This window comes from Gymnogyps californianus, chromosome 6 (genome assembly GCF_018139145.2).
Source record: "Gymnogyps californianus isolate 813 chromosome 6, ASM1813914v2, whole genome shotgun sequence".
NCBI lineage: Eukaryota > Metazoa > Chordata > Aves > Accipitriformes > Cathartidae > Gymnogyps > Gymnogyps californianus.
This window is the reverse complement of record NC_059476.1, coordinates 15,047,053-15,307,164: the sequence shown is the minus strand read 5'-3', so window position 1 is coordinate 15,307,164 and position 260,112 is coordinate 15,047,053. Positions and strand designations below refer to the sequence as shown.

The following is a 260,112-nucleotide window of genomic DNA, read 5'->3' as shown; positions in this document are numbered from 1 at the left end:
AGCTCTTCATCTGGGGAAAACAGGGCTGACTTTACAAAGCAGAGCAGCATCTTAGAGGCATTAGGGTTTTTCCATCGCTCTCTTCAGGCTTGGCTTCCTTTATTTTTTTCCTCGTTGCAAAACGTCCCTGGTTTCATTCTGGTTTGGATTCCCCCTGTGCTGCTTTGGTGGGAAACGGGAAGGGGAGAGAGTCTCAGGAGCTGAAACCAGGGGAGCAGCGGGTCCAAGGGAGGGGGACCCTCGCACCCAGCTCCCCCCATTCCACCCCGAGGGAGGCGGCAGCAAATCCCTGGCCAATGGGGCCCCCTTCCCAGGCAGTGCCGTGTGGGGGGAGCCGGCACTCCCTGCCCCTGTGTGCTCCCGGCCACCCTCTGGGTCGGAGCCGCTCTGTGCGCAGAGGGCAGAGGCCGGCAGCTCGGCCCCGGTGCCCGGCCGGGCTCTTCCCAGCCCTGTCCTGCTCAGACGCTTCAGGGAACACCCAATCTGTTGAGATATTTGGGGGTTCGCTTCTTGGTCACAAGCAAAGCACCCCGGGGCAGCAGGAGGGAGCAGCATGCTCCCAGCCTCCGCCGCAGGGACCCCACGACGCCTCCACCCGTGTCCACGTGGCTGGCTGCCGGTGGCGGGGGAAGAGCCCTGGTGGTGTCAGGGACACAGGCAAGGGCGAGACGAGTGACATCCCTCCCCGTGGAGGGGGGCCCAGGAGGGGTCCCCGATGCACAGCCAGGGCCACCCCCCAGCCCAGGGTGCTCCCCAGCTGTGGCCCCTATGCTTGGTGCCCCCAGGTTTGCCCTCCCAGCTGTCCTCATCAACATCATCCTCTTCCTCCTTGGCACAGCTGCCTCCTTGCACGAGAGCAGGCAGCTGCCAGCCCCGGAGCAGGCATTAAAGCACCTGTTGCCTATAGATGGGGGGACGCAGGCGCAGCCCTCACTCCGCAGGGTGACCCCAGAGGGCTTGGGACATGTCCCTGCCGTGGGCCACCCTCACCCTGCATCTTCGCTGGGGGGAGCAGCCCCAAAAGAGTGGGTGCCCCTTGCAGAGCCCCGTTGCTGCGGCCCCTCCGGCCGCCCCAGCCAGGAAGAGGACCCCAGCCTCCCGGCTGCCTGCGGCACTGCGCCATCAAACCCCGCACATTGCTGGTGGCGGGGAGGAAGGCGATAGCCCCTCCGGGTCACCCCACCGAGCGGCAGGAGGAATGCGTGCCCTTGGCCCCGTTGGGTTAACGGTGTCCTGGGCTGCGGGGAGGGGAAGCGCCGATGCTCAGGCGCTCAGCGGGGTTTTATTGATGGATAGCTCTGTCCTGGGGGTGGGAAAAGCAGGGGGAGCAGAGGCACATCCATAAACAGCTCGAGTTGTGAATGGAAAGAGACGGATTAGGAGCCGGGTGAAAACATGTCACACGGCGGAAAGAAAAATGAGCAGCTGGGCCAGACCAAATTGGTGTCTGATGAAGGACGTGGGGCCTGGTGGAAAAAGGATCCCGGGGCCGGTGGTGCTGCTCGGGGGAGGCTGATGGGGAACAGCTGGAGCCAGACACACACATCTGGCAGAGAAGGGCGAGGGGAGAGGCGGTGGCGCCGATAACCACTGCGCCTCTGGCCACCGCGCTCAGGTCGCAGGGCTGCGGCTCATCCCCCGGATCGGTGCCTCGAGAGGGGCTGATGCTTCATTTCCAGGTTGATCCTGGGGAGGGGGTGGCAGCACTGTGGCCCATCCGTCAGCAGGGATTTACCCGGTGGGGTTCAGGCTCCGCCGTGCCAAGGGGTCCCCAGGTGGAGGAGCCGCTGCCTCTTCCTCCATTTGCATACATGTAACTAAGCAATCAACATAATGAGGGCAAATGCAAACCAGGCTTTCAGTTTGCAACCAAGTCCTATTTTTAATCTTGGAAAAGAGTTTTGGCAGGAGCTGCAGGCCCTGCTCCGGTACCTGTCACCACGTCCAGCTGTGTGAGAGCTCGCACCGATCCCTCGCCCCAAAGCACTGCTGACCCCATAGCCACCAGTGGGTCAGTGCTTGCTGCGCTCTGCTCCCATTACCCAAGGAAACAGAAATCTCACGTCTTTGCGGAAAGCTGGACAACACGACATCACGCCCCAGCTCGCGGGAGCCTTTTCAGGCGGCTCTCCCACCTCCCGAGCCCCCGAGTCCCGCTTCGAGCCAGGGTGTGTGCCCGGGGAACCCCCTTGGCACCCCGGGAGTGAAGCCCCATGCTTAAACATGAGGGGTATATTTAGACGGCGTCAATTTAAGTTTGCACATCAACCTTATAAATATGAAAGCCCATCTCGGCGAGATGTTTAAGATACCTCATCAGCCCTTGGAAAATATGCAGGAATATTAATTAGGCAGATTTGGGTATTATCGCGTAATGAATAAATGAAGAGACTCGCTGCCTAAGATGAATCACTGGCGGCTTGTTGGGTTTTGGTTTTTGTTTAAGAGAAGTGTGTTTCTAAGGTAAAATTCACTCTTTTTAACCCAGGGCCTGTGGAGGAGCTCAGGGGATGCAGCTGTGCTGGGGCCGAGCAGGGTGGGACACCTCACGGTGCCCCATACATGGAGGGACCCTAATGGCTGGTGTTTTACACCCTGATTTGGCCCCAGCCGGCTGCAGCGCCTCTGGGGATGGAGGGACAGGGACAGGGTTGGAGCCCTGCCCCGGCTGCAGCAGCCCCGGGCCCAGGATGGAGGCAGAAAGTGAAGCCTTACTTCTTTAAAAACCTATTTTTGGTTTCTTCCCCTCCTGCCCTCCATCCTCCCCTCCTGCTCCGCTCCCCCGGCTGCCTCGCTCCCTCCAGCTGGGCCAGGACGGGAACTTCCCGGTTGCTGTAGAAACCCAGATGAAGGACAAGCTTCAAACGAAAAAGCCAAACAAGAAATGGCTTTGTGCACGCCTGGACAGCCGCTTTGCCGCGCTGGGATGCGGCGACTTTGGGGCCCTTCTTCGGGGCACCCTGTGTGGCCGGGGGTCTACGGGGCTGGCAGAGGTTCCCTGCCAGCCCTGAAACCTTTGTTGAGCAGCGAGCAGAGGCTGGGGGCTCCCAGGGAAGGGGTTTCGAAGGTCTCCATCCCCCATGGGGTACTCAGAGCATCACTGCACCCAGGGATGCAGCAGCCGTCGGGGTTTTGCCATCCTTGCCAGCTCTGGCACCCCGGGCACCATCTCCCCACCTGGCCTTAGAGCTGAGGCACCCCTGGGACCCCAAGGGGCATCACCACCTGGTTTGCAAGGTTTTGGGGTGGCGGAGCAGTTTCCAGATGGAGGGAAGGGGCTTGGGGCTGAGCCCGGCCAGAGGTCGCTGGGGATGGGGAGGTCAGCGCAGGCCTCGGAGTCCAGGTTGGATGGCCGAGCTGATGGGCCAGACAGCAGAGCTGTGGCCCGTGGGCGCGGGGAAGGGGCGGCAGAGGAGACAGGTCGGGATGGACCAGCCGGCAGCCGCTGCTGCCCCGGGAAGTGTCGGCCGGACCCCGTCCCTCGGCCCCCCGGCGCGTGGCGGCTGGCGGGGCCGGGGCGGCGCGTGGGTGCGGGGCGCTGCCGGCTGCCGGAGCTGCCATTGTTTGCCTTCAATCAAGATGTTTCAGGCAGAATCAAAAGCACCAACTGGGGAAATCATCATCACAAAAAATCTTGCGCCTGCAAAATAGGTCAAGTAAGACTCCAAAGAGAGAGAGCGTCTGATCTGCATTGCAAGGAAGAATAGCAACAGCTGTGATCTCCAGTATATATGGATGGGCTGGGGGGGATAAATATATATATCCATGCATATGTATAACCGCTTACAGCTGTTGGGCCGTATGTTCATTAGGGCCAACTGTTTTGGAGGCAGAGGGATCAGCGCTAATCGGGAAAGGGAGTTTATCATCACATTCAGAGGCAAAAGTGTCAGGAGCAACTGCGGCCCCCCCGCTCCGCAGCCCGCACCAGCTGTGCCACGCTGAATGCGCCCGATTCAGCGTCCCCGCCCCGGCCCCCACAGGGCTGCGAGAGCTGCGGCTCCTGCCCTGGCCCCAAAAGCGGCCACAAGTCCCGGCCTCAGCCCCCTGCCCAGGCCCAGACCAAAGTGCCACCCCCGGGTGCAGAGAGGTTGCCGTGCCTCAGTTTCCTCATTCCCCCAGACCAGCTCTCCATGCCCATGCCACCGGCCCGGCCCCCCGCGGTGTGGCCCCCTCGGTTATCCCTGCCTGGCGCTGGCCTCACAGGTGCCGGCTATAAAAATGAACTCAAAATACATATAAATCCTCCTGTCTGACATCAGGGAGGGTGATGGAGCCGGGGCAGGACAGCTGGCCCGGCCACCCCGAGACGCCGGGCTTTGCCTGGTCGGTTGGGACCCAGCTGTCGCAGGCTGGGGACCGCACGGTGTCCCCAGCCCATGGGCGATGCTCTCAGCGTGGGGGGACCCACTCTTCCCAGCAGTGTCCCCCTCGGCACCCCGAGCCCCTGCCAGCTTTCCTCCGCCAGCCAGAAAAGCATTAAAGCCTGCAGGCTTCAGCTCCCATCAGTAGCACAAAATAAAGGTTGCAAAGCCAAGCAGCAAGGACAACTTCTATTTAAAAATACCTCTCATCCAGATGATTTATTTGCAGGGCGTTCCTGCCAGCTCCTAATGCAGCTCAGGCTTGGGCCCTAACCTACCTGACAGCTTCCCTTCCGTGCAGGATTACTTATTCGGGGCCGCGTTTGGCTGCCTGGCCGTGCCGCCCGTAGGGCTGCGGCTCAGAGCCGCGCGGTCACGGCACGTTGCAAGCAGAGGGGCTCCTTCCAACCCTTCCTCTTCTGACTGGGATTTTATTTATTTTTTTTTCCTTTTCCCATTAAAAAGGATACAGATATTCATCTCGGTCAGCCAGCTAAATAGGAAATGTGGAGGGGGCACACCCCCCCACACACCCCGTGCTGTTCCCAGCAAGCCTCTGACGGCGTCCCCCAGCACGGGCGCAGCCCGACTGCAGCTTTACAGGAGTTTCGCTTCCAATCAGCGCTGGGAAGGGAAATAAGTGAACAGATTGCAATAAAAAATCCAACAAGCCCAAATTCAGCCAACTGAGCCCGAAGCTGCAATTTAGCCAGGAGCCAATCACAAGGCTGCGGTGCAAGCTTGTTTCCACGTAAACAAAACAAAATAAAAGAAAATTAAAAAAGCTTCAGTGCAGCACCTGGGTGGGTGCCCAGGTGGGTGGGCAACATGGCCGGAGCACTGCCGTGGCCATCGGTCCGGCTGCCCCTCACCGCCGTGTGCCCCGGCAGAGCACGGCAGGGCTGGGGGATGCCCACGCGGCGAAAAGGCGAAGGCTGAAATCTCCAGCTCCACGGCCGCAGGTGATTTCTCTGCTCTGATAAAGGCAGTCGTCCAGGGGGTGCGAGGCCGTAAACAACAGGGAAATGCTGGTCAAAGAGGAACAAAATCTCAGTGTTTATTTCTCCTTCAGGCTGTGGATTATTACTATTTTCTTTTTTTCCCCTCCCCGCAGCCAATCCACTCGGTTCCTTGTCCTTTGGGGAGCACTAAATTCATCATGTGAATGTAAAGCGGGGCTTGTGCGGGGAAGGGAGCTGCGGTTTGCTCGAGCAGACGCATGCAAGGTCACACGCAGCCTCGCCATAAATTATGGCATGTCCCACCGTAAACAGCAACAGGAGAGGGGAAGCGCGGCGGCTTCAGGGGCAGGGGGCCGCAGGGGCCGATACATAACGTCGTGACAAGTCAAACAACTCTCAGGGTGTTCACTTGCCAGAGAAATATTTTTCACATCCAATCCATTAGGCAAAGAAGATGAAAAAGTATTTCCTACTTTGCTGAAAAAATACCAGGACTCAGTATAAAGCGTGCCTTAAAAAAAAAAGAGAAAAGAAATTAAGTGTGACCATCTATAATGTTTTTTTCCAGTGGCTCTGACAGCCTTCCAGGCATCCTGGCTGTGCAGGGAGGGAGCTGATCCTTTAAAGAGCTCTAACAGTTCCTCGCTTTTTGGCCCGTCCTGGTGTTGCAGGAACAGTAATGAGTCAAATTAGTTGGAAAGAAAAAACCCCAGAATTTGCTTCCCTCTCTCGAAACCCCCTCCAAACCCCGCCTCACTGAACCAAACCCAAATCGTTTGCTGCTTTTCTTTTTCCCCTTTCCTTTTCCTGCCAGGTCGGTGGGGAACGTGTTTCATGACACGCTTCTTTTTAACCTACAAAATGATTTTTGAAACAAGAAGATCCTCCCGAAGTTTGCCTTTCTCGCTGGCTGGCTTTTCTGACAGTTTTGGCCAAGCGAAAATCCAAAGGGAAAAGGCTTCTTCCAACAGTTTTGACCACTTATAGTACTGGCGACTGTCTCTGATGGGGAGACAGCGGGGAGCGGTGGAAGAGCAGCTTCGCAGACTGCCTGGCGGCTCCTTGGGAAGATGCAGTCCTCAACTGACTGCTGGGAAAATGAGCCTGTCGAAGAAAAAGGATCACCCCCAAACACGAATTGTCTTTCTACTAAATTTTAATTTATTTCTTTTTTTTGACAAAGACATCTAAATTATACACTGAGTAACAACATGACCAGATATTGCAAATACCCCTTTTTGGTGAAATTCAAAAAGGGAACATAAAAGAAAGAGCTTGTGTGGACCTGGCCGGCCCAGGGAATGCAAAAGCCGCCACCTTTTGCTTGTGCAGAAGAGCGAGCCCTGTGGGGCAGGGGGCAAGTTTGCGTGGGCTGGTCTCATCCCAGTACGCTTAATAAAAAAAGTCTGGCGATCAGTTATATTTTCGACAGAGAAAAAAGTCATTAACGTGCAAGAAGCAGTGTTGGTAGGGGGAAAAACAGGAGAAGGTTGCATGAGGCTTTGGCAAGCATTCTCCGAGGGCAAGGAGAAACATTCTCCATCAGAGCTGCAGCCAGAGGAGGACACAAGTCCCCACGCCCAGTGCTCGTGGTCAGAGCAGGGGCTCGGACCCACGTTCCCTGATGTGCCCTTGGAGAATTTCGCTTCTCCATCATCTCTCCCCTCCAGAGACAAGAAAGGGGCAGGAGAGGCGTCTTTCATCTATCTATCTCAAAGGTAAAACCAGATTTAATGATGTGAAAGTGAAGCAAGACAAACTCCCCGCGGGAGGGGAATTAACCCCTGCGACAAACTTCTCGAGGCCCGGGGTGGATCTGTCTGTCACTCCAAGCCTTTAAATCAAGGCCGGGTGTCTTCCTACCAGAGGTGCTCTAATTCAGCCGCAAGTCACCGCGCCGGCGGGGTGGCGTTTAATGGGCTGTGTTATGCGGGAGGTCAGGAGAGAGGAACATAACAGTCCCTTCTGGCTTTAAAAATCTATGAATTGATGGGACGTGTGGCAGAGCTCCACCCATACCAATGAGACGGTTTGCTTCCCCCGAATCTCACTTAGAGGAGGGCAAAGCAGACAGAGTTGGAAGGACAAAGCCTTGCGTATGCAATTACCATAAACCAAACAGGAGCTGAAGGGCTGGGAGAGGGGTAGAGGTTTCGCTGAACGGCGGCAGGCGTTTTTGGCTGGCCCCAGCCAGTTTTGCAGGTGGTATTTAGCCAGGTGCTGCCGAGGGAGGAGAGCCCTGCAGAGGGTACAGCGGATGTAAATGCATTCAGATAAGGAGCGGCAAGTGAACAGAACCTCAAACCCTTTTACATTTTCACCAGGTCGATGCACAGAGAGATGTTTACAATACAAAGAACATTTACAGCCATCACTGCAGGGTGATTTACTTAAGTCATGGTCATTTTAACCCTCCACCTCCATCCTCCCAGCACAGCTCGCTCTATCAATCACGGTCTTCCTCTCTTACTATCTGGCGCAGGTAAACCAAGTTAATCTACTGGATTACAGGTGAAGCTCTGGCTGGTACAGATGCATGCAACCAATACGTGTAGCTACACGCAAACATAACACATGAGCCAGCAAACACTTCTGGATCCTGAGTTCAGTAAGGCAATTTTTCCTTCCAAATTGAAGCGATGATAGGAAAATTATTATATGTTTATTTTACACACATTTCCAAGTTTAACCAATGTGAGCCTAAAAAACCCAATTACCCTCCCGGATGCTTTTTGGATCCAGAGAGCTAACTGTGGTACAGGTAGGGTGTCACAGGGTAAGTTTGCCACTGGTAAAAAAGTAGAGAGCAGGGAAGCACCAACTCAACTCCCTTGCAAGTGAGAAGGATCAATGCCCAAGCCCCCAGGGGCACTTGGCTGTGTCCCGCCTGGGCCAGAGGAGGAGTACCCAAGCATTTCACTCTGCATCTGGCATGCAGTGTGGGCAAATCCAAAGCTTGGGAGTATTTGTCACAAAGCTCTGCCACTCAGCCAGCACAAAGCATGCCTACAAGAAAGGGCTGCAATTCTTTGCAGTGCTTGCATCAGGCAAATGCATTAATTGCAAGGAAAAGGTGATGCTGGGATGCATTTCTCCTCCTTGGGCTGACCCCGGTGCTCAGATTCCTAGGGTTCCCAATAAGCCATTGCAGCTGGGGAGTCACTGAACGAGCTATGTTTAAATGAGCATCTCTCCTCATCTTATGACTCCTTACTCAATCCATGCAAAGCTGGAGCTGTGTCACTTTGTGTCATTGGTGATTGCTTAACAGCTCACTTCAGCCTGCTCTCCTCTCCCCCCCCCCCCCCCCCCCGCAGTTGTCTGGTTTTTAAAGCAAGGCTGTGCTACTCCGGCATGCATGTCCTGCCTTGGTGCTGGAGACAGATGCACTCAGAGGGTGCTGACTCACGGACGCAGGCAGATTAAAGTTGGATTGCTAAAGCAGTTGCTGTCCCAGCTGTCCCTCTGCCCCCAGCCACAGCAAAGACAGCTGAACTACACGCAGATCAACCCCTGAACCGCTACTGTACATCCTGATGTATGGGGGGACCCGGAATCAGCCCCAGATGATTTTAATCTGCCAGGCTGTAACACATAGGCGGCCGGGGGTTGCTTCACGTACAGTGCAGATGTTTCTGCGGTGATGTGGAGACGTCCGGGGGAAGGGAGGAGCAAAGAGCTGGGAGCTCCAGGGGTGTCAGCCGTCTGCCTGGGTCCATGAGTCAACTCGCTGACGCGTGGTAAAGCCACATGCTTTAGTACATGCAGCTTTCCGCATACTGCCCGCCGGTCCGTCTCCAAGAGGTGGAAGGGGTAATGCAGTCCCTAGTCATTCTCTGGCCTTTCGCAGGCAGGCAGCAAACAAAGCTGGCAAGCAGGGCAGTGGGATTATTTTACCATCTGTGCATTAGAAACTGGCCCAGGAGTCACCAAGCTCGCTTCATGCAGGACATGGCTGCTTTGGCGTGCTAATGACTCCTGCTCACTGTCAGCTGGGGCTAGATTTGAATCGAGGATGAGGAGGCGGAAAACACATTCGCTTTCCTATTTCAGCAACTGCACCCTTTTAGAGGAAAGCCAGTTTGGGAAAGAATGAATCCTCGTTTTAAAGAGCACTTCCCATCTGCCGTTCATCAGGCTCCTCACCCTCCACCAGGGCACTCTGCAGCTGGCACTGGGCTGGGGGGACCTCAGGCCCTGGGCAGCCAGCCCGCTGCGGGGCAGTCCCCCGAGTCCCTCGAAGGGCTAGGCAAGGCCTGCCGAGGAAGGGGGGTAGGAGAATATATTTTGCACATTTCAAAAAGGAAACCTGGGACCTGGTATCTCATTCTAGAAAGTAATCATGGACTTAATTGCATTTTGCTGCAGAGTTGCCTTAACGTCAAGGGAAAATCAACAGGGATTGTTCAACATCAAGACTAATCTCACATATGGAACTTACTGAACGTAGGAAGAACATTTTTGCTGGCTCAAGGTGAAATGCTGGGCTAAATTCTCCTTCGGCTGTGAGAAAAGCCCTAGGCATGCTCATCCTGCATTATTCCAACTGTAAAGAGCTTCAATTATACACATATAACCCTCCTCTCCCTTCTACAGCGGTGTCGCAATGCAACAGTGCCTCGTTATGATCAAACTCCTCTTTTATGGCTATAGGAATATGTGGAAGTCTTCTACTCTCATTACACAAATGACTCCTTAGCAGCTTTATTTTAAGAAACTACCCACAATTGGTAACACAACCGCATTTTATCTGTCACTGAGGGGAAGCTGTGACTGACACCTGAGCATGTCCTCAGCAACCACAAACCTGGTCCTATGCATCTAAGCAACTACAGTAACTCACCGCTCCCTCTGCTCCACACTGAATCACAGTCTTGCTTCTGCTTACAAACTTGCTTGCTAATCAGACATTTAATACTATTTATGCATAGGGAGGAAATATATAATTCCTTTATTGGGATAAAAAACGATACTAAAGAGCAGGTCAAGTTCCAAATCCAGCAGTAGGTTTTAACTGATGTTGTTCCCTTTTTTTCTCTCTTTTTTTTTTCTTTTAACAGCTGTAGCTGTGCACAGATGGAAAAACATTTGGTCAGAAAGCAGCAAATTAGTGTTTTCAGGCTAGAATTCTGTTCCCACCGCTCCTCCATTTCCATGCAGCTCAGAACGCTTTATTTCTTCTTAGCATTGACGTTTTTGCACACCCAATTCATGCCGTCCTTCAGATAGAGAAAGGCAATGTTAGTCAAGTGAAGGGAAAAGGAATCCCCCAATCCCACCCGACCGCCATTCTGCAAGCACTGTGTTCTGTCTCCTCATCTACCCCCCCCCCCCGCCCTCTGTGCCCAAAACTGCCGTGGGTTAAAAAAATAAAGGCTTCCTTGCTTGGCAGATGTTGTCACACAGAGGTTATAAAATCTTTCATCTGACCATAAAAAGTATCATTGTCTCGTCATGGCGCTATGTGTAGATCCTTCAAGGAAGGATCACTTTGCAGTCAAGGTACATCAGTGGCAGATGAAGGCTCAGTTCCAGGTTCAGCTACAGATGATTTGTGTAACCTCTGGCAAGTCATCTTATCTTTGAGACCATGGATTTTAGGGGGCAGTTTATTATACAGTCAGCTCCCCGTTAAGAATACAGCTCTAATTCTCTGCTCAGCTGCAAGCCTTGAAATCCAGATCCATGAAAGCCACTGCAATAACTGGATCTGGACCCTGCTCCCTGTTCCTCAGGGCCCCCACAGAAACTGGGCCCTCAGGGGTCCCACAGGGGTTCAGTGAGAACAGATGTGGTCATGTTTTAAGAGGCTGATATGCTCTTTAGAGTATTTCCGTAAAAATGTGTGCCTGACATCTCTGACCACTGCAAGCAGGATGGTAACACTTGTGCTGTGAATACCCACGTCGTGAGTTTATTGCTGAGATCCCAGAATGGGATATGCTATTGAAGGGCAAAGCGACATTTTATCTGCTCCTGTCACTTATCTGTTGTGAGATGCACAACGGAGTGCAAGATGCACAATCTCCTCATATTGGCGTCCCATCAAATCCTACGAGGTATCTCTGCCAACAGGGAGGCTCAGGGCAGAAAGAAGGCAGGTAGGGTTTTGGGGATGAGAGGAGAGTGGCACATCTTTGTGCTTGGAAATCGGGCAAACATCACTTTGGAGTTCTGGAGGGGGGATTTCACTGTATTATGTTCAATGGTCATTTCTGGATCATTAAAACGATAGTTAGACCCTAAGAAAGACCAGAGCCTTTGGGCCAGCGTCACTGCTAGCCCCGTGGTAGCAGTGTCACTGGCTTCCCATGCCCTTGTCCCCAAACTGCCAAAAGGCTGCCAAGGACCTCAGCTGCCCCAAGGACAGACGGCCAAAGGCACAGCACGGCAGGCCCTTGGGGTGAGCCAACACCCACTGCCATGCCTCCATGTTGCCCCTCAGCCACGAAGGTGGTGGCCATGTCGGAGGGGAGCTAAAGAGTTAAGAGAGAAGAGAGGGAGTCCTCAGGGCTTAATCAGGAGCAGAGAGGTTCTCACTTGAAAATACCAATTCACCTTGATAGCTGCGCTATGTGACACTTCTTATCTGAAGGGGAGCAGCAACTTCTGAAATCAGCCCTTGTTGCTGCGTTAAATAAAGAATAAGCGAGCCCAGCTTGTCCTGGGGTGCACATGAGGCCCTACACTAATAACACTTCCAACTCTAACCTTGGGGAGGGTTGATGTCTCCAGTTTCATTTATTTATCTCCACAGCAGAGATCAGTGTAAAACAAATTGTCTGAAATCCTCAGAGCAAATGGGAAAAGACGAGAGGTAGATTCATTTTAAGGCCCAGTAGCTTTGTGTCTTCCCCTTTCAATAACACTGATAACCTAGGTGTAAAACATGTAATGCCTTAAGCAATCAATAGCATGGTTTAAAGCTTATCACTTTAGAGAGAGAGGGAGCAAGCGATTCCCAGCATGAGGAATGCCAGGGTTTAACAATGGGGCTAGGAGGAGAGGTGTCAAGCCTTTGGCTTGATTGTGTGCTTTAGAAATCTGCATGATTGCCTGCAAAGAGTGAAAATAAATAAATAACTAAAAATGCTCCCACAATGATTTCAGCTTCCCCTGCCTCGGAAGCAATAATCACATTTGCACACATCATGGCATACAAGGCAAGCAGAGCTCCTCATTCATTTTGAATGTAGGTTTATTTGCTGAACCAGAACAGCTGAGACAGCTTAAAGTAATAAATATCAGCTGACACCCTCTGCTATTCAGCACAGTAATCCCAGAAACAATACATCACTGCAAAACAACAAACACGCATCCTATCTTCTACCTAATCTGACCACAACCTGAATTCACAGTGATTAAAACTCTGGCTGCTGCCATTCAAGAGCTCGGGAAGGGGAAAGACAGACCGTTTCAGCACCAGCACGGCGAGGGTCATAAAGCAGAGTTTATGATGGGATTTACCATGGCTGGGAGCCTGGCTGCATCAAGCGTATAATGAGGGCAAAAGAATGACATAGCAAAATGCAAGAGGAAAGGTGAACTCCAAACAGGCTTGAAATACGTAAGTAGGTCACCGAACTTTTAAAGCAGGAATAGATTTAAAAAACTCTCTTCTGGCATGAGTTAACTGACAGGAAAAATCACACTTAATCATAAATATCTCCCTGCCTGACAGTGATAAAGGGAAAATGAACATGCTCAGCTCTACGTGTGTTGTATCAAAGAGGTATGTGTGAGACACCTTCCTCATCTACAGCCACACCGCAGCTACATCTGCAGCTTCTGGTGCAACTTTGTTGGGGCGTGTGCGTTCTGCAGTGTCCCCAAATGCTTTGGAGAATAGCAAATGCAATGGAAAGAAAAAGAAACTAAAAGGTACGTTTGCAGTTTTTCTACCTAAGGTTTGACGCAGGATGGAGGGTTGGTAAGATAGAGAAATCCAGGGAAGCTGCTAAAAACACAAAGAACTGCTATGGGGAAGGCACATGGGAAGGAGGAAACGGTGCTTGAAAGAGTCAAGTCCACAAGGAGTCAACTGTTGTCATCCTTTGTCCCTACACACTCTGTCCCTATACCTGCATGCTTAAAAGATGGCTCTGTGCAGAAAGTACAATCCCTACAGTAACATTTAGATCTTGATAGATGTCCTTGCGCTGCTTTGTTGAGACACAGAGACACTGGCAGGTACTCGGAGGATGGAGACGGATACAATATTAGTATTCCAGCCTCAAGTCAACCCTGGGAAAACTTAGCCAGGGAAAGATCTCAGATCTTTCAGCTTTGCCTCTCTTAGCTCCTTAACGAGCAGCTAGTAAACTTTACCAAAGCAAAGAGAGAGAACTCCAGGGAAGAGGATAATGCTCCTTGCAGAGAAATGCTGCTCGGCACAACCCCGCCTTGCTGCAGTCACATCTGCTACTGTGCCAAGGGAGTTGTACTCTAACGCCCTTTGGGAAAGGACTGGTAGAGCCTTCCCCGGGAGAAATAAAAAGTCCTGCTTGAGATTAGCCCACTGCTTGCTTATTCTCTGCATTATCAGCTTTGCGGCTATGGGAGTGAAGTAATCTGACTTCAAACACAGCGAACAAGTCCTTTCCAACCCCATAAAAAGCCTCCCGATTTCTGCTCCCCTGCAAGCCAGGGATCAGGCAAGGCCACAAACTTGTGACCCCTAATGTGACCTTAAGGACAGCAAAGCTTAATCCTTTCATGTAATCCTCTGTCTGCCATAACAAATTGGGTCAGGCAAGTGCAAAATTCTCCATCTCTAGCATTTTTGGTATGCATTATTTTAACTGTCACTTTCTTCTCCCTCTGCACAGCTAGGACTGTGCCTTCATTATCTGTCATTTCTTTGCACCTCCAGTCATCATACAGGCTGGCTTTTACAGGCTCCCGCAAGTACATTATCCATTGTTTTTTGCCTGGGTGCAAGCTTTTCTTTTGTCCTCTGAGACCTTGTATCCCTGATGCAGCACTGCAGACTCCCTCCTTACCCTGCTTAAAAATCACAAGACTTTGTGCCATAATCTGGAAACACGGTTGCTTTTCCTCAACAAGCACCAGCTCTGCCTGCCCCAGGAGAGCTGCAGTCATCGAAATTGGTTTTAAATCACATTTACAAGTAGCCCCAGAACCTTGTTAAGATGTGGAAGATCCCCATCTAGCCTGCCCTGGCTAAGACATCTTTAAGACAAAATCTAGCTCTGAGGATACAACATTGCCGGCGGGTCCTATTCTGAATCTTGCCCTTATGAAAGTGCGGAATCGCAGCATCAGCATAACTTAGGTCTTGGGCTTCATTCTCAAGTAGGTTGAAACAGCCAGGGAGGAGAAGGCGGCTCAGCCCTTCCCACAGTTCTTTGGGCCAGACCAGCTCTGGCATAAATTAGAGAAGTTTAGTGGCTACTCTCAGTTCCACTGGCTTTTAATGGTCTCCAGGGGGCCATTATGCTTGGGAGACTCTGGACACAATACGCCGCAGCATCGTTCTGGAGGACGATTCCTCGGGGCAGGCTGAGCTCCTGCTGCCTTGATCGGAGACTCTTGCTTCAGACAAGAAACAAGCTGCAGAGCATGGACTGGTCCAAAGCCTTGAGTCATGTTTAATACACACCCTGGCCCCTAAATAACACCTCCAGCAAGAGGGCAGGCTGCAAAGCAGGGGAGTCCTTCCTGCCTGCTTTCCCTGCCAGCCCGGCCAAGGACTACAGTTGGAGATCTGGTCACAAAACACAACCCCAAGAGAGCCTACATGGCAGCAGAGAGCCGTTGTGAGGCAACAGTTCCCTTATGTTTCTCTGCTGACATCGGCGATCACCTCCCTCTCTTGCTGTACCCTGTGCAAGGGTCTTGGTGCAAGCCGGTGCAGGACTCTGCTCCAGAGGCAGAGCCCAAATGGCTGTGGCGGGGAGAAAAGGCTTTCCTGCTTTCCTAGCTAGGGCTGAAGGATAAAATCAGACCCAAGCAGACATTTTGCTTGAAAAAGCCTCTAAGCATGAGGGATACAACTCCTCTGTCAATGGCACCATGAAGTCTGATTAACAAGACAAGTGCTGCCCACGGTTACAGTCAGGAGGTAATGAAGTCTTCAGCTGGCATCACAGGGGCTACCAGCCGGCGTCCAGAGGACACTACATGGGGTTTCCAGTTAACCCAGTCACCTCTCTTCTGAGCCTGCCCAGGACATTGCTGGGCCCCTTTTCCAGAGTCCCCAATGGTTAATTTTAAAAGAGAAGATGACAATATGGATTCCCTCCTTAATTAACAGTTTTATTAAATAACCCATTTCAAATAATAGTTAAATTCTCTAAATTTATATCATTCTATTAACCATAATCTAATCTCATTAACCTTGAAATCCCCAGTCTTAACTACCCAATTCTATACACCATGGTGCTAGCAGCTAAACTAATTAAATGACCTTCAAACTATTTCTCCTTCATGTATTGGCATTATTTATCTTTGCTCATTGCTCTTCCTTCAAGCTATCACAAAAATCTTCCCCTATGAACTCTGTTCCTGCATGTACTCAGTACTAGATATGCCACCACTCCTCCTTGCAAAATCTGCCAGCAATGTCTCCAATTTTACTCTAGCTAATACATTCCATCAGCAGCAATGGTTAGCGTGCTCGCTCCTTGGCTTTCATTCTGAATACCTGATGCTTCCACGTCTTCATTTATTTTGCTGTCACTCATTGTCATTTCTCACAGAAGTCCTTAAAGCAGTGACCTGAGATTTAACTACACAGAGAGCTCCCGTTCTGAGCCACTGGTAGAGATATTGTGTACTACGATCCTCAAAAATATCTTTCTTAATCTCACTCTTTAAACAAGTTCTTCTTGATTCCCCTAAATTTTGAGCATGTTGACCTCTCCTTAGAGTCCCAGGACTGAAGACGCCATTTCTTCCTGGGCTGATCCAGATTTAGTTTAAAAGCCATCTCCCAAACCATTTTGTTCAATGAATTTCCAAGGAAAGGGAGAGCTTGGCATTCTTGCTGTCTGATTTGACAGGGCTGGAGTTATGGCAGAAGAGAAATGCAGGGGCTCTTTTTCTATAAGCTGTAGAGAGTTTGCAACTTCCCTGACCCTTCTGCAATAATCATTTATGGAATAAGCTGCAGTATTTAGGGCAATGAGACTGTGGACAACAAAGCGGGACATTATCTGGCCTGCATCTAAATTAATTCGTGTAGATAAGCATGATGAACAAAAGGCCTGCAAATACTTTTATTTAGCTCTTGTCTTCTGTTTTCTGGAAGTGAATGCAGAAACAGATTTCATTTCCCCAGTAAAGGGTATTGGGCTGCGTATTTTATTCTATTGAATGTATAGGGATGCACTGTACTTCAAGGAGAAGGCACAGTAAGAAGGCGCTATCAATGAAGAAGTGCGCAGGCCACTCCAGAGAGCCCACAGATCAGCTTGAGAAGGAGCCGTTTTTCAAAGCTCATGAACAGAAAGTGCCACTTTCTATCATTTAGTTCTTCCACATCCAACACGCGTCCCTGAATTTCATCTGCCACTTTACTGCCCCTTCGCAGCTGGAGAGCTCACTTGGACTTCCATAAACTAGAGGAGGGCCTGGAGGAAGGAAGAAGGTGACCTATGCCTGTGCAACCCTATGAACTGCAGCCTCACTTTCTTGATCACATTTCTTTGGACTTGAATATACACTGGCATTGTGGAATGCATTTCCCTCTACCACCACCACTTCAAAATAAAGATTAGAGTTGAAGCCTTTCACAAGATTGGCTGCAACATAGCTGAATTTGTATCTTAGCTAACTAAACAAAGGCCCTTTGGAGGACACCATCTACTACGTTTAGGTCTAAACATCAGGTTAAGAATTTTAAATCAGAAGAACTGCTGTACTGGGTCAGACCAATGGTCCATCCAGGCCTGCATCCCCTTTCTGGATGCCAAGGGAAAGAACATTTAGGAACAGGATCTCTCTTGCTCTGTTCTTCCCTCCCAGTCCATGGCCCAAGCTCTTCCTCATTCAAAAGCTGCCTCCAGATCTTAGTGGTCAGTGATTGCCTGCGGATCTCTTCTTCAGAAAGTCACTTAGTATTTTTCTGAACCAACTGACACCTTTGGTCTCCATTACATCCTGTGCCAATGAGATCCACAATTTAATTACGCAACTTGCAAAGAAGCACTTATTTTTATTTCTTTTAAGCTGTTGTCTGATTATTTCATTAGGAACGCCCTTCCCCTAGCAAGGTGAAAAATAGCATACAGTCTATCTGACATTTTTATACCTTATTTTATAAATCCTGAAGATGTTCCCACTCTCTGTCCTCTCTCTTCCAAGCTGCAAGTCCTAATTTATTTATTATCCCTGTGTACAGATGCCACTCTGTGCTACTGATCATTCTCGACAGAGGATTCTCAAATCTCTCCTAATTCTGAGCAGATATATGGACAATATTTTTTCTGATGAGAGTAGTTAAGTGCTAGAAGAGGTTAGCTAGACAGGCTGTGGAATCTCCATGCCTGGAGACATTTATAACTTGATTGGACAAGGCCCTCAGCAACCTCCTCTAGACTCGCAATTATCCCTGCTTTAAACATGAGGTTGGTCTGAAGATCTCCTGAAGACCCTTCAACCTAATTTTTTGTTGGACTCTATGATTCTGCTACTACTAAAATCTTTTTAGATGGGGCAGAGGCAGAAATTAATGTCATGTTCAAGGTATGGGCCCACCATGCCTTTATTCTGCTACAAAAGAAATGTTTTCTGGGATGTTTCTTGTTTGCTTTCTGATAATTCTCTAGCATTTGATTTTCCTCTCTGGCCTTTGATGAGCACTAAGCTGCTGTTCCCAACGATCTGCTTCCGAGTAATGGCAGCTAATTTTGAGTCCATCATCGTATGTGTATAGTTAGTATTGTTGTTCCTCATGTGCATTATTTTGCACTTGTCAACAGTGGATTTCATCTGCCATTTTACTGCCCACTCAGTATTGCGGGCTGCTTCTGCGACTCTTCATACTCAGCTTGAGATCTGACTATCCTGTGGCATCTGCAAATAAGGTTTTACTGAAACTGCAATGAAGATAAATGTCTTCACCATTCTGTTTCTTTAAATATCAGTGAAGGGAGTACTCCTAACTGCTCGGATTGCAAGCACTGCAAATATTTCATTAATTCAGGAAAGCCTAAGAGTGAAATAAACAAACCTAGGTCCCATTTACATTACAAAGAGCTACTATACTGCGGGAACTGGCTACAGCACAGGAGCCCAAGACACAGCTATTACAGTTCAGCACAGGAACACAGCTCAGCCCCCTCGGTGGGTTTTTGCTGCCCCACATGCTGCCGTTAGAAGTGGTCCTTGCCCCATGTGCAACTCTTGCGTTTCTCTGGATCAGAAAAATTGATTGGTTTCTCTCTGGCGCCTGGGCTGAGCGAAATGCCAAATGACATCAGTATCGAAGGTAAATCAGATTTCTAAAGTGCACACTCATAACAGTCAAAGGGGTTAATAGTAAAAGATGATTTGTTTTGTGAAAATGATTAACCTGACAGCAGTCTCTTTAAAATAAATCAGTGTCTTCATTTGGCCCAGCCAAGGGGTCCTGGGTGGGGAGGCAATCGCTCTCCCCTTTCCCAGGGATGGAGAGATCCCAAGGGCCCACAGCTCCCCCTTCCCTTTGCACAGGCAACGAGACACGCGCCCCCCGCATTCTGTGCTGCAAGGGTTTGGCTGCGCTGACCCTCCTTGGTGAGGCAGCCAGTCCAGCCCCACCCTGCAGATCAACAGACAACAATCTCTTACAGATGGCCTGCTGGCACAGCAAGCCTTCTCCAGAGTCTCACCTGTACTCCCTCTCCTGAAAGAGCTGAACAAGACTGGATCTGCCAGACTCTGTCCCGGATTGTGTGTAGGTTCAGTCCCTCAGCAATCTCCGAAGCAGGGGCAGCCGTCAGCAAATCCTGCTTGTTAGCGAATATGAGCACGGGGACTCCACTAAGCTTTTCTTCATCCAAAAGCTCAGCCAGCTCCTATATCATTTACAAGGGAGCGGGGTGGGGGGAAGATGGAGAGAGGGAAGGGAAGAAAACCTTCAACCACCAGTGGTTGTCTCTAATTAGAAATATATTTAGGGCAAATGCTAGAAGAGTGTGTTCCAGTGAAACCTAGATCTTATTATAAGAGAGCAAAAATGTATACAATCATCTCTGCCCAAGGTTCAAAAGCTATTTCTTCCAATTACAGGTTACAAAAATCTTCGTCTTGGTCTGAAATTAGCAGTTGCCTTAAAGGCTACAACTCTGTGTTTTACCAGTCCCTGCTCCTAGGAGACCAAAATTGATGAAACAGCAAAAAACATGTAAATTGGCAGTATGAGGAATCTGTCTTAAGTTACTGCCTGACTGGTATTTGTACCTGAGCAGCCGTTGACACCAGCCCCGATATCTTTGCTAACAATGAGTTTCAGGGTTTTGTTCCAAGTTTTATACGCTGCAATTTGAGCAGGAGAGGACTCTTTTTTTTCCCCAGAAATGGAAATGTCCCTCCCACAAGAAAGTGCTGGTGCTTTTGAAGGCATTGGCTAGCTGAAGACAAGCTAGATCAGCTTTACTAGCTGGATTTTGGCTCCATATGCACAGCACGCATTGGGTGGCATCTTGAGAAATGAGTTTGTTCATTCAAAACTGGGTGACTCAAAGAGATTCTTTTAATAGGTCAAATCTGAATCTGCAGTGGATCAACGATGGCTGAAATTCTTCATGTCTAGGGTTGTGCAATGGCCTCATGTGAAACAAGCACACAGTCTCAAGTCACTTCCCTATGTGAACATACGACAAACCCAGCAGAACTTGAACGTGTAGGGACTGCTGGCGTTGCAGATAGATGAGTACATGAGATTTTTGTGGGCTCCTTATTTAGCTGGAAAGGTCTCATGCTCTCAGATACTGTCCTAACATCTTTCATCCAGTGGCTAGAAACTTTTTGATTAAATGAGTACAGTCAGAGAGATGCTAAACTGCAGTAGAAATCTGACTCCCTCCCCCCAAAAGCAATGTTTGGTTTGGAAACCAGGACGAGAGAATGGAGTTATAAACAGAGTTGGCTGGGAATTTTTCAACAAAATGGGTCTTTCATCTGACACGACTGATTTATTGAAACCAAAAGTGTTTGCGGAAATATGAGGGGTCCAGGCTGACTCCGCCTGACTCAGGCAAGTGCTCTAAGCTTCTGCTTCCTCTCCCTCTCTTTTGCCCAATGAATATTTAATTACTGATATAAAATGAAATAGCTCCAACAGGGGAAAGATTCCCCCCATCCCTAGAACAACCAACAGTTCTGCTGTTAGGGTGTGTCCATGATACTTGAGAGGCGAAAGATCAAGTGCCTCCTTCAAATCAGGCAAAACAGAGGGCTTTAAACTAAATCTCCCATTTCTGGGGGGTAAATCTGTTGCCAGCTATTTTGGGACACTGTCACTTTCTGAATTTGACAAAAGAAAGTTCAAAAGTCCTATTTTTGTTCCATCCTAAAACACAAAATGTAACAAAACATCAAAACTTTGCAAAACGGAAATCTTATTTTCTGGCCAGTCCTAGTTACAAAGTTCTTAGTTTTTTTTCAATTACATCCAAAAGACAATCAAGTCAATATGATTTCCATTTCAACTTTGTAAATAAGAAAATAGGATTCCTCAGGGTCTTGGTTTGGCAAGGTTTAAAGGACTTAGAGAAGTTTTTGCTTTCAGTATTAGGCTCCATTTGCTATTATTGTATAACTTTAATGAAAACCGTTCTATTTAAACGGAATTAGGCTACCTATTTTCCTTGTTTCACATCTACCAAAATAATCTGCATTGAGGTTGAAAGGCAAGTCTCTTGAAATGCAAATTTCCCTCATAAACAACAAAATCATATTCCTAACTTTTGTGAGAAAGGGGCACTCAGAAGCACTGAGTTACTTCAAAGGAAGCTGGGCGTAAGTAACTTACCTGACCCGTTTCTTCAAACCTCTTCCTATCTGCACTGTCAATGACATAGATCTGAAAAAGCAGTGAGAGGAAAAGTTACTCGTCCCAGAAGACACTCTTCCACAGTATCATGTGCTTAAGTGAGCTGAGCCTAATAATTATGCTTTTGGGCACAACGATCCCCGGTATTATTTATAGCAAATGTTGACAAAACTTCATGACATTCTGAAAGGAGAGGAACTACCTCTTTTAAAGCTGGTGGGGGTGGACGGCCATGTGGGTAGGATCAGAAAGGAGCTGGGGGCAGTACTGGCGATGCTCTCACCATCTCCACAGCATCTATTATCTGAAGAGAACAGGAGACTGCCTGGTATCTTTTCAAATGACCGGCTTACAAGCTGAAGCTGAGCACAGGAGGACAAAACCTGGCGAGCCAGACATGGTCTTTCACCCTAGCAAACAGTGTACAAGCACTGCACTGGTGTGACTGTGCCATGCTGCCCTCTAGCAGGACGCATCACCTCCTCAAAAAGCCACCAAGGCACACAATGGCATTGAGGGGACAGATGAAGATTGGGGACATTGAGTTCCTCTCCATCAGGCGATCCTATTGCAACCTCCTGGAGCAGGTGGTTGGGGAGGAGGGCTGGATCCAGCCTGCAAGCCTCCATCTTCAGCTGCCAGCTTGTCCACCAGGATGATGGAGAAGACAGGGAGCAGCCGGCTCACAACGACTGACAGCAGAGTCCTGCCACCCTCTCAGGGCTGGGCACCGCATCTCATGGTCCACAAGGAGGTCCCAACCAGACACCTGTCCCTGGTATGGAGAAGGGTGGATCCCCCGGCCTGCAGGCTCCCTGCCGTGGGAGGGGGTCTCCACCCTCTCCAAGCAGTATGGCACGTGCTGATTTCTTCCTGTAAATGCAAACAAGCCTTCTCAGTGAAGGCAGCTCTAGGTCTGCACAGGCTAAAAGGCTCCTCGAAGGTCCTCCTAAATACATAATTAGTAAGTCCAGCCACCCTCCTTTCCCCTAGCAATGCTATTGCAGTTCAGAGCGCATACGTATCAAGCTACATCTAAAGAAATGGGGAACCTCAGTATAACACTCAGGCAAGAATAGCCTGGCATCCCTTTTTCATTACTTGGTACGGGAAGGTTTTTGAAGAAGGGTGCTGGGACAGCAGACAGGGACAGGACTGGTGACAAACACTGAGCATTTTGCTTCCAGTCCCTGCCATTCCCCATCAGCGGTGATTGAAGCTGCTAGCATGTCATCTGCATGCTCTTTGGTGGCTTACAGGGAGCAAGTGTCAGCCTGGTTTTCAGGGAATAGATGAGCACAGCACCCTGCCATCAAGATAAATGGCATCCTTGCAGGCAGTCTCAGCATAAGACTCCACGCTTCCAGGATAATTTTGACCAAATAGTAGGGGGATGGAAGATCTCTAGCAGCAATATCTATTAAACTGTAGGCACTCCCTTAATGAGCAGTGTTAGAGTTGTTTGAAATGGGACCAAACACACAGCAGGAGAATCTGTATGCCAGGCCTGAGGAGGTAACCCAGCAACCTCACAGACCTCTCTGCTGATCACTTGGGGTCTGCGGTCCTCCCGGAGCCCGGCTGATGCACACTGACAGAGGCTGGGGGACACGCAGCAGGGCTGGACACAGCTGCGTGGGGATGTGTCAGCAGTGCACGCACTTGGTCCACGTGATGGGGAAAGGCCCGTGGGCACACCGTGGCACACAGCCTCTCCCCGCAATGTGATCCCAAGCACGTGCACCAACACTGTATCAGCTACGTCCGTCCTCTCTGCCCCTCCCAAGCATCCACCCCCGTGCATCCCATTTGGGGTAGGAAACACAGACCAAAAGAAAGGAAGAATCATAAAATTGTTTAGGTTGGAAAAGACCTTTAAGATCATCAAGTCCAACCGTTAACCTAACACTGCCAAGTCCACCACTAAACCACGTCCCTAAGCGCCACATCTACATGTCTTTTAAATACGTCCAAGGATGGTGACTCCACCACTTCCCTGGGCAGCCTGTTCCAATGCTCGACAACCCTTTCAGTGAAGAAATTTTTCCTAATATCCAATCTAAACCTCCCCTGGTGCAACTTGAGGCCATTTCCTCCTGTCCTATCGCTTGTTACTTGGGAGAAGAGACCGACACCCACAAGAAGCTGCAAGGCTGGCAGTTGTGCTCTGGGGTGAAACTGCACTGTCATCTGTCCTCCTTTGGGACATCTCAGGGGCAGCTTAGCAACACATGAACACAATAGTCGAGTGCTACTTCTCAACTGAAAGGCAGCACCTCCCATATTACGGTGCTTCTCTAACTGGCAAGGAAAAGCTCTGAGTCCCAATCAGCCAGGCTTTCTCCTGCACCACTCCATTCCTTGCTAGGGAGCTATTTTGCAAGATGAGAATTGGAGACAACAGCGCTCGGGGCAAAAGCCACAAAAGCACAGCACAGAGAAGGTAAAGTATGTGCAGAGTGCCTGCTTCCAAACCAGAAAGCACTGTGCCAAATAGCTGCAGGTGCCTGCCTGAATATGCAATCAGCCAGATATCCACACCTTATTTGCCTGGGTTACGCTTCCAAATATCACAGGTGTGTGATGCAAGACCAAGCTCTCATTCAAAGGCACCTGCATGGATTTGAATTTGCAATCACTTCCTGCTTTTTAATACTCTTTAGAGGGTCCTTTCTGCTTTGTGCAATATAGTTTAGGAAAAGACAGAAGCAGGGGGTCCTGGGAACTGTAGTGTATCTCATCTCCACCCTCCTTCTATGGCCAGGGCCACACAAGAGCCTGTTTCTGGCTGTGCTGCTCAGTAGCACAGTTCGCCAGTTTGAACAGCCAGTGACCAGACCATGTTGGAGAAATGGAGCCTGAGAAAGAAATGCCTGTAAAGTTGGGTGCCTCCTTTGAGCAACATGCCAAAACAAAACCTGGAGTAAGTGGGTTGGGCAGAAATTGCAAGTGGTGAGACTGGATGAAGAAATAACATGAGGGGTAAGTTGGCTCAATTTACAGATGCACAACCTGCATCAGGTTTGTCAGAAGGTAAAATTACCGGCTAAAACAGGGGTGAGGGCTGGCAGAAGACAGAGAGTCATCAGCATATACTTGATCCCAGTTTTGGTGTGTATGGACATAGCAAAGCACTGCACTAACATGCCAACAGCTCCCAGTCTGGGACTGGGTGTCGGCATGGAGCGCAGGCAGGGGAGCTGTGCTGGTTTTGGCTGAGATAGAGTTAATTTTCTTCGTAGTAGCTAGTATAGGGCTATGTTTTGGATTTGTGCTGAAAACAGTGTCGATAACACAGGGATGTTTTCGTTACTGCTGAGCAGTGCTTACACAGAGTCAAGGCCTTTTCTGCTTCTTACACCACCCCACCAGCGAGTAGGCTGGGGGTGCACAAGAAGTTGGGAGGGGACACAGCTGGGACAGCTGACCCCAACTGACCAAAGGGATATTCCACACCATATGATGTCACGCTCAGCATATAAAGCTTGGGGAAGAAGAAGGAAGGGGATGTTCAGAGCGATGGCATTTGTCTTCTCAAGTAACCGTTACGCATGATGGAGCCCTGCTTTCCTGGGGGTGGCTGAACACCTGCCTGCCGATGGGAAGTGGTGAATGAATTCCTTGTTTTGCTTTGCTTGTGTGCACGGCTTTTGCTTTACCTATTAAACTGTCTTTATCTCAACCCACCCACCCCAGTGTGGTGCTTAGTTGCCGGCTGGGGTTAAACCACAACAGGAGCTCAGGTCCATGTGCGCACCAGTTATTCCCTCTGGATTCACACTGCTGCTTCCCCCAAACTGATTCTGCTTCTATCTACCCATTTTCTTACTTGTATGAAAAGAAGGGTTTTCTCTGTACATTGCTTTAACTGGGGTGGGAGGAGGGCAAGGAAAACAACTGCTTTCATCTCCTTCAGTCTTCAAATTCACCTTTATTTCTGCACCTCCCATGCAGCACACACTGGGAAGGGTGGAAGCCCACAGGCTGGTGTAGCTCATTGCCTTTGCCAGCAGTCTTCCAGATATTGTTTTGTGGTTACGCAGTCTCTGCAGCCTGAGCACCTGCCATAGCAGGCAAAGATCCCCTAGCTGCTGCTTTGCAGTGTTGACTTTGATCTGCACACCTACTGCCTCCCCACCACACACAGCTGCAGAGCTTGGACTCAATAGGCACAATCACCTCACAGCCATGCCATGTCCCCCTTCTCAATGGCCACAGAGGAGCACGTGAAGTGTGTCCTGCTAGTTTCTCAAACCCAGATCTTTCCCCTAGGAAGATCTCACCATTACTCTTTGCAAAAGCAACCAACTGGGTTTATGCTGTGGTGGCTGCCCTCAAACACCAGATTCCAAATTAAGGCTGAAAAAGAGGGATCTGCACAACAGATTACTGAGGATTTATTAGTCCCATTTAAATAACAGCTTCATTTGGACAATGCTTTCTAAATCTGCAGCCGCAGCCAGGCCCTTCAGGACCCTGACACGAGCCTTGGAGCAGAGTCCTATTCCTAGTTGCTCTGATCCTTCTGTGGAAGTGCACTGAAGCTCCTGACATTAGTGAGTATGTGTGTGACAGGAGGGAGGAAGGGCGTCTTTCCGAGAGAACTTCCCAGTTTCCCATGGGAGCCCTGCAGACCTTGCCTTTTCTCTGCTCCCACAGGCAACATTGCTTGGGGTGGGGAGAGGCCTGGAGCCCCCAGCCTGCCTTCATCCTGGCACACGTGGCTGCATGTTAGAGGTGCTCTTTGAAACTAGTCAGGACAGCACTTGGAGGGTCCCAGGGTAACGTGCTCTGGCATGGAAACACAAAGGTCCTGCACTGTGAACATAATTGTAGTCATTTGTAGCTAATTGTAAGGTAATTGCAGCTAAGATGTCAAAAACATTAAAGGACAGTCTTATGATTAAAGGACCAAAGGAAAAGCCAAGGGGTCTCTCTGTGTCCCTCAGCCAGAAGCTTTCCTATCTGATGCCAGACATAGCATTTAATTCTGGTGTGCCTCAGTTTCCCCGCCTAAAAAAAAAAAAGCACCATACTGACCTACCTCTACACATGAGGCTTAGGTCACTAATGCCCATGACAGGCCTCCAGAGTCCCCAGTGAAAGGAGCTATAGATGGGCAAACTACAAGTTATAATGTTCTTTCATTTGAAGGAGATTCAGATGAGAGGAAAGGAACTGGCTATAACCAGCACCATCCTGTGAAAGTAAAAACATACAACTGAATGATTTCTCCAAACATCACTGTGTTTTTCTTACTGCACCCAACCAATCTTGCCATTTCACTCAGAATAACTCCTGTTACAATGGCGATGGTGTTGCTGAGGACTGGGACATTACATTACTTGTTCTTGAATTTCTGGCTAAGACTTTGGAAAGCCATTGCATGAACACAGCATTCAACTGCAGCCAATACTCACAAGGATATCAGTGTTTTCAAAATAGTTCCTCCAGTATGGCCTGATCTTCCTCTGTCCGCCTATGTCCCATACATTCAGCTTGAAGCCTTGAGACTGTACACTTTTGATGTTAAAGCCCTGGAAAGAGCAGAAACAAAGCCACATAGAGCATAAACCTGAATGGCTGGATCACGTACATAAGCAGACATTAACACCTTATATATCCCATGCCTGCAACATGCAGTGAGATGGGCTGGGCAGCCACAAAGATGGATCGGCTGTGGGAGAGGCGCTGGCAAAAGTGAACACAGCCGCCAAACCATCAGTTTGCCAGTGTTCTTGGGTCAAGGGTTGATGCTGTCATGGCTACGGAGACATATGATGTAGTTAGTGCCCTGGGAGGGCTCAGCAGGGTGGGTGCAGGAAGAGGTGGGAGAGCTGCAGATAAGGAGAAAACAAGGGCGCTGTAAGAAGCAGGGTTGAGCTTGTGAAAACTGAGTACAGAGTCCCAGCTAACACGAAGCCAGAGGTCTCAGCTCAATTCGACACAACACAGCTAATGCCGGGCTTAAAAGAGCAACAGCTGCACGTCTGAAGGGTCCATTTCATCAATTAGAGCACCAATTGAAAGGGCATTCAAGCAGAAAAACAGGATGTGGCATGGGCTGGCAACATGCTGCCACACCACCCAGGGGACTGGGGCTTGGAATCGGGGTGTCTGGGCTGGGAGCTTTGGGAGGCAGCTATGGGGTGAGGGGAAGCATCTCCCATAGCTCTCTAGCAACCTCCTCTGGTCAACACAGGAGCGATGCTGCAGTGCTTCTGATGGGAGACATCCCTCTCCCCAACCCCGAGGCTCAAAGAAAGGGGACTAGAGGCATCAGAGAGGGAGTGCTGGAATATGCAGGACCCTTGGAGCTGGGTGAAAGAAGCAAGGAGACAGGGGCTTGCCCAGTGCTGCAGCATCCCCTGTACATTTCCCCTGTTTGGCAAGGACAAGAGGAACAAAGTCTTATCCATACAACCCTAGCATGACCCAAAAGCCTTCTGCAGAACTCCACGGCACTTACCCACTTTTGCACTACCTGACAGATCTGGCCTGATGCTCTCTGGCTCCTTCAGGGAGCCTCCTCTTATGCAGAAAACACACAAACTTAATGGTACACAAGGCTCTAGTTGCTCCCGCTTTTACTGAAATACTCTGCTGAATCATTAGTGCTTTGTATAATAAGGCAGGTGGGACCACAAGAACTGCCTTGGGCAGGGAAAGGCCTTCCTCACCTGTGTTGGCGTGATGTGGCTGATGTCCTCAGATGCCAGCTGTTTCAGGAGTGTGGTCTTGCCTGCATTATCCAGTCCCAAGAGGAGGATTCTCACCTCCTGGTCTGGCGCGCTTTTCAGTTTACGCAGTATTGACAGTAAACCCTAAATCCACAAGAGAGATCATAGCTGTTACTTCCCCCCGACTCTCTCCTTCCACCATGCCATGCCCTCCTCCCTTGAAATGGGTTCAGTATGGTGGTGGATCCCAGGACACCTTGAACCCCTTCCTGCAGCCCCTATTCCCATTTCCTCTTCTACTCCTCCCCCTCGCCCCTATTTTCCTTCATGTCGGAGAGTATCAACGAGGTCTCAGCACAAATGTCGCTCAGTGGAGTGCACCACTGGCTGCATTGCTCGTCACACAGCTGTTTGGCATTCCCTGTGCCAGGAAGACAGCGCCTACGCGTATCACGCGTAGGAGCTGCAAACCAAGTCCTCGCGAGCTCTTCATTATCTTTATCAGAGGGAAAACCCCATTAATTTAATCTCCCTCCTAGTTAACTGCAGGTTACTACGTACCTGACATCAGTTCTTTTCATAGTAACTCCCTGATCATCTCAAACCCCGTTTATCTGTCTAAAACATGCTGGACCCATGGGGCACGTGCAGTTCTGATTCTCAGGATGTAGCACTTAACAACTATCTCAGATCACCACACATCCTCGCTAAGAAAAGCACAGTGGATTTCAGTCATTAGCCAGGCTCAGCTCTCTGAGCTGACAGTATCATTCAGGATTAGGAAACAGAATATGCAGGTCAGCTCATTTACAACCACGCACGTTACAGCAGCACACCCAAGCTTTTGTCAGTGCCACTGCTCAGAGACCTGCACGTCTCTAAAATGGCTGGAGGAATATTCTGGATCCCGGCACATAACCGAGAGATGCAAATCACCCCACTTCCACCTGCCTCTCGCTGCCCAGCCCAGCCCCAGAGGAGAGGGGCAGTTGCAGCCAAGGGCACAGGAGCAGGCTGCGAGTCCATAACTGCCTGGGTGTCCTTGGACACGTTGCCGCGCTGCTCTGCAGCCCCCTGCTTGGCAGGGACCGCTCCTTGGAGCCTGAGCAGTGCACACCACACTGAGAGCCAGCCTGGGGACACAGATGCTCTTGCAACTAATTTGCCTGAGCAAATCCGGGAGAGGAATACACCTACAGCCCTTTCTGGAGCCCTCAGGACTCCTGCTCGGTCTCTCCCACACAATTCCCATGTTGAAGCCCACTAAGACCCAGAGCTAGGAACAAAGTTCAAATGTCAGCATAAACCTGGGCCCACGGGGGCCCATCTCTCAAGCTTTTTTGTTCTCCCATTTGCAAAATGGAGACAATGCTTATTGTCAACCTGCAAGGGTGAATCAGTTAAATGTCATGAAGTGCTTTGTTGCTATGAGGAACTACACCCGCTAAATATTCCTTCTGGGAGCCAAAGACTGGGCTGTGAAGGTTGTTCCCGATCCCCTCCAGATCACGGCAATCAGAAGCCTGTCCTCAACATAAAGAGCTGCAGGACGTGGTACAACTGTCACTGCTGCAACACATCCCCCGTCTGTAGCAGTGCCCTTCTGCTGACTCCTGGAGAGCCCCAGCTCAGCCATTTGCAAACCGCCGCTTTCGAACACTCATCACACCGCTCCGAGGCGGGAAGCATTTTGGAAAGGACACGGCGCTACAGGTTGCGATGCCAAAGCTTTCAATAATGCAGGATGAAAACACACTGAGATTCAAATGCACATGAGGTTCAATCCACCCCTCCAAGCATTTTCGATTTGCAAGTAATTTATCGGTTTTCCACTTAATTACCAGACACAGCTCAAAACACATGCACGATGTGTAAGAAACAGGGAGAAGAGAAGGAACTTAGTAAAATGGGTTTGAAGGATATTTGTAGAAAGTTGCAGGATTGCCACTGCTGCTGTGCTTTTAAAAAGCACTCTGGAAAGCTGAGGTTCAGAAATTCAGAGCTCGTGCAAGGAACAGCAAAACTGCAGTCTTACAGCCCAATAAGTGGGCTCAGGGTATCACCTATTTCATAAACAGGCTGGTAAAAAACTGGGAATCCAGGCCCCGCTCAAGAGCTGTTAATCAGGAGCGGGCTCTGCTTGGTAGAAGGTGCCATGCCTGCACAGTGCAGGCACAGTAAATCCCCAAACTGCTTTTAGTTGAAGTGTACAGGCTTGTAACATCACGTGCTGAGCCCTGAGGGCCAGATGCTCACAGCTGGCTCTTGCCATGGGCCTGTAGCTAATGAATTTGAAGGGCTGTGTTCAGTGCAGCCAGTTGCTGCAAACCCTCCCAACCCAACAGCTCATCTCCCCGGCCGCAGTGCCCAACCAATGTTCTGCCCCGATGACGGTCTGTACTTCCACATGTCTGAGGGAAGAGAAAAGGAACAGCAACAGAAATACCTCTAATGCTTGCTTGTTTACATGCATGTCCTAAGTGCCCTTGACATCATTAAAAAACACAAGTTTTAACCGCAGGACTAGCAACACATTTTCTTTTCACCTGCAGTCAAATTTACAGTTCTGTTTGTGGGCTTGTAAATCCATGGATTTCAGCTCGGTGTGGACAGACCCCACAGCAGCAGGAACTCTAAAATTCACACGTTCTCCCTCCTTTCCAGGGAAACACTGAATTCCCCATTCTTATGGGCCTGACCCAAAGCCAACACACACCAGCCAAAGTACTACTGCTGACATCAGAGAGCTCCGAATCAGGCCCTATTATTTTAGTTTATTGCTCACAGTTAAAAAAAGAAGCTGTTGAAATGCTAATCCTATTCACAGCACCACTTGCTAAGAGCAGAGCAGTGTATCCCAGAGCAGATCAGGATTAGGAGCCTTTATATTTCAGAATTCAACTCCAAAATACTGAGCGCAAAGAAATGTATTACAAAGTATTGCTTATCTACCACGGAGCAATTCTCAGGGGTCGGGAAGAGGAACAGTTGTAAATGTTAATAGAGCTTCTCCCATTGTAGACGGATGCTATTTCTGGGCTAGTATGACAGCCTATGAGAAAACGATCAGCATCGTTCCATATTCTACTCAAGTGACACTGCTGCATGGCTGATCACAGGATTATCTGGGGTAGCCAATAGAAGAGAGGATATATATAGAAATATAAGTATTCTCTAAGGTATAAAGTAAGCTGATTTAAAAGGCTGGAAGACAAGCAAGCCAACATAGAGAAGTGGACTTTTATTTCAGTAGCCAACGGCATAGGTTACATGATATGTATACACAACTTAAATCAAGAGCCAAATAATAGTATTGGTTACTATGATTGTTACGCTTTTGTAAATATTATTTAAAACTTCACCCAGCATTCTCCCTCTAGTTAGTGAAGATTTAGGATTAAGGAAAGCCATGCACAGACGGGTTTCTAACATTTTTTTTTAATTAGTCTTATGAGCACACTGGCTAGGAAGACAGAAAGCATTTCCTGATAGCTTAGTAGACTGGAAAAAATAACTCAGCTGAGTTTCCTGCTGCATGCCACCACTATGTGGGACGAGCAGCCCTTACTGCATACACACTGGATGAGCACTTCTCTGCTTGCAAACACAACATTGAAACTAATTTGGGCTGATGAGAGTCAGAAAGCAAACCCTTGTTATTGATGGGAGATGCCAGGTAGAAAGCCATGAAATGGGAAGATCTGGTGCAAAGAGGATGCTCAGAAGCAATAAGAGAGGAGCAGGCCTTTGAAGCAGGGCAGCAAACAAATGTCTCGATGCTGGGACTTAACCTGCAGTGAGAAGGGAGGATGCCCAGGATGCCTGCATGGCAGCCAGGCCAGCGGTACTCGCTCACTGGGGTGTCCAGAGTGAGGAGCAGGACAAGTCTCAAGCAGGATGGTGGAGATGTTAGCTGGCTGAGGAGCTGCAGAGACAACTCACAGGAGTATAAGGGCAGCGTGTCATTTGCACAAAACTAAGCAGGCTGCGGCATCTGTAACAGAGAAGGGAACTGCAGATGCTGTTCAGATAATGAACAGCACAGCGTGGCAGTGCGTGCAGCCTTTGGAGAAGGGCAGCCACACAGAGCAACTCAAGGCTGGGCACAGTCAGCCAGCAACTACTTCTTGGTCACCTCTGGGTTAAGCAAACTATGTTTTATGTCAGATTGGCTTGTTTAAAAACATCTTTGTCCTTGGTGGAAAGGGTTTTCTTTACAAGCACCATGAGGAGACAGACTGATGGGGTCAGCAATGAGGAGACTGCATTTTCCAGACAGTGAGTGGGGACATACAGAAAGAAAAAAAGACTCCTGACAATTACTATGAAATCAGAGTGGGGCATTAAATTCAGAGATGCAACTAAATGGGCAAGAGCACTCATAAACACATTGAGCATGAAAGCAAAGCTAACCATCTTATTAGCATCCTTCAGAAAACAGGGATGTGTGGTTTTATGAAAGTATATCATTGCTAGGTTTAAAATACCCACTGAATTATCAAAGGACTTTCAGTTATAGCTGCATGCAGTAATCCTATTCTCTTAAAAAAAAAAATACAGACATATATAAAAATACAGTGACATTTATAGTCCTAGCTAAGGGTTTTGTGGGTTTATTCAGCTTTAAATCCATGCTGTATATGGGTCTTTTGAACTAGTTGATGCATGTAACTACATCCTGTACCACAGAAGCCACTGAAAGGAAGATTCACTTTATAGGCCAAAGCAAAAATTGGTTTGGGACAAACAGACCATTGAGATAATCTGTTTAAATATTGTATCAGATTGGCAATATAAAGCCATAATGGAAAGAACAATTTCCCCTTGCACTGAGGGCTAGATACACGGGGCATGGATAAAGCATGGCCCACAAGCCCCTGCAGAGCACAGTTGATTCCTATTAGGAAAGAGAAGTAAATGTATTCTGTTTAACTTTATTAGCCACAAAGCTCAGATAATGAATTTAAAATAAAACCACCTTCAGTCACCAGCAATTGCTTATCTTCTAGATGTGGATATTTAGCTAGAATCAGATCAATTCATCGAGACGCAATACAGCCACAAAGCTCAGCACCTCAGCCTGCCGCTGTGACCACATCTCCCCCACCTCTACACCCCTGCACGGACGCCCTCTTCCCTGCTGCTGCAACCACAAGTCACTTGTCTTCACCCCCAAGGCCCTTCCCAGCCAAGCACGTTTGCCATAGAGGTGACAGCTCCTATTTCCCCATGGCTTGTGATGCCAGCCCCAGCACTGCTGAGCCCCGTTCTCAAACCTTTCTGCCTTTCCTACAACCGTGGGAGAAACTTTGCAAAATATCCATAAAACCACGCCGTGATTCTCCTGCTAATTCCTTCTCTGCCACACCTACAATCCTTGATGAGGTTTAGGCAGCGAATATGCCAAGTTCGAACCTGTCTTGGACTCTCCTTACTCATATCACTTGGTTATCTCTCACCTCAGACAGACCGTATTTCCACGGCATGGGGAACATCTCCGTGTTCTGCCTGCACAGCACCTAGTGCAGATCTGGCCCACAATTTACTTGTAATTAGTCAACATGGTAGCAGTTCACCATTTTTAAAGAGTAAGTTAAAGATAGAGGGTGCATGTGACGATTTCAGAAAGTCACGCAGGAGAAGCTGACATGGGGAAGGACGAGGGGCTTAGCTGAGCCAAATATCCTGCCTTCAGCAGTGGATATTTGAGGCTACATTTGTCGTCCAGGGTGCAATCCTGCGCACACAGAGCTGGAGGAGGGGAGTCCTTCTTGACAACTGCACTGATTAGCTGGTGCCCTGAAGAATGATGTTTGATTACCTTTATCTTCGGCTGCAGAACTGCAAATGTCACTAATGGTCATAAAATCACCCAGTCTTTTTCAAAATACAACCGAAGTAAATTAATCTATTGAGCGCAGTTTATTCAATACTTCTTACTCTGGCAAAACTCCCAAAAAAATCATTTGCTTGCTGCATGTCTCCACCATATGGTGTCATTCAATGCAGACTTTCTTTCCTGCATTGAAATCCAAAATTTAATGGAGTCGAGCCACCTACAGAGTTTTTCCAGCTCAAACCTACTAACATAGTTTTCTGTCAAAGAGGTTGCACAGCACTTTCTGGTTTGGTATATTAACCAATACCAGCGTGAATCCTCCTTTTGTAATTAAAAATCAAACTCCTCTGGTTTTAGCAAGTTTGAAGGAAGCATTTTGCCCTGGACAGAGATGAGCTGAAGCCCAGCACCGGACAATGTCAGCAGTCTTTGTCTTATTTCAGAACTTGAAAGTCTTGGCCAGTTGCTGGTATACTGTTCTATCTGCAGGTAGTTTCTCTCATCAACGTCTCAGCAATCAGTAAAATAAACCAAAAACATGACATGGAACTGTACTGGGAAACTAAAGCAGCGAGGGACTATTAAAGCTCTTGAAAGCTTTTTTTTTTTATTGGGGCTATTTTAAATAGAGCCTTACTGCCAAACAACAAGGGACAAAAGAAAGACATTCTGGGTACTAGGTACACCTACAGCAGACAGCAAATAGATGCTGATTTTGCCAGAAACGAGCTCAAGACCAGGAGAAAGATGCCTAACTATGCATTACGCTATGCTGGTATTTCATCCTCTCCACCAGATCTGCCTAGTGTCAGCTAGACACTCCATGACTCAGTTTCCTCAACTGTAAAATGGGGCCATGCTTTGACAACCCTGGTTTTGACACGATGATGTCATCTTCAATCAACGATTTTAGAAAAACACTGGCCATCCTCTGGCCCCGTTATCTATCAATAACACACCATCTCACTCAGTAAAGATTGTTATTACAGTGACGAGGAAGCCACAAGCTCTGCTTCACACAGCATTTCCTAAACTTTGGAAAGCAGCATATCCTTTCATGTAGCAGCCTCCCTTCGCCCTTGCTGTGCGCCCACCACAGATGCTGCTTAACGGCGCCAAAGACTTCAGCACTACACATCCCTCATGCTATGCAGTTTTATGGCTCATCTTTCCCACCATGCTCCACCTATGACCTTCCACCACCCCTGCCCCACAGCTGTGAGAAATGCTGGTATGCTCTGCAGGAGGAGACACTTCCCCTCAGTACTTACTCACTTGGATGAACACTGAAATAATTTAAACCTCAGCATTAACCCTCTTATCACTGGAGTTGGAGCAAGCAGTTGTTGAAGGGGGTTTAAGCACTTCCCAATGCAATCATGACATGCCAGAAACACGCTCACGGGCAGCTACCACGGCTCAGATGACAAGCAGTAAATTGTTACATCAAGCTGTCTGGATCATTTCTGACTGCTGACCCACACCCCCAGGCTGCCATAGCTGCTTTGGATATATTTGCTGGTGTTTCAGAGAGTTTCTACCACTAAGGATTATTCTGTTTTAGTGAAAGTTGAGAATCTAGAGAGACAGTACAGAGCTCTGCAGTCCTCTGCCAGCCCAGCCAGTCCACCCGGCACCCCGAAGTGCCACCCACCCTGCCTGAGAGGCTGCAATTCAAAAAAATAACTCCCAGAAATGGAAAACAGACAAAGAGGCAGTAAAACGTTGTATCAAATAACACGAACACTGGAAAACACCCAGTCCGCCCTCTCCACACACAAAGCACTCGGGTAACAGCAGCCAGATCCCAGACTACACCAGCTTATCAGGACATCACAAGGCAGAAGAACAGATTTGGCCAGCAGCAGCTGCAGGCCAAATGTGTCCCACAAAGCACTGCACTGCTGGAGGCAGCTGCCCTCATCTTTACAGCAGATGTCCATCCTGTGACGGCTTTGGTGTCTGGTGTGACATGCTCCATCATCAACCGATCTAAAATAGAGCAGATCCCACAGACCTTATCTCAATCTCTTTCTCTGTGGCCCAGCAGGTGGGGACGCAGCCAGAATTAACCCAGTGAAGATGAGGAGCTGCCTTTGCCGCTCTTGCTTACGCCTCCTCCTGTGCTGTCTACTTGCATGAATCCAGCTTGTGTCCAGAGGGCTCCTGGACAAAACACGGCTTCACCCTTGGGAAAGCTCTTTCTCCACTGCTATTTCCTTCTGCCTGTGCTCTCTGCACACGCTGCATCCTCAGCAGCAGCTCCCCCACCTACCGCAGCTCTCTCTTACCGCCCCTCACCCAGCAGCCCCAACCCTTCTTTCCAGTCCTCGCTGGACTCTGCCAGCATCCCACTTGTCCCACCCCAACCACTCTGGCATCTAAACCCCAAGTTGTATCCAACACCCCGGCCCATCATCCAACCTTACCCCAACCTCAATTCAGACTACACTACACCCTCACCACCCAGCCTGTCTCCCACGATTGCCCTCCACCCTAACCAGATCCTTCACTGCACCCAAGACCCCAATTCCTCCCTTTAGTCCACATTGCTCCCTCTCAAACAAATAATGTCTCCCCTTGAACACTTCTTTCCTCCCTGGGTCCTCTCTTTCTCTCGTCAGCATCAAAACTCCACTTCCAGCCCTTCCCACAGTGTATTCTTATCTCTTCTTTTCAGCCCAGACTGTCCCTCATCTCCCCAGCCCCTGGCAGAAACCCCCAGAGCACACAACATCCCAGCAAACCATCCTAGCCAACCAATGTTGACCGGGTTTTTCCAGTGACTCACCAGACTGTTCATCCCACCCAATTGGCAGGTTTCTTTCAGCCCCTGAGCACCACACCTCAGTCCTGTCCATCCCTGAACATCCAACTCCTTCATCCAGGCTTTCTCTGCCATGACTGAACTCCCCTTCTAAGATTGTTTATCAACAACCAGCCCTTCCACCTCAGCAAGCTCTGCTATAGATCCCTCAACTCCTGTAGCCAGGATCCAAGCCCCAGGGTAGCCCCCTCCCATCTTGGCTGGATTGTCCAGTGTCCCTTCACAGTTGCAGATGCTGCCAGGCTCTCCATATTACTCACTCCCTGAGCACTGTCCTCCATCCTCGCCAGGCTTCTCCATTGTTCCTTCCCTCCTCAGGCCAAGTGGGCCACTGCCATCCTGCTCCCCAGCCCTCCCGAGCACCCACTCCTCCATCATGCCTTCCACACCTTGACTGAATCAACTCCAGGCAGGGTGACTCCATCCCAACAAAGGTCCCCCCTAGCATCCTCAAGCCTCCCAGCCCCTGCCAGGACCCAACTCAACCCCCTTCTCTGGGTCCCCCATAGCCTCCAGCTCCTGCCAGGACCCCAGCCCCAGCCAGGGTCTCCCGTGGCTGGAGGCCCCAAATTTACACCGTCCCCAGCCCTAGCAGCATCCCTTTGGCTGCTTGCCCCCAGCCCCCATGGACCCAGACCCCCATGCCCTCCTGACTGGATGCCCCTGCCTTACCAGGTTCCCGGTGCCCCAGGCCCTCATGCCCCCCCGGGTGGGCACCCCCGGTCCCGGTGATCCCAGGCCTGCCAGACCCCCTGGGTGGGTGTCGCCAGCCCTCATGGTTCCAAGCCTGCCAGAGCGCCTGCCGTGAACCCCGGCCAAGCACGCCGGCCCCATGGCCCGAGGTCCGCCAGACCCCCGGGTGGGTGTCTCCGGCTCCCATTACCCCACGCTCCCCCGCGGTGGGCGCCCCCGGCCTGAGGCCTGCCAGGCCCCTCTGGTGGGCGCCGCCAGCCGTCCGCTGCCCGCCGGGCCCGGCCCCGGGCCCCCGGGCCCCCCGGGCCCCGGCCCCGGCCCCGGCCCCGGCCCGGCGGGCCCCTGTCCCAGCCGCCCGCCCCTCGCCGCCCGCCGCGGGCCCGACACCCCCCGCCCCACTCACCATCCTCTGCGCGGCTCCGGGGTTACCATGGGCAACTGCGTCACACACACGCCGCCGCTACGTACAGCGTCAGCGCTTCCCGCCGTACGTACGGAACGTGCCGACGGCAGGCGGGAGGGGCGGAGCCCGGCACCACAGCCCGTAGCTAGCCCCGCCCCCTCAATCGGCGCATGCGCACAAGGGGCCACTCTGCCGGGGGGAGATGGGCGCGGCCGCTCGGGCCCCTGTGATTGGCTGAGGGCGGCCACGCGTCGGAGCCCGGGGGCAGGTGGGGGCCACGTGGGCGGGAGACGGCGCGCGAGGGGTCTGGGGACTGCAGGTAGGGCCACGTGGGGCCGCGGCACGGCGCGCGGGGCGGGGCGGGGCGGGGATGTACCGTACCGTACCGTACCGTACCGGGCCGTGCCGTGCCGTGCCGTGCCGGGGGCCGTGCCGGGCGTTGTAGTGCTGCGAGGGCGCTGTGCAGCGCTACGGGCAGCGTGCAGAGCAGTGCAGCGCCAAGGGGGGCGTGCGGTGTAGCACCACAGGGAGCATGCAGTGCAGTGCCGCGGGGGTGCAGGGCAGTGTTACAGGGAGCGCGCAGGGCCACGTAGTGCTATGGGGGACGTGCAGGGCTGTGCCACGGAGGGTGCAGTGTAGTGGTATGGGAGAGAGCACAACAGCGTTGCAGAGGTGTGCCGTCCGTGTTACGGAGGATGTGCAGTGCAGTGCGGTGCCAGTGCCATGGGAGGGTGCAGTGTAGTGCAGTAAGGTGCCATGGGAGGGTACAGTGTGGTGCCACAGGGGATGCAGTTATCAGTGGGGCTGTGCAGTGCAGTCACAGGAGGGTGCAGTGCCACAGCGGGTGCAGGCAGTGTTCGGGGGCACGTGCAGCGCAGGCATGGGAGGGTGCAGTGTACTGCCACGGGGGCATGCAGTGCCATTGGGGGCCATACAGCACAGTGCAGGGGATGCAGTGCCATGCCGTGTGCACACGAGTGGGGGGTGCAGTGTAATGCCCCAGCGGGGAGCACTTGCAGGGCAGTGCTGTACAGCCCTGTGGAGGGGGCAAGCTGGGCCCTGCAGTGCTGTGCAGCACGGTCCCACCCCAAGGAGGGGGTGCCAGGTGCTGGAGTGGGGGACAGTGCAAGTGAGGGGACCTCATGCAGGCAGGGCGGTGTGTGAAGGAGCGGCCTCGCTGCGGCATTCGGCTGGCAGCAGGGGTGCAGGAGGCTCCCAGGCTCAGGGCTGCTGAAAGTCCAACTTTCCCGTTAAATATAAACCTGCCACAGCTCTCACCCACTTAACTGCTCCTGTGGCTGTGGCAGGCCTGCACTCGATGGGCAAGCGAGGCAGGATCCTCCCGAGCCGCCCTCTCCCCCTGCCCAGACCCACGCAAACATGGCCACCGTCCCCCTTGGCTTCAACATCGATGCCCCGCGCTGGGACCAGAGCACCTTCGTGGGACGCCTGAAGCATTTCCTCAACATCACCGACCCGCGGACGGTGCTGGTGCCGGAGGAGGAGCTGGACCAGGCCAAGGCCCTGGTGGAAGGCTGCAGGTGAGGGGCAGGGGTGCAGCCGGGGCAGTTGCCATCCCCGTGTCCGTGGCCGTACCCAACCACCATGCCGGGCCGCGGGGGGATGGAGGCAGCCATTCCCGAGCGGGCGCGCTGGGACGTAACATCCGTCGGAGGCGGTTTTGGGGGAGTTTCCCAGGCTTCTCCCAGGAGCCTCAAGCTGGGACAAGATTCCCTCGCGGGAGATGTTTCCTCTGCCTTTCATGTATGGTGCCTGGGGTTCTGCGCCCCGGTGCTGCCAGGTGCCGGCGGGTCTGCGCAGCTCGCCCCGACGGGCTCTGGGCTTGCAGGGCCGGGCTGGTGCCGCCAGGAAGCAGCCGGGAACAGCTGCTCTACGCCAAGAAGCTGTACGACTCAGCCTTCCACCCTGACAGCGGAGAGAAGATGAACCTCATCGGGAGGATGTCCTTCCAGGTGCCGGGGGGCATGGCCCTCACCGGCTGCATGCTCCAGTTCTACCGGTGAGCTCCTGGGGACACCGGGCTGGGGACATAGCCCTGATAGCCCCCAGACCCTTGAGGGGTCCCCGATGACCGGGGCACGGCCAGTCTGCCTCCTCTGGGGCTGGCTGTGGCTGAGGCATGCCCATGGCTGCTGTGCCTGCCTGCGTCCCCTGGCCAAGCCCCGTGTCCCTGTGCCCTGTCCCCAGCACCCAACATGTGGTGGAAGCATCACGGATCCTCCCGGCTCCTGGCATGGCTGGGAATGGTCTCGCTTTGCCCTCAGCTCAGCTCAGCTCTTCTCTTCCGAGAGCCCCTATAATGATTAACATGGCCAAGTCCTGCATGGCCGCTGCTCTTGCTCTGTGGACCATAACAGCCCCTGAAACCGAGGACCAAACGTGCCCCCAGGCCAGGCTGCTCCAGCGTCCCCAGCCCATGCCGACAGCTCCCTGCATTTCCCTTCTGAAATGGCTGCTGGGAGGGGTGAGCGATCCTGTCCCCAGCGCAGAGGCTGTGTGGGACAGACACTGCCTTTCCCAGTGGATCCCCGTCCCATCCCAGCCCTGTTTGCTGGACTGGTTTGCCGGTTGCTCGTGCGGTCCAGCCTGGGTGGGGGATCTGCCAGTGCTGATGGGTCACCCTCTTCCCAGCCCATCTACACGCTCCTGCATCCCAAAGCTTGCTCAGACCCACATCTCCCCGTGTCCCCTCCTGCCCTACCTCGGTGTCCCTGAGACACCAGGAGGAGCCCAGGCACCCTGGCCACCCCCAGAGCCGCCTCTGTCCCTGTGTGCCCCCTCCTTGCTGCTCCTGTTGACAAAGGCTTACCTCAGCCCAGCAGGATGGCTGCTGCCCTGCTGGGAGCTGGGTCTCCCACCCCTGGCCGAACACCTGGCAGGGCTGGGCCCCCTCCTGTGTTCCCCAAAGCCCTGCAGCAGCCAGGACTCCTGGGGTCATTTCCCAGCTCTGCCACTGGCTCGTGGCTTTGCCGCAGTGCCTCAGTTTCCCTTGGGAGACACCATGGCAAGTGTGTCAATGGCATCTTGGCTGTCCCCCTGCCAAGCCTGGCTATGGGCACAGGCCAGGCGTCCCTGATGGCCCTTGGGTGCTCTCCTGGTCCCTTCCCTCCGCAGGACGGTGCCCGCCGTGGTTTTCTGGCAGTGGGTGAACCAGTCCTTCAATGCCATCGTCAACTACACCAACCGCAACGCCGCCTCCCCCATCTCGCTGAGGTGAGCGTACCCCCGCAGAGGATGGGGACCCTCTGTGTTGGGACCCCCCTGGATGCCCCGTAAAGACCCCCCGTGCCCCGTCTTGGGCATCAAAGGAACAGGATTGAGTCAGAGTTGGTGTTTCTTTTCTCTCCCTTCTTTGGAAATCACTGTCCAGGCAAATCGCGGTGGCTTATGTCACGGCCACCGGTACAGCCCTGGCCACCGCGGTGGGACTCAACCTCTACACCAAGGTACGCCGGGCCGGGGCCGGGTGGGGCAGCTGGCCGCATCCTGCCCTCCCGTGCTGACGCCAGCCTGTCTCCGGCAGCGAGCCCCCCCTTGCTGGCCCGCTGGGTCCCCTTCGCAGCCGTGGCAGCTGCCAACTGTGTCAATATCCCCATGATGCGGCAACAGTAAGTGCCACGTGCAGCCGGGATGCTCGAGGGACCCGGCTCCCTCTGAAGGCGAGCCGGTGGCAGCCGGGCTCCTGGGCTGCCTGGTCACCCTGCCGCGGTTTCCCATCCCGGGGGCTGGAGGGGGTAGGAGGACAGGAGGGAGGTGAGCCGGGGTCTGCGTGTTTGCGGTGCCGGGTCTCTGGTGGAGGGTGCCGGGTGGGGTGGCTCAGCCTCTGCCTGGAGCAGGAGGGGGATTTTGGGCTGAGGATAGCCATTCTGGGGTCTGGGCTGGAAGATCCCTCAGACCCAAGGTCTTCTGCATGTGGTCATGGGAGAGCCCCAGTCCACGATGTCCTGGCGCTGGGACGCCCTAGATGGGGGCCATGTGGAGACCTGTGTCTGCTGCTTGGGGTCCCCCACAGGTCACGGCACAGGGAGCTGGGGTGCTGTGTGGGGGGCTGTCCCCTGGCTCGGCTGCGGGTCCCACGTGGGTGTCTGTCCCCCAAACGGCCAGACCCTGTTCGCAGCCATGCCCTGAAGATGGCAGCATCGGCTGGGCTGGGGACCGCGGCACCCCGGGGTGGTGGAGCCCTGTGCCCTGGGGCCAGCGCTGGGGGCAGCCGGGGCTGCTGTGCCAGCACAGCACAGAGGACCCCCTTGGCACCCCCTTACCCTATTGCTGTGTCCTCACGCTTCCCCGACCATCCCAGCCCCCACTCACGGCTGCCTGTCCCCTCCAGGGAGATCATCAACGGGGTCGTGGTGACAGACAGGGACAACAACGAGCTCGGGCGCTCCAGGGTGAGTCTGGGAATGGGGGTCCGGGTTGGGGCACGGCGCGGCAGGGGCTCACCTGCTGCTTTTGCTTGCAGAGGGCGGCAGCAAAGGGCATCGTGCAGGTTGTGGTCTCCAGGATCGCCATGGCGGCACCAGGCATGAGTGAGTGCAGGGCAGGAGGGTGGGGGCCAGACCAGGGGCTCCCCCAGGACCCACCGCCTCGCCCTCCCCTGCTTCAGTTTCCCCCAGGAAGAAGAGGGAGGGTGGCCCTGCATCCCCGGTGGTGCTTGGTCTCATCCCACTGATGGAGCTGGTCTCCCCATCCTACCATTCCCATCAGTCCCCCGAGCCCCCAGCCCTCCTCATCCCAACCCACAGCCTGTGGGGGATGTTGGGTGCTCCTGCAGCAGTTGGGCCCTGCAAGGATGCGTCTTGCACTCTCTGGCCCTGGCCCCTCACTCCACAGCCCGGCATCCCCTTGCCCTCACAAGACCCCTGCTGTGCTGCAAGCCCGGCAGGAGGGACGGGAGCACGAGGAGCATGGACCATGCTGCCCAGGTGATGGATGGATGGGGGTCCCATGCCAGGTCACTGCCATGAGCAAACACCCAGAGGCCCCCAGCACAACTAGCCGCTGCTGTGGCCTCCGGGAGGACGGTCCTGCTGGGGCAGCCCTGCGGCTTGGCTTGCAGGGGGGCCCTGACCTTTTCTCTCTGCACCTAGTTATTTTGCCTATCATCATGGAGCGACTGGAGAAATTCCCCTTCATGCAGGTGAGCCCACGTTTCTCCTGCCATGGTTTTCCAGTGGGTCCTGTGGTGCCCCAGCCCTGCTCCCCAGCTGCTGAGATGCTGGGGATGAAATGGGGGGCTGCAGAGCCCGGCTTGCTTTGCCCCCTGTTCGAGTCACCAGTACACCAAAGGTCTCTTGGGTGACATGGAGAGGCTGTGGGAGGGTGGCAGGGGTTGGTGGCACCCCGGAGGTGTTGGGCATTCAGCCCCGTTGAGGGGAGAAGTCTCCCCACCCTGTGAGCGGGGCTTGCAGCGAGGCCGGGGACTGACTCCCAGCTCTTCCCTTGCAGCGGATCCGAGTTCTCCATGGGCCTCTGCAGGTGCTGCTCTGCGGGGGCTTGTAAGTATCTCGCTGCTCCAACGCCTGTGGGTGCCTGGAGCATGGCTCCAAGGGATGCTTGAAAAAAGATCTCTTTCCCAGCAGGGGATTGCAAAGCTGCTTGCCTTTCAGCCTGGGCTTTCCCCAGTTATTGGGAGTGGTGGGGTTTGAGCCGCACCTCTTGGGCTGAGATCCCTGCAGCCGGGCGGCAAACGGGCTGCAATCCCCAACACTAATGCTTGGTTCTTCTCTGTCCCACAGCCTCCTGTTCATGGTGCCAGCAGCCTGCGCCCTGTTCCCGCAGAGATGGTACCTGTCCCGTTGCTTCCCCCTCCTGTGTGGGACCTTGGGAGCCTTCCTCCTCCCCTAGCTCTTCTCTGCTCATCCCAGGGGAAGCATGATGGGCATCCACCCTTCAACCTGAGGCAGCGCCTGCCTGTACCTGCTGGTGCCCTGGCCAGCAGGAGAGTGTGTGCCTCCCCTGCTCTGCGAGCTCTGTGCTGGGAGCAATGGGACCCCCAGTCCCATGGGCAGCTCTCTGCCCCCCCAGCACTGGGAGCGGTGGGTGCCAGGGATGGGTGGTGGGTCTTGACGTGAGCCTGCAAGATCCCAGGGACTGCAGGGGACCTTGAATGGCAATGGGGAGGGAGAGTGGCCTGACCGGTGGTCAGGGAGGAGGATCATGGGTCTCAGTGTCTATCCCCTCTCCCCACAGCTCCCTTGCACTGGCCGACCTCGAGCTGGAGCTGCGTGACAGCATCATGGCCAAGCACGGGGACAAAGTGCCGTACGTCTATTTTAACAAGGGACTGTGAATGGAGACTACCTCGGGAGCCATCGCACCCCTCCGGCCCCCTGCCACCACCAGCCCCGCATCCCCTGAGCAGGGCTCAGCGGCACGGTCCAGCTAGTCTGCCCCCCAGCCCAGCACCGTCTCTGCTGCCTCCTTCCCTCGGAGAGGCAGGATCTGGCTCTGCGTGCCCAGCTTGCAGCACTTTGGCTTGTCCTGAGCCTCCCCCCCATCTGCTGCTGGCCCTGTCCCTGCCTCCCCACATCCCTCTTGCCCTGGGCCATGGCTGTGCTTCCCGTGCTTTCCTCCTGCCCTGCGCAGGAGGATCTGCCCAGCCTGTCTGAGCCTCGCGCGGTCACTGGGCTTGGCCCTGCAAGGCATCAGGCTCTCTCCCTCAGGGCTCAGAGCACAGTCCTACCTCCGAAAGCAGGTGCCCTGACATTGTACCAGGAATCAAACCACATTGCTGCCTTAAACCACCACAGTGGCCTCTTACCAAGAGCTGGATCACGCCTTGGCAGGCGGGAAGGGACCTGTCCCCTCTGCACAGGGAGCACCCCAAAGTCTAGGGACCAATGCTTGGACCATGCCTTCCTTGCTCGCAGGTTCAGGTTTTACTCACTTTGTGATTGCCACAATCCAGGAGAGAAATAGCGAATTGTTTTTAAGCTCTAATTTTTGCAATCTACCCATTCCTCTGAGCACGAGAGCCAGCCGTCATCCTTGTGCTGCATCTCACTGTCCCCACAGTAGGACCAAAGACCTGCAGCTTTGGGGGACAGCTGACTCTGGGCCCCCTCGGACGGGGGAAGGAGACACAGGAGTCACAAAGCTGTTGAGGCATTAACTCAGGCTCTGAATAGCAGCACTGCTAACAACAGAGAGGAGAGTTGAAAAATAAAATGCGGTGATTTTTAAAAAACAGCTGTGGGTTCTGCTTTTGGCTGGTCTCTGGGTGTCTGGTTCCCTGGGCAGGGCTGGTATGTGGGTCTCATGCCTGCCTTGAAAGGGAAAGGTGTGGGCTCTGTGACTGACCAGGCACCAGGGTGAAGGTCAGCACAGGGGCCGGGAGAAGGAGGAAGAACCGTGAGGCTCTGCAAGGGCTGGCATGAGCCCTGAAACCCTTGGACATCTCATGCAGGCTTCCCTGAGGTTTCTTGGGGCTGCAAACAGTCCTGAGGCAAGTGATAAAGGGAGGTGACAGTACTGTGCTCATGGTGGCTCTCATCCCACTGGGGGGATGACACTGGGTGACCCTTCCTACACCCATGGGTGCTGTTTGTCTCCTTGGGCAGGCAGCGTGTGCATGATGCTAACCTGGGTCTGCCAGGAGGCCTCTCACACCCCAAAGAAGAGCGGCTTGAGTTTGCTGCAGCCTATTTTTGGAGGAGGAAGGAGCCCCAGAGTTTAGCCCAAGTCCTGGGCTAAAGTCCCCGCCTTCAACCAGCTGCATCCAGGCTCTCTGCTTGCTGATGAACATCCCTCGGTGGGACAAGCGTGTTTCTAACCAGCTGTATGACGTGGCTGCTCGGAGAACCCCATGGCCCAGTGGATGGTCCACGCTCGTCCCTCCAGCCAGGGATACGTGTCAGATCCCTGAGGGCAGCAGCATCCCCGCATCAGTCACATGCCCAAGTGGAGATATAGGGTCTGCAGTGAAAGGGCTTTGTGGCGTTAACCACTCTGCTCCTACAGAGAGAGCAGCCAAACCCAAAACGTACTTCTTAAGGGCCAAGCTGTATCCACAGCAGGTTTCTTTCTGCCCAAGCTGCAACAGGCAGAGGATAACGTCTCCAACCGCATGTAGCTACAGCTAAAAAGCTGTACAAGAGCTCTGAAATAATTAATAGGTCAGCGGAAAGTAGGAAAACGTGTTCAAACTTGTGTATCTGTTCCCTGGGCATTATTAGATCTCTTGTTATTGCACAATTAAAATAATAGATAAGCACATGAAACGAAACAGATGTCAGTCCTGTTGGGAGTGGGAAGAAGCCACAAGGAGACATCTCTGCTCTCTGCTTTTCTTAAGCTCCGTAACTCAAGCTGCTCTTGCCCTACACCCAAAACCGCTTTGAGCGCTTTCAGAAAGCTGCCTGTAGCAGCCTGGGCTGTATTTGGGTCCAAGATGCCTCTGGCATGCTCGGGAGCATGGCGATGCTTGTAAAACGATCTGCTGCAGCACGCTAAAACTGCCCTTCCCCTGCACATCGCAGCCCCAGTCTTGCTGTTGACCCTTCCTGCGTTTGCAGTGCTTGAGGGTCTCGGCAGGGCAGGGGGCTCTGCGGCCAGTGATGCCAGGGCAGCAGCCACCCGAAGCCAAGGTTGGGACCACAGTGGGAAAGTCTCAGCGGTTTTGTCACTCCTTTTTTCCTGTCCCCAGCCATATCAGAGGGATGATGGAGCAGGAGGACCCTCTGAAGAGCTATTGCCATCTTGTGCCAGCTCTCCCCCTGCCCTGGGGAGCGGGACATGGTGCAGTTCGTTGCTCTTGGCCAGAGAAAGAGGGCTGCTCTGGGCTTGGAGGATCGGCAAGCCATCCTCAAGCCAGACGTCCCCCCCGAGCTTATAGCAGTGGATTCCCTCTTCAGATTGACATGGATTTATGCCAGCTGACAGTTTAGCTCAGCAGGGTTTCTAGGTTTCTAGGTTGTAGCTGGAATCTCCCCCAGAGGATTCGAGACATCTCAACAGCTCATGTCGCTCTGGTGTCAGGGGATGGTCTCTGCAGCCAGTGCCTGCCTGCACCCCCCAAAACCACAGTAACTCCCCAGCCTGCCTTGGTCTTGCTGGGGAACAGAGGGGTCGCAGCCAGGCCGTGGCCAGCAAGTCCCCATGCTGCCAAAGGTGGCTCCGGCCAGCCCTGCCTCCATTTCCCATTGCTGCAACAGGAAGGAAACCTCATTGCCAGGAGTCAGAGCCGGACTCATCTCTGTTTGGTAAGAGCTGCAAGTGTTAATTGCTCACCAGCGATGAGTCACACCTGATCTGGGCTTGTCCCGTACTCTGGTGCACTCGCAGCCTTCTCCCTGCTGTGCCTCTAATTTCAGGGCTAGCTGGGAACAGGAATAAAGCTCCTTTAATAACTGTGCGTGGCCGAAATGTCAGTGCTCCAGCATGTTTACAACCTTCCTTCAAATGATAACCAGATCAAAGACGTCATGTTGGGTTGCAGCAGAGCCTGGAGAGGGGCTGGGGAGGCATGGGAGGCTGAGGGTCTCCTCTGAGGCATCAGCAGCCCCAGCAGACAGGCTGGGCTCAGTGCTCCTCGCCCAAAGGCCGTGGTGGAGGCTGGTGAACTGGCTGCCTATGGAGAGAGGAGCAAGCAGGGTTCATGTGCAATGGGTTAACACCTGCCGGCCGATGCCAGTGACGGGCGGGCGAGTGGGCAAGTTGATCCAGCGGGGTTAGGTGTGCCCCAAGTACTGCCCTGACTGAAAAATGCCAGGGTAGGAGATAAGCTGCTAAGTAAATTTTTTTTTTCTGACTTTTCTTAACGTGTTATCTGAGCATCTGATAAACCTCGTCATGCCAATCCGGCATGGAGGCTGCCTGGCATGCCGGGAGCGGTGGTGTAGAAAGCCTCTGCCACTGCCCTAGAAACACGGGCCATCTCCCCCGAGCTGTGAATTAACCCCAGGTGCCAGTGACCCCGCTTGTCCCTGGGGTGCAAGCCTGGGCGAGGGACCGCTGTGTGGGGACACGCTGGGACCCGGCCGCAGTGGGAGATCCTCTTCTCCATGCTGCTCCCGTCTCCCGACGGGGCTGGCACCAACATGTGGCTGCCCGCCAGGCGCCTCGAGTCCAGCCCCATGCCGCTGCTGCCATTTTGGCACTCTCTCCATGTCAAGCTCCCCGGTGTGCCCCAGGTCCGGGTGGGCTGTTTGGGTGTGGGGCTCTGTGGGTGCATTGGGGAGGAGGCTGAGCGGGGATCACAATAACCGGGTGTGACCAGGCGAATGGGGGATGAGTGCCTGGCTGCCATTGGAATGTCAGGGAGGCCGCAGCAGGCCAGAGGGTGCTTGTGCACCCCCCTTTTTGCAGTACCCAGTTCTGCCCCCGGGGGTGCATTGCACCGGGGTTGCATTGCACTGGGGGTGCAGGACCAAGGGGCAGCCCCCCACACCCCTCTCCAGCCAGTTCCGCCACTCACAATATGGCAGTCCTCGCCCCACTCCAGGCTCCCTCCCCGGTGCGCCACACTCAAGATGGCAGCTCCCTGCGCGCAGACCCCGCCCCTCCCGGTTCTGACCTAAGCGATAGCGCGCTGAGCCAATGGCGAACGAAGCAGCGCGCCGTCCGCCCAATAGACGACCTGCTGGGGCGGGCCGGGACGCGGGGTGCCCCCTCGGCTCCCGTCCCGGGCCGCAGTCGGGCTGGGGAGGCGGGGAGCGGGGGGTGGGGGGGATGGCGAGGAGGCTCCGTGCCGCCATGGCCTTGCTGCTGTTCCAGGCCCTGCCCGAGGGGCTGCCTGCCAGCGTGGAGCCTGCCCAGGTAGGGGCTGCCCTGGGGGGGCCGCCTGGGGGGGTTCTGGGGTCGCGCCGTGCTGGGGGGCTGTGTCCCTGGGGCGGGGGGCCGGCTGTGGGGGGCGCGCAGGCCTGGGGGGGCAGCGGTGTGAGCGCGGGGGGCTGTGCCCTCCGGGGTGAGGGAGGTGGCCTTTGGGGTAGGGGGTCAGGCTGGGCTGGCAGGGGCAGGAGCGTGCCATGGGGTGCCTGGGGCTCTTGGGGCTGGGGGAAGAGGCTTTTGGGGGCCCGCCGAAGGTTTGGGGAGCCCCCTTGGCTTAAGTGAAGCTGGAGGAGATGCAGAGACCTGAGTTTGGGGGTGCTTGTGTGTCGTGGGGATAGAGAGGTGTTGTAGAGATCTAGGTATGGGTGGCACTGCCTCTTGGAGGTGCTTTGTACGGCAGGGTGGCTGCAGGGCGTGGAAGAAAGGTGTTTGATGGTGGTTGACTGGAGATTATGGGAGAGGTAGCTATAGTGAGGGCAGAAGGCTTGAGCTGGCAGGTGTGCAGGGGCCTGTGGATGGAGGTGCATGTGTCTTTCAGGGTTGGCGACAGGGAAGAAGGTGGCCTGTGAGGGGTCGGGGCTGTGAGGTTTGGGAAGAGCTGAAGGGTGGCCGTGGGGCAGCTGGCCAGAGGGCCTGGGTCGGCAGGGAAGTGGGACTTGCGTGGTGCTGCACAGGCCAGGTGAGCGGGTGTTCCCGCGGCAGGAACTGTGGTGGAGAGGTTCGGTGCAAGCCTCTGCGCAGAGGGAAGGAAGAGGGAGCGTGTTTCAACTGGGATGAGGGGAACTAGGCCTTGTCTTTGTAGGCTCTGACCACCCACTTACTACCTTCTTCATGCCTGGAAAGGGTTTTAATGAAGTTGATTCTCTTTTCTTCATCTCTTTACTCTGTTTCCTGTCTATGCTGCAGTGTGTACTGTTCAGGTCTCCAGTGATGTTCTTGGGTTCCCCAGCGTAGATGCCTGTAAACCTCTGCCACCCTGATCTGTATGCTCAGTGTCACTCAGAGAGGACTGTACTAGGCCAAACAACCTCTGCATGACCTGGATCTTATTGTTCATGGAGTCAAGATGTCTTTTTCACCCTACGTAGAACATAGATCGAATATGATGACTTCTGATTTGATGTGTTGTATTACTTACAAGGTACAAATTGTAATTTGCATTTGTTGAAGGGCTGAGCCAGTGAGATGCGGATCTGTGACTGTAGATCACAGATGCTGTGGGTTGCATAGTGCTTAATGTCACAGGAGTGCACATGGGGAGAGTCCCTTCTGGAAGGGGTTCATTGAAATACTTCCCAATGCTTCTGCAGGAGGAAGAGGTGAGGAGTTTGTCTATGACTACAGATGATATTCTCCTTTTGAATTTCCTTCTTCTTGTCGGGTGCTGAGAGCACCAGATCTACTTTAAAAGCTGTGTAATTCCCTGTTTGTAGTGCCATCCCAAATCTCCTTCAGCCGCACTGAGGCTAAGGTTTGGCCATTGCTGTCCTAGGGAGCCAGGTGCAGGATTGTGTTGAATTGTGTGTTTTCCACATTGTCTCAACTGCCTTTAACAGATGGAAGTCCTAGTGCTTGCTCTGTTTCACCTGCGAGCCGAGGTACATAAACTAAGCATATATATGCACATCTCAGGTCCGTTTTGCTCTCTGGTTGTTGCGGTATTTCAGCGGTGAAAGTCTTCAACCCTATACATGCTAATAAAAATACCATACCTGCTTTGAAGACTGTGAAAGATGCTCCCTGCCTTGTACAGCTTATACATTAGTCAAGGAGCTGGTAGAAGAAAGGAATAGGAAGTAGAAAAGGAGGAAAGGAAAAAGGAGGAGGGTGTGGAAGCAATCATACAGCTAGGTTGTTTGTGGAATAGTTGCATACATGACTTCTGGATATCCTCTCCAGTTGGTGCACCAGAAATAATCCTAAAATAATAAGTCTTGAGTGGTACAATACATCAGAGTGGGGGAGAAGAGCTTTGGTGGCCTATGTTTTCTTTAGAGCACTTAGATGCGGATGCATCTTTTACTCATTTTCTTTTAATAGTTTGTCTATATAAAACTCTCACAGTTTATTTTAGATCTTAAATGTAGACTGTGTCTGTCAAAAGGCTGGTATTATCTCACTGCATACTAGAGATTGAGAGCTACCCACTCAAAAGTGACAGTGGTAATGTAGGCTCTTGAAAATGAGCATGTAACAAAACTTTGTCTGCCTCAGTGTTGCCTTAGAGCCTGATTTCCTCAGAGCTGACAGGCTTGTAGAGAAGAGCTGCAGTGGGGCAGTGCTGGACTTGGAAGATCTCTGCACCAAGGGTTCCTGTGTTTCTAGCTGAAACCCTGACAGCATTTGCCTCCTGTCCTCTCCAGATTGTTGCTGCCCCTGCTGCCTCTTGTGACTGCTGCCTACTTCCATCTATCTTGCAGACATTTGCCATGCCCTGCTTGCTTCTGCTGTCGGGGAGGGCTTGTTGTTCAGGGTCCATGCCTCCTCGTGTGTAAAAACTGTCCCGCAGACCTGGTGGTCTAAGGCTGGGAGGTGCTGCAGGAAATGTGTCCTCTAAATAATTCAGGAGGTGGAGCTGCACTGCCTAGCCGCGCTGAACAAACATTCCCGAGAACACACTGTACTCTGCAGGAGGGTCTGATTTTTCAGGTTAAAATAAGTCCAGGCTGCCTAGGATCTTCAAAGACCTTTCTTTTAACTAAGACTTGTTTTGGGTGGTGGATGGAGGAGAATGAAGGTAATTAGCTCATCACCATCCTGAGTCCAAGTTGTTTAACTGTCTCCATGACTATTCATTTCAGTTTCACTTGTAATCAGAGCACAAAACTCTGTTAACTGGAGTTGAAGCATTTACCAGTACATTATGGGCAGAAATATTGCAATTATGTAATAAAATCAGGGTAAACATCACAGGAAGAAGAAATCTAGCCATGTTCAGTTGCGACTGTAGATGCATAGCCTTAACTGCACACCTTAGCTGGGTGCTCCCCTCTCAGTTTGAGGGAGAAGGAAGTGAGGAAGTAAGAAATTAATATGTTTTAAAATGAGCTTGATCAAATTTGTAATGAAAAACTTTGAACACTAATAATTTTTCTATTGTAGTTTGTCTCTACAGGGCAGAGTAAAGGTTATTTGACCGCCTTAACTATCTGTCTGCTTCCCACGCCTGCAGCTTAATTATCACATAGTTTTCTCAACTGTTGTTTTCTTTAAAAACAAGAGATTTAAGTGAATGTTAACTATGTGACAAGTCTGCGGAATCCGTCTTTCTGTAATAAGGTGGTTTTGAGCCAAAATCTGACAGAAGCATGCTCTTCTTAAAGACCAATTTCATCCCAAATTAAAGAGTTTGCTTGAAGTACTGTGACTTGAGGGATGATTCATCGTATGTGACAAAGAGGATGGATCCTTGCTTTAAGGAAGAGCTCGGCGTGACTGTCGCTGTGGCTAACACCCCCATAACACAGAGTTTCTGTCCAAGGCTGTGCTCTAGCTGTGACCACAGCTCTGATTGCACCAATATGGAGTTACCACGCTTCATCCAAGAGTTTGGCTGCATTTGGGCCCGTTCCGAGCATCGCTTCAGGTAGTTTGAGAACTGAACAGCAAAGTTTCAATTATCCTCGTATAAGAGAGGCTCATCTCATCTGTAAATTTAAGACAACTTTTTTGATTAAGATAAAGATGATTAGTTGCGACTGCACTTCTATGTCTCCTGAAATGCATTGGGTCATTCAGGAGGAGAGCTGCTTGTATAACCATAGGATATATTTTGTCTGCCATGATATCTTTGTCTGTGACTCTTGGTTTTTGGCTTGCTAATTTCCACAGTTTTGGCAGGAGGCAGCAGAGATCAAAGTACATCCTGTACTTGCTCGGAACAGGAACCTCTAAATAACTGTGCAGATTGGATTAAGGACTGCTCGTACCGTGATGATTACACCACCGTGAACTCTGGTGTCTCATCTGTATAGCACACTTCCCTGCTGATTAAAATTTTTTTTGTTTGTTAGTTGCCCTCACAATTACACACAGTGCTGTAAGAATTTCTCCCTGCATCTCTGCAGCTGTGCAGCAGATGGAAAGCCTGGACTGAAAGTGTCTGATGCATCCTGGAGAGGAGTGTGGCAGTTTTCTTCAGGATAGTCAAAGCAACTCTGACAGGGACCTGTCATTGCCTTTCTGAGAACTTCCCTGCCACCTTCCAAATATTAATTAACAAAAATATAACACTACCTTAAGAATAAACTTGGGCAGCTTTTGTGGAGTTGTGCTATGCTGCGGGGGAACTTGGAAAGTTTCATTTGCCAGAGTTGTTTTGATATGGCTGGGGATTTTTTCCATCCTCCCAGCCTCGCGAGCCAGGCAGGGTCGGGCCAGGTCAGCCTCATCTGGCTAGCGGCAGCATCCAGTACCGAGTGTCCCCGAGCGGTGGCTCCGCTGGGTGCAGTGCTGCTGGGTGGCTGCTGCTGAGCAGCAGGGATCCTGCCCAAAGTGGTGATACCGCCATCGGCCCCTCTAGTGAGACAGGGGGATGGATGCGCTCAATGGTTGGCCACATTTTGATGGCAGTTACTCAACCCTGGCTAAAACACCCATCAACCCCTCACTTTGATTCCTAGAGGTGCTGCTCCCTTAAGCATCTTCAGCAGTCGCTTTTCTGCTGGTGAAAGTGGGAACTGTGCTCTTTTATATAGCTCTGTCAGCCTGTATTAACCCAGTGTTACGTTGAAGTTCACCTTTCTCTTTCTTTTTGTGGTATTTGAAAGGCATTAATGTAGGTAACAGTTTGTGTTTCTTTGTAATCTGAAAACACGTGGACATCCTCTGCGGTAATGGGCAGTATATTTAGTAAATGCAAACCGCCCACCTTTTCTTTTTGCCTTTTTTCCCCTTTAAGTCATATTGGGAGGACTGGCAGGATTGAACAGACATTAGCTTGTGGCAAAAAGCTAGTGATGGGCTGGTGATCTTCTGGCCTACTTCTCCATCCGGTGTTGTCTGTGCTGTGCCCTTTGGTCGTGGCTGTGCCTATGCAAATATCTCCTTGTCAGGCATGTCCTGCAGTTTTAGTAACGCTGAGCTACACGTGGCCTTTTGTTCTGTCTCCTGACAATGTGCATATTTGATACTGGGTTTGGGGATGTTCCTCTAATCTGAGCTGCCCTGTTTAACAGGGTACAGGGTAAGAATTTGCCCTTTCTGGTTAGCTGCATAGGAATCTTCTCAGCTTATTAAAGCATTTAACCGGTGACTTTATGGCTGTACATGCTCCTGTCTTGCATTTGTTTCAGGGGGTTCATGAATCCAAGACAACAGGGCAAGCTGCTCCTGCCAGGGTTGCGCTGCTGTTTTTGCAACATGGGGGAAAGGACTTGGCATGTCAGAGACATCTCAAAAGCAGTCTCTGAGGCAGGGCCGGTGACAATCTCGGAAGGGCCGTTAGTCATGGCAGAGCAGAGATGCTCATTGCACATTGCAGGACAACCTGATTGCGCCAGGTTTTGGTCTGTGCTTCCGAGTCGCAAGAAAGCGAGCGTGGAGTGTGGAACGGTACTCCTGAATGACTTCATGGAGAGATGCTGATGGGGAAGTCAGATTCCTCCTTTCCCCTGCTGTCTTGTGTGATTAGAAAACCCACAGCTAAGAAGATAGGTTTTGAGATGCCAGCACCTGGGTGCTGTGGCAGTGGAGCTCTGACAGTCAGTTGCCTGCGTGGCTGAGCATGTGAACAGTGCACGTAGCAAACGCCTAAAATAACAGCTGGCTAGAGAGAACAGACTTGCCAAGCAGGAATTGCATGCCCGTACCTTGCCTGTGACAAGAAGCGTGTTGGTGTGGCAGTCACAAATGATGCTTTTCCGTGATTTCGCAGATACTGTTTGACTGCAAAGGAAGGCTCAAGGTGCTGCAGAGACCTGCAGTTTATCTGCTTGGACAAGGAAGAACTTGATTCTCTTCTAATGATGTGATTATCAGTGGGATCACTGCCCCCAGTATTATTTTTAGATGACCGCTATAATCTCTGCAATAGCTTGTGAAACTGTAATGGAGCACTTTGCAGAGGGGGCTTGCTGGGTGCAAAGTGAGATGATGCTGGCAGACTGATGCAGCAGACTGAACCATTTAATGCCAGTGTGGCCAGTGCTCCCTGGCATGCTGTGCCCTGAACAAAACACCTGCAAATAGAAAGGAGAGACTTTATTTTGTGTGGAGGCAGCTTGTGGTGCTGCTGGTTTACAGGCCTCCTCCACTGAGCCAGTATCCATCCACCCAGCATTGCCCAAGGTTGGTCCAAACTGGCAAGAGAAAAAAGGATGCAAGAGCTGGGTTGTGTAGGAGATTTAGATGCAGTTTCCTGACTCTTCCTTCTTCCCAAGGACTTCTACGCCAGCATATTGTAAAACAAATCCAACCACTGACAGTGCACTGGTGGCTTGCTAGCAAGTGACCGATTGACCATGGAAGAAATCCCCAGTGCATCAGAGGACAGAGCTTTTGCCATTTAAAATGCTGCTGGCCTCTTGCTGATAACGAGTTGCAGAGGTGTAGGTGGGTATGGCGAGCAGCTACCACTAGTGACAAGCTGTAGGGTGCTGGGTTTAGGGAAGAAAGGAGAACAGGGACCTTTCCTTTTCTCACAGCAGTTCAAGACCTCAGGATCCTGAGAGTGGTCCTTAGGACTAGCAGAGGAAAAGAGTTTGCCTCAAGAAAGGAAAGATCTGCTAGCAGTAAAGAAAAGGGTTCTACCTTCTTCTTTCCTCTTCAATCTTCTGCATTACTATGAGGTGGAAGTTTGTTACTTCCAGTTGTGATGTGTTTTTATTTCATCTCTGGTTCTGGTGTGCACACAGCAGTGATCGAAATTTCAGAGGCAACCGAAAAGCAGAGGTCCACGGGGTTGGTGGGGTTTTGGTTTTTTTTTTTGAGGTCTGGGAGGGATCATGATCAAAGCAAAAATTAACAGTATGTTGGCTCTACTTGAGGCTGAGGGAGCTTGTCAAGATATGATTTGCCAAAAGTCCTGGAGTGGGACAGAGAGTGACTTTAGCAGGAAAACGGATTTTGTTAATGCAAAGAAGGAGGTAAGCTTTATGCAGTTACCAGTGTCTGTCTCGCCATTAATTCATTTTGAAGCCACTGGCCAGCGTGAACCAAATTTGATAGGAAGAGACCTCAAAGATGCATAAGTTTTCAACAGAATTCCTGAAAACAGATAGGCACAGAGAGACCTTAAAAAAACAAAACAAAACAGGGAAGCATCACTGAGTGAGAAGCTACAGTTGCGAGCTTATTAAGCACTGGGAAATTGGTGAGTATGTGATTGACTGACTTGATATATGCCCTAGCTTCTGGAAAAGCTTCAATTGGAGCTCACAGTTTGCTAGCCTACAAAGTCAATCAGCCTTGTGGAACAAACTGATGGGAGGTCAGCTTTACAGAGCTCCAGTGGTTACAGAACTACTTTTATTTTTCTTTTTTGTCTCCCGCTGGCTGAACAGCAAATTGAAGGGAAAAAGGCTGATAAGCTGTAGAAACAGTTATGAAGAGTGTGTTTTGCCAGGAATCTCGCCAGCCATCTTGAGCTTTCCCTGTGTAAAAGGTGTCGAGTGTTGCCTGTTGGAAGCGGGGAGGAAACTTTAACATTAATGGCATGCCAGCAGACGGTGCAGAGGCTTTTTAGTGAGCAGAACTGATTCACTCTTTTCTCTCATGTCCTAGCACACAGATAAGACCAGCAGGTCAAGTACTATTGTCCACAAGAGACTTTTTTTTTTTTACTTAATATGGAACCGGAGCTCATAATCAAGACAGTCTAGGATAATGCTGTCAGTCAAACAATGGTGTAATTGAGGCAGCCACACCAGAAGCCTGATACGGAAAGAGTGCAAAATATGCAGAAGTACTCGCCCTTGCCAAGCTCTGTATTCTTGACTCTTTGTAATAAGTTTTTTATTTGTTAATACTGTATCAGTAGTTGCATGTTTTTTTAAAACCTCTTTCTCTATGTGGGATCCTCTTTAAACCCAGGTGGTGGATGATGGCCAACAGGAAGCCACAGGAGCTGCATGTCTTCTGCCTCCAGCAGAAGATCAGGCTGTTTTGTTGCATAAAATAGCCCCTGTGACAGCCATCCCACTGATTGTGGGCAGAAAATCAGTCCCATGGAGCTAGCAACCTGCTGCAAAAGCACCTTTTAGAGCTCTCTGGCTGAGCTACACAAGAATTGGGAGTGACTGGCGTGGAATGAAAGGGTTAAACAGTGGCTGGGGTCAGTCTGAGCCAGGAGGTAGGGGAAGGGCTGGAGGAGGTGGTGGGCATTGGACAGGGGTGTTGTAAAGGCTGGACAAAAGCTTTTAAGAAGGCAGCGTATCTTCAAGGCCGTGATACTGGGCTGACTTCATCTCATCCTGTGTATCAATTGCAATTGTATCAGGAAAATTACCAAAAGTGTCGTCGTCGTCCCCCCTTCTTGGGGGGGAGGAAAGACTTTTCTTCAGATACAATCTGAAAGACCTTTACTCTCTGCTTGAAAAGCATTTAATGCAGCTACCTGAATGCATGTGAAGGTCCTGACTCATGTCTGGGTCTCTTGTGTGATGAATTCGTCCTTTCCTTACTGGTTGTCTCGTTTGTTCATTTGCAGACCGCTTTTCAAACAGTGAATGCTGAAGAGGAGGAGGAGGGTTGTGTGTGTATTGTGTTGTCTTCAAATTACCTTGTCGTTTTGACTTCTGTCTGTTTAGAAGAAGCAAACTTCACAAACAGCTTGCATTTGACTCTCCAGTCTCCTGTGATCTGAAGCTTAGATAAAACAGGCTTGCAGACATCTGTCATTGCTGATTGTCTGCATTTACTGACACTTAGCACTTGGACTCTGACAAAGCCTGTCTTAAATTGCAGTGTCAAAAATAAGAGCTCTTAATTTATTTTCCTCTACTTCTCCTAGCTGTATTGTTTTCTCTTTATCTCATTGCTTTGCTCCTTTTTCCTACCCATCTTATTAGGAAATTTTTGCATCTCACATACTTGATTATTAAATATCACTGTCTTGTTTGTGGCTCATTGTTTTACCGAGTTTCTTGCTTTTCTGCTCCGTCGTTGTATCTCTGTACTTGCCAGAGTATATGATCATACTAAACCACCAGAGAGCGGTTAGGCTGTGGAAACAAGAGTGAGGAGTCTTCTCCTCAAACCCATTTTGTGCTCTTAGGCCTGTCCCTTGACTGCAAAGTCCGAGGATCATCCTGGCATTAAAAGATGAATTCAGGAAGTCTGGAGTGATTTTGCTCTTCATAGTATTGTTTTCCATTCTGAAACCTGCAGTCTGCTTTCTCTAGATGGACTAGCTGAAGAAGCAGTCCTCCTTTATTTTCAGCAAGCTATGTATATATTGAGAAGCATTGTGCCAGGAAAACTTAAGATTAAGGGACCAGACAAATCTGTTGTTGCCTTGTTTCACCTTTGCTGGCATGTAACCAGGTTGATACGAAGTGTAAGGGCTTGCTGAATTCCTCGCATGGACGAAGCCCAGACAAATCTCCTGTTTTTCCACAACCTTTAAGAGAGCAGATAAACTTTGGGGAACAGAAAGAGTAACACCAATAGTTTCCTGTCTGTGTTGTATTATCTAGCAGTGTGTAACCAAAACTCTTCTTGCTATGATCCTACTCTAAAAGATTTTAGAAGCGCGACCAAAGGATTAAATATATTCAGTGTGTCGTAATAAAACAGGACTAAATTTGTGTATGTAAGCAGTGAACATTTTGGCTTTGGCTTGAGAACGTACAGATCTGCAGGGGAGGAAAACAGCACTAGACAAGATGTTCACAGTGGTCTGCCTGGGTGCTGTGCCACTTGCGTCTTGATCTTCTGGAACCAAGCAAATGAAGGGTGTATTTGTGTCCATGAAACCTTGTGCCTTGCATGAGTGTAATCTGAAGGCTGGGTGAGCTGCTGCTCTTAATGTAACCATTACCACACAGTTAATACAGAAAAAGTTAATTTTACAAATCTGGAAACCTTAAGTGGCATTTTACAAGTTGGTACAGACTCTAAAATGAATGAACCTGGATTTTGTTTTTGTATCCTTACTATGAGAGCTCTTTTTATCACTAGCTCTTCTCTTGCACAGGCACTGCCTGCCAACAGTTCTTCTGAAGGCACTTTCCTTTCCTTCAGGACAGGGTGCAAGGTAAAACTTGTTTATATTTTTAACTAATGTCTTTAATTAAAGAAATAGGCTTTAAAAATACTGCTCTTATCTGGTTCAAGCCATTAACTTGTTCATTTACAGGTCTTACGCTGCTTCTGTGTTTGTCGTCTCTTTCTCCTTCCTGACAGCAGGCATCTTGCATATTCTGCAGTGGTGAGGGCTCTTGAGGGTGAAGTGTCTTGATAGTTTACTGAACCTGAAGGATTAGTGCAAAGGTAAACGATGGAACAAAACAGTTTTCAAAGGAAATTTCTTGGATTTAGTTGTTGGTGGGGGGTTTTTTGAGGGTGAATTTATAAATATTATAAAAAATAATGATTTCTAAAAGGCACAGTATGCTCCCAAGTCCTTCCTTTGACACATGAGTACTTTTTGCAAGAACTCTTCAGTTCTGATCCTGGCTTACCACATGATATTAAGAAAGTAATTTCACATTTCTCATCTAAAATGGGGACATTAAAATGGTGAATGTACTATGAACTGTGGTTTTTTTGTATCAAAATACTGGGAGATTGTGTGGCACCAGGTGTATAAATACTGTGTAATTTCCCTCTTCAGCTGGAGGTCTGGATGAGAGTCTTCAGGTCTAAATTATTAATTGTTAACCAAGAAACTCCTGGTTTTCTTCTGCAGCGTTTCGGTCCAAAGGTTTTCAATGCCCTCAAGTACTATAGTCAAACTTTACCTAATTGTTGAGATACAGTTTTATTGTTCTTGGCTTCTTCTGTACTTGAGTAGGGACTGTTCTATTTGTCTGGAAAGCATTACTGTAAATAATCAACATGTGAAGACACATGAGGATCAAGCTTTTGTGCACCTCACAAATTGCATGTGCTGTGTTTACTGCATAGAAAATGAATAGTCAAAGTGAAAGCTTTTCCTTCTTCGCAACTCTCAGTTAATTGGTTCTGTAGTGAAGTCAAGAAGTTGAATTTCTTGTACCATATTCCCCCTTGGAGGCAACAGCACGCAGAGATGCAGACTTGAGACTAAACCAGCAGGTTCAGTGAGCAGAGCTGTGAGATGAGAGTGAGCTTGCTGCAGTGCAAACACAGAGTCTGAAAAGGGAGTACAGAACCCAAACTGGCAGCGCAAACTGTTTTGATAGCTGCATTTTGGCTTGAGAAATCCTCAGATGCTTAGAACAGGGTAGTCTCTTTTCTAGACCTTTGAACTGCATACCAAAATCTTCGGATGGCCATGAACCATGAGAGCCTGCCTTGCATACCTTGGAGAGTGAAGGGGAGAGGGAGCCCGGAGCAGGTTGCCAGCAGGTCCTCTCCATTGCGGGATGGTGTTGGGCTGGGCAGGCAGAAAGAGTGGCTTCCAACTGCCCCTGAGATGTGGATGTCAGCATGCAAGCTTGCCTTGCTTTCTTTGGCAGCGGGGAATTTGACCACCCAGCAACCCAGCTGCTGGGAAGGCCCAGACATCTGTTTTAAGTTCTTTACAGGATGGGATACTTTTTATAATACCCAGCCTTTCTGCAAAGAGTAAGATGATCTGATGTGTCTAAGGAGGACATGTTATATTTGCACACTAAAAAGATATCCTCCATTTCCAAACAAGCATGTGTCTTGCATCTCTTGCTGTTTTACATTGCACCTTTCATTTAGGTGATGAAATGAACCCTCTAGTTTGACTTCCTAGTTCTCTAGTGCTAACCTGTCTCCATCCCCAAGTGCTTGGGCTTTCCATACAGCAGAAGCCTTTCAGATAATCCTCGTGTCCTTCTGCAAAGAGGGAGCAGGGTACTTCTGTGTGGGTGGTGGGTATTCGTCCTTGCATTTGTTGCTCTCATTAAAGTGAGAGCTTGTTCAGTTTGTGTCAATGACACCTTTGATCCTCTTATTTAAATGAGATAGTGGGTGTCCTGCAGAAGAGACCTCTTTAAAGTGCCTTGCAAGGTTATGCTGCTGCATGATGGTTAATAGAAGTTCATAAAACCATATTGGACTGGAGACTATGAATAGTTTCCCAAGTATAGTTCTCCATATTGTAGTCTGCAGCAAACATGATTTATTCTCAGCTGATTGACCTCATGTGGACTTGTGCATGTGTAAGTAGCAGCTGAAATCAGTGGTCTGAGCACTAATCTGCAAGTCGCAGACAGTAGGTTATTATTTAGTGAGAATGCTCCGCAAGTCTCTTGCTGCAGCATTTTCATTCAAAAGGTCACTTCCGTGAGTTTGTGCGCAGCTGAATTTAATGTTCTTTCTCAGCAAGGCAGGCCACACTGGAGAGTGCATAATTATAATAAATACAACTTTGTTCTCAGCTGAAAAATCCATCTGAAATAAATTTTCCCAGCCCTTCCAAGAAATGCTTTTAGTAAGATAAATAAAAGCAATTCTTGCAGATTTCACATTCATTCAGCAGGAATGTTGGTGGGTGTAGGGTGCCTCCACTTAAGTCACTCATCACAGTGCCTTCTGGGCTCTATCAACTTGTATATTCAATAGCTGGCTAAGGGTAGCATTTGCAAATTGGGTTTCTCGCAAACCAATTAAAACCAAGTTCATTATTTCTTACTTGGTTTGAATCCTGGTTATTACTTTGAGTAAAATTGTTCTTAACAGCAAGTACAGAGAGTTCAGTTAGACTCTCAACTTGAGCAAACTTTAAACAATGCTTTGATAGGTGCATCTGGTTTTAGGGACGTGCATGTATTTATACAAGCTTTTGTGGCGGCTTTTTCTGGTTGGCACTTCTGTGTAGTCAAAGTAGATTTGTTTTCTTCTGTCTTCTATTTCGCAACACTGGAAATACTGAAAAAGTCTGCCTAAATACAGAAGGAAAGCTAAGAGGTTTTTTTTTTTTCCCCTGAAGTTCTAAGCAAGTACTTGAACAAAAAAATCCCCTCTTTGCTTTCATCTTTCAAAAGACTGAGCGGAGTGTGAAATGCCCTAACTTCCCTTTCTTTTAATTTTTTTGTCCAAGTATAGCAAAGAGGCTTTGCTAGTTGATCAGGATACTGCTGCTGGTGGAAGCTGAATCTTTGCGTAGTTTCTCTGGGTCCGTGAGCAGGTCTGGTTACCTTTGAGGTTTCAGAGGGGCTCTACAGCCCCTCGAGCATCTTCGTGCTTTCCCTGCAGAGACTCTAGATAAGCAGTTTCCAGTCTTCTCCACTCAAAACTGCCACAACCTTTGGTTTGGGAACTACCTGGTAATATTGTACGGTTGGTTGTTGCTGCAAGGTCACTCTTCTGCAGGGCTCTGCTGGAATCTGTGAGGCTGCAAGGGAGAAAAGACTTGCATGGCAGTGTCAATGGTAAATGAAAGATAACACAGCCACTCTGCTCTTGCCTTGAATTTGGACAACCCTGTGCTGTACTGCTTGGCATGAAGAACTGCATGTAAGCTGTGGCACCTAGTATCTATCTTGTCCTGTTTTCTTTTCATTTTGGTGAGAGGGAGGCATGGAGGCCTTTCTAAAGGAAAGAAGCACCTGATGTCTGAGCAGAGAGAAAGCAGAGGGAGGTCACTGAAATCTGACCACTCAGACTTTATTAAATGGAAGTGATAGTCCTGGGCCTGGGGAGGAGGGGTGGAAACTCACTTCTACTTCCATTTATGGTCTGTGTGCTAGGTTAGATATTAATCTCTCAAAGACTTGATATCTCTTCAAGCCCCAGTGGGTTTCCATTGATACCGGAGAATGATCAAAGGGAGAATATGCTCTCTGTCGTTGGACCGTGGGCTTGTACCTTATGCTCGCGTTCCATATCGATTGGGAGCAGATTTCATCAGCGCTTAGATCATGACAGTCTGCCTTTTTTTCTCAAGGTATTCTTTTCTCTCCTTGCTTGTCTCCTTTGTTCCTGCCACTGCCTTCCTTTTCCTGATGCAAGTCTTTGTGTTCTCTTTATTTTATCTGTTGAAGTGATCAGGAGTTGAATAATTGGTACCTGCTAATGAAGCTGCTTTGGCAGTGAGAAGGCCAGGGAAGCTCACTTAAACTAATTGTTGGTTTAGGATCTCTCTAGGCATCCTGACCATATGTGCAGACATGGTTTATTTTTGAAAGATTGTCTTGAGTTAGAAAATCAGCTCTTGTCCTAAAATGAAAACACACATTCATCAAAACCTGAATTTCACATGGGTTGTGTAAACATGTAATTTGGGTTAGGTCTGGTCATTGGAAAATATGCGATGCTTTTGTCCAGGAAGTTACAGTGCAAGAAATGTGGGGAACTTCAGAAAATCGCATTAACTGTGTCTCCTTGGAGAATTGCCTCAGAAATCCTGACCTCTGCATTTCTGCCATGTGCTTTATATGATGCTAGCGAAGATGGTCACTTGAGCAGTTGCAACAGTCTTGTATACATCTGTTTGCATGCCATTGTGAACTGTGGAAAGAATAATGCTGTGCTTCCCAGAGACTCTCCCTCTGCCCCTGCATGTGGCACGTGAGCCATCACTCTGATCATCAAAGCACTGTCTGCTTCGATCCATGCCGTGTTTCCTATGATCAAATCACAGAAACCTTTTGCTAGGGGTCCGTGCACTTGAATTTCTAGGGGTGATGGCTGGGGTGCTCTCTGCCATCTCCACTCTTTGCCAAGCCACCATCCAGGGTCAGTGTGTAAGGTTTTAGGCTGACCCAGATACCCTGTTCCTATCCCCATCCACTAAAGGTTTCCTGTGCAAGATGTTAGTTTTACTCTCCTCTTTATCAACCCTGACAACAGTTGTTATTTAAATGTTGCTCAATATTTTCAACGTGATCTTGGGATGACTGCTAATTCCTTCAACCCCTTGTTTTGTTTTAGAATTTCTAATCCCATTTTCTATGACTAAGTTCAGTTGCGTGGTTTCCACAGCAAGGATTAGGGTTTACTGCTATAGGTACGTCATTCTGCCTTTGAAGCTGCTTGCTCATGCTTTCCTTGGCAAGCTCTGGCAGACATGCTTAGCAACAACATAGATCGTATCTTTTTGAAGCTGCAAAAGGGTTAATCAGAAGCATGTTTATGAAACCATGTTGCTTACCCTTACAAGCTTTTACTGTGATCTTTTTGGATGCTTTTGGAAGATTTATCACCTGCCTTTGTAATTTATATTACATTTTTCTTTCCTTTCTTGAAGCTATTTTAATGCTATGTATGATATTGTTAAAATTAACTACGATAAGCAACTTGGCAAGCCCTAAATTGCACACCTCTTGGATGCAAACTGGAGAACGTGACTGTCTTCATGTGGATGGCATAAGATGTTTGGCTGGTATGTTCGAGATGGTTGAATGAGCGTAGGGCATCTGAAGTACATCTGTAGCTTCAAAACAAATCCAACAAAAGGACTCGCATCCCCCAGGCAGATAGCTGTTTGTACAGATGCTTTTTCTCTAGAGCCTTTTTGTAGGAATGGTCACAGTTGTGGTTGAGTTTACTTATGTGTGCAGGGAGAGGGGCTGATGGCTATTCAAGGGAGTATTATTTTTCATCAGGGAGATTAAAGGTATTGCTTTTGATCAGGGGATTTCTTTGTGTGGAGACTCTCCAATGAAATGGTGCACCTGTGCACGTGCAGTACTTTTTAAAAAATGTTAAACAGGATCTACCCTCTGATGGGAATTGTTAATTGTGGTTTTGGCTCTATCTGCCTCGCTAGCAGATGTACCACTGTGAAATTTTTACAACCTAATAAAATATTAGGGGATGTTTCACTTCAGGAGGAAACTTGATGGCTGCTTTCAGCTGATGCCTCTTTGAAACCAGGTGAGAAACATGTGCTTGACTGATTGGGATTTGCACTTACCTCCGCAGGCATAGCACCAGGATATTGATGAAAGGTTCATGGATTGCAAAGAGCCTGAATAATTCTGGTAGAGTAGATGTTACAGTGCCAGGCTCTGCATATTTGGTATGATGCAGTTGAAGAGATCGTGAAAATCTTAGTTTTTAATACATTGACTCAAAGTGGAATTATTTGTGCGATTCAATACAAAATGTGTCTTGATTGTTAGTGCATCTCTAAATCCACAGGGGAGATTCTTTGGACTTGCTGTGTTTACCCCAGTCTAGTAGTGAATGCTGAGCTTTGCAAGTACTGACTGTTGGTACAAAGTTGTGTGTTGTGTACTTGTAATACAAGGATCTTCCAGAAACTCATAGGAATCTGGTAACTGTTCTTTGTATTTTCTTGCTTGTTAAAATTGCACAAATCTAGTATCTTTTATTTCTGAAGATTTCATTTATTTAACATTTTTTCTTCCCAGGAAGTATCATCTCCTGGGATTTAAGTATTTGCTGATGCAAATCTCTGTGATCACAGATAGTTGAAGAACTATCAAGTGCCACATCATTAGGTCACCAGTTCAAATCTAGTCCAAAGGGGTAATGGGCATTTTTATATTCCTAATGCCTTTCATCAGGATTTATGTTTAGTTGCTTAAACTAAAAACAGAGCATTTGCTATTTAGAATTATGGATTCAAGTGGAGAATAAAGACTAGAAGCAGGTTTTTCTACAGCAGAAAATCCTGTTTGACTTGTGTTAGTATCTGTATATGCTTGTCAGCATACATGGTGCTTTAGAAGGAGTAAAGGTAGCATCTTCCCAGAGGAGTGTGTGGTTTGCTGCATAAGATGTCATGCAGAAAGGTGACCTCACCTAGCAGAGAAGTGTATACATTAGTCAAGTCTCGTATTTTTGGTGTGCTTTCCTATGACTTTTAAATTGCAAGAGCCTTTGAAGAAAGCATAGGAGGACATAGACTTTGAAGGGACAGAGATCTTGAAATTGGAAATGCCATGTGAGAGTGCTTTGAATGGCAACTGAAACACTTTTGGACAAAGTACTTCTCAAATTCTTCCAGGCAGCTGCCCTTCTAAAGAATGATGGTTGGTTAGCTGGTTGTTTTTTTTTTTTCTTGTTTCTTCTAGCGTTCATGTCAGGATCTTTGCATAAAGCTTCACTTCTAAATCTGACCTCTAATCTCAGGTTTCTGGACTTCAGTTTAGAGTAAAATGTAGTACTTACGATAACTCATTGGACTATACGTTCCCCGGTCTGTAGAGAGCTTGAAATGGTTCAGTTCAGCCGCACAGGCTTTTGCAGCTTCACGGTTCCTCCTTGTTGATTCGTTATTCTAAAGTTGGGAAATCCTTGCATTCTCTTCGAGATGTGTTGGGATATGGAAAGCCTTGCGAATCCCTGCAGTCAGGGGCTGACCTCTTGTGTGCTGGGATCTGCCTGCAACTGCCTCTTACTTCCAGCCTTTTCCTGAATGTTTCCTGAGCGCTCTCTGGCTTGTTTCAGGGACCACCTTGGCAGCGTATCAGGAATCAATAGCTGGAGTCCTTCAGGAAAGAAGTTGAAGATGCTGAAGTATGAATTCTGGTGTCCTGATTGTTAGAATCTGTTAGCAGAGACGTCAAGATGTGAAGAAGAGAGATGTGAAAGCCGGTACAAGTGTTCTCTTTCTTTGTGCTCCTGAGTTGAGAAATTAGGATCTGAGTTGGCTTCCCCACCCCAGAGGCTGTTGCATAGCTTCCCATGCATCTCGTGCTGTGGGAGATCGCTGGTGACTTTTGTCGGTATTTGGAGGTACAAAAAGTGGGTTGTGAGGTGTGGAGACAGGGAAAAAAGATATTTAATGATGTGAAAAAAAAAAAAAATACCGTCCGTAGAACTTGAGTTATCGCTGTGGCACTTTGTGACGGGGATTCCAGTCCTGTGGGTCTTAAAAATACGTTTTCATATGTGTATACTCTGTAAAGAGTCTTCAGTCATGTGGAGGTCTGAGTTCTTGGCACTTTGGGAGAAATGATGAGATCATTCGTTTTAATTCCTGATGCCGCGTATTGCTACCATTTTGCTGGTTATCGCTGAGACGGTTGGCAATATATTTATGACTTCCTACTTAGGATATGCTGTTTCAATCAAGTATGTCAGAAGCATTGAGTGCATATTTCTGCCTCTTTTGATGCTGATTTGCTTTATAAAGGCAGTATTGAAGTTCTGGCTTAGCAAAGGAGTAGCAACCACTAAACAATTTCTGCCTGTATTTTAAGCCTCTGATTGCTTTTTGGCTTGTAACTGTGATTTCAGCCAGAAACGGTGCATGGCTAGGAATCTTTCTAAATTATCATCCATCTTTTTGCTGGAGACTAGAAGAGGGAAGTTACTGAAGTGAAAAGGAAACTTTTTTTTTTTTTTAAAGCTGAGTCATGACAAGATTGGCAAGTTGCAAGGGAAAATTTAAATCTGGTGTTTACTTACTATAGTTAACAATGAAATCCTCCTTTACAGAAAATTGTTAGAGTGAATTATGCTTTCAGTCTCCTTGTTATTGTGGAAAAGAAAATATAATTTTCTTGATTTTTTTTTTTTTAAATATATATTTGGTCTAGGACGGGTAAATAAAAGGAAGGTGCCACTTTTTTTACTGATAATTCTCTGAAGATTCCCCCTAAAAATATGGTCATCATCAACAATTGCTAGTTTTCACAAATGGGATGACTTTGTATTCGTTTTCCCTCAGCACAGGCAAATAAATAAATCATGGGATGTCCATTTCTGAAACCTGTGATCTTTTACTTAGGTATGAATTCTGGTTGTTTTCAATACGTATACAAACATTAATGCACTGAACTAGCATGAAAAAACATGTCAAATCTTTTGCATAGTGTAAAGTAATAGATGTTATCTACAAACATTAATGACTCTGAATCCAATTCTGATATGGTAAATTCTATTCTTATTCTGCTGATGGAAAATAAAAGAATAGAAAACAGTGACTTTGCCAAACATGAAGTCCAGTACAGTTTGAGAATGGACCACAAGTTATTTGGACTCCCAATTCTGTGTTATATAAAGGCCATAATTTGTCTTGCAAAAACCCTGGCTAATGTTAAAAAATGTGTTATCTGTCTTTTTGAAAATAGATGAAATAGATTGCAGAAGAACGTATTTGTCAACAGGAAGTAACCATAAACTTAGGAGGCATGCAGGCGTCGAGCACGGCTGAACAAGACTGCAAAGAATAAAGACAGAACCTCTTTCCCCTCGCTTTTCAGGCTGTAAGTAGGACCAGAGAACACCTTCTTTCATGAGGGTTGAGCAGGCTTTTCAAACCCCTTTGGTGTGTGTGCAGTGTCTTAATATAAGTCTTGGTTCTAGGCTTTCATGACACAGACTGTGGGCTGCGTGGAATGAAGCTGCAGGTTGTCACCAGCCCACAGCCATGGCTGTTCCACTCCCGGTGTCAAAGGAGTATTTAGTTATTAGTAAGATTTGATGTAGGTCAAATTGAACATGAGATTTCAAGGTGTCCCCGTGCGGGTTTTTGTCATGCTGCCAGATGTGGTTTACTGAACTGTTGCATGCAATGAAGGACCTTTTGTGATTGCATTGATCAAGATAGTACCGTGGGTGTGTTCCTCATCCAAGGGGAAAAGTGAGGTCAGTAGGAATGAATGTTGTGCTGCAGCTCAGACTGGAAAAGAGATACTTTGGTGTCCTGGGAAGAATACGTCTCTGACTTCTGCTTTGGGGCGTTCAGTCTAACATGGCAGTCTTAATGTTATGTGGCAGGTGACTTTCTTGTCTTCCTTGTTGGACTGCCCTACTTGTTCAGGTGAAGGCCAGTTCTGTACTTTGTCCTCTGCTTTTTTCCTCTGGCAGGAGATCCTTTCTGTTGTCCCAGCACGTGTGCTTCAGCCTTGCCCACTGTCTCCTCTTGGCTCAGAATTACCTGCTGTGTTGCTCCTTGTACATGCAGCCAGGCATCGCACCCTTCAGAAAGCTGGAGACCTGATTTCAGGTCACCTCCACAAGTTTTTTGGATGTGCTGCATAGCATGGGAGCCATTCGGATGTTGGGGTTTCAGATATTTGGATGTTGTGGTGGGAAAGAAGGCAACCAGGAAAGCAGCAGACAGGAAGATCCTCCTGTCTGCTGCATCTGCCAGTAGCCCTGGAGGAATAAAACTGAGATGTTCTCTTCAGTCTTCTCTTCCACTTCTTGGCTTAGGTCTGCTTGTTTGTTCAATGAGTGAAGAGTATTTTCTATCTCCGAACACATGCAGAAGTGGGATGGCTACATATACTGCTCTCAAAAACTCAGAGAAGCTAATGTTGGCATTCTCACCATTTCCCACGTCTTCTATACTGACACAATGACATTCGTTGTAAATTGATGGCAAAACATATGATCTTTCTTTTTTTGGTCTTGCTTCCCTCCACAGTTTAACTCTTCTTATGAGGTGTATCTCTGATCGAAGGATATTAACAATATTTTTATCTTGTTTTTACAAATTTGGCTTGAAAATTCCCTACTTGAAACTTGGCAAACACTACCTTGGTATGCAAACAGTGGAGATGGGATAGGGGAAATCACTTGGCTGTTGAAAAACTACATATGGGAAAGTCACATGGAGCTTTCAGTGTTTTATTTATAATTCTGCAAAGGCCTCTTCTAATTTGAAAAATAGAAGAGACCACATAGTGGCTTCTGGAAAGCAAACAGCTAGATTTTTCCATGAGTATTTTTAACACAAATATTAACTTCACAGATTGTAACACTCTTTCCTCCTTAAATACTTTTTTTAGCCTTCAGGATGTGTAACTGGGTAAACTAACATTGTGAAGAAAACTCCTGCAGCATCTGACTTTTTAAATTCTAATTGTGAAGCTGTAAGAGATGTTTTGTTTTCATTTAGCAAATGCATATTGAGTTTCCAGAAAGGTAACTTGATTTACAATAAGCATACCCAGTGGGAACCATATGCTTTTCACGTTTGTCTTTTAATGAAGGATTAGAGTATTTCTTTCAAAATCTCTTTTCCAGAAGAACACTAGTTTTAACCATTAAGTAATGTTTAAGTAAGAACTGAAGCTGGATTTTCAGATTTGGCTGTACGTGTGAACAGACATTTCCAAACACAAGTCCTTGGAATGATTTTACTAGTTAATGCAACCATGAGTTTTGTGTCAGCTTGATTCTGAGCAGTGTTTTGCTGATATCAGTATAAGACAACTGTATTCTGTGAAATTGCTTGAACAAAGCTAAAGGAAGAGCGATAGCAGTGGTCTGCCTCAGAGACTCTAGCGTTCTCCTTCTGCTCGAATTGCTGAACATGGCTAACTCTTTGCAGAATGGCATTTAAGGTTACATTTGGAGTCATTAGGTTATAAACAGTCCACAAAATATTTTACATACTTCATGTTAATATTACTCTGAAGATCAGGATTCCCTGGGGAGAAATGAGAATATGCACCAAAAACATTCTCAGTTCTTGAGGTTTATCCACAACTTCCTAGATCACTAAAGATCAACTGTCTCATGAAGAAATTATTACAAAACAAATTCTGATGCAGCTCTCAGAGTGTTTATATGTGGGGGGAATATACTGGGTAATGCTCTTTCTTTTAGTTGTCAGATTTTCATATTTTTGCTGGCTGGATGAGATGTAGATAGTGATTGGAAAATCTTTCTGACTCAAATTTGGTAAATTTATATGAACCTTCATGTTCAAGAATGCTTTTGAGTCCTGGGCTGTGTTGGGAAAAGACATGGCAAAAGTGTTCAGATCTTGACAGAATGTCTGAATCTGTGCTATTGAATAGAGAGAGGAGTCCTTTCATTTCTGTTTCTCAGTAAGTCTTATGGGGGGAAGTTCTTGACCCTTCTTGAAGACGCCAGAGTGTCTCTGAGAGATCTGACCCACCATGTAATTTTTTGCCAAGAATAAATCTGTCTCTACTGTGAAAAAGTGGCTGTTTTGTGCTAGGCACAATCCCTGTAAAACTGGGTCTGTGCAGGGACTCTGTTGTACTTGTGAAAATGGTCTTGTCTTTTGTTCTGGCATTAGCATTTACCGCCTTTACTGAATGCTTGGCATCTACAGTGGTACATCAACAGCGTGTGTGCCTGTGCTCCTTGCTTGTGTGGTCAACCGACCTAGGGCAACACTCTGAAATAAAACCTCTAGACCACCAGCTTGTCCTTCAGAAACGAATCTTATTTCAGATTCCACTGTTACTTTGCAAAATTGGGATTTATAGACCTGGCAGAGTTATCACAATACAGCAAGATCTGGGCTCTCTGTCAAACCCTTGATTTAAGTGGCGTTTCTCATACCTGAGGATGCAACTCACAAGGGACATCCTTGGCATCTGTGTGCATCCAAATTTCTTCCAGCTCATCTAGATGAGAGGCAAAAAGTGGAGGACCTGAATGAGAATCTGGCGAGAGCTGCTGTAAGCAGCAGACACTTGCAAGCTAGTTGCAGTTTATAGACTGTAGGAGCCACTGGTGCATCTTTGTGCGCCTGGGGAGTTTAGGAAAGAGCATTTTCCATGTGTTTGCTGAGTTTTTGGAGGTCTGGTTATGCTTAAGGGTAGTTTGAAAGCTAGTTGCAGACAATTTGACAGCAGTACTTTACACTAATGAGGTAGCAGCAGGGTTGCGCTTCCTCCAGCCTGCCTTGAAAGGAGAAGTACAGAGGCTCAGCTGTTCAGAGCTACACGACTATAAGGCATAATAATAGCTCAAAGACTTTTCTCTAACTACACAGCTCAAGCATACACTAACTGCATATTAGAGAACTAAACCTTGTCCAGCGTGCTTGATCCGATAGCAAAGCTGCTTGATTCACCTCTGTTATTGATCTGGTTTCCAAATTGAATCCTTCAGGCATCTGTAAGGGTCTCTTTTGGTGCATGGTGGACACACTGAATAGCACTGGTTCTGCTGGCTCACTTTGGCAGATACAAGTTCCGTTTCACTAGTAAGTTTCTACATTTACAAAAGATTGCTTTAGCTTTTTTTGGTTGAAACTTTGCTTTGAATTTCCCAAGAATTTGGGGACATTTTTGATGGTCACTTATTTTTCCTCATGGTGACTTCAACTCAGCCTGAGCTCAGACGTCAATAAATAGTCCGCTGTGTGCTGACACTCTAAAAGGTAAAGTCATGCTGTCAGTTTATGCTGAATTCTTTCTACAAATGGAGTATATGTTTTAAATCTTAACGTTTTTCTTTTTCATGCCAGACCTGCGTTTTAAAGGGATCCTGGAATTTATTATCTGCATTATTTTTTGCTGATGTTAAAACCATCTACTAAATTCAGTTGTCTAAAACTGAAGGGACGGTAAAGATTTTACTGTTTGTATAGTTCACCTTTGGTGTAAGAATTGTATTGCAGCTAGCAGGAACACACAGAGGCTTAAGGAAAGGTTCTGCAAATACAGTGTGAGATGTAAAAAAGTATTGATCTAAAATTTAACGAGGAAAGTAAACAGTAAGTCAGTAACTGATATATAGACTGAAAGGGTTTGCTGCTCTTTTGGTTCTCGAGGGGAAAAAAACCAGAAAATGCACGAACTCCTGGTTGTAATTCTATACACATTACAATGAATACTAAATGTAAAGGGGTCAAATTAAAGGAAAAGAATAAGGAAGAAAAGGTTAGAAAATGGTGAAGTGCTTCAGTCTATAGTAAAGTACTAGAATAAATTCCTGAAGGCTTTATAAGCATCTCTAAGGCAACAGGAAACGAGCAGTGTAGATTTATCAGGAACAACCTCATGGGGGGAAAAAAAAATTAATTTGGTTGATTCAATGGATGTTTTACAGCCCAACCTGAGTGAGGGAGCACATTGGTTATGGGATGCTGAGCAGGGATCTGTGTTTGGGATTAAATAGTAATTCAGTAGGTTCATTAAGTGACTGGAATATATGCTAAGGAGTAGTCTGTGGTGGTGACTGGGGTCCTGGAGGGGGTTGTTCTGCCTCTGTGCCAACAGTTTGGGAGACAAAGAGAAAGCACTTGAGATGCAGATGGAGGGTTGTGTGTGTTTTTTAAGACAGGAGAACAACTTGAAGAAATAGTCTGAAGCCTATTTCAGTTTTCCTGAAGGAAAAGTGCAGAGTACTTATCGGATGGAGAAAGTCAAATAGAGGGAGTCTGGGATTTTGGGATGTATCAGAAGTTGAGTGCAGTTGTTGCAAAAAACCCACCAAATCTTTAATGATGTAGTAATAGAAGTGTCCTATACAGGTATTTTGTAATACTCCATGCTAGTAAGTGATGTGCACCATTTTGAATCCCATGTTTTAAGATGGGTTTAAGTTGTAGGCTGAGAAGAGCAGTAAAACTATGATTTAATCCTTGTAGTCTATGAAAAAAGACTTCTTTTGTCTTCTGAAAGCAGTTTATAGAGGAATGGAACAATTTTCCAGGTGAGCTAAGTTAAGAAGATGACTGTGATCAGTTGTCTTGTTTTTAGTGGAGAAGAAGAAATTACTGCCTTATCTTGCACTAAGGCCTGAATTAATGGGAAAGAACATCCTAATTTTTAAAGACCATCGAGCACAGGAGCACATTGCCTGTTGAGGCGGTGGGAACACCAGTGATTGCAGTCATCTTAAGAATAAGTTAGAGAAATGTTGATGCTTTAGATGCAGCAAATTGTTCCCAGAGCAGTTTGACAGGGTGACTTCTTGAGAAGCCTTTCAGCCTGGTGCCTGTGGGTTTGCATCTTTCATTTTCAAACAGCCCTGACATTTGAAGCCTGTGTTAAGGAACAAGTGCTGAAAGGAGGACAGTCTGATAGCCAGTCTGTAATTAAATCGATAATTAAATCCTGCTCACAAATGTTGCTGTCTGTCCCTAAGTTCTTCATGTATTTTTACCTGGAAGGTGTCTCTTTCAATGGTCTGATGACTTTACAGGGTGCAGGTTGGGTCTCTGCAATGAAATCGGTGGGCAGTTTTCTCACTTGTTTCCAGGAAAGGAGGGTTGGTCCTGGTTTTCCAAAGGAGATGTTCAGAATTCCTACTCCCCAAACTACCTGCTTCAGGGGAAAAATACTACTGTAGAAGCCTACGATGTGTGAGAAGCGAGTATTTCTAAACACTGAAAATATTTCCTTGCCTTAGAGTTTCTTCATTCAGCAGTCACCCACAGGTCTTTGAGCTTTCTGAGTGCTGAGGATGACATGTATATTGTTCACCTTTTGAAGAAGAAAATAACTGGCTTCCGACTGTTTGGGGTTTTTTGGTTTTTCTTTGTTTTTAAGATTTACTGTTTTACTGTAGTCATGCTAATTAGCACCAGTTACCTTCCTGTAAAAAGGTAGGATGTCAATCAGGTTTTGATTTGTTTTGATTTTTTTTGCACAGATGCATATGAACTGTTTGGTTTATGCTATGGGAGAATTTAAAAGAAAACAATGGTTGCAGGAGTAAGAGGCCACTGGTATTGTGATCTAGAGCAAATGCATGTCTGGAAGCCAGACTTTAGCAAGGAGAAAGCAAGCGCTTAGCCTTCTCTCTCTTCCGCAGCCTGCAACCTTGCTGCAGAGAAATGTGTGAAAGAGGTAAAGCAGTGTGGGTCACCCTGTCCGCCTTCAGCCCTGCTACAGCCGGGGGAGTGTTTGCTTTATCTGCCAGTGGAATAACAAGCACTAATGGAAATTATAGCAGTTGGGATAAGATAATACCCATAAAAGCAGGTTATGGTGATCAGCATTTCTTCCCAAGATAAAACTGAAATGAGTTTTTAATTATTGGGCATTGAACTATATGAAATAAAGCATGCTTATGCACACAAGGGGAGCACGTGTTGCCCGTATACCTAAGGGGGAAATCCTACAGATACCACGAAGGTGGGGGAGTGAGTCAGCGGGGTGTTGAAGGTATCTGCCCTTGGAATGGCAAAACCGCCTGGCCTGCAGGTACGTCACTGAAATTTAGAAACTGGCTGTGATTCTAGGTGCCACCAGTGCTTTTAATGCTTAAGCAAAGTGCAAACTGCGTAATGCCACAGCTGATGCTGAAACATGACACTTGGAAATCGCTTCCTCCCAGCCGCCTGTTCTTTACATAACTGCTGCCTGTCCCAGGGGTGGCCTCCAGATGAGCTGAGCCCAACAGGAAATATTTGGGTAACTGGTGGCAGTTCTGCTAGGCATAGAAGGAATAACAATTAGTTGTATTTAGAGCCCAATGGTTGTAATATCTCAAACAACTTTCTGGCAGCCTCCCTATTTTATGGTTAGGGAAAATAGCTGCAGAGAGGGAAAATGCAGTAGGATGGAGGAGCTGGTGATGGGAGGCATTGAATTTTTTGCCCTGTATGCTTGGATCGAACCAACTTTATTTGTACCTGGAAACCTACAGCTGTGAGCTCTCTGCTTCATGTAGATCGTGCTTTCTGAGGGCCTCTCCTGTTTGAGGCAATCCCAAAAGCTCTCCCCTCCAGTTGGCAGAGCAACAAAGTGTGTGGCCTTTTGGGGAGCTTTTCTTGTCTTCCTGGTAAAGATGTGGGCCAAAGCAGAACCAGTACTACAACAGGGGAGAGATTAGGCTTAAAGGTCCTGGTATTTCCTGCTGTTTCACAGACATGGGTAAGCTCGGCTTGAAACTGCACTTAACCATACACTATGCTGGTTTGTTTATTCCTTATTTCTGTTTACTCATCATTTCAAAATAGAGTTGAGTTCATGTTTTTCTTCCAAGTACTTGGAGAGATCCTAAGCAACACAGTAATTCAAGTTAGAAAAGATGAGCTTGTGTTTAAGATGAGGCTTTCTGAAGTGGTTTTTCCCTAAAGTTGCATGTTTAAAGAAGTTTTTAACCGTGGAGGTTAAGATCTGATAGCTCTCTTAGAGTTTTGTCTAGTGATTTAAAAGTGATATCTTTAATGCTGTTGTGCTGTGATCTCTTAAATGCTTGTGGCATTGAGTTTTCTTAATACTTAAACTTGTGGTTTCCTTTAATTCTTCACTTTGATTGTATGAATATATAGGTACATGATCTTTAGTGCTCTTCATTTTGGAAGAGAAGTTGTCTTCCTGTCTTTTTGGTAGTCACACCATGCCATGTAGAAGGGCTTTCCTCGTGTTTGTGCCAGGCTATAACCACAAACTCCAAGCCTCAGCCTACCTGTAGCAGTTCAGATGTGTTTACTTTTCTGCTAGATAAAAGAAATCCTGTAAAACTCTGGGTGCTGCACAGCCCATTGGGTTAATTGACAGACTTTTAATTTTGGGAGTACCATATTGTGATCCACGTGTATTTTCTAAGAGGAAGAAGACTCGGTTAAACCAGTTGTTTGTGGTTTGTGTACCACAAACCCAGTCATCTGTGCAACCCAGAACTCGCCTGTCGATGAGGATGTCGGTGCCACGGCAGGGCCTGGAGTGTAAAGTCCAGGATTAATAGTAGGAAAGTGCTTGAGGCTGTACACATATAGGGCAGTTTGAGGATATTTCTTCACCTCAGCATAACCTGTGCGATATTGCTCTGCTGTGTAACATTGAACCGTAATATCCAGGAGGGTGCTTGGAAAGAGGCAGCTGCTGATGTCTCTTTTTTTCCCTAAAGGATTTCCCAGAAAATCTGTTCCTCTCAAGAATGGTACAGGCCACATACGAGTGGTGCTCTGCTGGAAACAGAAGCTTAATTCTCAGAACTCAATAAAAGAACCTCTTTCTTGTAAAATGAGGTGAGGAAAACAAGACTGCTGGGATTTTAGGGGCTTTTCTAAATTTGTTCAAGATGTAAACTTAAGCTCAGAAAAGACCAACAAACTTCAGAAAGGTCTGACCAGGCTGTATGCATAACAGATCCCCCGGCAAAGTCTTACATGATGAGAAAGCCATTTTAACCAATTGTCTGCCTCTTGTCAGGTGAACCAACTGCACCATTCCTGAAGAAAGAGCTGAGCATCTTTGGGCAATTGGATGCCCATTTGACATCACTGTTTCTGAACAAGGTGTGGGTTTTAGGTTTATAAGAAAAGTAGCAGAGGTTAACGTCAAAATACTTCCTAATTTGCAGGGATACCATCACTTCATATTACATTCATCTGTACATGTGTGATTATGGATCACACGTGCTATCTATTCACATCTCTGTGGGTGTTTCCCATGGTCAACATGCCCGTGCTTCGTGTGTGAGACTGGATTTTATCTGAACAGCAGCATTTCATAGAGTGGCACTTGTGAGACTGCAAAAGGGGAAAAAGGCCATGACCTTTCTTGGGTTTTGTCGTCTTGCTCATGGTGACGTGATGCAATTTGGCAGATCCCTGACCCTCTTCTGCTCCAGACTTCTGCCTTCGGTGTATCTTGGTGATGAAATGCCACGTAACTGCCCTTATCTTCAGTGGGTTCTCTGTTTTTCTGGTAGGTTCTTTTTAAACGCGTTTGCAGGCTGAGAGAGATCAAGCCCTGTCTGATCTGCAGCAGGGCTTGGTCCTGCATAGTTGGGCCCAGCAGTGGCAGTGGTGCATCCCAGATAATTGCTCCATGTATATAAGTATCCTTCTCTTTCAGGACCTGTAAGTTAAGACTGTCTGCTGTATAATTGCCTGTTGCCCTAGATCCTGATGAAAAATCCGTCTCCTAGGGCCCCAGAAGGTCATTTGGAGCAGCATTATCCCATGAAATCTAGAGGCAATAGAAGAGTAAGGAAGAAGAAAACCTTAAAATCAATGCTAGTCACCCGAGCACTAGTGCTGTTAGCTTTGGCAAATCCTGTCTCAACAATAAAGCCAGCTGCCATTTTGGCATCAAGACAGACAGACTTGGCATCAGCCCCTCTGGCACCAAAAAAACGCTTCGTGGGAGCTGGCACCAACACTGTGAAACAAGGGTAAGGCCCAAGGGAAATGCCAAGCAGACATGAGATGAGCACTAAAAATAGTGAGTTGCTGTCATTTGGAGGGAAAACAAATAGCACTTCTAAGAGTAGGGCATCTAAGATCTCCATCAAGGTTGTGCTGGTAAGCACCTTTGGGACAATGCTGTCTCCTATGATGATGTGACCAAAGGACACACACAGGCTGTATTTTTGGTACCCAGATGGTGCAAGACTCTAAAACTAGAACAGACGCTTACCGTCTTGATTCCACATTTGGGGTATCCTCTTACTGTTTGCAGGCTCTGCCGCCTTCCCTGTCTGGAGCAGATAGTCTCATCTTGAGCCGTTACCAAAGGTCCTGTTTGCATACACGGGCATAAGGAAAACAAGAGCTGTAGTGCCAAAAAGCAAGGAGCCAGGCTAGTGTCCCTGTACCACCTCGGACACACTAGCCCTCCTGCAGGCAGTCTCGTCAAATGTTTAACAGCTGAACTCCCCCCTCCCTCCTCCTTCTCCCCCTCCCAGCAGGCCTGCAGAAAGCAATAGGCTTTCCAGTGACTTCATTACCCATTCCAGACTAAAACTGAAGCCTGACATCGGTGCCCAAAACCTGGGAATGGTAAAGGGGCAGAATCAACCCTATCTCAACTGAAGCAGATAGTGTCACTTCTCAGTAGGGCAATTTAAACTCTTTAGTCCCCCTCTGCCTCAGTGGCGAAGGACTTTAAAGCTTTTTAAGACCTCTGGGCTTGAATGGCAGGCCTGGGTATTGAAACAGTGGTCATACAAAATAGATGATGCAAATAGTCTTTGGCATTACAATTACATTGGCTTGGCCACAACTCTGCTGCTGTGAAGAAAAGCGTGCTAGACCTGTGGCTATCATTTTCTCCTCCTTGGGGAAAAAGCAGTGGGAAACAATGTCACTGAGGGCTGGAAATTTCAAGCTACACTTAGCAAAAACTATTTTGGTCTCCGAGAAGGAGCCTGGACTTTTCATTGCCACCACTCTCCCATCAGCTAAACAGCAGAGTGGGTGGGAGTGTCTGGAACAGCCTGGCCTCTTGTCTCCTCTGTCAGATGGGTGTTGGAGAGGACTCCTCTTGGGTATCTCCTCGCAATCCACCCCTTGTCTGCTCCCTGCCCTTTCTTGAGTGCCCTTCTTATGATAGCTTAATACAGAAAGCAGCTTCAGAGGAGGGATTGCTTGCTTACAAAAGTGCAAAGGAAAGTGCTTTACTGTTGGTATTTCTTCACCCACGTATGAAAAGTGAAGAGGAGGACAGGCTCCCGCTGAAATACCAGGTGACAGAGTGGGTAGTGGCTTCCTCTGCAATGCCCCCTCCTTTGGCTCAGGGCTCACGCATGGCTTTTGGGTGGAGGATGTGGCACATATTTGCACTTGTCTGCTTGGCTGACAATTGCTGTTCAGGATTCAATTGGAATCAAGATTCGATTGGAATCAAGCACGAGCTGTTGCCATTGGGGCTCTCTGCAACACTGAGCATGTTTTGAAGTGCGCAGTCTCTTCCTCCCTGGTTAACCAGTTACTCGGAGACAAAGACAGGTGACAGCAGTGAGGTTGAAATGCACTGTCCCTATTTGCTTATCTTGACTTAGTAAGCTGCAAAAGTTTCTTGCGCTTCTAAACTACTGAGCTGACAGAAGTAGTGACAGGCTGCAGGGAAGAGGGACCTGCCCAAGGACAGATTCTAACCATTGCAAGCCCTTGTGCTTCATTGCACATTAAAATTTATTGATCCAGCAGACTGGTTGCAGCACTGGCTCACAAGCCAGTTCCAACATGTAGGGTGTCTTTTCCTGCAGTTATTCTTTACTCTCTCTAACAATGATTAAGTCAGTTTCGCCTGACAAACAGTAAATGCAAGTGACTTCAGTGTCCATGTTTTGTAGTTGAACTGCACGCAAATTGGGGGACCCACTTTACCCCACTCCTAAATAATACAGTAGTACTAGACACAAGGGGTCTGAAAGGTTTGTTTTGGACCATGTGTCCCCTAAGCAATAGAGTAGATACTGTAGGTCGTGTAGGTACTGGGAAATTATCAGACTGACCTGTTCCTGTTTGTCCTCTGGAATTTGTTGGTGATGTTCTTTGTAGGCAGCGCCAATGCTATATGTTACATGAACCTGGGACACCTGGTCCTCATAGTGGCAAGTCATCGTGTTCTTGTAATGGTGCTGTTAGGGTGGGGAAGTGGCCCTTCACTCTTGGGGAATCGACAACAAGTGGGCAGATCTTGTGGGCAGGTGGCCAGCCAGAAATGGTTTCCAGGCAGATGTAGCATTGCATCGCTGTTCCAGCATTGGTGATCTCCCGATGTCTCATGCTGGTTTTGCTAGCAAACAAGCCCCTTCAGAATGTTTGCTGTCAAGGCAGATAGAGCTTGGTTGTTCCTGGATGTTGTCTTATTCTAGAGAAGCCGAGATCTGCTTTTATGCCTTTCTGTATGTTTCTTTCCCTCTTTTTCTTGATTCCCAGAGCCATCTCCAGGATGGGGAAAGATAAAGTCACCCTCGTTCAGGTTGCTTCTTTCACACTTTGTTTTGAGTGCCTGGCAGACTTGTGTAGTCTCGGTTCCAGCACCCAAGGCTGTGGGCTGACTAATGAAAATGGATAGCTGATGCTCCTGTTACCAACAGGAAAATAACAGAGTGCACTGGGGCAAATGGAAGTGTCATTAGATAAAATTGTTCCAACTTTATGATCAACCTGTATATATATATAGCTGCAGAACCATGGTGTTAAAATTTAATTGAGGGAATATTACACACGACCCGTATTTACTGTTCAAAATCTCTCCCTGCCTAGGACTCTAATAATGGAGCAACTGAGAGTAGCCTTGTGCTTCAAGCCTAACAGATTTGAGCTGCACAACTTCAGTTTTTGTTCCAATTGTGTTGTCATAACTGGATCATCTAAAGGTCAAGCTGTCTCTTCAGGGGGTATCAAAATGGATGTTGTATCTTGCTGGGTTACTAAACCTGCTTGCAAGCATCTCCCATCAAACATGGAAAGCGGCTCTAAAATGGTCCAAACAACTTCCATCATCTACTTCAGTTGCATGCTAATATCTGAGGTCACAAGGCACAGTGTGTTGGGCTTGTGAAGGTATCAAGCAGAATCCTTTGCTTGACATCATGTTTGGGGCAGATGGCATGTTCCAGAGAGCAGTCCTACAGACTGATAAAGCCTAGAAGTCTTTATTCCCTCTTTTTCAAAAGAAACTTGCTCACCATTATCCTGTAGTGGGATCCACGCTGACATGCCAAAAAAGGATGGTTGGTGGCTGCCTAAACAAGCAAATTCTCAAAATAATGTAGATCCCATAATCTGTCCTGACATTAGCCCTGACTTTTCAGAGCCCCCAAGAGATTAATCTACAGACAAACTGTAAAAATTTGTGTTTGCTCTGTTCATTATATCTCAGATGGACACACTCTTGTATCATAGATGGGTGGCCTTTGCAGATGTTAAGCTCCAGGTTTGTATAAAGGAAGCGAAACCCATGCTGAGCCTGCCTTAGAGCTGCTCTTGCTTTCATTAAAATAATTATTATTTCAGCTCTGGTTTCCCCCAAGCAGAGAGCAATAGAAAATTAGAAAGGTTTGGAAATGGACAATGAGCAGCTGAAGGCTTTGGGAAAAGATTTTACGTTAAGAGGATAGGGAAGATTGATATCTTTTATAAGAAGATAGCTAACAGGTACAGAGTAATGAATGGGCGAGAAGATGGATGGGGACTTCTGTTCCCACCTGCTAATAATATGAAAGTCAGATTAGAAGGTGGTGAATTCACTCCTGATGAAAGGAACTATTTGTTCACAACCACTGTCTATAAAACTCATTGCTGCAAGACAAAGCATTGGGGCAAGAACTTACAAACTTAAAAAAAAGAGGAGGGGACAAAATGATACCAGTTGGAATATCCAAAGCAATTGCAAAGCAATAGGATTAGGAGAACCTACGTGTCTTGAAAAGGCTCTAAGTGTATTGATTAGGGTATTATAAGGGTATGAGCTAACTTGTCCAGTTTGCTTTTTTTGCCCCTCTACAGGGCTTTTTCCATAGTCACCTATAGCAGAGTTTGTGGAGCGTGTTACTGGCCGCTGTCACTCAGATATTGCAAGAGAGGGTGGCTGCTGCTGCTGCAGTCGAATGTGGTAATGCCTGCTTGCAAACCACTTTTTTTGTGTCAGTCTTTCCAGGATTGCTAAATTCACACGTAAATTAGGATGCTTTTGCTTTTCCGCTAAGTTACTGCCTTTGATAGTCCTTCACAACTTGTCTTAGATCTGGAATGACACTTTGCCTTTTGAGTATGTGCTGGGGGAGAGGCGGGTGGTTAAAGTTAGATTCCTTCTGACAGTAGGGATTTAGAAATTGCTGCATTGGCTCAGCCCCGGGATCTGCCTAGTCCAGGGCTCTGGATAGCAACAGCCAAAATCGGTATTTCAAAGGACAGCGTGAGGCCACAGAACAGATTACTAAAACAGAAAGCTGCCCTTTTATATCACTGGTGTTTGTCCATAGAATTGGAAAAGCAAAGGTTGAGAGTTTGTTTGATCCAAGAGCACAAAAGCTGGAAAATCCCGTTGCCTGGCTGATGCTAGTTAACGCTGGTGTTTTGTATCCTCCAAAAAATTACTTATGTGCCTGTTTTCTCTTAGGAAAAACAGAGATGTGCCTACCTTAAACGGCAAGTTTATATGGTGGCTTTAAGTTGGTGTAAAAATAAGTAATACTTGTGTATAGGCCCACAGCGTAATTGTGTAGAGGACACCCAGAGTGGAGTTCTCATTTGGGAAACAACCCCGGGCTGGGCTGGGCTGGGAGGAGGCAGCAGCAGTGGTCACTGAGGGGTTTTGGCATGTGGAAAATGGGTGTCTTTTTCTGACACTGCTGCAAGCTATCTGGCTGTCTGGGGGGGGTCTGTTCTGGTTGGTTCCCCCCCCCCCCCTTTTTTTAAATATTTTTTTTCTGCTGTTGCAAATTAGCATTTGTAAGAATTGTATGTGGTTTCTCTCTCTCTCTTCTGAAGTCCTGAAATTATTGTTAAAACTGCTACTAAAAAAGGGCTTCAGTGAACCCTCTATGGGGAAAAAAGTATATTCCTTCCGTCATCAAATATTTTAATGTGTCAAGCTCCAAAAGCCAAAAAGGCCAATAGCAAGGGGAGTTGCCCCTCTGTCAAATATCCATGGAGCTGCTGCTGGGGCACATGGGAGTGGTGGTGGTGTCCCAGTCCCTCCCGACAGACGAGGACAGCTGCTGATTAACGAGAAGCACGAAAAAAAGAGGTTGCTGAACTTTCAAAGTGGAGGTAGAAAAGGGAGTTAAATTTAGATTACCTTTTGCAGTGTAATCTCCTACACCGCTGTGGAACTTGCTGTACTCCATGCTTGTGAGAGGGCAAACAAGACATGCCATCCTAGGCACCAGATGATAAATTTGTTTATAAGGCTTAATTGCCCCTTGGCATGAAAATGTGAAATGAGCTGAAGTAGCATGATAAACTTTCCGTCGGGGCTAGTCGCGTTTTCCTTGGGGAGAGGTGGATTAACATGTCTTCCTATTACCTGTTTGATGCTGGAGAGGCCCAGTCCTGATCCTACTGAAATCAGGGGAGTTGTTGCTGTTCCTTTAGTGGGATGGCTGTTATCTGGAGGGGCTGAGAGTTGAACAGTGCTGTAAGAGTTGCTCAGACAAAATGGAGCCATGGTGGTAGGCAGAAGGCAGCATGGGAATGCTTTGGATCTGTGAAGGCTTTACCCAGGTCCCTGGGGTCTGGAGGTACTTGGAGAAACCATGGTGGTTGCTCCTAGGGCTCCAGTACTGTTCAGCAAGCAGCATCAAACTTAGCTTTCTCCTCAAAAACAGATTAAATGTCTAATTTTGCTTAGCAAGATTTAATCATCGCTGAGGAGCTGTCGGCTCTTGCCAACGTTTTTAATAGATTCCCCTCCACTTGCAGCATCCAGTTAGCAGGGAGGAGAGCGCTTCTGCTCCTCCACAGCTCCCTGCCAGGGTCCCACACAGGCAGCGCTGCCCAACAGCACGCAGCTCCTGTTTGCAGTGAGCTGCCTGGTGTTACCCAGCAGATCTCTTAAGGTTCATGGCTGCCTTTTTTTTTTTTGGGGGGGGGGCGTTTATTTTTTTCAGAACTGCCCGCCCTGATGTCATTTCCCTCTTGCAAACACCCCGGCTGGGCTGCGTCTGAGATATGTCACGGGGAGTGGGAGGAGGAGGAGGAGGGGAAGCCAGCGAGTGCGTGCAGTGTCCCAGGACCCTGTTTACTTTGCATTCCCAGCCGAGGAAGCCCTGGTTTAAATAGGATCGGAGGAGCAGGCTGCCCACAGCAGATGAGGAAATGGTCACTGTGGGGCTTTAAATTCCTGCCTTCCCATGCGCTGGTGCGGAGGATGAGCCTGCAGAATGCCTTTCCTCCTGGGTCTCAGACAGGTAACCAGCTTCGGTGTGGTGGGAGCTGCTCGCTCAGGTGGAGGATGTGACTGATTGCTTTTATTTTTATACCACCCACCCCCCCCGCAAGGAAATGATTTCTGACTTTCCCAAAACGGAACTGTACAAACAGCACTTCCCCACCCGTGGCGTTTGATCGAGGAGTGCGGTAGCATGAGAGCCGCTTTTTATTAGCGAGGAAGGAGCAAAACTGCAAGCCGGGGAAAGAAACTCTCTTGTTGTTGTTGTAGGCTTGGCGGCAGGGTGGCTCTTTGTGTTGTGCTCCTGTGCAATTTTTGTTTGTTTGGGTTTTAGGGTACTTTCCACAGTCCTTAATATGGACTCATGTTTACATTGCTTAAAAACATGCCAAACTTTGAACTGTTTTCTTGTGCGGGCAGTATTTTGAGTGTTAAACTGTGGTTTAAAAAAAAAGAGAGACATTTATATATATCTCATCTCTGACAAAGGTCACCAAACGGAAAATGGCAATGTGCTGTGCCCCCCAGCTCGGTGACTTTTTAATTGTTCGGGGAGAGTTTGAGCTTGAACAAAAAACTTGGGATAATTTAATAGCTGGTAATGTTGCGTGGAATGAGAAACGGTAGCAACTGCCCAGCTGCTCCCCGCTGGAGGAGGTGCCAACTATGTGTTCCTAGGCTCGGGGAGAGCAAACCCTTTTTTTGGTCTGGGAGGCACGTCTGTAGGGGAATCTAACTGTAAACTCTTCCCAGCACTGCTGGGATCTGTAATCCACAATAAATAGATATTGCATGATATCAGAGTGCTGCTTGCAGTTTCTAATTTAGAATTAAAAATTCAAGATTGGACCGTAGCATGTTTTAAACTATCTACTTTCAGTTGTTTAGAAACGAAGGCAAAAGGACTTAAGCACACTGCTGAGTAAACAGTGCTGTCTCTCTTTCCTTATCAGTTCAGTTTTTGGTGAAATGCAGCTTCCCCCCCAACTAAAAACAGTTTTACATAAGAAACTACCTCTAGCACAATGACGTTCTGTAATTGAATGCAGTAGCTATAATAATAGTTCGCTTGTTAGCACTCAGGGCAAAGAGACTTTCCCTAAAAACCTCGGAACTGAACCAAGGAGGGAAATTCAGGCACAAAGGCTGAATGTCTTTAGGTAACTCTCAACTTGCAGTGAGACATAGCTGGCTTAAACGTTGAGATTGCTTGAGTCTCATGGGTGTGTTTTTCTCTAGAGTTCCTATTTCTAAATTAATCTTTTTGTTCGAGAGATGCGTTTGGGACAATTGAGGTGCTGCATAAGGTGGAAAACCAGAAGTTAGGTGTAATTCAGCTTCATTTGCTCAAACTGCGAACATTGGTTATCTCAGTGGGCTGGATGGTACTTTCTTCTCTGCTTTTAACTTTTCGGCATCGATACAGAGGCATTTACAGGAAGCAGAAAAAAGGTGTTGCCTCAAGAACACGAGAGCAAAGCTCTTGACTATTTTTATCCACTGATGAAGGATACAGCGGGAAAGAGCTGCTTGTGGAGCTGCTTGAACTTTTCTTAGTTTTAATCATTTTTAGACTTAAAAAAAAAATCTAAATATTTGTGATTGTGTCCTGCATGCAGATAGTATTCAGAAATTTATTTTGCCACTTTGAAAAGAGCAGAAAAAAAGGGTTGTTAGTGAACAGTGCTATTTAATTGAAAGTGTGGGAGGAATTCAGGAACATCTCATCACCTCTATTGTCTTGTGTTTGCACTCGGACTGTAAACGCTTGGTTGTCTGGGATGTCCTTTGTTGTTGTTGTTCCCACTCAACACAAGGGGTGCTGATCCTGGGCTGCGCCTTGCAGGCACAGGGAAGAAGTGCCGAGTGGGCTGCCCTCCCGTGAGCTGCGTGACGAGGACGAGAGCCTCTGCTCCCTGGACAGGCACCACTTCCTCACTGCTGCACTGCACTGAACGACTGGTTCCCCTGGATCTGCCTTCACTACTCCTTTGGGACCCAGTGGCAGTGCAGCACAGCAGATGGACTGCCGAACACCTGGTGAAAATAGGGTGTTTGGTTTGGGGTTGGTTTTTCTGTTGTTGCAGAGGGGATGATGTTTAAATGCCTAAAAAGCTAGGTCAGCTCTATCTGACATCAGTGCAATGTGGGTGTTTAAAGCTCCCATCCCAGGAAACGTGATTGTAGAGGATCTCAGCTTTCAGTTTTAAGTGAGTGTTTCCTCTTAGGGTTGCAGGTGGGAGCTTGAACACATTCATCTAGTTCACTGCATAAATGTAAAAGGCGGGGGGGGGGGAAGGTTAACATGTTGGATTCCTAACCTTTTCAGTTTTAATTTTAACTGCTTGAGGTTTTCAGTGTTGTCAACTGTTTGGTGGTTTAGAACAACAAAACACAAGACAGCCTCCTCAAAGCTGTAATTTCCTAGAAGCATCTATCTTTAATGTGAAAGGGCTGGGACTACAGCTGAGAAGCTTCTAGCAAGGCGTGAAGGAAGTAAACACTTTCACATCGTGCTTGAAATGCGAATGTGCAGTTCTTGGAGTCTGAAAGTGAAACTTGCGATGAACAAAACTGAAACCAGCTGTTATTGAAATATATCAAAGTGTGCACGATCTGTGAAAGGACAGTGTTCCTTTAAAGAATGTTGGAGTATTTCTCCAAGATAAATGGATGCAACAAACCAATTGTTCCTCAGATGAAGGTTAATAAAACCTCAGAGGTTCTGCATCCACTGGGGGTGAAGATGGGTCTGCTGTGGCTGATTAATCGTGGTGATTTAAATATAATTCTCCTGATGCTGGCATTAGCGAAGCAATAAATGTTCTGGATTAGAATTCCCATTTTGGAGATTTTTATTGTGCCTTGTACAGCTCAGAGGCATCATTCCTCCCCCACTTATTATACTTTAAGTATTTGGATGTTTGCACTTAACGCATTTTTTTTTTCCCCACATTCAGCAAAACCAAATTTGTGATGGATGTCTTATGAAGAAATGTCCAGACCTGATTTATTTCCTGGCCTCAGTTGTTTGTCGTAAGGCAGGCTTACAGGAATTTGTCCCCTGTCGTGCTGGCAGGGGCTGACACCCGAGGTTCCAGTAATTCTCCGCAATCAAAGCTGGTTTCATCTTTACCAATTTTATGTGCTTTTGTTAAATTGAACCCACCAAAGGCACAGCACTTGCTTAGATGGTGGATTTTTGCTTTCATGTTCCAAAGGACTAACAAGTGTAGTGTTTATGAAGACAGGAGATGACTGGAGGCTTTGGTGCATGCTCAGCCGGGTGGGCATCAGTTCTGAGCTGCCCTGGTGATCCAGGGTTCCCCTGCGGTTTCACCTGTCCTTGCTCCGATCCTACCTACTGTCCTTCTCTGAAAGGATCTAGTGATTTTTTTTATTTAAGATGAATTTTGATTAGGAACTGGGGGGCAGCTGGCAAACCAGGAATTGTAGTAAACCATATGGCAAGATTTGGCATTCCAGCCTAATATTTTCAGTAGCAATTTTAACTTACTACCACTTGAGTCTCTTATCTGACAGAGATGCTCATCTTCTTTGGTAGCTTTGTGATTGCATTCTCATGAGCTATTGCTGATGGGCTTGGCTAACCAACGCTAGTGATAGTCTGATCTGTGAGTTTGAGTAAAAGCCAAGTGGTAACTCATAAATAGTGGGTATCAAATACAGTTTTTCCTGTTAGTTGTTTCTAACATATTTAAGATACTGACAGTTACTTCCATTCTGTTACTCTGGGTGCTTAAAGAATATATATGGTTCAAATACTGATTGCGAGTTACTCAAAATACATATTTTTAATACATTTTTCTGAAGATTGTGTCACTTGCTTAAATCTATCCTGCTTTGTTGTTATGGGTGCGGCTGGGTACTGAAAGCAAGGGACTGCTGCCTGCAAGTAATGAGATTAGTGAAATAACTAGGTGAGGATTTTTTTTTTATTATTAAATAGATGCTTATTACTGAAGTCTCTTATGAGAGCTGTGAAACCAGAAGGTCTGGAGCAGTCACAGGTTGAGCTTGAGTCTCATTAAAACCAGTAGCATCTTGCCCTCCAGCAGATGCCAGTTTGGCAGTCTCCCTTCAGCCTGCTGCTGGGCTTTTCATTGTGTCCCACTGCTTGTAAGCCTGTTATTGAGTTCCTTACCCCTGTCATTCCATTATTAATCCCCATCTCTTCCAGTTCAAATAGTAATTTGCTACATAGTGCCTTGACAAATGCTGTACCGAAGTTTGGAGAGAATAGGAAATTAGAGAGGTCTAAAAAACTGGCTATTCTAGAAGACAGGAATGGCATATAACCTGCTGTCAATAAATGCAAGTCACATTTCAAAGTGGTTTCCAGGGTGTCTGGGTATTACCAAGGTTAGGATGAATAGATACTCTGGCAGGTTGAATGACACATAGAGGCCATATAAATGCAAGGTGCTCATATTTAGGGTAATGGAGGCTGGATTTCTGTGGAAAGAGGAGACAGAGCAAAAAGCTAAAATGGTTATTAGATCTCTGTGATATCAGCCACTGCTGGTTTTGGTTGCCTGGTTAATGCCAGCTGAGGAGTCATCTTTTGTAGGTGGTTCACTGCCAACTATGCACTTTTGAGTGTGGGCTGTGGTGTTTGTTGCTGCAGTTGCACATATTAATTTTCAGCTTGGAAAATAGCCACACTGGTCTGGAATTTGCTCATCTTCATCTTTCTCCTTTTTGACATAGCAACAATGTTCCCAGGTTAACTGCTGACTTTCGAGAGTAGAAAAGTGTGAAGTGCCTTGATCCTTTTATTGTAATGGTACTCCACTGTCAATCAGTTCTCATTTCACTCCATTTCCTACATTGGCTTCAGACGCAATAAATCCTAACGGATTTACAGGTATTAAACCCAACCATTTAGTACTGAAAACCTTTACAAAAGTAGGATAAGGAGGTCTGATTCCATCCTTTCTTGCAGCGAGGAGCAGTTCAGGCAACCTACAGACCTCTGTGAATGCCTCCTGTCTTGATCATGCCCCGGGTTTTGACCTTTAATTTGTCACGTAGACCTCCAGCAAAGGTCCAATACTAAACTGGAAGGTGGAGAAAATAATTGGCTTTTTTCCCTGGCACTGATGTTAATGTTTGCTGTAGCTTCAGACGTGACAACATATGGCACTGCCTTGAGTTCTCTTATACCTACCACTGCTGGATATTTTAAGGATTATTTGTAAAAGCACTTGACAGCAAAAGTGTGCTACTGGCAGAGTTACCAGCATGGTTGTGGGTTTATCACAAATGCCAAATATCAACAAGAAAGTAAGTAAAAAAAAAAAAAAAATCTTATTTTTATTCAAAGTTGCTTTATAAAGTTTATGACAAGTGAAAACTAATCCAAAATGCCACAGCTGAAATACAAAGAGACTCTCCAAACACACCAAGGTGAGGTCTTCCCAACTCAACCAGTTTCATGAGAAAGAGCCTGCACCAGATTTAACAAATGGCCTCTATTGGACTAGATGGGGAGAGAACGCAGACTCCAGGACTGCAGAGCCTTCTCCTGAAAGCTCCCAGCTTTGGAGTGTGCATCAGGGATCCAGTGATTCCAGTTTCTCAGATCTGCGTCAGCTTTTAGGATGATGCCAAGGAGGCAGTGATGCACATGCAGCCTAGAGTACATGTGGCTTTATAGGACAAAGCCAATCCCTTGAAATTAGCTGGAAATCTCCTAGGCTTTGCAGGTGGGAGATAACGGATGGCATGTTCAGGCTTCTTAGTTGCGAAACAGGAATATTCTGCTCTAATGGAGTTGAACGCTCTTTGAGAGCAGACCCATGTAGATGCTGCTGAGTAATCCTGTCTGGAGGCGTCTACAGTTAGCTGAACAAAGGTTGGTGGGGAGGGATGTGCTTGCCTGGACAACAAGAAAACAAGACTGTCCTTCAGCAGGGAAGCCTGCGCTGGAATGTGATAGCCACTGGCTATTGGGGAAGAAAGTGCTTTTGGAAAGAAGCCCTCCCCCTCCCTTGTTTTCATAAGACTACCTGAAAAAAACAAAAAAACCCTCTGTAGTAGTTCGATTAAAAACTCTATGCTGCTAGGAATGATTAAAAATGGTCATTACAAGTGCTACTTGCAATGGGAACTAGAAACAAAGGCAGATCAGTAAAATGTGAGTGCTCCAACTTTGCTTCTATGAGATTTTTCTCCCCCATATGTACTTTTGCTACTTATGAAACTACTCTCTCAGTCCTGTACCTTGTCCATGCCTGTTGGTGTGAAAGAGGAAATAGTGTGCTTTCATAGCACAAGCACTTGTGATATTGTTTCCACGAGACATTTAGACATAGATAACTATGTTGCTGATATGTCTTAAGTAGCTACAGTTTGGCAGCATATGACACACAGAATGAATGGGAGAAGGAACTAGAAATGATACAACCCTGATCGTATGAAAAGTGCAGGCTGGGATTTAATTAGAAATTGAAGCCTGATCGAAGTGCTTGGCAGTAGGCAGAAGTTTCCTAACAAAAAATGTCATGGTCTCTGTCATGGCCTGTACTGATGGCAGTGCATAATCTCTTCCTTGGCTTGCAAAACAGTTCAAGAAACTGTACAGTGGCTCAGCTTTTCACAGAAATGAGTCTTGACTTAAGCGGGGAGAGGAAAGGAGACTGAAACCCTCAATCCAAAGAAGACACCTGTAACATGTCCCAAAACAATGCTCTCCTTGTGCTGGAATCTTTGCCTAGTAGACTTTTTCCGAAGATTTGTTGCCTTTATGTTTTATCTCTTTCCCTGTGCTGAGTTGAGTAACCTAGCGTTGGAGGTAGCCGTACTCTGAGCAGGGGTCGTGCCATGTGACCTGCTGGGATCCTTTCCAAACTAAATTATTCCTTGATTCTGTGAAACTGTTTGGAAACAAGGGTGACAGTTCTGGGTCTGACACGTGGCACTGAGTCTGATGGCTCCATGTTCCCAGAAACCCATTGGTGGCTGGGCTGGCAGAGGGCTTCAGAACGACTTCAAGAGGAGCTGCTTGGACTTTGAGGAGCATGGCTGGTGGCTGGCACGGCAAGGACTTTAAAACACTGGACTTTCTGAACTGTGGGAGCTGCAGGCCAACTGCAAGACCGTTCAAAGGTACAAGCGCTTACGCATTAGCAAGGAAGATGATTTCTTTTGGTCAGTGTGTAAAGAAGCTCTGGACAGTAAGATTTGAACTCTACTTTAGATGGGAAAGCAGGATGTTGCTTGAGACTTGATCTGCAAAAGCAGGCAGAACAACCTGCAGGATACCAAGCTAGCTGCTGAGAATCTTCTCTTCAACGTGTACACCCATCCCCTCATAGACCTGTTTGCCAGCTGGGCTGACAAGAAGCAACCCTGCACATAAGCATATGGCATTGTGGAAAGGTCATTTCAAATATAATAAGGTTGGCAAGAAAGAGTCAGGAAGTTCAAATAAAAGGATAATGTCATGAAAGTCTCTACAGGACTGCTGCAAGTTCTTAAGTGGGAAAAATATAGTGATGTTGAAGCTGTTATAGGTGGCTGCTGCCAAAAGAGAGCGATGTGTTCCTTATTGCTACTCTTTGAAGCAGACAACACTGAATGGAACAAATTTTGGGGGAGTAAACACAGGTGGTCAAGGACGGATCAGTGTTGTGATGCAGAGGAGTCCCTGAAATGGCACTGTGGGACTCTGTTCTTTCACCAGCTCCATGTGATTCATTTGCAGGTTCAACAGGTCACATTGATCTTCATGTGTCACAACCGCAGACCTCAGCCAGTCACTTTCTGGCTTGTGCATTATCATCAACAGGATTGCAATTTTGCAATGGGGTCTTAATTTCTCAATTCTGTTGATATGAGAGCCAAAATCTATGCTGTTCGTCAGTTACTTTAAATCTGCAAGGCCAACAAAAATGAGGAAAAGTGTAAATAAACCAATAAGAACAGATAAGAGAATAGATGTTTCCTGTTTCTAGTTCTTTTGCTGGCTAAAATTACAATTTTTTGAAAGAATAGCATCCCTGAAGCAGAAAATGCTGTGCTAGCTCAACAGCGTCTCCTAAAAGTTGCTACCAGCTGCTGCAATTAGAGATGGAAGCACCTCTTTACCGTATAGGAAAATGTTGCGTCTACTGTTGGCATGCAGCATTTCAAGACAAGAATATAAAATGTTTGCTTTAGCTACCTATAGTATAGCAGGTGGACCGGTCTGTCCAGCAAAATGTTCTTCTCTTCCTGGAAAAAGGAGGCAGGTACCCCTCCAGCTTGTTGCCTCTGTGGATGAGTTTTAAGGAGATGGCCCGTTGGTGCTTTTTAGAACCTTTTATGGAAATCATTATACCTGTGGAAGGAGGGGAAGCAGTATATCGTATGCTGAATTGTGTTTGCTGAACTGTGCCCTCACATGATCAAAAACCCTTTCAAAAGTCGGTGTAACTTCTTAGGAGAAAAATGCAGTATGGGATCTTTTCTGTTGAACTTTAGGTGGTAGGAGGTTGTTCTGCTTTTAGAAGTTATGTTGCTGCTGTAATAGGGGTGCTCAGATGAGGGACCTACAGGCCCAGTGTTGGGGAGGTGCGGCTCTAACCGGGGTGCTGCATGGTGGGGGAGTGCTGGTGCTCCCCCAGATCCCCAAATAGATTGAGTCTCCTTGAGAACTTAGTGCAGGACTCTTCTGCATTGAAACTGCTGCCTTACATCGCTTGTTCACTGAGGTGGTCCATCATTTGAAATGGACTTTGTATTTTGCATATAAGGTGACTCCATAGAGGCTTGTGAGAAATGTGGCTGTGGTGCACTCACATAAAATAGAGGAACAGTGCAATTCAGCAAGTATTGGGATCCACCGATGTACATTCCTGTAGTCTGCTGGTTGGGTTTGCTGCTCTGTTTAGCTGGTTGGGTTTTGTTGGGCTTTTTTGTTTGGTTTTTGTTTGTTTGGTTTTTGAAAGGTGGTACATATAAAATGAATTCTTTCAACACATCTTTCAGTATAAACCTTCCCACATTTTCTTTGCCTTATAATGAATTTTAAGTGAAAGAAAGTGAAAATTTTAGACTTTGTTACAGGTTTGTTTGCAACATCAATGTTTTTTATTAAGACCTGTTTGTTTCTTAAGAAACTGTGTAGTGTCTTCTAACTTCCAGGTTGCTCCAAAGCCTATTAGAGGATGTACAAACCACAACCTGTAAAATACTTTTGTCTTCCTGTGTTTTGTACTTTTTCCTACCCATGTTCTCAGACTAACAGGAAAACACAGACTTTTGTGAAGCGGTGCACCACGTGGGGGACTGAGACCTCACACTGTAGTCCTTTTCCATCTTAAGTGTCCTGAGGACTGCTGGGTGATACAGTACAGCTGATTTGGCTCTGCTCCTGGACTACTTTGCTGTTCCAGGAAGAAGTTTTACAGGAATGCTGATCTTATATAAAGCACATGGCTAATTATGAAGGAATCATTTTAGATTGGAATCTCGCAGAAACATACTGTAATTATCATTTAGATCTAAATGAATCCAAGCAGTCTTTTCTCACATTATAATGTTCTGTTTATGAATGCATTTCCTCCACTTGGCATTCAGCCCCAGTAATGCAGTGATATTGTGTAAAATGTGGAACAAATGACATCTCTTCTTTAAGAGAATGCCTGGCTCCCAAAACGTGATAACTTTTAATGGAAAAGGAAAGGGATGATGAGAAAGCAGCGCTGACGAGATGCTAAAGCAGTGTAACTCATGAGTTTGGAGATACGGGGTTTTCTTCTGAACAGTCCTTTGTGTTTTTTGGTGATCCTTAGCTGCATTTTAACCTCTTCATGTATTTTAGAGTTTCCCAAGACCATAACTTGTGACTTTTCAAATGCTTGCAGATCATTGAGTAAAAGATTACATTTACAGAAGATACTGACAAAGCATCTTAAAAGTGTGTCTGTTTAATTTTAGGACAAGGAAACCTGCATGGGTGTCAACAATCAAAGTTACATATGTGAAACGGGCCACTGTTGTGGACAATCCCAGTGTTGCAACTACTACTATGAACTCTGGTGTAAGTCCTTCCATTTTGTATGGCTTCCCTTCCTGATCTGCATGGCTCTCATACCATACTACAGGTCTGGCTTGTGTCCCGTGGGGTTTTGTATTCAGCCCTTGTTATGCATTGCCATTGCATTTCACTGCAACACAAACCGGAGTTAACCTGATATGGCAAGGGAAGTAGGGTTGTTACGATGGGCATTGCCTGCTTTTTGCGGAGTAGTGGGTCAGTCATCTTGCCACTTTCATGACTGGAGATTTGTTGTTTGGCCTTCTCACTAATTTGGGCAATACTGAGGGTACTCAAAATAACATTGTATGCAAGTGAGGAAACCACGCTTGAGGGAGAAATGCCAATACGCACAACACTAGAGTTTGACACACTCAAACAGAGAATTAATTCGATATCTTTCATCTTATTGTTTTAGTTCTTTACAAGAACGACAGTTTAAATCTGATTTATCTTTTTAAAGCTGTCCTTTCAAGGAGGGGGGCCAGGACATTTATTCTCTTCAGGACGCATTGTGTTTGGAGCACAGCTCCTTGGGTGGAGAGAGTCTTGGGCAAAGCTTGTGGGCTGACAGTGGCTGAATACTGTGGGCTGTGAGGAAGATACATTGCCCATTGCAACCCCTCTTATCTCCTTTTTCCCGAAGTCTGGGATTTAAAACTACCTATGTTTCTAGTGAGTGACTGAGTGACTATACCTGCTAAGTCCCTTTAGACAGCAGCAGGCAGGTCAAAGCACGTCAGCAAAAATCTGATAAAGATATACGGAAAAATGGGAAGTTGAAAGGATAGGAAAGTAAGAAATGCTGAATTTTAAAGGCAAACTTTTAGAGTTGTGCTGATCTGATGGTGTCTTCCTTTCTTGAGGAGGAGCACAAAGGGCTGAACATTAATGTTGACATGCTGTTGTACTGCCAGGAGCCTAGGCTGAGGAGGCGTCTGTGCTGCCAGAATTTGGAAATGTGGAACTCTGAACATTGTACCCCTACGTTAGAGACTGGAGATACTTTCTTACCACACCCAGTGGTATCTTGTAGCTTTTGTGCAACTATGCTATCTACTTAATCCCTCTGCTGTGCCCACAGTTTCACTTTCTCAAAGTAGCGTGTGTGTGGAAATGTGTTACACATACAAAGACTGTCACTTAACCGGGATCCAAGGATAGGAATAGCTGACACTTCATCCTTTAGTCTAGAAACATGCTTTTACTTTTCAAATTAACCAGTGAAGCATGGAGGACGTGGTTGTAAACTGAACAGAACTCTAATAGACTCCTTCAAGACACATTGTGCATCAGACTGTAGTGGCTGGCTGTGTTGATACTAATGGCAAGATTTTAATGTATTGCAGACCTTTTACAGCAGCTTTATTTTCAGAAGTCTCCAAACAGTTCAAGAAACAATTCAGGACCCAGAGGGCAGCTCCAGGGACCCTAGCAGGCTAAGAAACAGGCATGAATACACGGCTGCCTTGGACTGCCTGGTTCAGATCGTAGCAGTCGGCAGCACAGGCAGGACAGATGGCTGGAATTTGCTCGGACTATATGAGGATGCGTGGACAAAGCAGAGTGGGGAAGGTCAGACCCAGTTTTGGATTTGTGTGGGTGGGAATGTAGAGGAAGGTGCATGTATGCAAGGGCTTACAGACTCTGTGACAAGCAGGATCTAAATTGAGCAACAGCATGGAGTACAGCTGCACACTGGAGCTTGTTGCACAGTCGCCATGTTTCTCCCGTGGACGTCTTGAAAGAGAGGCTTGATTGAATTGCATACAAACAATACAGTCTGAACAATAGTACCCTGCCATTTAACTATCTTTGCGCTCTCAGTATGGCACAGACTTTTATACTTGGCAGTGCCTGGCTGCATCATAAAAGTTCTTGGAAGATAAAACCAGATTTTGTTAGAAGGAAGGAGTCGATTTCAGGCTTCTTTCTAGGGCAAGCACACAGGTCGCGCTGAGATCATGGAATAAACGTACTAGTGGCACGCGCTGCTGGATGGTTCCTTGGGAGGAACGGGTTTCTGCGTTGAGATTCACATTCCTTCTGTGTTGCAGGGAGTGTCATATACCACACTGAAATGAGGGGAATAATGCAAACATGAGACGTATTCTTCTAGGCTTTCTGCAAATTCAGGCAAACATCCAACGTTGATTTAAAATTGGTTAATGTTTTCAAAGCTTGCTTTGCCATTATGAATGTTAGAAAGAAGTTTCTGGGATGGGCGGGGGAGGAGGCACAGGGGGAACATGTCCTTTAAATGAAAATTCATATTCTAGAGCTTGCGACCACAGCTGCAGAACTTACGTGCTGCTCCATGAATTTTTGAGTATCCTTGGTAGGTACGTGTGGTGCGGCATTCTTAAGACCTCCAAGGTGAATAGCAGTGATAGTATACGTAAATAGTCGTAATATGAGCAGCGAATTGATGGTGTGGAGAGCAACAGCTTTACATGCTTGGGAATAGATTAGCTTTTTAAAAGTTAATAATAACTTTTGGTTAATGAACAGTTAACTTAGCAGCACCTTTTAAGTATGGCTTCATGGTTGTTCTGTGTTTTGATTTTAACCAGAGTATGCATGTACTGAAGTAGCTTTTGAGAAGTTTCTGCTCCTCTTCAGCTTCTCAGACCACCAGTGCTTTCATGTGCCTGAAAACAGACCTTCTTGCTAGTCCTGTTGAATTAAATCCTGGATTTATTTACCACTACAGCTTTGTGGGGAGAAGCAGCAGAGGAGGGTGGCATTTGAAATGGAAAAGAAAACTAGTCTGTCTTTGCTGGACATGCCTTCTGAAATGTGATCCTGTCTTGTGGCCACTTGGAGCTTTTTCCCGTAAAAAGGATCTTTTTCCCTGTTTAAGAATGTGAGGGAAGTTTTTTAACTTTGAAAATGGCTGATCTCAACATTTCTAGACAGCAAGTAAGGTTGCAGTAATTATAAACCAGTCCTTGAGGGCAGTGGAATAAGATGCAAAATCAAGGTATTATTTTGTTAAGAGGTGAAGTGGAGGAATGGAGAACATGATATGCCAAGCAGGTGGACAGCCTGTATTTAAAATTAGATAACAGCCCGGTTCAGATTCCCCACCCATCTCTTATTAAAAAAAAAAAAAAAAGTGCCATGTTGCCAAATAATAAAACTATATCCAGATTTATATATATATACAGGTCTAGTTCTTAGCTCAAGCTTGGTAGCTGGTAACATGGGGGAAAAAAGTGCAGTATGCCTTTTAATTTTCTTGGAATAGAATCATAAAAAGTAAAAGGGAAGAAGGAGCTTTACTGTTGCGTTTCCTCACATAGGGAAAGGTGTTTATTTGGATGGTGGTTGAGCTTGTTCAACATTTTAGCCTAACAATTTCTTTGGGCTCCCCAGAGAGCTCACGGTCCCCAAGGGGGAGATTGTGGTCTTGGGAGAATGGCAGCAGCCACTGGATTTTGCTTACTAACAGTTTTTATTCAGGTCTCTTATGATGTGATTGTGATTTGCTGGAGTTTTCCAATGTTGGCCTTTGTCCAGGCCTGACAGGTGTCTCATTGCTTAAATGTTCCAGAATACCACTTTTCAAAGTACAGGAGAGAAGGTAATCGTGGAATGCAGTTCCCGCATTTTGCAGGTTAAGAATTATGGCTCAGACATTCTGGATTTTCCCAAGTTTAAGTGTATGATGTGGACTGAAAACCAAATCCAGATCTCCTGACATCCATCTGTGTGTCTCTCCTTGCCTGGTGAGGACCAGCATGAAATTAGATGATTCCAGAGGCTCTGAACACAGGAAGCAAAGCTGTAGAAAATATTTTGCATGGTGTGGTTGGAAGAATAGTGCACTGTGCTTCAGGAATTGTGGAGCATGGAAACATGCAGCTGGTCACTGCGTGCAGAAGATCTCAGTTGTAGGATTTCAAAGTTAGAGGGCTTAGCTGGTCTTGGGTCAAAAGAAAAAAGAAAAAAAGAAAAAAAAATCTTGACTGTTTGGGCCCTAGTGGAAGGATTGTACAGGAAAAAATGTTCTGTTTGCAGGCAGCACAGTTGATGTTTTTGCTGATTTTGAACGTTTTGCTCATCTCTGCACGCTTCCCCTTGGAATCTCTAGACGGCTCTTTTCCCCAAAAAGCATGCTGCCAGAAAATTTTGGCAAGGATCCGGCTAGTTGCTAAAACTAAAGCAACTGCTGTACCACGTACGTGTTCCAGGACAGCTTTATAATAGGAATTCATTTCCAAGACTTTGCTGCAGTCTCCAAAACCCTCAGTCAAACAACACATCAGTCCCATGTTTTCTTCCTCACCCAGTGTTATCTTATCCTTCAGTATAACCATGTCCTTTTTCAGAGAGGGATTTGCCCAGTTCCTTGCCTTTCACCCAGCCTCCTACATGGTTGTACTTGCTTTGTCTTTCCTAGGTGTATCAAACTTCACATTTGGCTGCCATTACTCCTCAGCTGGTGCTTCAGCAATAACCTTCCCATGACAAAGCCTAGCTGAAAGTATAAGGCAAACAAAACAGACGTCAGAACCATGCAGAAACTCATGATAAATAGGGTCACCGAGGGAGTGATTTCCTGATTTCCTTGTACTTTTTGTAGCCTAATCCAGCAAATCATCTTAAGCTTGTTTTGATGTAGCTCAGTGAAATTCACAAGTCCAAAGGAGAAGGCAAGCTGTCTTGCGTAGTGTGACTGTGCAGATACTGGCTTTTGCCCTGTGTGGCCTGCTTCCACCTGCTCTGTGTTAAACAGCAAGGAAAGGCAAGAGAGCTTGCTGATGCTGTTTCACCCCCTGCCTGCTGTACCTTCAACCCAGCTCCTCACCAAATATCCAGATCTGTTGGTGCAGACTGTTCTCCAGATCTTGTTCCCAGATGTTCTGGACATGGTCTCAGCTGGATGTTCCCTGCTGATCTCTGTTAGACCACACTGTTCAACATGCGTTTTACCAACATAGATATCTTGGGAGAGGTAAGTCAGTTGGAATTGACTGGACTTACAAACCTGTCTTCTGGAGCACAGGAGCAATTGTTCTTCAAAGGCTCCCTCCCCAGGAGAGAGGCATAAAACCAGTGTCTGCAAATTTACTGCCTCAAGTTGACTCTGATTGCAAGATAAGTAAAGGATTTTTCTGAAACCTGTCTTTTTCCATCTTATCTCATGGCAGTGGGCATACCATGTATACTGGACACTATTCTGATAACTAGAAATCAGCTGCAGTTAATGTCCATCTCCTTTTGTCTGAGTTGCCAGTCTGGGAGCAAGTGAGCAGGAGTTGGATATGTTGTCTTCAGCTTTTTTCTTTCGCCATTGTACTCTACAAATATTCAGTAACTTTTTCCTGCAGTGTGGTCAGGCTGGGGCTGCAGTTCCGCTGATTTAAACTGACATAAAACTGTCAATGAAAGTCACAGTCTTTCTCTTGCTGCTGTTGTGTTTGGCAGATGAGTTTCAACCTGTTCTGGTTCCCTCAAACCAGTTAAAACCACAGTTGCGCACAACTTGTGCTGGCACAAGAAGAGGTGGAGGAGGCAGCAGGAGGTATGGAAGAGACAGGCAGGAGAGGACCACATCATTCAGCAGCTTCTTTTTTTCCTTCTTAAAATGTTCATAGGCCTATGGCCTGGATCCTTCATCTGACATTCTAGAGCAGCAGTGTTGACTCGTACAGGCTCGTGTCTGAAGTGGCAGGAGACGATGCGGTCTCTGTGCCAAGGACACTATTAAACCCAAGTGCATCTGGGTTGTGGTACCAATTAAATCTCTCTCCTATTTCTGATGATAGCATTGGCCCTGTGAAAGACAATTTTTTTCCAGCTGTGGCTGACTGAGACCACCATTTGGGACATCACTTTTTAGTCAATGAAATTGTCCCACTTCTCCTTCTGTTCAGAACCAGCTCTCATGGAGCCAAAGCTATTACCCAGATGCTTGTCAGGCAGACACAAAAACACTTTGCAGTATGTTTTGGCTTGCTTTTAGGGGACTTCTGCCAACAGAGTGATGGCATTTGCCCAAGTTTACCATGAACTTGAGGGCAGATTTCTCTGTTCCTACCCTTGGAATGCTCCAGAAAACTTTTTCCATTTTGCACAGGATAAAAGGAGCTTCCCTCAATGGGAAAGCCGATGGCAACATCCCAGGCAGTAAATGCAGTACAGCATCAGATTGAACATTGCTCCCCCATTTTTCATGAGGAGGGAATGCTCTGGTTTTTTTATTCTTAAATTATTTTATTCTTAATTATTCTTAAGTTTGAGCAAAACTATGGTCAGTGTCCCAGAAAGGTGGTTTTTGGTTTTGTTTTTTTTTTTTTTTTTGAAGCTTTAAGCCTGGCATGTTCTTTCACAGCTGGTAGAAAACATCTCTGGTGCGTGATCATATGATGGGGCTCCCTTTCCCAAGGATGCTGTAAACATAGCAGCCTTCTCTTTCTTGGGTATTTCCTCTGCTTGCAAGAGATGGCTTTCATGGGAGCTAATTCTGTTCCCGGGTCTTTCTGCAGCTCCCATTCTGACTCTCTGAGCTTGGCGCTTGTGTAGAGCTTGCAGCTCTGAGCCTGTCTGATGCTGGGTAAGAGGTTGGTACTTCTTTCCTATTTTTATGAAAGGTTTTGATGCTCTGGCAGGGAAGTCTCTTGGCAAAACTCAGCTCCTTGGCTGTGTCTGATTCACCCTTTGGTTACATTATTATCCGCCCGTTGGCATCACCAGTGAATTTGACATAAAATACAGCAGTGTTTCTCAGGACTCAGCCTTTTTTGGACTGGAGAGTGTTTCAACTTCTGATTCCTCCATAAACCAAGAGCGAGCCTGAAATTGCCTTCAAGTCCGACGGTCCCCTGGTGCATGTTTAGCTCCAAACTGGTGCATTGCTTCTGTTGATGCTGTCCATCAGCAGTTGTTTTTCCAAAGACCCTGTTTGCTCTCTGCCTGTCGTGTTGCCCTCAGGTTGCCACGAGCTTTTGTTCCCAGCGGTCACTGCCACGTTGGCAGGGGGAAATACTCTCTCTCAAATCAGACATTTAATGACAAACTTGGCTCAGGATGCCCAGTGTCTCCCAACCTTTTCTCCTCTTCTAGTGATTGCAGTGGTAGCTCAGCACAATGCAGCTGAAAACCAGCTCGTGTCCGTTTGGGAAGGAGGCACATGTTGAAGAGCACGGGGAAGGCTTTTGGAGACAGTGAAGGCAACTGGAAGCCCAGTTTTACTTGGCTTTTAGAGGCCTTTTAGTGCCAAACTTCTGTTGCCTTTGCACATCTCACCCATTTTCAGCACGAGGCAGAGCCAATACCTGCTTTTGCCATGAACGAGGTGTTAGCATGTACCGCTACTGTGCTCAGCCTCCATGTTTCCTGCTCATGTAGTGTTGTCTTTGGGTGAATTTGAAATTCCCCTCCTTCCCCTCCTGCCAAATGAGCCGCTGGGTGCATGGGCCAGTGGTCTGCTCAGCTTACCTCCCTGCTGCTGGTTTGAAGCCAAGCATCACCAGGTGTACAAATGCACAGCTCAGCCCTGGACATCTTCACTGTTCACTCCATACTTTTAGACATAATATTTACAATTGCACTTGGCCTTGTGTGCGTAGCTTTATTCTAAATAGATGACTGTACTATATATTTGCTAGGCTTTTACAGTTTTTCTGTTCTGCAGCCAAAATTGCAGCTGTGCCCAAACGTCTGGCTAGGGCATGTTGTAGAGCCTTGTATTGAGGCCCTGGACTCCCAGCACCATACTGGGCTTGCAACCAGAGCTGCACCCGATTCTTCTCTCAGTGCTGGCACCCCTGCTCAAGCGACAACCAAGGAACCCCTCGTGTGCCTGGGCACCTGTGGGTGTCCCATCCTATTGCTTCCTGTGCGCTGGGGGGCTTTCAGCCCTGCGGTGCAGATGTGCTGTTGCGTGACAAGGTGGGGGCAAAGCCATTAAAGAGGATGCCAGAAGCCAGGCCAGCAAATGGCTGTGGTGGGCACACGCTGCTGACCTCCTGTGATCATCCAGGCGAGTCCTTGGGCTCGTGCTGAGTCAGGGGTTGAGTAATTCCTAGAAGCTCTAGGAATTGTCAGCGGTTAATGAAACCAGGCAATAACGTGGCATTAGTGGGTTATTTTTCTACCAGGCAATAACGTGGCATTAGTGGGTTATTTTTCTGGAAATTCCCATGAAAAACAACAGATCTCATCCGCTTGTGGTTGCGAGTGTCCATAGACCCTTTGCACGAGAATGGAGGTGTTGTTCCTGGCACCGTGGCCAGAATGCAATCCAGTAAATTATGGTCTGTTTACTTAAGATGCCACCTGTGGTTTCAGTAGGATCCAACATTAATTTATTACCCTAAACTGTTGTATGTTGTTACTGCCTGTTGTTTACAGAGTTGCCGCATGTCTTCCCAGGAATGGCTGAGCTTACTTTGACCCCTACTCTGAGCTTGTGCATCAGTTTGTCTGCAAAGCACTTTGGGATTTCTTTGGAATGGGTAGAGAAGTTTTCTAAAGAAATACTTTTTTAATCTTCTGGATGCAGGCTTGGGTGGGAGCAGTTATTCCCTGCAGAAAAATTCGGCTGCTACAGCTGAGATTGCTTAACAGTGGCAGTTCTCCAGGACATCTTAACTAACTAAGTGCTGCTTGCTACCATTGCATCTAGAGTCCTTGGGAAAGGACATGATCAAATGTGTTAAAAAGCATCTGTTTTCCTAACTGTAGCTAAAATCCCTGGGTAGCTGGGTGTAATTTTCCATTGTTTTTGAACACATGATCACGGACTGCTCTTCGAAAATAGGGAGTACTTAGAAGATGAACTGCAGGCCTGCTTCAGTACATGGTGGCGTGCTGTGCTAATGACCGGGTTTTGATGAGTGTGTTCTTGCTTCCTCAGCAAGCAAGAGCCAAGGGACCTTCTCTTAGCAAGAAATAAAGTGTATTGGTGGGAGTCTTCAAACTGCAAGACAGCGTGTATTGGGTTTGTGTGGCAAGGTTTTGGTAGTGGGGCGGCTACAGGGGTGGTTGCAAACGCTTGGCTTTGGAGGGAAGGGGGGACTAGACCAATCCTTTTAGTTTGTATAAAAAGGCTTTTTTAGAAGCAGGAGGGTGTTTGGAGGGCAATGGACACTTTCTCAGCTCAGTTTGAAGGAAGTGCAAAGGGCATCTCAGGTGCTTTGTCCTTTGCTTCTCTGCAGCGAAGATCACAGTCATTTCTCTGCCCTTTGTGGCACAGCTGAGCAGACTGGTTAGAAAAACTGCCTAGGAATCTTGATTTCCAGCCAAGCAAAAAAAATGGAGCATGTAACACCTTCATTTGGTAGCAGGTTTTGATCAGTCTGGGTATAAGGCAGAATCCAGTCCATTAGGGAAATTGGTTGCGCAAGGTGAGTCTGCTGTGCCAAAATACATGAAGAATTTGGGTTACGACACAGGGAGGTGAAAGTCCCTGCTCAAAATGCTCGGAGGCACGATACAGCATATCCAGTTCACCTACAAACAGCCCAATGCAGGGCTCTGAGATGGGTGATATGGGTTGATTGCACTTTGTCCTGAGCCAGAGCAATACTCCTCTCATTCTTCAAATTCCTAAACTGTTCACCTTTCCCCACCCGGCTCTTAGCAGAGAAAACATCACTAACTCGGCAGGGGATGCTGAAAACATCAGGGTATTGTAAAGGCGGGACTAGAGGTTTTTACTGGGGAGAAAAAAAGCAGTTTGATCTCACAGGGCAGAATGGCCATGCTGAAAATGGGCTGTAGCACTAAGAGTCTTCATTTTGTCTGTTTGGGAATAATGAAGAGTGGCAGAGGTCTTATGAAAGAAAAAACAGTGTTGTGATCTCTGCTGAGGATTGGTTGCCAGGCCTACATGTTTCTAAAGGGGGAGCTCTCCCGATACCCTTAGCTGCAAAAACTGGGCTTAAAAAAGATAGAGATTACAGGCACCTCTGAGGCAGGTAGAGCTGTGGGCTGTAGTTGCAGGAGACAAAAGCATAATCTGGAGTGAATGTTGTAGCTCTTTGAAGTGTGTCTCGGAAACATTTTGCTAGTGCATGCAAGCGTGAAGGGGGATTTGCAGAAAGGGGGAGTTATTCCACATGTTGGAGGGAGTGGAGAAAATTCAGGAAGTGCTCTTTTAAAATTCCCTTTTAAGGACCAGTGTACGTACGGTACATCAGCGCACAGAAATAAGCCGTGACCACAAACAGAGCAGAAGTTAGGTTTCTTGAAGATTCAGAGGGGGGGGCTAGTTTGATTTGATTTTGGATAATTTAAGACATTGAATAAAAAATAAGTATTAAAAATATTTTGAGACATTTATGTAAAAAGAGTATGTTTTTGTTAAACACAACAATGAACGATTTGGGCTGGAAATTAAAGAGCAGTGCAAACAAAAGCAAAACATAGTGCTTGGGGTTTTTCTCTTCTTCTGTGGTCAATCTGCAGAGTGTCTTTTGTGTCTTGATTGTTATTTTCAAACCGAAGTGGCTGTGGGAGAAAAGTTCGATGCTATTCACAGCTCTGCTCATACGTTTGGCTAGAAGAAATGATATCCAAGGGGTGAGAGCGATGGGGGGGTGTCTTAGCCCTGTCTCCATATTTCATTCTCTTCCAGAGTTGTACCTGTTGAACATACTCCACATTGTACCAAAGCGTGTACAGAGTTACCTGATTCTGTCAAGGCTGCCAGAGTAGCAGTCACCCACGCAGGCAGGTCCATGACAAAGCCTCCTGGCGCAACATGTATTTCTGCCTTTAGAGTGCTGTGGGGTTCAGATCCAGGCTTTCCAATGATCTTCTCCATCACCTTTATGGGGTTTCCTGGGTTTGGATGTGGCTCTCGTGCTGTGGCTAACACTTGCTCTCCCCCGCTGCAGGGTTTTGGCTGGTGTGGACCATCATCATCATCCTCAGCTGCTGTTGTGTTTGCCATCACCGACGCACCAAGCATCGTCTCCAGGCCCAACAGCGGCAACACGAGATCAACCTGATCGCTTACCGGGAAGCCCATAACTATTCAGCCCTGCCGTTTTATTTCCGTACGTATCTCACACCGTTTTTCCTGGAGGTCATGGGGAGCAGGGCAGCAGCGAGTTTCCTGTGTTGGGTGGAAGCGAGGAGCAGTGGTTGGGCTCAGCAAGAGGCGATGGGCAGACGTTGCTGCCTAACCTTGGCTTGTATAGAGGAGGTGGCATATTCCATCTGCTGGATGCATTTGAGCCCCCTTGATTCTGGAGTTGAACCACACCAGCTACAGCACCTTCACACCCACCCTTGATTTGGCTCTGTGAGTGCAGTGGATTCCCTGGGTGTTTTTCTGGGAAGGTTCTTAAAATATCTTGTTCAGGACTTTATGGATGCTCCTCCTTTCCAGCCTGCACTTGCTGCTGGTGGAACTGAGATGTGGGAAGTGGCTTCACGAAATGCGGTCACACGGGCTGGGTGGAAGTGGTGTCTCAGCAGCTCCCACCCTGTGCTGCAGTTCCCAGACCATGCTGCTGGTGAGCAGCCCTAGGACTTCGCACGAAGGAGCTGTTGCCCACAGCTCAGGGAAAGTACAATTGCTTTGTGCTCTCCTTCATGCCCTGCTGTGCTGTGCTAGAACAGCAAGTCTCGGCCTTTTGACTGCAGGTCCCACAACTGAGTTTCATGTAATGGACTGTTGAATTGCATGTACAAACTTGCTTTTCTCGTTAAACTCTTGCAGCCACCTCAGAAATAATCCCCAGCAGCCTTTTCCTCCCCAGCCCCAGGGATATGCAATTGCACATGGAAAACTGCAGTGCTATCTTTAAATGTTTCCAGTATTTAAGTCTGTTCTGTCTGTGTAGACTATTTTGCTGCCTTTTAAGAAATAAACAAAATCTTTCATAGATTTGAGGGACTGTAAGTAAAATAAACCAAACTCTCTTGCCAGTACTGCCAATTTATTCTGACTGCACCAGAAAAACTGAATCTAGCACTAAAACAACAACCAAAAGCCAGGATCCTAAGGTCCTTGTAACTGCTCATGTCTCTTCATATTTGCACAAAGCTTTGTGAGATTAAATCTTTGCTCTTGAAAATGGAAACTCAGCTGAGAAGCCAGTGTTGGAGAGGGCTGGCAAGTTACCTCCCAGGTTGTTCCCTCCAGCCAACGCAGGCCATCCCTTGGTGTGGTTTATGGGGCTGTATTGGGGTACAGGGTGGTGGGGGGAGGTTTGCCTGTTAGCCCTAAGCGTAGACTTGAGAGCCAGGAGATGAGGCTGCTGTTCCCAGCTGTGTCCGTCTCCTCCTGTAATGGTGCCCTCCTGTGCCACGATTGCTGCTTCTCTAAAACATGACACATCTCTTTTGGGCAAGTTTTGGCACCTCTTGTGAAGCCCGTTGAGCTGTTCAGTGGGAAGGTGCTGGTAGATGACAAATGACATGCCGACCTGTATTAATGACTCCTTTCCTGAGATAAGCTGTTCATGAAATAACTTCTCCTCCTTGCCTCCCACTTGCAGGGTTTTTGCCAAATTATTTACTACCTCCCTATGAGGAAGTGGTGAACCGACCGCCGACACCCCCCCACCGTATAGTGCCTTACATCAGCAGTGCATCCCAGCAGGCAGCAGTAGCACGATCCCAGACACGCCAAGAAACCTGCAGCCAGCACAGAGCAGCTCAGCAGCACCCAGCGGCAATAACAGCAGTACTGACAACACCGGGTCCCCCGGCCTTGGGGACCCCGAGCCCTCCACCACCACGCTGGTGGAGCGAGCAGTTGCCAAAATGCAAAGCGTCGAGCCTGGCAGTACCAGCACGGGAGCCGAGCTAGTGGAGAGGGCTGGTCCTGATAAGGATACAGAGTGCAAGGAGGAACTACTAAAAGGTTACAGCTCTGAGAGCTTAGAGCAGAGCAGCGCCATTCCCGACGCGAAGGACAAGACGCCGGGCAGGCAGCGCCGTTTCACTGGTGACTCGGGCATCGAAGTCTGCGTATGCAACCGGGGCCATCACGACGATGACCTCAAGGAGTTCGACGGGCTCATCGATGATGCTCTGGACGGGCCTCTGGACTTCTGCGACAGCTGCAGCGGCCACCCCCACGGGGACGAGGAGGAAGGGCTTTTTAATGCCGTGGAAGAGCAGCACCGCGAACACAGCCACCACCACCTGCCCCGGCAGCCAGTGTGTGTACTCTTGAACACAATAAATGAGCAGGACTCTCCAAACTCTTGTACCAATAACTCCCCCAGCTAAGGTGGCAGAGTGGAAGGGAGAATCGGGGGAAAAAACAAAGAAATAAAAGTGGAATAAGAGGATTAAAACTTTAACAGGAGGAAAAGGTGATACAACCTTCTTTTTTTAGTTTATTTTTCTTTCTCCCCCTCCAATATAATTCGGGGACTAGTCCTCAAAGGCCCAGCTCGCGGGGGACGGGCCGCTCTGGGTTTTGTTAATTGTGTCAGTCCTGCTCTGCAGGGCAGGGACTGGTGTTTCTCAATGAGACCTTCTAACAAATGGAATTTTCCCAATGGTGATTTTGGTGATGGTTATTATGAGTTTGTTGGTTTTAGTTTTCTGAAACACTGCTTTATCTCGCAATCAGTAAAGCTCAGCAAATCTCACCCTGGGAGGATATGAAATCACCGTAAGGCTTCAACCTCCAGGTGTCTTCCCAGAAGCAAGCAGCTTCTGACAGTGCCGGCAGTCAGTAGCCCAAGAGTTCTGGTTTGATTTAGTGCTCTTGAGGCATTGGGGATTTCTTTTCATTTTAGCTTTTTTTTTTTTTTGGTGTTAAGTTTTCCTGAAGCTGATGAATGCCTGAACACATCAGCCCTATAATCTCTGGTGCTTCAGTGTTTAAGACAGCAGGTAGGAAGTTTCCCACTTGAAGCTGGTGACTGAAGGACCAGTTTCTTCCAGAAGGAGTGTTAGTCTACCGTAAGCAGTTTGAAGAGAAAGGGTTTGCAGAAATTTGCCTTTATATGTCATTTTTAAAGACAAGTGTATTCCTTCAATGCCTCCAAGAGCACAGTTAGAAGTAGAATCCAGGCAGCTGGGCTGCCTTCCAAGTACTGTGGTCTCCGAATGACTTTTTCCCGGTGTGCTGCAAAAGGGCTTGGCTTTATTTTTTTCCTTTTTTTTGCACCCTGAGAGCAGCACACTTGAGTTAAGATGACAAAAAAAAAAGAACAGGGCTCTCTTTGGCCAGCGTGCCTTCAAGCTTCAGCGATGCATGTTGAACAAATGGAGACGAGAGCTCCGTCTGTTGCGAAGGGATGACTTACCATGTAGATGTGGAAGACCTGTGCAGTATTTTTTTTTTTTTTTTGATCCAAAAGTTTGGTGCGATTCTAATGTTGACCACTTAAAAGAAATGAATGTCGTTTTCTTTTTCTTTCTTTTTTTATGGTGGCAACTGGCTACTGTATAATGTCTGTGAGCGTGTGTGTGTGACTGCAATCCATGCATGCGAGTCCTACTGGTAATATGAAAGCCTGCTGTAAGACTGCAAGAAAATTTACTGTAGCTTTGCTTTAATAAACGGTAGAGATTTTGTTAGTAACAACCTGAAGGAAAAAAAAAAAACAAATCAAAGAGCTGAAACTAACATTCCCTAGAGTGCTCGTGTGGAAGAGAGCACAGTTCAGACTATGTATCTGTTTCTCTTGTTCTCGGGTTTTCTCCCCGTCCCTTTTATAATTATGGTCGTCCAGATCATTACTGTTATGGGGAAAAAAAAATTGAAAACTGAACGCAGACATATTCAGATTTGATTGATTGAAAACCAAAATCAGTTTTAAATGAGGTGGAAACCAAAATATAATGCCTTTTCTGATAACTTGCCCGTGTGTATGTGTATCATTTTGTGAGTTAAGAACAAGATTTGTCTTTAGTTTGTGGTTTTGTTTTGTTTTTTTAACTGGAGGCATGTGGCACTGTGCTGGATACAGATGACAGAGCAAGACAAGTGGTGCTTATTTCAGTATTTTACCTACACGTTTGAGGAGAGCACTTTGACGAGGTTTAGGAGAATCTCACTCCTTTGCCCGTCACAGCCTTTCTCTTCCATTAGAACAGCTGATGAAGACGGCTCTTCAGTTTGTGTCTTAGGGTGCTCTTAAGAATGAAGGACTTCAGTTTAGATTCAGGAGACCTCGTTCAGCGTGAGTGGTAACAGAGCGGCTGCACGTGCCCCAGAGCCTGGCTGGCTCGCTGTGCACCACGGCCGCCTGGGGACTGGTCACTTCCAGCTGTGTTCACCGACCACGTGTGTCTTCTGAGAAGAGAATTAAAGATCCCTAGTGCCACCCCTAGGAATTCTGTACGTATTGGCGCCTGGCTTTGTTCCTCGCACCACAAATGAAGCTAAAAAAGCACATCGGCCCTTACGGAGTGGGGTTTTACTGCTGTAAATCCAGGGGACGGCCCTGTGCCAGTGGGAGACCCTCTGCCAACATTTGTGTTGGCACGAGAGGAAAAATCTCAGTGTTTGCTTTCCTGCCATCCCACTAAGGGTGGGGGAACCCCCCACTTCTCTGGACATAGAGGTGAGTACCAGTAAGCCAAGCTCATGTTTCTAATCTTAAGAAGTCAGGAAGAAGCAGTGCTGTGCCTGTTTTATGACTCCTGGAGGTTTTTCAGGCTTTTAAAGACCATAAAGAAACAAACAGGGCACAAACCATGTCTCTTAAGCTCACGTGTGCCTGAGGAGGAGCAGGACTATTGGTGTGGCTGTCGGTGCCTGACGTGGACCAGGGGCAGCTGGTATGGGGAGGAGGAGTGGTGCTGGGCAGGACACTGGGCAGGTGAGCACCTTCAGAGACATCCCAGCTGGTGCCTCTTCAGGGGAAAAAACATGGGCAGGCAGAGGGCTCCCAAAACTCCAGCTTTGGAGCTTTAGAAAGGTGCTTGAACCTCACGTGTATCCCTTCGTAGAAAGCCAACATGGCCCAAACAGAGCTCTTCTCCGAATGCACGCTGTGGGTGTAAAATGCTGGGGACATGGGTAGGTGTGCATCTGTAACACCGGAGCACCAAAACCCACCCATTTCCAGCTGTAAGGGGCGAGTGTTTTATGGGAGTCGTGAATATGTCATTTCAAAACTGAGTTGCAAACGATGCAGCACGATTGAGAGCAAATTAGCATCAGTCCACTGCTCCGTGTTTTTCTTTACAACGTGCTTTAAGTGTTGATGCCAATAATACTTGAAGTCTATTTTTGCTCAAGTCCGTGGCAGTGCAGTGCTGCTTACACAGTATGTTTTCGGCTGCTGAAATTGGCTCCGAGGGCAAGGACCCAGCGGGCGTCCTGGTGGGCTTGGGGTGTGTTGCTGGGGACAGGCGCCACAAAGCACTATGCGGTGGCTCAGCGAGAGGGTCCCCCGGGCACAACAGGGGTTCCTGGGACCAGTGGGTGCTGCAGCATCGCCTCGGTGTTCCCGAGGGACTGTTCAGCTCTGACAATGCAAACTCCCCCTCTGGGAACATCCGTGCGATTTTCCTGCAGCATATCATCGCATGTTTGTACAACCCAGTGGATAGGTGTTGGCTGAAGATGGAGGAGGAGGAGGGAATCCTGTGTCTTGGTACTTGCTGGCAGCCTGCTCTCAGAGCTCATACCTGCCTAACTCGAGGCTAAGGAAAGCTGAGGTGCAGTTAAGCTTCTGCTTTACATGTAGTCATCAAAAACTTCCTGGGGCAGGAAACCTGAGCAAGCCTCCAGGACAGAAACAAAATCAGCAGGCTCTGCTGAAAGCATGAGGCTGTGCTGCCGGGCGATGGGAACTTTGGGCTCCCCGGGCGCCCCTCGCCGCTTGGGGACGTGCGTCAGTGGCAAGAGCCTGGGCCATGCTTGCTTCCTGCTCCACGCAGCCCGGGGTCCCACAGTCAAATATCCCCTTCTCTGCGCAGCCCGGCCAGGCTCGTCCCGCGATGACCCGCTCCCGGCAGAGCTTGGCAGGGAGCCGGGGCACAGTCCCGCTCCAGTGAATAAACTCCCCTTGCCTCTTCCCGAAGCCTGCTGCTTCCCGGCCCTTGCTCACCCTCCCTGTGCAACACATCTCTGGGAGGTTTTCCCCCCCCTTATTTTTTTTCTTCTTTTGTTTATATAGGAAAAGCCTGGACTGGGCTGGGAGGGGGGGCAGTCCAGCAGCCCCCCAGCTGGAGGCAAGCCCTGCAGCATCCCACAGCGGGCAGTCTGGGAAGGCCGGGATGAGTCGCCTTTCTTCGTCAGAGCTGGTTCCCCCCCTCTCTTGGAGCACAGATTTGTGTTTATCAGATGGGACTGGTGCCCGCACCGGGGCCGTTGAGGTGGTGGTGCAAGTGCTGCAGTTTCTGTGCCGGGGGGGGTGTCACAGGCTGCCGGGTTGTTTCTCGATTTGTTTTTGGCTGGTGAACAGCTGTGTCCCGAGGTTTGTGCTTACTCAGCTCTCCTGGCGCCGTGCCCGCCACAAAGCCCGCAGGTATTTCGAGCTTTGCCCGCTCCTCCTGCACCAGCTGCAGCTCTCCGGCACAGCCCGGGACCAGCCGGTGCCTTGTGCAAAGCGAAGCCCCTCAAACTGGTGAGGGCTCCTGAGCTGAGCCCTGTAGCGCAGCTGGGTCAGCTGAGCGCTGTGGGGGTGGCTGTGCCCCCCAAAATGAGTTTGTGTGATGGAAAGGCTCGGGCTTGCTCTGCCTGGTGCCCTCAGGTCCTACCTCAGCGAGCTGCGCCTCTGCTTCATGGGTACCTGGGGTACAGTGTGGGAACAGGCGTGAATGAAAAAGCTTCATGCTTTCTACTGTCACTGATTCCTCTCTTGCTGCAGGGAGACAGAGCCACTGGTTCCTGACCCCCCCGAGCTGCCCTTTGAGCCCTTAGGCACCGCTCCCTCCTGTCCTGGTCCCCCCACCGTGCAAAGACCTCAAGTGGCCCCAGAGGGAGGGCAGGGACCCAATGCAGCCCAAGCCATTACAGCAGCAGGATTATTTCAGCAGCAAAAGTCTCTTTGTTCCCAGTGGCTGCCCACGCTCAGCTGGCCGAAACCTGGTGGCAGATGCTGAGGTCCCCCCTGGCTCTCCCGTGGGCATGGCCACCTCATCACCCCAGTTTTTGGGTCACCGGGCTGCCCAGTGCCACGTCTGAAGGAAGCCAAAGGGCTTGTCCAAGGTGGTGGATTTGTGTGTCTTGGGTCTCAGGGGACCCTGACTTCTGCAGGGGGCTTGGGGAGGAGGGAGGAGGCTGCCATGGGCCAGATCCGGCACTGCCCTGCCACCAGCAGCCCAGGTGAAGGTGTCTGGTGGGGTCAGGGGTTTGGGCACAGTGGCACGGCCCTGGAGCAGTTGTCAGGACATAAATACCAGCCAGATGAGTCAGCAGCATCTCTGCCCGTTCTGAGAGCGGGGAGCAGCCATGCCGGCGGCTGTTTACCAGCTCACAAGGTGCCAGGCAGCTGGTGCTGGGTAGTGAACCCCCCCGCGGTGGCATCTTCTCCCGGTCAGCTGGCTGGGAGGAGGCAGGCTGGGGCAGGGGGCGAGACGCCCTGCAGCGAGGCCAGCCTCGGTGTGACAGGGTTTGCGGCACGTGGCTGGTCTCCAGGCCCAGGGACAGCACGTGCTGGCCCTGGCAAACGGGGAAACCCAGCTGGGGTGTGAGCTTTGTGCAAGCATCTGCGGCTGGAGGCGTTCTCCGGTTTAGAAACATCCTCGGACCCAAAGTCCCCATTTCTGCCTCAAGGTACGCACTGGCCTTGGGTGCTTGCTGTGAGTGCACGCACCTTGCTGCGAGCTCCTTGGCAATGGCAACGTGTGCGCAAGGTGCCGGCCCCATGCTGACTCTGGCAAGGAGAAAATCCCTTCCCTTACCGAGAGCAAAGGCAGTGCCCTGGGAAAGGGGCACATAGGTGCTGGAGGTCCTGGGCTGATGCTCCTGGAGGCATTGGGATGCTGCAGTTGCTGGTGACAGCAGGAGACCAGAGAGGAGCCTCCCTGCCGGCACGTGCTGCTGGGCACAGGATCTGGGGCAGGGGAAGGACCAGGCTGGCATGGAGGTGCCAGTCCCCAGGGAAGCCCAGAGCATTACGTTTAGCCAAGTTTTCTCCAAACCCGCTCTGAGCCTAGTCCCCCTTCCCCCACCTGTGCTGGCAGAGGTGGAGGGATCGGAAACCCAGCGGTTTCCAGTGTGATGGAAAAGGGCAGGGGAGCGGGAAGGAGTGTGGGGCTCAGCCCTTACAAGCCAACAGAGACTCCACGCAGCAGCAGCAAGGTTGGGCTTCTGCTGTGCTCCCCTCTGCCCCACTTCTGGTGGGTCAGCTGCATGAATCACCCCGAGGATTGCCCCCGGGGCAGGCGTGTGCATGGCAGTTCTTCCTCCAGCTCCTCCCTACCACCCTGAGCCCCCACGAGAATGGACTGGGAGGAGGGAAGGTGCTCCTGGCACTGTGTCGGGCTGCAGATGCGTTGCCTTCATCATCCCGGTGCCGTGCCATGGGCTGACGGGACCTGTTTGGCATCAGATGCCGAGCGGCGAGGAGGCTGGGGCAAAGCGAAGTGCTGGTGGTTTGAAAAAAAAGGTACGCTTTGACACACGGAGTAGGAAGTTTAGTAGTGGGGAGGTTTTATGTCAGTTTTCCTGCCTGCTAGCAACAGAGAGGGCAGGGGAAAATAGAAAAGGGGGAAAATGTGGGGGTGTGCAGGGCTGGGGGTGTTGCACTGTGCCAGGGCTGTGCAGGGCTTTCCTCTCTGCCCCGGCTGCTTTCCCTCCAGGTGCCCTGAGCCATAACTGTGTTGCTATTTAGTTAAATATTAAGAGGTCAAGTAATAGAGAACCAGAAACCTAATTGCATGCTGCCCTCCGTGGCACAGTGGTTTTTGGCGAAAGCAAACACAGCCCCTTGCATTATGGGAAGGTTATGCTGCTCAAAGTGACAGCCATAACCCAGCCAGAGAGTGACCATCGGTGCTCGGGACACCGTGCAGGCGGGAGATGCCACATTGCTGCATGATGAATGTCAGCAGCCTCCAACTCCATGGTGCCTATGCACTGGGCCTGGGGGGCTGCAGCTGAGCTCAGCCTGCAGGGTCCGGGTGCCTCTGGGTGCTCCTCCATGTCCCTGAGCAATGGGAGCCCCGCTTTCGGCTGGGGCTGCCTGCGCCTCCCCACAGTGGCTCGCACACAGGACGGGGTCGGACAGCCCTGCGGCCCTACAAGGCGCTCATGTCCTGCCTGGAAGGGGCTGCGTGTGTGCACGTGTACGTGTATGCATGTGTAAATACAAGCACATATGTGGATGCATATGTATGTGTGTGTCAGCAGGCATAAATGCATCCCTGTGCTTTTGTGTGCATACACACGCTTATAAGCACATGCATGTGCAGGCACCCGTGTGCATACATCTGTACGTGCCGGCAGCAGCGTGTGCGCCTGTGTACCGTGGGAGAGGAAGTCGGGTGGGAGCTAAAACTGCAGGAACCTCCAAGCTGTTTCCTTCTTTTTCCCCGCAAGGAGCGGCCGGGGGTCCCACCGGCAGGGGCACGCTGTCCTGGGACGGGGCAGGGGAAGGCAGGGCTGGGGGAGCTCTCCCTGCCCCATGGCAGGCTCAGCTCCCAGCCCACGTTGCGTTCGTTCTCCTTGCTCCCAGCGGGGAAACTGAGGCAGGGGCCAGCCAGGGTCACCCACGCGGGGTCACAGTCGCCGGGCACAGCCTGGGCATCCCTAACCCCCAAAGTGCCCACTGGTCACTTTTTCCCCCTTACCTGGCTGGGGTGGGCCCTTCTCCCCCCACCAGCTTTGCGGGTGGCTGGTCTCCATGGCTCATGGGTTGTCTCAGGACGGGCCCCCCACCCCACATCCTTGGGGAGGCGAAGGGGCTGTTCGTGTTAGCAGCCCCGCAGAGCGGCCATGGCCTCCCAGCTCAGCCCAGTGCTCCCATGAAGTTGTGGGGCCACCATACACTTCAGGCACCCTCCCACCTACCCCTGCCCTCCATCGCCTGCCCAAAAAATAGCCGGAGCCATGCTGCGTTGGGAACAGCTTTATCTGGACAACCCCGCATCCACAGGGCAGGCAGGGCATAGCCTCTATGGCCCCATCCCATCCCACCCCACCACTACCCGAGATCCAGGGCTCGTCCTCATCACGAGGCCGCTCGCCAGGCGTCCCGCAGCCTGGCCTTCACCCGAAACTTCTGCACCTGCAGCACGACGCCAAACTTGCCCTCCAGCGAGGGCAGCGGCTGGTCCTGGGGGCACTCGAGCGTGAACCTCTGCAGCACCCAGGCTAGGAAGAGGAAGAGCTCCATCTTGGCCAGGACTTCGCCCAGGCAGACACGGATCCCGGCCCCGAAGGGCAGGTAGCTGGGTGAGGGCGAGTGGATGTGCTGGCCCCACTCATCCAGGAAGCGGCCTGCAAGGGGAAGGGGCACCATTGGTGTCGTCAGGGATCGGTCCCTTCTGCCTGAGACCTGCCTGAGTTCATCACATGTGTGTCCCTCCTGTGAGCTGCAAGAGCAGAGACGGTGCGAATGCCCCAGTCGAGGGGGAGCAGGATCAGACCTCCCACCACCAAGCCTCCCCCGGGCTCAGCCTCTCCTGCTGCGCCCACCCCGCTGTCCCCTGTCCCCCAGGGAGGACAGGGAGCACCCAACCCACCGGGGTTGAACTCCTCAGGCTTGTCCCACTCCTTCTCATCGTGGTGCACGGACCAGAGGTTGATGACGACCCTGGCACCCTTGGGGATGGAGTATTCCCCGATGCTGCAAGGCGAACGCAGAGTGAGACGGTCGCTCCCTCCCACGGTCTCTGCCCCCATCCCGGCTGCATCCTGGGGGGCCTCACCTGGTGTCGGCAAGGGACACGTGCGGGATGAGCAGGGGGGACACGGGCCGGATGCGCAGCACTTCGCTGATGGTCGCCTCCAGGTAGGGCAGCAGTGGGCGGTCGCTGAGGTGGGGGTGACGCGCCAGGCCGATCTTCTGGTCCATCTCCTCCTGGATCTTCCTCTGGACCTGGGATGGGAGCAAGGGCTGGGGTGGGAGTCCAGGGAGGGGGGTGCCCTGCCACTGTGCGGGGGCTCCCCGTGGCAGTGGGGTACATCCAGCAGCACCAGCATGTCCTGGCTGGTTATGCAGGGCAGAAGTAAAATGCCCACAGCCTGATCCTGCTTATTCGTAAAGCCTGACATGTCTCTTGGCGCCTGCCTTCCCCAAAGCCCCCCATGATATCCATGGTGCCGGAGGGAGCCCAGGCCCCCCACCGCGGGGTGCAGACCCTACCTCGGGGTAGTGGAGCAGGTAGAGCACAGCCCATTTGAGCACAGTCGTGGTGGTCTCCACGCCAGCCCCGAAGATGTCCCCCACCGTCATGAGGAGGTGGTCGTCAGTCAGCTCCAGCCCTGGTGCCAGGGGGCTGCTGTTCTCAGCACTGAGCCTCACTTGCAGGAGGGCGTCCATGAGGTCCTTCACAGCGTCCCCGCAGAAGGCTTCCTGCCAGAGGACACGTGTGAGCCAGGCTGTCCTGGGGACAGTCCCCTCCACCCCTCCAGCACCCCGCAGCTCCTGAGCATCTCCCTGTCCTGGCCCCGTTGGCACCTTGTGTTCAGTGAACTTCTGCTGGAGCAGCTGGTCCCGGACCTTGAGGCATCTCTTCAGCAGGGCCAGGTCCTTGTTGGGGAAGATCTGGGGGAGAAAAGCCCCATTACAGCAAGGGTCTCCAGCTCAGCCCAGCCTCTGCAGGCCCCCAGGCAGTTGCTCCATGCCCACCAGGGTACTGGCTCTTGTGGGACACCAGGGCAGGGACCCTCCTAACCCCGGGGGGCTCAGGCAGCCCCCTCCTGCAGGACACTTCCCAGCTCCTTCCTCTCATCCGAGGTGAGAGGAACAGGCAGTCCCTGTGTCCCTGCTTACCTGGAGCCAGGGGAAGATGTCCACCAAGCTCTCCTTGGCCACGGTGTCCACAATACCCTGGCTGTATTCCAGCATGGCCTCAAACTCGGGGTCCCCGCGCTGGTACGAGGAGTTGAAGCAGAGGGAGCAGACCACGTTGGTGACGGCCCGTGTGAGCTCGGGGGCCATGTCCAGGGCCGTATCCTCTGCAGCGCTGAGCGTCTCGCACAGGGACGCAGCCTCCCGGCAGACTGGGGTTGAGGGGAGAGGCATGTGAAGGGGTGATGGTGAAGCCGAGGGGATGGAGGGGGCAGCTGGGGGCTGCAAGGAGGGGTCCCCCACTCATTCAGGGTCTGCAGCCTGCAGAGAGCACCCCCCAGCCAGGGCTGAGCCCCGAGGGGCTGAGATGGGCAGAAGGGACAATGCTAGGTGCTGGGGAGGAGCAGAGAGGATGGAGACGCGCAGGGAAGTCTCCGTGTGCAGCTGGATGCTCCTCCTGGGTGTAGCAGGGAGCCCAAGGGGCTGGGAAGTGGCTCCATGCCTCAGTTTCCCCAGCTGTGAGTGAGGGGATCCAAAGCTCAGGGCAGAAAATGCATGGGGAGAGGTGTCAGTAAAGGACTGGGGATGGAAGGAGAGGGACTGAGCCTCTGCCAGGCAAACTAGGGGGATGCCAGGGGGTTTGGGCTGAGCCAATGAGTCTCCCCTTCGTTCCCAGGGGATCAGCGCATGGAGAAAGGAAAAGTCCAGCCCAGATCAAGCGCGGCAGGGAGACAGAGCCGGGAGGGAGCCTGGGGGCTGGCGGGGGGCACTTACTGATCCTCTCGAGAGCGAGTGAGCCCTCCCCGAACATGGAGAGGGCGGCGTGCACCAGCTTGCGCTGGAACTTCCAGAGGGGCCCGTAGCTGGCGAAGGCGATGTCCTTGCCTCCCCGGGACAGCAGGTCCGTGGTCACCTGTGGGACAGGCAGCCCCGTGGGGGCCATGTGTCAGAGAGGGGTGATGCTGGGAGGGGGTGGATGATCATCGCATCCCAGGGATGGTCTGGGGGGCTGGTGGTTAGCACCAGCAAGCAAAGCCCAGGCCATGAGCTTTGCTTTCCTCCCTCTGAGGACTGATGCAGAGGTTTGGGGACAGATGCCAGTGTTAGGGGCTGGGGTGCCCAGGAAACTGAGGGGGTGCAGGGAGCCTGGTGGTACCTGAACCCACGTCCCCATGCCCTGAGATGGAGCCAGCCCCGGGGAAGAAGGGACATCCTCAGGATGGAGGATGCGCAGGATTCGCCCTCGGGAACAGGGCAGAGAGGGGCTGCCCCTGCCATTGCCTTGCTGCAGGCAGGATGGGGAGAGGAGGCAGACCCTGCCGGGTGCCGGCGCCTTTCTTGGGAGCATCCCCTGCCTCACCCCGTGCCGCAGTGGGAGGGGGTCCCCCGAAACCTGCTGCCGACTCACGGTGCGGGGCCGTCCGGCGAAAGCCTTCCCCTTCTTCAGCAGCACCTCCCTGGCGTGCCGGTAGCTGTTGACCACCACCACGTAGTGGGAGCCCATCCAGAGGGCATAGAGGCTGCCGTAGTGGCCCTGCAGGCGCCAGAGCCGCAGGTGGAGCTGGGGGTGCCCGGCCAGCTGCAGCAGGCTCCCCACCAGCGGCAGGGCCGGCAGGCTCCGTGGGCGCCCCGAACCCGTCCCCGTCCCCGAGGTGGCTCGCCGGCGCGCCAGCCCCCAGGCGCAGAGCAGGGCCAGGGCCAGCAGCAGGGCGCCCAGCAGCAGCATGGCGGGGCCGGCTGCAGGGCTGCGGCAGTGCAGGCAGCCTTTATACCGGCTGTGGGGTCGTCACCTTGATCCCGAGGCAGGCTTGCCTCCTTATCGGGGGGATGGGGAGGGGGGGAGCCGGGTGCTGGGCCCGTGGCCAGCTCTGCAGCTGGGCACCTGGCGGGGGGCGAGGGCAGCAGGGCCATGGCTGCACCGGGTGGCCATGGGGGAGCCGCATCCAGTGGGCTGCGGGCCAGGGGACGCCCAGTGCCGGATCCATCCTCGGGGCACCGTCCCCAGGGCCCTGCGGCAGGCGAGGGGTGCGGGGGCAGCTGGTCTCTCGGGGTCTCCCCTGGGTGCCATGAGCGCAGCTGGGGACTGGTGGGGCACTGGGGTCCGTCCCCAGCCTGGGAGCCCCTCGACATGCCCAGGAGGGGATGGGCAGCACAGGGCTGGGGGCACTGGGCAGCACTGGGCAAGCACTGGGGAGGGCTGAGAAGCCCTGGTCAGCCCTGCTCGTCAGCCCTGGGCAGTGCTGGGCAGCAACGGGCAGCACTTGGCAGTGCTGGGCAGCCCTGATCAGTGCTGGTGAGCACTGGGCAGCCCCAGGCACCATTGGTCAGCCCTGGGCAGTACTGGGCAAGCACTGGTCAGTGCTGAGAAGCCCTGGGCAGCCCTGGTCAGCGCTGGTGAGCACTGGGCAGCTCCGGGCAGGACTGGTCAGCTCTGGACAAGCACTGGTCAGTGCTGAGAAGCCCTGGGCAGCCCTGATCAGTCCTGGGTAGTGCTGGTCAGCGCTGGGCAGCCCCGGGCAGCACTGGTCAGTGCTGGGCAGCCTCGGGGTGTCCGTGCTCGGAGTGATGTCCGAGTCTGAGGTGCCCTGGGGGAGGCCATGGGGAGACAAGAGCACCGAGGGGGCGGGCCCCGGGCAGAGGCGGCCCCTCCGCGGCGGTGCCCCCGCCCGCGGGCCCTGCGCCTTCCCGACTCTTCTGGCCCCCGGCGCTCGCCGTAGCGGCGCCCGGCGGGGCGAGGCGGGGCACGGGCAGGGTAAGATGGCGGCGGGGGGCGCGGCGGACGCCCAGGCGCGCTTCGGCCACTCGGTGAAGGGGCTCCTGACCGAGAAGGTGACGAGCTGCGGCACCGACGTGATCGCCCTCACCAAGCAGGTGCTGAAGGGCTCCCGCAGCGCCGAGGTGAGCGGCGGGCGCCGTCGGACGGCCGACTACAGGGCCTGGCATGCAGCGCGGCCGCGAGGCGTGCGGGGAGGAGCTGGGGACGGCGGGCGATCTGGCCCGGCTCGGCCCGGCCGCTCCCCAGGGCAGTGCTTGTCGGGGGCGTCGTCCGGGCGGGGCGGCGTGGCCGGGAAGCTGCGGCCCGGCCGAGCTCCGCCGGCTGCTGAGCAGGGGCGCCGGGAGCGGCCGGTCGGCGCGGGGCATGCTGGGAGCTGTAGTCGGTGGCGGGCGCGGAGCATGCTGGGAGCTGTAGTCGGGGGGGAGGAGCATCCCTGGGGCTGGGCAGGGGCCGGGGGCGGCGGTGCCCGGGCTGCCGGCATGGCTGGGCCGGCGGGGCACCGCCGTAGGGCTCTTGGGCCGCGGGTGCCAGCACCCCCGGGCTCCGGGTGCCTCTCACAGCACTGAGGAGGTGGCGGGAGGCGGGAGGCTGCCTTCACATCATGGCATCTCTCCAGAGTGACAGACTGGAGCGATGCCTCAGGCTCTCCCTCAGCCTGCGTGCTCTGAGGGGTGGGCACGGCACCGCGATGCTCCCCACAAGGCTCGCACCGTGTCACCCGGGGCCCCCGGACTGTCAGCCTTGCATGCAGGTCTGCTGAGCCGCCGTCACAAGTGTCTCGGGAAACGCAGAGCCGCTGCCTCTCAGTCTGGTCTGTGCGTTTGTCTTTTTAGCTCCTGGGTCAAGCTGCTAGAAACATGGTGATGCAAGAAGATGCCATCCTGCACTCGGAAGATGTAAGCTGTGTTTATCTGCTAGAGCAACAGTGTTTCTAGTGGACAGGAGGAGAGGAGGGTTATAAGAACAGATATGCAGACATGTTATTGGAGCCCTGAAATGAAATACATGAGTTCAGGCAGCAGGGCTGGTGGCCAGAATCATTTAGTGCTTCTTCAAACCCACATGTGCTGCTGGCCTTCCAGCGTCCCGCAGCCCAAGCCAGCCCTTAAGCTGTGCCATCTCTACCGGAAAGCTTGAGGGACCGTAGGTTGAAACAAAGCATTTAGTGTTTGTGCCTGTCATTAGGAAAGAAGAGGGGAGCGTGCCACTGCTGACAGATACCACGGGAGGGGGGGACGTTTCGAAGGCAGTGCAGTGGTACAGTGGTGGCCGTGCTGGAGGAACTCCCTGGGGCATTGGGACAGCTTGCCCTGTGATTCTGCTGAACTGCTCCCATCAGACATTCATTCTTTGTCTTGTTCTCCACAGAGTTTAAGGAAAATGGCCATAATAACCACTCATCTGCAGTACCAGTAAGTAGGGGACACCACGTTCTCTCTGGGGAATGGAGTGGATCCCTCGATCCCTTTCTGTTCTACTTAAAGACTTTGCATGAAGCCCACTCAGACCAATCCGTTTTGCCTGGCTCCTCAAAGCTGAGCAGACCCAGGAGCTGGGATCTTCCAGCCCTTTCCAGCTCCACTGGTACAGCTCAGGCTGTTTTGGGGTGGGAGCTGAGATTTTTGCCTCCCGTGTGCCATGCACTGTGTCTCCTGTGAGAGCGTGTGATGCATCTAGGGCTAGGGGGAGAAGCCAGTGCTGCTGCTGTCCTCTCAGGACTTAATCCAGAAACTCACCAGGGTTTTGGCCTCCTGAGCCCTTGATCACGTCTCTTTTCTTCAACATAACATGATCCCTATTGCTGAGATTTTGTTTTTCTAATGCTTTTTTTGTCTCCTTTTCTCATCTAGGCAAGAAGCAATTCAGAAGAAGTGAGTACTCAGCTGAAGGAACGCTGGGAGGACGTGGGGGGCATGGGTGGGGGTTGATGGAAAGGGAAAAGCGATGGAGTAGGGTGGGGGAAAACAGAGTGAAAAGGTTTTTGCAGCTGCCTTTGAAGCAGATGCTGGCCCAGTGGGATAGTGTTTCAGTATTGTGAAGAGATGGGAATTTGAGTGAAGGGATAATTTATACCAAAACTTCCATTTGTTTCATTAATGTGATAGAGCCTGTGAGGTTGTTTGTGATAGGAGATGAGGGTGGTGTAGAGCAGAGTTGTCTGCTTATGGGTGCACAAAATGAAGTTTGCCTTGTGGGGACACAGAGGTGGGTTGGGGAACCCCAGGGTTTCTTTTTACTGTAGTGTCGGCACTAGAGCTGTTCTGGTCCCTTGGGCACAAGCAGCACAGCGCAGTCTGGGGAGCAGATCTCACTGTGAACCTCTTCTTGCTTGGTCCCCAGCGTGGAGCAGTCGTCAAACCTACAGGACCAGCTGAGTCACTTGCTGAAATGAGGCGTAGCTGAAGGCACGAGGACATCTCAACTGGCACTGAGGACAGCAAAGCGTCCTTTCCCCTCCAGACCCTGGGGTTCAGACCTATGTCTGGATGGTGCTGGATGTCAGCTGGGATATGTGCAGAGTCTGTGTTTCTGGGCTTGTGGGCCCCTCTCACGTGCCTCCATCCACATCTCTGCTCCAGAACGTTTGCCTGCTTGCCAGTGCCTAACTGAAACAAACTTACCTGAAACTTTATTCCCCCTAACAATTCCCGTATCCACTTACTTCCTGTGTAGCATGAGGAGCTCAGCCCACAGCAGCACCCCTGGCAAGAAATCTGTAAAATCGAGCCATGGGTTTTAAATCCAGGCGCCTGCAGTTTGACACTGGTCTGTATTTAGACACAGAGATGGCACAGAGTGCAATTTATTCAGGGCATGTTAATCAGTGGGAGCTGTAAGTGCCTGGGTGGGTGAGAGGGGTGCTTCAGTGTAGACTGAGGTGCCAATCCCAGGCCAGAATTTCTGAAAGCGGGAATCTGGGCACACACCTCTGTCACTGGTCCAGCTGGACTTGGTTTGGCCAGCGTCCTGCTCAGAGGTTATCTTTTTTTCCATTCCACCAGAGTTTGGAACGTCATGCCCTTGCCAACCCATCTGCACTGTCTTCGGCCTTCAACTGCATTCCTCTTCCTGGGCTGCTGCTCCAGCTCTTGGTGAAGCAGCCTTGGCTGTGGTGTGTGTTTGTATCTGGTTGGGAAGGTATCCAAAGGCCCGGCCAGGAAGCAGGCAGGAGAGCATTATGAGCCGGTGTGCTCGGTTCTGTACCGCTCTGTGTTGGAGGACTAGCGACCGGGCTCCTGTTCACCTCCTGGGGAGCGACATCAGGCCCAGGCTATAAATACTGTGTCTTGTGTTTGATAAGTCACTTATCTGGAGCACTTGCAGCGCACGGGAAGCACTTGTTTGCCCGAGTGTGCTTTTCATCAGCTGATACGAGAAGGCAGGCTGAGAGCAGGCATCGGCCTGCCACGTTCCTGTTGGAGTGCTGCTGGGGTTTGGCTCCTGCGCTGCAGAGCCTTCTCCTGGGCTGGATTTCACCATCCCCTCCAGTGCCACTGCCTGTTTGGGCTTCACGTGGTGGCACCACAGCTCCCGCATCCCCATGAAGGTGCCACTGTTAGCCCAGGGGCCATGGCAGGTATTTTTGCCCTGGGAAGGATCCAGATCCCCAGCTTTGCAGATGCACTTTGGGAATGAGGGTTTTCCATGAGCTGCTGGAGAAGCTGTGTCTGACTTGCTGGGAATAAAAGCTGCCCTGAACACCACAAAGCCGCAGCAGAGTCTGTGCTGGATGCCATCACTGGTGGTCCCTGTGCAGGGGGGAGGCTGTTTGGGACGGTGGGTCTCTGCCCCGCAGTGTCCCCCATTGTGCTTCAGCTCCAGGGGCTTCTTTGCAGATGCAGTGTGTCCTTGCTGCAGGTGGCTCATCCCCTCTAAGGTCCCATCCTCTGCAGGGGCCAGAGCAGCCCTGTGGCATTAAACTCGGGTCTCCCTGCATTTAGGGCGAGCAGGGACAGGCCTGTGCCATGGGAGTGCAGAGCTGTTTGGGGGGGAGGGGGGGGGCAGAGGCAGCAGGGTGGGTTTTTGGGGGTGTGGGTGCAGGCAGAGGCTGTGGGTGCAGGCACAAACTGCGAGTGATGGCAGCGTGACCCCCATGGGAGCGGGGCCAGCTCCCCCTGCCACACCAGGGGCCCTGCGGGGAGGCTGCAGGGCTGTCTGCCCGGGGTCTGGGCCAGGCGGGAGCCGGTGCCGGGGCGGTGCAGGGTGCCGGGGCGGTGCAGGGTGCCGGGGCGGAGCGCGGCCCAGGCTGGGCAGAGTCCGGCCGAGGCGCTGCAGCTGGAGGCAGTAAGGCAGCCCGGGGCCTCTGCTGTGGGGTGCTGGGGCACCCCTGGGGCACCCCTGGGGCCGAGGGCTCTCTGCAAAGCAGTGGGGGAAGACTTGCCCTACGGGAAAGTTTTTGGGGGTTCATCTCTCCAGGGCAGCTGGGACTGGGTGTTTGGCGGGGGGGGGTGTGTGTGATTGTCAGGTGCCCCCAGGAGCATCCCACTAGGCTGCAAGTTTGGGGAGTCTCCCTGGGTACTGCCGGGGCGGGGGGCAAAAAGTGCTCCTGTATTTGGGGGAAGAGGGTTGGGGCTCAGGGCATTTGGGAGGGCCTGGCGTGGTGCCCATCGCTGTGGTGTCAGGCACCAGCCCCACGTTCCTGTTGCAGTGGCAACCCCCTGCGGAGAGCAGATCCACCGGGAGGTGCAGGTGAGGGGCATGGGCGGGAGCTGGCGGGGGACAGGGGGGCTGGGCAGGGGGCACGGGGTGGCTGGGCAGAGGGGGCTGAGCCCAGGCTGTGCCAGGATGCCTGCTGCGGTCAGAGGACAAAGCTTGTTTCGGGTAGATAAAAAACATTACGTGCGGTTGGCTGCTTTGCTCCCGTTTCCCACAGGAATCGGGGGGCTGAGCAATCCCGCGTTTCCCTGCCCTCTTTCCCTGCGCCTCTCTCGGCTGGGGAAATGGTGGCTGCAGCCTGCAAAGTTACTGCAAATGGGAATTAAATCCCCTACTGCACAAACACGTCTGCGCATACAAGAAAGGGGAGGTGGGGAGAATGGGGACAAAGGGATGCTTGATGTCAGCCTAATTTTTAGCTGGGTGCAAACAAGAGTGCCAGTGCTGGAGGACACCGGGGACATGTACAAGCCGAGCACAGGAATGGCCCCTACATTTTGGTGCATGGGGAGCTCCTGGGGCACAGCTTGCTGTAGTTTGGTGGCCTCTGTTTTTCCTGTCTCAGGATTACTATGGCAAAGAGCTGCAGAAGTCGGAGGACCTGAAAACCAATGCGTGCGTCACCTCGGCCAGGCCCCTTCCCAAGGCGGTGAGAGACGCTTTGGAGCGTGTCCACGAGGAGGTGGTGGCCAGGTAAACCCCAGGGTCTCCCCTCCACTGCTGCCTCCCCATGGGCTGTAGCTCCCCGGACCACCACGCTGTGGGGGCACCTCTGCCCAGCTCAGCTCAGCATCCCCCCAGGTACTATGGCTGCGGTCTGGTGATCCCTGAGTGCCTGGCATCATGCCGGATCCTGGACCTGGGCAGCGGCAGCGGCAGAGACTGCTACCTGCTGAGCCAGCTGGTTGGGGAGCAGGGCCATGTCACCGGGATAGACATGACCGAGGCCCAGGTATGGCGCAGAGCCGGGGCTTCCCCTTGTCCCCCAACATCCCCCCACTGTCATTCCCCTCTTGCTGCCAGGTTGAAGTGGCAAAGAAGCACATTGCCTACCACATGGACAAGTTTGGCTACCGAAAGCCAAATGTGGAGTTCCTCCAGGGCTACATGGAGAAGCTGGGTGACGCTGGGCTGGCCGATGAAAGCTACGATATTGTCATGTAGGTACTGCGCAGGGCACTGCCACCCCCAGTCCTGCTGCTGCCTGGGGCCACGGGCTGGGGTCTGGGTCCGCATCCCACTGGGTTGACCGCTTCAAGAGCACATGTTAGGAAAGGGAAAATCCCAAGGCAGAGTCTGGGCTAGAGCCTGGGAATATACAAACTGCCCTTTTCATGGTCAAATTGGCGTCTCCAAATACTGCATGAAGCGACGGGACGTGCAGCAGCCACTGGTGCTGAGCATGTGAGAGGGTGCAAATGAGCCTTGGTCTCCTCCTCCCCAGCTCCAACTGCGTGATCAACCTCGCCCCTGACAAGAAGGCCGTGCTGCGGGAGGCCTACCGTGTGCTGAAGGTAATGCTGGCGCTGGCGCCCGCGGCAGAAGCAGAGCAGGGTTGGGGTGGCTCTCCTGTTGGGGTGCCACTGGGATGCAGCAAATGGGATCCAGCAAGGCAGGGATGCGGGATGGGGCCGGGGGAGGACACCTCCGCAGAGGGTCCCGAGCAAGGTAGCATTGGGCAGTGCCCAGTTCTCCCTGCCCCTTTTGTCCCGTTGCTTCTTGGGGCCTCCTTTTACTCCTCGCTGCCTTCTAGCCTGGGGGAGAGATGTACTTCAGCGACATCTACGCCAGCCAGCGCCTGAGCGAGACCGTCCGAAAGCACAGGGTACTGTGGGGTGCGTAGGGCTCTGGGATGGGGGTGGCATGGGATGGGGGGACCGGACCTTTGCCTCCGTCACCCATGTCTGCGGTCTTGTGACAGGGGAGTGCCTGGCGGGAGCCCTGTACTGGAGAGACCTGTACAGCATTGCCGAGGAGGTGGGGTTCAGCCCCCCATGCCTGGTTACCGCCAGCCCCATCACCATCGGCAACAAGGAGCTGGAGGGCATCATCGGTGAGGGTCTGACCATGGAGCATGGGCTCCAGGCAGCCATGGGGAGCTGTGCTGGGTTCCCGGGCTCTGCTGGTTCACAGCCCGGGTGCTTGGTACCCAACCCACCAACCTCTCCCTTGCAGGCGACTGCCGCTTCGTCTCCGTGACTTTCCGCCTGTTCAAGGTGCCGGGTAGCAGCCGTGCCGGGCCAGGACAGGTCATCTACAATGGCGGGATTGTGGGGCATGAGCGAGAGCTGGTGTTTGACGCCAACTTCACCTTCAAGGTGCGGGGAGGTGCGCTGGGGCTCCCCAGGATGCCAAGCAGTCCTGGTTTGTAGGGATGGGATAAAGCTGATGAAGCAGTGCTGCTCAGCAGCATCCTCTGTGATTTTGGGGGTAAGCTTTGGTAGAGGGGGTGGTGGGTGGGAGCAGAGGGGCCGTATAGACCAGGGAAGGTGCAAACAGGGGTGGGAAAGGGAGCCAGACCCATGCATCACACTGGGGTGAAGGTAGGAGCAGGACATCCATAGTGGCTTCATAGGAGGGTTTGAAACCCGCTGCTTGGTCGTTGTAGGTGTTTCTCAAGGTTTTGGGCCAGGCTGTGCCCCTGCTTTCACTCCCCGCATCATCTGGCTGGGTGGCTGGGGTCCCCTGGGCCACATATCCTGGACCCCAGCCCTGTGACCATCCCTCTGCCCCCAGGAAGGAGAGGTGGTGGACGTGGATGCCGAGATGGCTGCGATCTTGCGGAGCTCCAGGTTTGCAGAGGAGTTCCTGATCCGAGCTGATGGAGCCAACACTGCCGCACCACAGGGCTGCTGTTGCAAGGGGATGAAGGTTGGTAGCAGGCAGCTCCACGGCTGGGTTCAGGGATGGGGACATGGGTGTCCCATGCCATCAGAGTTGCCCTGGGGTATCAGAGGGGCTATGGCATGACACCAAGAGACCTGAGCCCTTCTGGGACAGGCAGGAGCCCATAGGGCACCGAGGGCGGTGCCTGGTGCCTGAGTTTGGGCAACTGCACCCCAGCGCAGGCTGGAGCCCTCCAAAGGGAGGGTCTGCTCTAACCGCCAGGCGTGAGAGCCCCTTGCCCCCCAACATGTCCATGGGGGCTGCTGAGGCTGACAGATGGACCTGCCTGAGGTCTTCCAAGGGGAGGCATCCTTCCCCCAGGAAGATGGCTGGGGACGGCCTGTGCCAGGGAGGTGATGGTCCATCCCCACAGCTCCTTCCTGCCTGTCGCTCTCCCAGCTGCTGATGTGAGCTTGGCCCTGGCTGCCAGCCCTGACCCCGCAGCACAAAGCACCTCTATCTGCTGGAAGCCTCTCTCCTCCTCTCTTTCGTGGTCCCTCCAGCCTGTAGATGGGCCAGGAGAGGCAAGGGAGATAACGCCTTGCAGCTGCGTGTCCTTGAAACACAACCTTCTACATGGGGAGGGGGAGATGTTCTTGGGTCCCTGTCCAAGCAGGAGGCATTTTTCAGATAAAAGCAGAGCCAAAGTCCCAAAGAATCCCTTGGCTTCCTCCTTGTGGCAGGGAAAAGCAGCTGGAGTGACCCCGGGACTGTCCCCGTGTTAGCTATGGAGGGTCTGCTTGGGGTGCCCCACTGGCAGGGAGCGAGTCAGGGGGAAATGCCGCTTTCCCGGGGTGCCTCTTGCTTCCTTCTGGCCTGATCCTGCCCCACGTTCTTCTCTGCCCTCCAGGAGAAGATCTGTGATCCCTTCCAGCTGCTGGAGCGGCTGGCGGCCCCGGGTCCTGCCTGTGGTCCCAGTGGCACCTGTGGTCCCCGGGGGTGCTGCTGAGGAGCGAGCGATGCCCCCGCGCCGGCGGACGCCAGTGGGGCAGGAGGCTGTGGCCCCAGCGGCGTGCGGCTTCCACTGGAAAGCAAATAAATGGCCAACCTCAAAGGCTGTGTGTTCGTGGCCAGGACCACAGGGCCCATGGGGTGCTGTGCTTTTCTGTCGGGGCTGGTGGGACAGGTCATGCCTGGTTGCGGTGAGGACGGGCAGCCGTCCTGTGGGTCCCCTCGCTATGGGGCTGGCAGTGGCTGCATGGCTTGGACACGCAGGCAGGGATGGTCTCTTCAGGAAAGGGGTTGTGGGTCCCTGCGTGGGGACAGCAGGTCTGGCGTGGGTTTGGCAGCAGCTGCATGCTGGTGTTGAGCCTACAGAGCAGAGCAGAGACGTTTGTAGAAGGCAGCTTGGCAGAGCGGGGTGTGAAAGGAGGCTCCCGGCGCTGCGCAGGGCCTGACCCTGTGGCATGCACCCCTCTGCATGAGCCTGGCTCCAATTTGAGGTGTTGGGGAGCCCGCAGCTCCCCAGGTGCTGGGGAGACGCAAATGCTTCTGCGAAGCGAAAGGCAGAGCAATAAGCAGCCCAGTTGCTTTTTTCCTTCTTTTGATCTCCCCGTGCTAACATACACAGGGAGCTGCAAGCATCCACCAGGCAGAGTCCATGCCAGCTCCCAGGGGTGGTGGGCGACGTGGTTGCAAATAAGCATCTCCCCAGGGTGGTGGGTGAGAAGGATTGGTCACCTCCTGGGGGCTCGGCCGGCCCTGCTTTTCCATGAAGAACTCAACGTGGCACATGGGGTGCAGAGGGACGTCCCTGTTATTTGCATTCAGGACGGGGGATGCCCCAAGTGCAGCTCCCCACGCCTTGTCTCACTTGCAGCCCCACAGCCTCTTCCAGGAGATGGGAATTTCTCTCCCTTTCCCTGTGCAGCGCTGCTGATGTTTCTGTTTTCCCCCGGACTCCATCTAGCGGGAAAGCCCCGAGTCCGCTGCAAGCATCGCACCTGCAGAGTTTTGCAGGGAAATGCGGTGATTCTGGAAAAGCAGAAACCCGTCCGGCTGCATCCTGCAGCGGGTGAGGAGCAAGGAGCGAGGGCTTCGAGGCCGCGGTGGGAGGCGATGGGCTGCGGTCCTGCCGCCCCGTGCGAATCCCGCATGGCCTGGCCCGCAGAGGCTGTTTGGGAAAGGCTGGGGGCTGCTGAACAGCAGCGGCGCCCGAACCCTTGGGTGAGCAGCGGAGCTTAGAAATGAGGGACCGTTTTCACCCCTCCTCACACACTGATTTTCCAGGAGGGACCAAATTTCCCCTCTCTGCCATTTGAACAGCATCTTGCTGTTGTGGCATGGGGGAAGATAAAAAGCAAACAATAAAATATTTGGATTTAAAAAGAAGCGTGGGCAAGTGCCAGGGATGCTCTGCAGTAGCAGTAGCGGAGGCTGAGGAGGGTCCAGGTGGTAAGGAGGCATTTCCAGAACACCTGGAATGAAAAGTGTGAGCGGTCAGGTAACACCCGACTGTTGCACAGTGATGGGAAATCCAGAAACAGGCGTGACAGCCCAGAATGCTTAACCTGCCCTCTGCCATCAGCAAAATAGGGGAGCGATTGATTCACAATTTAGAGATTAAACAAATAAATAATGCCCATAAATATGGTTTCCTGGAAAGTTGCCTTGCCAGACTGTCCTTTTGGCTTTGGATAAGACTGCGAGTCTGACCTGTTGGGTGTACAAAAATTTGTAAGTTGTCAGGTTTAGAGCTATACCATGATTAAAAAAAATAATCCTTGGTGTTATCTGGAGTCAACAGGGCATGTATTATCTGGCTTCAGGTAGGGGTCCCTGGCAGACCAGCCTCGGGGGTGGCTGTGACCCAGCAGGCGAGAAGAGCTCTGAAATTGTGTGGAAGGACCTCACTGATGGGACCTGGGGAAAGGACCTGCTGAAAACACAACCAAGATGCTGTTTAATCCACCCCCCCGCATAGCCTTCTTAAAGTCCCCAAACAGCCCATCCCGGGAGGTTTGCAGCAATTAGCTCCTGCTATCAAAGAGAGCCTTCCCAGTGCAAACGGAAGAGCAGATGGAGCGGGGAGTCCTACCTGCAAACCCCTTCATTAAAAAGGCATGAGTCCCTGCCGTGGGCTTTCAGCTTGCCCGGGGAGAGAGGCGCCCACAGCGAGGTCCCCCCTCTCGCATGCATACGGAAAAAGGCCACAGCTAAATGCCACTGCATTTGCATAGCACTGTTTTTTCCAAATTCTCAGCCTTTCTGGGAGGAAGCAGCTAAGAGGACTTGACTTTGATTTTGAGAATTAAAGTAGGGGTCCTCACCAGGCTGTGGATGTGGGGGTGTCTTGTCTGCCTGGCTTTGCTTGTGCATCCACAGCCTTGGGGTTTTTAGCCCCCAAGCCATGAAAAGAGGAGGTCTTGCAGCCTCATCCCATGTGAGGAACCTGAAAACAGTCTGTCCAACACCGTGGTCCGGGTGTTTTGGTGATTGTAGAGATGGCCCAAATCCCCCTCTCCCAGTGTGAAGCTCTGCAGCATTGGTGTCCTCCTACTGCAGGCACGGAGGGTGCTGTAAGGGCAGGGAGGGTGCTGTAAGGGCAGGGAGGGTGCTGTAAGGGCAGGAGGCATGAGCTGTGGTGCTTTGATTCACCCCAAGGTGAAAGGGAAGTTATTCCCCAGTCCCTGCTCACTGTGGTTAGCCGGGAGTCACTGTGACTCAGGGGCATCTGTCACCTCCCTGGGGAAGCAGACCTGCAGAACTCCCCCAGGATGAGCTGAATGAGGTTTGGGACCAGGAAAGATTTGTGACTACAGCCCCCAGAACACTGTGCTCTGCTTCCCACTGTATTGGGTTGTCCTGCGCAATTCTCCACTCTTCCATTTTCCAAGCACTTACTTAAATGGAGAGGAGGCTGGTTTAACTCCTCTAAAGGGTCACCCTGAACCCAAAATGCGGTCTCAGCCACCATGAACCATACTGGATGCTCCCACGGCTGTTCGTCTCTGGCTGTCTGGGATGCTAAACTGTGTCCTGTGCTGTACATTGCTTATCACTAATGGAAAGCGGAGTGATGATGGCTGGGCCGCGGGGTGTTTATTGCCCCAGCTGGGATTGTGGCACAGCAGCTGAGGCCTCAGAAACAGCCCGGGACTCGGGGCGGTGGGACATAAGCACATGCTGAAATTACAGGTCTTTTCCTGAACTGGGGCCCATCAGCCCTTCCTGCATCCACGCGCTAAGGACGAGCTGAGCGGAGCGGAGCAGAGAGCCTGGGGAGGCTTTGAACATCCCCAGTGGGAGCTCCAAAGGCCCGGACCCACTCACACCAAGTCTCGGCATGGGGTTTGTCTCATTTGACGAGGCTGGAGGTGCCCCGGGCGGCTGAGCAAAAGGTGGAGATGAGAGGGAGGAGAGCGGCTCGTCCGTATTTAATATTTAATGTTTAATTTCGCTCGCAGGAACGACAAAGCCGAGGAAATGCCGGGGCGCGGGGCGGGGTGCCCGGCGGGGCGGAGGGTGCCCAGGGCTGGAGTGCGACGGCTGAATCTTTAATCGTTGCACTGTACCGCACCGACGGCGGCTGGGGGCAGAGCGGGGAGCGGGCACCGCCGGACGGTGCCGGGAGAGCCGCCCCCGGCCGCCAGCAGACCCAGTGCCCAGGACGCGGCCCCGAGCACGGGGCCGCCCCGAGGAGCCCTCCGGCCCGCTGCCGGGGGAAGCGCGCAGGCGGGAGAGGGCAAGGGGATGCTCCCCGACGGGCCGGGCTGGGCCGGGCTGCGCCACGCGGGGCCGCCAGGGGGCGCTGCGCGACCGCCGACCGCGGCAGCGGGGGGGACGCGGGGCGGCGCACCGGGGCCGCTGCGGGGAGCGAGCGGTGCTGCGGGTCCGTGGGCAGCGGCAGCTGCGGCGGGCTGGGCAGGGGCGGCGGGGGAGCGGTTCCGTCCCGTCCCGTCCTGTCCCGTCCCGTCCCGACCGCCCCGTCCCCCGGCGCGGGGGCTCGCGAGTCGCCCCGCCGAGCGCCGCACGCACCGTCCCCGGCCCGCCGGCCGCACCGCGCCCCCATTGGTCGCGCCCCTCCGAGGCTCCGCCCCGCCGGCCGCGAGCCCCGTCGCCATTGGCCGTAGCCGCGTGGCCGGCCCCGCCCCCGCCCGCCTGGCGTACACACCGGAGTCACGCGCCCCCCGGGCTGGGGAGGCGGTGGCGGGCGTCGGGGCGGGGCCGAGCCTCCATTGGCGGAGGGGCGGGCGCTGATTGGCGGCGCGCGGCGCCGGGCCCGCCCCCGCGAGGCGGGCGGGGAGGGGCGGGGAGGGCAGCGGCTTGAGGCGGCGCTCGGCTCGGCCCGGCCCGGCAGTCGCCGCCTGTCGGGTCCCGCGGGCAGCCGTGCCCGCCGCCTCGCCCGCCGCCGCGCCGCGCCCGCCGCCACCGCCGCCGCCGCCGGGGGAGCCGGGGCACGCCGCAGGCGCCGCGCGGCGATGCGGGGCCGCGGCAGCGCCGAGCCCTGACTAAAGATGGCCGCGCTGCCCGGTGGGAACATGGCGGGGGGCGGCCGGGGGGCGCGGGTGGTGCTGCTGCTGCTGCTCGGCGGCTGCCTGGGCCGGCGGCCACCGGCTGCCGCCGCCGCCGCGCCGCCCGCCGCCGCCGTCGTCCCCCCCCCTCGGCGGCGGCGGCGGAGGAGACGGTGATCATCGGCCTGCGGCTGGAGGACACGGACGACGTCTCCTTCATGGAGGGGGGCGCGCTGCGGGTGAGCGAGCGGACGCGGGTGAAGCTGCGGGTCTACGGGCAGAACATCAACAACGAGACCTGGTCGCGCATCGCCTTCACAGAGCACGAGCGGCGGCGGGGCGGGCGGGCGGCGGCGGGGGCGGCGGGTCGCGGCGGCGGTGGGGGCGGCGGCGGGGCGGCGGGCGGTGGCGGCGGCGCCCCGCAGCGCTGCGGCATCCGCACCTCGGACATCATCATCCTGCCGCACATCGTGCTCAACCGCCGCACCTCGGGCATCATCGAGATCGAGATCAAGCCCCTGCGCAAGACGGAGAAGAGCAAGTCCTACTACCTGTGCACCTCCGTCTCGGCCCCCGCCGCCGCCGCCCTGGGGCCCGGGGCCACCGGAGGACTGGCGGGCGCCGAGGGGCCGGCCGGGCCCCCGCCCTGGGGTGAGACCACCTGGATCTACCATGACGGCGAGGACACCAAGATGATCGTGGGCGAGGAGAAGAAGTTCCTGCTGCCCTTCTGGCTGCAGGTCATCTTCATTTCGCTCCTCCTCTGCCTCTCGGGCATGTTCAGCGGCCTCAACCTGGGCCTCATGGCCCTGGACCCCATGGAGCTGCGCATCGTGCAGAACTGTGGCACGGACAAAGAGAAGAACTATGCCAAGCGCATCGAGCCCGTGCGCCGCCAGGGCAACTACCTGCTCTGCTCCCTCCTGCTGGGCAACGTCCTGGTCAACACCACACTTACCATCCTGCTGGATGACATCGCCGGCTCCGGGCTGGTGGCCGTGGTGGTCTCCACCATTGGTATCGTCATCTTCGGCGAGATCGTGCCGCAGGCCATTTGCTCTCGGCACGGCCTGGCCGTGGGCGCCAACACCATCTTCCTCACAAAGTTTTTCATGATGATGACCTTCCCGGCCTCCTACCCCGTCAGCAAGCTGCTGGACTGTGTCCTGGGCCAGGAGATCGGCACGGTCTACAACCGTGAGAAGTTGTTGGAGATGCTGCGCGTCACCGACCCTTATAACGATCTAGTCAAGGAGGAGCTCAACATTATCCAAGGAGCCCTGGAGCTGCGCACCAAGACTGTGGAGGATGTGATGACTCCCCTCCGAGACTGCTTCATGATCGCTGCCGAGGCTGTGCTTGACTTCAACACTATGTCTGAGATCATGGAGAGCGGTTATACCCGCATCCCCGTTTTCGAGGGTGACCGCTCCAACATCGTGGACCTGCTCTTTGTTAAGGACCTGGCTTTTGTGGACCCCGATGACTGCACTCCGCTCAAGACCATCACCCGCTTCTACAACCATCCGCTGCACTTTGTCTTCAACGACACCAAGCTCGATGCCATGCTGGAGGAGTTCAAGAAAGGTGGGCTCGTGCCTGTGGCGGGGGCGGGAGGCGCTGCTCGGTGGCGGTCAGCATCTGCCTTCTTGAGGCGAGGGGACTCTGCAGAGAGACCTCTTGGGTTCCCGCTCGCAGAGGGGTTTGGGAAGGTACATTCAGGACAGAGCGGCCAATATTTAGGCATCTGCCGGATCTGCCCGTTCCCTGGGCCAGAAAGCTGATACGCGGCTGGTATGTGCCCCCGGCCTCTTTTCCCCACTGCACTGGGATGTGTGTGTGGGCATGGTGCCAAGCAAGGTTGTTTTCTTTTTTGCTTTTTCCACTCATCTGTCCATTATAGTGAAAACCGCTGACGGGAATCTGCGCCCGTTACTTGGCTGTGTCTTCTCCGTGCTTTTTCAGCTGGCCTGACAGTGAGGAGCGGGTGGGCTGCTCAGCTATCTTTCAGGCTTAGTGCGCGCACACGTGCTGAGATAAACAAGGCGTTTTAGCTCCATTCATAGGCTCAGCCGGCCAACCTCAGCTCTGTGTGTGTGTTCCAGTTATTTTGATTGACGCTTTGATCTTGTAACTCATAAATAGTTTCAGGGTCTTAAAATATATTTGAAAGCGCCTGTTGATGCTGCACTTCAGAGGTACAGGTCTTTTTCCCTAGGCTTCCCTCTGCTCCCCGGACCACAGGCTCAGCAAAGACGTGACCCTTTCTACCTCTCCGGTGTAGCGTGTGTATTAGTTGCATCAGAACGGGACTGAGGCTTTCCGGCCCCATCTTAATTGTGGGAGGTGTTGACCTGACAAATGCATCTTAATTCCTGTTAGAAGCTTTTGCTGATAAGAAAGGAAAAAACTTTTTTTGTTTTCCTTTTTAAATCTGTTCCTCTTTGCAGGTCAAATAATAATGCTATATGGCCTGTGCAAGAGAGTGCTTCCAAAGAAATAGTTAAGTGAAATTTTGAACAGATTGGATGTATGGACTCCTGTGCTGGAAAACTGAAGGCTGTTGGAGTGCCACGGAGCTGATCATACCCGGGGAGATCTGATCAAAGTACTGCCGAGCAGCTCAGTCCCTGGGAGATGATCTGGCTGAAAGAGGAGATCTTTACAGCTGCACTGACCCCACAGTTAGGCTAACGGGGAATATTTGAGTTCACCTTTTATCAACTGCAAAAGTTACCTTGAAAAGAACTTTGTAAATTGGTGAATGGTCTTTCTAGGTAATAAATTTAAATTACCACTTAAATTTCAGGTGCTGTTTTGTCCACACGGTGAGCTTTGACAACATGGCATTTGAGCTCTTTCTTCCTGCTTAACTCAGTTTTGGGGATTTGGAGAGTTGCCCCATTGGTTTCCTCATCTTTATTTCATCTTCACGGATAGAAGGTGAACATACTCCTGCTTTTTACTGACCAATGCAGCAGTGGTTTTATCTCTTTCTGCCTCTATGTAGTGATGGGGAAATCTTGCTTGGGTTCGGAGCTGTTGAAGGAGAGATGAGGGAGAGCCTCCCTTGGCTGTGGTTTCTGCACTGTGGGATCTGCAGCTCAGATCTGGGAAACTCAATTATGTCACTTAGCTGTTGGCTGGTTAAGATGGATTTCACTGCATGTGCAGGCATCAGGTTCTTCTTCTCCCCACCTCGCCTCCTGTCCCGGGTTATTCGGACTCCAGATAGCATGATGCGGTTCTTAACCTGTAGCGAGACTTGTGTTTTTTCTAGTTTTGTTTGTAGCAATGTGTCTGAAGAAATGAATATTTTGTTGGTCACTTTATTTCCCCTGCCTGAAAGAGATGTGCTCCTGTGTGTTAACACAGGAGTCCTTTTATTTAATAGCTGGGAGAATTACGTGTGCATTTTAATCCTGCAAGTGTGGCTAAGCCAAATATGCCTCCTTACAGTTCCTGAAACTTGTGCTTAAAATAGGCTTCTTAAAAATTCGCCTGGGTGGCTTGGGAGGTGCAGACCAGAGATGGCTTTCCTTGGTAGCCAGAGAACTTCCCTTGCCTGCACTAGGAAATGTCCCAGTAGCACAAGTTTAGGATGATTTCCTAACATGTGTGTTCCCTCCTGAGATCACCATGTCCTGGAACGGTCTCTGAAGTTGTGAATTAATTCAGGCTGGTTTGATCATACTTAAACATTTACTCCAGAATAGGTATGCTGGTTGGTCTGCATGGACAAGCCCTGATGTTAGGACCAGCTCTGTCCTAACTGGTTTCTCTTTAAAAAGTGCAGATGTAGTGGAAATAAATGGCTTCCTTTGTGTCCTTTGAAATGAATGTAAATAACTGATAGCTTGCTTGATCTGGCATAGCACAGTGTCTTTTGCAAGAGTTCTTCAAACTTTCTTCTTCAGAGCAACCTTGCCAAATTCCCGTGAGAATGTACAAATTAAGAGTGAGAATCAAATTGCATGTTACTCTCTGGTAGAGTGTTGAAAATAAATAAGCTTACAGTTTTTAATCATTCCCTTCCCACCACATTGACCTTCCGCTGAAGTAGGCTTGCTTCAAAACTCACATGTATGTCTTTTTTTCCACCCAGGTCCCTGCTACCATTCGGTGCAACGGGCAGCTCGTGTGATAGTGCTGTCAGTTGAATACTTTAATTGGTTTAAGGAGAGAGGCTTGGTTTGTTGTTTTTTTTTTTTTTTTTTTTTAAGAAGTTTGGTAATTAGCTGGGTAGGTGAGGTTTTGAAGCTCACTTTTTGGGCAGGAGCAGAACATACTTAACCTAAATGCAGAATGGAGGCTTAGGAGGAGGAGATTGAAAGCCAAGCACGGCAGGATATATGTCCTCACGCTGTTGTGGAAGATGAAATGGGTAGTTCTGTATTTGTTCTGGTGCGTAGGCTGAACAGCTGGAGGATTTGGTGGTGGGCCTATTATTAATGTTCTTTGCCCACAATTGCAAAATAAGTATCTGTTTCACTTCTGTGCTGCCAGGCAAAAAACTTAATTTTAAGAGAGTGCTGCAGCACATTCCCACTCCCTTGTTGCTCTAATCTCTTAAAGTGTGAATAAACATGATTTCTGAAGCAGTCTGCGAAAAAGCTTCTCTTCTAAAAAGCATTGTTTACTTACAAATAAATAAATAGCTTTTGAAAGAGGGGCAATTTTCTATTCCCATCAACAGACCTTAAACCTCTACCAGCACTGTCAAATCTGTTTGCCTACAAGTTGAGCAGACTGTTTAACTTGAATTCAATCATTCAAATTTAATGCAAGGAAGTGTAAGGTACCCTTTATACTGGCCTAAGAAATGACCTGCCTGACTTTGCTCAGTGCAAAGAGATACATCATTTGAAATAAGTCTACTCCCAGCTAATCTGGTGGTGGCCATTGCTGTAAAGGGGAGCAAGGCGTTACCTGTTCCAGGATTGATTTGTGTCCCGGCTCTTAAGCTGCAGCAGGGAGTGAATGAGTGACAAAGTCATTTTTAGAAAGAAGCTAGTGAACTGTCTCCACTGGTCTCCTTTTTCTTGTTGACAAGTGTGTGGGCTTGCCTCCCCCCCCCCCCGCCTTTTTGACAGTTTTCCTAGGTCTCTGCTCAAATGCTTTCTGGCACTTGCTCTTGGTGTTTTTCACAGGCAGATCTCTGCATGTGTGATCCTAAATCCAAAGTGTTCTATTTCTAGCTCCCTGCCTGCCAGAGCTACAAGAATTCAGCTTGAAAAGCCTCATGTTGTAATACTAATATTTTAAGATTGGCCCACTTTCTATGAGCCATTGTGCGGCTGCTTTCCTGGTGGCCTGGACGGCTTCGGAGAGCAGCAGTTTCTCAATCAGAGTCCTCCTTATCCGGGGGCTTTGAGTCATATGTTTTGATCTTACTTACATCTGTCTCCACTATTATGTTATACTAAAGATCAGAGTTAATAACCTGTTACAAAGAAGTCACAGTAACTGTGTGCAGCAGTTCTGAGCTCTTGTTTTCTGAATCACATGGCAGCCTTGAGAAAATTCCTAGATTCCTTATTAAAATCATTGCCAACTGGACCTTAAAAGATTTTTCTTTCCTAAAAACCTTGTCAGATTTAACTTGATGGTCTTCTCTTCATGCTCTGTTGGTCTTGTATTGTCTGTTTTTAATAGTGTGTAAGTTTGGTGGCTGTATTTAGTGTGGACATAGGACCTGGAGAAAAACTTTGTCCATTTCTTTTCTAGTTCCTCTTCCCCCTCCAAAGAAAACCAAGGCCCAGCAACCTGAAACCTAAACGCCTTACTCTTGAGGGAGAAGAGAATAATACCTAGACCTACTTAATCCTCTTCTGAGCACATAGATCCTCTTTTTGGAAGCAGGTAGGACAGCAAGTGATTGGTAGCCCAGGGATCCAAAGTTCTGCATTACTGTTGTTGGTCTGAGGTTTTTTTCTGTTATTAGGTCACTTACCTTTCTGGCACAGCTCTAACTGAGGCTTGTAGGTGGCTTCTTTCCTGGTCCCTCTCAGGTTTTATGGGTTCCCATCCTGCTGAATCTAAGTCCAGACTTCCCATGAGTAACTTTTATTTAATGGATCTGAATGCTCACTTTCTAGTTTCTCTAACAGGTTGTCTGTCTCCTGAGCCATTTTTCTGGTAGGCTGTGACGGCAGCATTACGAGAAACTGGAAGAAACTACATAAATCCCTTCTGGGATTATCAAAGGCATGTAAAACACCTTCTTGGAAAACAATATCGTTTTCAAGGCTACTTGGCTAATAAAAGGCACCTCCTCTGATCCTTTCGGGGAAATTAATATAAAGGGAAAGGTGTTGAGGAGGTCCAGCGTGGAGACTTTTTTGTGTGAAGAGAGTAGAGCAGTGGTAGGTGGGAGGGAGTTTACCACCAAGATACAGAAGACTTAGCATAGTATGCCTACAGATTTGTTCCCTGAACAAAAATTGCATGTGGGGGTGGGGGTTGCCTTGTGACAAACTGTTTCTTGGCTGTCTGACACCGTAGCACCCGCAGGTACTGTGCTGCCAAGAGCTTTGCTGGCCTTGCAGAGCTCCTGGGTGATGCGTACTTGTTCCACTGGAGAGGAGCGGATGTGGGTTACTGCAGGCAGCCCTCCTGCTGGTATGCTGAGGGGGAGGCGTCAAGAGGAATGCATCAGAGAACAGCTCCAGTTCTTCCTGGGCTCCCTACTGTAAAGCTTTTTAAGGACTAAGAGAAGAAGACATGCTGTGGGAGAGCAGCAGTGCTTTTTCACCCTGGCCTTGGTGAGGAGCCCAGCTGGAGGCTCCGTTCTGCTGCTGAGAGTAGAAAGAAACATGTGGTTCAGGTGGCTGGCAGGGGGAGGAGTAAGTGAATTCAATGGCTTGAGCAGTAGAGGTTTGAATCTGGCTCTCGTATTGGTTATGACTGTTGGATTGCTTTTTAACTGATTGCTAGCAACTCTTGTCATTCAACAAAGACAAGAAGTTGCCTTGTCCTTGCCTCAACTGTTTCCTATGTTAGCAAACGCTTTCCTGCACTGAAGCTGATGGGAGTGAATTCCACCACAAGTGAACCACGTTCCTATCTGCTTTCTCTGTGTCCGTAAAGGTTATCTGTAATAGGCACAGATGTAAACTTCAGGTTGCAGCCAGCAGCATTTCACGGACAATTTTGGAGTAAAATAGAGAGAAGAGGCAGACTGTCAGCTTCTGAGCAAATTCAGTAGTGCAGGAAAATGATCAGGTAGTTTAACCATTGCAGTATTCTTCCAAGGCTGAGAATTTTTTTTGAGTTTCAGTATTTCTCTGCCAACATGAGGTTCTGAGGAGCTGAACACTTTCTCGGTGAACTTCAGTTGACTCTAAGGGTGTAAGAACAATGACAGTGAATCCTCTGCAGTAGTACGTGTCTGACAATGGCTACGGCTGCTTAGAGAAAGTATTAGAAAAGAGCAAATTTATTTTGTTCCCCATGGAAGCCTACTGATCTCATCAGGCTGCAATTCAAGAAGTTCTGGAACTAAAGATACTGTCTTTATTAAATAGCCCTAGATGCTTATTTCTTTCTGTGAGCGTCCTAATCAACACTGAACCTTTGTCAGCTCTTGCATATAGACAAACACCAATAGTGGGGTGTCTCCTGTCGGTAGCTTTGTAGTGCTAGTGGCAGAAAGAGGTGGATCTAAAGGTTGCATTTCTGATTGTGACTTCTGTATGAAGCCATCCAAAGGTAGGTTTTGTTTTGGCAGGCTGTGATATCACTCTAGCTGGTAATTGAGGAAATGAGGGAGTTAGCCACCTCACACTTCATATATGTTATGAGCCCCAGTCCCCTCCCTTCTTTATTGAAGGAATCATTATAGCAAGTGGGAGTATGGAGGGGGATTACTTGGTCACTTAGCTTGGAGCATCAATGGCATTAAACTGTGGAGAACATCTACTCATCTTTCTGGTGTTGACTAGTGTCAGATTTTGTCTTGCTCACTTGGAGGGCAGACATTCTAGTGCACAGGAATTAAGACCTGGAGAATTTGAAGTCTCACTACTTCACCTCTTTTAAACACTTTGCAATGTATGCTTAATATTAAGAGTCATAAGTCAGTTTTACAGCTGCTTAGGCACCATCAAGTAGGCCTAGAATGAAAGGAGTGGCTGAGCAGCATGTTGAATGAGTCTGTGTCTCATCCTGCTGTGCTTTTTCCATTAATACTTAACAAGAGCTCACTTTTTCATTAGCTTATGTGCCTCTACAGAGCTGTGGTGCAATTGCCAGTCTAGGTAGACCAATTGCACTTCTAGTATTGAGTCCCTCCCAATTTCACTAATGGAGCTTGTAAAACTAGCCCTCAACACAGAGTATTCCAGTACTGTGAACCATACCCTGGTGAGCATGACCTGACACTCTTGTTAATTTGACAAGGTCCTGAAATACAGCCTACCAGCTACAAATAGGAGTGTAAATACTTGGTGCTAATGAGCTACAGCCAACAGCACATGGCTAACAGTCCCAGATCAGGTGGTTGATCCAGCCTGGCTCTTGCCACGGTCACGGAGTCATTTCAGGACTATCTAGTGATGATGGATTTTTGTTTCACTTTTCAACAATATATAATTATAGAAAAAGAGATGCATAAATCTGTCATTAACCTTCTTCTGGTGGAATCCACCTTTTCCCTTGGCCTAGAAATCAGCATGGCCCAATAGTTGCTGGCAGAATAAGCTATGCTGGGAATAAACTAGGGCTAAGTGTCATGGTATACAAAGCATCTGTGAGAAAGGCATGAAAAGTAAAGCTAGTTAAGGAACTATAAGGGGAAGAGATGACCTAGTCACCTCACTATAGGTCTTCTTACAGAGAGGCAGGTGCAGGGAATAGAAAGGGATGGCCTGGAACAGGTCAGTTGAGAAGCCCCTTCGTGTTCTAAATGGCTTTTTGTACAACATGGAGTAATGAAGTTCTGATTCTTCAAAACATATTGTTATGAGTTGAGGCAGAGAAACTAAAGTCTACTAAAAGATTTCCCATAGCTTCTTTAAAAAAAAAAACCACAACAAAAACCCACTAATGTTATGACTCCAGGACATGCAACCGTATTGTGTCTTTCACAAAGTGGACTTGGAGGAACCAGGTCCCTATTTGACACTCCAACTTGAAACACAAAGTTGCAATATCAGAAGGATAGATGGCAGAGAGATCCATCATGCTTGGAGAGAAACTGGATGTTCTTTTGACTTGCCGCTGGAGTTGCATGTACTGGATATGCTTAACACAGTGGCTGGCTCAGCTTATCTTTCCATTCCTGGTCCCCAATAACAAAGAGGCTTTGATTCTTCCCAAACTTGTCTCCGCTAGCTCTTCCCTTTTTTGTCCTCCTTTACTCAAAAGTGCTCTCTTCCCTGGTTATGGCTCTGTCTGTAGTAGCTTTCCACTCTGGAAAGTCATGAGTAGGGGCCCTTGGAGACCTTCGACCCATTGTTCTCGTGTTTTGTGTTAAAATTGCCTGGGAGCCTTCCAGAATTTTGATGGGCAGCCAGTTTTCACTGAAGAGAAGAATGACTTTCAGGATTTGCTACACTTCTGTGTTGTCTATGGGACATCATATGGGCTGTCTGTCTTTGACGACTGTGTTGTTTTAGTACACAACCTGTAAATGGAAGAGATGTTTCTTTGTCTGGGTTGGCTGGCATGTTGGAAATTAGAATTCTTGCCTGGGTGTTTGTGGTTATTTTTGTGATTTAAAGACATGAGTCAGTCTTGCTCTTTACCTACTGGTGATGATATCTGCTTGAGAGGACTAGTGAAAGAACACTAGAAAAGCAACTTGTCTTAAAATACCCAAGCCCTAGATTGAACAGAAACCTCAAAGCTAAGAAAGCTTGTGTGAATGGGACTTACTTATTGTCTCTTTGTATTGAAGCATTTTGCTTGTAAATTGTTGGGTACAATAATTTCAGTATTCAGATATGAAGCAACAGCCCTTCTCATCAAGGAATTGTACTTTGAAGGGGAGAGTAAGTGTGATGCCTGTCAATCTGGGAACCGAAACCTGATGATTATTGAGGCCTCAAGAGTTATAAGTTAACATGATTCTGCTGCAGTTACTAATTAACAAAGCAAGAGCTTTGCTCCAGCCAAAGGAGCTGGGGCCAGAAGATGAGCACATACTTTAGTACAAAAGATCTGTATAGTTTTGTTTTCTGTAATGCTTTCCGTTGGGATTGCACCATTCTTTTGCTGGCAGTCCTGAAAGGATCTGCTCTTCAAATGAGAGCCGTGTTGTAACATTGCTCTCTGCAGGGTGAACCATGCCATCAGACCGGGCTCCTACTTGCTTGAGGTTCTCTCCCGCAGCAAGCGTGAATGAAAGTTGTTTGGTTTTTTTAATAGTGAGTTTTTTATGGTGGTATAATCGCTTACAATGATATGACAGAGCCATCCATGAGTGTTGATCTTTGTGGAGTTGAACAAGGCTTTATTTTCCCCACTTGTCCATGGGTAATGAGGGCAACAAAATGCTGACTCTGCCTTAGTTGGATACTCTGCTGCCAGCAAACAATTTTAGGAAGGATCTTGCCATTTCTGGTTTCCTTCCAGTACTCCACCTCCTGATTTCAGAAGATTGTCCTGCCTGCCCTTTGCACTGGGGGGTTCGAAGTGCAGCCCTTGGCCGAAAGCGAGCCTGCAGGACCCCTTTCCATGCAACAGTTATGTGAGGACAAGGATGATCAGTTGCCTGCTTTTATTGCTTGTGAATTGCTTGTCAGCAATTTCTACACTCCTACAAAAAAGGAGGAAAATCTGCCGGTGTGAACTTGTTCTTGATAAAAATTTACAATCTGGCATCGAAAGTAGGTGTGGCTGTGGGTTTTAGGCAAGCTGCAGGCTTAGTTCTTCCTATCTAGCCTGGGACATCTTTCCATTAGAAGCAAGTACAGCTCTTACAGTTACAATTCCCATACACAGCAAGTGCAGACAGGGGCCTTCAGTTGAGATCACAGGGCATCTAGTAAGAGGCTTCAGTTAAATTTTGTACTGGTTAAGGTAGGCCTAAATTGTGAGTTAGAGTTATTCAGTAGCTCTAACTTGAACTCCAAGGGACATCACTAATTTTTTGCTTCAAGGTAGATAAATCAGTGTGATATGTTTTGCTATGTGAATTTGTGTGGGTTTTTTCCCCTGCTGTGTAACTGAAGTATGTGTACAGATAAAGCTTTTTGACTTTCAGCTTTTATTTTAGTGTCTTGATGTAGTATGTGGGGAGGAGAGGAGGAAGCATCTCTCAAGATAACCAGTTATGTGAAGACTTGTTGCCTAGGTCTTGCTTTTCCTTCAGCAGAGGAGAGGAGTAAGGGATGCCTCACCGGAGGCTGAGACAGTCGTCCTGTGAATAGCTCACTATATGGACTACATGGTTGTAGCGGTATGGGATTTATGGTGCTCTACAGATGTGATCTGGTCACCATGCTGGTTCCCTGCCCTCATGGGGAATAACTTTTATCTTCTCCTTGATACTCTAGTTTGCCTGGAGCCTTTTGGAGTGGTTAGGCTTGAAAACACCGATAACTCCACAGCTAAATTCAAGAACTTCACACTCCTCACTGGGAGTATTTTTTTTCTTCTCTTAGTGTTGAAGAATTGCTTGCGCTATGTGAATGGGATTTCTCCCAGAGAAATCAAAACCCCTATAAAAATCATTGTCTATTTCTCTCTTAATGAAAATCCTGTACAGTGTGCTTTAGGCTCAATATCAGCTACTAAAAGTTTGAGTGCTCACTTGCAAGAGAAATGAGAGACTTTCTTGTATCACATGTAGAGGAAAACCTGTTTCTGTTCCTTCTATACTAGTGTATTTGTGTTTTCCTGTGACCCTTACAGAGACCACAACATGCTTAAAGCTTTATTCCCTTTCCATATGATGGAGCCTGCCTGTCTATCATAATCAGGACTGACAGTTTTGTAGGTCTTTCTGTTCGCTTGACAGAGGCCCGGGGGGATTACAATCACTAATGTGGAATTGCTTTGCCAGTAGCTTACTGGTTTAATCCAGCTTGTGTTGTATTGTCTGAAGGCTCCCAAGGAGAACCTGGAAGCAGAGAAGTTGCACAGTTCACCCTGTGGGCAGTCTTGGTGGGGGGTGAAGCTTCCCAACGTGGGAATCCCCTGAGGTTAGAGCTTGAGGAAGGCAGCTGGGGCAGTGAAAAAACTTAATTACCTACATAATGGATGCAGTCTCAAAGAGCTACAGCAATCTGTTGCTCGATGCCAATCGTAGGGTTGAACCTGTGAGTGCAGTTGTAGTGTGTGCAGCCAATGTGCAAGCAAATACAGTAGCTTTCTTTTTTCCTGCTTTCTCCAATGCCTCTGGGGTTAAGGGTGGGGATGAAGGTTTCCCTGTACTCTGTGATGCACCACAGACAGGAATCCCAGTCTCTGCTCCTCCTCTCTGCAGGGGCACACCTGCTGTGCATAGGATGAGAGGTCTACCAGGAGAGCACTGATGTCAATGGCTCTATTCTGTTAATGTTTTTTTTCTTTCCAGAATAGCTGTTTTGAATTTTCCAGTTTTTGCTGTAATCTTTGAACAAGCTTTCTTTTTTTTTATGAGAGAGAGACTGGGGAAGGGTGTGGGGTAGAGGGAAGACATACATGTATTTGAATGTTGAGGGCATTTTCATTTCTGATTCCTGGCCTGAAAACTGGGTTTAAACTTGTTGCTTGCCTGCTGTTTGAACATGGTCCAGTGGTAAGAGGCTTTAATACATTTCTTCTTTGCAAATCATCAACTTCACATCTTCCAGTAAAGGAAAGAATTTGGGACTATAACTTCCAAGAGTAATAGCCCTCTCAGCCCCATGCAATGCATAGGCTCCAACGAAAAAGTTCCAAGGAAAATATTCAGAAAGGGGGAGGTTGTCTAGCTGTATCCCTGACTGTTTTGCATTTAAACTATTGGGCTTTGCAGAGACATCAGTATGCTCTTTTTTCAGATAGACATGCAGCTATCCTGCAACTAATAACTATGCTGGAATATCTTAATCCAAGCATAGAGTAGAGAAGTTAACAAAATGTCTCTTATTTCCCAAGTTTATATTGATGATGCTCTGTAGTTTACCATTTTTCCTGCTATCCAATTAATCTCTAGCTGAAAACACACTTGGAAGTATTGGAGGCTGCATCCAGGTACCCTGCTTTCTACTTGCATCTACCTCCTGATCAGTAGAAAGAGCTGAGTGCCTTGAGAAGTGCTTGAAAGGCTTAAAGGAGGATGCTGAGCAAAGAGCCACCATGAGGAAGCTGGTAGGCTTGGGGACTTGGGTGGCATTTATGCTGAGTCTGGGTCTACATCTATTTCCTCTGAAAAGCACTAAACCAGCAGTGTCCTGCCAGTTTTTAGCAGAAGCTTCAACGTGAACATTCTTTCAGGAGGGAATGGAGTGCTTTAACTTCATTTTTTAAAAGAATCTCTTGAGTTTATCTTAACCATCCTCTCCAGCACTGCAGTTAGTAGTTGTGACAAGGAATGAGTGTGTACTGTGATTACACATGTACTCCCACAGCTAGAGGCAGCATGCAGTTTCTGGGAGCAAGAACTCTTGCTGTGGTAATGCTCGTGAACAATTCTAACAAAAGGAATTCTCATCTCTTGGTGTTTTCTGTGGCTTTGAGGATGATTGGGACATAAAAAACTTGAAGATATAACTGGATGCAAAAGTTCTTGCAGATAGGAAGAGATTATTTTTTTAACCTCATAAAACTGAGTTTAAAGCATACAGGAGATTTAATTTTCCTATTCCTGTTTGTTTGTTTCCTTCAAAATGTAAAAATGACCCGAGGAAATCAAGGGCATAACTGCATCAAGTGAGTTGAGAGTTGGGCAAGGATAAAGTGGAGCGTTTGATCTTTTGGATTTCCTAGTGCTGTCCAAAATTGCATATAGACTGTGATGCCTTCTTCTTGTGCTTCAGTTACTTTGCTCTAGAATGAGGACTAATTTTTGTCCCCTTCCTTTGTATCAACTGAATGGTTTTGTGGGTGCCGGTATGTTTCAGCTTTTCTCCTGTAATTTAAGGTATATAATAAGAGTTTGGTTTAATCTTCATGTGATAGCTTCCTTGCATGATGATTGCAACTTTCTTTAGACTGACAGTCCCTCCAGTGGCTCAGATGTGGTTTCTCTTGCCCTGAGGTCCTTGGCTGTCAATGTCTTTATTTAGTGTTTTCACTCTCCTTTCTGCATATCAATGTGTAGTTCTCCTGGCACTGTTTGTTGGCAGGTGGTGAGTAAAATCAGAGAGAGACTAGGAGACAGTAGCAACAGATGAGATGAGGCCATCCACTAGACAAGTGTGTGAAGACACAGTTAAGGTGAATGCCCCAATGGTTAATCCTTTGTTCCCTGTAGCTTTATGGATACTAAAATTGCTGCTGTAAAGTTCATTGTTGGGTGGTTTCTAACCTCTTGCTGACACAGGGGGTTTTAATCTGTTGTTCTTTCCTTACTATGTCAGAGGTGCCATTTATCCTTTTATCCTATGCTGCTTGGCTTTTGTTTTCAGACAGTTTTAAAGTGATATCCAGTTTAGGATTGATTATGAACTAAATATTTTTCTGTTTTGCTGGGCTGAAAACCTAGTAGACAAGTCTTTAAGTGGCATGCCTTTTATTGCTTAAATTCCTAGTCTTGAGGGATATGCAAGTAGCTCTCCTTTTTTCTTGCCGGTGACAAGGTGGTAACCAAAGTATGATTAAAAACCTTGGCTCTCTCATGAGCCAGGAAGTCTCGAGCTCTATTCCTGGTGCAGCTGCAAAGTTGTTCTTGCACCATGGACAGGTTGGTTACACCAGAGGCTAACACAACAGTGTTCCTCATTGCCAGACCTCCCAAGGAGTCTTGAGCAAGCTGGGTAAGAGGGATGCAGTGACATAGATCCAAGTCTGTTCTCACTGCTGGTGAAATTTGGGAAGAAAAGGATGGCTTAGTTGGGCTTTTCGCCTTATTCCATGTGTGATGTGATATGGGGAAATAGCAGCCCACCAACCTGCTATTTGTCAGCAATGAAGGGGGTGTGCAAGATCTGTCCTTTTGATAGTCCAACTCTGCTTCAGGGTGGTGCAGGCTACCTCCTTGGTATGCCGCTCACTCTGTCCTGCTTTTTCTGAGTGTATTGGCAGAGACTGGATTCTGCCACTGCTTTGATGGTTGTGTTGGGCCCATGTGCACGTCAGGGTCTAGGCTGGACTCGCCTCTGTGACACAGAATTGAAAGAACCTGTGTCCTGTTGATACCATTATCACTATGTCTCTTCATGCTTCTGTTAATGACTGATGTCTGATTAAAGTGTCGGTTACTGCAGAAGCTCAGCGTTGGACTCGTAATCAAGGGCACCATTGTGTTGTGCTAGCGCAAAGAGTTTTGCTGCGGTTGTGATCACATTGATCTGTCTAGCTCCATCCTGGTTCTTTATTGTTTTCTTTGACATAGGAGGTAGGAACGGGATGGAGGAGCTGAGAATTTTGATGCTTGTCCCATTCAGAAAATGGATGTGACTGGAACAGTGAAGACATTTTCTCATCCCTCTCCCAGGGGTAAGGCTTGTGCAGGGAAGGGGTGGACAGGGACTAGTTCATCCTTCTTCCCTTGGCTGACTAAAAGAGGTGAGTGAATGGTGTCCTCCAGTAAAGTGTGAATTCAGAAATCTCATTGGAAAAGTTGCTACCAGAAGTGACAGAAATAGATTTCTAGTTTCAGAGAAAATTACTTTTCCATAATTTTTAATCCCTTTGTGTTGGAACAGGGAGATGAAGGGATGGTAGGACTAGGTAGGGCAGCCTTTGAAGGCTGCGCAAGGAGGAGATGGGAGTGTCACAACCTTTGAGTTGTTAACCTTTTGAAGTCGCATGGGGTAGATGTCTCATTATCCTTGCCCTAACGCATGCACATTTTTACCTGTGACATACCAAGCAAATTGCCTTCTGCCTCAGAGGTGGTGAAGGGTTGTTAAACCTGTTTGGCTTCGAGGCAGTCATTCTGGGGATTTTCTTTATCTGCATGCGTGAGGGTCAGGAGGCCTGCAGAAGCTACCTTCCTCTTCCCATGTCTGATGTCTGCTCTGCAGGACCAGCGCATCAGGCTGTGTTGGGCAAGGGGTTTTAGTAAGTGCTTACAAAAATAGTGGTGGATCATCCCTCCAGGGTCAGGTAAGGGAGTTACAGTGCTTGAGGGGAAATCTGCAGCCACGATTGAACAAGCCAGTGACTTCTCACAATAGGGAGGGTGCTTGAGTACAATGTTTGAAGATCTTATTAGAGAAATTGATCATTAAACTAGGTTTGCAGTTTGATTTAAAATTTGATACTAAATTCTTGAAGCCAATTGTCTTGTCTTTCTTATTTTCCCTAACTGAATAAGCTGTTTTTAACGTAAGTGACTGACTGCATTAGTGTCTGTCAAAGTGCTGACTTCAGCATGAAGAAAGTTTATCTGCATCATGTACACATAGATGCATCTTGGCAGTGATCATGTTTCTTGGTATATAGCACATCTGTAGCAGGTGACAATAATAGTGAACAAAGCTATAAGCATTTCTGTTTGCTTCTATTTTTTTTTTCTTTTTTCTTTTCTTCCAGCTATTGCAAACTCCTATGAGATTGCTGAGACAAGCCTGGGTATAGGGGTGGTCAAGGAGAATCCAGGAGCTCTGGAAAGAGAGGGAAAGTGAGAGAACTGCAGTTGTTCAGTGCATGGGAGAAGGTTAAAGCATAAAATACAGAAAATTAAAACTGTCATAGAAAAATAGGAAAAAAAAAATGGAAAGAGTAAAACCTACTGATGAGAATAATCACTGAAGTATCTGACCTCACTCTGCTGCTCTTGTCACAGCTAACACGCTCCTGACTTGCTCTTTGTGCTCGCCTGTGTTTTTGGCGTGTCTCAGTGATCCATTTAATGGTACTAAAACAGGTGCCACATAGACACAGGCAAATGAGCTTTCTTCTTACTCTTCCACCAAAGGATATGACTCATTGCTGAAGTGATGGTTCATTTAGCGGAGCAGTTAAACTAAAAGTATGGAAATTGTGAGGGTTTCCAGTGATACCTATTTCCTTTGGATATTTTTTGTGTCGGACACAGCAAGGAAGCTTTTGACTGTGGACACTGGTGTATTAGGAATTGATCTGTAGTCATAAGTTTAATTTATGTGAGCCTCATAAGGCAGATAACTGCTTGGTAGTGGAAGCTGAGCTAGATTTGAACATATAGAAGATTATTGACTTGATCTTTTAATCTGTCAGCTCATTCTTCACTCCTGTTTTCTGCTTGGATGTTGTAGTTTTGAGATGTTTTTGGAAAGGGTACTGGGAAAACTTGCAAACATTTTTCAAACAAAAGATGCTTTGTCTTCATGGCTGGGAGGGTTCAGTTGGACACTTGCTCTGAATTTTTTTTTTTGTTTGGAAAACTGAAGTTCTTAGAAGTTAGATGGCCTTGGCTGTCTTTGTTCTTTCTTCTGTCTCAGACATCTGTATCAGCTCTCTCACCGAGCTCTTTATCTTACTTGGCTTTTCTGTGGATGCCTGGAGGCCTTGGCTCACATTCTCAAGAGTGTCCACTGGTTCAGGAAGCCATCGCTGCTATCGAATTACCTTGACAGCTGTTGTCCCATTTCATATTTGCCATCCCCTCCCCCTGGCTCCCTTGTGATTTTTGGCAGAAGCTGTGGCTATTGAGCAATAAAACTTGGATCTGAGAATCCTTTTGCTGGTGGGAAAAAGACATGAGAGCATACTAGTTAATGCCTTGCAACTTGACTTCTTGCTGATGTATAATTGGTAGCATCTTTATTTAAAAGTAAAACCTACCACTAGCTACTCCGTTTGTGGATTGAGCAGATGGTTCATTTACTGTTCATCTGGAGTTGTGTGATAGGTGCCGGTCTCTTAAAATAGCACACTCTATACCAAGATGTATATGACCAGACAGGCTCTTGATTTGGAGTCCTTGACAAATGCCTATGCATAAGGACGGCAAAACAGCTAGGATGCTCGTGTTAATGAAAGTAATCCATAAGGGCATGATTGACTTTGTCTTCATGTTAGTTTTATTGATGATCCTGCCCCTGTGTAACCTGGAATAGAGCTCTTGTAGTACTCTTTAGTAGACTTTAAAGATGACCCTATAAGAAGCAATTGGTCTTGCTTGGCTTGAAATTAACAAAATGTAGAGATAGCATTTGGGGGCTCTTCTTTTGTGTGTGTTTGGGGATTTCAATGCCATTTTTTTAAATGCAACCATAAACCACTTCTGACAACTGACAGAAATGGCGATGATCTTGGGACCAACCATCAGAAGAGAGCTGCCATCTCTGTAAACCTCTCCTTTTAAGATGTTTTGTGTTTCCTTTGTCAGTTGTTTGAGAAGTTGGCTGATGCACGGCATGCTTTAATCTCTACTGATCATTCCTGTTGTCCCTGTTGGAACATGTCAGCAACTAAATTTTGTGTAACATACTGGAAAAATTAGGAAGGAAGGAAGGAGCAGATCTTAACTGGAAAGATGACTGACAGAAAACAATTAATGTATCCAGAACACTCAGTTCTGAGGAACACATATAGGAAAGGCATATAAAAAAATTCTTTTGCTTGCAATGTGTGTGATTTACTAGCTGATAACATCAGTGTGAAATGTAAAGCCTGTAAAAGTCTGGATCAGACCAGCCTTAATGTGTGTCTTACAGCTCCTAAATTACTGTGCCAAAGTGGGAAGACTAGACTCCTACTGAAACACGTGCTGCGACTGTTTTGTACGTGTCTGCGGAGAAGGGTATTTTAAGCAGTTGGTGAATGGTTCTGGTGTGTGTGGAGTGAAATCATGACTTCAGTTAGTGGCTGTAAACTTGAGGGCTGGCGCCTTGGGGCTCCATCCTGGTAGGAGCCAGTGGATTGTGACACATTAAGTGGTCTCAGCATTGCAGGTGCTGTGGAGTCGTCCTGGGTTGTGCTGAAGAAGAGCCAGAGATGTAGTGCGACCGGCTGTGAAGTCAAGGGGGGAAAACTCAGAAAGCATAGGGTCAAAGAAGATGCCCTCTGACTTTGGAAAATCACAATTACATCAACATTACCCCCTGGAAAAGAAATAGAAGTACAACAGAGAATGGATTACATCCAGGTGAAAAAGGCATGAAGCATCCCTCCCCTAGCTATAACGTTTGCGTTGCAGGGTGGGATGCGCAGGTTTTCTGTTGACATGTGGGGCAACAACTTTTCACTGACTTTTCTTTCCCTGCGAAGGAAAACAAAAAACACTCATAAGGCCTCAATTTCGTGTACAATTTGATTAAAGCATTTTGGTTTGTTTTTTTTAAAGGAAAAAAGTGGCAATTTATCCTCCCTGCCCGACATCCCTTGCTATCCGGGCATTTAACACGGGTTTAAACAAGGTGCTTCTTGGTCTGGTCTCTCCATGGAGATCGCAGAAAGCGCTGGAAGGCTTGAGCTTCCTGCGATCCCTGGCACGTCTTCCGTTACGCAGCTACGGTTATTGTAGCAGTAGGGGACTTGTTAGTTTTCCAACTGCAGTTCCCAGCGAACGTGTCCGCTCTGCGGTGTAGACTCCTGCATGTTCGGTGTTAAAATAGTTCTATAGCTTTCAGGCATCTTGCATTTCAAATATGGGTGGAGAAACAAGTGTTGGCCTTTAAGGCAGGGGTTTCAAAGCTTTTTGATATCAAAGGCCATGTTGACAACTTGGCAGGCGCTTGTGGGCCCAAGTGTGTTAGATCTTTAGGATAGGAGCTGACTTGCTGCAGGCGTTGGAAAGGATGTTTTGCATTGTTTAAGTGTATTGTCAGGTGTGTTATGTCCTTTCTCTGCAATGTGGCTGCTGAAATGTCTCCTCCTTTCGTGTTAGGCTTGGCTCACTTTCCTGTCAGCCAGAGAAGGGGTTAATTTGCTGTTACAGTCCGCTCCAGCTTGTGTCTTGCTGCCGAGTCTCTTCTGCTTAAACCCGCTCTCGTGGGGGATCCCATCTCCTGACCCCTCTGCTGCAGCAGCTTGCGCTGTGGCTGCAGAAGGTGGAAGGGAGCTTTTGGGGAACATGTTAAGCTCGGCCGGCAAGTTACAGGGTGGGAGGAAGCATCTCAGCTGGGAGTCCTTCGTGGCCCTCTCCCCGGTGTGGGAATTGGGAAGGGTTCTGCAAACCCAGGAAAGCAGCCGGTTCTGACAGGGCAGAGCTCGTCTATCCTGGTCAAGGTCTCAGAGGTCTTACCAGGTTACTTGCTTGTTGACTGTTTGAAATACCAGCATGTGTCGCTTCCGCTCTGCTCTTGCACTTTCCAGCCTTGCTGAACTGCCACTCTGCGTTCTTGCATTGGGTGCATTAGCTTCATTGGTTTGCTGTGGTGTTTGAGCATCTTTGGATGATAGACGAACATCTTACCAGTACTTACTGAACTGTGCTTACGTCTATAAGAAGGTTTATTTTCATTTCCTATGTGAGGCAAATGAAGTGCAGAGGTCAGTGCTACAACACAATGCAGGATAAATGCAATGCGCAGAGACATACCAAAACTTTTCTTAACGTCAGCCCTGTTGCAACCGGTGTAGCTATGACAGTGTGGAGTGCAACCAGGCTAATTGTTTGGATCCTTGTCTGGCTCATCGATAGAGCTTGCAGCTCGCATTGAGCTCTGGCTGCACCGCTGGCTCACTTGCTGGAAGGAGCAAAGCTGGCACGGATGTTTCAGCTTTTAAATGCAGTCACAGGTTTTGGTCTGAGGTGGAAGCGTACTTTAAGAGCTACATTGTTTTTCATGAAAGACTAAACAACAAATCTGTAGCACTGTGGAGGAGAAGCCAGTTTGCCTAACTCGTGGTCATGTGCTTTCACCACAAAGACCCTGTTTCTTCTTTTACTTAACTGAAGAATTCCATTAGATCAAAAGCTAGTTAAGGAAAATAGTGCCCCATGTAGTCCTATGTGGTTACTTAGCAAGTGCTATTTTTAGGAATCCCAATTGAGTAAGCCCTGGCTCTTGCTGCTGTTAAAATCCATGGAAGCAAAATTAAAACTTTTACCTTCACCTCAGCTGCATGTAGGCCACTTGGCTCTTGCCATCTGTTTTTTTTTCCTCACTTGTACCTCCCCCAGCTCATTCCCTGCCTTGCGGGGATTTTTGCCTTTCCAAGTGAGAGTTAATCAGTTCATTGGGTGTGGGAGATTTGGAATAAGGCAGGTTGGAAGTAACGAGTTGTTCCCGTTCTGCACCTCTGAGGATTGTTATCAGAGTTGTTAATGAGCCCTTGCCCTCCAGTCCTAGGATTCTGCCTAACTCTGCTGAACTGCTTCTCCTCACTTTAGCTTCTGTGGCCCAGTTTCACTGATCTGTAGAAGATGGTCCTTACCTGCTTCTCCCCCTACCAAGAGCAGGGAGCCCAGGTTTGCAAAATGTGATTTGTTTGCAGCTCTTTCTCCTTGGTGCTGCTGAAGAAAACTTCTTGCTCACAAAGTTTTGTATACAGACCTGCTTGACCTGCCTTGTAGGAGCATTTGGGGGTGGGGGGGCAACGATAGAAGTAAGACAGTTTGGTCTTGAATTAAAATATAAGAATCCAGTTCCTTTTCTGGAAACAGTTGCCTGACAGTGACCAGATTCCTCTCCACAACTTCATGCCTCAGCTTGCAACATGTAGAGATTTCGTTGGTTATTTTTGTGAGTATTTTTCTCTGAATCTGAGCAGAAAAGCAGCAGAGGGGTAAGGTGGAGGGCATGGCAGGAAAAGAGGCTAAAGCCTGAGAAAGCTTTGGGAGTGTGGCTCCAGGGAAAGCCTGCTGAACGTTTTTGAGCTGGCTGAAAAGGCTGAGAACTGCAGGCTGTACTTTGTTTGATTCATACTGTTTGTACAAATTTATTTTCCGTAATTTTTTCTTTTAAAAAAAATATATTGTGAGGAAATCACTCTGTCATAATTCTAAGTAGAAGAATAAATTTGTAAGGGCCTGGAGATTTAGCCAAAGAAGTTGGTTCAGAAGTGAGGGAGAACAGTGTTTTGAGTCTGAAGACCCTCTGTTGGCTCATAATTTTCTTCAGGTTGCATGATTTCTGCTTGAAGAACCCTTTGTCTAAAAACAACAGCAACAAAAAAACCCCGCTTCTGAAATCTTGTGTCAGGGCTAAAATTCTCTGCGTTACCAGGCTGTGTGGAGAAGGTGTAGCAATATTCTGTGAAATACTTGAGGTCCTTTTAAATGCAGAGCAAGTAACTGGTGACCTTTTAAGCTTGGTTGACATTAGCCACTTGCTAATACTTCATGTCAGGCTGAAGTGATGGCAGATTAGTCAGGGATGATATTTGGCTGTGCTGGTGTAAATGCTGTTAGATGGGCAAAGTTTTCATAAGGTTTCAGTTTTCTCCATTTAGAGATCTGGCTTGAGTTTGGCCGGCAAAAGAGTGATCTTACTGATAGAAATTGCATGTCCCCTTGGACTTTGTGAGCCCTAGCTAGGAATGACATGTAGAGAAGCCACAGGTGACTTGAACTGAAGCAATGCCCTAAAACAACATTAGGAAGGTATTAGTCTCGGGATAGTTGTGGATTGAAACATCCTTGACTGTGCTTAGAGTATGGCACGCATGGTGCTACACTGCTGCATCCTTGGTAGTATGGATGTGATTGTGTCAATAGACAAGGCTCAGGGATATTTAACAGATATATAAGGATCTGTTGGCTAAATGATTCTTCTTCCACATATGTGTGTAGTCAGCTCTTCTTTTCTCCCCACCCACGTTTGCTATAGCTGTGACACTCAGTCACTTCCGTAGAGCAAGAAGGTCTTCAGAATGCGAAATCCTCCCGTGTAGAGAAGTTGTTCTTGTGGCTATTGGGGATTGTACTTGTGACCCCCTTCCATGCTGGGAACCTGCAGTCTGTCCCAGGACGTTGGCTTCCCACTGTTTCGCTTTGTGTCCTGTAATGCTTATTGCACAGTTGGGATTTTGTTTGGAGCACTTGTGTCTATAAAACTGTTCTACCTAAACTCAACTTTCTGCTGAGTATTTGTTCACAGATTCCCAAAAAGGAGGATGTGGTTACTGTTCCTCAGGGCTAGAATCGTTTTCTGTCTGGACAATTTGGAGGCTTTATGGCTTCCCATCACAGAATGGAAGCCCAAGGAAATAATCCCAAACTCTTTGAAAAATGTGGAATAGGTAACACTTAGCTACCCTTCACATGGACTGGGGATCAGAAACAGCACCGTGTTTTGTATCAACTGTACAAAGCTATAGGACTGGTAGCCAGGAATTTTCATCATAAAATATTGATCGCTTTCCTTGTGGAAAAGGAAACTGAGGTAATGTCTTGTTACTGCAGAGTGTCCTTGCTGCAGCTTAACTAAAGAACAGGCCACTGCCAAGCCACAGAATGGAATTAGAGGGATGTAATGTCCCACCGTGACAACCACTAAACTGACTGGTGAGATGTGACATCAAGTAAACTGGACAAGCATAACGTTTCTCGCTTGTACCCTTGTAACTGGAGAAGAAAATGTGTGTTGTGATGTTTTCAGTCTGTCAAACTAGTTCTGTAAATGCGCTTCCCCACCTCCACCAAACACACTTTCTGGGTGGCACTGCAATGAATGACTTTGCTAGCTAGCCTGCAAGTCAGCTTTTTCTGGTTTTTTTTCCCTAAAAATGTTGTTTCCCTAATGGTATTTTCCAGTGATTTTTTTTTTTAACTTATTCTTTGATATCCCAGAACTATATGTTGTGTGTTAGCCTTGGGTGTGGTTTTCACCTTAAAGTCCTATTGGGATATAGGATGGTCTAGGTATCACCTGTAGGGTGTCTTTACTTTTAAGAAAAATCCTATTTTTAAGGTAGATGTTTTGCAAGAGACAAGTGAGAACTGCATTTTTAGAGCAGTTAAATCCCAATGGTGTTTTTAATTGTTTTCTTCTGGCAGAAGTTTTTTTGAAGAAACAGCGGTGGAGTATTGCTGTGTTGTGTTTCAGAGTGTTCAAAGCAGAATGCAAAAGGTGACTGAATACAGATGCCCAAGAGCAGTGGTGTTCATTCAGTGTCGTATTTGACATCAGCCAAAGTGAGCGGAGAGAGTCAGTCCCCAAAGAGTTGCCTTTAAATGGCTTAGCATGGCTAGTCTTACTTTGCTGTGGTCCATGTTTCCACTCTAAGGGAAGGGAGTGACTGTGATGCTTTTGAGTTGCAGGGGCTGTGAGAAGGCATGCACTGTGAGAAGCTGGCAAAGAGCTGTTCAGCAGCAGTTTTAGCTCTTGTATAGCCAGCTGTTGGGTAAAGCACCTGCAGCTCTTATTTCTCAATTGAGGAAATAGTGAATATTAAGCAGAGAAGACTGTTGAGAATTACAACATTAAAAAAAGATTGCCTTGCTTTGCTTCCTCTATTAGCCAAGCTGCACGGAGCGAGAAGCTGACTCATGCCAACCTGTGTTACAGGCTGCTTTGGGTAGAGCAGTCGGAAAACTGTGTCACTTCAGCCCTAGAGAGCTGTAGGAACAGAAGTGTGGTAACATGCTAAAATTATATCAAAAGCTCTGGGAGATTTTAATGAGATCAGCCCCATATTTATTTTCATGGTTAGGAGCAGAAATAACTGAATAATGTCATGGAAATATTCTGGAATGAGGAGATATAACAGCCAAGACTGTCTCTAAGCTGGTCAAAGGCTTTGTTAACTCCAGGCGGGCTGCTTCAGTTTAGGGTATTGAGAGCTTGCAGATAGAGGGTTTAGGCAGAGCAGAGACCTGGTGAAGGTCCCAAAATGTGAAAATCAGGTGAGCATGGCAGAGTGCTCCTTGCCTTAGCTCTTTGCATCAGCAGCAGGGCCAAGTCAGCATTGCTTTCGGCGGTACCCTCTCTTTACCCTTATGACTCCCTGTTAGTCTGGACATTCAATTCAAATGGGCTGGAGCTGCTTCTGAGGGTGGCTGGGCCTCAGCTCCCTCTGCCAGGCTGCTGAAGCGGTGGCTTGCCCCAGCTCACCTCAGCAGGACCCTGCTGCTCCCCAGGGCAGTTCTTGGCTCGGGTTTTTCTTTGCAGATAGCCGGGTACTGCAGTGGGGTAGGACTGCCAGTTGTTTCAAGGCTTAAAATTTTTAAGAGTACCCCATATTGCAGGGGAATTGGTGCTTTCTTTGTAGACCCCAGAGGGTGTCAGGGACCAGCGCCGGCTCACTGTCCTCTCCTGTCTTCCTCCCTCCCCCTGAGCTCTTTCCAGCTGTCAGCAAAGCTCTGGGCCTCTTCATACACATGTGCCTGTGGCATGTTCAGGGTGCTGCAGGAGGTCCCTCACTGAGCTGAGGGTGTAGAGTTGTATGTGCCTGTGTGAGCAAACAGTTTGTAACGGTTGGGTTTGAGAAGGTTTCTGCATATTCCCTTGCATTTCTGTGCTCTCACGGGGCCACATATGCCATTGCTAGTGCTGCATACACTGTGTATTTGTGCAAGCAGGAGCCTAAGTATTTTCCCCAGGCTTTGCTGAAGGAAAGAGGTATTTTTAAAAATGGCACGCATTTGTTTTATTTGCTTTGCCTAAAATGAAGGGAAATGTGACTCTGCTGGTCAGAGGTTTGTTGGAAGCAGGGCTGCCGCATGTGTGCGGCTGTGATAGAGATGAACATATCCGATCTGGCAATCGGCATGCTGCAACTGTTAGGTTACTTTGTGGCTTGTGGAGATTATCTTTGTACGGCATTTCAGTGGCAGCGAAGGCTTTAGGCACTGGAGCTCGGGCCCTGCTCCTGTAGTTTTGGGGAAATGCATCAGCTACTGTTGGACTGGACGGTGGATACGTCCCAGAAGAAGCTGGGAAGCCACGGACTGAATCAGCAATGAATGCATTTGGCAATACATTTGCACCTCCCAAATTACTATTGAGACAGTGGTGGCTTGCAGAGATGTAGATGTTAGGCTGGAGCAGTGTAGTCTGTTCCCATTTGGAAGCAAGATGAGGGATATGAGAAACAGAGACCTTTCAAAGTGGGAACCAGTTCTCCTTTCCAGGTGACTAAGCCAGGAAGTCTTCAGTAAGATTATTTCTTAAGAAGAATTTTTAAGGTCCTATTTGGAGGAAAAAAAAAGTTCAGTACTTTCTCTAGCATCATATGATCGTCATTCTACTGATTTTTAGACTTGAACCTCCACAGTACTTGCAAAACTAAATCTCTTTTCATGTACTTATCAGTAGCTAACAACATTCTCAGAAAATTTATTTGGTTTTTCTGCCCCAAACTCAAATGCTTTCCCTCTTGCCTTCAGCCACATAGCATCTGCCATACTAACATTGTTTGTGTTTTCTTCAGAGTGAATTATATTTGGAAACTCAGGAGAGGCACAGGAGAGTTGTGTGTCATGAAAAGTCCTTTCATAAATGAATAGAGAAGTTGCAGTTAAACAGTCCTTAAGAACTCTGGTTTTTTAGATGCCAAGAAGATGCATATATTTTAATGTAGGAGGACAGAGGTAAGCACAGCCTTTCAAGTTCAACAGCCAAAGAGAATGCAAAAACTTGTCTTTAGCCTTACTTAAGTCAAAGGAGAAAGTCTAAATATTTTTTTTCTTTTTTTCCCCCCTCCCTCCCTTTTGGACAAATTTCACCTTGAATAGGTGAATTCTAAAAGCCATGCAAAGAAATCCTGTCTCTCTTAAACTAGCTGTTAATGGAAGAATGCTATTCTTCTTTCAACAGGCAAATAGCTTGGAAAATTAAGTTAACCAGATATTAAAAATCAGTATTATTCCATGATTGAAATTGACAGTCAGAAATCCTTTAGGCTCATGACGGTGGCATCTATAAAAGTCTTCACTTTAAGAAGAATTATTTCTCCCACAATTGATTAACTTCTGGTAAAACTACCTAGACTTACGTAAAACCTGGGATCATTGCAAAAGCTTTGACTTGTGAACATCTTGCAGTGCGTTGGGACTGTCTTTGTGGGTACAAGACCGCTCAGTGCCTCTAGAGTCTGCATTTCAGTTTTGTGTCTCTAAACTGCTCTGTGGTCCTGGGCTCCCAGTCCTCCTGCCACCAAATTTTATTGCAGGATTTGACTTCCCTGGGAGGAATCCTGGCTGTGTGAAAGACGAGGGCACAGCCCAAGCTCTTCTCAGCATGGCCAGAGTGTGTTCTGAGAGTCAGGCTCTGGGAGGGGTGGGATGGGGCTGTCCTTGCCTCGCAGTGTAACCTCGATTGCCTGCATCCTCCATAAGCTTATGAGAGAAAACTTTAAGATTCAGTCACCTTTAAGGTCTCAGTGGACTTAATCTTGTGTGGCTGATACTGGTACTTTCCTTTCTTTGTGCATTTTGCATGTTAGGAAGGCATGAGACAAATCCCTGATCTCTTCCTCATGCAAGAAGTGATACCTGATGTTGCCCCTGCTGTGCTTTACAATGGCTAACATTATACTCTGAATTGTGCTCTGCTGGGTTGTACTGAGCTGCACCTCTGTTGCCTAGTGGAGGGCCCGTGATACCTGTCTGCTGCCTATGGTAAAGCACTTAGGTTGGTGTAAAAAGAATAAAACAGACACTCTGCCAGAGAGTGAATAAAGATGGGGTGGGAGGAAGCTCTCTGAAATGCTACTTGGCTCCAAATACGCAGAATCTTTAGGTACCTGATTGCCATGGACTTTGAAAGGAGCAGTGCATCCTAAAGTGGGTTTGCTACTAAGATGTTTTTGTGGAGTGGTGTTAGCCCAGGTCCTGGTCTTGTACGTAGCCACAGAAGAGAATTCCCTCTGAGGCCTGGATTGTCCTTACTTTGTCCTCTTCAAATGCAAACACTGTTAGACATCATAGTCTGACTCTGAAACATTGCTTTAATCTGCCTTACATCAGAGAGGAGATGCTTTTCGATGTCCAAAATGCTTTAATTGCCTTCTATATTGTCCTTTCGTGGCTTAAATTGAACACTTAAACATATGACTACCAAAGACTGAGTCTCCAGGCTCTTTAAAGTAGAGCATGAAGGTTTTCTTCATGCTGAAAATGCAGTGTTACACTTTGATAGAGGATAATAAAATGTGACTGCCTGAGATGAGCAGTTGCTTCATCGTGCATGACAGAGCAAATCAATTTTCCTCCCATTGCTTTTCCTCTTGGGAGATAACATGCCAAAATAGTCAGTACACTGTACTATGAAGGTTCAGGGTTAGACAAATTGTGCACTGAGGTTAGTGGGTTTTTTCTTTCTTTTTTTTTTTTTTTTCCCCCTCCACTAATGGCTTAAATAATTTTGCCTTTGGAAGTCCTAGCATAGGATTTCAGATGTCCTAAAAATATGTTGTGAGTTTACTGCCTCACTAAAAGATTTCTAGTGGTTTTTTTCTCCTGTAATCCCAGACACTTTGAATTTGGCAAGCAAATAAGAAATGTGGCTGTCTGAAAAGGTTTAAGGTGCTTGTGGAGAAGATTTGGCTCAGCTATGTATGTTCTGTTCATAGAGAATCTCTTCAGGAAAACACAAGTCTTTCTCTTGTTTTCTAACGTTAACAGTACAGGATTGTACTGTTAGATGAATTAAGACTGCTGTCGTGAACTGGCAGACATACCATCCCTCAAGGAGAGGAAAATGAGATACAAATCATTTCAATCTGTCAAATTTTGTGTTGTAGAAAGAGTAATGCAATCTAACAAGAGTCACTGTGAATTGTAAACAGAGGTAATACGAGTATGGAAGCAATCAGTGCACATTTAAGAAACCAGGAAACGTGCTGAGCGTTGTGAATGTGTAGGACTATGGAGGCCAGAGTTTTGACAAGTGATGCTTTTTGGTTGTCTCTGGTAGTCCAACATACCAGTAAAGGTACTAGGTTTTCAGGAAGTGCTTAGTACTTGGAAGACTGGCCCTCTGTGAGGGGTCGGGTTGAACAACCAGGATAGCATCTGAAAAATATGAGCCACAGTACTAGAAGGGACTTTCTTGAAATCTGAGAAACTAACTTGGCCAGTGGTACAGCTACCTGCCTGTGTAACTCTGTTTGGGTTTTTGGGTGTTGTGGGTTTTTTTTCTTCTCCCCCCCCCCCCCCTTTCGCAAAATAGCCCTGCTACTGCTGTTTAAAAAGGATAAAATAAGAAATCCTCCTCACAAACAACTTTTTGCTTTACCTGTGGTGAACAACAGTTTGACTGCAGCACAAAGTTACAGAAATGTCCTGAAGTTCTCAGAAAAAAGCATGATCAAGAATATTATTGCATAAAATTTTGGGTTATGAGAAGGTAGGAGCTAAAAGCAGACAGTTTGAGTAACTGTCACATAGCTACTCATAAAAGCTCCTAATTACCAGTAACTTCTATAGATGGTCAGAATGCCACTGTTTATGCCTGTAGATATCTGATTTATAATAGTAAAATTACAACAAAGTGTGTCACAGATGTTGGTACCTTAAGGTAACACATTTAAGGCATTGTCTTGGATTCCTCTAGAAGATGTTTTGCACAACACAGAGGATGATTTATGAAACTGAAAATAGTGTATAGGAAATGATGGACAAAAGCTTATTTTTTGACGTGTCAAACAATCACTCTTGGCTTTGATGTATGTTTGTAATCAAGTCTTCAGCTGAAGACAGACCCACTAGTGAGCTGCAAGCACAAAACAGACGTAGTTAAGCTACATTTAACCCATGCTGGCTCTCTGGACCTGGTAGCCTACATGATGCTGCTGATTCTCAGATGAAGCTCAATTTCAAAGAAGGCTGGGAGATTCTGTGAAGGCTGCAGCCTGAATGATGCATGCTTCACAAAGAAGTTAAAACCAGCTGGACTTCAGGACTAGAATTTAGTGTGTTATAATGATGCTGTATATTGTGATATAATCAGAGCAACTGGGAAGGTGCAAAGTGAATCATGCAGGAATCGGAATTTGAATTATCTTGGAAAGAATCCATCTCTTGAAGACTGCCTTGTTGGTCTTTCGATGGTAGACTTGCTAAATGTGTTAAGTGACAGCATTTCAGCTGATAGTCACACAACTTTCTTCCTAGACTGAAGGAAGGGGGCAGGCATCACATGGTTTTCTTGGTGCATCAGGTTTCATATAGACTTTTTTCAGGTGAAAATGAAAACATGCCTAAACATGAGATGGAAAGATGTTAAAGAATGTGACATCTCTTTAGTGATCCCTTTGTGGTCAAAAGAGCAACAGCCAGCAATGCAGCAAAGGACAAGCTCTGCTACCTCCACTAAGTTGAAAACTTGAGACATCAGTCAAGTGACTTGGCTCAACATAAAGCCTATTTAAAAGAGCTTCCACTTTCCCAGATTATTGCCAAATGTCTGTTTTGAGGCATCTGAAGCCAGCATAACTGCTGAAATGGGCTGTGGACTCATTAGTCCATGAGCAGAAGACAATGTGTGCGTGTGTGTATTGCCTATGTTAGGCTGATGGTGTTCTGGCCTGCTCTGGTGGTGCTTGGTCCTTCTAATCCAGTTGGAAGACCCCTGGTAGAAAGAGAACCTAGTGTGACTCCCAGTACCCTATCTGTTCAGTTAGCTTATCAAAGTAGTTTTTTTATGTTGCCTTCGCCAGAGGGAGACCAACACAGCATGAAGATAAAAGCTGCTCTCCATCTGTTTTATCTGTAGTCATTAATTAGAAACTGATGAAAGAAACAGCTTTGGTTCAAGGCTGATTCTTCTTCATGATTCAGGCATCCTGAGTACAGAAACACTGCTGCTGTATAGCCAAGTAGAGCACACAGCTGAAACTAAGATAGCTGGGTTTGTTCACACAGTGATGGAGGATTTATACAAATTATTTAGATGCTGTGCTTCTGGTTGCTTGTGAACGGAGGCTCTTGCAGGGATTTTGAGAGTTCGTACTTTATGTATTTGCCTGCCTTAATCCTCCAAATGGCTGGTGATGTAACTGTGTGCTTAGAGCCTTGGGTTTTCTAAGTGACTTCTACAATTTGTTAAAAATGATATTTCCTAAATCAAAATAATTTTGAATCCTGATAGTGGGGAGGAGATTAATACATCACTGCCGTTGGTTTCGTTTGTGTCTTCCTGAGGTATGTTGATAAGACTTCTACTGAGCCTTTCTGGAGTGTAAGGAAGGAATTGAGTACATGTCTTTCTCTCCTGGTATGCCATGCCTTTTCTAAGTAGAGTAGCCAGTCTTTGTGTTGAAGGTCTACCTTGTGTGTCTCCACAGATCAGTCATGGTGGAGATAACTCCATCACATATTCTCTAATTACAGTGATGCATTCAATATTTTCCATCCCTTTGTAGCCACATAGAAGGGGAAGGTAGACAGTCTATCTGGAGGATAAAGGAAACTCAGGCTTGGTAGTTGGACATGGCATGATGTTCCTCTGTGGTGCACCTCCTTTCAGCCCTGACTTCTCTCTCGCCATCTGTCTTCTATCCTTGCACTCTGGATTTAGTTGATGAAAAGAATTTGCAGTGGAATGAGGCAGAAGTGTGGAATTACCTTCTGTGTCCCCATCGATGCCACTGAATTTGTGAGCTGTATTCCCTTCCTGCAGCCTCTCTGGTCTGCAGAGGCATTTTTCTGTTTCTTCAGGTATTTACCAGAGTGGAGCCTCTGGACTTCTGAGTTCAACTAGACAGGAAGCGTGCTTTTTACCATTGGGTGTCAAAATTCTTCTGGAGAAGGTAGATTGGGTGAGATCAGGGGATATCCTGTGAGGATGCAGACACAATCTAGTTTGATAAGCCATTATCTCAAATAGACAGAACCTGTTGTCCGGGGGAACCTGTCTGTTTTTACAGGCTAGAGAATGGGTGCAGCTACTGAAAATGTGGGTTTTAAAGATAAGTAACTAGACTTGATACTTGCATGGGTTATGTATTGGTTCTGTTTCAGTTCCTTCACAGAGATGCTCTCAACCTAGTGCTTCTTCCAGTTCTGGTACCTAAGGTACTTTATAGCAACTTCTGACTTTAAATTCTTCGTGTCTATGAAAAATATAAAGGCAAAGCCAGGAATTATCTGGTTTCTTTAAACTGAGGATAGTCCCCCAATAACAAAACCATTACTCTGAGCAATTGTGATCTTGCTGCTGCTTCTTGACCAGACTAGAAGCAAGTGTTCATCTGTGTTGCTGTAACATGCCACCTGCACAACACTGAGCAGCTCTCGATACACCCTTGCACAATGCCTGCTTCGGCAGGACTGTGTGACCTCCACCTGCCAGATGATGCACAGATTGTCAAATGGGAAAAGTGTTTTAATGTGTTCAGATCTCTTTTGAAAGAGCTAAGTATCTAGTTGTGCAAAGCTCCGTGCAGCTGCCTAGGATTGCCAAAGGAGCGTTTGTGTTTGTGGCTTGCTGTGACTTAGCAGACCACAAATGTCACAGTTTTGAGAAGGTCAATGAAAATGCATAAGGAAGGTTTATGCATGCCGGGCCGTTCTTTTCTACGTGTCTGGAAATGCTGTCATGGATTGTAATGCCAAATTGAACACAGCATTTAACCTAGGAGATCTAATCCACTGTTTCTCACAATTCTGTCAAACCTGGTCAAAAGTTGAGTGTAATCAGTCCAGTTGGGTAATTCATACTAGAAGAGTTTGAGTCAGATGGGGGTTACTCAAGATGTCTGAAAGTGTCTCTGCTTATGTTTCCTCTAATTTTTTAAGCAGCGTTAAGAGACTCTTGGAATAAGATTCTCATCTAATTCACTTCCCCGCCTCTTTCTAAGACTAGATAAGAAGGGAGCACAGAAAATGGCACAATATCGCCACCCTTGTTATTTAGCTGTGCTGATATTTTAAAAGCATGCATTGGACTTTTGTTTACTTCTAATGGACATTCACGCTGCCCTTTCTAAGGGCTGCCAGTGTCCAGTATGGTACCTGGTGCTCACAGATACCCATGTCTGCTCTCTTAGTGCAGAGACATAGTCTGTGGGGACCACGGCCTGCAGAAGCACTTGCTGGTTCAGGCAGAAATTCAACTCATTTGTTGTCCTTCAAGATACTTTCATAAAGGTGCTTTGCTGGGTAAGCAAAACATTTTTCTCAATAGGCACATATCCAGTAAGCACCCAAAGCCACAATGCAAAGGGTACTGTGCTGTGGCAAACAGTCCTGGAGGTCAAGGATGTGCTTCAGGTAGACATGTTCACAGCTCTGAGCCTGCAGATTCAGCAACTGCAGTGAGTTCAGGTGGCTACCATAATGTGGCAGGAAAACTAAGCACAAAACCCAAACAAAACTTTTTTTGGGCTAGTATAGAAGAGCAATGTGATTTAAGGTGAAATGAGAAAAGCTGCCTCTTCCTCTTCTTTATTTTAGTCTGTGCTGTTATTTTATCTGTGTCGTCTCAATAGCGCAGAGGACTATTGAGGATTAGAGAAACTGTACACCAGTGGTTCCTTTTCGTGTTGCTGAGAAGGAACTAAATCCTTCTAGGGTTGCTGGGCCAAGTAGCAACACTGTGAGGAGAGTGTCCTCTTCTTATTTCGTGTTGGTGGCTATCATAAGTTTAGCTGACCTTCCAGGGTGGATGGGAAATGTCATCTCGTGTATCATTTTGTGTCTTTGAGTTGAGAACCCCGTGGGAACTGAGGCTTGTTACAGCAGAGAGAGACTAGTGGGAAGCTTCATTTGATGCTGTTGATGTCACTTAGAGGGCAGGGTCCGTTGCTTGGCAGGAAGCATGTGTTTGACCTTTCACAAAGCTATGGTCTTCATGCTGGTGGTCATTAATTCCATTCCTTTTAAGGCAGTGGTGAGATTATCTTGATGTCTGAACCTTCCTTGGCTCCTGCCGGATAGCAGTGACCTGGGTGTAGTCTGGAGCCTGTTCATCTAAATGTAGCTATCTTCTCCTGGCAGTCCATGGAGATCCGGTGTCTGTTCTTGTATTGTTTGTTTTTGTCAGCTGTCCCTGTAGTTGTCAAGTTGTGTTGACAAACCTTTCCTCTTCGCTATGGAGAGATCTAAGCAGCTCTGGCCTTGTGCGGCTTCATTCTTCTCTTTGGTGATTCCCACAGGCTAGTGTTGAGTAACTCTTCTGCCCTGAGACTGCCCGACGCCTTTGCATGGTACTGTCGTACCTGAAATTGAAAGAGGTGCATAAACTAGACCTCTCATTGAACTGCTCCCTCTCCCCTGTTTTGAACAGGTGTGCTCTAAAATTCATTCCTCTTAAGCTCTGTTGAAAGCTTCTTCTATGTTAGATGTATTGTATTCCTTGATTCACTTGGCTAGCTGGCCATCTAGGGATGCTTAGCTGAAATTACCCCATAGAATGTGCTTCTCCTGTCCTGTATTGGAATGAGTCTTATTTGGAAACAGATCAAGCAAGCTGTGCAGGTAGAGAAGATGGAAGTTAGTTTAAAGCCTGTTGTCAGGGATAATCATTTATCTTTTCCTCTGAGCCATTAGCATTCAACTGTCCCTTTCCCAGCAGCAGTCCCTGCACAGCTCTGACATGTTCCGTTGTCCCTCCAGCTTGTGGGTCTGGTCAAAACAGTAAGACATCAAGCCACAGGGTTGTGGTTGGCAGAGGTGACAAAAGACACCAAGACAAGCCTGTTTTGTTTGAACTACATGCAGCAGTCCATTGAAATGGCCATGGTACTGCAGCATCTGTCACTGCAAGGGGGATCTCCTTTTGGGTTTTTCCTATTTGCAAGATTGTCTCTTGGTATTTGGAGTTGTTCCAGAGCTTGAGGTTATTGTGTTCTATGTATAATTATGAGATAATGATACTAGTTAACACTGCTTCCTTAGAAACTGACCTCTGCAGGGTCTAAGTGAGGGTGAAAGTGCATTTTGCATGTTTGCATCCTGTACAGTGCAAGTAGTTTCTGATATGACTGACAACTGAGTGGCAAAGTGAAGGCTTAGAGTACAGCTTGCCTCTTTCACAGCAATTGATGCATGTGAGAAGTATTTAGAAATTACTCTGAACTTGAGTGAAAAGCTGCTGATGTGGAAAAAGGCGCTTGTCCCTCTGTAATGGCAAATACTTGGAATCCTGTTCCTTTGGGGCAACCAGTCTCTGACTGGTCATTGCTAGAAATTCTTTGGTGGCTATAAAATGGTGTAACATTGTAGGTGCCTTGGCTAAAATTAGGAAGAAGCACACCAATTAAATTGTTACCACGCTAGAAAGCAAGCATCTTGGCAATCTGCCTTGCAAGTACTGACCCTACTGACTCAACTGTCCTTATTTTGCAAGTTCAAAGCTGATAACATAGGTGCTGACTCTGAGTTCCACAGAGATGACTCAGACATGATTTCTATAAATCATCAGATAAAATTGATGTAGTGGCTATAAACAAATGCGAATATATTCCACTTAAAACAGAGGAATTCAGAGTTTGAATCCAATTGCTTATCCTGGAGCTTTGCCAATGTCCTAGGTAAGCCTAATTAGAAATGTTAATACATATTGCAGGTTTAAATTCCCCTTTAATCCTGGGTACAGGATGGAATACTGAGGGGAAAAAAAAGCAAGTTGCAGGAGCTTGGGCATTCCTTGGAAGACATCTGCTTATTGGGGAGGTGGACAATTACTATGAGAATATACAGCTTCTGTGCTGTAAACGGCATGCATTGATTTGGTGATGAAGGCATGCACTGAATTCGGGGTAGGGTAGGAGGGGACCATCATACGCTCAAGGGTTTTCATGGAATTGCATGTGCAAATAATCAGCTCATCCATGGAAATGGTGGGGCTTAATCCTGCCCCCAGACTTGCACAGCCATTCAGACCTCCCAGAGGAACAAAGCTCTGCAAACTTCTGAATTGTCTTCAGCTAAGGTGTCTGAAGTATCTTTCAGCACTAGGTTTTGTAGTCAGTCAACTCCCTTTTCATCCTAGAAATAATGCAAAGAAGTAACTCACTTTTTCTGTTTTGCCTGGGAATAAAGTACAGCATGCAACTTCTTAATTTTTGGTGGGTGTTATTCAAAATCAGGCCTCTTCCAAGCAGTGTCCAAACTTTTTTCTTGCCAAATACACTGAACTCCATAGGCAGCCTTTAAGTAGCTCATCAACCATTAACCGTTCCTATTATAAAATATGCTGACTAGTGATGCTAAGCTGAGTTAAAAATAAACTCTAACTGGAATTGAATGCACTTAAGAATAATGAGGGATTTTTGTTGATTTTTCTTTTTCTGCATTGTGTTATACAAGAACAGTATCAAATCCATAGCAGTGTCACCAATTTGTCGGACTATTGATCATCTACTTCATGTCATTGCCTGCAAGCTACAAGGTCACTAAAAAGCAAAGCAGTCTTAATTTAAGTGATGACTTTGCAAAGTATCTATGATGTTAAGGAATGAGTTCATGTAATAATTACACTAGAGTTCAGAATGGAAAAAGTCTGGCAGTCAACTCTGCAGGTTAAGGATGTATCTCCTTAACTTACAGCTTGACTATTGATAAGGGATAAGCAGGGAAAACTGACCCTCTTTAACTATTTATTCCTTCTCTTTATCCTATAAGATTTCTTTGTGGCTTCACTCTGTCCTTGTTGGACAGTGAAACACTGCCTGTAAACTTGCATTGAGTAGGAAGGTGGGGGAGGGTGAAACCTTGTGTACTTCACTCGTTAGGATGTTCTCCAGATGATTTAACAGCTTGTCTCCAGCAGCCCTTCCAAATTGCTCTGCTTCGATGGGAAGGTCAGTACTGAGGAGGGGAAAAGTGCTGAAGAACATATTAAGATTTGCATCTATTCGCAGCACTTTGGAATAAGGGAAGTTTCTCTCCTTACAGTTTTCTGCTCTTTCAAACCACTTGGGGGGAGTTAGGTCAGTTGTGCATATGCGCTCGTGTTTAGGACTGGGCTGGGGTCATGATCATTGTCATATTCTGTTAGGGCAACTTGCAAATTAACCCTGCTTTGATATCCCACATCAAATAAGAAGGCATATTTCATGCCTTTCTGGGCACAAGTATACCAGATCTCCTCACTTTCTTTTCCAACAGGGCTGAAAATCTGCTGTGACAGAAGCCTGTCCCGTAGCAAAGTAGTTGTATTTGTAGCAGCTAGGAGACTGGCTCTTTTGGCCTCTTTTGCTTAGGAGCCTGGAGATGGTCTGATTTTTTTGTCTGACTTGAAGGCAGAATCAATACTGATCTTATTTTAAGATTGTGCACAAGAGAAAGGAGGTGATGAATCTCCACCCTGATGCTTCTGAATCGGTTTCACTTCCGACATGTGGGTTCTAAATGCAGTTGGTGTGGGAGCTGTGTCAAAATGCTCTGTTGCCTTCTGCTGCAGACATCCTTGTTTGCTGAAAAGGAGTTGTTAATTTTATGCTTGTGAAATTCTTGTGCTCCTGAGAAATAAAATCAACGCTTCTTTTTTCATTGGATAATGAGCAACGGGCTTGTATGGATACTTAAATGTTAAGCCTTACTTGGAAGGGAATGTAGTAATGCTATGTCTTGGGCAAGAGGTTCCACCTGCTCTTCTCCTTCCATTCCCACAAATTGCTCCTCTGGTGGAGAATTAGATCTGGTCACAGTCGTAGCCTATTGTGCTAGGAGGCCTTTTAGTCATAACTGACATTGCTGTGGTGACAATTTCTGTTGTGATTGTCCAAGCTTATGCCATTTTGACAATCCGACTCACAAAACACACTTACACATGCATGTTCTGAAACACTTTAAAGTGGCTCATCTTCATGAAGCAATGGTTATTGATTAAAAGAAAACAAAGAAAAGAAGTCCTAATGTTTCAGTGGACAAGATTAACTTCTTAAATGTCAGAAATGGTTGTCCTTCCAAGGGGGGGGGGATTTATCAAAGTCACTCAACCTACATTGTGCTTAAGGACCTGTTTTTAAACAGAAATAGCTCCATGAATATTCACTATTCGCATCTGGTCTGTTGTCCCTGTTGTATGTCCAAACACAGCAGCTTGTTCTTGTGAATAGTTTGAATTCTGCAAAGAGTTATGGTTGATGCTATTTCCTGACTCCTTTTCTTCACCCACCAAACACTCAGCAGCGGCACCGAAGTACAAATCTGACCCCTGAGGAGCACTGTTGCTTTCCAGCTTGGCAATGATCGTACGCAAGCCAGCAGGGAAATAAAGATGACCTCTGAGGTTTGATGCTAATAGAGCATTGTCCTGACCTTGTAACTCCAAATTTCAGAACAAATACCTCTAGTCAGCCTCATCGTTAATTGACACAATTGCTGTTGGTATCATCTAGCAGTAATAATAATCTCGTGATTGGTTGGAACAGTTCTGCTAACGTAACTGCTAATTGATAACTCAGTTAAGCAGAGCGCTGCTGTGGGGATGTGTGCTCAGTGAAGTGTGTCCTGACACTAACAGCCGTTCATGGTTGATAAGAATACTTTGCTATCCCTGTACATGAGTGTGCTCCCATTCACTTCTCTTGGTGCCAAAATTGCTTAAAAGGGGGGTCCAAGTGGGCGATGATCCTGATGCTGTTGTATGTTCTCTTTGTAGATTGACTGCTTAGTAACATAGAGACAGCAGATATTAATCTCTGCAAACATTGCATTGAAACTCTTATCCGTACTGATTTTTATAAACCAAGTCATGTTCCAGTTATGTGTGCTGAACTTCCAACAAGGCACAGAGCTGGTTGGCTTATTAGTCCTAATAACAGCCTGAGAGGAGTAGGCTTCCCTAGTGTACAGACAGCAGCTAAACTTGCACCACATACCTGGGAAATGCAGCTCTCAAACCAGCTTGTCAGTTCTTCCTGGAAAAAGCAACATTTAGATCAAGTATATATTCTGCACAGCACATCTTGATGTGTCCTGCCTGATGCATCGTGGAGGGAGAAGCATGTCCGATGTGCCTTCTGCGTAGTGGCAGTGCTTACTCAGCTCGCTGCTGTTGCGAGCCTGACTACAGCTGATGGCTGCACTGAAGCTCCCCAATGTCCTGGTGAGAAACCTGGGTGTGGGGTTTTTTTTCTATTTTGTTTTGTTTTTCCTGCTTGGGCTGTCTCTTTGTCTTCCTTCTCATGTGTCATGTTGGGGAGCAAGGTGTTTTATTTTTGTGGGGAAAGGAAAGGGGAAGAGGCAGAACTGTAGCTGGCTTATCGAAAAGCATCCGGAGTGTTTAAGCTTTGCTCACCATTGCACTATTTGCTGTGCCTGGTTACATTCCCACAGCTTAACTGAGACTGTAGAGCTTTTATTAGTAATTAGCTCGTTGTGGCTTTAGGGCTCTCAGACACGAGTAGTTGTTTTCATTGGGGGTATTAATTATGAATCACAAACTTGTAAACAGCTATAGCCAAGAATGTGCACGTTTGCAGATATGACTGTTTGCTGTTCAGTCCTGGGTTAGCTCTGCACTGCCCTCATTGTTGTTGCAGAGAAGTGTATGGAAAACATGTTTTTAACCTCCTAGATGCTATTGAGTTCCTGCATAGCAGTCTGTAAAACTGTGGGAAAAACAGCCTGCTCATTTGCTTTCTAGGCAATCTGGTTTAAATATGATGGTTTGAACAAGTTGAAGCAAGGACTTTGAGAACCAACTTTTCGAAAGGATCTGCTTTTAAGATCTTCTTATAAACACACTTAAAAATTATTTGACTTGAATCTTCGGGGGGGGGGCGGGGGGAGGGAAGAGAGTGTTTACACAGGACAGTCTTACCAGCTCAGCGTCACTGGTGCTGGCTTTATTTCCAGTGTTGTTTTCCTGATTTTCTGCAAGCAGCAGTACCTGACTAAGAAATCAAATTAAATTCTCTTCCTATCGAAGTTGATAGCAAATATTCCTTTTAATTCAGTGGAGCTTAGTTTTTCCTCTTTAATGTGGGACAAGCTTGCTCACCGCTCAAAGACACAGGATCCTTATATACCAGGGGTCTTGGAAGGCTCCTAACAGCCTCTTGTGGCTGTTGAGATCGAGCAAGATAGAGTGGATAGCAGGGACTCAGGTTAGAGAGCTAGTAGAGATGACGGGTTATCTGGATTTCTGCTGTGGAAATGGTCTCTGACCATGTGGGATGAATAGCTCTTGACCACTGGATTCATCAACAAGGAGAGACGGAAAAAAAACCCCAAACAACCCAAAACAGGATAACTGCTTTTTATAACTCACTGGTCATGAATTGTGAGAAAGTAAGAGCTGTTTTAGTGCATGTGTTGAGTTGGTGATGTTTGACAAAAAGAGCTGCTGTTTGGGGAAGAATAGTAGTACCCTTTGCTAGCTGTCCTTCTGTCGCGAGAAAAGCTCTATCTTCCTCTCTTAGACCCTGCTTCATATGCAGTCCATGAGAAACTCTGTGCTAGACTTAGGTTTTGAGGGACACAAGAAGACTAATCGGTGGTGGTAGGCTTGCTTTTTTCCCCAACAGGTTCCTTCCTCCGCTCCACTTGCTCTTCTTTTGATTTTTACTAAGAACTCTCCCAGTACCTGTCTAACCACAAAAAAAACCCCAACCCAACCTTGACAAACTAATTTTGTAGAGGTAATAAAAACTGAATCATAAGTTGGCTTTTGAGAAGTAATTTTCTTGGGCAAATTCTTGAGGCACTTTCATTATTGCTAATTTCCTTTCTTTAAATGTGTTTTGTAGTGGCATATAGGAGGAAACGCAGAAGATGTATGTTAGATAATTTGGTTTTTATTGCAAGGTCTTTGTCTGCTTTAGATTTCTGTAAAAGGATAAGGGAAGGTGTTTTTATCCAGTCTTCTCTCCTCCCCTTCCAAGTTAAGAAACAGATGGTCTGACCTGTGTAAGGCTTTAAGTGTTGGAATTGGCATCAGTGTCATCTTAAGGATTATTTTTAAAAAAACAAAACCCAGGAAGCATAGTGTCTTTGCTCAGTGTGAAAGCTGGTCTGTACAAAAATAGCAGGCTCACAATATCTGACTGAGATGATTCCCCTGACCTAAATAAGGAAAGCGATTACCTGATATTTGGAACGTGGCTTTGCTTCTAGCGTTTCCTCCTGCTGTCAGGCAGTACTCATACCTACCTTCCCTTCCCCCTGCCCATCAGCATGCACTTCTCAGCAGTGTTGCAGCTTCAAATATCTCATGATCTAAGCACATCTAAGTCCTGACTGTTACTTGAACGGCACGTTGCGAGGTGGTGGTTTGAAATGGGGCTGGTTTGATAGTTACGCATGCACCAGGAAAGAAACTGATGGAGAGTTGTTGATGGTGGAAGGTATCTGGCACATCTAATCTAGGTATAGATGGCCAACCATGATTTTCAATTAAGCCTAGATTTGTTTCCTTTTTAAGTTAAAGTTTCCTGAAAATAAAGGTAAGCTTATTGCTATTCTTGATCACAGGCAGTTAGATTAATAGTTCTTCACAATGTGATGGAGCCCAAGCCCAGCAGAGAATAGAATTTTATTGTTTTCTGTAAGGAGTGTATTGATTTCAGAGAGTGATATTGTTGATGAGGAAGAAATGATCAAAACTGAAATCCGTTTAACACCTGTTAGGTTTTACTGGTGGTGTCTTTTCAGTTAATGAGATTCTGGTTTGGATCTCAGAATCAAATCAAGCCTTCTCAGTACAGTGTAGCTAAGGAGTATTTCTGTTGTAAAACTTGTGCATAACTACTGTGGTTAAGAGGAAGGAGTCCCATGAAAATAGATCATAAAACAGTGTACTTTAATAAAAAATGAAGATGTCAGCTCTTCTGAGCAAATCCTTGTGGAATATCTTTGGAGTGGTCCTTGTTTGCATTTGTCATTATGTTTCTTGGTAGTCTTTATGGATGTGGTCATTGGTTTTACTGAATGAAATTATTGTAAGTCTTGCTTCTGATTTTTGCTAAACTTTTTTAACCTTGTTTAACCATTGCCATCTGCATGGAGATGTTTGACCTGTGTTGGCCAGTGGCTAGCCTACAACATACATTTTGAACCTGCATTTGCTCTTACAACTTCCAGTACACTACAAAAAAGAACAGGAGAAATTTTGTGGGCTGGGTTATTCTGTTAATAGCCAGACAACACCTTGGCCTATGAAGTGAGCTGCTGGAGGAGCATCCTTGGGAAGGCTGGTGAGTGCTCGCTGTGTGCTCTTGTTCCCTGGGCATCTGCCATTGGCCCTGGGGAGAGAAGAGGTTCTGGGTTGGGGGATCTGATCTTACCTCTTACAGCTATTTCTACAGAGAAACCACTCAGCTCTGCCTAAGCTGAAGCTGTAGGCATAATTCTGCTCTGTTATTATTGTGGTTTAAAAGTGATGTTATGTGCTGTTAAATAAGGCTGTGATGGCAGTGCAGGTGGAGAAGAGGAGTGGTTTCCTCATTGTTGCTGTCTTTCTAGAGGAGAACGTGGGAATGAAATAAGAATCCACACTTGGAGCAGTAATAGCTGCTTCCTCTCCTTTCTGATGCATCTTTAACCTACCGTAATCACCATGCTCTGTTCTGACCAAAGTCTGTCATGTCAATTCTCATGTCCTTCTCTGTGCATGCCACCTGTGGACAATTATTTTGCCTGCAACTGCTTCATCTGTTGGCATTTCCTTAAACAAGAAAGCCTGTGGAAAAGTGCTCGTTTTGTTGCTGCATCCTTTGAAAAAAGAATATCTGGCACATCTCTAACTGAAGCCAAACAGTTGTTGAACAGGATGAAAATTGTTTGATCTTGCTTATGTTACAATATTTGCTACCCTGAGCTGTTATGCTAAGAGCAACATTGGCTTTTGTTTCTACATGGCAGGCCTACACAGGTAGCTAGCGTAGTGGATAAATAACATGCTAATTGCAACAGAGCTTGACCCTTCAGCAGAAGTGGAACTGGCTGCCTTGTGTGTACTGCGAGGTAAGAGTTTCCATATTGGCAGTTACTGCAGAGGAGTTAATGAGCTGTGAATGCGTGCCTACCTTGCTTGTAGTTCATTGCTTGTATCACCACAACTCTATCGGTGCAGCATGCGTCATAACTTCATCAACTCTCTGATCTTTGGGGTCACATCTGCGCCAGTATTCCACTTACATGACTATCTATATGATCGTACTTGTTTGCAAGAAACACAAATGTTTGGTGTGACTTAAAGCCAGTTTTAATAATTTTTTTATTTATATATAAGAAGTCCCTCTTAGCGCCTCTTTGTCAAACAAGCAAACCCTTTTACCTGAACTTCAGTCATGTTGTAGGTTTAATTTTGTTTTGTTCACCTTCACCTTAGGATAAGAAGTCTTACCGAAACCAAAAATAACTTTCCTAAAGACACTTAATGCAGATGTTTATCTGCTACTCCAGTTCAGACATGGTGGCAAAAAGTGAAATTTTTGCACCTACCAGTTCATATGATTCTGGTTCCTAGCTGTAGAGAGACATCCACAACCATAATACGTTAACTTTGAAAGGAGGAGTACAATTTAATGCAATGTGTTTTCATCTAAAAACATCTAGGACTGTTGGGGTGTATGTGGTGTTCATCCACAATGATATCTGGTTGCATGTGTGGAGGCTTTCAAACTATTGTCAGATCTATGTGGTATTTTGAAAGCCTACTTGTCTAGCTTTATAGACTGTGTTCCTGTGTGTTGTTTTGCTGGGGCATTTGTATCTCTGGGGGCGTGGGGCTTTTGCATCACTTTTTGAGTTTTTTGCAAGCAGGTTAGTAATGAGAAGACGCTTATGGGGCTAGGGAATAGCTTTCCCAGTGGAGCTAGTATGTTCTAATGAGTCTTGTTCATGGGGTGTTCTTTAATCTCATCAGGCATAGCTAGCCAGTCTGGCTTGGCAAAATTAACTATTCTGCCAAGGTTTGAAGTCACTAATGTTTTTTCCCTCTCGTAACTAACCCCATTACACTTTCTGTAGTCTGATCGTGCATTTGGCCAGGCAGCAGTACAGATCCAAACAGGCAAGTAGTTCAGCCATTGAAGAAGAGCAGGACCCAGAGTCATCTAGGATCAGCAAAGGCACAGTGTGTTGAAACCAAGCATGCTTAGGAAAAGTTGAAGGGTTTAGAAGCAGGTCCTCTATGAAAGGCTCACAAGGAGATAGAGCTTTTTGTGTCTGTGTCTTGAATTAAGCATATGACGTTAACTTTCAAGGGACGATGAAAATGAGATGAAATTGAGAGGTCTTTCATTTTACAGTTGATGTGAGCTTTTCGCTGAATCTCTTGGAGGTGGACCAAGGACGAACCATGAAATCCTTCAGCAGGGCGGGCTCAGCTATTTCTTCTGTTTTGATGGAGAAATGGTTCTTATGTGCAAGGCTTCTGCTGCGGAAGTTCACAAAGCTTCCCTGTTGGAAAAGAGCTAAGAGTGTTGCTGTCTAATTAGCCAAAACACTTTAATCCTCCTGCTAGACCACCTGCAGATACTCCTTCAAGCAAGCTATGTGTTGAACTTCAGCTAGGAGTAGGTGCTTGGGAAAATTAAGATGATAAAGCATGGTATGGTAGATTATCCTAATATACAGAAAGTGAGTCCCTTTCCGCCCTTCCCCTCCAGACCTTCAGTTTGACTCTCACTGTTTAAATTATGGTATGTTGTTACAGGATTACTAATTAATTTCTCCTGCTGAATTTACACCACTGTGACTGTAAGTACTTTAATGGGAGGTACTGCTGACTCACCTCTGCAACAGAGGAAAGATCCCCCCACAAGTATTCACTTTCTTTTTGGAGGGCATCACAACAACTGTTCAAATTTCAGTGGGAAGCTACAGTGCTACAATAGCTTCTACTTAATTTCCATAGGAGCTACCTTCTGATGCTAATTTCACGCTTGATAAATACAGTCCCTTGTTGCCTAGGCAACAAGTTACGGCACGAATGTTCATTACTGCACTACTGGTTAATGAGTCTCTAGTGTTCTGAAAAAATTACAGCCAGAATTAAGTGGGTTTATTCACTTTAATCTTAAGTCACCCCCAACCTAAGAGACCAGTCTGCAAAATGTTTCCAGTTAGAAGTGGTACCCAAGTGCAATAGTGACAGAGTAACCAGAAGAACTTGCAGAAGCGTTTGGTACAGCACTGCCATGGTAAATGCACGCATCTGTCTTGATTGTTCTTTTAAAGGTCTGCTGTTTTATGAGGATGACTTTGTTATGAACAGCGAAATATTTAAAAGTTTACAATTGAGATATCTAGAAATACACTTCTTGTCAACATTCATAATCTTTTAGTGTTGTCTAGCTTGGCCAAGTGAGCCTGACAGTCTCTAAGCGATTTCAGAGTCAAATTTTTGTGTGCTGGCAGACCTTTGCATCCTGTTGTTCCCAAATTTATTGTAAAACAAATGAGGGCATATTTGATTTGATGTCTTGAGGCAACAGTAATATTTTCTGATATGAACGTGTCAAGGGACCTCTTGCCAGTGGCTGGTTTTGCACCAAGTTCTCAGTTTCCTTTTTTTTGTAGAAGGTCTCATTTGTAAAGATTTGTTCAACTTGATTCAGTTCACATGTAATTAAGGCAAGAATTCCTTGGTGCTCAGTTGGTTGAGAGGGGACTCTGCTTGTTGACCTTTTCTTTGACTCAGCATGGAGAACTCAACACTTCCCTGCCGGGCAGAGACCATTGTTAACTTCTATTCCATTATTATTTTTCATTTAAAAGCTAATTTACTCTTTTGCCTTCAATCCTTGTCATACACATTATTCTAGCTGTTAAGTAATATGAAAGTTTGTCTTTGGCAGGCTGCACATGTCATCTTGCCTTGGGAAATCAAAAGGGAAGATTACATAACAGCTGACAGTAAATTTGGCTCCAGAATGTCATTAAACTAATGAACATTGAGTTTTCTTTCCCAGTCACAATATTCTTGAGTTCAAAACTAAAAACTCTTTTAATGTGAAACCTAGAGTGCACGTAGGTGAATTGCAGAACTTCAGGAGCTTTCTGATCCTACACCCTTAAACAGGACATACTCCTTGGTTTAAAAATTGGAAATGCAATCCAGACATACGGAAGTCAATTGTCCCTAAGTGAATTTAGAATAATTTAATTTTTTAATTTTGTCTGTCTCTAAAGTTACTATTACAGTTCCCTAAATTTGACGTGGGTTGGTACTCACCCTCTGAAGGAATCCCAGACTGCCTGTTTGAATGGAGAAAAGTATCGCCTGTCTTCATTTGTAAAAAGCTTTTTTTAAAAAAAAAAAAAAAGGGAACCTTTTTTGGATTTGATTTTTTTTTAAAACCAATTCTATTTTATTATTGTTGAAGGCTAAAGAATTCTAGGTCATAAAATACCTAAGAAGAAGAAAGGCCAAATGCCTAGTACAATCGCTTATTTATTACATGCTTTTAAAAACTCAAAAGAGCCTTAGAATGAAATTCAGTTGCTGGTGTATGTGTTTTAACTGAAACACAAAGCTTTGGCCTACAATTGCTAAATTCACCTTTTTATCATTGTGGCTCTCTAAGGGCTTCTGTAAGATGAGAGAAGGGGAAATGCTCACTTTCATTTAGTTTAAAAGCATAGTTTTGTGTGAAGAAGCAGTTTACCACGTCTCAGAACTCCCTCTTCCTTTGATATTTATTGTGAGAATATATTTGGTTGCACAGGGTGCTAGATTTGTGCTGTGGCTACAATAGTGTAGCTATGTTAGGTGTTTGTTGTGTTAGAAGCTATGTTGTAACTGCTGTAATATCGATACAAGTCAGAATACATGTTTGTTAAAAAATTCTTACAGTACTATATTGACTCTTCACATGTTTGAAAATCTGCAATGGGCAGGGGTTTGGGCTTTTGTCGTGTGAGGTCAATTTTGTTTTGTTGTGTTTTTTAAAAAATCTCTTCTTTAGAGAGGCCTTTATTAGGCTAATGAGAAAACAGGTTTCCAAATCAGAGAAGTTTATAGTAGGATGCATGGATGTGGACTGCTATTCAGGATGCTGTTTACTCTAATGCACTTGATTACTTCTTCTTAATAGAAGGAACTTGTTCAACTCATAAGTCATGTTGTAATTCTTGTTGCCATCTGTTATGAGAAACAGAATACTAAATGCATTTAGGGACATTCTCCGTTTTTGAATATATTGGATCAAAATTGTGATTCTGGTGCTTAAAATGAGCCTGTTCTGAAGCAAGCCACATGCATGATGTGAATAATGATGATGCTATGCAAGTAGTCCATTAAACTACCAGTCTGAGTGGTCCCTAGTGTAGGTGATTTGGATCTTCATGTCTGTGCATTTTAACAGCCCTCATATGAACAGAGTAACTTTGTTTGAAGTGGGGCCCTTGTTACTTAGCTCAGACTTTAGACTTTTCTTGCACAGCAGGAAAGTCTATTTTGCAAAACTAATCAGGATCCCAGGGCAGGTGAGATGCTTAAAACTGTATTACATACTTACACGTGTACTAGCTCATGTAGTCCAGATATCAAGGGCAGATGATGGAGAGCACTGAATAAAAAAATGGCATCAAGGATAGCCAGATTGTTAAAAATAAATGGACATTTTAATGGATTGGTTAGTGTAATAAGCCTGATGCAAAAGTGGAGTGTATATATGAGTCACAACCATTCTAAGAAGCAGTGTATTCCTTTTTCAATTATAGGGTAATTTTCTTAAGAGCATACCATCTTTTCTCTGAAAGCTGTGGCAACCTCTTCAGGGTTCCTGTGGCAGTACCTGCTTGTTGATCTAATGGTACCTTCAAATTTGAATTGAGTGTCTTTCAGCAGAACTTGTCCCCATTCCTGTTTCTCCATCAAGAAACTGTTGTTTGTGCGGGATCAAGGCAAATGACTAATGTTCTCTCAAAATCTATTCAGAATCTGCTTAAAATTAAGAGCAAAATAAGCAGCACATGCTCCTTTTGAATAACTTGGTGCTTGCAATCTTGTGCTAGTGCTGCAGGTTGTACAGGCAGAGTGGGTCAAGCTGGGAACTGGAATTACAAGTGAAAAATATATGGTTCTATTTACTCGATATTTAAACCTGTAGGCAGATTTGATTTACTAGTTCTGCTTGTTTTGTATGCATAGCCTACCCTACTCAGTACTCAGAGGCAAAAAGTGTATTAACACTCATATAAAATACTTCAATCTGGACATAGTGTTCAAGGTGCTGACCAAGTGTACAAAATGTTTTGTTAAATGTTCAGGCCCACTGCCTCAGGGAAAACTATTCCAAGTGTACTAAAGCAAGATGGTAAGCTGTGATGAGGGAGGGGTGAAGAGTCAGCTGGCTAAGCACTGGCACAAAGAAGGCTGGGGCAAGATCTTCAGTTGCAGAGCCTTCTGAAGGAGCAGAATTCCTCCATGGTACCCACTTCACAAGGATGCCACCTTTTTCCTGGGAAAGTCCATAAATTGCAGATACATTCTGGGGAATATCAGTAAGAGGTAAGACATACCAATCCCTCGGTGTTACCTCTTGACCATTGCTGTGAAGAGTGTGCTGGGCTAGGTGGACCTCTTTTGGTTTGACCTTGTGTGGCTGTTCTGTTGGGGAGCTCCTAGTGGAGTGTCAGGACTCAGGCCACGGTTCCCCGAATGATCAGAATTGTAAGGCAAGGTGAGATGGTCCTGCCAGAGCCCCACCGTGTCCCCGCAGGATCCCACTTTGCCCGTTCTCACCCTTCACAAGTAAGTTCAAGATACTAAACCCAGAGTAAGCTATTCACTTATTTCTGGGTTAGCTTTCTGCAAATCAGGTGTCCTGAGCCAGGAGAGGGGCTAGAAAATAACCAGAAGGGCCAACTTAAGGACAGAGATGTCAGTGACACAGTGTCAACAGTGTCTGATAAGCATGGGAAAGGCCAACACTGTGCTGGTGCTTTGTGCAATAGCCCACAGCCCTTCTGTCAATGTGTACATTAGCCTTTTTGATAGACTTGCTAGAATGATGTTTTAAGTAGCTTGTATCAAGTCTGAACCACTACCAGTCTCCCTGCAAGTTCCCAGCACAGTGTTATGTTAGCCTTTTTTTTTTGTTGTTGTTTTTTAAACTTTGCTCCAGCCAGATGTCTTGCACATTTGCTGCTGCCTGTACACTTCTTGGTGTGCCTTGCTGGTGGGGGTTTCAAGACACTGAGTTAGCATGTGTGCTGTCACACCTGCTTCACAAGAGAAAGCTGCCACAACTCCTAACCCTGAAGATGAGCTGCATACTGTCTCTCAGGGAACCTGTTATTGCTCTGTACGCTGTGTTTTGGATGATGTGGGAGCACCTCGACATGACATGTCTTGTGCTGGGTATAGTTATTGATGCCAGTTTCCTTACTGTATTCTTTGATCATTGATATCTCCTCCTTCTCTTCTCTCCTTCCTTTATCTACTATTGGAAATAAAAGCTGCTTTCAGCCCTTTTCAACTTGTTAATTAAGTGCAGCTGGCAGAAAACCTGGTGGTTTGGGCAGAGGTAGCTGTGCTGCTGTTGCTGCAATCGGAATGGCTGTACCCTGCATCAGGAGCTCTTGGTTTGCATCTGACAGGCTCAGAGCACAAAGAGTTCAATCTCGCTGATGAGTGAGATAAAACCCTCTGCTGGTGTTAAACTGTTCCTGTCGCTTGTTCGTAGTGAACTTCCGATGGCTCTAATTGTGTAACCTCTCTAGGAGAGACGTGTTCTGTTGCAATTGGGACAGTTTTTCTTAAAAACAGTTGGTTTTTTTAAGATAGAAGTCTACATTTGTCTTCTGTCAGCAGGCAAGATTGTATTATGTCCTATTCCTATTCAAAGAGCAGTGAATCCTCAACTGATTGAAAGGGTTTTTCCCCTTTTAAGTAGCACTGTTCTGTCTCCAGAGCTTCACATGCCTGTTTCTAGGAAGGATGCCTGTTGCAACACATATTTCTAATACCTGCCTGATTTAAGAACATGTGCTCATCATTTTCATGTGGGGACACAGACTGTTTCTTAAGCCTGGTTAGGTATGACTGTAATTAACTCTGCACTGAGCTTGGGATAACTGTCTGGGTTTTTTTTACATGAGAATAGGCTGAAATCACATTTCCCAACCTTATTGGAAAGGATTTTCAAAGCCAGGATGAAGGGTCTGGTGGTAATGAGGGAGGGGAGGATAGCAGTAGCCTGGGGGTTGCAGTGATTTATTTGGATCTGGTTGAATGGCTGAGTGTGAACTTGCAGTTCCCACCTGCTCTGTAGCTGACCCACTCCTGAAGCACAAGTGCTCTTCTGTACCTCTGCGACCAGCTCCTCTGCCACTAGCACCAGGTTAATAAATCTGAGTGGCTTGATGAAGCTGGATCCAGTCAAAGATGCATCTTAATGTGTTTGCCTTGCTGCGATGTTCCCAGGTCCCAGTATGTGGAATGGCCATCCTGAGACAGACCAGGAGCCCAGCTAAGGTCCTATTTCTAGTAGTGGCAGAGAACAGTAGTCTAAAGAATTAAAGAAGAGCAGGGTGTATGTATAGTAGTACATCCCCACTATACCTTCTCTACCTCCAGGCACTTGTGGCTCCAGACTTTCGTGAAGCAGAAGCAGCAGCCTTCAGCTGACTTCTATTTCTTGAATTCATCCAGTTTTATTCTTTTAATTCATTTATTTTTATCATCCACAGTATCCTGTGCTAAGACATTCTCATCCATGGCTTCAGTGCATGTGGCTGCTTACCTCCTTGATTGTTTTGACCTTGCTATCAATTCATATTCCTTATAATTTCTGCTGGAAAAGAGCATGAACAATGCTTTCTTTGCTACTTTTTCCATGTCGCTGGCTTTTATAGACCTGCAGAAGCCAGCATGAATCTGGAAGTGCTTATTCATTCAAACTGCTTATCCTGATGGTATGGTGCGAGCATATGATCAGTGAGAAACGGAACCAGCAAAACCGTGACTCACCAGCTGACCACAGGAGTTGGCTGCTTCTGTAACGTTCTTGTTCCCTGTTCTTACCCAGTTGTTTGAATCTTTTTTTTATTTTTATTTTTTTATTCTTACTGTATTAGGCTGTACTATGAAGCTTGTTTGACAGCGCAGAACAACACTGTGTCCAGGACAGAATAAGGAACAGAGTATAATGGAGGCCTGAAGCTGCAGAGGAAGCTTTAAATAGCAGACTGCACCCTGAAATAACTGTGCCAGAGGAATGGGATGTCAATATATTTTTCTTCCTAAGGCAGGCAGTAAAAGGCTTAAATGTCATCCATGAAGATTCAGGCTACGTATTAGGGAAAAGTAATGACAGAGCAATGGAATAGGTTAATTGGGGAAGTTTTGGATGGCACTGGGAGGTGAGGACACTCAAGGGATGAGATCAGTGAGAAGATGGAAATGGTGTCACGTTAGCCTGATTAGATAATTTTTCTCTGCCATTGTAGACCTCAGGTAGAGGCAGATATTAAAGGGGTGGTGTTTTTTCATAATAAGCTAGTCCCTTCTATTTGTCAGCGAGGCATACTTTCCCCCTGTGAGGAATCTCCCCTGAAAACTGTATCTGTCTGTTCTCAGAGACACAAAAATAAGGTTTGTTAACATCTTAATAAACTCAGAAGATAGGAAGGCTGTTGCATAGTTCAGAGAGTGAGAGAACAGTTTACCTGATGGTGCTCTGGTTAGATCAGCTTAATGCTTTGCATCACAGATGTTGTTTCTGTAAGCATAATTACAACATGCTTTATTTTAAAAACACCAGAGAAATAGGACTACTTTTAGAAAAGCATTTAGGAAGGCAGGATTTGGAAGTAATCTAAAGTGACAGAGCTATCTTGGCTCAAGATAGATTCAGCCTGCAGCTTGTATAGTGCCTGCTTCTTTATGCTTCTGTACTGGACAGCTAGATTCCCTTGTTAATCTGTGCTATTGCCACTGAATGTGGGAAAAATGTTATTTTAGAAATAATTCTAAGCTGTGCTTTAAACAAATATCCAAATGTGAGTAGTTTCAGTATCTTAGGTAAACAGCACCCATTGTTGTACTGATTCAGTCCACCTGTAGTTACACAACCACCCTGGCTTGTCTGGCTGAATTCCTCCTCACCTCCCTCACTTACTAAATTAACATTTCTTTTCTGAAAAGAAGATAAGTACTATCTCCCTTTTTACTCATTTCCTCCCCCCCCTCCTTTTTTCCATGCCTTTTAATATCAGTGTTAGTGTGCATTAATTTAAAAATTCTTTTCCCTGCTTAGTCATGTCTTTTCACTGTCTTTCTGGAGGACTTCCTTACTTGTCTTAAAACATGTAGACCATGGACATAAGACCATAGTTGAAGGGTGTATGACACAACCTGTAACAAGGTTTAGCTATGTATTGTTTGACAGAAGGTGGGTTATTTTTATACCAGCAGTTACAGAGAGAGCTGAGCTGACTTTCCTTGGGCTAATCTTAAAAACTCAAAATACAGGAGACCCCAGTGCAGAGATCTTCGTGATTGCCTTCGGCCTGAAGCTAGCACATCCAATCTACTTGTGTTAATCTGCTGCTGTGCTTAGGCTAATAAGCTGCAGGGTCTTGCAGATCTGTCCTGGGTTGAGTTGTCTCTGCGCTGTAGCCTGTTTTCTGCTTTAGACGTGCTTTTTGCATGTGCCTGATGCATACTTCCAGTCTGCATACAGGATCTGCGACTGGGAGTATGGTGTCATAGGGCTTGTCTCTTGGCTGGAGGCAGGTGGTGATGATGATTTCCCTTCATCTCTTTCCCCCAAGACTTTGTGTCTCCATGTGGTTTTCTGGTGAACTTCAAAGTGAGGGTTAAGTTCTGACAATTTTGATAATTTATGGTTGTTTTCAGTCTCCAAAGGTCTCTGCTTCCCATCTTGAAAAGCTGGGAATAAACTTTCTGTGGATGTTATCAGGTATATTTGTCTCTTGCTTTGCCTGGCACCATCCTACATTTTTCAGGGTGATGGTTGGTAGCTTTGTAACCAAAGCAAGCTCTCGCTGACCATTTCTGCTGTGTATTTTTACCCAGGGTACATTATAGTCAGGGCAACCCAAATGATGTTTCCTCTTTCTGTCTGGAAATATCGTTCTGGTGAAAGCTGACACTGTTTTATTTAGGTTTTCTGGAGAAACAGTAGCCCATTCCTGTCCATTCTGGATGTCTGCATACTTCTCCCCCCCCCCCCCCCCCCCCCCCCCCCCCCCCAATTGTACTATGCTTTTTGTGCTTTTATTGCTCACCTTCTCTAGCATTGTCCCTGAATGATATGCGCAATCCCAGGGTACTTTGACTTCTGTTGAGCAACCTTTGCCTTCTCTGTGGATTTTGAATGGGTTCTTTGTAGTAATTCTGCTGTGGGGATGTTATTTCATCCTCTGGCAGCTACTGCAACATTAAGTGTGTAAACTTCTTTTAGTGTCAGAGGAACATGGGCACTGAAAGCAGAATGGAGAGGTCTCAGATGCATGTAAGGGAAAGATGATGCTTGGCCTCTGCACAAGCCAGGTTATGTTTCAGTGAGAAAACTTGCCTTGGACCAGATAAGTTCTGTTATCTCTTGAGCTATTCCTGAGGCAGCATCGGACCACAATACCTTTTCAAGTGCATGTTGTTGTTCTCAGGCAACTGAGAGCTCCCCTGATTCGACATGTGTACTTGTTCTGCTGCTGCTGGGTTCACTACCTGGCATACTGGAGGGATTGCTGAAGTCAAGAGCCCAAGCCACCTGTGAGGGCACCTTTGCCATATTTATTACAGCAGCATGGGTTGGTTACCCTAGAATAAAGTCTCATGCTGTAAAGGTACAGCATGCAGGGTGATGACCTACCTTGGCTCCCCAGGGTACAATCTCAGTGGGCTGGGGCAGAGGGCGTAGCTGTGACACCATAGCTGTGAGGAGGCTTTTTGGAGCAATGGTTATCAAAATTAGGGATGGTGGAGGGCCAGAAAGATTGATCACATGAGAAGAGAGAGCAGACAATCAAAAATGAGGACACTGTATTCAATTAAAGTAGAAGCAAAACTGTGAAGCTATCTGAATTGCTGCTGCCTTCTGCCTCTCTCTGCTCAGCTGCCCTCTGGCTCTGCTTAGCTCCTCTCTGCAGTCTCTCATGGCTAGGAGGAGGGCAGGTGCCAGGACAGCCTGGTGTCTTGTATGGAGCCGTCAGGTGCTCTCACTTGTCCCATTCAGAATCTGATGATAGCTGGAGTGAGACGCGTAGCAAGCCTCCTTCCCTCCTACGCACCAGTGCAGGGATGCCCATGCATATGGCCTGTCTGGGTGAAACGTGCAGTTGCAAGGGACACCTTTCAGTGTCAGCAAGCGTTTCTGCTCTCCTCATTTTGCATGCAGGGTCATGTATATATAACCAAACTAGCCTCTGAACCTGAGGTGGCATCTAGCCTGGCCTCACTGTGCCTCAAATCTTGCATGCATGATGTTTTGGTGAGAATACCAGGCTTGAAAGATGTCCGGAGAAGACTGGCTTTAGTGACTAGCTTTGGAAAAAAAAAAAAAAAAAACAACAACCCAGATTGGACTATGACCAAACTCCTCATTCTGGTCATTCCATTTCCAGGAGAAGGAGGTTAGAAGTAGGCTGGGATGAATGCATGCCTTGTCCAGTTCCTCCCCTCCTCTGCAGAGAGGAACTCTGTTTGAGGGGGAGGACATGGGATTGCTGGAGCTTGTTAACTTTATGGCGAGAGGATCTGACCTCATTGCTAGCTCATAATGGGAAAAAAAATGTCTCTAGCAAATTTAGTGGCCCTCTGGAAGGAATTCGGATTTGCTTTGCTGTCTAGAACTGTGCTAGGGTTGTGGCTCTGCCTCACTTCTGCCAAATAAGCTAAGGATAAGTAATGAACTCTTGAGCAGAAACCTGCCTGCAGGAGCTGCAGCAGCACTTGTTGAATTTTACTGTTAATATCAGATTGCTTTTAGCAGCCTTTCCCTTCCAGGGGTCTTGTTCCCATCTCTGTCCTGCCTAACTCCTCCTACACCTTCCATTTTTCCTTGCATTTTCTATTCTCTAACCCTTCCCTTTAATATACTCCTGTTTGGTGTTTTCCAGTTGGCCATTGCCTTGCTTCTGTCTTGTTAACTTGTTCCTTTCTGCATCTTGCCTGTCTCTCTGTGCCTCTGTGCTATACAGTACTAATAACGGTGTGACAGGCAGGAAAACACATGCTCTGGAGCTGTAACTGTGGTGGTTAAAAAGCTGAGACCTCATATACTTCAGTTTAGTGATCAATGAATTTGAAGTGTCCACAACTGACACTGTCTGCAAGTTTGCTGCCTGTTGTCTTTCTCGTAATACTTTTGCTGTTTCTTCCTCCTCCCACTACCTTTTTTTTCCTCTCATTATATAGGAATTAGAAAGTTTTGGGTATGAGAACTTTTATCTTCTCTGTTCTGGCCAGTACTTAGCACGATGGGCAGGTCTGGCAAGTCTCTTGGGTTGAGCACAGTGCTCTAATTGGCTCTACCTCATGTTCTCCTAACGTTACAGCTAGGTGGGTATGCCCCCCATGTTCCTGATCTATGACACCCCCTTCACCCCCTCTCTGCCCAATGCAGCTGTGATCCAGTGGGTGAGCAAGGCTGTGTGATGCTGCAGGGGAGAAGTCCTGCGGCATCTGTTGTGTGGCCAACTGCACAGAAATCTAGCTCAGTGGAGGAGAAAAAGCTGGAGATCTCAGAAGGATCACATTCCCAGGTTAGGGGCTGCAGGCCTGTTGTACAGCACAAGAATTTAACAATAATGACTAGAAATCCCTATAGTATATCATTTCTCCTATAATTGCTTGTGGTACCTCTAGCTCTTGATGAGCATCACCATTTGACAGCAGCTGTTTTCCATGTAGAAGGCCTGGCATTGTGTATTCAGGGAAAAAGCATCTCCTGCTGCGAGCTGTCTTCTGGTTTGGATCATCTGAACCACCCAGGATTTCAGTGTGCAAAATCTCCAAAAGAGTTTGTGCTATCTGCGAGTGATCTTACTTGTGCTGGAGGAGCACAGGACACCTTGGGAGGTGGGGGAAGCATGGTGAGAGCAGCCCAGCTGTCTTGGGAGGCTGCTCGCTCATCTTCCCTGCTGCCTTGGTGACACTGCAGTTAGCCATCAGGTATGTGCTGGCACAGAACTAGGGGCCAAAAACTTCTTTCCCTTGCTCCTGTATTAATCAGCTGTAAGTTGTGGCTGCAAACCACAGCCCCTGTTCCAATTTGATCCATGTGCAGCTTTCAGGAAGGGAAAGCTGAAAGAGAAATAAAAACAGTGTTACAGAGGGAGAGGGGTGGAAAGAAATTCCTGCGCTTCCTGTTGCCTTAAGGTTTGTGGCTGTCTAGCCTGGACCTGCAAGCCACCGAATGCAAATGTTCCCAATCTGCTGAATCCCTTCTGGAGGGGAGCAAAAGAGGAGACAGCTTCTTTCCATGGTGAATGAGTACCCATGGCTTGGGAGTGCTGCCATGTCCCAGAGGGTGCAGACCCGAGAGGTGCCCGTCTGGCTTGCCTGCCTGCTGCCTATGGGAAGGGAGGCTGGTCTACCAGTGGCATTAGAGTCACTTTATTGAAAAGAAGAGTTTGGGGGTTTTTTTTGAATGCCAATTGTCTGTTAGTTTCCAACTAATTGCTTTCTATAGTATTGTGGTCGTTAGCTTAGAAAGGTTGGAACGGACTCCTGACTCTCTCCTCTAAGCATCCTGGCCTGGAATTAGTTACGTGGTTTTGGTGCTGCAGTTTCCAAATTGCAAAATAGGATTTATCCTCACTGTCAAGGGTCCTCTATTTTATCAAGTGCCATTTGTTTTTGTCACGCAAAGAACGCATCACTGTTCAGTCTGAATGAGATACAGGAGATAAACAGCACAGATAGTGACATAAGTCAAGTCTTGGACTAGCTGAAAAGGAAAGAGATTTTTAAATGTTACAGAGATGCAATTTGAAAAGTCGTCTTAATAAATAAATAAATAAAAATCCCACTCACCATTGACTTAGTGTGTGTGACCAAACACTGCTGACCAGAGAGTGAAAATGCTGGGGATCTGAAGGACCTACTGAAGTAGTGAGATCCAGGCTGCTGCTCTGTGATCCTCTTGTGCTCAGGCATGTTGGGTGCCAAATCTGGACCCCTTGTCCTGTAGGGGAGACATTGCACTCTCTGGAGTGACAAATTCCTGGTGCTGAGATTTTGCATGTAGGAAAAGATGGGCTGGAAGAATAGGCCAGGGCTTGTGTGTTTTACTGACATTTTACCTTCACAATATGCGTTTGAATGAGAGTTTAGAAGTGTCTTGAACAGGCATGGAGGGCCATCACCGGCAACTGCGTGGGATGTGAAGTGGAGACCATTGTGCTCAAGGCTTGATCTGGTGAATATCCAAATGAAACTGCCATCGTCAACCTCCTTGGAATAAATAATTGATGTGAACAGCACCTTATACTTTAAGGTTAGCAGTTTCCATTTCTCTGTGGTGTTGAGTAGCTGTCCTATGACAGGCTCTGTAACTGTACAACATGATAATGTGTCATATTTTGAATTCCTACCTCATTGGGCTTGCTGTGTGCAAAATGTATGTTTGAGTGGTCCGTGCCCTTCCCTGGATGTGGTGGGCTCTGTGGTTGTGCCCAGCGCGGGATTTGGCTGGCCTCTGGAGGAACAGCACAACTGTGTGCTTACTCCCCTGTTACGGGTATAGGAGTGTGTGCTGCAGGAGGAGATGCTGGTGCAGAGACTTGAACTTCAGTCCTGCAGTCCTCATTCTCTGTGAACCTTGTCCCTAATTATACCCTGAAAACCATAATGTGAAAAGGCTGTGTAATCCAGCCCTTTTGTCCTGGTCTGTGCCTTACAGACTGAAGTTAAGGCACTAGTACACAGGAAATGTTCAGAAAACGGGACGGAATCTCTGCAGCTGGGTTCTGACCCTGTCTTACATGGCTTTGGGGAAGATGCTTGTACTCAACGTTCCTGGTTCTCTCTCTGAGCTTTCAGTAAGTGCAATATTGGAGGTGCCTTTAACACTTAAGAGAAACCCTTGACTTAACGGAAAAAGCCTGCATGCTAATTGCATTTTCTGATATGTCTCAGCAATAACTACGTTAGAGGCTCTGCTCTCCCTGTCTTCAGAGCACAGAGCAGCCCCAGACTGCCTCCTTCATCCTTGGTGTCTCAGGCAGAGGCAGGAGCTCTGCCAGTTCCTGAAATTTCAAACTCTGTTCATGCCATTAGAAAGGCCCTTAGGTCAGTGGTCACCCACTCAATCCACCAGCCAACTGACAGTTGATTGCATTAAGAAAAGATTTTGTTGTTGAAAGGTCAACAGCAGACCAAGTGGGTTTCTTGGAAATGTTTCATACCTGTTCTGTTAGTAGCCTGTCTTCTTAGCCTTCTTGGGACTCTGCAGTTCAGACCAAAAAAGGAGCACTGTTCCAAGAGAATTAAGGAAATTTGGCAGTGCAGAATGCTGGTATATGCAACTGTCCCTCTGGAGATCTTTTTGATCGTGTTAGAGAGGTAGGATTTTTTTAAAATCAGCTTTATTTCTCTGTAAATCTTCAGACTTTTTTTTTTTCCTGCCAGTCTAGTTGCAAAAATAATAACAGCTATTTTGAGGGATCCTGCATGATTCTTCTCCAGGTAGTCTGAGGCTCTCTGATATTTTGAAAATACAGTGAGTATTTATAATTGGAGAATTGAAGAAAAATCAGTACATGAAATGACCATGGAAATGAGTCCATAGTCTCATAACTAGTGGCTCATTAGAGAGGGAATAGAGAGCAGGCGATTACCTACAGGAAATATGTGCTTGGATGGCATCCCAAAAAGATGCTAAACCTTTCCTGTTCAGGAAGGGGATGGTGGCAGGGGGGTGATATATGTTGGCATAAATAGTTTAGTGAAGTAATGAAGGGATTTTGGTAAGGGCTGGAGGAACAGCCTGAAGGTATTCTTGGTAGCTATTTTGGCTCAGCAGTTTTTGCTGGTTCACTGATCACGTAACCACTCTTCTTCCCCATCTCACAAACAAGTTCTTATGTTTGTAAAATATTTCTACATGCCTACATAGATGCCTTCCTACTGCTTCTTTGTGTTTTGGTATTTGTCTTATCTACCTACTGCCATGCTGTAACACAGAATTATTTTGGATAACTTGCTGCTCTGGTGCATTTTCACCTCTTTCTTCAGCGACTGCAGCAAATTTTCCTGAATGCTCCCCTGTTTTTCTGATTTTACCCTCATCCTTCAAGGGGTCTTTAAATGCGTGGGCCAAAAAAATTGCACAAGAACAAATATCCATGACCTGTTCCTGACAGCTTTTGTAATTTTCTTGTATGGACAGCTTCCCCTCTCAATAACAGCCTGTTCTGGTTAGTTTTGACAGGTCAGAGGCAAAAACTCACTGTTCTTCTGGGCATTCTCCTGGTAGGATGGGGCTGTTCGCTAGCTGGGCCACTGAGCTGCAACACATGCTCTGCAGGCGGGAGTCAATGGTGTTCATTTAACGGTGTTAAAGATCACTTTCCTTTACCAAATATCTCATACTGCTTCTGACTTGCATCTTTCAGGAGGAGGATGAAGCCCATTCTGCTCTGAAGAGCTAATGCATTTGAGCTGTGAATAGTAAATTCTGGGGATTAGTGGATGGGTTTAATCCCACTACTCAACCCAATCACCTCTAATATTATTACAGTGCTCAGCTGATTAAAATGAATGGTGATTCCAGTGGGGATACAGCTTTCCCTAACCCATTTGCAGGTCTTCATGGCCACAATTTTGTAAGCTACCCTATGCTCCTCTGAGGTGCTGAGCAATTCACTCCTTTGCTCTGTACCTTACACAGTTGAACCTTTCAAGAACTTAGTGTGTAAGCATCACTAATAATAGTGTTTAATTGACTGGAACAGTGCTTGGATTTAACCTTCCTACTTTCCTGTAATAAAATCCTTGTTAATTGGAATACGTTCCCGTGGTCTGTCTTGTATGTTTAAAATCCTTAAAAAGGGAAAGAGGAAGCAAGTGTATTTGTCATGGGGGAGAAGCTTGCTGGCCTGCCTGAAATAAATACATCTAGAAGATTCATATATTTGAATAGCAAAAGAAACACTGCTTGTGCTTACTCTCCTCTTCTATTACTAATGACCCTGAGATATAACTGATCCGGTTGGTGCCACGTCTGTAAGGAGAGAGTCTTAGTGCTAAATATTGCAGTGGAGGTGACAACTTCTTAGTGCAAAGTGTGACAATGTTCATTTGCCAAGTACAAATATCCCTTGGATAGGCTATAAGCTTGCAAGCACCTGTGTAGACTTAAGGCTTTTCTATTTTCTGGTACTTCTCCCACAAGCTTGCGAACGCTGTTCAGTGAAGTTCTGTGCTAAGCTAAATTGCTATTGGTGCATTGAATAGACAGAAAAACATGGGTCCAGAGAAGAGGGCACTTGCCCAGGGTGACGATGAATCGGCTGTAAAGTGGGAACAGAGCTAGGATCCCCTGACTCCTGTCCTTCGTTCTAATTGCCGGACCATCCCCTCTTCATTTTTCGTGATTGCATGTATGAACCCAGCTTTGAGTCACTTTAATCCTGTAGAGCTCATCTGTTTGGGAATTTTAACTATGACTGATATCCACCCCCCACTTCATTTCCAAAAAAGCTCATGGAATTACACATTCCAGTCTTTGTAGCCAGAGCCATGCTTCCTGCAAGCTGCCTGGCTGCTGGGAACGCAGCTCCGTGTGCTGCCCAGCCCTCCAGGAGAGGGGAAGGGCTCTTCCCTGAGTCAGAGCTTCTCTGGGGTTGTGGAAAAGTTCAATTCTCTGATTTGTAGTGACCACCCCTCTTAATGCAGGAAAAAAAATTCTATTTTTCAACAAAAAGACCCTGAAAATCTCCCAAGGGTCAGTACCATATCTCAGTATTGGGTATTGCCCCATTGCTATCATATTCATGGAATGCTCTGCCAGCTTTTGGCCCCACCAAGACTCTTCATTTCAGTATTGGGAGTAGAGGCTAACAGAACAGCTATTAAACACACTTTCAAGATGGGCAAGGCTAAAATTGAACCTTTTCTGTCCTTCCTTTTCACCCAGAGGAATCCAGCCTTCTCTGAGCAGTCAGACAAGTAAACGTCTGCCCCGTTCCCTGAAACCTCTGCTAAAGAGAGACTGAGGGTGTTGAATGCCATCTTCTCATCTCTCACTCAAAGTCAAATGTTTTCAGACTGTCATAAATCTCTATCACATTCTTCACATCACCTTTGCCCATTACCTCTGTTCTCTTTTGGAAGTGGGCTGTGGATGTCTGTACGTCAGTCTGTGGGTAGCCATGCCTAATATCCCCTCTGCAGCAGAACTGATTGAGGCATGTTTGGGGTTTTTCTTTTAACCTTTAGCTTGTATCAATCCAGATGGATGGTGAATCATATCAGTCACTGTGTGTGCCCAGCAGTTGTATCCATCTGTGTGTGTGTATGCACACATGTGGTACATGATCTTGCATGTACACTAAATATGTTTACATGAAGGGTTAAACGTTTCTTTAGTAAGTTAAAAATTCAGTGCAAGAGTTATTGCTGTCTTCCACCTTGCATAGCCTAAACCACCGAGGCCTTGAGGAGCAAGTAGTTTTCTTCTGGCTGATAAAGAAGAATCAGTCTTCTGGTGAGATAACTAACTCATGCCTTGCTCTGTGCAGTGATAGCGTTGTGGAGAAGGTCCCGGTGAAGTACGCTTTAGAGCACTGCAATTGAAATTATGATAGGCAGGTGTAAAAGTGACCCCTCCCATACAACTAAGATGTTGTGTTTGAACTTGGATTTCTCAGTTCCAAGGAGATACCTGTTGCAAGCCTTAGAGGAGCATCCTGGACAACTTTACTATTTCCCTTTTACCTTAGAAGATTGCATTCATCAAAGGATTTGGTGCCAGAACTGAACTTTTTGCCAACTGCTAATTGCTGGGCACTTTAGAGCGGTGATCGCAGTGAGCTGTGGCCCACTGGTGTTTCATCATTGTTTATCCCAGGGGCTGACATAAAATTAACCAAGGGAGCGAGAACGAGGGCAGCATACTTGGGAGAGAAGGGGGAATTATGCAAAAACCTGGCAGATTTTCTAGAGAAGAGGGATCAAACTAAGGAGCTTTACCAACACGCAGCAGTGTCAGGGTTGCTGACCTCCGCCAAGATATATGCCAAGTCTGCGGCTGCCTGCCTGTGGTATTGTTCTGATGGATTTTTCTATATAAAGCACTTTTTCATTAAAGAATGTTTGTATTGCATTCAGAGCAGGCTGCATAAATATGTATTATTTAAAAAAATACTGAAACTCAAATCTTTCATGTTGTACTTAAGTAGGATTTTTGATTGTGACCCAGCATATTCAAATAGTGGTGGCTGTCTTAATGAGACCTACACTCATTAAGTAGTCCACGTGTCCTGCTGGAGTTTTAAAGTCATCGACTGAATTTGTAGAGGTCACTGGCTCAGTGCTCAGAAACAGAATTTGTTTGAAGTGGTAAAGCAACTTTTGATGACCATAACATCATAGATGGGTACATAAAGGAATACAGAGAGGCTATTTCCATTTCTGAATTTTAATGACCAAATTAAATCAAGTTGGGAATTGAAAAAGCGGGGTAAAAAAGTAAAGTAAATTCATCCATGAATAAAAGAGCAGGAGTGAGATGATGGCATCTGCTAGTTCCAAGAGCTGATTATCATATACTTCAGACAAGTTCGCTTCCTTCCCTGCAGACAAAACCTCCTCTTTGATGGAACAGTTGTAAAATGCAAATCATGTCCAGGTGAACTTAAACATTTAAAAACTATTTATCTGATATAGTTAAAACATGAGTTATTAAAATAACCTTAAATGCTGCCATCTTTTGCATGTAAATTCAAGTCTGCTTTCTTTCTAGTTTGATATGAATTGTATGTGTGTTTAAAAAAAAAAAACCCAAACACCTAGCACCTTTTCATAACACAAGAAGAAATCAGGAGGAGTAAAGTGTGGTTATCTTGTTCCTGAAACAGATGTGGTTTGTGTTATCACTGGACCAGCATGCTCAAATGTCAGTGTCGGGATGGGAACCGGCCCAGGAGACAGGGACAGGCGGAGGGCTGCTCAGCTTGCTGCTAAACGTGAAACCACAGCCACGGGGTCTGCCAGTAGTTTTAAAGATCAAGGGGTATTTTTATGCCACCCAGGCTGGAAGCAAATACTATGCATCTATGGCAGAGAAACCTAGTTTTCTATTGAAAAGTTGTATCTGTGTTTCTTTAGCTCAAGGAAAATGGACTTTCAATTTCTGGGGTTCTTAATAGGAATTTTAATTCTAAGTTACATACCTTTATTTCCCTGTCTGAAGTCCAACCTGATTATAGTGGCTGATGCCTTGTGAACTGCTGAAGCCAGAAACCCCTGCTTTATAGCCTCTAAATGCAGCTCTGAAATCCCAGCTTTCAAATAGTATGAAGCATTAGTCTCAAATTGTAACAATTCACAAGGTGTCTGCTAAAATCCTGATCTGCTTGAACTGTGGAGCAGAAGGGAAACAAGATGCTTTGTACCATGTTCTTACTTTAAGGTCTGATGTCTTTTTGTCATGACCTGAAGCACTTTAAATGATCCTGAAGAGCACTGCTACTTTTCTAAGTGTTTGTCCTACATCTCTGAGGAGACCTCTCTAGACAACCTCTTCTGTTAACTTGTTCCTCTTTGCTGTTGGAAGAGCTCCTGTGGGAGGGTACGCATGGAAACCGCGGTTTCAAACTGTGTTGTGCCATGTTTTGGTTTTCAGCAAACTAGAGGAATGGTGGATAGTGATTGTAGGGCATGCGATTATTACGTGTGGGACTTGGAGGAATATTTTTGCTCTGTTAATGCACATTTACATCTTGCGGAGAGAGCTTCTACCTTTTCTGGCTGTAGATATCAATGTTTGACAGTGAGGATATGGTATCTAGAAGACCCCTAACTAAAAAGCCATGCTAATACTCTCAGGGATCCCTTCCGTCTGTTTCATCTCCTTCGGGGTCTTGGCTTGCAAATTTGGGGTGTTTGGGGTTAGAATAATGTGTTGTAACTGAAGCCCATGGTATCGTGGTTATTCCACAGGAGTTGATGTATAAGTAGAACCCTGTTTCTCCTTACTAGGCACTGAACAAATGATGCTGCTCAGTAGGAGGCCTGTAAGGACTGCAGCTTTGCTCTCATGTGTTGTTCCTGACTTGCCTGTAAGAAACCTGTAAGCTTTTTTCTTTGCTCTTTATCTGCTGCCTCTCCATTCAAAATCATTTTGTCCACAGAAAGAAATGAATTGCCCAGAGGCAAAAGCACAAGTGCTCTTATATTCTTTTCTTTCCTGTTGAGACCCAAAGCAACATGTCTGCAGGCTCAAGTCCTTTTCCTATTGCTTTTTCTGCGTGCTGTCAGACCCATAGTGCTCTGCTTTGTAACGCAGTAGGAATGTGTAGGGGTCAGTCACTGCGTCCCAGCTGAGGAGCAGGGGACTTCCAGCTCTGGGAACATAGGTTCCTTAGCCGCTGTAGCACGGCCCTTTGTAATCATCTCATTAAACTCAGTGAGAGCAAGTACATGGTGGGATTTTGACACGTAAGACTGATGTAACAAAATTGACAAATAAATACCCATTCCTGTGGTCAGTCACGTATATTTAGCTAGGCAAAGGATTTCTGTTAGCAGGAAAAAATTGGTTTTTGGAATTGTAATATTGTTTCAAAGCTCTTTTGCAATGTCAGGACTTCCTCCCCATTCTGACTTAGATTAAATTGTTTTACTGATCCCACGCTGGAATTTTTTTTACTGAAATGGCTACATCAAAAACATTGTCGGGGTTTGTGGGAAGTGCTTATGTTGTTTCAAACATATACCTGTACAGTGAGTCAATACAGCTTTTGTGCAAAAATGGTCCCATGCTTTTATCTTATTTTTAGTGAAACAAAGGCTGGTAAATGAAAGAGCTGGGAACAACTTCCATGATTGAAGATGGCACAGAAAACCATGCTGATAAAGACTGCTTACTGCTGAAAGCCGGCCTTGTAGCACCGGCTTAATTTCTCACTGATTTCCCTGTTTAGGTGTTTTGGAAATGCTGCAGAACTAATAACTCTGATGTAATTTGGTGATGAAAACCCTTTTTCCATTTCACAGAAAAACCTGCACCTCCAAACCCCAGCCATTCCGTTTAAATCTTCTATTTATCTGAAATAAATAGAGAGGGAAGTGGAAGGCAACTGCTTGCATAGGTTCCCAAAAAATCATTAATATTCCCCAGATGTATGCAAATGACAGATCCCATCAGTGGAATGAAAACACTAGCCAATAAAATCGGATTACAGTTAATTTAAAACAGGATCCTGTAATTAGGAATTCCTGCAAAGTTGCATGAACTTGTCATTGTAACATCTTCAGGCTACAACCATGGTTTGACAGCCCTGCTGGGACAGAATTTGAGGTTGTTAAGCTTCACTAAAACACTTGTTTTTCTGACAGCTCAACAAATCACATCTATAAAAGGCAGTGTGTAAAGATAAATGTTATGGACCATCCGTGCTTGTTCTTGTTCTGCTTGGCACTGTTTTGTTGCCCACCTATTATATGAGCCCTGTTTGAAACTCCTTCCCCTCTAGGGATGGAAGGAGGTGGAGGGCAGTGCTTTTGTATTTCAAGGTGCCCTTTTGGATCCAAGGAGACAAACTATTCAGTGAGCAAAGTTGCCTGTCAGTTGGGAAGGACTGTTAGACTACTGTCCGGTTCCTTTCTCTAGATGGAGTTGAAAGGATATCAAAGGAAAAGAGAAAAGTCAGGAGACGCAAACATCCTTCAGCAAATCTATTTTCATAAACCTACTGCAGCTGAAATTAGAATGTACTCACCCGTAAATCCTTTTAGCAGACATAGTGCCATTAATTTATTCATCCTCTCGATATTATTAAAAGAGTTCTTACAAAGAAATAAAAAGCCCAAGGTTAGTAATGACAAATTCTTCATTTAAAAAAAGAAAAGAAACCTAAGTGATGTAAAATTATCTTTCAGAGCTGCTGTAGAGCCCCCACTGTTAAAATGAAGGTCTTAATGCAGCTTTAGCAGAGCAGAAAGCATTCTGTAAGAGTGCTTTTGAGTGGGAAGATCAATGCCAAATGCATTATTGGACTTTATGAGCTGCTTGAATCTTTAAGGCATTCTGGAAGGGAAAAGTGTAATACAAGGTTAGTTAAAATTATTTCAGAAAGTGCTGCCTTGCTGAAATGTGTTCGTTATGTTCCTCAGCCTTCCTTTAAAACACTTGGTGCTTTACATTCTAAGGTATGCAATGGCTTGCATGAGTTTCTTTTTATGGGGTGCAGGGAAGGTGTGCTGAAAGTTACAACGTGATTTATAATAGGTTCAAGCAAGTACATTTTGAATGTCCATACAAGGATATATCCTGTAATGGTGCCGTCAGCTTTTGGCACAGCAGGTCAGAGCTTGAGGCTGATGTGTGTAGTCAACATGCAAATAACTGCAGTGAGAATGGACTGGAGAGAAAGCAATTATAACCACACCGAGCTCCCTCTGTCTAGACTCTCTTGGGAAATAAAGATGCTGTTTTCAGTGTACTTCACCTACTGTTGGGGTAATCAACCACAACCCAAGTCTCATGCTTGGACTCTGGAGATCCTACCACCATCTGTTGTCGAGACACCTCTTTTGATGGCAAGAGTGACACAAGAAGCCTGTCCCAGTAGCCTGTATTTCTGTCTGCTTGGTTGTGCCAATATCACTGTCTGTAGGGCTATACCATGAACTGAATCAAGGAATGGAATTGGATTAAAAAAATCTCCCCCTCTAATGGTTATTTTTAAGTGCAGTTCATTCCCCGTGTCTCCCCACAGCACTCTGTACTGGTACAGTGACAGGGGCCATGCAAAGGCAGGTGCCAGTGGCAAGGGGCTGGGAGGGTGGAGGCCACCATGGAGGAACGTCTCTGCAATTACCATCTCAGCTCCTCTTGCTGGGAAAGCTGATGTGCAGAGCACTTATGTCTCATTAAATGACTGTCACTGCACGATCCTTCAGTTTTGAATTTTAAAGCATAAATCCTTGCTTTTAGGGCTAAAGGATGAGGGCTGTTGGATCAAAGATAGGAGCAAACTCTTACAGCTTCAGATATGATGCAGCCCTGTGGGAGACAATGAAGCTGTCAGTGTGTGTCACACTGGGTCTTCAGTACTGAGCCATGTCACTCTTGGACATCTTGGAAGAGCTGCATTGGTGCATCAGGTGGTGGTGGTGCATGCACGTATGCTGTTCCCTGGTCCAGCCTCCTGGAAGTGATGATTTCTTCCTCCTATAGCTCCTTTTCCTTGGGTAACTTTCTCAAGGGGGAAACTGCAGTGTAAGAGTTACTCCAGAGGCAGTTGTGAGAGTGGCTGTGACATGCTGAGGAAGGTGGAAGAGGCAGCAAGGACGGGGCACACAGGAGTAACAGCAGATTTGTTATCCAGTGGTAACTAAATGGAGTGGGGAAGATGCCGTACTGGGGCATGATTCTGAAAACTCTAAAACCCCCGGCAGATAAACTAAGGACTGCACTAGCTAGAGCCATTGATGGACAGCGTGTGTTAGGGAGGCTTCCCAGAGCTTTTGTGAAGGGCAGACGTGTCTTACAAACAACAAATTATTAGTAGTAAGCAGCAGCAGGATAAAAGGGATTCCTTATATGGCTATGTAACTGGTTAAAGAATCAGAGGTAAAGACGAAATGATCGGTTTTCTCAATGAAGAGGAGTTGTTAGTGAAGTTTAATGTTTGCCTGAGCTGAGAATGTTGCTCTGCTGAAGAGGAGTAAAAACCAGGATCTGACAGAGGTGCAGAAGGACTTTGTGATAGTAAGTGATAAACCGTCAGGTTAAATTCATTGAGGAAAGTTCTAGAGTAACCTGATGATGGGCTCTGAGCTAGCTCTCACCATGCAGGAATGTGATATGGGGATAATAGCACACTCCAGTGGGTGCCATTCCCATTTCATCTGGCCACAGTAGAGCAGTGAGAAACCAAATAAATGTGGGATCTAAGTACAGTGATGTATCGGAGCTGAGAGAGTTGAACTCTGAAGTTGCTAGAAAGGTAGGTACGGTCTCTGGTGAGAGGGAATTAGGGTTGCAACACAGTATGTACTTAGAGAAATCTTGGAAGCAGCCCAGTTTCCGAGGAGAGTTTAGGCTTAAACCTGGGGTGGTGCTGCTGTTCAGCGAATCCCGATGCCAACTGCAACTGGGTGTGGAGGGGCACATACTTAGACTGTGGTCAGTGTATAGACACTGACAAGCACATAGGGAAAGCGTACCCTTCCTATTGAATAAACTGGTCTGCAGGTTTGGTATCTTCCCAAGAGTTTATTGAAGAAACAAGCTTTTTCCAGTTTTGCACTCAGTTGTGAATTGCATGGAGGTCGTCCTCTACTCACTCAGTGCTAAGAGAACGTTCTTTCCATTAAAGAGCCACAATTTTTTTGGCATAAACTGAAATAACTTAGATTTAGGATTTGACAGTTCCTGAGAAGCAACTTTCAGGATCTGGTGGGGGAATCTAGAGTGCTACCCAGCTCCATCACTCCAGGGATCTATTATTCGTCTGTGACTCTCAGACAGCTGTAGCTGGTGATCCTGCCTGCCTCGACTGATTACCAGCGTGACTGTGGGGATGGAAAGATGATCTCATCTGAAGGAATTTAAAAGCTTGCCTTGTTTAGTCCAGCTAAACAAAGGGTGAGAATCGATATATTTGTTCTCTGTAATGAACAAGAAGGTTAAACCTCAGAAAAGAGAAGAGCCATGTAAGGTAAAGGACACTACTAGAGCAAGAGTGAGCTGGTATAAAGTGGCTATGGATGTATTTCTACTGGAAGTGGGGGGAAGGTTCCTTCACCGTTACAGCAGTCAGGTCTGGAATGGCACGCCAGTCAGTCACAGGAACAAGATCACAGCAAGATGGTGCTTGATGGTGCTTATAAAAGTGGTTATAAAACAGTTTGTCTTAGCAAATGCCACACAATAGCCTTTCCAGTCCCTCTACTGTGTGAGAAGGTAAGATGTAAGTTGTAAATAAATCAGTCTTTAGAGCAATGTTATCACCTTAGAAAATGGGGAGTAGGAAATTAATTCTTTTTACTTAAGGGGTGAGCTGCATATCCAGTTAAACCTCCCAGACAAACACAACCTCATTAGAGCTATGCTTGGCTGCTTATTCATTTGTGGCATTTGTGATTAAATGCTTAGGAAGACAAGGCTCATTTAGTATTCCCTGGTGGGCATTTGGTTCAGGCATTATGATTTTGATTGAAAACCAGCTGTTGACCAACATTGAATTTAGCTGTATTGGAAAAGGAAGAGCTGATTACAAGCAGTGGATAACAGTAGACTGAAGGAAGAGGTTAAGGTCCTATCATTCCTACCAAGAAGGAGCTGGGAAATACTCTCACTTACTCCTTTATTACCTGCTCATAAGTTCCTAGGTAGGAGCAAGCTTGCATTTTTAGCTGAGGCTCAGGGTCCTGCCTGGGTGAATAGCCCGTCATCTGTAATTACTGCTTAAAACCCTTCTGAGATGGATGCAAGAGCCTAGTAAAAGGTAGAGGTGCAATTACCTGCCCCTTTTGCTATGTTCATCACAATAATAGGTGATAAATACAACACTGAAGTATTGGGTTCTTGAATTATTGTTTGCATTACCGCTGTCTAACATTACTGGATATTCTGCTTGCGCAGATGAGCATCCATCCTGTTTTTTGACTCTTGATAAAGCTTTGTTCTTAGAAAGCCGTGTGGCAGTGGGTTTCATGATATAATTGTTCATTGTCTGAAAAAACGTATTTTTATATATTATGCATATATACACATTAATAATGTATAATTAAGTATTGCTTAATTAAGTGCAGTGGCTATATGGCCGCTGACCTGTGTTGCTAAAACCTATTGAAAGCAGTGGTAGGCTGTGATGTTACTACCAGGATACCCGTGGATGTGAATCTAGTTTTATACCACACTAGGTCATGATGTCTTTAGATTTTTAAAACCGAGCAGGGTTATTTCTGATCAAGAGTAATCTCAGAGCTGTGGAGGTAGAGTGGGCGTTTTCCCCCTCATTTTACTCCGAGTACAGGATCAGAAGTTTAGCCGTGCTGGTGTTGCAGACACAATGCTGATAGAGGTCTTCTTTCCTGGTGATTGAAACTGAAGTCCTGATTGTAATTTTTAGGTGTTTCTGTTAATCCTAACCACATACTAATATAATTTTTATCCTCATTTTCTTCTGTAGTTTCAGTAGATAACATTCTTATTTCCACTTCATAATAACCTGTTGCACAGCCTAGACAGGCACTGTTCGGGAAACTGCTGCTTTTTATGCAGATTCTGAGAGCGATACTAACAGCAGAAGTATTTAAGTGCCTGTAATGCTCTGATATTCAACGAGGTAGAGATATCTCTAAGGGTCCCTCTAGTACTCTCTGAAATCCATTTTTCTTTAGAGGTCTTGAGCTCAACACTTAAAAGCCTTGGCCATAATTATTCTGTTTGGAAAGTTGCAGAAATTCTGTATGTGCATCTAAGGACAAAGTTTCACCCTTCACTAATGAGAATAGTGAATCAAAAGCGAAAAGATTTCAGTAGTTATGGGCTGCTATGATGAAATGCTCATCACATAAATCTGTGCAGCTGAGAGGCAATGAAATTAAGAAGCAGCTGGTGAAACACGCCATAGATTGAATTTGCTGCTAATAATTATGAGCCTGTTTAAGCCAAGTGCTTTTCCCCTTCACGCATGCCTTGGGAAGTGCCAAACCAATGAATTATTCTTCTTACCAAGAGCAAAGGGTAACTTCTACTACTATATTTTCTATTCAGTGTGTTTTTATTGGATTTAAAACAGTTGCAGAGAAAGTAATAGAAATACCACACATGACTGAGGAAAAGGAATCTGCAGATTTTATTGCATTCATCCAATTACTGGCATCGCAGCCCTGATTGTAAATCTTGGGACACACACTGGCTTCTTGTGAGGTTTCTCAGTTGCCTCCCATAGGAATTGCCAGACAAGGTCATAACTGAGATCTGTCCAACCCAGCGTCCCATCTTCGACAGTGGTAGGGACCAAATGCTTCAGGGAAACATGGAGAAAGGATTTGTACGTATTAGGAACCATCTTCCCACTAGATCCCATCCTGGTGTACAGTAGAGAAGGTTGGATGTACAAAGCGTTGTGTTCTCTCACTGTTTGATGCTGCTGTCCTTACTCAGAAAGCCTTCTGGATGAGAAAGCAGGAACCTTGCTGGTCACTTAGCTCCTCTTTAGTGGCTTGGCATGAATCTAAGTTGTTTTAAGCTTGATTTTTCTTGAAGGGGTATTTTGGATAGTGGTACAGTGCCATCTGTAGGGAAGCAGTTAAAGAAGCACAGAAAGGCATGAACTGGAGTGACTGTGTAGGTATACAGAGGGTAAAGAGTATGTCCCGCTGCTTCCCACTCAGCCATTGTATTACATCCACACTTGGATTTTAGTGGGGATAAACCACACTCGTATCCTCAAGCAGCGCTCATTAGGCTCAGTGCTGCTCGTTGGCCCCAGGATACCCTGTGCATGAAAGTCCAACAGCCAACCTGAACTAAAATAAAAGTGGTCAGGAGCCGAAGAGTTGATAAATGAGGCTGAAAGTCCTAGGTACTTATAGTTTCACTAACAAATTATTTGTGTAGATGATTTCAGTGAAATGCTTGTGTAGCAAAGATTTAACTTCTCTGCCTGGGTTCCGGTGTGAACTTAGCAAAAGCATGTAAGTCCTCTGGGAAACCCCATATATGTGCTGGGCACAGACTGGCCAACAGGGGTATGTACTTAATGTCCCCCAAGTGGCTGTGCAGCGCTGGTGGTACTGACTGTGGCATCGCTCCTATAGCTGAGCCTGAACACAGCCCACACTTTTATCTGATTCACCTTGCAGGTCCATGCTGAGTGGGTATCTGAGGGCTGTTTGTATTTGAGGAGTACAATAACTCAGGGAAGAAAGTTTCCACTTGGTGCTGCTGGGACAAATATAGAAGATGCTAAATAAAGATGAATGTAAGCTGAAATCATCTGCAACACAGGAAATAAAAATTGCTTTGCAACCACACGTGACATACGGAGTTTCTCTTTTGAGAATATCAACCATCTAAAGAACTTCTCTTCCCATTTCCCCTCAAACATACAGGTATGTAGGAAGGTTAAGACAGTACTTCCCAGACAACATGCCCGATTTTGTCATTTGCCCAGATGCCAGCATTCTGTCTTTTCCAGTTTATTGTCTTTGCATATGAGGTTCTGAAAACACATGTCAAATATTACCCGTATCTCACAGATTTGTTGCTAGCAAGAAGTGTACAGCTTTTCAGGTAAGCCCTCCGAACTCCTGATAGAGGCACGTCAAGCGTTGATATGGAGACACACTAGCTTTAAGTCTAATGCCATTTAAAGAGTTCTGTTGGTCCCAGTGTGCTAAGCAGTGCGTTAAATGCCCTCGTCACTTTGAGGGGTAGGACTCTTAACAAGGCCTGGGAAATGACTGTTTCATTTGTAGTCTTTGTCTTAGAGGGAATTTGTCATCTTAAATTGTGTACAGTGCGTAACTCTGTGGTCTACAGTTAGAACCAAGGCATTTCAGGTTGTGTGGCTGCTGATTAAATGCAGTTGCTCTGAGTAATGAAATGGCCTTTCTCATGCTGAGGATGGAGTTAAGTACCTGGACAGGTGCTGTCTGGACCCCAGGTTTCCTGGCTTTCTAATGTTTGATGTGTTGAAGAAGACAATCCTTCCCCCTTGTTTGACTCCTGCCCTCTGTCCCCCAGACCTGCACTGAGCTGGCACATTTTGTCTTCATTAAATAAGATGTTCTTGTGCCTGACGTTCCTGGAGAATTGGAGGTGGCTTAAGATAAGTTCCTTTCAGAGCTCTTAAGGACTTTCCCCTGGACCCTGTGAGGTAATTGAGCATTTGTTTTTGGACTCCCTGCTTTTCCCTTTCAGCTTTCCTAAGGTCTCTGGTAGCGGATGCTTCCAAGGGAGGAGTTTTGTACCTTGTGTAGCAGTGTTGACCCTTGCGCAGAGTTGTGTTCTGACGTCCACGTGACTCAGTCCTTCAGAAAAGTCCTGTGGAAGGAGAAGCAGAAACAGCTGGGGGAAATCCTCTACTCCCTAAGTAAAGGTGACTAAACATTAGGTGGGAGCTCTTTGGGTGGGAATGGAGGGCTCTTTCTGCTGACAGAAGTCTGCTTATGCTTTGATTCAGTTTCTACAGGAGAAAGAGGAAGACTATCAGCTTCCAGGAAAATAAAATAAAAAGAATTTTCTAGCTATTCTTTTGACACTTGAGATTACCCAAAAGTTACTGCTCTGGCAAGGGTACCTGCAATACTGTTAACTCAAAACTGCGCCTTAGTGAAATCTTGGTATTGAGCAGTCGGTGGTAGGCAAGCCTTGCCATGGTATTTTGTTTTCCATCTTAGTTAAAAAAGAGCTTAGAAATACTAGTTTAAAACATCAGTGATTCTATGTTTTAATGACATACTTCATAAAGTTGGGTCCAAATCCACAATTAGATACTTGAGCATACAGACTCTGTTTTTTTGAAAGCCAGCTTTCAAGTTAACTTGGGATCTGCATGGGAAAGGGTTTTTTCTTCTCCTTTACCAAGTCAGACCTACCAATTTCCCTGTTGATGGGATGTTTTATAAATTAGTGCTTTTTGGAAGACAGGGTCAGCAAAGGGTCAGCTTAGGTTTATGATGGAAACTCAGTGACATCTCGGCTCTGGAATGACTGCCATTCCTCCATAGTGAGATTGAAGGATTGTAGATTCCCCAGTGGGTCAGGGAGTGTGGTCTCCTGTGCCTTGTGGCACAGTGTCCCTCACCTGAATATCGGCACAGGGCAGACTGCAAAGGGAAGGTGTACATGCAGACGCCGTGTGCGGGGTGGAGTCCTCTGTCTGGAAGGTCACTGACTTCTTCTCAGAGCCTGCGTGACCACTGGGAGCAGAACGGCCCCCAGGTCTGAAGCCTCGCCGCCTAAGGAGACGGGGAAAACAGGTAGCGCACCTTGACGCAAGCGGTGCAAGACTAAATGGCTGTGAATGGAACAACTTACCAGCAACATTTTCCATTTGTGGCTCCATGTTGAGGTAATTAGCCCAAATGAGCTCAAACTCCTGGAAAACTGCAAGAGCAATGGAAAATAAAAAGGTCACTGTGCATTGCAGGGGTTAAACAGCTGGACTTAAAAACCTGCAGCTCTCTCTGAATTAAAGGGAAAACTGCAATTGTTCGATAGGTCTAATACCTCTTAAAAGGACTTCCAAGATGCTTATAATTTTTGTTTGTCTCTATTTCATTGCTTTGAATCAGAATTGTTTATACTTTAAGTTTGCCTTTAGCTTCATGGTTGATGAAAACTCATCAGGGAAGAGTTCAGTCTACCCCATAATTATGCATGTTAGGGCCTGGTTTCAACATCCATGCCAAACGTAACAAACAGCACAGTGCCCCCTCTTCAGCACCCCCTTCCCACCAGCCTCATGGCAAATAACTTCATTTTTAACATAGTTTAAAATATTAAAAAAAAAAAAAAAAAAAAGACAAAGCAGTATGTGTCCTCATGACAAGTTGAGATTTCCCATCCGTTTTCTGCTTGGAGCTTGCTTCTTTGAAATACCAAAATTACGAGTTTTGGCCTTGAAAATTTGGTTTGGCTCGGTTAGAAGATCTGGTCTTTAGCACTGGTAAGGTGAACAGGGGAGCTGGCTTAGATGGGTATGTCCTGAGGGTGTTTTTCTCTGCCATGAACTCTAGAGTATTTCCCATGGAGGAGGCTAAGCTCATAGGTATCAGTTGATGCTGTTACTTTCTGAGGCGAAGAGGATTAGAGTAAAGAGGCTTTCAGTAACTGAGCATAATTGCGCTAGAGCCTTTCATAGCAGAAATAGAAAACTGCTGATGAGAAGCTATGAGGGGATCGGAAGGGGAATTGGATTTGGAAAGCAAACTTAAACGCACACGTACTCTTGCTTAAAATCTGTTACTCTCTAATTCTCCTAAAGGGAACGCATGAGTGTTTGTGTTGGTTGATCTACTGTGCTGTCGCTCTCACGCAGACTAGAGGCTTTCTTTTGCTATCCCAATTTACCTGGGGGATGCATTGTTTTTGGAGAAGAGGAGCTAGCTGAAAGAGCTCCTGGTTTTGTTCATTTGATCTTTCTCTCCTTTGTTTAATTTCTGTCTCTTCTCATTTCCCCTTAATCCAACATGACTTTTTATCACTTTAGATGTGTTCTTTACCATGAGCAGCTCTACAGTTTTTAGCCTGGCTATTGCCGACAGTAAAAGTGAAGAAGTGACCTGCAAGCCCTCAAGTAGAAACCCCTTTTCCTTTGTCTCCTCTCACCCCTCTTCAGTGAGTACTGTTGTTGCTGGGAGGTGGAGTTTGTGCCTCTTCTGTGCCTTGTTTTTTTTCCCATGTGATAGGCTTGTGACAAGCAGTACTGATCACTTCCAATGAGGGATAATAAGGAGAGGAACTTCATATGCAGCTCAAATTCCCCAAAACAGGGAGGAAAAAATCAGGAGCTGTCTGTACAATTCTGTTAGAGACAAGTGAGCCACGGTAGATTTCTCATCAGCTCTTGAATGTTCTTAGAGCCCCAAATGGAGATTGCTTCTCCCTGAAAACTTAGCAGAAAAACCAAGCCAAAACCAATGGTAGTGGATTGAACTGGATCTCCAAGGGGTTCTGTCTCAATAGTTTGGATTTTCCCTCCAAAGGTCTTGCTCTAAATCACTGGTTCTGGCAGCTGCAGGTACCCATAAGCTAGAGGGTCCTAAACATGCCCTAGTTGTTCCTTCAGCTTGTTAGAGAACAAGAAGAGAAGTCATTGATTTGAAATATGGCTGGTTATAAGTATTTGTATGTGTACTTCTACCCTTGGGTCCTCCTCATATTTTTATGATTTGACTATCAAATTCCTTTTTTGTTCTTCCCCCCCCCCCCCCCGTAGTACCTATTTTAGTGGTGGGTCAAAACAGTGATCTTTTTTCCCAGATGATGCAGAATCTAAAACTTCTTTTGTTTTGGTTTTTCAGCACTTGAGAAATGTCATTTGATGGGGCAGGGAAAAATGTGTTGCCACCTACTAACAAAGGAGATGTGGAATTGAGTGAAGATTCTTTTAGGGAAACGGTTGACTCTTATACTGACTTAGGTCTGATAACAAAGCTTATCTCTGCACACTTGAGAAGCCGCAGCAGGTCCAGCGACTACTGTTACCACACATTTGCATTGGTAAGGGGCTGTTCCATCACTCCATGTAAACAAAACCACCATGACTGACCAACACATCTTGCAAGACGGATCTGTGTGCTCCTGCCTTTGAGTTGATGCCCGTGCTGGTACAAGTTGGGGTGATGAATGAATGATCATGCAGGGCATATGCACACCAGGCTGAAGTCTCTTTACCTCTGTGAATCTGTATCTGGGCAGGGAGTAAGACATCTCCGTTCAAGGACAGCAGCGTGGCTACAGTTCAGTGTATCGTATCTTGGCATTCAAAACCTTCTCCGGTTAGAAAGCTGCAAAGAGAAATGTTGGAAAATTTAAAAAACAAAAGGCATCTTTCTGCATCATTTGGGGTAACCTGTCTGATAAAAATGACTTGCCCAGGTGGGATTTTCTAGCATTTTCTGTTTTGCCTGGTTTTAGTATATGTGCCAAACTTTGGCTACTCTAATGTGGATAAGAGAGAGGATCCGTTCCTCTTCCTCAGTAATCTCAGTTAGTGAAATTTGAGTTGTTTGGTTTGCTAACCTAGTGATGTTAGACAGGACTTGCATTTCATACAGCAAAAGCTGAACAGAGGGATTGATAAGCTAGGAGGATCCCAGGGTCGGCCAGCTCGCAATAACACAGTTGTAATACCCTCTCTTTCTTTGCCTGAAGACCCTAGCACAGGCTTTCGCTTCATGTCTAGGAGCTTGTTGAAGCAGGGTCCAAAGCAGAAGTCTCTCACTTGCCTTTCATTTTAGGCTATTGAGCTCCCTTCTACGTTGTCCTCGTCAGGGTTAGCAGGCCAAACCCTTATGGTTGGGATGATGTTTGCCAAAACTACCATTCCTCCTTCCTGCAGATCCAGCTGCCTGGAGAGATAGTCCCTTATCATAGAATCATAGAATAGTTTGGGTTGGAAGGGACCTTTAAAGGTCATCTAGTCCATGTATCTAAAGGGCACAGCAAGCACCAAATCTCAGTGCCTGGTGTCCTGCCTGCCAAGGAATGATCTCATACGTGGATTCAGGACAGTTCACTGGAGAGCCCCACGTGCTGAGGCTTGGGCAGCTTTCAGCCTGGTACGCCATGTGCTGGGGCCTTCTCCCATCAGGAGCCACAGGTCACATTCCTCCCCAGCTCTTACTCTAAAGCAGGGGGCTTTGGTTGCCAAATAAGTCTTTTCAGGCAGGAAGGAATGTTTTGTGGAGGGGATTTACCTGTTAGTGGATTAGGCTATCCCAGAGTCAGTGGCACTGCCAGCTCCACAAGAACCTGCCCACTGCTGCCTACTTTGAAAGCTGTTCCCTCTTGCAGCTCTTGCGACCAGGCTCTGCCTGACCCTGCTGCTAGTTGGCAACTTTCTCGTTTCCCCCAAGTGTTGAGCAGGTAAGCCTAGGAAGGATGCTGGTCAGGGGTGCTGTTTTCAGGGATATTGTTACGTCTTTTGGATGGGAGATAGGAGCCTAACTTCAACAAGACTTTACAGCACATTGTTGATTCTTAAGTTGTCCCAGGACCTCTGAATGACCAACCGTCAATTAACTCTGACCTCTTGTGGTTTCAAAATCTGGATCCAAATGCTGAGGTTTGACTCTCTCTGTCTCAAACCCCTGACCGCAGTTCCTATTTTTAAGCAGAGATGGAAGACCGTGATCTTCTGGAATTCATTAGCTTCCCCCCCTGCCGCTCTCCCTAGCTCCTTCCCCATCTATCAGAGACATTGCTGTGTTATTGTGGCTGGCTCGTCCTATTCATCGCTGCAGTGGTACATCAGGGCCACAGCTTGAGATACCTACGCTGCCTTCGTGTTGTGCTGAAGCATCTCAGTACGTAAGTGGGCTTCGTTGACTTATGAAGCAACTTCCAAGCCCAGACTGCCTGGTCTTGGCATTTTCTACCTTTGCCATGGCTCACCCTTCCTCTTCTGTTCATGTTTTTGTTTTTCTTAGCAACATCCAGTGGTGTGGTTGACCTCCTATGGGTCAGGGTAGAGCTACAGGCATTCCTGCAGCTCCTCGCTCAGCTGTCCAGCTGCCCACACCACGCTTGTTTTCCCATGGCAGCCGGACCACCTGCTGATGTCCAGCTCAGCCTTCCACCGGCTGGCCGCTCAGCAGAAACCCCAGGGGCTTTAGCTCTCCTCGCAAAGCGCTAACTCGATGATTGGACTTTGGATTAAAGTAAAGACTCTGGGAGCAGATCACAGATCACAGCGTTAGTCCACTGAGACGTGTGCTTAGCAGCAGGGGTGTGTTTCCTTTGGGTTTCATATTTAGGTTAGAAATGCTTTCTTTTGGGGGCCAAATTGTCATTCTCAGACACTGTAGTCAGTCTTACTATCAGCCCCAAGAAGACTACATGTCTAAAGGAAGTGACAGAAATAGATACGTTTGTTTCCAAAACAAAACCCTTTAGTCCAGAGAAAAGATACCTGCCTCTTGGGAAAGAGGAGAAAGCTCCCATCTCTCCTACTTGTCTGAGCTCAAGGTCTCTTGTCCTTTGTCTTTGATTTGTTTCCCATTGCTTATCGTTTACTAGAAAAACATTCCAGCATGTGTGCAATGCTAGACCACCAAAAAAGATGAAGAAGAGATGGATGCACTGCTGCTTCTCTATTTATAGGAAGAGAGAGACGAACCAAAAATGATATGGGAAAATTCAAATCTTTAAATACTCTGGGAGAGATGGATGGAAAAAGGGCTGCTTTCATTGTTCACAGGGTTCAGGAGACTTTCTCACGAACAGCTTGGCGTAACCCCGTGGGCAACTTGCTCATATGACTGGGGGGATTTCTGTGCACAAACCCCCCTCTTGTTTCTGGAGTATCTTATTTGCTTGAGCAAATAACTGCTACAGCAGTTGTACCTTCTTGTCTTAGCGTGCTCTTGCCTTCCTTCTTGGTACTTTCTATGGTCATCCTCTGGTGGAACTCGCACACCGATATTAGTACTTCTGATCATTTCACTTGTATTCATGCTATTCTTTCTACCTTCGGTTTGCATATTTTCATTCCAGTCACCATTTCATAATCCCTTAAACATTTGAAGATATTCCCTATCTCCTTTGAGAACAGTAGGCTGCTTTAAGATGTCTTTTTCTCCTGTCAGATCAGTGAAATCTCTTTCTCAAGCTACTTACTTGCCGTCTGTGTTTTCCCATGCCATTTTTTAACCTCTTTCCAGAAGCACCACTATCTTCTCTCAAACCTCCTCCACTAATCAAGTTTCACTAGCCCTGGTGTTTGGCAAACACATCTTCCCCCATCTTTGATGAAGAAATTGCTATAATATTTGCTTGCAGATCAATGGTTGTTCTTGACTAAAGATTTGGACTTTGTGCTCTCTGCTCTCACTTCAGAGGTTGGCTCAGACCCATCGCAAGGGGAGAAGGAACTGTTTTCAGTTTTGATTTTTGAAAGGGTGTTTCATAGCAAGGCGTTAAAGCGGGAAGTGTGAGGGTAGAGTGTGATGCTGCCTCGAATGCAGTGAGGAATTTAAGGCACGCAACTGAGGGTGGGAACTGAGGTCTTGCCATCGCAGGCAAGGTGCAGGGTGGGCAAGAGCTTCCTATTTGTTCTTGTACCCTTTTAAATGTCTCGCCCCTGCACCTCTAGAGCAGTGTTGACCTCAGCTGCACTTTCTGCCACGAGCTCGTTCGTACTGCTCCTTTTGCCCATAAAATGTTTCCTAGCGTTATCTGCAAAGCATTCCCCTCAGATCACCTCTGTTGTGACACCTGAGGAAACAGCCATTTCGCAATGGCCAGACCACCAGGCCAACTTGCCGATACTGAAACGGTACATCTGATGAAACACATCAGTGCTTGAGACAGTCATACTGTCCCTGCCATCACCTCCCCAGTCCTTCCACCACCTCCTCCTTTGCCCTCCATGAGGCTGGGGTACGCTGGCCTCTCTCATCCCTGCATTGCCATGGCTCCCACTGTGGATTACCGTACAGGAACAGGCAAATTACTAGGTAGTCTAATGAGCTGGAGCAGAGATGGTGGTTTGAGCACTGATTCAAGTGCTACCACAGTGGAAGTAACATGAATCTCATTTGCAATTCCCAGAGTTCCTCCCTTTCCTTCTTTCCCCCCTTCCCTATATTTTGTTCCTGTTGATAAGTCTCTAAATGCTGCCTTTAAAAAAACCATTCTCGCCAACCACTAATTTCAGCTTCAGCTTTCCTTAGAAATACAGCCGTGTGGGATCCACTGCTCAGGGTTCCTCCCAGGGTTGCATCTGCTCTTGCTTTCTGCCCGGAGGAGCCCGGAGCGCTCTGTTTGGTGATACACCGCTTTGTGCCCTCCCTGGCCTGGGGGCTCCTCTGCTTTTGAGTTCTGTCATTTGACCACTTTATGTGATGGTTGGTCTCCATATTTGTCATGTAAGCTCTTGCTAATGTCACTAGGAAGAGTATCTTTATTTTGCAGGGACCTGTAACAATTTGATTTCAGGCTTTTAAGTCTTGGTTATTGTATACGGTAAGGAAGATTGCTTAACATTTGGATGAAAAACTTCCAGAAAATAATGTGGTCTGGTGATTTCTTTTTTTATTTTTTTTTTTAAGCTTGCGTCCAAGGACTATTTCTGACGTCTCAATAAAAGGTATCTTAAAAACAATAAGCCTCTTGTCAGTAGAGTGCTCAGCTGTACAGAGTTCTGCATTCCCACTGAGCATTTTTAGCAGCCCACAAATTGAAAAAGGTTGAAGACTATTGTTGCAGTCAATTTGGCAAATCGTTTCCTTTGAGTTGTTACACTGCATAAATATTTTGCTGTCCTGCCAAGAGCTGTTGTTCTGCCAGACATGTCATCATCTCAATGAATAATAGATCTGAGCTCCTGATCACTTGTGGTCGTAAAAGAACTCGGTGTTCCTGTGAAGCTGAGTATATTTGGAATACTTGGTCCCAGGATCTAGAACTAGTCTTGTTCTGTGGTCACACTGTGGTCACCACACTGTGATCCAGTCGTGTTCTAGATCAGAGGGTGGTACTCTTCCCTTGTACCGTGTGGCTGAACCTATTATATGCTTGCTAATTTTCAGCAAGCAACAAGGTGATGATGTTGTGAAGTGGGACAGAGATCTGTAAAGGTTTTGTAAGAAAACTTTGAAATTTTACTGCTTCAGTTGTGCAATTGAGTTTATTCATCCTCGGTCCCATTTCCTTTTCTGGGTGTTTGATGCATCAGGAGTTACAGGGCAGGAGAGAAGACAGAGCTTAGCATCAACAGCTTTTTGATAAGAAAGGAATCCAGTTGCCATGGAAGTAAGCAGGTGAGATGCCACCAGCCTTTAAAGATTGAGAGGCAAATTCTGTTCCTGAGAGTAATTAATCTTCATTTCTGGAAAGCTATCTGCCACTCCCACAATACACAGCTGTCGCGTGAGGCTCTCCACTGAACTTTCCGAACAGTGCCTACTCCAGCCTCTCCCCATTCAGACCCCTCTGTTGGTTGCTTTGTCTGGTTGACTCCAGCACATTATGCAAAGTTGTAACCCTGAGACACAGGGCTGGGTATGCCATTATTTCAGTAGCTTTATTGTATTTTAGAAAAAACCTTGAGCTATTTATTGTCCAGGTCATCCGAGAGTTCTTTTTATTGATGGTAATTGTTGTGAAACTGCTACAAAAGTACCTGGCCTTTATTGCTGAAAACTCTCCTTTTCATGAAAACCAAGATTCTGTACTTGTCAAGGAAGGCATTCAAGCAGGGGTGTTTGGCTGGATGTTAAAACAGGCTCCTGTGACAGTTTTAAGTACTGTAGTATAAGTGCTGTGAATGGAGACTCGTTGTTTAGAATAGTGCTGGAACAGATGTGGTGATATGGGATTGAGAGTTGTTCGCTTAAAAAAAAAGGGGGGGGAGTATTCTTCATCCATTTTACTAATTCCCCTGGGGGCATGGAAAAAGTATTTAAATTTTATCTGTTAAAAAAAAAAGTCGCTCATATTTTCTGCTTGCTTTGTTTCCCTCAGCTTAAACACTGAAAGAGATTAGTCAATTTCACATTTATCTTTTGGTTAAATGCAAGAAATGTGGTTGGGCCACCAGACCATGGAGGAGTAATTAGAGAGCAAAATTCAAACCCCTCAGACTTGTGCAAATAAGTCCTATGAAGAACTTCTATCACCTTCATGTAACTATCAAAGTATATTTCTTGTATATAGAAGGGGCATTATGTGTGGAGCACTCTCACCAGGGTAGCAGTTGTGGTATGCATTTGAAATGTTTCCTCTAAAACAGCTTTAAATGCCCAGGACCTTAGTGAAGCTGATGGTCTTTTGTTCCCCAGGAGATGGGCTTTAGGCCCCAAGAAGACCTCTTTGCACCTCTCTTATGGTTCATGACAGAGATTTTGCTGGAGTGGAGGAGGAAAAAAAAAAGATGTGGACTAGATGTCTCTTCAGTGATCCTCTTGGACTTGTCTCCTAGTTTGTTTATTTTGTTGTGTATTTCTTGTGTCAGAGAAGTTCTCAAGGGAATTTACCATTCAGCATTTCATACAGAGATTATCATAAATCCAAGAGGTTTTTTTCTGCTTTGTCTGCTTTGTGGCAAAGCTCACTGGAAGTTTAATTCATTTTTTTTTGTCCTGTGTGACTTCAGTTCCATGAACTAATATTAGTTATACAGTGAGGAGACATCTATATATAAACACAGAGTTTTGTATGTTTCCATATATACTCATGTTTCTATATATAAGCAAAATGCTTTCATAGGAATATTTAAAAATATTTGTCACATTTTGTCGTGTATTTTATGGTGGGAAAGTGTAATCGGAAAAAATGCATTTAGATCTTGTGGGACAGTAAGGTAAAATAGCTACTTGTGTGAACTGGATCTTTTTTTAGATGCAGGCGCTACAGAAATAGCCAAGTGATAGCCCCACTGTGAACTCAGAATGCATTTCCTTTTCACCAGGGTTTGCTGGTCTGTTTGTCTAACCCTTGTAAGGACAGTGATGCAGTGTGCATAGCCGGGCTCCCGGCTTCTCCAAGGCCTGGAAGGACAGGGGCCTTCGCCTGTATTAATGTGGTGTGTGTAAAGAGGCAGAGCAGTAGATCATACGTAGTCCATCTTAGTTAGACTAAGTGTGTATTTGAGCTCTACTTGGAAATACATGGTGTCTCAAGTAAATGAATTGTGTGCAGTATAAAGTAGGCGTTTATATAATCACTTTTATTCATGGCTTTCTAGCAAATTTGGGGGTTTTTTCTTTACTTTGTCGTGAAGAAATGACAACCTCTTTCCTGCAAGTGGAAATTATAGCAATATTTTGAAGTTTGTTGTCTCCTGTCATTTGGGGGGCTGACATAGGGTCTGCACTGTTACTGCTGTGGGGGAGGTTGATTGGGGGGGGTTGGTGTTTTTTGGGGGGGGGGGTCTCCTTTTCTTTGTTTGTTTGGGGTTTTTTGTTGTTTTGGGTTTTGTCAGTTTGTTGTTTATTTTTTTCCTTACCTGTCCTAGTCCTCCATAGCTTTGAAACTCATTGAGTTAGAAAAGTCAGAAATACCATGTTTCTATACGTTTCATGAAAACGTGTGGGTGTGAGGAAATTTTTCTTATTGCTCCCTCTGAGGCAGAGATGAGAGCTCAGCCCTGACCTGTTCTGTGAAGGCAGCATCACCTGGTCAGTAGCTGCATTTGTGGAGGGACCTTTCCTGAACAGGCAGAAGATGCAGGAAGAGGCCCAAGAGCATTGCGGGCCCCAAAAAAGGGTCTGGGGGGAAAGGTGCGGATGTGTTGCTATTGCAGTAGGAGATCAACAGGAGAAAGTAAGGGTATTGCAGCGGGGAAAGATACAAAATGTTAGACCCATCTGTTTAAAACAAACAAACAAAACCCCCAAACATATATATATATGTATATGTGTGTGTGTGTGTGGCTGTGAATCTTTAGCTTTTACAAACTCTCTCATGCCCCTTCTGTGAACCACATACAGCAACACGCATCTGTTCTGCTATTGTTAATATGCTAGATAAATACTGTTGTTTATACTATAGATTTAAGGGCAAGTCCTCAGAGCCTAGTAGACTGGTTTTCTGGTTGGGGTTCATGTTGATTTTTTTGTATGGGCATACCCAGAATGTTTGGATTTACAAGCGGTCATGCAAAATAACAGTAAAGTGTGCGTATATATGTTGCGTGACCTAGTTGCCCATGTCTTTTCTAGCAGAAGTTAGAGCTGGTTTACTTTAGTGTTTATTGGGACATAGAAGAATTCAGCCCAATCCTAGCTAAAAATAAACAAACGCGAGGCAGAAGTCACAACAATAGGACACCATTGCTCTGAGGCCATTTCCATGGTCAGAGGGTTTTAGGGATGCAGGGATGCTGCTATTGTGCACTGTCCAAGCGCTTTTAGTGTGGGCACAGATTTGTGGGCAAAGCTGTATGGTTGCTTGAGTTTTAATTCACCATCTGCCCTCACAAGGGAAGCTGATTTGACCTGTGCCAGTGGGTTCAACCATGGTAATTGAGGTTGTTTCCCTAGCTTGTGGAGTTGTGCTTTACCGTAACTCTCATCAGTGTTGCAGAAGGAGACGGGTACATCAGGTCAGTGGATCATAGCTGTACATAGCAGATTATTCAGATGGACCCCTGTGAGCTCTTGCTGTCCTGAGATACCTTGATGCAATGCTATTACATGGTGTTAGTAGAAAAGTATGGGAACCTAGGCTTAGATAAAATCATAGAGACACTCTGACACACACATTTACAAACAAGGTGAACGGTCTTAAAGAGACAATAGAGATTTGTCCCTTGTCAGAGGAGACTGAATGAAAAAGTGTTCTGCTTAGATCAAAAGCCCCGTTCCTTATGAGAAGTTATGCCACAAAGCTTGTTCTGGAGTAAATTTGTCAAAATACACGAAGTCCCAGAAGTCAGTGATATTAAAGCTAAGTACTTAGGTCATTCGGGAGCAAATAAGTTCAGATTCATTTTGGATCGGGCTAAAATAATGATAGAGACTTCTGCAGAATACCAAAGAAAACAGGGTTGACTCCACTACACCTTCCCTGAGCTAAACAGGCAGATCATGAAAGAAATACCACCCTGGCAGAATTCCTGTTACGTCACTAAAATATCACATCACTTTATGGTAAATACTTGACAAGAAGAATTTGAATAATATTGTAATGTAGGTGTGAGTTGCATGTCATCCCCTGTCATCCACACCCAGCAGCTGGAAAGCTATTGAGCTACCCTGATTTATGTGCCGTCTTTGAAATTATTTTGGCCTGAATTTTAAAATAAAACAATGAGCAGCCGCTCCACTAATTCTTTTTATTGTCATCTTGCTTCCTCAAATGCCATGCTTAATGTCTCTGTCATTGGGTTAGGAAAATTGTGATAAATACTGTAGCAAAATATTTTAGTAAAATCTGGGGACAGGTTCACCTGGAATAAATCAAGGAGTTGCTTAAAAGAATAGTAAAGTAGACCTGTGAAAGGTAGCTGCTGTTGGTTACTCATTATAGACTGTGGTCTCAGTTCCAAACGGATTTTCTTCACGATCTGGGTAGATCCTGTTGAACCTTAGTCTTCTGGCGTAAAGGAACTCCACAGCAAAACCAGTGGTGGCAAGTTCACAAATTCAGTCTCCTGCTTTAGACTCCTTTTCTCCTCTTCATTTTATCTCCAGTGTTTTGTTGCTCAAGGGGCAAGGCTACCTCTTCACCTTATCTCCAGTTCCCTCCAGTGGCAGTTGCTGAAGGAGCAAGGCTTTGCTGTCTTATCTGAGAGGTTTCCTTCCTCCTTCAAGAGCTCTGGGCAAACTCAGCCTACCAGAGGGCTATGCAGGGTGGCCAAAGAAACACTAATTAGATGGTTGTTCACAAATAGAAACTTTAAAAAGTTGCTTTATAAAGTCAGTAATTAAAAATTTTCATAGTGTAATTGCCACAGAGATTGATCTTTGAAGTCTCTGTATCTAAAATCTGACCCAGTAATCCCATTTTTGAGAAAATTAATCTTGTCTTGTGTGGATGGAAAGATGATATTGTGTTCTAGTAGACTTGAAAATCTTACACGAGTAATTGAAAACTCCTAGGAACAAAGCCAGTCATTCTACACTTGTTCTTCAATAATATTAAGAATGCATTCAAATATACCATCAGTATTGTCACTCTTTCAAACAAAGCAGTTTACTGTAATCTTTCCTTTTCCTGGAGATGCTGAGTCAGCATTTGAACTAGTTCTTTGGCCTCTTTGCATGATAGGCTTTTAAAGTAACATGTCATCAAGATAAAATCTACTGAAATCCTTAGCAAAATGCAAAATCATGGGGTTTTTCCCCTCTATACGTTATTGTATTAGTATTTTGCAAAAAACCTGCAGTTTGCAGGCAGTTAGGTATCTGTGATTCCCAGTTCTGAAATCACAGGTGCTCTTCTGTCTGTTTGCTGTTGTGTCAGACAGTTTCAGCACGTCTTTGGGTGGTTTAAATGATTTCCACCCCACCTCATATCCATAACTGTTGATCTGTACATGTTCTCGATGAAGAGGCATGGGTCTAGGATTCAGCTCTGCTCTGTGCTGTTAGCTAAAATTGCACCAAAGCAGAGTGAAGGTGCTGCTGGTGGCTTCAGAAGGTTGGAAATGGTTGCTCCAGTTGAGGTTCTCTGATCCGTGGCTTTGGGTCTGTCTTGACACTTTGTTATGTTTAGATGTGCCATACCTTTAGTCTTTAAGAGTTGCTTTCCAGCCAGAGGATATTCCCCCCTTCCCATTGAATTTGCTGACAGTATGATACACAGTTCTGCAGCAGCCGATCTTGCATCGTTACACCTCGTGGGACCTGACCCAAACAAAAAGCCAGTGGGAGAAGAAGGCTGTGTTTCTTGTGCCTTCAAATTGCTGCGATATCCTTTGTTTTCTGCTGACGCAATTGGAAGTTGGTCTGTAATGGCGGCTGCCCCGGCGTGGTGCGTGAATCGGTGCGCCCCGTGTTACGTTTCAGAGAAACAAATGTGCAGCGTCAGAGTGCGAGTGCTCACATGGCCCCGATCCTGCGCTTGTGTGAAGTCAAGGTCACTGGTGCTGGTTGTGTTTACAGGCATGTTTATCCCGTGGCTTCGCTCGCTGTGAAAGCGTGCGCATGTAAGTGGTTCTGGGGTTGTATAAATCCTGCTGGGTGAAGGATGTTGTCACCAGTTTAGAAAGTTAACAGGGTAGCTTTTCATTAAGCTTCCGCTGGCTCCTGCTGCAATATAAATTAGAAAGCCTTGCCCTGAGCTTGAAAAATCTGACGGTGCCATCGACCAGCCGGGGTTTTGAGCTGCTGGAATTGCAAACTGCATGTGATATAAATGGCCTGAAGTAAAACAGGTCATTAAAATAGAACATTAATGATCTAAGATGTTGGTAACACAAGAACCATTTTGAATTTATGTCCTGAATAGTCAGCTAAAAGTAAACTACAGGAGCTGATGATGGTAATAAAAAAATAAAAAAAAAAAAAGAGAGAATTTATCCAGCCACCAGTTCCTTTCAAGACCAACAGTCCTAAGATGCTGCTCTTCCTTTTCAGCTCATACACTTTGCTCTCAGCACGGCTTAGGTCCTTATGTAAGCACGCTGGCCTCAGCTAACCTCCTCCTGATGTCCAAACATGTTTCTGTTGTACCTTCTAGTACTTTACCTTTGTCAGATTTAAAATCTCATGGTGTAGATGCCAAAATCTAGAAGCTCCCCAAATTAAACTCAGTTTGTTCTAGGAGTTGAGGGAGGCAGGATTAGAGGGAGGATTAGATCAGTAGGATTTTTGGCTGTGATGATACAGAACAAGGCTGTTGTTTCTGTTGGTGTCGTGTTTTGGTTTCCTGAACATCAAAGTAATTCGAGTTCATTGTTGTTTTGTGTTGACTTCTATTTTTGTTGCTTGTAAACATGTCTTGAGGTTCTTGTTTTTATTTAGTGGATTAACTGTTGGTTAGTGGAAGCAGCCTGTTGGACAGGTGGAGTGGTGGAGGAGACTAACAAGGTGGCAGTTTCTCTCCTGTGCCCTTATGAAGGGCTCAAGAAATTGTCCCCCCCGAGGGTAGGGGAGAGGGAGGAAGGTGGGGTGGGCACAAGTCATGGCAGCAATGCAAAGCTACAGGAGACACTGAACAGGCCATGGCAGATGTTGGTCGTTGCTGTGGAGTCCCAGGCTGAAGTATACATCTCTCAAAGGAGATCTGCCCAGATTCAGCAGCAGGCCAGCACCCAGACCCCACCGATGCCAGAATCCGGGACCTCTCCTCTCCATCTGCTCGCTGCTGGATTGAGGTCTGGGGAGGACCTGGAGCTTTGAGTTTAGCAAACCCAAGGTTTTGCGCTCCCTCTGCTGGCTGCATTTTTGCTGGCTGGTGCCCGCTCTTCATCCCTGAAGGAATGCTGAAATCAGTGGGGACAATCTTGAACAAACAGGGAAGTAATAAAATTAGCATGGCTCCTTTTTAGGGTCCGTGAACACTAAGAAAAAATCCTTGCTGACCATGCTGCGGAGGTGCAAGTCAGTAAGGAGATGCATTTCTTACACTTCTTTCCAAAAGGTCATTACTTGCCTTGGGAAATGGAGGCACAGGGGAAATCACATCAGCATAAGTCACACTTCAGTATCTTTTGAATCTAGTGTGGAAGACTTGAACCATGACCAAGAATGACTTCAGTATTCTGTTTGCTTGCCTTAAATTTTATCTGAATTTTTTGTTCTGCGTTAGCCCAAATAGTGATAGGTCTCTCTCCAGACTCAGTATTTTCTCTTCTCATTGTTGCCACCTCTTCTATCAACTTTAGTTTGCTACACTCCATGAAGTGCTTCCTTGATTTGTTTTTTAAACTTCCAGCCTGTTTCTCATCTCAAGCCACCAGTGTCCTGATATCACAACCTTGTACTCAGGTTAGAGCCTCAGAGGGGCGTCAAAAAACATTTTGCTTTTGGGAGAATTTTCTCTCTCAAGCATTACGTTTTCCATCTCTTCCTCTCCTACTTTGGATCCAGCGGATACTTCTCTAGGGCATTAGCTTCCAGTTTTGGGAAGCAGCTTGTGTTTGTCCATTTACCAGGCTGAAATCAGATGTTCTGGCCAACTCTGAGAGCAGCCCAGCTAGTGGAGTGCATTTTACACCCCTGTGGACCCTGGTTATTGTCAGTCCCAGCCATATCCAGCCCAAATTCCCTACCAGATAAGGACTGCATGACTGGGAAGCATTGGCACACTGTCCATGGCAAGGGAATCATTACTAATGTTCAAGGAGTTTCTGAAACTTTTCCTCTCTGCTCTTGCTGCCTGCCTACACCTGGTAATAGTTTTCCCTAAATGTTCTCACTTCTCCTGATTCTTCCCTAAGATTTCCACTTTGATAGCAGAGCTCTGAGTTGAAATGACCTTTTTCCTTACTCTCACGTTATTTCTGGTTCCCAGCTAATTTCTTTTACTCATGGACCTATGGTGACTTCTCAGCTTCTGATCCAAATTTGTTGCCAGGTTCAGTTCAGTTGCATGTAAAGCTGCAGCGGGTAGCAGCTTTCTAGAGCTATGTTCTCACTCTTAGAAGCAGCAGCAAAGTAAATTAAGTTTGACAGCGTGCTTCTCACCAAGGTCTGACCAGAACGGATTGAAGGGTAGGCAGTAGCAGTTGAGTTGGAGCGCCTACACTGAGTGATAGGCTGCTGGAGATGGAAAATGTTAGCTCATCACTTCTCTTCCATCTGCCACAGGGCAGCGGAGAATTATTGAGTCCTTTCTAGGAGCTTCGTCCAGTGGAGTTTTCAAAGTTGCAAGTAACTGAGCTTCTGCTGTTTCCCTTGGGAAAGTATTCCTTACAAATACAATTCACTGTCAGGAAGTCATTCTGAAACTCTCCCTAATTTTTCCTTTTTTTGGTGTCCTCCCACTAAAATAGGCTTTAACACAAAGAATCTATTTAAAGCACTATTTTTTTATTTTCCTGTGAAGGCTGATGTGGTTTCTAGTTGATGTTTGTACGAGACTGTAAGCTCTCTAGTTTAAAGGCGAAGAATCACCGTATTCCCTGTGGTCGCGCTGATACTTTTGCTCGTTTCCTTGAGGGTCTGGATGAGTTTCATGTGCCTGTATTAAATGAATGTTAGTTACTGGATTCCCTTCCCAAATATATATTAAAAAATTGTGAGAGCAGGATCTAAAAAGACTAGTCTAAATCTAGATTATGTTTGTGCAGAAGTTTTGGGTTTCTCTTGATTCTGTGAATGGTGTTGTGTTGTGAACCCAAAGGCAGCGTACACCAGTAAGTGGTGGGGGGGAGAAAGTAGCAGTCTGATTTCCGCATTGAACATAATCGAAGTGCAAAAGCAAACAGCATGAATGCAAGTTTCTGCTAATAGAAGAGAGATTTAATATCCTTGAACTGTGCTGCAGAAAAGAAATTTAGGAAAACACTTGTTACTTAGGTATAATTGCTTGCAAGGCAGTGCTATTCTAGAGAGCGTTGTTTTTAATGGTTAAATTATACAACACATTTTAAAATTGATTGTTTTGCATAATGTATTGTTGAACCTGTGAATCTCACTGACAAACCGAATTGTTTACCTTTGTAGAAATCAGTCAAAACCAAAACAGTCGCATAAGAATAAACCAGGAGATTTTTCAGAAGCACAGATTGTTAGTTAGCAAATTCAAGGGCAGCTAAACACCTCCTGGGATTTTTCTCCATGTCATTGTAGGCATATTAAACAGGTTATAGCTTAACGTTCCATGGTGCTCACCAACAGCAAATGGACTCAGATTACTGGTTTTAACAAAAATGGACTAGCCTGATTCTAGTTTTAGCACAAAATGAGTTAACAGGAATCCTCTGTTTTATAAATGTCTACCATAGCTTTGATTTAGCACTGATTTTTTGTTAATAAAAGGAAACTCAGGGCCTTTAGTGAGATCTGCTTCTTGTGTGGGGGAAATAACACACACAAATCTTCCCAGTTACTAAGTTCATAAACCTCCTTCTGCAGAAACAGAGGCATCTCTAGTTGCTTACTCATGATATAAGCTTATACACATCACGTATAGGTTGTTGCTCACTGCTGAGAGCCCCTGAGTTACATCTCTGCTGTTTGGACCACTTACTTCCTCAGATCCCTCTTTTGCTTTAAAACTATGCCAGCAGTATTATAATTTTCTGCAGCGTAGTCTGGCTAGTAGTGTCATTTTGCTGTTACTTTTGATCACATACAAGGCCATATTGTGGCATTCCAGATCAGTAAAACTTACTTGCTGTCTTTACATATCACCCTTATGTACTGAAAATTTTGCAGTTTTTTTAGGTTCCTAAGCAGAAATTCAGGAATGAAAAGTCAGAAATGAAGTTTGGGCTTGGATTTCAGTCAGGCCTCCATTGAATGTCTCTTAGAATCACAGGATAATTTAGGAAGGGGCTTCTGGAGGTCATCTGGTCCAACCCCCGCTTCGGAGCAGGCTGCCTTTGAAGTAGGCTCAGGTCACTGAGTTTTGAATACCTCCAAAGATGGAGATTTCACAGCCCCTCTGGGCCCCTGTTCCAGTGTTCGACCATCCTCATGAGGAACAAGTTTTCCTTGTTTGAGGAGAGTTTCCATTTTTGAAACTTGTGTTCATTGCCTCTTGTCCCATCAGTATCTAGCTCCAAGAATAATCTAGCTTTGTATTCTCTGTAGCCTACTATGAGGTATGTAAAGACTTGTAAGACCCCTCTTTTAGCCTTTTCTTTGCAAGACTGAACCAATGCAACTCCCTCTGCTTTTCCTTGTGCATGGTGGGCTCCAGCGCCAGCCCATCTTAGCATCCATCAAATGGAATTGCTTCAGTTTGTCAATGTCTTTCTTGTACTGGAGAACACCAAACTGGACACCAGTACTCCAGGTGTGGTCTCACAAGTGCCAAATAGAGGGGAATAATTTCTTCCCTTGACCTGCTAGCTGCATGTGTGCTAATGTAGTCAGTATGCAGTTAGCTTTCATTGCTGCAAGGACACACTGCTGACTCGTGTAGCTTGTCCACCAGGACCATGGAGTCCTTTTCTGCAGACCCAGCCGGTCAGTCCCCAGTACCAATGCATGGGGGTTATTTTGTACCAGGTTCCTGACTTTGCATTTGCATTCATTGAACTTCATAATGTTCCCGTCAGCCCATTTCTTCCGCCTGTGTGTCTGTGGGGAAGTGGCCTGTGAGAGTGGGGTGGGTACAGCTCTCTGCATATGGCAAAACTCTTCACATTGACAAGACCCTCTGTACTGACCAGAGCAGATGTTGAACTTGGTCAGATGTTTTCATCTCTAGTTTGAACTGCATGGCAATATTCTTGATGTCCTTGCTTTAAACGTATAAATGTCTCAGTTAGGATCAAAGGGTGAAATTTTTTTTCCATATCTTTTTCAAGGAATGTTCAAGGTACTGTAAGAGAATTAGTATTTCAAGCATTTCTTCCAGTGCTGTTCTGCGTGGTCAGTCAATCACATGGACTCCTGGGAGCTCATTCTAGGTTCACTGACTCATGCGGATTTCACTAAGCATCTTCATGTTTCTTAATTAGCTTAATAAATGAATCAGAAGTTGTGGTACAGAGCAAAATCCAAGCTGAGTGGCAAGATTTTAAGCAATGGGATGAGACTGGATTTGCTTTTAAGAAAACGCCTTGGTCTTTGAGTTGCCCGTGAATGTAACTGAGAGATTAGCATTTGTGTCAACTTGTGTCTCAAGCCGTGTACGCGTATAAGCTCCGTAGGCTCTTGCTGATGTTACTAACCATTGCTGTAGATGGGGGAAGCTGAGGCAGAAAGCAAACGCTGCCTGCCTGTGGCCACAGAGGAGTTGTGGGTCAGAGCACTGCACACAGTTGTCTCCTGGTGCTGCTTATTACACATCACTCAGGTAATTTCTGCCTTTATCATCAGATCTGGCAGTGCTGCAGCACTGCCTACTTGCTAAATCTCATTGTATCAACACTTAAAACAAGTGATTAAAGAAGGATTAATGTCATAGATGTAGTGTGGTTAGAGACCGTGGCCAGAAAATCAGTGAAGTATAGAAATTATTTATATAATTTCCATGCATGCTTGCTCTCTCTGTTTAATTTGTGTTCTGCTCTCAAAGCCCTGGGAATACTACGGACAGTCCAGGTTTCCTTACCTGGATGTTTACTTTATTCAGCTCCTCGTTGGATATGTATTGTATGTCCTTAGCAGTGGAAAATACAGTTGAAACCTCTCTTTCTCAGTTGAATAAAACGGTATGACAAATACCAGTGGCCTGATAAAGTCTTTGAATAAAGCTGTAGCCAATTTCTATTTAAAACACTCGGAGGAGTCATTATTTTACTCACAGGCCACTTTTAAAGTTGGGCACATGCTGTGTTGTGCTCTTTTACGATGTATAAAGAAGTCTTTGCGCTCCTCTGGTTTTTCCTTTAGCCTTTTCTACCTTGATTACTTCCATACGTGGAGGATATTTTGCAGTCATCTATGCAGCAGTCTGAGAGGGCAGCCAGTCCGGGAATGCATCTTCGTGACACCTCTGTCACCAGTGTCGATGCTTGTTCCACTGTCTGATGATTTCTGGCAGGTTATTGGATCTGAATCAAAATTAACTTGCAAAGACCCAAGAAATGTAATTTTCGGATCTGGTCTGTCTCATCAAGTGACTGCATGAGCATTGGAACCAATGCAAAGGAAGGAGAAGACTTTGGGAGCAAAAGGCAGCCTTTTGGAGGCAGCCTGACTAGATTGGCTTAAATTCATCTGACCCCAGCAAAGCGATGGGTTCATGAAAGTCAGGAACAGGAAAACTTGACAGTCAAGAGGGAAGAAAGGTTAGTGTCAGCCTGCATTTGGATAATTTATCTATTTTCAACAGATAAACTCTCTGCAACATATAGTTTAATAATGAAGGTAGAGCTGAACATTGATGCTACCCACCAAAAAGTCCAATGACATTTTAAACTATAACAGGTTTCAATGGTCTCGATACTTTGAGTGATAAATAAAAAAACTAAAAATCAGAGATTATGGCAGAGCCAGAAAAAATGTTTCTAGCCTTCTTTTTCATTGTAGAAAGTGCAAAATGTCCGATACCCATCCATAACTAATTCCTTATCAGCTTACTTTGCATAAGAGAGCAGTAGCTGGTACAGATTTTGGTCACTTGTCTCACATTAGGTACTGTTGGTCAGATCAGAGTGCTGCAGCTGCTAAAATGGGGAGAGCGTAACGTATTTTAGAGATCCTAAATTCTTGGTGGGGACCACCCTGATGGAAAGGGCATGTAACTGGTTTTGTGGCTGAAAGTCGTGCACAACTTCCCATGGTATTACAGCCCCTCAGGTCCTTCCCCAATCCCATTTCCATAAATCTCTCCCATTGCTTGTAGATGTGTCCAGGACTCCACTGTTAGACAGACTGTACTTTTCAAAATGTAAAATGTTATCACCTAGTTCAGCTTTATCATAGGCAGTACAGAAGTGGAGGAGAAGGCTGTAATTTGGTAATTCTGATCAGAGCTGAAACAATGAGTTGATAGCATTGTTTGTTATTTTTTTTATTTTACCCACTTGTACAGATCTGAGCACTCTTACCACTTACTAATGTGTGAGAACGGTGATCCTTGGGAATTAGCATCTGAATGAGCATGTGCAAATGAGCTGCTCTGGTCTGTGATAGAAACGGTTCTTGAAGGAGTCATGCCTTTTGACTTTAAAGTAAATATACTAATATCTGAGCAGGCGCTGGGAAATAAATTACAATATTTGGTTTGTCCGTGTGACATTTTTTTGTGCCACAGTATTTCTCGAACATCGTTAGATTGATGAAAGGGTATAATTGGAGTAATGTGTTACAGGGGAACAGCAATGATAATAGTACTTAAATCTTTCAAGTTTTTATGAAGTCACCTTTTTTTTTTTTTTTAAATTGAGCGGTAAAAAGAGCTGAAAGTCTTGCAAGGAATGCAAAGAAATAAAACCTGGCACAGTGAAAGACTTTCAGTCCAATATGAATGTTGATCCTTTAAAATCACAAATCATCTTTCTATTAATTCACTGTAGAATAAGGTCTCCTCAAGATAAGACTCAGCAGTGCTGTGGAGTTGGTATTTAAAGTATGTCCATCTGCATCTAAACGAGTAGCTCCAAGACAATCAGATTATGCAGTAGTTACTTTGGTGAGAATATCGCCTAAGTGGAATGGAAACTTCATTTTGAGTCTAATATTAGACCCTGCTTTGGAAAATTCCTTTTAAATGATCACAAGCTGGGAATAGCAAAAGAATTTAACTTTCGACAGACAGCATTCACTAAGAATTTGTTTTTAACTGCTTATGTTGGGTCCCTGGGAAAGCAGATGTGAAAAACTTACTAAAGTGAATTGACTTGACCTGATGCAATGTTTATATCAGTAGTTGATAAGTTTTCCTCCCTTGTCTAATTTGTTCAGGATATTTTCATTCTTTAAGCATGAGTAAGTCTGGGTTGGAATAGTTTGAATGCTTGTTAGTCTAATAATCTGAATCTTAAAACATGCAGACATTATTGCCTATAAAGGAGCCTAAGCAAAGTTGAACTATTTTGGTTATCTTCCACGGATGGCGATAAGTATCGTTTTTGAGACTAGCAAAGAAGAATGTGAGACAATGTTAACTACCTCCTGATAGTTCAGAAAGCATATTGATACCTGCTGTATTTATACTTCAAAATGCCACTTGTATTTGGTGAACCCTTTGAATGCATGTTACTTTTTACACAGCTTTACAAAGGACTGGCTTTCAATGGCAGCTAGGGAAACTGGCAACCAAGGATATCAAAGCGGATTCGAAGGGTCATGATATTATTATTATTCCTGTGGCAGAAAGGACTTCAGGATTTGTAGAATACACTGTGAATGATGCATAGGTCAGGGATCTTTAGAGCCACTAGTATATCGCATCTTAGCTTTTCTCTTTGTTGATCACGCACTGTCACTTTGAATATTTTAATTAATTAACTTCTAAATAAGCCCTTCCCTCTGTATGGAGCATGTCTAAATAAATAATTTTTGAGGGAGGGAGGAGAAAAAGAGAAACTCATGGATTGGGCTGACCTCTTCTCCCCGGCTCTACCCTGTCCACGTGCTTCTGTGGTTTGGCCATTGTTGCTGTTGTTTCCAAGCTTGAGGAGAACATCCACGGGAGCTTGCTGCAAAGGAGGGCTCCAGCCTGGCCTTCCTCTGCCAATGCATGAGACAAGAAGTGGAACAACTGTCGACAAGATAATATAATGAATTCAATGCCAGGGTGACCGTTTCACTGGGAAAGACATTAGAAAGAGAACACTGATCTCTTCAGCCATTCTCCTTTAGTGCATTAGGTGGATTTATGTGACCCAGGAATGCATTTCTCAGACAGAAATCAGATTATGATTTTAAGCATCTGTTAAACTTTGCCTCTTTTTTCATGAAGCCTGACACCAACCTTTTTGTCTTTTTATTTATACCTGTGTGTCTCTAATTCTGCTATAATTTCTGATCTTTCAGGAATTTCTAAAATGTCTAAATTGCTGATCTGTCTCCTTGCAGGCAAGTCTCACCTGGCTATAGTACAAAGAGTAAACAATGAAGGAGAAGGGGATCCTTTTTATGAAGTCCTGGGAATTGTCACTTTAGAAGATGTGATTGAAGAGATCATCAAGTCTGAAATTCTGGATGAAACAGATCTATACAGTGAGTAGAAATATTTGCACTTTGTTTGTGGACGAGAGGGAAGACTCCATCCAGCAGCAGTTGTGTTTAATAGCTGTGTTTTGAGAGATGTTAAGTTGCTGATTTAAAATCTCAATGGTCAAATGACCTGCAGATCCCTCAGATGGTGAAAGTAATTTTTTTTTTTGCAACATGGGCACCTCACCCCTTTATGCTGTATCAATTCAGAAACAGGACAGGTTTCTTTATTTGACCCTTCCATCAAGAATGTTTACATCTGCAACAATCTGGTCCCTCCTGCTAGCTGTTCTCCACCACAGTGGCCTTGTTAAACCTCTTTGTTACAGTGCTCACTGCTTCCCATGTTTTCCCCTAACCTCTCTCTGCCTCAAGGGCCTGTAGTCTGTTCACTACCATACTTTAGCAAGAAGGCAGGCAAATACCATGCCTCAAGGAAGGGGAATGGAGTCTCTTTAGAGTCTCTCTCTGTCACTCATTCAGAAAACCTGAGAATGGAAAGTCTTCTCCAGGGCTGAAAACCAGCATGTCCTAAATGACTCCTCTTTTTATCACTCAGTACAGCTCTTCCTTCATTTGTGTTGACATATGTTGAGGGAGGTGATGCTGCAGGTCAACCATTACCTGGGACTTGAGAGATCTGGACTCTTCTTTCCCAGTTTAGAGTTTGTCTGGTCTTTGGCCAGTTACCTAAAGTGTCTTTGCTTCTCTTCCCATCTGCACAATCTGGCCTGTGCATATGGGACTTGTTTCTGTCATTCTTCATCTGTCTTATCTGTGCTTTGATCACTTGCTGGCAGATGCTATTTTTTACTATGTGTTCACATGTAGCACAAGGATGTCTCTAGATTCTGTTGTATAGAAATAATAGAAATAATAATTTTAAATATGTTTAACACTGTTCAGCTATCCTTTGGTTTCTTTTTCTTTCCTCCTGAAAGGAATCTGAGTGTTTCTACAGCATCCTTTTCAGGCCAATGCAAGCATCTTCTATCCTCCCTCCAAGCCAAATGCCAAATGAGCACTTTACACTGTGGGATAGACATACTTCTACTTTTCCTAATAGATTGTTATTGCCTGAACTACTTTCTGTAGCTGGTCAGTATTTTACCAGTATTTATGTGCCCAAAGGTTCATGTAAATCACAGTTGTGTTTTACGATATGCTAAACAGTCTAATTACTATGCAAATCACAGAAGTCCAGTTAGTATCGGTTTCTTTTCATACCTTCACAAATGAATTGTTGGGGTAATCAGTTACAATATAATGCTTTTACAGGGTGAATTCAGACTTTCTTTTATACTCCAAAAAGATCCTATCTTTGTCTCATCACCTTTGACTTATTTCCATGTTTCTACAAATGAAAAGACATTGCATATGCTTTTCAATGTTTTTTTTCCCTTGTTTGTTAAGAGAAGCCACATAGATCATGCTGTCTTGTTCTTCAGGACAAAAAAAGCTTTGACCATTAATAGCATGTTAGAGGGCAAGGAAACGAGAATTTAATTTTACTATCTGAAGACTTCCTAGATTAACAAAATAGAGCTGGTGAACATGAGTTCATTTGAAACTCTCCTTCCTGGGAGGGTTTTACTATTGAAAATTCCTGGTTCAGAACAGGAGGGAAACTTCACTTCCTAGGCTTCCTGGAGGATGCAGGAAGTTTTAGGGGGTGACTCCTGCTAAGTACCATGAAGATGAACTTCTAGTTTCTTTATGAAGCACTGGAGTTCATTCCACTATTTAGACTGAAGGAAACTGTAGCAGTAAGGGAGAGAGCAGAAATCCAGAGAAGCTGCAAGGATCACAGAAAATGTGATAGGCTTTGGATTTGGGCAGATTGATGTGCTGTAACCACTTCCAGTTGGTATAGTGATGGGAACATGCTTTGGGTTTACTGAAGGTACCTTATTGTCCATGATATTTTAAGGCAGCTCATTTTTGATGTTGATATTAGTGTGTCAGTGCTAGTAACCCCATCTAGTACTAGAGTTCTCTGATGCTGTTCGTTATAAGACCATGCTGGCTTGCTCAGCTCAGACCAAGCTAACTTGAAACCTTTGGACTGATTTGCTCTATGCTAGGTGTTTAGTTAAAAGTAGACCTTATGAAAAATTTTGGCAGCATTGTTACGCCTTTGTTCTGAAGTTTAAAAATGTTTTGTTTTGCTTTGATGGAAACTTGAAATTTGATGAAATGGCTGACCTTGGGGTTGGAGCTGTGCCTTTCTGCTGTTTCCATGAAAATCCATTTGAACTGTGTTAGGGTAGAAGCAATTGTATATTTACAGTTTTTGCTGAAAGCTGCTCTCACTGCTGAAGCTCTGCAGCTGAATTTCTCAAGGGTTGCATGCCCAATAAATGTGTGGTATTTCTTCAGATTGCTCTAGTCTGCTATGTTTTATGGCTTGCAGAGATGTTGGGAGCAAGGAGAAGATGGGAGCAAGAAAAATTGTTAAATATGTCTGACCTATCAACATCTGGATAGACTGAGTACTTCTGAGCATGACACTTTGTATTGGGGATGCTGATGGGGTGGAGAGAAGAGGTTTCTGTCATGACATAGGTAGGCTCTGACTACGTCTCAGCCAGTGTCACGATGAAGAGCTGTCAGTGCATTTGGCTCTTAGTATTGGAAATTTGGAACATTTTTTCATGGTTGATGCACTGCAGGGATCCATCCTGCACTCCCATGGCCCTAGCCATGGTGGGAGAGCATTTCTCAACCTTCTCAGAGGCCCAAGAGAGAAAGCTGTATGTTCTGTGTTGGCCTCAGACTGCAGTCTGCTTCAGGAACATGGAGTTCACCGTTCTGACCCGGGTTTGACTGGTGGCCTGTCGTATTTAACTCTTTCTAATTGAAGGCGAGTTTAATCATCCCCTTAGTGCAACCGGAATGCTACTCTTTTTCATGCATACAGATTCAGAGAGGGTTTGCCCTACGTAAAAGCTGGGATTTTTCTACAAATGAAACACCTTAACACACCCTTGTGCATGTGTTCTGATGTTGCGGATAAATAGTCTGGTTGTAAGCATCAGCTTACATTGCATTTTTACGTCCTCACCCATGTGCTGTTCAGCAGTCTGTCTCAGCGAATACGACCCCTGGCAAGCCCGTGCTGCAGGGGCATTCAGTGCCAGGCCATGGGGCACATTTGCTAGAGCTGCACTACTGCAGCTGCAATAGCTTTCACCTAATGAGTTTTTTTTTAGCCTTGGCAAGTCACTTCCCTGAGGGGGAAGACCACATCTTACCCGAACATTCCTATTTCCAAACAGCTGTCAAAATAAGTATGTTAAATATATGTGCTAGTAAACTCTGTATCACTTCTCCCATTTAAACCACGGAGCTACGGGAATAAAAATTGTTTGGCCTAATAAGTATTTCCACTGTCATCCAGTGAAAGTGTAGCAACATAGAAAAGGTTCTGCAATGCCGATTGTCTGGCAAGACCTATAGATATTGGCATGGTGTACATCAGTGTCCTATGCCAGGAGAGCAGAGCTTTGTGTAGCTGGAATCTAATTTTTACATATACCAAGGTGGTTGCCACCCGTTAGAAAATGATGCTTTTACCTTGTTGGCCATTAGGACTGTGGACTTGCTAACCGTCTGCTGTCTAGCACCAGTAGGCTGCAGGAGCTGCATCCTTACGGGAAGCTATTTTAGGCTGTTTAAGAGCTTCAGGTTTAGTCCCACTGACTTTCTGTCAGTTGCCCTTTTTGTCAGTGGCTAAAACATGCATGATACACAGGGCAACCTGGTTTTCCCAGCTAGAGACAAAAAGAACTGGCAAAACTAACTTAGTTAATTCCTAAACCTTTCTTTTAAAATGAAACAAACTCACAGGCTTAAAAAGACCTGTGCAGTGTGTGGGGCATAGGCTGTCAGCCTTAGTGTGTGAATCACTGGGGGGATGAGGGGGAGGGGGACGTGGGGTGTGTGCTGAGTGAGACTCTGGCATCCACCTCTGACTGCCTTGGGCTGGGCATCCTGGTACTGAGAATAGGCACAGGGTCAGTGAGTCTAGTCCTCTGGGAATTGTACTTTCTTTTCCTGGAGTATCTGATAGATGCACATCTCAAGCAGTTGCTTGTCTCTGTCCTTGTACAGTTCTTGTGTGCCAGACAGAACCACACTTCCATTTGATAAAATATTTTTGTCCTCATTCTTTTGTTTGGAGCTCACTGCAGATGTCTACTGTGTCCGAAAGACAAAAGGACACAAAGGAGCACAGGAAGAGAACAAGAACCTTCCCAGAACATTGTCTGGGTGCATTTGCAGCGCTTGTCAGCCTGCTGCCTGCCTGCCCGCCCAACTGAAAGGGTGATCTGAGGTTTGAACTCCCTGTTCTCTAGCTGTCTCCAGTCCAAGCTGGCTCCTTCAAGGAAAGTCGTGCAATCATTTGTGGTATTCTGCATCAGGCCTGGAAGTTCAGGAATATTACAAGAGAGATCACAACCTTACTTGTATTTGGACCCCTCCTCTTCCTGAGTTCTCTCCCTCAGCCCAGGAGCTCACAGTCAGCCTTGCTGCCTTTGATTTGAAGGAAAAGTCTAAATATTCCGAGAACCTACTGAAGATAGTTGCAATATTTGTTGATGTCTCACCAAACGTTATACTGAGGGTATCCCTCATGCATCACATTGTTCATGTTGCAGAACCAAACAGCATCACAGCACTCTGTAAGCAGAGATCGCTTCAGCATGCCAAGATAACTTCAGTGCCCAGGTCTCCTTCTCACTTACTGTAGAAAGGACAGACAGGAAATAGCTGGTCCAGATTCAGTTACTTCTGTCACCATCCAATCCTTGGTTCCTGTGTCTTGCAAGAAGCCCAGAAGTTGTTTGGATAGCAAAGAACAATTAAGACCATCCCTTACAAAAATAAGCCAAGATAATGGCTTTCAGCCATATGGCTCTGCTCTCACTGTATAACATTTTTCTTGGGGGAAGGTTTCTGGACAAGCTGCCAAGGAAACAGTAGGAGGAGTTGAAATCACCCATCATTTGATTTAGAGCCTGGGTCTCTTACCTTGATGACTGATGCAGATGGAAAGTTTTAAGGCATCCTCCCATCGTGTGATGCTGGCCCTGTTTTCAGGTACCAGAAGTGCAGTGTGAAGCCTGCGGTGGTTCAGCTCATTCACAGGAGAAATACAGAGGTGCTTTACTGCCCCGCTGAAGAGACGTTTCCCTGTCCCAGGGCCAAAACTTGTACTTATGGTGATTTTTGCCTCCCTGAAGAGAGCAATGACGGAGCTCCTTGTGAGAAAGCATCTCAGCCACAGCATTGTAAAAAAAGGCATTCTCTCAGCTTTTCAGAAAAAGCACAATTTCTATGCTTCTTACCTCTTACAAGAGGTAGGACCTAGTGAGAGCTTTTGGGGGACTTTTCTCCTATTCACTTTCTATTGCTTTGGTATCCATCTTTCCTTGAGCTGCAAGTACAGATAAGGTTTGTCTCAGACTATATTCCTAAGGCAGGGATTGGTTTTAGTCTGTAACCACTCCCTTGGGTGGTTTCTACTCCTGCTTTTGGAAGAGAAACTGCAGTCCCTGATGTAGTCCAGGTCCTGGGCAAAGTACTACTAGGGTAAGAGGCTTCAAAGAAGAAAAAGGGCAGGGGTTGTCATTGTTCTTCTCCATGTGCTTGGGAACAAGTATCTCAAATTTTCTGATTTGCACTGCTGACAGAATGAGCTTTAGATATCTAGAGTAGCTACATTACTGTCAGTACAGTATTGCTGTTGAGTCTGTGATAGTCCTATGGAGGCTTGTCCATGGGAAGTTGAGGATCTAAATGTATTCATATCTAAAAGGCTAGGTGACTATGGAAAATCTTTCTAGAAATCTGCTAATTACCAGTATTGTGCATTTCCAAGCCCCAAACTCAACGGCTCTGAGCCTTATGTAGTCTGTAGCATATATTTGGACACCTACAGGACTCCAGATCTCAGCGGCTTCCTTGCTATGGTACATCACTTTAATCATCTTTGCATGCATAACCCAAAATCTGGCAACAGCTACCTGGGAGTATGCGTGAGGTTTCACAGTGTTAGCTTCACTTACACCTCTTTGTGTTCTTGCCCGAATTCTCTGCAGTGAATCAATGTGCCAGAACTGCCTGTGGTCCCTCAGAAGTCCAGTCATTTTAAACCAATGACTAGGGGTCTGATAGACAAGTAGCTATAGTGTTTTCAGTATCTTTCCCCACTAAGGCCCTAGAACCTGAGCCGTGCCTCAGGTCTGAGGGGCTTGCAGTAATTGCCTCAAGACTTGGGTTTCCTGCAATACACGGTGGAGCTCAGAGCTGTCTGACAGCATTCTGCTGGTTATAGCCAATGCCGCCTTACACACTGTGTCAGCAGAGAAGAGCAAGACTCTGCCATATGAGCAGAGACCTCTTCTCCCTGGAACTGATGTATACCGTACCCCAACATGCCTATAGCTCTCTGCTGACCTGGTTTCCTAGACATTTTGGCAGATTAGCTCAGTGGGTGGATGGTAATAGCTGGGTTGTTTGTGCCTCTGCAACTCCACCTTTCACGTTGTCTTTCACAAACAGGGATTCCCCACCACAGAGCCTGTTTTAAGACACAGACGAACCAAGTGGCACGTATTTAGCTGAATAAAGGACAGGAGTCCAGGATCACTAGCAGGCAAATTCCCATATCTGAACTCCTGAAGCTACTCTGTACTTCATTCTGGCTTCAGTGCCTGTAAAGCAGCCAGAGATTCCCACCTCCAGGCTGTACACCTTGCCAGTCTTTGCTGGAGTTTGGGCAGGACAAAAGAAACTGCATATGCTAGACTTTGGGAGTTACTTGGACGAAAGGCATGCGGATTTTGCCAAAGCTGTGAAGAGTCAGTGAAACCATGGTACAGCATAAGAAATAAGTCATTGTATATTTAGTCTATGTACTTGCTAGGAATTTTCTAAGGAATGTATATGAAAAAAGTAGCTATCACAGATATTCTTGTAGAACAACACCTTTTGATCATTAGTAACACTGAGCAGGACTCCTCCTCCCCACCTAGAAATGCGCACGCACCTTATGTGTAATATGCAGAGCTGCTCTGCAATTAGATGTTTGCAAGCAGAGACTTTCTCCCCATTGAAGTGACAGAGACTGTGGGTGCCTGGCTCTGCAGGACAGGGGCTCACGGCTGGATGAGCCCGCAGCACAGCTTGCTGGTTGTTTCTGGTTTGTGCTGCGTGCCGATGAGCAGGGCTTTGCATGTACTGCAGAGGGGTCTGTCTGCACCCTGTGCTCTGCGTGGCCGTCCTGGCTGACTCCATCCAGCGCAGTTCGTGTTGGACCCCGTTCTAACAGAAATCACTTCCTTCCTTTCTTTTCCCACCCTCCCTTCCCCAGCTGATAACAAGACGAAAAAGAAAGTAGCTCATCGGGACAGGAAGCAGGACTTCTCTGCCTTCAAGCAGACAGACAGCGAGATGAAGGTTAAAATATCACCGCAGCTCCTCCTGGCAATGCACCGGTTCCTGGCAACAGGCAAGTGCGGGTTATCTTTTTTTGCGATCGTGCCAGAGCTTTGGAGGCAGTTCGTCAGCAAAGGCCGGTGAGGTGGGTGGGATAGTGCAGGCGGGAAGGGAGGCTGGATTGTGGGGTGACAAATAATGCCACTGTTGTGTTTTTCTTTTTAAATTCTCTCCTCTCCTGTGTTCAGTGTCGGCATGAACCCTCTGAGACATTTACCAGGGGTGGACCAGTAACTTTAAATTGGTCTGAAAGGTAAGGATGAATGCCAAGTGCCGCACTGCATGTCTAGAGTCCGTCAGATTAACGACTAGCAAGTACACCCCATTAGGAAGAGCTCAGGGAGCAAACCAAAGAGGACTCGATACCACTGGCCAGCTGACTGTAATTGCACTCTGGCGCCTTCTCCAGAAAGAGATGCTGGACTTTTTGCAGGAAGGTCTAAACCTGTTCCATGAGACTTTTTGACTCCAAGTGAAAAACTCTCCCGACACATTTAATGCAGACTGCACAGGCGGTTGAACTGTACTTTTTAAAATGGATTTCTGGCTGGCTTGTGTGACCTCCGTTGATGACTTCAGGTTTCAGAGGACAGTTGTCTCCATCCCAGAACACCCTGATGTTTTAGCCCTTGGGTGGGCAGTCTGGCAGAGAGGCCAGGGCCTTGAATGGTTTCTTGCAGCTGATATTGCCTTTCGTCGTAAAGTTGGTCCCTTCACCTCAGAGATGAGACCTGTTAACAGGAGAGCTTGTGGAAAACATACCTTCCTATTGCTCGTGCTGTCTCTCTTTGACATAGAAAGACTTCTCACATGCAGGCCTTTCAGACGGGCGTCTTTCACTGCTATGTTCAACATATATTCATGGGTTGAAAATGATAAAGTTGTTTTGTCTCAAGTTTGCCAGCTCCAGTTGGAAATTAGTACTTCCCCTCCTCTAAGATGCAGTAACTGCCTGCCTAGATGCTCCTAGTCCGCCTTCATGCTTTATTTTGCCTGTGTGACTTGAAAGAAACATGTACCTGATCGGTTATCACATCTCAGCTGAGGGGCAGTAAGTCCTTAAAAGGCTTGGACTCCGACGGCTCATGTGCACGTGAGCATGTCCTTGGTGAAAGGAAGCGGTTCAACAGGAAGATGCGGATTTAACAGCAAGCAAGGCGTTGTTCATGTAGTGGTACAAGACTTGATGGCGTTCCCTAAACACCTGCTCAACAGACATAGTCTTACAGTGCTGCTTCTCTACTTGTTTTGTGGATGAAAGGATTGTGTAGCTTAAATCCAGGTCTGTCTGTGAACCCACTGCTAAATAAGATGAAAGCTACAGTTTTGGTTTCTCTGTTCTAAATTGAGAATAGTATCTTTAGCAGATGAAAGGTACTGGGTCATTAACCGTCCTGTTCTGAAATGAGGTGTTAGGAAAGCTTATCAATTTGCATGTGTAAATCTCGACGTCCCTGGCTTAACTCTCTCACACAAGGATGAGCTTTTCCGCTTCAAACAGCTCCTGTTGGGAACACTGAAGAGCAAGTGGATAGGAGATGTGTTCTGTGTGTCAGGCATTAATCCCACATGGTTTGAACTGACCTGCACTGTCTCTCACTTTGAGTAACTCTTCCCGTATGAACTGTGGCAGCCCCAATTGTGTCTTTGATTTATGTAGAGCATCTATCTAGAGCAACCTTCTAGGCCCCAAACAGTGATTTTTTTTTTTTTTTTTTTAAAGTGCAATAAATGCACTAACTTTAGTACCTTTTAAGGAAGGAAAAAACAAATTCAAAGGTTCTCTGTGCCCTAATTGTAAAGCTCTTCCATTTATACAACTCTCCAGTGAGCCTATACAACTGTGACTCTGACCTCTGAAGAGGGCAAAACTGCCTTTTTCTTTTCCCTTTCAGATGAAGACATGGGTTTTGGTTGTTTTGAAAAATGTTTCAGTAGCGAAAGTTGGGGCATTCCTGTTTTTTTTTCCCCCTTACAAATCTAACAGTCTCAAAAGACAGGAAGCCTGCAATTCCGTAACGGATCTCTCTGCATCTGTGTGTTTTTTATAGGCAAACGCTTATTAACGAGTATTGCTAACTTCTTGCCAGGCATATGAAGTGTAATGCCAAGTTGTATCTTGTGTTATAGAAGTAGAAGCATTTGGTCCATCCCAGATGTCGGAGAAGATCCTTCTCAGGCTGCTAAAACATCCCAACGTCATCCAGGAGCTGAAATACGACGAGAAGAACAAGAAAGCCCCAGAACACTACCTCTACCAGCGAAACAAGCCCGTTGACTACTTTGTTCTCATTTTACAGGTCAGACATGTGATGATGTAGATATGTGCAAAATCCTTCATCTCCTGACATACCCCTCTCTATACCTCTTCCAGTTGTTGAAGTTTGTCTTCTTCCAAACATGGGAATGGAGCTATGGCTCCTGGGCACTGCTCCTGCCTCCTTTATGACCTTGCCAGCCTTGAAGAGCTCACTCAGCTGCTTTCAGCCTCAGTTAAACCAGTTGTGAAGGGTAGACAGCACTTCCCACTTCCAGTCATCTGTTGAAAGTTACTTATGCTTTAGGTATCACTAGGATAGACAATGCAAAGGAATCCCTGCGTACAGCTGGCGTTGCTTGGTAAATAGGGGTGCAAAAAATGGCATGTCATAGGAGTTTGGCTAGGATGCTTTCTCTAATGTGTTTTTTTTCCTTTTGCAAAAGGAGGCATGGGGAGTTTGACAGTTTAGAGAAACGTCCTTTTTCTGTGCAACTTTGAAGTCTGTACCTTTCGGTGGTGTGAGAAGCGCAGGTTTCGGTGGGGGCATTGCACCATCTGCTGAACTGCTGCCACCTCCTGCCACAGCCCCTGCGGTTCCTGGGCACCCTGCCATCCAAGCACTCGCCCTACCCTGAGATCGCTGCATTTGGGTGGTTTTTAGATTGGAGCCCTAGGTGGTGTGGAAGGACTGTTTTCTGTTTGTTCTGTACAGGATTGCTTCCAGTGCTGATATCTCCCAGGTTTTGTTACTTGACAGGAACGCTGGAATAGCTAGGTAAAGCTTTACACAGAAACTTAGCTTCCATCTAGCACCGTTTGAGCAGGAACAGTCCTTTAAGAGAGATTTTGCTGGAAAGGTTTCTATCTTGCATAACTGAAATTGGTTTTGGTTATAAAAATACAAGCATCATAGCTAAAGTTGTAACAGAGGGCTTGAAATCTTCCTTAACATGGCCTTAGAAAAAAAAAAAAAAAAAAAGGAGACAGTTTTAAACACTGTCAGTGATAAACAATTAAGAAAGCACTGGAATATGTGCTTCATTGTGGATTCAACATAATTCTCTTTTAAAAAGGCATCTTTTTTTTCAAGGATTTGAGGAGCCACTAGTAGCCCTTTAACTGCTCTTTCTTATGTGCTGAATTGTTGCAATCTGAAATATTCCAGAGGCAAGATAATGCTACTGAATGAGGTAATGCTGCAAAGATGTAAATGGAGGACATGGGTGATACAAAAGAACAATCAGTTCTTTCTGCGCTATTCTTCAATCAATAAATATTTAGCAAACACAGCGTGCTAGCTCTATAATGCATTTGGAAAAGTGAGTCTTGCAGTAGGTACATACTATAAAAATGGTAACAAGGTTGGTTCTGCAAGGATCAAGAGGGGATAAATACTTTGCTTTTGTTACTTAAATGGACTTGGACTTCTTGGTCTCTCAGCATGAGAGAATAATACCTTCACAGTAAGCGCATGCCAAAACACAATTAGATGTATATTCTGTGCATTAAATTTACCAATTTAATCTCTGTAGAGTTACTGTTTTAGCTGGAATGTCACCTGTTTGCAACAGCTTTTTCTTAGCTAATGGGAAGTTATTCTGTAGCAGTTTGAGATTTGTTTTTGTCATTGTGTTTTTTCAGAATTCCTTTTAGAACATTAAACAGTGGAAAACCAGAAACCACATGTGCATGCATTTAAACAGGGCAGAACACATCTAACAGCATGCATGGGGAATTCTTAACGGCTTTTCAGCCACTGTGACTATGCCAAGCATGCCTGGTCTTCATATGGCCACCACTAGGAAGCTTGGAGGTGCTGCATGTGCTGATAGAGCAATGATCTTGGAACTGAAATTCAACTCCTACTACTAATTACTAGTTTGTATTTAGCTACTAACTCCAGACTGACTGTATGTGAAGATCATAGCCCGGTTGTGTATGTATTTTGGAGACCTGGTCTTGGCTGGTGAAAAACTACCAGCGGTAAGTAGGTTGAGAGCTCTGTTCATAACCAGTCTTTGCCTGGGTGACGAAATGGTACCTTTTGGAACTTATAATGAACAAATAAGCTACTTATTTGTGTTGTGGAGTGAAATTGGTTTTAAAAGGGATTATATGAAGTTGTGGCTTGTGATAGCAGGATAGTGGATTTGTGAGCTAAGCACTCTCTTCCTGCTAGGTAGATTTTGTGGTTTTTCTCATCTGGGACAGTTAGACAAACTGACTTGGTATCAGGGCTCATGCAGGTTGAGTTTATTTTCACATTTTTCTGCCCCAGTACAGTACTGTGAAGTTAAAGGCATGATTATTTATTTTAAACGGTGCTTAATGAAATAAACACATAGAAATAAAATCTACCTTTCGGACTCATTTTGACCTAATTGTGTCCAGTTGATGTTCAGTCTACTTAGTACACATGGGACGGGCAGTCTGTCTGCCCTTTCCAGCCTAGGCAGAGGGAAAGCATTGCAGGTAATTATGTTGTTTGCCTGAAATCCCAACCTTTGTGTAGTTCAGCCTGAAAGCTGCATGAGAGTTCTTCTGTCTGCAGTGGTGTGCTGTAACTCTCAGTGCAGTACCAGTAAGGATGGATGGCCGTGAAAACCAGGCCCCACTAAGAAGCCAATTATTTTTGGCAACTTGTATACCAAAGTAACTGGGATGTTTACAGCTATGTTTGATATGATGGGTTCTGTTCTAGAGTCCTTTGTAGGACGTGATCTTAAACATTTGGTTCAGCCCACATCAGAAAAGGGTGCGCTTGCATGGTAGTGTGATTTTGTACAGCTTGGGAAGCACTGAGGGTCCTTCTAGGCAAGACCCTGTGAAAGAGCAGGATCTTAAGTTAAGGGTGCTGGAATATGTAAAACTGCTAGAAACCAAGAAAACCAAAGTAGCCCCAAGACTGCTCCTTCAGGAATAAGGGCTTTGTTTCTGTGGGAATCTCATTGGTGAAGGCAGACAGCCTCCTCGCGTGTTGTCTCCCATCTCCCTTTCCTATGTTTATGTTAGAAGGGACTCTTCGTGTCAATGTGAGCTGTGTGGCCCAAAATGTGTAGGTGTCTCAAGACCCCAGATGACTGTGCTACATATAAGCTTGTTGTGATACTGGGGGAGTATTTTTTCACTCTGCATTGAGGTAAAGCAGCCTAGCAGCACTTGGAGCAGGGCAATAGTACCACCCCGAAGTGCTGTGGTGATCCCGCTCCTCTGCAGGGACTTACGCTGGCCACAGGGCACCAAAGACCAGGATAGCTCAGGGTGCAAGAGTGTGTTGCCCTCCAGGGTCTGTCCCTGTTCAGGCACTGTTACAAACTGCAGGGACCATGACATTGCTTAGGAATGTCAGGCAAAACTAGCTTTCAGGGCTCAAGTCTGGTCTTGTGCTTCGAGACCTATGTCCCTTTTAATTGCAGCTCTCTCTCCTTTTCCTTAACAGGGGAAAGTGGAAGTGGAGGCTGGGAAAGAGGGGATGAAGTTTGAAGCTGGTGCTTTTTCCTACTATGGGGTGATGGCCCTCACAGCATCACCAGGTATGTCCTCTTACCTTCTGCTTCTGGAATGCACTCCTGCACAAGGCTGCCTGTCCTGTGAGTGTGGCGGGAGGAGGCTGCGCAGGGCATCCCCCCGCCGTGTCCACGGGGCTGATGTAAACGACACCTCCTTGCCAGTGAAACTGCCTGCCTGGCACAGCGTCCCTGCGAGGGGCCCGGGCCGGTGGTGATGCTGGCGCTGACTCTGAAACCCAGCGGCTGGCAGCGGTTTGCCAGCTCCCGGAGGATGCGAGTGTTGGCCTTAGCGAGTGATGTGTTTGGTACTGGAGGACAGCTTTGTAGTTTTGCTCACGGTAGGGTAACAGGGATTGAATTAACGGGGATAAATAATGAGTGGCAGAGGGACATCTAGTGGTGCAAAGTACAAACGCCCGGTTAGTTTGGGGATGGTTCGCTTTACCAATCTTGTTTCTAAAGCTGTCTTGAGGAAAAGAAAAGGAGGGCAGCGGCGCAAGAAAAGCGATTGCTCCTGTCAGCTTGTGTGGAAATGTAACCAAGAAATCGGCAAGGGGGGAGAGCTGGTGCCCGAGGGCGAGGTGTGAGCCAGTTCCCGGCACACAAGCAGTAGCCGCACAAGCCACCACCTCACAGACGCAGGGTGGGGGACTGTCTTATAATCCACCAAGAGTAGGCTCCAGTGCTGTATTTCAGCATTTGGTGATGTATTTTGGTGCCAGCAGTGTCACTGCTAAGATCTTGACCTCAACTGGGAATCCACAGCCCTGCTGGGGAGAGCTGGGGTGCTGGTGCTGGCGTTGGCCATCTGCTGACCCAAAGCTGCTTGCTCAGCTTCAGGAAGAGATGTTTCTCATGCTGAAATCGGGTCCTGCTGTCGCAGCAGGGTTTACATTCCACTTGAGAGGCAGCTTGTTTTAATTGTACACTGAGGAGCACTCCCTTTACGTATGTGTACCTATGTGTATGTACATTAGCGAACGGCGTTGGAATGAAAATGATGGTGTAAGTTATGAGTATAGCCTTATTAAACTCTACAGACAACAGCAGTTCTCTTGGATGTGTGAGCTCACTTTTACAGGCAAGACTAATTCTTCCTTAATTATGTGCACTTTAATTTGATCAGTCTAGCTTATACCTTTTGAGGCTTGACAGATTTGAAAGTGTGCAGAGCACTGGGTGGATTTTATCTGAGTGATAGCAGCAGTGTTCACGAGGAATCACGACGCACATGTGTACACCTGCATCATACCCTCAAGCTTCACAGCTCAGCTTTTGCAATATGGGCCAGGTATGGAGCTGGGTTAGGCATGGTCACTCCTCCTACCAGACCTACACTTGGCAATCACTTGTGGCATCTCTGTTTTGCCAGCATTGTGCCAGCATTGTTCAATTTGAATGTTTTTATGTGTTTCTTTTTTTTGTGTTGCTAGCCCTCCCCACAACCATGCCAGTTGCCCCAAGTCCTGTGAGGTCAAATGACCTCTTCTTCGCGTGCCCTGAAATCCATCTTGGATTTTGTCATGTCAAACTTAAGGATATGCACTATTTTAAATTAATCTCGGCCAACCGTGGATTTGTTTACCTTTGACTGGTTGGCTTTTACCAGTAGCAAACCCCTCATTTTGCTGACTTTCCCTCCAGGTTTTAGAAAATTTGTTTTATGATGTCTTGCAGAATCCTGAGATTTCTGTTAGGATGAGCTCATAAAAATAAATTCCTGTTGCTCTGTGTAGACAGGCAAGCTCAGTGAAAGTATAAGTCATTGCAGAACAAGAGAAAACTCCTGCTCTTCTCTGTGTCCTAATTAGACTTCATGTGCCTGCTCTCCTCACCTGGCATGTGAAGTCAGTAACAGGAGAGTAAAGCATTAAAAAAACCCCAAACAAACCAACCAAAAAAACCAAAACAAAACCCCAAAACAAACCAAAACAAACAAACAAACAAAAACAGAGTGAAGCTTTTTTCTTTAACTATGGCTGGGGAGGGATTTGCAGTAATGATGAGCAGTACGGTACCCATCCTGACAGGGATGAGCTTGGAGAATCACAACATCGCTTGACATTTTACTGAAAACTTGAAGAACTATGAAGTGTCTTTTGGTTGTATTTCTATTTTTGTCTGACTCCCATGAGAAACAGCACCCGTGAAAGCTTTCTGGCTTGTTTTAATTCTTTGCCTTCCAGGCTGGAGTGGGCACCACTGCTCCTTTTGAGCTATTTTAAAACTGAGTGTACCTTGATGGACTGTTCTGTGCTGGATAACCATTCAAATTAGCAAATGAAAATTGCTCACTTCACTGTAATTCCTTAGGCTTGTTTTTTTGGTTTATTCCTGAAATTGTTTAATTGTCTTTTTTGTTTTTGCTTTTGTTTTAACCCTTTACTTTTTCACAGTTGATTTGCACTTTTGGTTTTAGTTCTTCAGTGTGTGAACTGGCTCCTTCCCCTGTCGAGTGTGGATAGCTGCCGCCTTTCTGGTCGTGATCTCATCCTTTTTCTCTCCCTCTTCTAGTTCCCTTGTCCCTGTCTCGTACCTTTGTTGTCAGCAGAACAGAGTTGTTAGCAGCAGGTTCTCCAGGTAAATCCGCATGCTTCTATTTTCACCATTCTTGTGACTGCCCTGATGCCATAAAAAGTCAGCTGCAGTCTGTATTTATCTGACCCCTTTGCTCGTTAGGGAGAAGTCCAGCACAGAGTTATGCCTCGCAGGTAGGTATCCTGAACTTTCGTTTATGGTAACTGGTAGCAACATGACAAAGTCATCAAAATGGGAAGAACTGAAAACACGTTGAAGAAAATGTGTTTGGTAATGTGTACTTGTTATTGTTTCTCATATGTATGCTGGTGGAAAATTAGGAGGGGAGATTTTTTAAAAGAAGGTATTGTCCCCCAAGCTGAGGCTTAAAAACTTCTGAAGAAAATGCATTTGGCAGAGGAGAATGTCTGCTGCTAAACTGCCATAAAAGGAAAACTTCTTTAATGAAAGAATTCTTACATTCTCATACGGGTAAATTCTATGGTTTGTATACAGTCTGGCCATTTCAATTCCTCAAAAGCTTTGAGCTTTCTCTCAGTGAGGTTAGTGCCGTGGACCGGCACAGTGATTTACTGAGTGGACAGATTTGCAATGGAATGTGCAAGAAGGTTGTGGGACCTCCTGTGGCGTTTTCTGGTTCCCATTTTGCTTAAGACCTTTCCTTGCTGAATAACCAAGTTGACTGACACAGAAATCCCTTTGGAGAGCAGAGACCAAGGAGGGAACAAATTGGGCCAAAAAGAGCTCTGAGATGTGGTTGAGCAGTTGGAAATTGGGAAGGGTCAAGAACTGAGCTTTGCAGACACTGCAGGCACAGAGTAGTTGAGAAAAATGGAAACCCATCAAGAAAGTCTGTAGGAAGAGCAGAATCCTAAAATAGTTTGGGCCACAGTGAACATATTTCTTCCTTTTGAAGTTTTCTTTTTCAGATGAAATGTCTTTCCCTAGACCTAAAAGCAAACAAGATAATGATATGCATATTTAAGTGAAACATCTCCTAAACGTTAATACATATCATGCGTTTCATAAACTTTCACCATCTGCTTCCTGTATTTTCCCCCTCTTCTTTTTTCACTTTTGAAAATACATTTCACCATCAGTCCTTAAATTAGTCTTATGCACATTCCAAACAAACTACAGGTTGTTGCCCTGCAGGGGATTTTTCTCCTGCCCTGGTAAAAATTCCTGCTGTTAAACTTCAAAGAAGGGGGAGAAATTTAATCTTTCTTTAATTAAAGTACCTGATGACTTTCTTTTAAGCTCGGCAGCTTTGATTATCTTTTTTTAGCTTAGTTCTTTTGTTTTGCCAGGTCGTCTTTTTTTTTTCCTTTTGCTTGCTACAAATAAGTGTACACTTTGCACATGCAAGTTGTTTCCAATATAAATGCCAAGCATATTTTCATAGCTTCTTGCCCAACTGAAAAAAAAAAACCCAATAATGGAAAATAATAATGGGAAGAATCTCTTTTGAAAGGAACTGATATGGTAAGCCTGATCACTATGACAATGTAGTACCAGTTTTGATGAAACTCGGACCTTCTGCTGGGTCCTTCTAAAAAGGATCCTATTGTTTAACTCCAAATCATAATACAGTTGTATTGATGTTTGTCTTGTGGTTTGTGCTCTTTATCCCCTGTATAGAAAGGTGAGGAGTATGGGAAAACCTGGGTAGAAAAGATCTGTCCAGATCTGGGCTGGCTGCTAGGGGGCTGGCAGGGCGCTGTTCTGCAAGCACGGACCTGCCTGATATTCTTCTGTCGTCTGCCCTTTCTGTATTCTTCCTTCTTCATTAACTTCTCTTCTTCCCTCCCTGACTTGTACGTGGTCCAGAAGTGATGTCCTTTCCCTCAGATTTCTAGTAATCATACTTTTTTGTTCTGTCCTTTCGTTTCACCTGTCCCTTTTTTTTTTTTGGTGTTAATATATGCTTTGTCATGTTGCTCTCTGTCCTTCTTTGTTTTTTATTAGTAATGTACTATAAGACCCCTGGTGAAAAGAAAGGGCAGATAGAAGTCACACTAGCGTAAAGCTGCTCCAGATGGAAACCTTTATCCCGAGCAGCAGTGATGCTGTTCTTGTCACCCACAGCCGTATTTTGTGTATGCAGGTGGGAAAGACAGGACAAATTCACTCAACCTTCACAGTTCCTTGTTCTCCAGTGGGAATTACAGCATCAAGCCCGGTGCGCAGGTAGAGGTTTGGCTCCTGGCAGCAGTTATTGCAGCCTGCTGTGGCTTTCAAGATGGCAAGTTGGTATGGAGGAAAACCTTGCAGGGCTCCGAGTGCTTCCCCCTAAGCCTGTAGTTGGTGTTGCCATAGGGACCTGCACTAATTCCATAGCACAGAAATGGCAGAAAAATTGCCAAGTTGTCAGAACCTGTATTTTTCTGTTCCCTTTTCTAAAATTGAAGGAAAGACAACATCAGAGGGATTTTAAGTGAGAAATAAAAAACAGGGCAATTCTGCCATGCATCTAGAAGCATCCAAAGTGTTAGGTTTAGGAAAGGCTGGATGCAGAGATGTAGAACAGGCTGTGTCATTTGGGCAAGGAGAGATTCTATTTATAGTGATTAAGTGGCAGAAGTAGAGTTGAATTTTAGGCAGCTTTTTTTTTTTTTTTTAAGAAATAAGTCTATATATAGAAAAGTCTTCAAAAAAGAATTTGAAAAGCTTGCAAGGATACTGTTGCCGATTTGCTCAAAGAGGCTTTGTATCTTAAGATTATATGAAAATGATCTTTCAGCTGAGAATGGGGGTCATGTGGTGAGTTGCATAGTTTACATCAAGTTTCAGTTTGGGCTGGCTGAATGAAACTTAACTGCACTAAGATCCAAAAATTCACCAGTCCCAAAGACAGGTCTTTGATCAGTATGTACTGTGTGTGCACCCAGGGAGAAGCCCATCTGCAGGAGGGCTTGGGATCTCTCTTAGGATGCATTTCTGCCCTCCTGTCTTCTGGGTCACTGTGTGGGTGGAAGCTAGGGATGCAAAATGTCTGTGGCTTCCTGACAGCACGTTTCCTTGAGATAAACTTTGGCCAATCGCACTCACAGGGGACAGCTGCAAGGTTTTCAAATGAAACCCTGCAGGGCTTAAAGGCCAGTGTTGGAAAATGATGACTCTAGTCTACTCCTTTCCTGGACACAGATTTTTCTCTGTAGCATGAACTGTTTTCCCTGTTTTGCGGGCTGGCATGTACCACATGGAGCTTGCTCTCCTTCATTGAGTTTTTGTCCCTTCAAGCACTGGGAGGTACTAGAGGAAATGTTGAAGTAATCATCACGCGGACTGCACTCTGGTCCACTGAGGACTCTGTCACTCTTCTGATTTTGAAAATGTCTGCTCTAACTCAGGGAACATGGCATATGTAGGTACCAGGTGGAATAAAAGGGGGTAAGGGTTAGCTGGGACTGACTGTGGATGAAAGGTCTGGTATGGAGTTACAATTATAAGTCATTAAGGAAAAAAAAAAAAAAAATCTATTAAGCGTGGTCTGACTATCTAGAGCTCCTGTAAGGGAGCCTTGGGAAGTTACCTTTCTCTGGTGGTTACCACTCATCAGCTGAAGCACTGTGACCGACTGTACACAGGGCATGTCCATTGCAGCATAAACAAAACCAGGTTTGTTTAAGGCATACTCAGTGATGTCGGCTACCAGCTCTGGACTCAAAATGTACTCTTTTTCAGGGTAATTTGGCTGTTTAGCTGTATGTCTAGTTATGAGTGGATTAAGTATCTGCAGTTCTTTTGTGCTACATCATGATTTATTATATCCCTTTGAAACTGGTGACTTCAGATCTTTTCTACTTGATTTAAGAAATCTCTCGCTCTTGCCCGTTTCTCAGCTGAAAACAAGTCTCCACCTCGGCCCTGCGGCTTGAATCACTCAGACTCTTTAAACCGAAGTGATCGCATCGATGCAGTGACACCAACGTTAGGGAGCAGCAACAACCAGCTGAATGCTTCTTTCCTCCAAGTGTATGTTCCGGACTACTCAGTGAAAGCACTCACAGACATTCAGTTTGTCAAGGTAGGAAAAAAGCTGGAAAGGCCTCACTGGAAAGCTGGGCTTGGCTGGTAGGATGGAGAGCCTGGGGAAGGGAGGTCCCTCTAGATTCCTCTGTGATTAAACAGGATTATGAAAGCAGCTGTTTAAAAATCACTTTAAATTACTTTTTCCCAGTATCTGCTGTCCATTGATTTGTCTTCACTGTTCCTCTCGCTTAGGCTTGTAAGTAGGTTGGTCACAAGTTTCTGGATTTCAGGTCCCTTGAGGAAAGATTAGAGAAAATAACTTTTCTCTGCTTTTAGTCATGAAAGACATATCCTTGTGAAGCCTTTGGAGCCATCCGAAATGGAGACCCTTCATATCAGACAGTGTCCTTTTCTAAAGGATGAGACATTTTCTGTTGGTTGCAGTTTTTATTCACTTTTGATTTTGGTTTCAGTTTGGGGTTCTTGATTTTACTTTCCGACTTGTCATCCTTCTTCTGCTTGGAGAAGTCTTGGACATTTCTCTTTATCTTAACTTCACATGTTAGGCTCATGTCTCATACTACCAGTGAGTTGCTGCATGAATACAGCTCTGTCCCCCAGCATGGTGCATCCCACGCTGAAATGTGTGCGAGTCCTGTGGGATAGGAAATCTCGCTGAGCTGAGGAACAGCTAATGCTGGCAGCAGTTCCAGCCCAGCTGGGAGTCCAGGGAAGCTGACGTCCCATGGCCAGAAGTTGACCTTGATGCTTTTCTTAAATTAAGTGCACGTTCACAGTTTCTTTGTATGCAACTCAAATCATTCGTGAACTCAACTTCTGTCAAAGTTAATTCAATATTAAGAATGTGGAATAGAGTAGAAATACTAGAATGGATTTTGCTTTTGGAGTTGTGACCTGGTCCATCTGACTCCCTCCATTTCCAGTCCCTCTCTTTCGTTGCTACTGAAACTTAAGGTTTTCTAAAAGTCTTGTTTCACCTCTTCCACTTTTCTGCCTGCTGAGATAACCCACTGCTGTTGTAGCGCGTGGGGCTGCCAGTGCTCGTGCATCCTGCTGCCTGTCCTGGCTGAGAAGGCTGACCCGGAGGAGTTTACGGGGCTGGTTGCTTGTGGCTCTGGCAGGAATTCTCCCCTCTACCACCATATGCAGATACATGGGGCTATAGGCTTCCTTGCCTCTGGGGCATCATGGGCAGTAACACTCTGTGCTCTAGGCCAGCTCCTGTCATGACTGTTCTGCTGAGTGCAGCCAGCTCTTGCAGAGACCAGTGGAAGACTTCATGGGTTGCTAATTTGGACTCATCTCTATGGAGATCCCAGTCTTTCCTGGAATCGAATGTCCTTATGTATCAGAATAAGGCTGTAGCTCCTGCTGCATTTGCTGGCCTAGAGAAGAGTAGTAATGGTTGTACCCTCTGGCTGTATAGGGACTCTTAGAGCCTCACCAGGAGTTCGCTGAAGTTGGGAGAAAGACTTCACTGAACTCTGGTTCTGGCCTAAAAATGTGCATGGTTAGAAGGAAATGGAGATCTGATTTTAAAATCACTGCATAGGAATAAATCCCTGCCTTTGAACAGCATGGTGATTGCACAGCTCTGTGCTTCCACCCTGTCTGGAAATGTCACCGTGCTGTGGTGTTGAGTTGGGATGCTCTAGGCTTGTAAAGCGCAGGGATGTTTTATAGAAACAGGTAAACAGGGACTGAAGTGTGATCATCTGGAAAGGGAGGGCACTTTTTTTCCTCAGTGTGTCCCACAGGAGACACAAAAGTGTGACTGGCTGTTTTTGTTCCTTGCTTCTGTTCTTGGAGCAGATCTCAAGACAGCAGTACCAAAATGCCCTGATGGCATCCCGGATGGACAAAACACCTCAGTCCTCGGACAGTGAAAACACTAAAATCGAACTGACTCTTACGGAGCTGCATGATGGTTTGCCGGACGAGACAGCAAACCTGCTGAACGAACAGAACTGCGTGACTCACAACAAGCCCAACCACAGTATGCACAGTGAAGGAGCCATCTAGGAGCTGACTCCCCACAACCCACCCATCCCATCTCCTCAGCAGGACCAGCCCTCGCTCCTTCCTGCCTCCTCCCCGAGTGTGAACACCGTTAGTATGTGCTTGCAACACTGTGCTGCATCCAGTGTTCTGAGACCAAAGACTTTTGCGTCCGTTCTGGGAGCAGAAGAGGAAGAAACAGGAAGAAAGGAGCAAAGAGCAAGAGAGACTAAAGCCCCAAGCGTACTTTGGGAACGGTGAGCCACCCTTGAGAACGATGAAAATACTTCTTGTAAAGTAGAATCATGTTTATTTTTTATCTGTATTTTTGATCCTTGTTGGGTTTTTCTTCCTCAAACACATATGGAGAAGTTTAAAAGCTCCTCCAGTTATTTTTTCAAGAGAGATCATGTTTTTAAAAAGTATTTTGCAGAGTTTTAAATTGTTTCTGTCCCTCCCGAACCTCAAATGGGCTCTGTCGTGGTTTTGTGAATTGGCTCCAATGTCCTTAGGCCTCTTTTCACCCTTCTCTGGTCCTTTTTGCTGCCCTGTTGAAGAAGTTAGTAACTGGTACTTGTATGTTATTTGTGTCCTAAGAATGAGCAAGCTTCAAGGAACCTCTGGTTTCAGCCACCTGGAGGGCCAAGGGATGAGTATTATTACATTCTTCCAGTTAAGTTTCAGGGAAGGAGTTGTTACTTTGGTATTTAGTGATCTCTCAAATTTCAGAAGGTTTCTTTCTAAAACAGGCAAAAGCGTTGTTACACTTACAGTTTTGTAACCTCCAGAAACTTTGCGTATGTTGAAGATGATACTGGGGGGAAGGAGTTAATTAGCAAAACTGCAGTCTCGTGAAATGAAAGCCGGGCGTAATTTTCCATAGTGAAGTAACTGGGTGATTTTTCATTGATGTTCCTGACAATTGTGTGGTGAAGTAATGTGCACACCCCAGAATGACAAGCTTTTAAGCACTCGCGTGCTGTAGCAGTCTGCGCACTGTTACCTTGGCCAGAGCAGATGTGCAGTCTTTGCTAAATAACAGAGAACATCGGTCCCCATCCACCCTTCAATCTCTAGTATTAACACAAAAGATGCTGCTACAATTATGCCCAAAGTACATCCTCCAGGTGACAGTAAACCTCTGCCAGCGCAAGGATGGGCTCTGCTGAGGGGTCGGGACCATCCTCTCCTCTCCAAGAACTGAAAAAACTTTCCAGACATGAGTGTATTGCACTTCAGGGATTCGGAGAGGTTAGTTTCCAGGCTGTTCCCAGCCACATTCCTTCCTTTGAGTGGATTTAGTGCATTTCCTTCTCTCTTGACCCTTTCAACAGCCATTTTAGGGATTACCGTGACAGCAGAGCAGAGAGCCTCCCACCCAGCTGCCGCTAGTGCAGGGCACGCTGCGTTGGGCAGCAGAAACCAATTCCTCCACCCCAAAAACCTGAATGCAGACTGGGTGCAAGCAAGAGGCACCCCATGGCAGTTGTGCATCACACATTCCCACTCCCACAGATGGAGTCTAAGTCCTCAAATGAAAATAAAAATGTCCCCTGCGAATCCTCTCCCCTTCCAGTGCTGTCTCAAACAAAATGTGAACGTTGCCCTCGGTATCTGGAGTGATTAATAAATCAGGCATTGCGGTTTCTCTGTTTCGAGACCCTTCCGTGGCCCCTGGCTATGTAGCATTTCCCTTCCTTTCTTTACACTCGAATAATCTTATCTGACCCTCAAAGAAGCCCCCAGCCCCAAATGCAACTGCCAGAGCTCTCTGTGCCTGCATGCCTGCCCCGTCTCTCCTGCTGGCGGGCTGGGGAAGGCACTTGCCGCAAGTTCCCGTGGTTCATCTTTGTGAATGGTGGCTGGAAAGGTGCAATATTTTGCTGCAGGATCTCCGCGCAGGAAATGGGAGTGCATGGTGTCAGAGCCAATTAGGTCTGCGTGTGTCTCTCCTCCTCTCTGTTTCGGCTTCAGAAAGCAGCCCTAATTTTTGCTGTCCTCCCTGATGGGAAAGGTGCGCTTCTTCCTTGGAGCCACCCATGAGGATGAAGTCCCCACAAGGGGGCATAGAAATTGCACGGTATCTGACTTGTGCACCCAGTGAGGAGGAAATGGGGCTCCCAAAACCTTACTCTCACATTTAGCTTTTTACTAACTTTTTTTGAGCCCCATCTAAAAGCATTTCCTTAGTCTCCATCCTTGCTCTGATGCGCACCAGGCCGCCACTGCCGAGAGCACACGGCTCAGCGCCGGCACAGGCTGACCTAAGCCCTGCTCATTCCCGGAGAGCTGCCAATATTGCACCTTTCTCACAAACCAAAATGTTGAGATGTTACAGCGTTTGTCCTCGGCGAGGGACTCGCCTCGCCAGTTTTTATCTAGCGTTGCTGAATGTAAAAGTTTGTCGGAAGTGTTTGACACAGTGGTGAACTTGAGATGCAGTATCCGTTTTGTCAAACCTGCCGGAGGAGGGAAGGCTCAAGTCAAGGCAGCTCTCTCTCTGGGACAAGGTTGCTCGCTGGATCTGACTTCTGCTTCTTATGGCAGGTTATGGATTTGTTTCAGTGTCTGTTTCCCTTTAAAAAAAAAAAAAAAAAAAAGGCAAAAAAAAAGCACCAATTTTTCCAACCAAAGCCATGTGATCCCAAAGCAAATACCTCCTGCTTCTGCCCATGCTGCACTGTTCCAAAATTTGCAGGCGATTTTATGCATGACTGGTTTTCATCATTTGTACAGATCCAATAATGGAAAATGACATAATTGCCATAAAAATAGTTGATTATAGATGTGTTTCATATGGAAAATATGTACCTGACCCAGAGGGGTTAGGAGCTGCTACTACTAATTAGCTTGAAGAACAAAGCATGGTCCTCTCCCCGGAGGGGAAGAAATCCAGTCTCCCTGTTCTCAGGGTATTTACAGTTTTACTGTTGAACAAATGCAAGGAGTTCCCAGCCCTCGTGGTGGGAACCATCACAAGCAGAGGAGCCCGGCGCCCAGCTCAGGATCGCTTCTGAGCCTCCAGACAGTGTTTGCCAGCACCGGGGCTTGGCTCTCCCGACTGCAATGGAGATGCCATGGTGTCTGAGTCTGTGCCCTTGCAGGGGGTGTCCTGCCGGAGCGGGTCTGCTTTCTCTGCCTCGCTGGCTGCCCGCCTGCATTCAGGTGGGCTCAGATGCCAGATGCGGTGCCGCAGTGCCATAAGGACACGTGGCAGGGGTGCCGGTCGTCGCTGCGGCGCAGGGCACCAGCTGGTGGCTTTGGGAATTGTTGGACTTGACCTCAGACCTTGGCAAGGCTTTGACTCGTAAAAAGGATACTGCATCTTCCTATGTCAACTCCTACTGCCGCCTTTGTTCCCCTCGTCCGTCTGCCTCTGGGTGCTGGCAGCGGGGTGGACGATGGCCTGTTGGCCGGGGGAGGCTGGGAGGGCATCTAGCCATGGTTTCTACTGTCAATACAATTTTGCACAAGAGTTCTTTGAAGTGAGGTTTTCAACACTTATATCTTAAATGCACAACTGTGAATTATAACTTTTACACTCCTGTTGGTTGAATTTCCTTTAAATGAAATGAACCTGAATCTGTTGTAACTATGATTTATTTTTTTTTAATTCTGTGTATTGCCAAATCTTTGTAAAGAGTGAAGGAATGTTCTTGCTTTCCAATGAGAATCTTTCTCCAAACGAGACTGACTCTGGTGACGTGGAGATCATATGAAGCACGCTAGTTCTGAGTGGAGAGGGGCTCAGGGTGGGCTTAGCAAACCAACCTCGGCCTCTCTGTAGACCCCAAGCTCAGACCCTCCAGAGTTTACAAAGCGCTTGTTGTTTTATTCCCAGCTTGTCCACTCCCTGAAATCCCTGTGCAGCTGAAGGCCGCTGCCCCAGAGGAGCTCAGGACGGGGTGTCCCGCAGAGGGACGAGGGATGCTGGCAGGGTGTCTGGGCTGGCCAGGGAGCAGGGGGGCCCTGAGGCTGGCGTGGCAGGACGAGGTGCTTACCCCATCCAATTGCACCAGCAGGGCGAGCTCCATGGGGCAGGTCCTTCCACTGCTCTCCACTTCTGCTCCAAACCTGTAGTCGTGTGTAGTTCCCTCTCACGCTCTTTTTGCCCCCCTCGCACACCCCTGCTCTGGACTGAGCGGGGATGGGATGATGCCAAGACCTGTGCGGGGCAGCTGGAGCTGGAGCTGGCTGCTCAGGTCTTGCAATTCTTGGGCCCCGTTGGAAGAGGGGTCAGCCACTCATTCACATTGTGCTCACTGTTCTGTTCCTCCTCTCTTCTCCGGGACTTACTCCCCTTTTCCTCACCACAGGGTTTTGTGTTTGTTTTTTTTTTTTTTCTTCTTTTCTTTAAGTGCCTTTTTGTGCGGGTGGAGCTGGCAAGAGTAGGAGTCTCAGGATATGGCCCTTTGCACTCACCTCAGACCTGGAGAAAGCTCAGGGGGAGCAGGGCGAGTTGCCCATGATGGCCCACAGACATCACCCGTTGCTGCTTCTCAGCCTTTAGGGCCCAGCTCAGATGAGGACGCGATTTTGGCACTGGTGGTGTCAGGCTCTGGCTCAAACCAGCTCAAAGAAAACCAAAGAGGTAGCTTTGTGAGAGGGGCTGCTTGGGCAGCGGTGGTGCTTCCTGTGATCTCTGCAGAGCTCAGCTGAGGGGCGTGGGAGTGTGGATGGCAAAGAGCAGCGCTGTCTCCTCACAAGCATCCCGTGTAAGTATCCTACGTGATGGAGAACACAGCCGCGTTCTCCAGGACCCCTTGGAACGTGCATCTTCCTTGTGCTGAAATACACTATCTATAGAAATCATTCCCACATGAAAGATGTACCATATTTTATATGATATCTAATACACACATCTGTGGTTTTAAAACTAGTACCTGTGTACCAGTTGTCAAGTTATCCAGTGTCTGGATTACCAGTAGAAAACTGGGGCTGGGGGGCGAGGAAGGATGCTGCTGAGAGTACCTCTTGTTGTGATGCTAATTTGAGGCTTCATCCCAAAGGTGTCCGACCAGCGGTGAGGGGTTCCTGCGTTCGTACTGTGCACTGCCATGTGTGAAGCTGGCACAAAGCAGAAAACCAGCATGTGCTGAAAGGCTCGGTGTGACACGGACCTGGGCTTGCTGCCCACCCCGCAGCCTGGCTCCGCACTGGGGCTCTAAATAGACCCAAAGAAGTACCTGGTCCTTGGATACTGAGGGTTGGTTTGGCCCAACAGTGAAATGACGAGCTTAACTAACATGATCGAAAGCCAGGCGTCTTTTCATGGCACGGAGGAGAGAGCAGCCTTCATCCTGACTTGACCAGCAGAGAGGACAAGCTCTACACTACAAGCTGGGCTGGGAAGCCACCCTCATCCCTGCTCTGGTTTTATACTTGATCCATCAGTTGCAGGTCTCTTGTCAGTGCGATCTCTGTAGTGATACTGGCCTCACTGCCATGCGTCGGCAGCACAGGAGACGCGGAGACATCCACGGCTTCCCACAGAGCCCCCCAGACAATCGCGCTCGGTGTCTTGCTCTTGTCCTGGAGCCTGGCTTCACGCTGGGTTGCGTTCCTCCGCGGTTAGTTTCATGGCCGCGTCCTTGGGCCCATGTCCAGGCAAGGGGACGCTGTTGCTGCAGGTCCGAGGCGGTACGGCTGAGCTTTTCAGTCTGGTTGTGCATATTTGCTGTTCTGTTAGAAGCTGGATGCTGAACCTGGGGAGGCCAGAGCATTCCCTAGGAGAAAGCCTGGGATGCCAGGTTATCCCAGCCCTTCCCTGAGCTGCAGGAGTGGGAAGGGGGTGCCGGAAAGCTGCCTCCAGCCTGTGGCATGGTACAGGTGGTGGAGGGAGGTGTTTCACAGATTGGTAGCACTGAACTCAGTCAAAGTGACATCATCTTGTTCTCGTTATCCTGAGGTCAGGCTCTGTAGCAGTTCTGCACCTTGGAAATACGTACTCAAAGTTGCTGGTCTTCTGTCTCCAGCTGAAAAACATCTTTCTGCTCTCTTCTGAGGTTTCTCCTTTGGGCCCTGTTTTCCTCTGAGCAGGGCCGATCACTGCGATCCTGCAGAGGACGGTGCCCTGGCTGCCCTCGCCCCTCCAGCGCAGATTTCTGGCTAACAAAGTGCTTGATGTTTAATCCTCCCCCCAGCAGGAGAGGTTTGGCCATTCTCGACAGAAGGACAGAAGCTGCCTGTCGTAGAGCCGGGCTTGAGGTTTGTCAGCTGTCGTGAGCCAAAGCAGCCCCTGAAATATGCAAAGGCTGCAGGTGGCTCCGATGCTCCAGAGGTGGATTTGATGTCTCTGTTGTCTTCTTCTCCTGGAAGCAGTGCGGCAGTCGGTTGATAGCAGGGTTTGTTGGGGAGGAAGGGCTTGTCGCAGCATTTCGTGCTTGCGGAGCAGTCTGGCATCCCATTTCAGCTGTTTGGAGACCACAGAGCTTTATAAAAGGAGGTGGTTTTTTTATCCTCTGGGCATCACTGTTCTACCAAATCCTTCCAAATTCAAGTGAGAAACTTGTAGGTGTCAGATGAGTAGCCTGGATCATAGGCCTTTAGCTGGAAGTGCCAATATTGAATGCATGCCTTCTGGGTTTGCCCAAAGATCAATGTGGGAGGGTGGAGGGGACTCCCGGTGAGCTCCTCTGTTCACAGAAGTGACAGACTGGCCAGGCCTAGATCAGCTCTAGCGTCATCTCTGCTTTAAAGTCTCAGGTCCCAGCAGGCTGGGCTGGGCTGGTTTGGCCGGCAGGTTTTTACCCAGGGTACGTGGTCTGTCCTTCTGCATCGTGCTGCCTTGGATTCAGCAACGTGGCTTTCTGCGGCTGCTGCTCTCGCATCGGCCGTGGCCGTTCCTCTGCTCTTCTTGCTGTGGTTTGGTTGAGCGTTCAGGAAGGCGAGAGAAGGAGGTGCAGCAGTCAGGAACGGGTGATGCTGTGACCGTCCCTGTCTTCATTCCTCACACTAAGGGTAGGAGATGCTGCTCAAGGGACTCTGCCTTCCTTGCAGACCGCATGAAATTCGGAGAGTGGAAACCCACCAGGACCCCAGCACCAGTGCTCTGGTCCCATTTGATCCATGTTCTCCCAAGCACAAGGGTGGCTTACGAGCAGTTCAGGGTCGGGCCCTGCTGAGGGACCTCACAGCTCTTGGCGTGTGCTTTCTCCAGCACGCACAGCTGCAGAGCCAGCCTCGATACCCTGAATCACAGGGCAGGCGCCTGGATGCCAAACACATTGAATCTGAAAACCCAAATACTTGAGAAGCGTTACTGGAAGCCATGAGCAGCTGGTGCTCGGCAGCCGGAGGTCTCACACCAAACCTTTCTCCTGCAGTCGGGTCCTTCCTGGCTGCCCCGAGCCTCCTCCCGGCCGCTGCTGGCTCAGCCTGGGTCCCCCCCTGCTCAGAAGCGTGGCGGCTCTCCCTCTGCGGTGCGTTTTCGTGGCTGTGTGAACCTGCTCAGCCACGCCAGCCGGCTCTTCCCTGTGTCTTATTTGCCATCGTACACGGTCTTTGCGAATTGTATCATATTGTACATGACTTGGGGTTTCCAGAGTTGTAGTATTCTGACTACAGTATTTCCATGTGTGTACATAAACCTGAATAAGCACAACTGAAATCCTGAATGAAGTGTATACGTTTCATATATTGATTGTCATATGAATGAATTTTATAATTATTCCAATTTTGTTGTAGATTTCCAATCTTTCCTATTTATTTTGTACCAGATTTATTTGTATATTTTGTGATTTTGTTTAAAAGCATTTTGTTTATTTCTATTCTTTTTAGATAAATGATGATTTTTTTTTCTGTTGAACATTCCAGTTTATGCATTTTTCCCTCCTCCATGCTCCCCCCTCATTTCCAAGGGACGGATTTTGGCATGCGGGTGGTGGGGCTGATGTCGGTGATCCCGGACCCAGATCTCTGCTATTGGCACGTCAGTGGTCTTTAATCTCCACTTCAGCTGTCAAGAGCCACGGAGAGGCTGGATCCTGTTCCCCTTAGAGCCAGCCCTTGCTCTTCGCTTTGGTGGGTCTGGGCCCGTAAGTCTTCGAGCTGGGGAGGGCTGTGCCGGTGGTTTTGCTGACCAGGAGCTGGGAAGCTGGTGGCAACAGCACACAGGTGACTTTCTCTTTCTGAAGTTCCCTCAAGGGTGAGGGCCTTTTTCTTCCACTAATAAAAACCCCTTATTTTCAACCTGCTCTCCATTTATCATGTTTGTTTGTCCGGAAGCATAGATGCTGTCTGTCCATCCGTAGCGCATGTTCCTGGCAGGCGGTGCGTGACTGGGGGCTGCCAGCGAGGGACATAGCTGGTGGCGACGGCAGCTCCGTTGGACGGGAGTTGCTGGTGGAGCAAGTCTGTCCGTCCCCCTGTGTTAAGTGCTGCTGTCTGCTCCCCTGGTGTTGGGACTTTGGCAGCAGAGTTGTGTGGAGCCTGCAGTGACGGAGACGTATTTCTGAGCAGGAGAGCGAGCCCTTGCTTAGTCCCCTGCCCAGCATCACTGCCAGCTCCATGCCAGCAGAGGAATGGCCGACCCTTTCCTGCGTGCCACACAGAGCCCTGCCATGGGCCCATTTCGTGCTTCTGCCATCCTTCAACCCCTGTCTTCCTCGCAGCCATTTCACCCAGGTGCTCTCCCTGCACTGGGCTTTCTTCCTCGCTCAGCTCTTGAGTTGCTAAACTCCGGGGCAGTGAGTTGGGCAGCGTCTGCTCAAGCCTTCTGGAGGATTTTGCTGCACCCAGTGCAGCCTCTGTCCCTGTTCCTCTGCTGCAGGATGGCCCTGTTCCCCTGGACCTGGCTCCCCAACATTGTATCAGGGCATTGAGGAGAGTGGCAGGTCCTGCAAGGTCTCCTGCTCCCCTGTGTGTGCCTGTCCCCGGCAGTGGGTGGAAGATGGTGGGATGCTGCAAGCAGGATGTAAGTAGAATTAATGTGAAGGCAGACTTTGGGGCTGGCTCTGACGGTGAAGAGCAACGGGAAGGAGCAGGGCAGGAGAGCCCGGGGCTCCTGGAAGGGATGGTGTGA

General features: G+C 47.2%; 7 protein-coding genes across 7 annotated transcripts; 5 read left to right on the top strand and 2 right to left on the bottom strand.

Annotated features, from left to right (window-relative positions):
- Window positions 1-10,014: 10,014 nt before the first annotated feature.
- Window positions 10,015-37,803, bottom strand: ARL3 (ADP ribosylation factor like GTPase 3). The gene is made up of 6 exons (XM_050899347.1): window positions 37,769-37,803; window positions 28,007-28,150; window positions 26,747-26,863; window positions 21,306-21,356; window positions 19,162-19,347; window positions 10,015-10,545 (listed from the first exon to the last, which is right to left on the bottom strand). Exons 1-6 carry the CDS (start codon window positions 37,769-37,771, stop codon window positions 10,498-10,500), a joined length of 549 nt encoding a protein of 182 aa, XP_050755304.1. The 5' UTR covers window positions 37,772-37,803; the 3' UTR covers window positions 10,015-10,497.
- Window positions 37,804-39,142: 1,339 nt separating this feature from the next.
- SFXN2 (sideroflexin 2) lies at window positions 39,143-44,959 on the top strand. Its single transcript, XM_050898902.1, has 11 exons — window positions 39,143-39,309; window positions 39,618-39,788; window positions 40,904-41,002; window positions 41,160-41,255; window positions 41,317-41,397; window positions 42,120-42,180; window positions 42,252-42,318; window positions 42,880-42,929; window positions 43,238-43,287; window positions 43,528-43,575; window positions 43,982-44,959. Exons 1-11 carry the CDS (start codon window positions 39,149-39,151, stop codon window positions 44,079-44,081), a joined length of 984 nt encoding a protein of 327 aa, XP_050754859.1. The 5' UTR covers window positions 39,143-39,148; the 3' UTR covers window positions 44,082-44,959.
- A 3,501-nt stretch (window positions 44,960-48,460) lies between these two features.
- On the top strand, window positions 48,461-108,663 carry WBP1L (WW domain binding protein 1 like). The gene is given in 5 exon segments (XM_050898848.1): window positions 48,461-48,547; window positions 93,778-93,880; window positions 104,728-104,889; window positions 106,339-106,395; window positions 106,398-108,663. Coding segments are annotated over 5 exon segments (1,089 nt in total). The 3' UTR covers window positions 107,078-108,663.
- A 6,241-nt stretch (window positions 108,664-114,904) lies between these two features.
- Window positions 114,905-118,444, bottom strand: LOC127017763 (steroid 17-alpha-hydroxylase/17,20 lyase). The gene is made up of 8 exons (XM_050899035.1): window positions 118,127-118,444; window positions 117,493-117,631; window positions 116,701-116,930; window positions 116,386-116,472; window positions 116,071-116,280; window positions 115,634-115,803; window positions 115,448-115,551; window positions 114,905-115,202 (listed from the first exon to the last, which is right to left on the bottom strand). Exons 1-8 carry the CDS (start codon window positions 118,442-118,444, stop codon window positions 114,934-114,936), a joined length of 1,527 nt encoding a protein of 508 aa, XP_050754992.1. The 3' UTR covers window positions 114,905-114,933.
- Window positions 118,445-119,475: 1,031 nt separating this feature from the next.
- On the top strand, window positions 119,476-123,194 carry BORCS7 (BLOC-1 related complex subunit 7). Its single transcript, XM_050899088.1, has 5 exons — window positions 119,476-119,616; window positions 120,328-120,390; window positions 120,863-120,906; window positions 121,345-121,365; window positions 121,835-123,194. The coding sequence occupies exons 1-5, from the start codon at window positions 119,476-119,478 to the stop codon at window positions 121,884-121,886; spliced, it is 321 nt and encodes a 106-aa protein (XP_050755045.1). The 3' UTR covers window positions 121,887-123,194.
- AS3MT (arsenite methyltransferase) lies at window positions 123,065-127,999 on the top strand. Its single transcript, XM_050899123.1, has 11 exons — window positions 123,065-123,071; window positions 124,143-124,183; window positions 124,716-124,843; window positions 124,952-125,102; window positions 125,174-125,310; window positions 125,595-125,664; window positions 125,904-125,985; window positions 126,072-126,203; window positions 126,326-126,468; window positions 126,887-127,021; window positions 127,887-127,999. Exons 1-11 carry the CDS (start codon window positions 123,065-123,067, stop codon window positions 127,983-127,985), a joined length of 1,125 nt encoding a protein of 374 aa, XP_050755080.1. The 3' UTR covers window positions 127,986-127,999.
- A 4,493-nt stretch (window positions 128,000-132,492) lies between these two features.
- CNNM2 (cyclin and CBS domain divalent metal cation transport mediator 2) lies at window positions 132,493-253,671 on the top strand. Its single transcript, XM_050898669.1, is given in 9 exon segments — window positions 132,493-132,645; window positions 132,648-134,076; window positions 229,146-229,289; window positions 236,665-236,802; window positions 238,920-239,089; window positions 242,489-242,582; window positions 245,073-245,138; window positions 248,942-249,126; window positions 250,905-253,671. Coding segments are annotated over 9 exon segments (2,589 nt in total). The 3' UTR covers window positions 251,115-253,671.
- Window positions 253,672-260,112: the final 6,441 nt, after the last annotated feature.

Bases quoted from the DNA above. Each gene is read 5' to 3' on its own strand.
- SFXN2 (XM_050898902.1), top strand. From the start codon at position 39,149: ATGGCCACCGTCCCCCTTGGCTTCAACATCGATGCCCCGCGCTGGGAC. The intron at 39,310-39,617 runs GTGAGGGGCAGG...CTGGGCTTGCAG, and splicing joins GCCCTGGTGGAAGGCTGCAG to GGCCGGGCTGGTGCCGCCAG. The intron at 42,319-42,879 runs GTGAGTGCAGGG...CTCTGCACCTAG, and splicing joins CATGGCGGCACCAGGCATGA to TTATTTTGCCTATCATCATG.
- ARL3 (XM_050899347.1), bottom strand. The intron at 21,357-26,746 runs GTGAGTATTGGC...CTGCTTTTTCAG, and splicing joins TTGAAAACACTGATATCCTT to ATCTATGTCATTGACAGTGC. The intron at 10,546-19,161 runs GTGAGACTCTGG...CTCTATCTGAAG, and splicing joins TTTCAGGAGAGGGAGTACAG to GACGGCATGAATTGGGTGTG.
- AS3MT (XM_050899123.1), top strand. The intron at 125,311-125,594 runs GTAGGTACTGCG...CCTCCTCCCCAG, and splicing joins GAAAGCTACGATATTGTCAT to CTCCAACTGCGTGATCAACC. The intron at 126,469-126,886 runs GTGCGGGGAGGT...CTCTGCCCCCAG, and splicing joins ACGCCAACTTCACCTTCAAG to GAAGGAGAGGTGGTGGACGT.
- BORCS7 (XM_050899088.1), top strand. From the start codon at position 119,476: ATGGCGGCGGGGGGCGCGGCGGACGCCCAGGCGCGCTTCGGCCACTCG. The intron at 120,907-121,344 runs GTAAGTAGGGGA...TTTCTCATCTAG, and splicing joins ACCACTCATCTGCAGTACCA to GCAAGAAGCAATTCAGAAGA. The intron at 121,366-121,834 runs GTGAGTACTCAG...CTTGGTCCCCAG, and splicing joins CAAGAAGCAATTCAGAAGAA to CGTGGAGCAGTCGTCAAACC.
- LOC127017763 (XM_050899035.1), bottom strand. From the start codon at position 118,444: ATGCTGCTGCTGGGCGCCCTGCTGCTGGCCCTGGCCCTGCTCTGCGCC. The intron at 116,473-116,700 runs GTAAGCAGGGAC...TTTCTCCCCCAG, and splicing joins ACATCTTCCCCTGGCTCCAG to ATCTTCCCCAACAAGGACCT. The intron at 116,281-116,385 runs GTGCCAACGGGG...GTCCTCTGGCAG, and splicing joins AGAAGTTCACTGAACACAAG to GAAGCCTTCTGCGGGGACGC.